Below are 288358 nucleotides of genomic sequence, written 5' to 3' on the forward strand. Positions count from 1 at the left end.
GAAAATGAGGATGAGGAAGGCTCCTGGGTGGCACAGTCAGTTAAGTGTCTGAGTCTTGGTTTGAGCTCAGGTCATGATCTCAGGGTGGTAGATGGAATCCCACATTGGGCCTGGCACTCAGTGAGGACCCTGCTTAAGATTTTCTCCCCCCTCTCTTTGCCCTTCTCTCCTGCTCTCTCTGTCTCTGCCTCTCTCTCTCTCTCAAACAAATAAATTTTGGAAGGAAGGAAGGAAGAAGAAAATGAAGGGAACAAGCCACAGACTGGGAGAAAATATTTGGCACACCTATATGCAAAAACAGAACCTGTTACGGGACGTATATTTTTTTGTAAATCCCTCTAATTCCATAGTAAAAAGATGGTTTGTTAAAAACATGAGCAAACCATCTTAAATAGACATTTCACAAAGGAATTTGTATTAATAGGCAATATGCATGTGAAAAATTCCCAATATATTGTTATTGGGGAAATGCAGATTAAAATGACAGAGAGATAATATTGCACACCTACTAAAATGGTAAAATTTAAAATACCAAGCAATCGGAAATTGCTTGTACTGCTGGTAGGAGTGTAAAATGATGCAATCGCTTTGGAAAAAAATTTGCAGCTTCGTGTAATCTTTTCCCCCTAGTACCCAGCAATCACACTCCTAAGTATTTACTGGAAAGAAATGAAAACATGTGCCCACACCAAGACTCATAAACAAGTATTGATAGAAGCTTTATTCATAATGGCCCCAAGCTAGAAACAACCTGAAGTCCATCAACTGATGAGCAAACCAACCATGGGAAGACTAAAAGGTGAGGGTGTTCAGTTATAGAGAGTAAAGGCAGGCTCTAGTCAACTGAGAGGGCCTCTAGGGAAGCTGTAGGTTTTATACTTCAACCAGCTCACCCAACGCCTAAGATTGGGAAATGATTATCTTGAAAACATTTGTAGGTGTGGATTCTATCAAATGGAGTGAAATCAGTAAAATTTGCTAAAGACCCACCAACATAAGAAAATTGTTTCAGCAGAAACACTGCCAGCTTGGTCTAAAAGGGACAAAGAAAATAGGGGGACTCCCCAAATTCTCCACGAGAAGTGGGCTACTAAAACTGCCCAAGTGTAAACAGCCACCTTCACGCAAAAGGAGGGAGGAAGCAGAAGATAAAACCAAAAGCCCAGAGCACACATCTGGGAGCTGGGAGGAATTATTCCCAGGCCTTGAAATCTGATCAGAAAATTCCCACTTTCTCGGCTGGAGTTCCAAACTGCATTTAACAGGGAGGTAGGTTCTATCTTCCATTTTCCCATTTTTTGGAACCACAATACTATGTGTTATCCTATGGCTGTCGCACCATGACATGTTGGGAGCAAATAATTTACATCTTCAGTTTCGCATCTGCACAGATGAAGAGAAATTGTGTCCTTCTACACTCCACGGATTACATCTAGCTGCCTGATTCCCACCTGGCACTGGTTTCGATTCTGTATATGGGCTGATAAAATTTAGATGAGATTCTGGACTTTGAATGGATGCTGTAGTGGGATGAGACTCTTGGGAACCTTGGGAGGGATGGATGTATTTTGCATTTGGGAGGAACCTAAATGATTAAGAGGGAAGGAGTGGAGTGTGGTAGGCAGAATGCTGACATGGTGCCCAAGATTCCCACCCCATAGCATGCACACTTTGTATAAACCCTTTTCCTTAATTATAGCCTTGATCTGGAGAATAAGATGGTGTGCCCCCATGATCCACTGAAAGTCAGGTGACTTGGAGTTCAGCAAAAGAGATATTGTTGTGGGTGGGTCTCATCTAATCAGGTAGGCCCTTATAGAGAAAGGAAGCAGTAGTAGCCATGCTCCTCTTGGCCTGGAAGAAAGAAAACAAGTAGCCATCTTGTGATCTACCTATGTGACCACACAAAACAGGGAACCGTGGGTGGCCCTCAGGAGCCAAGAATAGTCCCTGGTAATAACCGGCAGGAGAGTGGGATCTCTCATATGATTGTAAGGAAAGGAATTTCTCCAACAACCAGTGAGCTGGGAAGAGAACTCTGCACCTTGGCTGAGTGTCCCAGACCCTGCCAACACCTTCACTTCAGCTCTGAGCGCAACACCCAGTTATGCTATACCCTGATTCCTGAACCACCTCATTTATTATGAGATAATAAATTTGTTTTGCTTTAAGCTACTGAATTTGTAGTAATTTGTTATGCAGCATAGAAAACAAATGTATTTTCTTTAAAAGAGTGATCTTTAGGAGAAAAAAAAAAAAAGTGTGAAGCTGTTTCCTGCCTCTACCGTGCAATCCAGCAAAACATACGGGGAGGTTCAGAAAGAGACAGAGATGAATGAGGCGATTTGCCAGCATCGAGTCATGACCGAGCATGGGCACTCGGCAGAGGGGTGTGTATAGTAGCCGTTTAATAATTTTTTGAAGTTATAATATTTTAAGATAGATGAGTAAATGGACAGATAAGGGAGGCACAGTGCTCGGCCAAGAGTTTTTCCCCTGAATCAACTAAAGTGCTGCTACTCACAGTATTGTTGTGGTTGTTCTCTATTATGGACTTGGCAGACTCTCTACCTCATCCTTTTAGAAATTTCCCTCAGAAGTAATGCATTCCTTGACAATGCTCAGGGAATAGAAAAGGTGAAACAACAATTTAAAAAGTGTCGAAGTGTCTTCACTGTGGCAAACCCACTTTCTGTGATGCAGCTGAGTTCAGAATATTTTTCAAGTCCAAATACCCTCATTGTGATGCCTTGCTTCACCAGCACGGACCATCCCCATGGGTTTCTTGTGCCTTTTTTGAGGGGTGACTCCAGAAACCAGTATTTTTAATTGGTCGTTTGATTAAAGGCACAGAAGTTTTCAAACTTCAGGGTAACAGAGAGGGGTCGTGAAGGGGACGGAGGACAGGGAGAACGGCATGAAGAGTCATCCCAGTTGCGTTCGTAAATCATCTTTAGGAAGAAGGACACAGAGAGGTCCAGAATCTGGAAATGGATTCTTCAAAAATGACCTGGTCCATGTAACACCTGGAAAGTCTTCATGTAGTCCACATTCCCCAGTTTGGAAATTGTAAATTACACTATTCCTGAATAAAAAGTCTAGAAATGTAACTTCTAATAGTATGGGCCAGGGCAAAACAGGTCTTCCCCGGTTCTCTTGACCTGAAAGAGACATTTAAAAAAACAATTACTGGAAATTACTATGAAAGAACTAGATTCAAAACAACCAAGGTCTTTTAGTTTCATTTTAGCTACACATCAGAAAGCCATGTGGGGTGTGTGTGTGTGTGTCTGTGTGTGTGTTTTCTTCAGTGTGCCTTTATACACATCTTCTGGATAAGAAAGAAAACTAGCAACTGAGCTGACAGTACAACTTTAAGTATTTTTACTAGTCAAATTTTGTCTAATATGGTGGCTCTACTGATACATCTGGACACAAAGACCCAGCCTAAGATGGGTGTTCAGTCAATATATCCCATTGCTCCACAGTAAAAACCTGAGCATAGGAACTGATATGACTTTATGACTCAAAATAACATAATTCAAAAAGACAAATGCATCCCAAAGAGATGACCTCTATTTTGATAATATCTTTAAAAGTAACAACATTTTTGTTCATTTCATTGTGTAATTAAAGTCAAGTTTTACTTCTAGTAGGAAGTAATGCATTTTCAGGACCCAGAGTAGAACTATCAATCTAGTCTTTGCTGTGGCATAGACGGAAAGAAATGTTCATAGAGTTTCACTACACCAAAACTCTGTGAGCAGTTCATTAACCTTCAGGTTGTGGCCATTTATTACATCCAAAGACAAAGAAAATCAAAACTTAATCCATCTTGAGGCCGCCAAGGTAATGAAGATAGGTCAATAATATTTTCTTCATTCTGAACATAACATTTCAGCTCTTTGATAGAAGTAGCATGGCTGACTGAGTGAAATGAAGCAAGGAGTGTCCTTTATATTGTTATTAGGACTCTCCCCTGGCTTTGCTTGCATGAGATAACCTGCTTTCTAGCATGCAACTGGCAAGTCTGCTTAATTTAGGAAGACTCATGACCAGGAATTTTCAGAGCAAATTTCAAAAGCTGTCCTGAGGACTGGAAACTAGCCCTAAACTTAGAAGGTGTTTATCAACCAAGCCATCTTGTATTTCATTCAAATCTGTAAGTGGCTATTACATACCAGTTTGGACTTAGCACCAGCAATAAAAATTATACTGATAATGAGAGGTGCCATTGTAACTTTATTTTGCATCAAGAACTGTTCTTAACATACATGATTTCATGAAATTCTCACAATAACACGATGAGACAGATTTTTTTTTGCATTCCTCATTTTATATACAGGAGAAGTGGTAGAAGAATTAGGTTATTACAAGGCATCAAGGTACGTGGGCATGATGAGCTCAAAGGAATCTACTTCATAGAAGTGTCATCTTCACATGAAAAACAATTTGGTTTTAGGGTGTCTGGGTGGCTCAGTTGGTTAAGCATCTGCCTTTAGCTCAGGTCATGGTCCCAGGGTCCTGGAATCAAGGCCCATGCTGGGCTCCCTGCTCAGAGAAATAAACACATCAGAAGAGTCTTCAATTATTTAAAAGGTTATTGCCCAAAGAGTCAATGCATTGTTCTTCATGGCCTTGTTGCTAGAGCTATAATAAATGGGTAGAAGCCACACACACACATACACAATCAAAGTTGTGGCAAGATTGGAAAGATGGAATGGGCTACCTCGTGCAGAAATGACTTTCCTTTCTTTGGCTGCATTTCAGCATAGAATTTCATGACCAGTTGGGGTCTTGGGTGTAGATGGGAAGGGTAGCCCAAAAGGCCTTTCATGTCCCTTCCTGTGCTGAGATTCTCTGTTTCTTAAGGAAAGGGTATGGAAGCTAGGAAAACAGGAGACAGACTTCACCCAGTACTGTTTTATTGTTTCTCCAGGACTATGTCTGTTTGTGATGAAATCTGAAAAATATGCAATATCTCAAAGACATAGGAGTTACCAACTAACATTTAAAAAGCAAGTGGTTGTTATTCTTAGGAAATCTCTTTAACAGCTGAGATGAAAAGCAGGGAAAGAAAGGATTAAGCTAATAACATGTCAATGAATGGGTAGGAGAGCTTCTCTTCTGGACAGGAGAAAGATGGTCCTCCAGTTACCTCTTCAGTCCTCAGTTACCTCTTTCTTTGCTACACATTTAAACGGAGAAACTAGCTCTCCATACTTCCCTTCCTTTATCCACTATATTCCTCATAAAAGTATAAAATTGGTTCATTCTCCACCTCAGAGAAGTCCTGATAGGAGAAACATCATTACTGACAGACAGTAGATGAACTGAAAGGAAACACAACATGCCGCTATTTTAAAAGAACTGGCAGAAATGAGAATCTTGCAGAAGAGAAGGAGCCCAGGGCATTAAAGCTGACAGAGAACAAAATGAGTGTGCTAACAGTGAAGTGTCCTATTCACTTCATAGTCCAACATCCATACCTGAAAAAAATTGGTCAACGTAAGTATCAGCAAATAAACAAGAACCAATGAAGTATTTTCCTCCTTTTCTGCAGTACAAAGTTTAAAATATTGCTTTGCAATTTTGAAATCTTATAAAATGTACATAGATGAGAAAACATACTCAGAATTATTGTCTTTACATTAAAAATATAGGTAATGTTTCTGTAAAGCCATATTGATTCAACATATCAACTTGACTTCTAGTATAAAAGAAAACAACCCAGCTATTACTTTTCCTTCATTCATATATTATCAAAGAAAACTGGGTAAAATATCCCCAAATTAAGACTGAATTATCATCTATTCCTCTCTCTCAGTGATCCCAGCATGAGTCTGTCACACCAACTCCTCCTTGTCACCTGGTATGACACACAGTCCACCGCACCCTCTCCGACTTCGCATTGCCGAACTCTGTCTACTTTTCCTATTTTCCATAATTACCTTTGGAAAAACTGATAATGTACTTCTTTAGATCATTAATTATTCATTGTCCCCTCCTGGTGCAATGAGGGCTCTAACAGAGCAACAGTCCCTGCTGGTTTTCCTCACTAATTTATTCCACATCCAAAACAACCAGATACGCGGCAAGTGTATAATCCTTACTTGTTGATGAATAAACGCCACTCGTCTATTTCTTACCTGTTTTTTTCCCCACAAAGTGGTAAATTCCTTGGAAACAGAAACTGTTTCTAATTTGTGATGATGTCCCAGCACACAGCAAACAGTTAACAATGTTGAGTGAATTGAGAAAGGAAGAAGAGCAACCACGGACCTTCAGAAGACGGCTGGCGCTCGCCGGGAAGACATCTCATTCTCCTGTTAGACATAAACAACCTCATAGAACACCAACCTCAAACAAGATTACTCTGAGGCCATGGTAAAAGGAGATGAAGCAACTTCGCAATTCTAAGCACGGACAGAGCAAGGTCCCTATGCCACCCACAAATACCAGATACTCCTCCTTCTTGCCTAAAATAAGGGACCTTACAGCTTCATTTTCATTTTAGTGTTCCCTTCCTTCATGTAAGATTTATTGAGATGCTCAATCTTAGACATTATCCAATCCAGAGAAAACCTCCATTTCCTGAGACCCTCTTCCAATTCACCCTAATTCTAGAAGTGGTTCTTTTCAATACTTCATATGGGGATACCCCGTTTTTCCTCATGGTGTGTATTCTTGCTCATTGCAATAAGTAGTAAGTTCAACTTGTTTCACTACTGGTGTTTTTGGTGGTCCTTGGCTGGAGAGTATTGACAGAAAAAATGAACTAATTCACATGAACATTTCCTAAATTATCTGCTTTGGGATTCCTTAATATCCTGAATTTTACAATTTCCTAAAGCCATTACAGGGAAAAAGCATTTAACCTGCCCTCTTCTCCAGAAAAAAAAGATGTTGTCCCATGTCCGGACAAACTTCAGGAGACATATTTCAGTAGGATTTTGTCATCTAAAAGTAAATCCACAAATCAGGGATGAGGGATGTAAAAGCCTTATGGAGCATTTTTAAATTATAAAGTCATAACGGGCGCCTGGGTGGCTCAGTGGGTTAAGCCTCTGCCTTTGGCTCGGGTCATGATCCCAGGGTCCTGGGATCGAGCCCCACATCGGGCTCTCTGCTCTGCAGGGAGCCTGCTTCCTCCTCTCTCTCTGCCTGCCTCTCTGCCTACTTGTGATCTCTGTCAGATAAATAAAGAAAAAATCTTTAAAAAAAATTATAAAGTCATACGTTGTATATTTATTCATAACCAAAATGCCATTGCTTATAAAAAAACAACTAAGTCAAAGTACATCTCTGACCTGTAGACAGTTACTTTTCCAAGGTATTGTTACATCAAGGGCTTTAGCAGTTCTCTGAAGTTCAAAGTAATGAGTATTACTATAAAATGGCAATAAAGGGAGGACAGGGAAGGAATAGGGATTTGGAAGGCATTTTTCAAGGACCTGGTACCCAAGATCAGCAATGCCTGGGCACTGGTTAAAATAGCATTGGGGAGAGAGTCTAGCATAAGCCAACTTCATCTTCCATCTGTACAGAAGTGACTGACTGAGCATTTTAAAGGGAGAATGTGGGGTTCGGGCGGGAGTGGGGATGGAGTGGATTGGAGCAAACAGTGAATCTTGAGCTTTCACAGTAGGAACATAAGGAAGACTAGGGTCCTCCTGAGGAACCTGAGCCATAAGAAACTATGCTCTGTTGTGTTTGAGTCTCCTAGTGTGGGTGTTTGGACAAAATCTTTTTGCTGAGGGTCTGCAGTCCTTATTAGTCTAGTCAAGAAGAGAGCTCAGAAGAGCCTGAGTTTGGTCAAAAAGACGGTCTCTGTCAATAGTAAGATTGACCAAGCAGCCCTGGACCTCAGTGTCCCCACGTGACTAACATAAATATGGTATTTATTGCCAACATGGTAACTAGGTTACTGCTGTAGACAGTAGCAGACGTTGAAATTGTCCTCACAACATCCATACTATCTTCCTCTATGTGTAGCCTCCATACGATCTGAGTGTGTCTGACCCCATTCTCAGCTAATGGGGGTTGGGGGTGATGGGGAAGTTGATGGGTCTGAATCAGTCAGGATAGTTCCTTCCCTCTTGGTTCAGTGTCCCAGTCTTAGCCAGTCAGCCTTCACCATTCCCCTAGCCACATGGATTCAAAGGTGTGGGCCAGGTGGGGACACACTCTCTGCTTATGCTGGGTGGCAGTGAGAAGTCACCCACTGTCTTTTCAGGAGCGCTGTACAGCTATGATTGTTAGCCCTCTCCCTGCAGTGAGAGACATCAGCCTGAAGGTGAACTGACATTCAGAGGAGGGCAGAGTGGAAAGAAACATTCAAGACTACAACCCAAGGGGCGCCTGGGGGGCTCAGTGGGTTAAGCCTCTGCCTTCGTTCAGGTCATGATCCCAGGGTCCTGGGATGGAGCCCCGCATCGGGCTCTCTGCTCGGCAGGAAGCCTGCTTCATCCTCTCTCTCTCTGCCTGCCTCTCTGCCTACTTGTGATCTCTCTCTCTGTGTCAAATAAAGAAATTAATTAATTTTAAAAAAACAAGAGCAGTGCAGAAAAAAAAAAAAAGACTACAACCAGAGCTCTGATCAAACAGTGCAGCCTGCTCTGCCTTTAGCCAATAAATCTCCCTTTTTGTTCATCACAGTCTGGGTTTGCTTTCCTATGGTTTGAAACTAAACTGAAGTGTAAATTTTAATATGACCTTTTGAAAACAAACGGTACAAACACAACCAGGGGACAAATTCGTCATTTGTTTTCAACAGAACTTCAACAAGAAATAAGAAACACAGAACCATTTAACAATTTAATGATCTGGTGTTTCATATAGAAGAGGGAAATTTCCAAACCTATTACTCCAAGTGGGAAGATGGTAGGTAAGTGGAAGCCTAGTAGTGACCATAGATACTATCTTTTGTCCTGAGTACACTTGTTCACGGAGCACCTTTTATTTTCCCCAGTAGTAATTGGTTGCTCTGAAGTATACATTAAAATAAAATTAGTTGGTGAATAATAACCCCTTTTAAATTCATGTACCATAATGATGTCAATTTATTTGAATAGTGAGCTTAAAAAGCCATTGTATTGAACTGGGCATAAGCACATTCACAGGCAAGTGCCTTTGATACCCCTGTGTTCTCTACCCTCTCTCCATTATCTCCTAATTAAACAACAAAGGTTCTCTGGAAATGCCCCAGTTAGACATCATTACTAAGCATTTTGCCATCATTTGCTGGATTAATGTGACTAATTATACAACCTGAAGCAATGAATCAAGACCTTGGTGAAACCATTGAAATGAGGTGTACAAATCCCTTTGTAAATTGCTTTAAATCAAAGCAAGTTCATGCGTTACGGATAGACTAGATTACTTTAAATGTCAGTATCTCTCTTTTCTTCCCAGTCACTGCACGCTCTAAAAGGTGACTGGACGATTGATAGCCCTTGGGGATTACTACTCAGGAACAACGCTGGATCCTTGTTCCGCTTCAGAGCCACAACCATTTCGTCTGCGTCAGGAGACTAGGTATTGTATTAGGTCTTCTTCTCCTGGTACGGATCAAGAGAAGGGTGAAAAGAAAAGTCCACAGAACATATGCTACATGCTTGGTAACCATTTATGTCTAAAAGGATGGCAGGAGGGGTGCCTGGCTGGCTCAGTAGGTAGACTGTATGACTCTTGACCTCAGTGTTACAAGTTCAAGTCCCACGTTGGGTGTAGTGAGCATTAAAAATCTTTAAAAAATAAAACAAAAAAGTAAAAGGATTGAAAGGGAGACTTAGTAGTTTAAAAGGTACGTTCTGAGGAGAAATCATCAGGGCTCAATTCCTGGCTCTTCTCCTTCCTAGTTGTGTAATCTTAGAGAAATATGGGATTCTTTCAAGCCTCATTTTCCCATCTGTAAAATGGGTATAATAACTACTCCTATCACATCACAGTGTTGTGAAAACTCAGTGCTTATGAAGTACTCAGCCACGACACTTACTAAAATTCCACACAAGTTAGCTTACAGTTTTATGAAGAGGAATATGATAATCTGGTGTAAAAAAAATTGAACATTAATACAACTGTGTTTATAATTATATTTATTCTTATTACATACTATTAGCATCTCAGAAGAGGGATTTAGGGCATTTCTAAGATTTGAAGCCTGATACAAGGTCTTTCCAGTGTGGGGCTGAAGTAGAAGAGGGTAGAGACCAAGATATAATAGTTCAAGATTGGTGACAACAGTGGTACAAAGATTTCTAGACAAGAGGTTCAAATAGACTCGGGGCATAAATTATCATTTGCTCTTCTCTGAGGAGAGCTGATGGGTCTTTCAGTGAATCCTTGAACTGAGTGTTAAGGTTACTTGCCTCTTACATTTTCCTGAGCGAGAGCTTCCTAGAACAAAATTGTGTTGATGAACAGATTGGAATAAAAGTCACACTAATGTGGACAATAAGCTGTGTGAACTTCTAATTTTAATGTAAAATAAAATAGTGGTTAATTCAAAATTTGCTTCCATGGAAACTTTCTAGGATTAATTTTTGCAAGAAATTTTAATTCCAAATTTTATTTTGTAAAAGTGCTGCTAAATCTCCGTGTGTTCATTTAGGACTTCCCGTGTGTGCATACAAGAAAAGGAACTGGGAAGGAAAGAAGTCAGCCTGAACTTCTCTTTAGAGAATCCACATTTGCAGACTTCAGAAACTACGTAGCATGATGAATAACAAAGAACTATGTCAAAGTTCTGGTCTCTTTATTTGGAATGTTCTCAAGGTTTGATTTGGGGTTACACTGCTGAAATCTTTTGTTTGTTTGTTTGTTTGTTTGTTTGTGTTTCTTGATGTGAAGGAGAAAATCATTAAAAAGAACATGGCAACAACTCTTTCTCCTTACCAGTCATTGGACTCCACTATTCCTTTTTTTCTTTCTTTCTTTTTTTCTTTTTAGATTTTATTTATTCATTTGAAAGAGAGCCAGAGCACACAAGCAGGGGGAGAGGCAGAGAGAGAGAGGGAGAAGCAGACTCCCCGCTGAGCAGGGAGCCCAATGCGGGCTCAGTGCCAGGATCCTGGACATCATCACCTGAGCCGAAGGCAGATGCTTAACCATCTGAGCCACCCAGGTGTCCTCCACCATATTTCCTTACCCTCTTGGCTCTACACCCTCCTTACTCAGTTCATAGTCTATAAATCAATTCATATTCTATAAATCTTAGAAAGTGATGATGACTGACAGGCACTGCCATTGCTAACCCTTCAAATCTCTTGCTCTTTTCTTCCTGAATGCCACTTATCTTGCAAAACACCACCCGTTGATGAACCCAGCTGTTGCAAATGGAGAGCCATGCCCACTTTTACTTAACCATGCAAAATCCTTGGTTATTTTTGGTAACAGTAGTATGGAGAGTTTGAAGTAGGTGAAAGCTGGCTATTTCCCTCACAAATCCACTGCTTGGTTATAATAAAATCGAGGCACAGATTAAATGTTGACACAAGCATAGACTTCTTATGTACAATTATTTATTACCAAGCGGGTGACAGAGGCTCTGTAGGCTCAGTGTTCTAGCCTTTGAGAGGTCTGTCTACCTCTGGCATGAAACTAACTTGACACAGACACAAACGGCACAACCCTTACGTTTGTCGTTAGATGATCAGAAACTCTTTAACCAATGACTAGACATGGGTCCATTTAAGGATATATTTTGCTCCTATGTCTTTAAAATATTTTAGGCAACTCACGTATCTTGAAGACCACTGATTTCACCACTGAAAGCCCATATCCAACAATTATGTTAATTCACAAGTCTCTAATTTTGCAAATAAAATTCGTTTTAACATTCATTGTGCTGATAAAGAAAAAAAAATCCTAGTGTCGATCAGGAACAGAAAGTGCTACATTTCTTGTAGTGAATGCAGGAGTGTGGCCTGTCTGGCACCCTTGAAAGGCAAATCCTAAAATGACAACTGACTTCTCCTCTAGCAGACTCTCAATATTTTTAATCTGGAGGAAATTTTAAATGATTTTCAGATACAAAATATTCAAGAGGCATGATATATGTGGCATATGGTATATGAACATGTACATTTTTCTCTTGTTTAAAATTAAAAGTAACTTGGGACACCTGGGTGACTATCTGTTGAATGTCTGCCTTCGGCTCAGGTCATGATTCCAGGGTTCTGGGATGGAGTCCCGCGTCAGGCTCCCTGTTCAGTGGGGAGCCTGCTTATCTCTCTGCCTCTGGCTGCCACTCTGCCTGCTTGTGCACCCTCGCTCACTCTCTCTGACAAATAAATAAATAAAATCTTAAAAAAAAAAATTAAAAATAACTTCAATCATTGTTGGATAAAAGCTAGAACAGTTAAGCTTAGTTTACCTTTGTTAAAATTTAACTCTGTTTCCTTCTAGAAATTTTAAACTCTCATAAAGCAAATATAATACATTTCTGTTAAATAACTAGTTTAAACCAAAATGGAATTTAATTTTTTAAAATCTGGCTCAATAGAGAAAATTTAAAGAAAGATTATAAATTTACTTTAATTAATGTTATTTGTACTGTGAAAATGTATAGGCAAACAATAGAACAATAAATAATAAATAGCAAAGCTTCTAAAATCATAAGCCAAAGCAAAATGAATAAAAATATAGCTTAAGAAATAATTTTAACATAACCCTTTGACAAGTGTTTCTTACAAAGTGATATAATCAAGCTCAAATATGGGCTTAGCAACTACAAAATTATATGTGTTGATTTCTTCATCTTTTTGAGAAACCTACATATGCATTTAAAAAGTGTTATTTTTGAAACTGAAAATAAAGGATGAAATTTACCTCTTTAGTTCAAAACTGCTTGCGCGGTGTCGCATCAAAATTCAATTCTGCGTCAAACTTGAGACAAACACACACAGATTTCATTTTCAACTGAAATTGGATAATTTTTGCTCCTGCTCCACGTTTGAGAACAATTGAAATCAGCAGCCAAATGTATGTTCTTTCCCCTTAACTGGCGGGACACTCCTTTTACGCAGAAATCCAGCTCTGGTTGAGAAAGACATCAAGAGTGTAAAATTGTATATCTCTACAGCTCCCAGACTTTTTCCTCTTCTCCCAAAACTGTGTTGTTGGGCTGAGCAAAAGATTGAGAGAAAGGCTCCCTCACCTGGTCACGCACTTGCATTTAAAGAGAGGGAAAATATAATTCAAGTTTCTTTTGGTTCTTCTAGTTCTTTTTTTCAATAAGGATAGACATCTGTAGGTAGCCTTAGGCTCAACTAACAATGCAAACATCTCAAGATTTTCTTTGCAACATGATTTTTTCCAAAATGCCATTTCCTCCTAAGTCCAAAAATCTTGACATTTGGCATGAAAATGTTTTTTGCAAAGACTTGTTCAACTGATTGGTGTGAAGAAAAACATCTGCTGATTTGGCGAGGGTCGGTAGGCATCTTCCATCTTGGAAGCGCTCGGCGAAATGTGGTCTTCTGTGTTCTTGAAATTTTCCTTCAAGTGCACTAGTGAAATTTCTTTTTGCAGGAGATCATGTCTCTTCATTGGGGTTTTCATACAATTTTTAAAAAATTTTCAATGGAGCTGACCTTTGTCTAATGAAGCTAACCATATTTGTGGCATCCAAAAGTTTTTCCATTTCCTCTCCAAGAGTTTTTGATCCAAGCACCTCTTTATGAACCAATCACAGTGTTGTGACAATGTCAGGATTTTCTCTCTCTTTTTACAAAAGAGGAAATTTCTCGCAGAGTCAACCATGGAAAACGCCTTACCAGTACAGATGCCAACACGATTCCTCTAAAACCGATGCTTTGCTTCGAGACATGAAAACAAAAATGAAAATACATCTTGGCCTTGGCTTGTTTGAGCAGCTTGTTGTAGCTGACAATATTTCTTGGATTTTGTCATTATTTACAAACCTTACAAATGACACAATTGGTATAAGCTAGATGAAGAAGCTGTTTTTATCAGTTTATTATACAAAACCTTTCCTGCATCAAGTGGCTTCTCACCAATATGTCAACTCATCATACAGCAGAATGTAGGAGAGAGAGAGCAGAACCTTTCCTATTTTTTTGTGCTGTAAATTGTCCTAGCATTTAAATCAGTATAATTTTATGTGCTGGGGATTATTAGGTTCTCACCAAAGGTTTGATCTTTTTACTTTTTTGGGGCAATAAGTTTTGCTACTAAAAAAAGTTGCTTCCTGAGCCATCTTTCTGAAAGAGAATCTTCAACAAATACGCTACACCGTTTCAAAATTCCAATGACGATTTAAAATAGTCAACATCTGTCCTTGTCAGGCTTCTTATAAGGTATCTTTTCCATTTTGCCGGAGTCACTGTAGCTTTCATTAAGTTGTTTGCCATGGAGAATGTGAAATGGGGTAGAACAATGTGGACGAGCTGTACCATCCACTGATGAGCAGTTTCCACTGTACGTACGAACCTGTAGGCTTCTTGTGTGCCCTTCAATGTGATGAAATGACTCAGAAGACAGGTTCTTTGTCACTCCATCGCTTTATCAGAACTGTCTGTAAGTCTAGATCTAGAAATCTCTTGCATCTCACATGTCATTTTCAAAAATCACCACATGGCCTCTCAGACGTGTTCGGAAACATAAATCCCAATGAATTATTATGCAGGATGTATAACGAATAACTGAACAAAAATTGCAAAAAAAAAAATATGAAAAGGTCACAATAAAATTCCCTTCTAACCTACAAGGTGCTGCCTCAAAAGGGTGATAGCAGCAAAATGGCAGGGGTGGTGGTGGAAGGCAGCCAAGTAGAAACAATGAAAATTCCTTCTTTAAAGTGAAAATTCCCTCCAATTTCTATTGCCACTCTGGGTTCAACTTGTCTGCTCCGTGGATCAGCCAGGAGTGTGGGAGGTTTGGGGAAGGCTGTGTAATTCTTGTCTAAGGCTCTCCATACATGCAAGACGGCACCCACCCGTCATTAACAGCCTTCCGCAAATGCATGCACTCCCTCTGTTCACCGCCATCCAGCAGGGCAAAAGAACCTCTACCAAAATTCTGACGAGTCAGCTGGGTCACCAGCAACACTAGCATCATGGGGTTTGTGAAGTTCCAAAAATGGTGTTTACTGTTTTGTTCAAGATCTCTGGCAGAATCACGAGTGTTGTCTCACAAGATCCCTCGTCTATGTGTAGTACAAATGAACACGCACATTTATATCTTACTGTTTATGCTAAAGTGTTTTAGACGTAAATAACAGATGATTGGTGAGTGTCCACTTTCCTATGATTGTCCTTGGGCATCGGAGGGTTTCTGAAACAATTCACGTGACCCAGCTGTGGTAGGGATGTTTCTGATGGTTGGTACCTCCCATTGGTCTGCTAACTGTAGGGGGCATCTCTGGTAAGCTTGCGCTGCCAGCTTCCCCAAGGACAGTTTCATACTTTTCCTTCTGTCTTCAAATCACACATCGACCCTCCCTCTTATGCCTTCTCCCGAAGGCTCTCAGTTTCTAGCCACGTCCCTCATACTTCAAGACCTGCTTCATACCCCCCTCAGCAAAACTTAATATAAACCTATTTGAGTTAGCCTCAACCTTCATGTAGTTCCTTCTGCCATCATGAAAGAGGTGTCCTTCCTTTTAACCGTGACAACCTCTTTGTTTGGTCTGCATCTTGTCTAGTCTTTTCCCCTTCAAGACTTTCATCTGTGTTGTCCCATTTCTCTTACACCAGCCTGTCTTTCAACTGGGTCATTTCCATCAACATGAAAATGTACTGTAGTATCTCTCAACGTAAAAACAAAGTGAAAAATGCCTCCAGATGTTATCCAGCCCTATGACCTCTTTCACAGTAAAACCACTTGAACTAGTGCTTCCCACAAACTCTTTCCACTTCCTCACCTGTCAGCTCTCCTCAGACTAATACACATTTGTGTCACTTCACTCTGCCTGCTTTTGTCCAAGTGACCACTGTCTTCTAGTTACCAGATAGGCTGATTCTACACCTCCTCTTAGCAGCATTTTGTGTAATTCACCCTCCCATCTTTTATTTATTTTTTGCTACAAGAATATTTATTTTTCTAATGGGTTTATTGAGATACAATTTATACGCCACACAAATAGTTCTTTTAAAGCATACAATGCAATGGTTTTTAGGATATTCTCAGAGTTGTACAACCATCACCACAATAATTTTTACAACACTTTTATCATCCCAGAAAGAAACCCTGCACTCTTACTGTGGCCATCACTTTCTAATCTCTCCAACTCCCCTCCCAGCCCAAGGCATCGAATAATCTACCTTCTATCTCTACAGAATTTTCTATTCTGGAAATATCATTTAAATATAATTATACAATTTATTATCTTTTCACATAGCATGTTTTCAAAGTTATCCATGTTATAGACTGGATCAGTACTTCATTCTATTTTTTTTTTAAAGATTTTATTTATTCATTTGACACAGAGAGAGAGAGAGACCACAAGTAAGCAGAGCAGCAAGCAGGGGGAGGGGGTGGAGGGAAGCAGGCTTCCTGCTGAGCAGAGAGCCCAATGCAGGGCTTGATCCCAGGACCCTGAGACCATGACCTGAGCCAAAGGCAGAGGCTTAACCATTGAGCCCCCCAGGTGCACCAGTACTCCATTCTTTTTGATTGTCTAATAGTGTTCCACTGTGTGGATATATCATATTTTCTTTTTTTTTTTTTTCTTTTCTCTTGGGTACATGCCAAGGAGTAGAATTACCAGGGCAAATGGTAACTCTATGTTTAACCTTTTGAGGAACCACAAGACTATTTTCCAAAGTGGCTATGCCAATTTATGTTCCCACCAGCAATCAATAAAGGTTCTAATTTCCCCCCTTTTTACCAACACTGGTTCTTGTCCACCTTTTTGATTATTGCCATCCTAGTGGATGTGAAGTGGTACATCATTGTGGTTTTGACTGGCATTTCCCTGATGACTAATAAGCACTATTCATGTGCTTATAGGTCATTTTTATATCTACTTGAGAGAAATGTCTGTTTGAATCCTTTGCTCAGTTTAAAAATTATTTACTGATATTTTTATTATTGAATTGTGTGTTATTTATATATACTGGATACAAGTTCCTTATTTAATATATGATTTGCAAATATTTTCTCCCGTTTTCTGAGTTGTGATGAAATTCAATTTATTTCTTTTCCTCTGTTGCCTGTGCTTTTGGGGTCATATTTGAGAAATCATTGCCTAATTCAAAGTCACAAAGATTTATCCCTTCGTTTTCTTCTAGGAGTTTAATAGTTTAACTCTCCAATTTACATGCATTTTGAGTTAATTGTTGTGTATGATGTGAGGTAGAGATCCAACTACATTCTTTTGCATGTAGATATCCAGTTGTCCTAGCACCATTTGTGGAAAAGACTATTCTTTCTATATTGAACTGTTCTGGCGACTTTGTTAAAAATCAATTGATTTTTAAGTGTGAAGGTTTGCTTCTAGGTTCCTAGTTCTATTCTTTTGACCTACATACGTGTTCTTATGGCAATACCACACATCTTCTTGTAACACATTATCCTCTTGGCTTCCAGATCACAAAACATCCCTGTTTTTCTCCAAACTTTCTATATTCTATGTAGGTTCATCTGTTTCTGCCAGGCATCCTCTAGTATTTACATTTGTCTAACAAACTTGCTTAACTCTACTTAGATATCGCATAGGTATTTCACACTTTATGTGTCTGAAACTAATCTTTTGCTCCTGTCACACACCAAAAATTTCTGATCCAACTCATCCCATCATAATAAAAGGCATTTTCTGCCCAACTTAAACTGGAAACCTGAAAATCATTCTTGTCTCCCTCTCTTAGCTTCATCTACGTCAGTTAGGATCTAATCAAAAGACACCTCACTAGTTATTTTAACAGAAATAATTTAATATAAAGAATTCTAGTCAGATATTAGAGAATATGAAAAGGCAAAAAAGAAGTTCTGAACTATCACAATGATAGTAAATGCAGGGCACAACTATAGCCCTATGGCTGTGGAGACCCAGGGATAAGGTTGGAAGAATTATTATTATTATTATTATTATTATTAAAGATTTTATTTATTTATTCGACAGAGAGAGAGAGAGAGATCACAAGTAGGCAGAGAGGCAGGCAGAGAGACAGTGGGAAGCAGGCTCCCCGCTGAGCAGAGAGCCCGATGCGGGGCTCGATCCCAGGACCCTGAGATCATGAACTGAGCCGAAGGCAGAGGCTTAACCCACTGAGCCACCCAGGCGCCCCAAGGTTGGAATTATTAAAAGTTTGGGGTGATGAGAAGCTTGGGAGAGGTATTCCATGGAGCAGGGATTCAGATTTCTAAGGAGGGATCACTACTGGCTGTTGCTGGTACCTGGAGGTGAGGGTGGGGATCATAATGTAGGTGAATCTGGCAGATTAGGAGACAGACATAAAACAAACTGAAATTCACTGTTACAGCCAAGGTGTAGAATGCTGACTAGAGCAATGTTGACAGGAACAGGAAGGAGCAGGTCCCTTCTTACCCCTGTAGCTTTCTAGTAACTCTTTAATGCTCCTTTTGGCAGAGCACAAGTTGGGAGCTGACGAAGTCATGTGGATTTGAAGAATCTCTGTCTCAGCATCAAAAAAGTGAATGAGGAAGTGTGGCTTTAAAGCTAAGAAACAGTAATTTAATAACCAGGACACTCCACTCTTCATTTAGTTCCAGACCTCCCGTTGCTCCTACCTATGTGCTCTGAACCTTACCTGAGCCTCTCAACTCAGTCCCGAACTCAAGAGACTTTGGTCATTTTAACTTTCTTTCAGATCCTCAAATCACATAATAAATTCTTTTTTTTACTTTTTTTTATTTGACAGACAGAGATCACAAGCAGGCAAAGAGGCAGGCAGAGACAGAGGGGGAAGCAGGCTCCCCGCCAAGCAGAGAGCCCGATGCGAGCCTCGATCCCAGGATCCTGGGATCATGACCTGAGTTGAAGGCAGAAGCTTAACCCACTGAGCCACCCAGGCACCCTGACATAATAAATTCTTGCGTTAGGATCATCACACATTGCGTGGACCTTTCCCTAGCCCTGTGCCAGTGTTTTGGCTTGCTTTTTGTTTTGTTTTGTTTTTTTGCCCTGGCTCATTCCTTTTCATCTTTAACATCTTAGCTAAATTATCTCTTGCACTGAGTGGGCTTCCTTATCCACACAAAATAGCAACTGACCTTTGTTCCCAGCACTTTGTTCTTTTCCTTTGTTGCACTGTATGTTTGTTTGTGGGGCTATTTGTTTTATGTCTGTCTCCATCAACAGAACGCAAGCTTCATACTTACTTTGTTCATCACTTCGTATATATGACCTAATGCCACTCCCTCCATTTAATAATGCTGAATAAATATGGATGGAAGGGATGCTGTACGGAGCCGCCTCATTCCATCAGGAGAGGTCGAGTTCATCCACAAAAGAATCAATTTCAGACTGAGTAAGTGTTGGGTCAGTAATTGTGAGTTTGGGTGGGGGGAGGGGAGGTGCTTGAGAAGCACAATGAGGAGAATAATTTTCTTGCCTTCATGTTAAACGTAGCACCAAAACCAGAGTTGCATTAAGAAAAATTTAAGAAACAGAGCCAAAATTATCTGGGGGGGGGGGGGGGGACCCAGAAAATGGCTATCTGGAAGACATGGAAATAGGCAAGATATGTTCTCATTATGGACACTCGGAAAGCCAAACACAGCGTCCAGAGCAACCTGATTGCCCCTGAGAACCAGGAAAGGGTTAGTTTCTGGTGTACTAGCACAGAAATAGTTGAGCCAGTAGAAAATGTTCCGATAAAAGCCATGTGTCAGGGCGCCTGGGTGGCTCAGTGGGTTAAGCCGCTGCCTTCGGCTCAGGTCATGATCTCAGGGTCCTGAGATCGAGTCTCGCATCGGGCTCTCTGTTCAGCAGGGAGCCTGCTTCCTTCTCTCTCTCTCTCTCTCTGCCTGCTGCTCTGTCTCCTTGTGATCTCTCTGTCAAATAAATAAATAAAATATTAAAAAAAAAAAAAGCCACGTGTCCGTGAACTGATTACATTAACAAGGAGGTGTAACACATCTACCAACCCTATCTCTAGATGAGGGAAGGGAATGTTTGGGAGCTAAGAGAAAAAGAGAGGCGTAAGGAAATGGGGTTTTTCAAACTGACCTACATTTTGTCCCTTTTCTTTTTGTTGTTGCTTTGTTTTGTTTTGTTTTGTTTACTTGCCTGTTCTCAAGGACCCCAAAACCAAGTATTTTCACTAAAAGGACTAGTTGCCATCGACACCCTTCAGCAGATAATGTGGGGAATTCATTGCTTGTAGTTGGGGCTGACTCTGTGGGTGCACAGCCAGCACAGTTGTACGGGACCGCAGCTCACAAGAGAAACACACTTGATCTCACATTCTTCTGTTGCCATCTTGAAATGCAAATAACTTTTGAGCAAGGGGTACTGCATTTTTATTTTGTACTAGACCCTGCAAATGATAAAACGAGTCTTTCTTTTAGGGTAATTCTATATGATGCTGAATGTAATATGTCCTTCCCAACCCTAGGTCTCACTAGGAATGAAATTTTCATTCACTGTTAATTTCTTCTATTAGTTTGAATCCAGAAAGTGCTATGACCCAGAACTCTTCCCCATTCCTGAGACTTCCACCCCTGCCCTCCACTACCAGAAGCTTCAGTACTACTCCACAATAAGCATGGGTAGGAATTCATGCTGGCTCAAATTCCCCAAAATGAAGGTCACAAACCAACAGATCCTCCAAAGATGGTCTTGCGCAACATAAATGAGGGCAGGGGTAGCCCGTGTTCTGGGGATGATATTAAAGGGTGTGTGAAATAACATAAACCGGCTCCCTCCTTTCTCTGTAGCCTCAGGTCCCTGGTCTCACACAGTTTAAAGCACAATTTGAATTTTTAGTATGTTATAATCAATCCCAGCTTCCCTCTTAAAGGTTTGTGTAAATATATATATATATATATATATATATATATATATATATATATATAAACATGTAAAGCATTTGCTAGTTCTCTAAGTGTTTAACCTACTTTGTGTCTTTTGACTACCACAGTAACCTGTGCAGCAGGCAGGATGGATCTTACAGTCCCTCATGGCAATGTCGTCAAGGGCAGAGAGTGGAAAGAAGGCAGGTAAATCAGGGTCAGATCTTGGCTAGAAGGCTTTCTTGTCTGTCAAGTGGGGTTTTAGAGAGCTTAAACGTGAAGTTGTATAAAAATCCATGGGCAATGCCTGGTAGTCATAGGTACTCCACATACGGGAGCTTCGGTTGTGTGCACGCTTTCTCAGGAAGGCCAGGACAGCACTATCCTGATGAGAACACATCCGCTTTCCTCACTGCTGCCCAGACTTCGCTCCGCCGTTCCCAGACTACATCACACTCTCCTGTGGCCCGTTGGCTTTCCACCTCCTGCTCTCTCAGAAATTGCTGCTGCCCCTTTTCTATCTGGCTCACTCCCACTTATTCCTAAATACTAAATACCCCTTTCTTCACCCTTTCCCCAATGGCCCTCCTGCACCTGCGTGAGGTGCTCATTCCATTGTGTGGGCTCCTGGCTCCCTCTGTTCTCATCTCTACGGCTGCAGAATGTTGTGCCGTAGACATCTGCTCCCAAGTTTACCACCTTTGGTGTCTATACTTACCAGTAGCGCAGGACCCATGTTTTTCCTCTCTGCTTCTGAGTCTCTGAATAGATGCTCAGTAAATATTTCTCCTTAAATGAACAAATATGTAAGTGGATAAAAGAAGGCAGGAAGGAATGACTTAATTTGCTTGGTATGTGTGTGTGTGCCCCCTAGTAACAGAAGCCAGGAGCAAACCAGCCTTTCTAATAACCTGGAGATAAGCCAGCACTCCCTTTTGAAGCTGAAAGCAGCAGGACATCATTTCTCTAAATAAAAGGAGTTCTGGGGTTTTCAGGAATCTGGCCCGTGGCCACAGGTATAGAAACGGCAGACTGCTGGATCTGGGTTGGGGGAAGGAGCATCACTTGATTGCAGAGATCATTTTTCTTGGCACTTGTCAAAGAAGAGGACAGAGACATCTGCATGCCCCAATGACATCACTTGGCCCTGCCTTGCACAATAGAGGAAAAAAACTGTCAGGGCAAGTTTCCAGTTTATCTAGACAGAGCTGAGCCGAGGCCAGGATTTTCCACCCCTCTCCCCACCCTTACTGATCCCAGCACTGAAATGGTTCTTGGAACTCTGAATAAAACTGACCTCAAAGAGCCAAACTCGTAATCGGATTTGCAGCCATGAATTCAAGGCACTGTTACCACCTCCCTCTTGCCCTTCACGCCTCCATCCTCCTCCAACCTAACTCCCGCCCAAGGAAACCACTGTCTTCAATCTGGGCGTGGTCATCCCTTGACACCTTTCTTTGTACTTAAACTATACATGCACATATTCTTAAGACTATATAACACTGCTTTATATTATTTATTTATTTTTTAAGATTTTATTTATTTATTTGACAGAGATCACAAGTAGGCAGAGAGGTAGACAGAGAGAGAGGAGGAGGAAGCAGGCTCCCCGCTGAGCAGAGAGCCCGATGCAGGACTCGATCCCAGGACCCTGAGATCATGACCTGAGCCGAAGGCAGAGGCTGTAACCCACTGAGCCACCCAGGCACCCCTGCTTTATATAATTTAAACTTTACATGTTATACGATATTGTATGTATGTTTTCATCTTTGATTTTCCTTAAACTTACTGTGTCTTCCAGATGTGATATTGTAAGATCTATCCTCATGGACCACTGTAGCTCTTCCTCATTCATGGTATGTAATGGCATGCATTTTGGTAGTATCAGCTCCCTTGGGGGACTGTCAAATGTGGCAGAGATGCCAGTTCAAGATGCCTTGCGTGCGTTACGGGAGACGGGGGTGGAGAAGCAGAGGACAAACTGTGCACAGGGCTCTACCTTTTTTCATCTTGGGGTGTCTGGTTGTGTCATGGGGCTGGGGGTACCTGTGGCATGTTGTGCAACATGCAGACAAGATTGGTCTTATTTCATGAGCTTTGTTCACATCTTGAGTCATTCTATAATCTGATAGTATCTTATTGCCAGAAGAACTCTAGACTGGAAGTTAGGAACCCAGACTCTTGTCCCAGTTCTTGGTAAGAACTTGCATGATCTTGGGCAAGAGGTTCCACCTCCTGAGCCTCCTGGTTTCCACATGGAGTATAAATGACTCCTCTAAGCTGCACTGGTCTGAGGGAAACATGGATGTGGTTATTGGATGAAATGTGGTGAAACTGTTGAACTTCGTACAGAAGGACCCAGTGCTCCTCTCTGCAAAGGAACTTTGCAGATGGGACTAAAGTAGGAGGAAATTGAAATGGGAGATTACCCTGGATTAGCAGGTAGACCCAGTGTGATCACAAGAGTCCTTATACAAGGGAAACAGGAGGCTGAGAGTTGAAGAAGCAGGAGACATGGTGCTAAAAGCACAAATATGTGTGTCGGGTGTGGGGGAGAAGCAGAGAGATTTGAAGATACTCCATTATTTGCTTTGAAGATGAAAGAGGAGACAGAGGTCAAGGAATGAAATGGTGTCTAGAAGCTGGAAAAACAAAGGGCAGACAGAATTTCCCCAGAGCATCCAGAAAGAACACAGCCCTGCCAACACCTTGATTTTAGGACTTCTGACTTCTAGAACCATAACCGAATGCATTTGTGCTGCTCTCACCACTAAATTTGTGGCACTCTGTTATACTACCAATAGGTAATTAATACAGGGGGTGAATGAGTTCGACATGATAAATCCACTCCAGCATTTCTATCTCCCCTTTTGATTCCTTTGTGTGCACTGAGCCAAGACATTTCTGGCACCACCAAGTCCTTCAGTTGGCCCACAGTTTCCCAAGTCAATGTTTCAGTCAACACTCCACGTAAATGTTGAGAACCAATCTCAATGATCTGAGCTTAACCCACAGAAGGCAGAATCTCAGTAAGTGTCCCTTAGATGATAAATTCCGCCTAATCTACAATTATGTTCTTTTCTTCTATGACCTTTAGAACGCCGCTCCCATCTTTCCCTGGCTTCTGTTGATATTAATTAGCAAAGTCTTGCAATTTGTTAAGTGCGTGAGCCTGTTCCTTTCAGGTGGGACTCTGTGCTTAACCACTGAATCTTTGCGGGGATCCTGCCTGAGGTGTTGTCGGGAATGGAGAAACCAGGGACCTGGAGGCAATGAGAGAATGGACGCACCCTTGTTCAGTCATCACTTCAGGTGAGATCTTTACATGAAGTGACAGAAACAGAGGCTCCGCTTCTGCTGGTAATGAAGCTCCGTTCGGGTTTACATCTGACACCTTCCTTCCTATGTTCTCTTTCCTAACATGGTTCTCTTTTCACAGAAAAGACGGTGTGAGGTTGGAAATGCACAGCCTCTGCTGTACGTCAGCAGCTTACAAAGGTAGACTGAGTCCCTGATTCTTAGATGCATCAGCCTGTGGCTACAAAATGTGAGAAATGTTTTTTAAGGGCATTCACAGAAGTTTCTTGGCTTTCTATTTATTAAACATGGAATTTAAGCCTTGCGTTAGCATATTTTTTCATTAAGCTTTCTGGTACAGTAAAAAACAAGGAGCTCGTATTCTGAAGGTATGGTATCTTTATTGCTTTCAATCCAACCAGGTAAGATTACAATCCCCAGATCTCAGCCCCTCCCCTTTTTTGGGAAGACTGATACTACTTACTCTTGGGGTAAAAGTTCAGTTGCAGAGAATAGACCTTACGCTAGCTGGTTTAAATAAGAAAAGACTCTTATCACAGACTATTAAACTCATTCTAGAATCATCAGAGAAACGGCGGAAACAAATTCTAGGCTGTGCTTCTAAGAACAAGTTTTAAATCACAGGGCATACCTGGCAGCCTGGAGAGTTGCCGCTTCTGCTGTGGTCAGACTTGAAGAAGCTCCTGACCGAGGGACTAAAGCTGACTCTGCACCTACTGGTTCCAGAACTACACTGGCTGGGCTAGGACCCATGCAAACACACTAGGAGGTTCATTGCCCATCTCACATTCAAATCCCAAGCAAATGTTTCTGCTCAGCAGACCTAAGCCATAGCCAGTACCACCCCAGCCAAACAAACAAACAAAAAACCAAACCAAAAGGCTCTAGCAGCAAGGGGGTTCTAGGAGACTTAATCCGCAGCTTCACAACATTTCCTCTAGGAAGAAAGCCATGCACCGTGTTGGCTCATTTCCCTGGAGGGTTCCTGATGAAGTGCCGTCAAGGATCTATTAGGAAAACTGCGGTGCCAGTCACCAGAGCCAGACGGCTGTATTGGTGGCTTAGGGACACACCCGTGTAAGGACCTATTTAGAAACTGTTCCTGCTCCCCTTCCCCCAGGGGATTTACTTGGAGACAAATCCCGGAAACCAGCTCCAGGTAACAAAGCCCAGATACAAAGGTGGGTCAGGCCAGGTGGAGACATCCGATCAGTGGGGGGCTACATACTGTCTCCCTGGTTACCGAAGAGTATGGGCCCCGTCCTTTGGGAGCCTTTTGGGTGCCAATCCCAATCAAGGGATTAGGATGGTAATAGGCTGGTTCAGATGTCTACTAGGGTAAATTGTAACTCAATTGGTTACCTAGCATCACTGTGGAGTTTCCTGTGTGTGTTACAATCTCATTGGCCACCTGTGCGTGGCCAGGCCCGACCCGCATGGCCTTTGCCCTTAAAAGCTAGTCTGTGAAACAGAGAAGGGTCACCCTCTCTTGTAAGAGGTGTGTCCACAAACGTTCGGTTAGATTCTTCAATTTTTTTTTAATTTATTTTTTTATTTATTTTCAGCATAACGGTATTCATTATTTTTGCACCACACCCAGTGCTCCATGCAATCCGTGCCCTCTCTAATACCCACCACCTGGTACCCCGACCTCCCACCCCCCACCCCTTCAAACCCCTCAGATTGTTTTTCAGAGTCCATAGATTCTTGATGCTTGGCGCGAAATAAAGCTTTGCTTGACCTTCGCTTTGTATCAGTCTCGCTCCTTTAATCACGGACCCATTATTGGGGCATAACACCCGAAATCTCTTCAGGACAGGGGTCTGGGAGACAGAACCAGCCCTGAGAAGGAGGCAGGAGCAGCTGCCTTGCATTTTAGGAAGGGAATTCGGCCTCAGTGCATCTATGTTCCTCAGTTCAGAAATGCAGACTCTGAATTGTGATCTATTGTTATCTTTTTGTGTTTTAGATTTTCTTTCATAGTTACTTTTATCTCATTTTTCTAAGTCCTCCAGTTCTATTGCAGAATGAGAGGCAAATGTCGCTCCTGTATTCAAGATAGGCAGGGGGAGCCGCTGAGAGCCAGCGAGAGTGCCTACCTTAGGGGAATTCCCTCCGACCAGCTACTCGATTTAAGATTTCTCAGTTTATGTTCAATTTTGGCAAATGGGCGAGCCAAATATGCACTGTTTTTATTTTGAAGTTTGTATCTATACAATTAACTAAGTAAAAGCTAGCATGCCACATGAATGCTAATTAATCACGCCTCATTTAAATAACAACAATTAAGACATTGTTCAAGCTGTCCTGGTTTGCATATGCAAATTGTGTTTTCCTCTGCTACTGGAAACTAACTCATCACAGCTGCGTGAAAAAATGTCTGGTTTATGAAGTTTCCATCAATCTTCACATGATAATGCTTAGTTATGCTGAATTAATTAGCATTTGCAAATTAACAAATTTGACTTTCATCTACATCTACCTTTAAGTCCCAGAATTGTACCATGAATCCCTAAGAGAACTAGTGAAGAAAAACCATTTAATAGTAAACCAAATAATAAAACATTTAAATTGGAGAGCACACGTGTGAAGAAACTGGAGAACAAGCATGCCTCTGACAGACGGAACATACGGAGCCTTTTGATTTATATAAGAGCGATGGTTCCTGAGAGCCCCCAACAGTCCGCGTTGGCACAGATTCTCCAGTGACTAAGACTGTTCTTTTTTCTTTATACCTCTTTCCATTTTCCCATAAGCATTTTTAAGCTTTGTATTGTTTATGTAAGCTGAAATCACCAAATCACCTCAGAATTTTACAATAAAGCACGAGAAGGGTTATTATTTCAGTCATTGCTATTAACAGGGGTGCACGTGTTTTACCATCTCCTATGGTCTATGCAGCCAAACCACTTCTCCCTCTGTGCACTCACACCAAGGAAGACTAGTTTGTCATTTATTTAGATGTATATTGGGGATTTGTATACCTTTTAAAAAAAGATACCTCTAAGCCCCCAAACCCAAATCTTAGAAAGTATCCGCATTTCCCCCCTCCCACCCCAATGACTCAGTCTAGAACTCAATGTGCTCTAGAAGTAAACTTGGGTATTTCTTTTTTTTAATTTTTTTTAAATTTTTAGTTATTTATTTATATATTTAAGATTTTGTTTATTTGTTTGACAGAGATCACAAGTAGGCAGAGAGGCAGGTAGAGAGAGAGGGGGAAGCAGGCTGCCAGCTGAGCAGAGAGCCCGTTGCGGGGCTCGATCCCAGGACTCTGAGATCATGACCTGAGCAGAAGGCAGTGGCTTAACCCACTGAGCCACCCAGGCGCCCCAACTTGGGTGTTTCTAAAAATCCAATATGGATAATTGGATAAAGAAATAGTATCCAAATTTTTTCTCAGCTATGCAGGCCTAGCCATAAACCACCGGGTTCTTCTGGGTCTTAAACACTGGCAATTGACAAAAGACTTTTTCCTAGGCTGAATGTGTAGCCTTGTCTCCAATTAAAGGCTTCCTTCCTCAGTGCTATACTATTGATTAATTCGTAATCTGCTAGCACATCTTCTTGTGTTTGTTACCTAAGACACAGTTCCAGAGAGGAATTCTTCGTGAAACACCTTGTCAGTGATGATTCAAAGTACAATTGTGCATCTTAATGATTTCTTGGTGAACAGATGTTATTCTGAATAATCAATTTTGTTATTCATCTGCTTCTCTCTTCTCTTATATCTTTCTCAGATAATATTTATCAACTGGATAATTTATCTTAATAATCAAGAAATTAGTCACATATGCTTGTGGTGTGTGGTAATTGGGGAAAAAATTTCCCGAGATCAAGAGGGGTTGAAATAAATTGTAACTGACTAGGCAAACTGACTTCAATATTTTATTGATTCTCATAAACTATTAAAAAGCATCAGATGTTACCATTTCTTGCCTCCCTGAACACATACCAGAGGGTGTCTGGGCAGTGTTGGAGGCACTGATACGTTCAGCCGCCAATAGCATCTATCTCCATAGCAAGAACTACTTCTTTGGCCTGGCTTCATTGCCTGGTCCTATAAGGAGAGCAAAATACTTGGTATCTTTCCAGAATACATTTTGACCCCCATGAGAACCCATGAAGGAAACCCACAAGTTTTTAAGTACCATATTAATCAACCATGTTTAGTAACTTTCACATAGACACATGCAAAAATTTGTTTCCACACTGTTTTTGATAATCTATTCTGGAGAGAGTAACTTGGTTAATTCATGTGCCAACTCCATGAACTCATTAAATCTTTCTAGAGCCCTGCATTAAGATTCTGAGGTCCTATATAAATTTAATAGGAAAGAACACTGGTCAAACATCATTGTTGCCCTGTCTCCCATCTTTTGCATGGAACTTTGCCCTGCCAAACCACCTGTACACAGGGGAGGTATGACAGCACCTCAGTTCACCTACATTGTGCATCTTTTATCTTCTGTCCAGGGACATCTGTGTTCCTGTTGTCTGATGTGTTTGCAGGAAATGGACTAGCCTTTCTACCAGAGGGCAAATTGTTAGGGCAACCCTTGGCCTTGGGCTGGGAGCCAGTGACCCAGTACTCCATTTCTGTCTTGGAAAGACCACTCTAAAGAACATTCTATACTGTTCCTCAGACAGCCCTTAGGGTGGAGCATTAGTTGCCCACAGCAGGCACCAGCTCAATAATGCCTTCATGGATTCCCTCTTTCACCCCCTCAACTCCCCATTCCTAGCTTCTGAAAGCTCTTCTCAAAGTAAATTATTGCCATAGAAGTTCTTATTTCTAGTTCTGGTTTTTTTTTTTTTTTTTTTTGGAAAATCCAAGCTAGGAAAAAATGCCACACTAAATTATTGGGGTCAGCCATGAGGGAAGGATTCATGAGGGGTTACAACTCCATAGTTGCCATGCAGAGTCTCTTCCATCCTTTATAATGACCTAAATTCTAATAAAAACAGAGCAGCTGACCCTGCCCAGAGGGTTGGTCAGCTGAAGTTGTATCATTAGGTAAGAACCAACAAAGTGTTTTAACGTCAAGCTCTATCTTTGGCTCATTACCTTTAAAAAACCGAGACAAATTATTCATTCCCATCATCCATCAATAATATCAATAACCTTATCTGGGTGTTTTTTCTGGGTGTGTACTTTTTCTTTTCTTTTTTTTTTTTTTTAATTTTATTTAATCCTTTGACAGAGACAGATCAGAAGTAGGCAGAGAGGAAGGCAGAGAGAGGAGGAAGCAGGCTCCCTGCCGAGCAGAGAGCCCGATGCCGGACTCGATCCCAGGACCCTGAGATCATGACCTGAGCTGAAGGCAGAGGCTTTAACCCACTGAGCCACCCAGGCGCCCCTGGGTGTGTACTTTTTCAAAATATGATCGAAGTGTTGGGGAAGATCAAGCTTGATCTTCCAAGTAGCAACAACACCTACTTGAGGACTAACATGTAAATGATGAAGAGAAGGCCCAAGGAGAAAAGTTAAAATAATACCACGAAATAGCATATTTTAAAAGCTACATAAAAAACATAAAACAAAAGCTAAATAAATGACACGAAGAAAGACTCATTACCTTCAGGGTGACTCTCCAGGGAAGAGGTGGAAGTTGACTAGAGGTACTGAGCAAGATTGCACAGACAAAGGAGGAGATTGAAATTTCCAGGCTGAGCACTGGCTTGGACAAAGTGTAGCATGGGAATAATTAGTCAGTAAGTTTAGGAGAGAACGCTTATGGAAAGAGAAGGAGATACGTTTGGGGAGATAAAGTGGGGCTAGACTCTAGAGAAAGAAGAAGATCAGAGTTAGAATCTACAAGCAGAGGGTCTTACTATTTATTGACTCAAATTCTTATCAACAACACCTGATATTTTGGATCAGAAGCAGTGAGAAAATATCTCAGGTCATATAGGAAAGCACAAAGAAGACCACAGTGTGCTCTTAAACCACACAACTGCTCCCCCCATGACTTGGGGAGAGTGAAAAGTTAGTGTGGGAACTTTAAATAATGCTTGAACACCAGAGAAGCAAAAGCCAAGAACTTATGGTTTAAACCTGCAGCTTCTAGCCTGGATACCAATGTTTTTTCTTTGAAAGACTTTAAGTAATCTCTACACCCAATGTGAGCCTTGAACTTACAACCCTGAGATCAAGTGTCACATGCTTTACCAACCGAATCAGCCAGGCTGATTTTTTCTGAACAAAGTCACTGTTCTTTACAAAAATCATCTCTAGATTCCAAGACTTAGAAAGTGTTCTAAATCCCCATAGTAAGTGACCAATTAAATGAAGCTTAAAGTTTTTTAAGTTTTATTTTCCATTTCATAAAAAAAAAAACATGAAAAATCCATGACCATGCATCAATGAATTTCCTAGTTCGAATTTCAGCATTTGACTAGAACTTGAATGTCTCCATTAAATTTTTACATTTGGTTAGAACTTAAATGTTTCCATTAGGTTTTTACATTTCTGTAGGAAATCCTAACTTACTTGTCCATGAGGGATGGCCAAGTCAACGTCCATGGATTTGGATTCACTGCTTTCCCTCTGATTTGAAAAGCAGATAACAGACTGAAAGAATTTTTTTTGTTTCACATGTTTCTACTCAGATCCCTTAGGATGTCCACTTTCTATCTTCTCAAGCATTCAGAAATTCTCTCTAGCAATCTTGAAATGTGCAGTAATTTTTTTATTGCTCTTTCCATTCTGTTTTGAGTTTAATTCTTCAAGATTCCATTATTTAAGCTTTATGTAAGTGATCATTATGATTTAATTACATCAGAAACTCAGCCGGTGAATTTTCTACAACTAACCAGGGGAAAAAGCTTTTTAATACTTAGATTTCCTTAGGCAAAGATAATACAATGGCTAAAAATTCCAGAAATTATCAAATTCCATCATATTCATAATAAACCTGATGTCTTTGATAGTTCTGTGGTGGCGTTTCTATGGAATGAAAACCCTTGCGCAAGCTGGAAAAATACGTTTAAGAGTGACATTATGAGGTCGCTCTTAACCTATTTTTTAACCTGCAGAAAAATAACAACAAAAAAGAACACCAGAAACATCATAGTCTTAGTTTCAAGAACTACTTTTGTCTGAAAATGGAAAAAAAAATGTACCATGTTTGCCCACGGTTGACATTTCCCCATCAGATAGAAAGGAAGGCAAAGGTACATAGCAAAATGTGATTTTGATCAGTTGCTTGAGGTATCCAACAAGAATATATTGACCTTGTGTCTTCTTCCAAGGATGCTACACAAGCATTTTCTTCACAAAAGACAAAACCAGTCACTGTTCAAAACCAACATGGCTAGGTTGAAAATATCAGCAACATCTGTGAATTTCTCTTCAAACCCATCAGCAGGAACAGGCGGTAATTTAACAACCAAATAAGCAAAGTAAATGACTCTACAGAGAACTCCTTTATAGAGGATGGGCTGTGGGAGTTGATGCAATCAAATTACTCAGGCTGTCCCACTGAGTTTGCAATTTTCTTCTCCAAATATAATGCCAACTCTAGTGGCTGCTGCTGTAACCACCTAGGTCTGAATGTCCTCCACTTCCTGCTACCCATCTGCCTCTCCCCTCAGAGAGGCCAGCTCCATGTCTTCCAAACCATTATAAACTCACAGCTTCTCATCTTTGCCCATGCTATTGCCTCTTCCTAGAATGACTCGTGCATATTTCTTTCCTTGGAGAATGTCTGCTCATTCTTCCAGATCTTGTTCACAACCGTATCTTCCTCCTCAGAAGGCTTTCTAGATACCCTGCCTCCCAGAGGCATGTCACAGGACAGTTAGTCATCATTTACCTCTTGATACGGACTTAATCCTTGTGTCTTCCCTCCTTCCAAAATTTATACATTGAAGTCCCAACAGGACCTGATTGTATTTGGAGATAGGGTCTTTGTGGAAGTGATTAAAGTTAAGTGAGTCCATATGGGTGGGCTCTAATCCAATATGGCTGACATCCTTACAAGAAGAGATTAGGGCACCTGGGTGGCTCGGATAGTTAAGCGTCTGCCTTCTGCTCAGGTCATGGTCCCAGGGTCCTGGGATTGAGTTTCCACATAAGGCTCCCTGCTCCGGGGAGCCTACTTCTCCCTCTGCCTCCGCCGCCCTTAGTCTCTGTCTCTAATAAATAAATAAAATCTTTAAAAAATAAAAAAGAAGAAGAGGTGATTAGAACACAGACCCACGTGGAGGGGGAGGGACTATATAAGGACACAGGAAACATAGTCTGCAAGCCGAAGAAAGAACCAACCCTACCAATACCTTGCTTTCATGCTTCCAGCCCCCAGAACTGTGAGGGGAAAAAAACTCCATTGTTTAAGCCCCCTATCTGTGGTACTTTGTGATGCATCCCTAGCAAGTTAATCCACTTCTCCAGCCCCTCCCACGAGAATGTGAGTCTCCAAGACCGAACTATGCCTCAGTCCCACAATACGTGCTCAGTTCGCGCTTACTGAGTGAAAAAAAAAAAAAAAAAAGCTGACAATGAGACAGAACAGGGGAATGGACATAAGAATGTGGTAAAGGAGTCATTCGTCACGTTGACAGAGATGGTCACCCTTCTCCTAATAGAAACGCCCTCCTTACTTCTTGCTAACTACAAATCCGATTTTTCAAAAGCGAGGATTTCAAGATGGAAAAACCAGCTCCTGAACACGCTTGCTCCTGCTCTGCTAGCTGATGCTTGGACAAAGGCCAAAAGTCAACTCTCAGTACAGATCAGGGACTTCAGCAAGCCGGAGTCCTGGCGGCCTCAATGGTGAGTGGCAGATAGCACTGCTTGTACTGATAAACGTTTCCATCTCACACTCTAGTGGGCTTAGGAAAACCCTGAAGTAAATATCTTTAAACTGGCATTATTCATAAGAGATAAGATATGGGAACAACTTACGTGTTTGTCAATGGTGAGTGGATAAAGAACAGGTGGTATATATACAAAATGGAGTATGATTCAGCTTTAGAAATGAAGGAAACCCTGCCATTTGGGACAACATGGGTGAACCTGGAGGGCACTTACGATAAGGGAAATAAATCAGTCACAGAGAAAGACAAAGACTATAGGATCTCACATATATGGGAATCTAAAAAAATAAACAAAACCCTCAAACTCGGGTTGCCTGGGTGGCTCAGTGGGTTAAGCCTCTAGAGGTCTTCAGATCAGGTCATGATCTCAGGGTCGTGGGATGGAGCCCCACAACGGGCTCTCTGCTCAGCGGGGAGCCTGCTTCTCCCTCTCTCTGACTGCTGCTCTGCCTACTTGTGATCTCTCTCTGTGTCAAAAAAAATCTTAAAACAAAACAAAACAAAAAAAACCTTCAAACTCCTGGAGACAGAGAGTAGAAAACTGGCTGCCAGGGGTCAGGGGCTAGGAGGTAGGGGTAAAGGTAGGTCAACGGGCATAAGCTTCTAGTTGTAAGATAAGTAAGTTCTGGGATGTAATGCCCAGCATAGGGACTACAGTTAATCACACTGTATTGTACACTCTTAATTTGCTCACAGACTACATTTTAAGCCTTCTCAGCCAAAAGAAAAAGAAAAAAAGAACAAAAATGTAATTATGCAAGGTGATGAGTATGTTACTTACGTTGATTGTGGGAGTCACTTCACAATGTATACCGATAGCAACTCATGTTGTACACTCTGTATTACAATTTTATTTGTCAGCTCTACCTCAAGAAAACTCAAAAAAGTAGTTGTCAGTCTCTGCCCCATTACTCTATTATTTTATTGATAATTTTTAGCTCAAATTTATTTATTGCTATATTAATATCTACTAATTTTGCATGTTAACTTTGTGCATATAATCTTTGAAACACTCAACCTTCTAATTTATTTACAGATTCTTTTTAGTTCTCTAAGTACACAATCATCTCATCTCTAATGATGCCTTTTTTTCCTCCTCTCCAAGCTTCACGTGTTTTACTTCTTATCTCACTCTGCTGATTAGAACTTCTAGGATAATGTTAAAATGTGGTGAAAGCAAATACTTTTGCCTTTATCTTGATATCACATGGTGAAGTTTTCACTGTTTGAACATTAAATTGACTCTAAGTTTTTTTTAGGTGTTTTTGTCAAAGAAGTACTCTTCTGTAAGCTGAGAGTTTCAACATGGATGGATGTCAAATTATATCAATTGTTTTTCTGCATTTCTTAAAACAAGGGTGATTTTTCTCTTTCAATCAGGTATTGTGGTGACTGATGCTGATTGTCTAATGTTAAACTCATATTGCAACGAGGCACGATGGATTTTAGGTTTTAAATATTACTGGAATTGTTTTGCTCATAACTTGCCTCTGTATTTATGAGTCAGATTGGACTGTGAATTTCTGTATGTCCTTCTCAAATGTGACAGATGAATTCATAAAGAAAATGTGGTGTATACATACAATGGAATATGATTCAGTCTTGAGATAGTGTGCCAAGTGTGACAACGTGCGCGAACCTGGCAGACATCACGCTAAGTGAAATAAGCTGGCCAGAGAAGGACAAAAGCTGTACCATGATTCCACTTGCACAAGGAACGCAAAATAGGGATCCGATTCATGGAAACATAGAGTAGAATGGTGGGTGCCAGGGACTCAGGGGAAAACAGGGAGCTGCTGTTCGACAGGTTAAAGCCTCAGTAATGCAAGATGAATCTGTTCTAGAAATCTGCTGTACCACATTTTGCCTATAGTTAACAATACTGTATCAGGCACTTCAAAATTAATTACGAGGTTAGCTATCATGTCAAGTTTTCTTACTGCAGTAAAAATTCAAAAAAATAAAAAGGAGCACTCGTTTCATGCAATTGGTTGGAATAATGTCTCCCACCGTTTTTTTTTTTTTTCTATTCAATAATAGGTATAAGATGTAAGTTATCTTAGTAGTTTTATTACTTTAAACACATGTATTAAGGAACAATTTACCTTACATTTTAATTATACGATCAAGGTCTTTGCCTAATGTCTATCAAGTACACCCAGTAGAGGCATAGAGCATTTCCATCTGTCTCTTCTGTCTCTTGTGTCTCCACGGTCTGACTTACCATCCCCAGCCCCTGTCCCCAGGAAACCACTCATCTACTGTCTATCACTGAGATAGGTTCTGCCTGCTCTAGAAGTTCACATAAATGAAGACGTGCAGTAGGTTCTCTTCCTCTGTGTCTGGCTTCTTCCACTCAGCATCAGGTGGAAGGTGTTGTTCCCGGACCCGTTCTATGCGGGAGCAGCACCAAAGCCGTGGTCCAGGCTGGGAGGAGGCATCCTTACCATCCTGTCCCGGGTATGATCCAGTTAAACGTGGCTTCTCCCAGCGGAAGCCCCCACGGGCAGGCATCCTGTCTGCTGACAGCAAGCCTTTGACAGGGCTGCTTCCCCGCGTGCTGTGGTTTGGTGTCGTTGAGAAGTCATGTTGTTGTTGCTGTTGGCCTTGTTGCTTTTAGGCCATTTCTGACAGAAGACGGTTCTGTCATTCCTGTGCCTTTTTAAGACTGGAAGTCAGGGGCTTTGGACCTTGGTCAGAGTTAGCTGCTCCCTCTGCCTCAGAAAGGTCTGCTGCTCAGTGCCTCCCCCTGAGACATCCTAACCTCTGAGGCGGATTCCTCCTTCGGGTCTAATTTCAACGACACACGTTCCCGCACTGCACAGAGCGGCGCTCTGAAGTGAGCTTGTTGCCTTCTTGGTTTCAGTCCCTTCCCCTCCCGGAATGGAAGGGGTACTTGAAATAATCCCTGAGCCAAAAAGGCTTTAATAGATATTTGTGAATGAGGGCACTATAGAAGTTGTCCGCTGGGGCTCCTGGGTGGCTCAGTGGGTTAAGCCTCTGCCTTTGGCTCAGGTCATGATCTCAGGGTCCTGGGATCGAGCCCTGTGTCAGGCTTTTGCTCAGCGGGGAGCCTGCTTCCCTCTCTCTCTCTCTCTGCCTGCCTCCCTGCCTACTTGTGATCTCTCACTGTGTGTCAAATAAATAAAATCTTAAAAAAAAAAAGGTATCAGTTGACTCTCCGGTTTTATAAATCGGCCTCCTATATGTTGCTTTAACATAAATTGGTATCTCCAGGGCTGGTCTTTCTTGATAGATTTGATTCTATCAAAACCATGAACACAGGCAAGGGGACTCTGGGACAACGCAGTGTCCAGTCTAAGGGAGCTACTCCTTTGTCCTTCTGCCTCTCCCTTTCAACCCCGGCCTGTAATTTGACCAAAACTGAGAAGAAGCCTAGATTTAGGATATTTCACTGACAGTTGTTTTTCTTTAAAAAATATATATATATTTTTTAATTTATTCAAGAGACACAGAGAGATAGCCTGAGTACGGGGAGGAACAGAGGAAGAGGGACAAGCAGACTCCATGCTGAGCACAGAGATCATGACCTGAGCTGAAACCAAGGGCCAGCGGTTAATCGACTGAGCCCCCCAGGTGCCCCTGGCAGTTACTTTTCTGGAAACAAAAACCTTTAATTTTAGGAGATAATACTTTTCTGAAACTGTCTTCAAGAACGAGCACCTGTAGGGCACCTGGAGGGCTGAGCTGGTTTGGCATCTGCCTCCAGCTCAGGTCATGATCCCCGGGGCCTGGGATCAAGTCCCACAGGGGGCTCCCTGCTCAGCAGGACCCTGTTTCTCCCTCTGCCCCTGGTCGGACTCATTCTCTCTCACACGTGCTCTCTCTCTCTCTCTCTTTCAAATAAATAAAATCCTTAAAAAAAAAAAAAAAAGATGCCCACCTACAGAAGACAGAATGGCGCTTCCCAAAGACGCCCATCCCCTGATTCCCAGAGAGAACTAAAATCGCAGATCTTACAATAGAGATATCCTGAATTATCTGGGCAAACCTCGCCTGACCTCATGAGCCATTAAAGGCAGAGAGTTGTCTCTGGCTAGAGGCCGGAGATGTGGCAGAAGGGGACGTCAGGGAGCATCCATGCAAGAAGGCGAGGACATTGCTGATCTTCGATGTGGGCCCTCCGGTGAGAACTAGAGGAGAACTTTGGGGGAGTTCCTCTCTGACAACCAGGAAGAAAATGAGGTTTCAGACCTACAGCCGTGAGAGATGGGACTCTGCCCCTCACCAGCCTGACGGGCCCGGAGTCACGTCTTCCAGACCCTCCCAACACCGCGATTTCAGAGAAACCAGCTGAGTCCACCCCGACTTCTGGTCTACAAACTGTGAGATCACAGATTTGTTTTATTTTAAACTGTTCAGTGTATGATCATGTTATAGCAGCCGTAGACAACAAACACAGCACTCTATTTGAAAATAGTCATTCCTTGCCTCAGGACTATCGATTAATTATCAATGAATAAATCTACTTATTTATTGACTTATCACTGATCTTTATGGAGATGATCTGATCCATTTTCTTTTTTTTATTTTTTTAATATTTATTTATTTGAGAGAGAGGGAGAGAGAGCAGACAGGGGGAGGGGCAGAGGGCGAGGAAGGGGGGGAATCTCCAGCAGACTCCCCGCTAAGCACAGAGCCTGCCACGGGGCTTGATCTCACAACCTTTCGGGGGCTGGGGAGGGCTGAATGTGTGGGGAAGTGAATGTAGTGGGTGCACCAGGGAGGTGGCTGAGGTGTGGGGCTGGGCCACCGCGTCAGCAAGAAGTGAGTCCCTGGCAAGCTGGGGCAGGGGAGTGGCCCGCCTGCCTGGGGGCATGGGCAGGACCACTCTGGCCGCTGGCTGAGAGCGGGCTGCCAGCGGAGCAGGACGGAAGCCAGAGCACCACTCAGGAGGACCTCCCCAGTGCCATCTGCATTGACCCTGAGACATATTTACCCCACACATCTGTGCTTGTGTGTAAACACCTTCATGCTGATAACATCTCACTCTGTGGCAGATAAGAGCTCCACAGACTTCGAACAGTCACTCTGACTTTCTTGTTATACCTACATCGCTGTTCCCTCTAAAACTGAACCCACATGGGAAAATCACCTGTATTTCTTCCTCTTGACACACTGAAGAGCTTTACTTCGTCAGTAAGGCAACTCACAATTGGGAGAGCAAGACAAAGTTTAAATCACTGTGTATTTAGTCCCATCCTCACACATTTTTCCCTGGAAGCTTTAGCAGATGGCCTCTTGAACCAATGCCTTTGATTGAGTCCTGTGGTCCCTCCCCCACTAGGAGGTAAGCCAACCACCTAGACAGAGGACTTCCAAACTTCAGATAATAGTGTCTTGTGAAAACAGAATTTACATAAAAATTTACATAAAATGTACTCCACATCTCTAATAGGTTTTGATGCTTACATTTCAGAAAATGCAAAGGATTTTTGCTTTGTTTCTTTGGGGTTTTTTTTTGTTTGTTTGTTTGTTTTGGTGGGTTTTTTTGTTTGTTTGGTTGGTTGGTTGGTTGGTTTTTTTGTTTTGTTTTGTTTTGTTTTTTTGCATTTCTTGATGATTCACTGTAAAACCCGTCATAAACTTACTTGGTATTCCTTAAATACTTATTTAAAAATTAATTAATTTTGCTATAAAGTCAACTGATCACAGCAGAAGACAGAGCCAGTCTGTGAGAGTAACTGCGAAGGTCAAATGCTGACAGAAAAGCTATTTCCAATGGGTCCATTTACTTCAAGATAGGATCTGCTTAGGACACTTAGGGCTGCCTGGGAAATGCAAAGATAATCACCTGGAAAGACATTTTCTCCAGATATCCCAGAATTTGAATTGAAAGAAGAAATGAATGGATGCTTAAAAACACACTCTACGATTGCAAAGGTCCAAGGTCCTGAAGCTCTCATCGCTGTGTGGCCATGGGTCCATTGGAACTGGGACGTAGAGGCATTTGGGCCCTATTTTCAACAACCTTTGAAACTTGCAACAATTAACAGTGTTCTCAAGAAAAGAAAAAAAAATGCTTCAAGCCTGCGCTTTCATGTTTAAAGGAACTCCCCACAAACACTCTTTCTGAGCTACACTTTTTTTCTATCTTCTAGTGGAAATTATAACCACAGGTTACCATGTTTTCTTTCCTGTGTTTGAAAACCACATGTGTTTTAGTGAAAACAGTAGGGTGAACAATGAAATTCAAGACTTTAAAATACCAGATAGCTGTCGTTGGAAATGGAAATGTCTTACTTATGGCTTCCTCTGTTGCAAAAAATTCTAGTTAAGTCGAAAATGTAACTTTTAGGCAATCTCCACACATACAAATCAATTATCTAACTGATATCAGATAACTGTAATTATCTGGAGTAAAAAATAAAAAGTACAAATATTTTCAGAGTCAAGTTATTTTATACTTTTGGATTTTTAAAATCGCAATGATCATTTTATAGTCTATCACAATGGAGGAAACAGAGCCCCAGAGAGATGGGTCTCCCCCATACGGACATGGATGGTCAACTGAAGCCCAGGGGTGCCTGGGTGGCTCAGTCGGTTAAGCATCTGCCTTCGGCTCAGGTCGTGATCCCAGGGTCCTGGGATCAAGTCCCACGTCGGGCCCCTCGCTCAGCAGGGAGCCTGCTTCTTCCTCTGCCTGCTTGTGCTCACCCTCGTGCTCTCTCTTTCTGACAAATAAAAAATTCTTAAAAAAAAAAAAATAGTGAAGCCCCGTCATGAATATAGATTTCTTCTGCTCCGAAGTCCATGCACTTTCCACCGGACCACCTTTTCTGTATCTTAATATAGCAGAGAACATTAAAAGGCGTGTGGGCGGGGAGTGCCTGGGTGACTCCTTGGGTTTAGTGTCTGCCTTTGGCTCAAGTCATTATCTCGGGGTCCTGGGATCAACCCCCACATCAGGCTCCCTGCTCTGCGGGAAGCCTGCGTCTCCCTCTCCCTCTGCTTGTGTTCCCTCTCTCAGTGTATGTCTCTCTGTCAAATGAATAAATAAAATCTTAAAAAAAGAAGAAGAAGAAGAAGGGAGAGGTGCACATGGCATGCTTACTTATACATTTCCACATGTCTTATTTAAACAACTTCTTACCGGAGAGGTAGGTAAATGGAAGTGAAGCAGCGGTGTAAAAGGTTCTGAGCACCTACTAGGCGAGTAAGAACTTTAAATGCCACAGGGAGCCTTTTATGATCAAGATTTAGTTGCTGTTGAAGGTAGAGAAATGGGTGATGGTGCTTCTTTAAGGCTGAGAGTCAGAAACCAAGTTCACATTTACACTTTTCTGAAAGCTGAGCTTGAAAATTCCCTGTCTTTCTCTGAGTTCCTCACCAAAACCAGAGGTACAAGCAGGATCCCATTATGAAGAGACCCCCACCCCTGCACCGGACATCACATTGCTCACAGACTTTTTTGATGGGGAGGGGAAGGGAGAAGGCCACGCAGGGCCCGCAGTCCCTTTCAGCCTGGACAGCAAGGACCTTCCTCCATCCTGTCCCTTGCTCCTACGATGCCCCCTTTTCCTCTGCCCAACTGGCCCCTCCGGGTGGCTGCTCCTTGAAAAATTCCCATTCCAGCCCCTGACCCTGGGTTTGGCGGTTTTAGAAACTCAATTTTGCCTGCGGGATCCATGCCTGATGAGAAAATGCGCACTCTGTCTAAAGAAGGGTCTGTCTCACGAGTCCCCAGCATGGCTCCCATCACCCGGGAGACTAAACACAGATCAGATCGCGTCTTCGTGAGCAAAGAAATATTTGAAGAACAAGAATAAAGGAAAGTGAGTGTTCTCAAGAGGCTTTTATATCAAGCTGAGAGAGGTTTGTCTTTCTGTAGGGTAGCAGCTTCCCTTTGGGAACAAATACTTTCAGCTCCTGAAGTAAAGAAGCACAATGAAGTAGAGTTGAACAATTCAGAAGACAAGCAGACAAATTCTCATCAGCCAACCTTCCTTTTTAATGTTCTTTATCAATCCTGTTTTCTATCATGTAAACCTTATCTCTCATTGATTCAAGTAAGACTTTTCCAGATGATTCCTTGTGGTCTTTGTTTCTATTTCACGGCAGTTACTTCATGATCCTTGAATCTCACGGACATGCTGCCTTCATGTTGCGTGGTCATAATTATCCCATTTACACTTTATGTTCCTGATTGGGTCAGATTAAGAAATTGGCATGAACTGCGTCTCACCCAAAGTTGAAAATATTTTGTCCTTTTTTTTTTTTTTTTTTTAATTTTTGAGGCCTTGACCCACTAATTAGCATGAGGAACAAACTTTCCTTTATTGGCTTTTTGCCTTTAAAAGAGCAAATATTTGGTATAGCCCGCTCTACATGGGGCATGGCGGAAGGATCCAGAGAGGCAGCATAAACCCATCCAGAGGGGTTGTCAATGGGGTGCCACTAGCAGGATGTGCCCTAGGACGTCAGAGAGATAGAGATAGAGGGAGAGACATCACTGTGAAAACAAGAGAGGCGGAGGAGCAGGAGTTTAGGATTAAAGCAAGGGTGTGGGGGTCAAAGGGACTGGAAACACCATCTGAACTAACTCCTTCACTCATTAAGCAAGAAAAAAGGGACTCGAAGTATTACTAATTTGGGGTCACACTGTCATTAAACTTAACTTGTTGGCTTTCTAAAAAACACAGAGAGAGAGGAAAACAGAGAAACAGCAAGAAATAGAGAGACAGAAGCAGGGAGACGAAGACAGAGAAAGGGAGAGAAAGAGACAGAATCTCAATGAGACAGAGACAGAGAGAGGGAGAGATCTGCTCTCACTGGGACTCGCGCGGAATTAATCAGCCCTCCCTTACCTGAAGCAGGAAGGCTGCTTCTGCGCACACAGAAAGAGCTTTAGGAATATGAGAATATTGCATTCCATTTTCAAATAACCTTTTTAAAAAGATTCAATCAATTTAAACTAAGACAAACAAACAGAACACAAACAAACAAACAGAAAACAGTCTACCCACTTCTCCTACCCCCATCTCCCACCTCTGGTAACCACAGATCTGTTCTCTGTATCTATGAGCTTAGTTGTTGTTGTTTGGTTTAGATTCTGTGTTTAAGAGAGGTCCTATGGTAATCTGTCTTTCTGTCTGACTTATTTCCCCGAGCATAATGCCCTTGAGGTCTATGTTGTTGCAAATGGCAAGATTTCATTCTTCTTTTTTTTTTAAATGGCTAAATAATATTCCATTTAAATATATATATGTGGTGACATTTTCTTTATTCGTTTATCCACTGATGGATACTTAGGTTACATCCATAACTTGGCTATTATAAATAAGCCTGGTGGTGGGTATTAAGAAGGGCACATATTGGATGGAGCACTGGGTGTGGTGCATAAACAATGAATTCTGGAACACTGAAAAGTTTATTTAAAAAATAAATAAAATAAATAAAAAATAAATAAAAATAAAATAAAAATAAATAAAAAAAATTTTAAATAAAAATTTAAAAAATAATAAAAATTATTTATTTAAAAAATAAATAAAAATTTAAAAAAATAATGATGCAGTAAACATGGGTGTAGATACCTTCTTGAAATAGTGTTTTTATTTTCTTTGTGTAGACATGTGGAAATTGAATTGCTGAAGGATATGGCCGTTCTTCATATAACTGCTAGAGGAGCCTCCATTCTGTTTTCCATAGTGGCTGCATTAATTTACCTCCCACCAACAGTGCATGAGGGTTCTTCCCCTTTGTCCACATCTTGCCAACACTTGTTGTTTCTAGTCTCTTTCAAATAACCTTTTATTGGGGGTGATACACCCAGGAAAGCGCAGAAGCCACAAATACGCAGCCAGATGGAATTTTTCAAAGTGAACCTATCTCTGTAACCCACTTCTTGTATCAAGTGATCAAAATATCACCAACACAGCATAAACCATCTTAACCCCTCTTCCCAGACACTACATCACCACCTCCCCAAATGTAATAACTATTGCCCTGACTTCTCATGGCCCGAATTCATGTTGCCCATTTTTTAACTTTATGTAGATGAAATCATACGGTATCTTTTAACCCAGACTTCTTTCACTCGGTGTTATGATTACAAGATTTGTTCATGCTGTAGCACTAGTGTGTGAATTTTCATCTCTGCTTCCTGCCCGTTGATTGACATATCACAGTTTAATTATGCACTTTCCAGCTGATGGATGCTTGAACCATTTCCAGCGTGAGGTGATTATGAATAGTGCTGAAACGAATATGTTATAACCATCTCTTCGTGCATATGTGTATATCCTTCTGTGGGTTCTGTGTTCCTGGAATGCCTGGACCACAGGATATGCGTATACTCAGCTTCAGTAGACATTGCCAAGCAGTTTCCCAAAGTAGTGCTAATTTGCATGAGAATTCCACTTTCTGCACAACCTCCCCAGCATGTACATAATGGACTCACTATGTCCAGGGAGTCACAAAATAGATGGCGGAATTTCTGGAATTTTCTTTTTTAGCTAAGAAATAAAAGGAAGAATTTAAGTTTAGAACCATGGAAGAGGTTTCCATTCTGTCCAAATGAAATTGCAAGGAAAAGAGAGTGCAAATTCTCAAAATGTAAGTTAATAGAGAGAGGTTTGGAAAAACAAATACACATACGATAGTTTGTTTTTTAATTCTTTTAAGTTCTTTGACACTCTGGTACATGCAGAAGGCCACGATAACCTCAAGAGCCTATGTGTAAACAGTTCCAGTTGATTTCTTGTTTGGTTTCTTGAGTGAGGTTTTACTAGGTTCCCAGGAAAAGTCGAAGCTGGGTAATAACATCTAGCAACTAGAATTTTCTGCACCTTGCTGTGTTTCACCCAGAAGCCTTTTTAAGTTCTTAAGGTTTTAAGTCTTTTTAAGTGCCCTTGGCAGGTCAAGTCACAAGACATGAAAGTTCTCAAGCAACAGCTTTCTTGTCTTTTGCCTAGAGACAAACTTTCTTAGTGGGATTAAAATTAATCCACATTTCTGCAGCCCTCCCAGATTTATGTAACACCTAAACTTATTTACTTAATCTGGCTGTCAGAATCAGTTGCTTTGGCCTGACCAAAAGCTTTCTCCTCTAGGTAAAAGTGCATGAGCCAATTAGTAAACAGGGAGTTGGTTTTCTTCCACTGTGAAGGGGACACGGCTTAAAGCAAGTCACATTTGAAGAAAAAAAAATAATAAACCACTCTGTAGAATTATAAGGGCAGATTCAAACAGTGGCATTGTTCATTCTTGAAGGTATTTTGTGTAGGGGGGAATAATTTGTGTGATTTAGTAAAAAGTAAAGTAGCCAGTCTTGTTGAGAGCAATGAGAGAATTACAATCATCTGCCTAAAAATCATATTTGCAATTTCTTGACAAATAAAACATCAACAAATCAAGAAAAAAATCAAATAATGAAAAAGATTTCATGGACTGTAAGTGACACACATGATACAGGTAGTTTTAGCTTGTGTCTCAAGACTTGTGTCCTCACTCAACGACAAGAATAAGAGACCAAGAGACAATAGTTATCTTTCTATTTTGAGCTTATGAAGGAATTAAAGTTTCTTTTCTACACACATTTATGTTTTTCAAATGACCTCTGATGAATATCCATTACTTTATGATCAGACAACAAATAAAATCTATTTTTAAAATAAAATAATTCCCCAAATTTCACATAGTTAAAAGACAGTAAGGAAATACAACAAAATGTTCATTGTCTTGGATTGGGGAGTTACGAGCAATCCTTTTTTTTTTTTTTTTTTGTTCTTACCTTTCTTAATTTCTAGATGTGTGTGTTTATATGTGTGTGCATACAAGTAAATGTGTAACTTTTATCCTAGAAAAAATAACCAATGGTATTTTTCAAAATTAGCTTGTAGATTATAACCCCCATTTTTAGCCTTTATAGATGATGGCCAGAGTTCTCCAGACACAGCTTGGTGGATCCACATGAGCCCACCTGCGTTCTGATTTTGGCTCTACCACTCTTGCTGTGTGATATTGGGTAAGTTACTTATCCTCTTTGAACCTCAATGCTCTCATCTGTAAAATATGAATAACAACACCCATATTATGGGATTGTTATAACGATTCAACAAGGTGATTTATGTAAAATACCATGGTATAAATGCTCTACAAATGGTAGTGGCGCATTCAAAGTGCAGCATTCTCTTCTTAAGGTTTTCTGGGGATCAAAGTACTTTAAAGAGCTCGTCTACTCAATTCTCCCTAAGAAGTCTGCAGGATGTGATAAGACTACCTCCCCTTTTACTAATTTTTTTTTAATTTTTTATTTTTTATAAACATGTATTTTTATCCCTTTTACTAATTTTAAAACAAACACTTGGAGGACAGAATTTTTGAAATAATGTATGACATCTGTCATCTATTTAGAAAAATAAGCATATCTTCTAATCTGAGATACTACATGTCTTTGATTTTTTTCAAGAAAAATTATTATTGGAATATAGTGGACATACAATGAATGCCACCTCAGCTTGGGGTGCACAGCATATCGATTCTATACACTTAGCTTTGGTTCTGAGCTTATCTCCATCAAGTTCAAATAGGAGGTGTGAAAAAATTAGTGTTTCATCATTTTAAATGTTGCATAAATGTACAAATAAAGAGAAGCTACTGATATGATTACTTAGAGATCACAGGTTTTTCTTTAATCATCAGAGTACCTTTATTCAACTACTGGACAATCTGAGTGTGTATGTGAGTTCGTGTGTTTCATGTGTAAAACAGAGACAAAACCTCCACTCTCCAAAGATCTGTTAAATCCCAAATGCAGCGCTTTACTTCTTTTATTTGCTGACTCTGTCGAGTAACAAGCAGAAAAAAAGAAAAGAAAAAAATGTCAGCTTTGGATCTACTTACAACTTATGAGTCAGTATAAGTGTAAAAAAAAATAACCAGTCTTGAGGGTTGCCATTTGGGGTTAAAATCAAACATTCCAGGGGTGAGATGGCTGGGCTGAAGCGTTACGGTGCAACATGGCGCCTGGAACTGACTCACACAACAGCTAAATACGGTCAATTTAATCTCATTAGGCCACTGTTCTGACCAGTGAGAAAAAGAAAATTACTTAAATTTCTGTTTCACATAATTTATACTTGAAAGTGAAGAGTCGAGACTCTGGCGTAGGGAGGACAGTTATGCACAAAGAAGAAAGTAATGATTTTCAGTGTTTCCTGTGCTATCAGTGTATGACTTCCTTGACAGTATTTGAATTTTTTATTCTAGTGAATATATTTAAATAGCAATGAGTAGTAGGAGCAAATTATATTACATTCCCCATCACTGACAACCAGAACTTTCTTTTAATTGGCATTTATTTTCAGAATTTTAAAGCTGGAATAAACCTGACTATCTCATTTAGTACAACATAAATTGTGTGTATGTGTGTGTATGTGTTAATATCAAAATACAACCATCAGTGGTGTGTATTTGAGGGTGTGGATGAAGAAGAGAATAGTGAGGGGCAGGTGTGGTATTTGCTTTAAAAAAAAAAAAAACGAGGATTGAGAGAATAAAGTGGTTTAATCTAAAGTAATGTGCCTTCACTGATAGATTTTTAAAATCCTAGGCAACTGCATGATGACAAATTGTAGAATTGTAATAACCAAATTCATAAATATGACAGGGTTCATCTTGATTTCTTCCTCTGGGATTCACAGATTAGTTCTCAGATTTATTGGTCCTCTCTGGGGAGAATTTCTCATCAAATGTTCAGGCTTTTGGACTTTCAGGTTGCTTTGCTTTTCAGTGGTAGAGAATCACTAAAAAGGGGGTTTCTGTAGAGAATTCTATCTAATCAATAACTCTTTAGTTTCAGACAAAATTTTATATGCATTTGGGCTGTCCTTATTATGCTGATATCCTTGGACTCACCAAATCCAGAATTCTACCTGTGGATCCTTAGAAATACTGGACCTTTCCTTTCTCCCTGATTCTACCCTTGGACCTCACAAACACACCAGAAGTTTATTGTGTTAACTTGTATCTCTGCTATAACAACATTGAAAATGTTACTGTTTGCTATATGATTCAGATACTTATGTTGCAATTAGAGTCTCTTTGTTATCAGTGATGACTTGAAAAAAAAAATTCAGTGCTATAGTATTTCAGAAGGCACAACTAAAACAAGACAGTAATATAGTGTTTTTATAACTCCCCTACCTTAAAACAAACAAAAAAAAAAAAAAACAAAAACGGGGTGGGGGGTGGTGAAGAAGAAATGCTATCATGCTCAATTTCATTCTTCTGTAATGTAAGAATAATTGATGTTCAAGAAAAAAATGACCTCTAAATGTTCTACAACATTAAAGATTGAATTCTTGCTTTATTTTCTATGGCTGCCTTATTAAGTGGGCATTTTGATACATTATAATTTATAAATTGGCCATGTATCCATATGTTAATTCCTTTTAGAATACCATCTTAACTAAGACATCTGTAACCATACACATTTCCTTTACTGTTTCAAGAATCAGACTATAGTTTCAGCTCTTGTTTCTGTGTATATAATGATAAAAGTCATACATTTGGGGCTCAACAGACCAGGAGTCAAGGCATACTCCATTACTTACTGGCTCAGTGAGCCTGGCAAGTCACCTGTTTGATCCCTAAGGCTCAGCTCTTACATCTGTAAAATGAAGAGGATATTCCCCATCTTGGGGGAGTCACTGTAACAATCAAATGAAATAAATAGTGTTGCACACCTTGCCCCAGCACATGTTATAAATGCACAAGAAATATTAGTTACTATGAGGCCATTCATCATCCTTTTTGTAAATGAAGATATTATACCTACCTCCCACACCTTGTCTAAGATTTTAAAACTAGCTTAACTTAACTAAGCATACATAACAATGATGGGACTTTCAAAAACATCACATTATGAACCTTGTTCCTCTTTTAACTCAAGACAAAAATCAGTATCCATCATTCCCCCTCCTGATTTGCAAGAATTGGTATCAATCTTCTTACCAATAGAAATCAAGGTTTATTTAGTCCCTAAGGGAGACCGAGTTTGGTTGCAAGAAGAGCTCTCTTCTTGCAATAACAATTTCTAACTTCTAATTATCCTTTTTCCCATTTGAATGCATAAAGTTAGACTGAATAGGGAAAAAAAAAATCTCCCTTTCCCTTGTCCCAGCTGTGAATTTAAAATACCTGTTTTTCATCTGCACGTCTGTCACTTTCACCTATAGCTCCTAGAATAATTTTGACATTTTCTGAATAAATTTACACTGGACTCCACATGTTTCTCTGGTCTTTGGTAATGGCAGATCATTGTCTTCTAGTTCCATGCCGTTCTTCTGGGGATTCAGGCTGACCGCTTTAAAAACAATCTTTGCCAGGCCTTTTGGAAAGTGACAGGGGGAGAGCCAACTCCTCATGAAATTGTCCAAACTGGTGACTTACTGCACAGACAGGAGTGTCCTTGTTAAATAATCCTTTGTTCAAACTGTCTGTCTGTCATGTCCCACTTCTCCCCAAATACCATCTTCCTCCGATTTGAGGCTCTTAACAAGAACATCGTCTCTTTAATTTCTATCCTAAATCCTTTATGGAAGGTGAACCTCACAGATGCAGAACGTGGTCTCTTCTGGAGACAGAAGATAATCGCCAGCTAGGTCCAAAATAAAAGCAAGGTGATGATGTCTCAGGCTCCCTCTTGCAAAATCCCGGTTGAAGGAAGATGGATTGTCATCTCTCCAGAGATAAGATTCTTGAAGTCGTTTATTTCTTAGCTCTGGATCCAAAGCAGGAATCACGTCTGTTCCAGTTAAGGGGGACTGAAACGGCTGTACCACAGTATGAATTCAGCATCATTCCAGGAAACTTTAGGGCAGAAACTGAGGGGGAAAAGAAGTACACAACCGAAAGTTTGAGTGTTTAATGCAATGAGTGGAACCTCCCCACCCACATGTAGTCCCCTCCAGGAAATGCCATTTCCTCTTCCAGGAAACAAAGGTGTGGAGAGCTTCTGAGCAGCAGACGTGGTTATAAAACAATGAGACAAAGTCTGATAGAAAACAGAAATACCTTGTAGCCTGGGGAAGGAGGAGGCTGCCCCCCCCCCTCCCAGGACACCAAGATCAAAAAGATCTACCAGTATCCCTAACACCTAGCATGGAACAACAGATCTGGATTTTTTTTCTTTCAGGTGGGATTCAAGACAAATAAACACCCACAACAGGCAAAAACCTCTTCCTAGACTTCTGATGAATATTGTTTTAAAAGATTCAGTCTTTAGATTAATGGGCTTCCAATTGCTATAGAATAGGAGAGCGGCACGGGTCCCCAGGGACCCGCGGTCCGAAGGAGAGCCAAGCAGAAAACAGAGGGAATGGCTGCAGAAGGGAGACAATACTCAACGGTGTTTGGGGGAATGCTTCACACGGGCCTGAGTTGGAATCCTGGTCCCAGTACTTTACTAACTGTGGGGTTTGAGGCAGGCTCTATTATTATTGTAAGTTTCATTATTCTTATCCCTAATACAGAGATGCTAGTGATGAATAGAACATCTACCCCAGAACTGTCACAAAGACTAAATAAACAGGGCATCAAATGTGTTCATCATATTGCTTGGTATAGAGGGCCTCAGGACATGATCATCATTATTTGGAACTTTTTATCTTTTTTTTTTTTAAGATTTTATTTATTTATTTGTCAGAGAGAGAGAGAGCGAGAGTGAGCACAGGCAGACAGAGTGGCAGGCAGAGTCAGAGGGAGAAACAGGCTCCCTGTGGAGCAAGGAGCCCGATGTGGGACTCGATCCCAGCATGCTGGGGTGATGACCTGAGCTGAAGGCAGCTGCTTAACCAACTGAGCTACCCAGGTGTACCTATTTGGAACTTTTTAAAAGTCACTGACTATAGACTACATTAACAGGACATATCAATTTCCTTTGAACTCCTATAGGTACGGAACCCTTTATGTGAATGGTCAGTGAAAATCCCAGCAGTGGGGAACGAGTGGGTTCACTATGTTTCGGGCACGGCAGCATTGGCAGGTGCCATCTCTTCTTGATGTGATAGGCTCTGTTTAAGGATGGCTGGAGAAGAACCAGGGGAAGGCATTTTGAACTTCTCAGTGGGACTAATTCTGCCAGCTCTGTCACTTTGTACCCAGTCATACCTACCTTTTGCCACCAAATTTCAATAGCAAGTATACAATGAGTGCCTACTATGTGCAGGGCTCTCATGATGCCATCGTGAGTGGCACCTCTGAGGTTCCATCCATTCTCACACCTCCTAGCTAGAATCTTCCAAAAGGTGGCAGCCTCTGTGCTGGGTGATTCTGCCTGAGGGCCAGTTCAATGCTGTTAGATGTTAACAAGTGTAGGAGAGGGGCTAGTTTTCAGGGATTATAGTTTTATCCTTAAAAGGTGTGTGTTAGTCTTGCTGAGTTCCTATCGATGAGGGGTAAGAGACCATATGTGGCTTCCCAGCAGAGGCCTGCCGCAGTGCAGCAGCGTGAATCGCCCAAGTCACCCAAAACTTCTGGGTCTGCATTTTTTCATCTGTAGATTAAAAGTCTAAGACTAGCTGTAGTCAGAGGACCTTTTCAACGGACACTCTATATACATCCAAGATCAGAAGCCTGCTAAGCCAAGGTTTTGCTCTTTGAAACCTTTTAAATCTTTCTCTCTCAAAAAAGAAATCATTTCGCAGACTCCTCTGGTCTTAGCACATGATAGCTGCAAATGCCTGAACCCAGCGCATTTTAATCATGTAGTATCCTAATGGAAAGAGAATGGCCCCGTAATAATACTAGTAACCAGACATGAAGTTTCTGAATGGAAAACTAAGTCTAAGGAGTATAGGAAAAACCACCCCGATTATCCTCATCCTGATTATCATTAGTCTTCCCAACAAGGTGTACAAGTCTTCAAATGACTTCAATGTGAGGACGTTACGCTGCAGTTTCAAGGGCTGTCAGATTTCAAGCAATGCAACTTTGGAAATTATACGATTATATGATTTTGCATACCTCAGTGTGCAAAATCGGGAAAAAAAAAAAAAAATCGTAGGTAGGGCACAACCTAGAAAAGATCCACCCAAACCTCCCGGCGTAGGTCACTTGAAAAGGAAACTTCAGAACAATGTTGACGAGCCCTTTCTAGAGTAAAAACAGACAAAAGCGACGAAGTTCTTTTTACCGAACGACCTTGATCCTTCCCCTTCGGAAGGATCGTTTTCGATTTTCAGTTTGGGGAGGCGCAGAACCCCCGCGCGCCCGGCCCGCGGCTGGTGCGCGGCGCCCCTTCCGGCGACCTTCCGCCTCCCCGGGGCGGGGGCGCGCGGAGGGTCGTCCCCGGGGCCGAGCGGCGGCGGCGCGGGCAGCGCGGGGGAGGAGCGCGGCCGCGGTGGGAGGGGACGCGGCGCGGGGCGCGGGGCGCGGGCTCCGGGGCGGGCGTCCGCGGAGCCCGCTCGGGCGCTCGGGCGGCGGGGTGACGAGCGCCCCCTGGCCGGCGCCGAGCCCCGCCAGAGCCCGCGCGGCCGCCGAGCAGCAGCGCGCAGGGACCCCGGCCGCCCCGCCTGCAGGTAGGTGCCTGGGCGCCGCGTCGCCGGCCGCGGGAGGGCAGGGGGGCGTCTGCGCGGGGCCGGGAGCGCGGCCCGGCAAGGGGGGGAGGCCTGTCCGGCATCCGCGCGGAGGCGTTCCGGGGCGGGGGGCGCGGGCTGACCGCCAAGCTGCAGGGGGACTGGAGCGCAGCGAACTTGGGGCCACTCGCGTCCTGTGGTTTCTTGCGTGCGGGGGGCGCGGGATGCTGCGGCCCCTGGCCGTGTGGACGCCCCGGGGCTGGGGCTGGGGGCGCCTTCTCTTCCCTCTGGGTCCCCCGCACCCCTCACCTGAGCTGACTGGGGTGGGAGGGAGGGAGGAAAGCAAGTGGCAGGTTTTCTGTCCTTGGCAAACCTCTGGAGGCGAGGAGGGTGATGCCGATGGTGACCGGTCCACAGGAGACAGTGCGCTTGTTTTCTCGGGGCTGGAGACAGCAGCGGACGGGGCCGCCGAGACTCACTTCTAAGCAAACTCAAGTTGCTTTTCGAGGGCCTGGAGTAGGCTGAGGCGGCTCCGTGATAGACAGAGGGGAGGAAAGAGTCTGTCGCTCAGCCCTGTAACCTCACGTGAACCCGTTCGTAAATCAGCCTTCAGGGCCACATGTTAAGGAACTCGAGGTAAATATCCTTATTTCATTTGATTTGTAAGAGCCGCAGTTATCAGTGTGAAAGGGACTGTTCACGCCAAAGGCTTGGGCACTCCCTATAGCCATGAATGAAGAGGAGCCCCAAGGCTGGCCCCGCTGGAAACGGATTCTTTCCGCCTTGACCTTTGGGGTTGTCCTGCCCCAAGGGGCGCTAAGAAAACGTTTTGCGCTCATGGCACAAGCTGACGAGGTCGGGGGGGGGGGGTGATGTTGGGGGAGAACAGAGAACTCACTGCTCTCCGTCCGTCCGTCCGTCCGTCCGTCCCTACCGAGGGTGCTGCCCCCCCCACCCCGCTCCCGGGAGGCGAAGGTCCTGCCAGCGCCGGGTGCGCGCCCCAGAACGAGTCTGACCGCCCCTAAACTACTTCTCCCCATGCTCCCTTGCGCCTCCATGGAAGCGGTGACCACCGCCACCCCTTCCCTGGCAGGGACGTTCGGGCACAGGAGCCCTGCTCCTCCGCTCCTGGGTCTGCCCCACCCCAACCTTGCCAGTCACCATCTTCATTTGTTTCCTAACTGGTCTTGGGTAACCGGTAAAATGGAAGGCTTACTGTGGGTGCTTAATCTCTTTAGAAAATGCTGTGTCTAGTGGGAAAGAGGGTGACGTTTACTAATTTGGTTGCAAATTACTTTTGAAGTTTATGCACAGCTGTTTGAAATCCCTCTGAGATCAGGGCCATTGTTTGAGGCAGGTGTCTGCCACAGATAGATCTTGTTAGTGCCTTTCTTCTGCTGACTGAATGTATGTGTATTTAAAGCCTGGGCATAGGACGACCTTCTCAAACCTTCAAAGCCTCAGCTGTGAAACTCCTCCCAGTCAGTGATTAAGACTAAATTGTTTGGTTTGGTTTGGGGTTGTTATTGTTTTTTCTGTCTCTTAAATGGTTATCTCTGATTTCGAGAGTCACCTGTTCAGCATTACCAGACTTTGTTTTCAACCTCCTGTGATTTTTCTTGTAAACTTTTAAAATGTCAAGTTCCAGGGAACACTCTTGTCACCACCCTCCACTCGTCATGTTCACTTCCGCCACCGTCTTGTGCTATGGTGGCTCAGAATGACAAGTAGTGCTTGGGCAAGCTTCTTTGTCGGATCTCCTACCGGGTCCACCTTCGGCGGACAGAAACTCTGTGATGGAGTCTGCTTTGAATGCATGTGGGTCAGTTATTGGACTGTAATTTCTCTTGTTTCTGCCATTTCTCTTTCAAATATGCAGGGATATTGTCCAATTCGTTACACCTTGGTCCCTCTTATCATCTCAAAGATCCCTTTCTCCATTAGCCCTCCGTTTTGCTTGTTCAGAGCAGGTACTGGAGGGCCCCTTGCATAGCGCTTTTGTCTTTGTCATTTTTATTTTATTTTATATTTTAAGATTTTATTTATTAATTTGATGGACAGAGATCACAAGTAGGCGGCGGGGGGTGGGGGTGGGGACCAGGCTCCCTGCTGAGCAGAGAGCCCAATGCAATGCTCTATCCCAGGACCCTGGGATCATGACCTGAGTGGAAGGCAGAGGCTTTAACCCACTGAGCCACCCAGGTGCCCCATCTTTTGTCATTTTTATAAAGGTCCCTCATTCCGTTGTAATGTATTCTCTGAAGAGATGGGTAAGACATGATTCTTCTGTATAATGAACTTGATGTTTTATCTGAAATTCTCTGTGGACTGGGTCCAGGATTTTTTGAGAGTGTGGGCTTATAGTGCAACTCTGTAACTGGCACCCAAGAGTAAAATCCGCAAATCCCCTCCTAATGCAGGATTTAATGATAGGACATTTGACTTCTTTAAAATAGGAAGGAGAATTAATACTTCCTGTTTTTAATGTATTTCATGTTTTAGACTTACTGATTATATTGTTTCCCCCTGAGAATATTGCGGCTAGAGTAATTGCCTGTGACTGTTAATAAGGCTGTATTTCATCTCAGCTGATTTTCTTTGTATAGGGTTCAACCTTTTCTTTTTTGGAAGTACTTTTCCTAAGTCATTTAAAACAAAGAAATTGTTAGATGATGAAAAATCCCAGAGAACACAGATGTATCATGTGATGCTATATTGATATAATTTTGTTGCCCCAAATCAAATCGGTAATTGAAAGTAAAGAAAGTAGTCTCTGGTGACATACATAGCATTTAACTTCTTTCTGTTTCTGTTCATTATATTAAAATTTCTAATGTTTCATTTTCAAGTAGCAGTGGATCTCATTTTGCCTTTTCATACATATCCTGCTTGTTAAGGAAGAAGTCATGAGAAACTCAGAAAAACATTGAGGCAGAAAGGTGAACCAAAAAGGTGTTTTCTTTTTTTTTTTTAATTTAATTTTTTCAGTGTTCCAAGATTTATTGTTTATGCACCACACCCCGGTCTGATGCAATCTGTGCCCTCCTTGATACCCTCCACCAGGCTCACCCAACCCTCCATCCCCCGCCCCTCAAAAACCTTCAGTTTGTTTCTCAGAGTCCACAGTATCTCGTGGTTCATCTCCCCCTCCGATTTCCTCCACTTGACTTTTCCTTTTCTTCTCCTAATGTCCTCCTAATGTTATTCCTTATGCTCAGAAATATGGGTAAAGAAGATATGGTCCATATATACAATGGAATATTATGCCTCCATCAGAAAGGGTGATTACCCGACTTTTGTATCAAAAGGTGTTTTCTTGCATAAGGGAAACATCTTCATTGTTTTAACACATCAAGTATTAATATACAAATTCACATTGCTGTGTCATCTAAAAATATCCTTAGGACAAAATGAGAATCAGAGACTTCAGAAATTAGGACTAGTTTACCCCAGCCTAGAATCATGGACTTCTGTTCTGGGATTAAATTAGCAGATTTGTAATGTACTCACTTTGGTGGGACATATTTCTACAGGTTGATGTTAATTTTTGAGGTAACTAGTCATATTGGTGATTAATGATAAGAAAGCCAACAAAAACAAAAAAGTCCATCTTTTTAATGCATTAGTCCTTATATTTTTATGCCAGTTATGAAACTCAAAATTTTGTATTTGACAAACATTACTATCTCATTTAATCTTTGCAGAGCTTTTTAAAAAAAATTTTAATTTTTTATAAACATATAATATATTTTTATGCCCAGGGGTACAGGTCTGTGAATCGCCAGGTTTACACACTTCACAGCATTCACCATAGCACCTACCCTCCGCAGTGTCCATAACCCCACCCCCTTCTACAAACCCCCCTCCCCCCAGCAACCCTCAGTTTGTTTTGTGAGATTAAGAGTCGCTTATGGTTTGTCTCCCTCCTGATCCCATCTTGTTTCATTTATTCTTCTCCTACCCCCTTACCCCCCCCCCCTCGTTGCATCTCCACTTCCTCATATCAGGGAGATCATATGATAGTTGTCTTTCTCCGATTGATTTATTTCACTAACCATGATACCCTCTAGTTTCATCCACATTGTTGCAAATGGCAAGATTTCATTTCTTTTGATGGCTGCATAGTATTCCATTGTGTATATATACCACATCTTCTTCATCCATTCATCTGTTGATGGACATCTAGGTTCTTTCCATAGTTTGGCTATTGTAGACATTGTTGCTATAAACATTCGGGTGCACGTGCCCCTTCGGATCACTACGTTTGTATCTTTAGGGTAAATACCCAGTAGTTCTTTGCAGAGCTTTTATAAATTAGATGTTGTCATCATTTCATTTTATGGGTGGAGAAACTAAGACTCAGGGACGTCACGTCACTCGCCTGTGTCACAGCGGGCATGTGCTGGTGTCAGGTTTGTCGGATTCTGATACCGAGCGGAACAACCTACCAGTACAAGTGTTTGTTTTTTGTTTTTTTTTTTTAAATTGCGGTAGAATTGTACTCATAACGTAAAATTCACCATCTTAATCATTTTGGAATGTACAGTTCATTGGCGTTAATTGCACTCGTACTGTGGGGCAAACATCACCACTGTGTGTCCGTGCAAAACTGAAACTCTGTTCCCATTCACGTTCCCTGCCCCCTCCTTCCAGCCCCTGGCAACCTTCCTCCAATTTTCTGTCTCTGTGAATTTGGCTACTCGAGGCCACCCACAGAGATGAGTCGTATCTTGCTTATTTCACTTGCCACCATGTCCTTCGGATCCATTGTTGTTGTAGCATATGTCAGAATTTCCTTCCTTTTAAAGGCTGAGTAATATTCCACTGTGTGTATATATCCTGTTTTGTTTATTCATTCATCTGTTCCGGGACACTCGGGTTGCTTCCACATTTTGGTTTACATGTAAAAATGCTTTGAACGTGAGTGTGTAATATCTCTTTAAGTCTCTGCTTTAACTTCTTTTGACTGGGATTAAATGGTAATTCTATGTTTCATTTTCTGAGGAAACATACTGTTTTCCACAGTGGCTGCGCCATTTCATATCCCCACTGACAGTGCATAAAGGTTTCAGGTTCTCCACATCTTCTCCAACACTTGATATTTTCTGATTTTTGTTTGTTTTGGTAGTGGTCATCCTAATGTGAGGTGGTAACTGATGAATTTTTTTACAAAATTGCTTGAGGGGTCTGTGAACTGATGCTACTCCTCAATTTATTGTTTTTTTTCCTTCCTCTCCTGTGCTTGTATACTTTTCTCTAGTCAGAATCATTGGAAGAACTACTATCCACGCATCCCCTGAAGGAATAGGGAACCCATAGGCAGGAGGGCTCCTGAAAGATAAAAGGTCCCTCCAAGTAGGGTTGCCCCTACTCATGATTCAGAAATAAATTGTTGTCAAGAATAAAGTAAGCATGGCATTTGTGCTAGTTACTCTAAATACGTAGAACAGAGCCTTTGCAGATTAAAAATTCAGTTATCTCTGGCATGTGGGGCACCTGGGTGGCTCAGTGGATTAAGCCTCTGCCTTCAGCTCAGGTCATGATTCCAGGGTCCTGGGATCGGGCCCCGCATCGGGCTCTCTGCTCAGCAGGGAGCCTGCTTCCTCCTCTCTCTCTGCCTGCCTCTCTGCCTACTTGTGGTCTCTGTCTGTCAAATAAATAAATAAAATCTTAAAAAAAAAATTATGTCCTGCATGCAAGCAAAACCAGACAAATTCTCAGGACAATGGAGAAAGCCAAAAGGTTGAGGGCTGTACTTTAATTCACCAGGCTTTTGTTATGAGCCTCAGAAGCACACACTGTTCTGTATAATCCATAGGGGAAATGCACACAAGTCAAGAGGAAATGACAATGAAGTGTGATGATTTCATCATGTATCTATATTGCTGTATGTCAGTTTATAATGTTATGGTGTGTAACTATATTACGTATCTGTTTATTTCTTGTCTGTTTCCTTTTCTAGAATGGGGCTAGTGTTTCATCCATTGCTGTATCTCTAGGTGCTGTAGCAGGGCCTGGCACATAGTAGGCCCTCAGTGCAGAGTGAGTGTGGACTTGCTATCCTGGGGATGCACTTGGGAGTACCTTGATTTGGGGTAGCTGAGAAGATATCTCAGGAGAAGGCCGAGATGGCTCAGGTAGATGGCCATAAGCCAGGTGAGGGTGTTCCAGAAGTTGAGAATGGCATTTGTAGAGAATGGTCTGACAGCATGTGAGCGTGACATCTTAGCCAAGGAAAGGAATACAATCTGGTCTGAGCACAGCAGGTGAGAACAAGAGAGCAGGGTAAGCCCAGGGACTCCCCTCAAAATGTGTTTGTGGCACCCATTACCACAGTATAAAGAGCAGACCCTTAACTGTCCCTGGCTCTCTTATCCTCTTGCTCATCTCCAGCCCTTTGAGCCATTCACCCTGAGTGAGGACTAAAAAAAGTGCCTAGTGAGTAGAAGCTCTCAGGACACTGGTGATTCCTGAGCAAACCAAGTGCTATGAGTTTATGGTCAGATAAGATGACTTGTCACAGCCCGGATGATCAAGAAGCCAAGAGTTTTATGACCATAAGCTGAAATGTCTTTCTTGCAGATTTGGGAGAAGTTCGTTTAGTCATGTGTTTTCCATTTTTGGAACAGTAAGTCTTCAACTTTTTCCATTCCGTGGTCCATGTATGGACTGATTTCAGGGATAGCAAAACAGGGCTCTTATGCCATGTTTTTTAAACTGCAAGACATGATCCATTATTGGATAATGAAATTAATTTATTGATTTATGATGAACATATGTTTGAAAATGAAATAGAGTGGCGCAGAAAACACTAGACCCCACTTTGTGTAGCGAGAGTAATTATTTCATGTTTTATGTTACGGGATTTGGGGCATATTCAATCTGTTTCGTACCTAAACATTGGAAAATTATAGACTTATGGCATTCCTGTTAAGTCATAGAATCACATAAACTCTGGGCTGGAGGGAAGAAGGAAAAATAGAAAAGAAAGTGACATGTGTTGAGTGTGAGCTGTGGCAAGTGCCTGGATCCATGGGATCCTTTACTCCCGAAGCCTGTGCATCAAGGCGGGTCATTGGTGATTTACAGAGGGAACACTGAATCTGGTAGAGGTTAAGACACTCCATCGGGGTCACACAACAAATTACTGGCAGCGAGCCCCGATCTCTTGGCTCCTAATTTAATATTCTTTCTATGCCTCTGCAGCATATGTGGGTTGTATTCTCCAAGTTTGTTCATCGTTGGCTGTTTGTGGGAGGTACTTTCTTGGAGCAGGTGTTGTAACCGTATTCCACATTGTTAGGAAGAGTGTAAACTTTGAGCTATATCCCATCAGCTTCTTAAAGGACTAGATCAGTTAGGATGGAATAGTGTTGATTCTACAGACCATGGATCATTCAACCTGAAGTTGACAAAAGTGAAAACAGCTACTCCTTCCCCCGCCCCGCCCCCCCGACAAAGTTTTCCCCCGGAGCTGGAAGATGAGGCACATGAGTGGTGCCATGTGAGAGAGTTTGCTTTCCTTTCTGAAGCTAGGACCCCTGGGGCTATGCCTGAATCCAACTGTCCACTTTCTCCAGTGTGTATACAGAGATTGATGAGTTTGAATGGACAAAATTGTGCAACTATGCAAATTCATGATGCTCTGATTCCATGATTTCCACCTTCAGCCAGGCTCTCGGGCTTTCCCCGGTCAACTCCGCTTGCTTTCTACAGCACTTTAGACCTTCCTCTGGTACCCCATCCCCTTACTCCCAGCATGTTGCCTTGCTTCCTGCTTCGCTGAGAAAAATGGAAGTTCTCCTGATGAGATCAACCTGCCTTTGTGATCCCAAGGCCATAATCTAACTTCACCTGGGTCTCCCCTCCTGTCCTCACCTCCTCCTGGCTAATGTTCCTCCTCCCTTGGTGCTCTGGGACCCATTTCTTCCTCGTTCTTGGGCATCTCATTCTCCTGATTCTCTCCTCTCTCATCTGTGCTTTCCTTTCCTCCCTCATCAGTGGCTCCTTTCTCACTGCATCAAACATGCTTAAACCCCTTTCTTCTTAGAAGGAAGAGACTGCCCTTCCTCTAGGTACTTTCTTCTCTCTTTCCTCCTCACAACCAAACTCCTTATAATTGTCCTCTCTGCCTGCTACTCTGTCCTGGCCACAGCCATCTGGCTTTGCCTCTCCTAACTCGTAGGCAACCGTGGCTCACACTCCCAGTGCTCACCCTTGCTGAAGTCTCTTCCTCGACTTCTCTGCAGCAGACCATGCACTGGGCTCTCCTGCATTCCTGGAGCAATGCTTCCCCTCCGTCCCCTTTCTCGTTGTTTTTCCTCCTCCTCTTCTCCTTGGAAATCCCCTCTCCGCTCTGCTGGTGAGCCTCAGCTCTCTCTCCCCAGGACGGCCTCATCTCTCACTCATCTTGGGAACCGTCTCCTCGCTGACCACTACCCCGAAGTTACCTGTCCAGAGTTCTGCTGATCTTCTTCTGCCACGAGTTGATGTCCACATTCAATATCGAATGCCCCACACTGAACACATCACCTTCCTCTTTCTCTTGCTGCAGATATTTCCCTGTCACTCTTTCTGTACCTGGCATCGGCATCCCTTCTCCTCACACAAGCAGAAATCTGGATGTTTTTCCTTGACTCCTCGCCTCCGTAGCTCACCCCAAATCACATTCTATCAATTCTACCCCCTACATCTCTATTCCATCCACCCTTCCCCACCACCATTTCCCTCGTCTGTTTACAGACCATTTCTCTTCTGTATTACTTCTGGAACTTTCTACCTGGCCTCTGTTACTATAGACAGGCTCTCCCTCTTGCAGCTGGAAGAGCCCTTCTAGGACCCAGGTCTGAACATGTCACTCCTGGCTTTAAACTCCAGTAGCTGCCCAATGTACTTGGAAGGAAACCCAGACTTTGTAACATGAACTGGAGGGTTCTAGTTGATCTACACTCCCCTGTCCTCTCAAGAAGCACACTCATCACATTCTCCCAAGTCCAAGCCTCTTTGTGTTCCTTTGGGGTCCCATGCATGGTCATTGCTTCATGACCTTTTTGCTCAACCTCTAAACCCTCCTTCCTTTGGCAAATTCCTATACATCTTCAGCTCCTGTCTTAGACACCTTCCCCTTCGAATGCGTCTCCTCATCCTGTAAATTTAGGTCTTGTTTCCTTCCACGTGTTCTTAAAAGACATGTGAGATCATTCATATAAAGTGCTTAGCACCATATGTAGCACTTAGAGAGCAAATAATGAATGTTGGTGACCACAGCACTTACACAGTAATGCCATTGTTTATTTTTAGATTTCCTGAACAGATTACAAGCTCAATGAGGGCAGATTCCACATTTCCACTTATTCTCTGTTGAATCCCTAGCATCTGACATATCTGATGTATAATAAGTGCTTAATAAATATTTGTGGGATAAATAAATGAGCCATAAATGTTAGAACCTGTCATGTGTAAGAGACTATATGCTAAGGGTATAGGAGAAAGGAATCCTAATCCAGAGAGTTTTAATATGTGCACAAGACCATCCTTATCATCTTGGCCAGTCCTGTGGGTCTATGGATTTGTCTGGATAAATTCTAAAAAGTAAGAGTTGGAGGTGATGGGAACATCCAAAGATGGTAAAAGACAGTTTGCTGCAAGATTAAAAAAAAACCCAAAAAACAAAAAAACCCAAACCTCCCATCTTCCCTCCTTACAGTGTGATTTTTTTTCTCCCTCCATCAATCTCCGTCCAGTTTCTCACTTTAATGCTACTATAATGGCAACAATAAAAGGGAAAAAAAGACTAAGTCAAGAATGATCAGGAAATAAAAGGCAATATTAAAATATTCTGAAATGTCCTACAAGCAAAAGGGTGAGGCAATAGGGAAACATTAAACGTAGATATACCGATAACTCAAACATTATTTTAATAAAAAGAAAATATTAAAGGATAAAAGAGGTAAAAAAATTTTTAATGAGATAATAAAAGATTTTAAGAAAACTTCAGGAAAAAAATTATAATCATCTTAAAAATTCATTAAAGCAGGTAATAGCAAGAAAGGTAAAAAGTAAAAGCCTAAATCCAAGAATTCAGATGATAAAAGTGTGCCAAAGATAAAATCATTGAAAGCAGTTAAAGAAAAATGTTTTAAAAATACAGAATAGGGGCGCCTGGGTGGCTCAGTCATTAAGTGGCTGCCTTCAGCTCCGGTCGTGATCCTGGGGTTCTGGGATCGAGCCCCGCATCAGACTCTCTGCTCAGCAGGACGCCTGCTTCTCCCTCTCCCACTCCCCGTGCTTGTGTTCCCTCTCTCACTGTCTCTCTCTGTCAAATAAAGAAATAAAATCTTACAAAAAAAGAATAAAAAGTTAGGGGGACTCATTTAATGGTAGAATAACCAAAAAATACTGAAACCAAGGGAAAAAAATACCATAATCTTTCAAAAGAAGATAAAAAATAAATCTCCACACTAATAAAACTTAATGGGCACAAGCAGAGGTTCCTACCAATCAGTAAGCCAAAGCTAAAACAATGTTAAAACTGGAGTTTAGGACTCTGGCTTATAACACAAAAAGCCCGTGTAACCTCTGTGGGATTTCAGAGGCGGATTTCAAAGTATGGTTTGTTACATGAATGGCATTGTGTTTCAGGGAAAATACACTGTGAGTTCCATTGTGACATTTCCCTCCTGTGGAGTACTGGCATAGAGTCAGCTAAGGGTAACCAAATCGTAAGCCCACCTTTGTCTGTGGACTAAGGGAGACGACACCACTCACTGGGTAAGACTTAGATTTCTCTGCATTCCAGTCCCATCATGGCTTCACCATCCAAAGTATCCTGCTTTCCTTGGGGAAATAAGAAAATAAGGTAGCCCCCAAACTCCAAGTGTATTCTTTCTTCTGCTCGTGAAGAAGTCTTCTCAATCGTAGTCTCTTGGGGCAACTACAAAAAGTGTCTTTTTGTGTTATGCCTTTGCTGTGTGGCGTGTAACGCGTTTACCCTCTCTCTTGTACGTTCTTGTGTCTCTGAGGACTTGCAGTTTCCATCCAGCTCATCACCATAGATCAGTAATGATATTTTAATTCTTGAGTAAGCCTACCTAAGGGCATGTGACAGGTCTTCTATTTCTCTTTCTTTAGCTCAGAGCGTAGAGCTCAGGCAGCATCTGGAGCTGAGGAAGGGAATATATTTTCTTTTCCTCCAGCTGTCAGTGGGAAGCATTCTATCAAGATCACATTTCTCAGGGCCCTAACCTCCACAGTTTTTGTCTGTATTTGCAAGGTGAGGTGTAGGGACCTAACTGAGAAGAGGTTCATAGAGCTAAGTACATTGTGGCGATTTGCTGTGCTGACTTCTGGTAGCCAGTCCCTAGCCGGGCATCTGCAGCTGCTTCTCTCTCCTCACTAGTTCTCTGGTGCCTTCTCTGCTCATCGTTGTCCAGGTCCCTTGCTAAACGGGGACAGATGGTCGTCCGTGCACAGGGTATTAAGGATCAGAATTAGAGTCTCCTTTTCAGTGGAAGAGACTGGAGAGGAGCTGTTGGGTCTTGTGGCATCGCCCTTTGCCCCCTGCCTTTGTCCTGCTTTTCCAGACACCCACCAGTCTTTCACGGCCATCCGACAGTGAAGGTGGAGAGGAAGATCATAGACATGGCTGTGGAAACGGAGTTCTGAATCCAGTTTTGTGGTAGGGATCAAAAGATACGTGAATTGAATGATGGGTCTCTAGGATGTCTCTTGGATTCCCCCGATCCTAATATTTTGTAGCTGTTCCTGGGTTCCTTGGATATCCACATATTCCAATCAGATGTCACCAGGCACCTGGGGTGGTACAGTACTGGCTAAGGGTCGGGTTCCCAGGCCCCGGCTAGCCCGTTTGTAAGCATTGGTGACTAGGCCATGTGGTGCGTGAATGTCACCAAGAGAGAACGTGTAACCTGTCACCCATATGCAGAACCTTAGTCACCTGAGCTCCAAAGTTGTCCAGCGACAGTTCTGACTTTGTAACAAGAAAACATCTTTCCTTCAGTCTTAGTGAAGATTAACATGGCAAATTTTCTCAAATGCCGAACAGCTGAGTTTCCTTGAAGTCCTGGTTCTCCAAAAGGAGCAACCTGACTTCCTCAGCAGATTTTGTTTCTGGAAGATAAAACAATGAGGAATAGCAGCCAGGTAGAATCTTCTATCCTCTAAGAATGGGAATTTTTCAAAATTTGTTCTCTGTTAGTTATTCAAAAACAAGAATAAATTGACACGGATTTTTCAAAGATTTTTAATTATTTATTTGACAGAGAGAGAAAGAGAGATCACAAGTAGGCAGAGAGGCAGGCAGAGAGAGAGGGGGAAGCAGGCTCCCTGCCTAGCAGAGAGCCCGATGCAGGGCTCCATCCCAGGACCCTGAGACCATGACCTGAGCCGAAGGCAGAGTCTTAACCCACTGAGCGACCAAGGGGCCCCAACACGGATTTTTTATACACATTAAGGCTATTTAGAAGGGATGATATTCATAGTAAACATAAATAGACTCTTTCAGAAGAGGAACTTAAGGGGCGCCTGGGTGGCTCAGTCAGTTAAGCATCTGCCTTCAGCTCAGGTCAAGATTCCAGGTCCCGGGATCAAGCCCCATGTTGGGCCCCCTGCTGAGTGGGCAATCTGCTTCCTCCCTTTTCTTCTGTGTTCCCTCTGCTTCTGCTCCCCAGCTTGCTCTCTGTGTCAAATGAGTAAAATATTAAAAAAAAAAAAAAAAAAAAGGAACATGAATCACTCTACCCCTTAGGTATAACTGAGCCAATCCTAGATTTTTGTAAAAATCCTTTTAATGTTGATGAAATAATTCAGTGAGAAAGAACTTGCATAATCCCAAATTCTGAAGCAGAGGCAGTGTAAGTATTTGCTAAAGGCACAGCCCAAGATTCTTGAACCTTCTTTCCTCTGTTCCAATAAAGAGAAGGAGGTTACTCCTGAGACCCTTCCGAGTTCCTCAGCACTGAGATTTGTTGATGTTTCAGGACCCTGGAGATCAGAGCAAACGTGCTTTAGGAGAGTAAAAGCCACATGAGCAGTAGGAAGAGGGTTTTTGTCTCCTGTTGAAATAAATGCGATGTATTTGGCACACAAAAAATTTCTGTATTCAGTATAAATTAGCATATGATTTTAGAAATTGATGAACTAAAAGGCATCTATTAGTTTCTCAGGGCAGAGCTGGCAACGAGAAATGTCTACGCAAGACATCATATTTGAATTTTATTATTTCAATTGAAAGGAGGGAAAAAGGACAAGCCCCTTCAGAGAACAGACTACAAGTATTCAGCACAGAGAGGATATGTGTTTATTTCAATATATAACATCGATTTTCTCCTGGAAAAATATCGCCGATATTTTCTTTTGGAGAGATAATCTAGTCCTTTGGGTCTAAATATCTAGACCGAGAGAGAGATCACACTATTTATTCAAGTACTGGACTATCTCAAGACACTGCACCATACAGCTCTTGAAAGCAAATTATGAAGAATCATCAAACATCCTGCAGGTCCAATGCGTGGAACATGTGTTTGTTTGGATATTTGTCTGAAAACTACCAACAGGAATATTTAGACGGCACTCCGGGGAATTGTAATCCACACACCACCTTTTTTTTTTTTTTTTTTTTAAAGATTTTATTTATTTGAGAGAGAAACAGTGAGAGAGAGCATGAGCGAGGAGAAGGTCAGAGAGCGAAGCAGACTCCCCATGGAGCTGGGAGCCTGATGCGGGACTCGATCCCGGGACCCCGGGATCATGACCTGAGCCGAAGGCAGTCGTCCAACCAACTGAGCCACCCAGGCGTCCCCACACACCACCTTTTCTTAGCTTTTTGCAAGGCAGGATCAGAGGACTACATTTTCTAAGACCCGCCTTTTAAAAAGCTTGAGCACTCATCAGTTGAGTGTGACATAGGCTTGAAATGAGACTTGGTAATACATCATCAATAGTGAAGGACAAGTTCACACATATTGATAGTGGACCAGAGCTCTTGCTCTAAAGTTGTCAAAGTCACAGTTTCTTATTTATCTGACATGTATTTATTTGGCTCAGAAGATTGCTTTGGATATCAGTCCCTGTAGGATGAACTTCCCCCAAAACTTAGTGACGTAAAACAATATAATTTCATTTGTTCATGATGCCGTGGATCAGGCATGTGGGCTGGCTCTGTTCCTCAGGGCGTTACCTGGGGTCTCTCATGAGATTGTGGTCAGACAGGAAATGCACTCACTCATGTTGGCTCCGAGCAGGTATGGCTAGAAGACAGGGACCACCCACGCCCTCCTTGCTCTGTGTAGCTACTTTGAGCTTCTTTTCGTGGTGATTAGAGCCTAAGAGTGAGTGTTCTGAGTGCACAAGGGCCAAAGCTGAGATGTCTTAGGGGGCAAACTGAGAATTCACAGAGTATCACTCTTGACCCATTTGCCTGGTCAGCAAGTCAAGGCCAGCCAAGGTCATGGGCAGGGGCAGTAGGCTGCACCCCTCTGGGGTGAGGCCAAGCAGCATTGCAGAAGAGCTGTGGAGGGGGCATTATGATCACAGCCATCTTGGGAGACGTGGTCTAGCCCAAGACATTAGGCTGTCAGGGAAACCATTTCATGAGGGTGACCTCATGCTGGTCTTCCAAGTTGTAGCCTCCATGTGGCTCTTCCCATGCACACCACACTGTACTTATAGGGGAGCTGACAGATACACCATCTGAAGGCAAATTTCCACTTGACAAGTCCATGGTTACTCCATAGCACCCTTAGAATGCAATTCAGACCCTTGGCATGGCTTTCCAGGCCCTTACCACCCTGTCCCTCACCTGCTCCTCTGACCTCCCCACTTGAAGGCTTACATGCCCTGTTCTTCAGCTGTCTTTGGGGTAGCAGTGCTCCATGTGGGACCGTGTGCTGCCATGCCCTGCTTCCCACCAGAATCCTGTCCCCCAACACTCGCATATCCCCCATGTGCCTGGGGTCCTGCCGTAATGGCACTGCCCCTGCCCCAACCCCCTCCCCAACCCCAACCCCACAGGCATCTGTCTCTTAGTCCACCATCCAGCCCTTCCCCTTGAGAATAGGTCCCTCCATGAGTGCTTGGTGCTATTTACTGATGTCACCATCCCAGTGCAGTGGCAGAGCTGCGGGTGCCTTCTGGATAGTCCGGAGAACCCCAAACAAGAGGAAGGTGGGTGTGATGAGGAAGGTGAGCTTGTGATAGAGCCTGAGTGGCGGGTCCAGTGCCACCAAAGTGCAGACAGAGAATGTGCTAGATGAGATACAAGCACAGTCAGTGGAAGAGAAAATTCCATTGGATGTGGGGGAGAGCCAGACGTGTCGTGGTTAAGCACAAAGCAGTGCACAGAGGGCCTTCCGTCAGACCAGCCCTGTGGCCTCTGCAGAGATGTGCAAGGGGTGCCCCTCCAGGGTGCCCTGGCCCTGAAAACGGGACACCCCGATATAAGCAATGTTTGACTCTTAGCAAGTGACCAACCATCCCAAGAGGCCAGAGTAGAAGTTGAGCAGAGAGAAGGGAAGAGCCTGCTTCTGCAAAAGTGTGTGGGACTGTCCCTTGGGCGGATGCCTTCATCCCTGAGCTCAGTTGACTGGGTCTCATGAACATGACACAGACGGTGATGTGCTCGGCTTTGACAAAGAGGACCTGGTGTGACTGGGGAGAGGTGAGGTGACCCCTAAGCCCGACCAAGGGAGACTTACCTTGAAAGAACCCATAGTCTTCTTTTGACTGAACAAATATAAAGGAAGTAATCATCATGTGGAGATATTTTTGCATACACCAGCAGCTGCTCTGCTCAACTTCCGTCCATTAGTTCACCTGGAGTAGGTCCTCTCATTGTCCTCATTTTACAAGTGAGGTCATGGGGAAATTAGGTGGTTCAAGGTCACAGAACTCCTAAGTGGCAGAGCTAGAATGCCATCACAGGCAGCTTGATGCTATGGTCTCTGTTCTTATTCTACTTGGCTGAACCTGAGTTCGGCAGTATACTCTAGCTACGGACTCATTTTTTAAAAAATGCTACCTGACATCGGCGTTAATTCTGAGAAGTGAGTTTTGAGAACTCCTCTTCTCTTTATATCTCAATTACTTTGGGGACACATTTAAAAATGGCAAATTCTATCATATGTGGACACACACATGTACATGTCTACACACAGCTATAACTTGGAAAGAGCTAGGAGAAGAATGTTTGTTTAATTAAAAGTGAGTGAGAAATGCAGCCATATTAACATTCCTTGGTAATCACTTTGAAGTCTGAACTTCAGTCTTATGGGATCATTCTGGAAATTGGAAGAATGATGTATTGTTATACTGTGAGATACACTTAAATTGTTTCTAGCATATACCTGATGTGCCTGTGTAATTTGCTTTTTAGTCAATAAGTTGTCACATCTGAATCACTAATAAGGTTCACATTAAGGTTTTGATCCTTTTAGGTCTAGTATTTATTATTATTATTTGACAAATTCCTGAAGCCCAAGATTCTGAAAAGTTCAGCGATACCTCTAAGAAAACATTACTTTTGTCAGTATTTTCCAGAGATTAATTTTTAAAATCCCAAGAAATCTGTACTTTAACATTTTTTTGTTGGGTTGCAAAATAAAATCAGAAACACAATAGGTGCTTCATATTTGAGCCAATGGACAATTTTCAGATGTTGAGCAATTCATTGAATTTAAATAATAGCCCTCAAAATATATAAATAGGAAACTTATAATAACAACCAAGGCACAGGACATCATGATTCATGATCTCAGAGACAGAAACGAAGTATCTACATTTTGTATGCCTTCTATTTTAACCTTATCCTTCTGTCCTTCATGGACCCCTGATGTGCCAGCTTGCAGCCAGGACTTTTGAAGGACTTATGGATTCAGCCACAGAGGAAGGGAAGAAGCTGTGAACAGAACAGAGGGTGTTTTTTTTTTTTTTTCCCCCCTTGAAGTGTACTTCCCAGCAAATCCAAGGGTGACCACCTTTGGAATGCCACTTCCTCCCTGATCTCAAAATACCTCCTGTGACACTGCCAGAAAGTTCTCACTTCACTTTATTCCAGTACCTGAAATTCTGCCAACAAGAAGTTAAAGGCACATAGGTCCCCTTAGAAATGCCAGTCCTGGCAAGGTTTCCCTCCGATGTTAGAGGGACTTGCTCGTTAACTTAGAGAGGATGGGAATCTTCATGAGAAGGAAGGGAGGGATTTATTCAGTCAACAGATAGGAATTGATCAAGCATATAGTTGATTATTGGTCGGTGACTGATCTAGGTGTTGGGAGCACAGGGGAAAAACAGGGGCCAGGATCCTGGCCTGCGTGAAGCTTACTTTCTTTTAGAAGAGAAAGACAGTATAAATGAGATGATTTAGATGATGACAGTGCTGGGAAAGAATAGTGAGGAAGGTAAAGATCAAAACAGGCAACTTTCTGGAATGTGGCCTGCTCTTCGAGTACCACATGCCTTGTCTTCATGGACAGTGACGGGGAGGAAAATGTGATAGGGACTCACTGCCACAAAATCATGGTTTTAAAAAAACGGTGCAGACAAGTCCCGGGATGACATAGGAAAGGTGTCCTCTGACCTTCCCCAGTCCCAGATAACGCATCATTCTCATCTTCTGCCTTCTTCCTGGGGCCGTGGCTTCTTCTCCATTGCTGTCTTCCTGTGTTGGTACATGCCTGGCATGCAGTAAGTGGTCCATAACTATTTCTCTCTCTCTCTCTCTCTCTGTCTCACTTAGGGTCTGTTAGGAATCGGACTTTAGGATTCCTGTTAGTAATGAGGAGCTAAAGAGATACACCTTTTATTTCTTTTTTTTTTAAATTTTTTTTTTTTTTAAGATTTTATTTATTTATCAGAGAGAGAGGTGGGGAGAGAGTAAGCACAGGCAGACAGAGTGGCAGGCAGAGGCAGAGGGAGAAGCAAAGCAGGCTCCCTGCTGAGCAAGGAGCCCGACATGGGACTCGATCCCAGGACGCTGGGATCATGACCTGAGCCGAAGGCAGCTGCTTAACCAACTGAGCCACCCAGGCGTCCCTATTTCTTTTTTTTTTAAGATTTTATTTATTTATCAGACAGAGATCACAAGTAGGCAGAGAGTCAGGCAGAGAGAGAGGGGGATGCAGGCTCCCTACTGAGCAGAGAGCCCAGTGCGGGGCTCGATCCCAGGACACTGGATCATGACCTGAGCCGAAGGCAGAGGCTTAACCCACTGAGCCAGCCAGGCACCCTGGAGCTATACCTTTTCTTATTAAAAAAAAAAAAAAAACCAAAAACCCAAAAACTTCACTTGCACTGCCTGTTGCTACAATTTCAGCAAGTAAGCACATGAGCAGAAGGAAACTCTAAGTTTGCCTAATTAATTCCTACTTGTAGCCCCAGCCCTAATGTTTTCACTTCCTGTCCTCTTTGTAACTTCCACATATGCCACATCTGAAGGGACAAGCCTTGCTGTGCTTGAGAATGATTTCGGTACTCTAAATGTTTCACTGGGAAGAGAATGGCCGTCCTCAGTTTTTAAATAGGGTCTCTTATTGCCCCTTTTTCTTAAATCCTAAGGGTAAAAACCATCTCTGAGACTCTCCCCTAATTCTTAATAATACTTAGATTAAAAATAGTAAAATATAAGGGGCACCTGGGTGGCTTAGTGGGTTAAAAATAGTAAAATATGGAATTTTAGCATGTACAAATATGAGTTATTCTTCCCAGAATCCTCATGTTCAAGGCTAGGAGAGTGGGGTGTAGAGGTACCAGGCAGGACATTCCAAGGTGTCACAGCTGGTTGGTGGTAGAATCAAGATTACACTGAAGGATTCTTGACTCCCACTGTTTAACTCTGGCTCTGAAACAACCTTCACAAATACCAGCGATCTCCCACATCAACCAGAAAAAATCAACTTCAACCTAAAAATCTTGCCTCTTCTTCTGTATCAAGGTGACCGTATCTTCTCAAGTGAAAGGGACATGATTCAGTAGATGACACTAGTCCAGCAAGCAGGACTAATGTTCCACTAAGAACATTATGTCCGTGGAGTCAGTCCACCTGTTTCCAGAGCAATTTCCCAGACCTTCATACTATGCCCGTGATGTCTACTTGCTGAACCATCAACTTTAACTTCTTAACCCCTATCTTTCATCTCAGTTTTCTGGTTGTGTTTTATCTAAGTCATCTTTACTTTAGTTGAGCTAAAGCTGTGGTTTTGCAAATTAAATCAGTTGTGGGTTTCTGCATATATCTCCTCTATGTGTTTACTAAGCCCTTTTTTTAAAAATTAGCATTCTGTGTCTGTTTTCATCTTTTTAGTTGTGTGAGGGAAGATTTGTTTTGCTTAAGGTTTTCTAAAAGCACATTCAAAACTATTTAGAAGAACACATTTAAAGAAACCAAAATGCTTTTTAAACCTATAGTTTCAGCCATCATTGAACCCTTAAAAGTTTTGATGTTTGATTCTAATGAAGAGATCATGCAGCCTTTGAGCCTAGAACTAATGCTTGAAGCAGAAAAGATGTTCTATGCTTTTCAACATGGAAGAGGTATTGAAAGGCATCTCTTATGGCTGCTGTGGAAGAGGAATAGGCAGAGGGTTGGTATTAATTAGGAAACTACTGTATTTAGAGAAACTATCTGAAGTTCTCAAACTAAAATACTAAAGAGTAGGGATCTAGTACGAAATAAGTAACCAGATAAAATTCATAGGACTCATTGCATGGAGGGGTGGAAATGAGAGTGAAGCAGTCCTCAGAGTTGAGTCCATTATGGGGAGCTCGGGAGACTCAGTAGGCATTGGGGAAATGGTAGAATTCATATTTATCTTGATTGTGCATGAGAAGCTGGTGGGACACCACTTGGAGAGGTCCAGTACACAACTGAAAACATAGGACTGAAAGATGTGCAAGTATGTATCAAGAAAAACATACCTTTTGCAGTTATCATTACGTAGACGACCATTGAAGCCATCATTGAAGTCATCACTGTGGCTTCACAATGGTCCACAAATATTTCTTTCCCTCTCTCTCTCACTTAGGGTCTGTTAAGACCCTAAAAAAAAAAAAAAAGTCCAACTCTGGATGTTATCCATAATATTTAGGCAAACCAAACTGAACCGACAGGTCACAGAGGGTGACCAGCGTGATGGGAGGGACAGCAGGAGGGAAGCAGGGGAGCTGGCCATGTAATGTAGGGTAGTGAGGAGGAAGAGTGAAATGAGCCAGTGATCGGAGGGGGCATCATCACTGCCTTGGAGAGAGCAGGACTGGCAGGGTGGTGGGTGGTGGAAGCCAAGGGGCAGAACGTGGAGAAGCCAGGGGAAGGTGAGAAAATGAAAATGGTCTGCAGATCTTGGTGAAGCAAAGAGTCAGTGCCACGTCTGCAGGAGAAGCAACGTCAGAAGTTGTCAGGGGACAGGAAGCGGGAGCATGTTTGCAGGTGGGAGTGGGACAGAGGCTGAAATCACAAGAATGACAAGGGGTGAAGGGGAAAAATAGTTCCGGGGATGTGGCCAGGGCCATGGTCATACTTGGGACACTCTGGAGAGAAGAGAGGTAGAAATAAAGAGAGGTCGAACCAGAGTGACACAAGCTGAGCAAATCTGTGTCTTGTAGCTTCTCTTTTCTCATCAAAACGGACTAGCCCATCCACTGAGGGTAGAGAAGAGAGAATTATGTTTTTGGAGACACAAGGAGAACAAATGTGGAATGGCCAGCTAGGAAACGGGGAAGGAAGCAGCCCAGGAATGAGATAAAGTTAAGATTGTTGGCAAATTCAGTAATAAATCAAATGCTTTATAAATACTAAATAAGGTGTTATTTGTTGTTTCTTATAGTAAAAATACACATAGCATAAAATTTACATTTTTAACTATTTTTAAACATACAGTGCAATGGTATTAGATTCACCACTGCTGTGATCAGTTTCCAGAATTTTCTCACCATCCCAAACAGAAACTCGGGACCCACTAAGCAATAACTCCCCATGACCAGCTCCCCCGCAGTTCCTGGGAACTTCTGTCTGTATGGATTGCCTGTTCTAGATAGCTCATATTTATGGCTTTTAAAGGCATGATGTACAAACTAAGAAAAAAGGGAACAACCAGGAGGCAATAATGCTTTCTATAATGTTCTGTAATGAAGAGGTCATTCTTAAACCATCCCCTGTCCCTTTTAATCTGCCCTGTGGTATCCACTTACAAAACATAACTATAGCGGTGCCTGGGTGGCTCAGTGGTTAAGTCTCTGCCTTCCCCCCTTCTTAGGGTCCTGGGATCGAGCCCCGCATCGGGCTCTCTGCTCAGCAGGGAGCCTGCTTCCTCCTCTGTCTCTGCCTGCCTCTCTGCCTACTTGTGATCTCTCTCTGTCAAATAAATAAATAAAATCTTTAAAAAAATAACCATAATATTGTAAACTTGGTAAAATGAATACCCTTAAAGAAATTCAAATTTACTTTGAAACCCCTTAAATTCTCCTTTGATGTCTGTTTATACAGTATCTGTACACAACAACGGGTGCCTTTTCCCCTCATCCAAATGGTAGCAAAGAATTGCAGTTTGGTAAATATTTTCCTGTTTAGCAGTCTGTTTCAGAGGATCACTCTCTTCATCTGCATCTCTGTTGTCTGAAATAGAAGCTCCTAAAAATAGCTTGTATATGCATCACTTAGAAAGATGAGAGATTCTACGAGTAAGATACGCAAACAGATAACCGCTCTGCTTTAATGTCAGTTATAGGTTATGTGAACACATCCTTACTGTTCACGAGGAGATGCGGATGAGTCGTTCTAGCACTAGACTCCGCTATTCTTTGTGGAAATCATTTTTGATTCCCAGTGAAAGTAACTTCGGATAGGAGACTTCCTGGAAGAAACGTCTGATACTGCCGTCAACTTCCACTTTCATTTTCTGTGATCAACCCCAGAAAGAGTCGACAAAATTCCCTTCGTGGAGGTGAGTGATAGGTGCCTCTTCCTACAGCAGTGCCCAAGGGGTGAGGCCTCGCCAGGTGCCTTCTCAATTTAGGGTTCTACATAGAAACGTTGATAGCCAGGGGCACCCGGTGACTCAGTTGGTTCAACGTGCGACTCTTGGTCAACTCTCGGGTCTTGACCTCAGGGTCATGAGTTCAAATCTTGCACTGGGCTTCACGCTGGGCATGGAGCCTACTTGAATAAAGAAAAGAGAAGGGAAGGGGAATGTGAGCAGCCATGGAACCTCCCGGAGCCTTGAGGCTGACCGCCGTCCTCTAAACCGTGCTGACCACGCTGTCAGAAAGGGGAATTGCTTTCATATTGCTTCCCTTCTCCCAGCCTTATCTCCCCTCATCCCATTCTAGTGCATCTCTGCTGCCCGGCTTTGAGCCCTATTTCTCTGCTGAAGCTAGTGCTCTGGGGTTTCCTCTCGTCAGAAACCATTCCTTCAGAAGTCTTTGTGGGCTCGGGCACCCACTGGATTTTGCTGCTTACGTGCATCAGTCATGTATCCCGAAGAATCTATAATCTTCTTTTTTTTTTTTTTTAAGATTTTATTTATTTATCTAAGGGACAGAGAGGCAGACAGAGAGAGATGGGGAAGCAAGCTCCCCGCTGAGCTGAGAGCCTGATGCGGGGCTCGATCCCAGGACCCTGGGACCGTGACCTGAGCTGAAGGTGGATGCTTAACCCACTGAGCCACCCAGACACCCCAGAATCTATAATCTTCTTGAAGGCGCTATGTTTTCATCCACAGAATCCTGAAACATTACTGCTTTACAGATGAGGACGTTAAGCCCAGAGAGGTAAAGTCCCTGGATTAAGGTCACACAGCTGAATTCAACAGACAGTTGAATTGGACATTAAAAGGATGGAGAGAGATAAGTCTGTTTCTTCCTCAAAAGTACTTAAAGGGGCTCATGCCAGAGTCTGTGGCTGTTTTTTCTTCTTTTTTTCCGTTTCTGTTGCTAACTGGCACCTTCGTGTTTCAGAGACCTTTCTCCACACCAAAGACAATTCCATACTATTAGTTTTATTTTGGTCTTAAAAATTATAATCACATTTCCTGCCTTCCAGAGATAATCATGATTGAAGTTTAAGGTGTTTGGAAGCTAGTGACGCATTTACAGATTTAAAATTTTCGAGAGCAATTTGCCACTAACTACAATTACACAACCTGTAGTTTGACTACTTCGCACATATTCTATAGAAATTCTCAGACACGTGCCAAAGGAAAGATCCACAAGGATGCTCGTAATGGTATTGTTATTATAGCACACAAACGAACAGTGAACCCAAGCAAAAACAAAATGAAGCAAAACCCATCAAACTTCAACAGAAGAACAAATATAAGATTTTCATAGATGTATTTCATAGAGAAATAGAGAGCAGTGATCCTCAAAGTGCGTTCCTGGGAGAACCCCAGAGATACACAAGACTTTTTCAGGGACGTCTCATCTCAAAACTGATTTTATAGAACTACTAAGGCCTTTTCACCTTTTCATTTTTCTTCTATCTAGTGGAATTTTCCAGAGACTGTATGTTTTGATAGCAACAGACTGGATGCATAAATAGATATGAAAAGCTTGCTGTCTTCTATGAAGTGAGATATTAAAAAGATTTGCAAAAAGAGGATGCCTGGGTGGCCCAGTTGGTTAAGTATCTGCCTTCAGCGTAGGTCATGATCCCAGGGTCCTGGGACCGAGCCCAGAGTCAGGCTCCCTGCTTGGCAGGGAGTCTGCTTCTTCTCCCTCTGCCTCCTGCTCCCCCTGCTTGGGCTTTTGTTCTCTCTCAAATGAGTGAATAAAATCCTAAACAAACAAAACAAAAAGCAAAATCCCCATTAAAAAATAGGCAAAGGACTTGAATGGACATTTCTCTGCAGATATTATACAAATGGCTAAGAAGCATGTAAGAAGCAGCTCAACATCACTAACCTTTAGAAAAATGCATATTAAGATCGCAGTGAGATACTACCTCACATCTATTAGATGGCTACTCTCAAAACCCCCCCAGAAAAGAAGTTTCAGTGAGGTTGCAGTGAAATTGGGACCCTTGTCCAGTACCTTCTATGGAAAACAATATAGTAATTACTCAAAAAATAAAAAATAGAATTGCAGCATGATCCAGCAGTCCCCCTTGTGGGTGTAGAGCCAAAAAAACTGAAAGCAATAGCTCAAGGGATATTTGCACACCTCTGTTGGTAGCAGCATTATTCACGACAGCCCGTGTGTGGAGACAACCCGAATGACCATTGCTGGATGATGTATGTACAATGAAACACTATTCAGGGGCGCCTGGGTAGCTCAGTGGGTTAATAAGCCTCTGCCTTCAGCTCAGGTCATGATCTCAGGGTTCTGGGATCGAGTTCTGCATCGGGCTCTCTGCTCAGCGGGGAGCTTGCTTCCTCCTCTCTCTCTCTCTGTCTGCCTCTCTACCTACTTGTGATCTCTTTCTGTCAAATAAATAAAATCTTTTTTTAAAAAAATACTATTCAGTCTTAAAAAGAAAGAAAATTCTGACGTATTCTAAACATGGAGGAGACTTGAGGACATGATCTAAGGGAAATCAGCCAGTTACAAGACAAATAGTTGCTGGTTGATTCCGCTTACATGAGGGGTCAAAAGTAAGAGTCGCGGAAACAGAACATAGAGTGGTGGTCCCCAGGGACTGTGGGGAGGTAAAATGGGCAATTGTTGTTCCATGGTTTTCCGAGTCTCAGTTGTGCATGCTGGAAAGTTCTAGAGATCCGTTGTCCAATGATATGAATATCCTTAACTCCACTGAACTGTATTAAAAATGGCTAGGATGGTACCTTTTACGTTATGTTTTTTTACCACAATAAATGGATAGTTCTAGCAAGGCTTCATCTGACCCAGGAATTTTTTGGGTTCCTTGCTGTCACTGCAGTTATTGTTAAAAATAGTTAATTAACTAAATCTGAATTATCTAACTCTATTTCTTGCTCGGAATCCCTGCTTCTGGTCTTTTACTTTCGTTCATACTGAGCGCTCTGCCCTTCTAGAATACCCGCTGTTTCCTCTCACCTACCTGAGTCCTACCTGAAGCAATCCCGATGGGTCGCTCTGGAGGATGCCCAGGCTCCGCGTCCTCCTTGATAGAATCAGGAGCCATTCTGAGTCATTTGGATCCCTGCTGCCTTGAGGACTCAGCACACTTATTTCGTATACAACCTATCGCCCATTACTCATCTCATCCATTTTCTGTTTCCTCTTTGATCACCCCAGCTAGAATTTAAGCCCTGGAAGATGGGTACCAGTAACATCACTGTTGCTTATGTTTGCCTGCCACTGATCTTCGCACGTAGCCAGCACACAATAAGACTGGTGAATGCATGAATTATCAGATGAGTGGACAGATGGATCAGGGGGATTTTAAAGCTGGAGCTGAGCTGAATGTAGTAGAATTAAGTATAATATCGTCTCAGAACTCTGGTTCTATTTTCCCTATGCCTTACATATATTCCTTGCACCAAACCCCAGATTTCTTCTCAACAGCCCTATCTTGCTCTATCCAAGGAGGCAGTTCTACCCCAAGCCTGGGGCTTACTATTTTTTTTTTAAGATTTTACTTATTTATTTGAGTAAGAGAGAGAGAGAGCACGAGAGGGGGGAGGGTCAGAGGGAGAAGAAGACTCCCCACGGAGCAGGGAGCCCGAGTGGGACTCGATCCCAGGACTCTAGGATCATGACCTGAGCCAAAGGGAGTCACCCAACCAACTGAGCCACCCAGGCGCCCTAAGGGGCTTACTATTAATTGGCACACAACAGCAGACTGCAGGTAGCAAAAATGCTAAGTACCAGGGCTTGCACAGAATTATAAGAGTAATGCCTGGCATTTGATGTTAGATGTCTCTCATCTCAATTCCTTACTATTCTAGTTACAAGCTGTGACAATATAACCCTTTTTAAAATTGTAGTAAAATATGTGTGGCGTCAAGTTTACCATCTTAACCATTTTAAAGTGTGCAGTTAAGTGGCATTAAGTACGTTCACCTTGTGCAACCCACAGCCACCATCCATCTCCAGAAGTTCTCAACTTCCCAAAATTTCTGTTCCCACTAAACACTAACTCCAAGGCCCCCCTCTCCCCAGTGTCTGGTAACCTCTATTTTACTTTCTGTCTCTATGAATTTGGCTATTCTCTCTACCTCATCTAAGTGAAATCATAATATTTGTCCTCTATGTCTGGCTTATTTCACTTACGAAAATGTCCTCAAGTTTCATCTACATTGTAGCATGCATTAGAATTTTGTTCTTTTTTTGGAACAAAAGAACAAAACTTTTTAAAGTTTTTTTAAAAACCATTTTAAACTTTTTTGGACTTTAGTTGCCTCTTCTCTAAAATGGGATCAGGGGGTTTTGAAGCCCATTATTTAAAGTTTGCTGTGAAGACCTAACAAGACCATGAGCAATGGCGGACAGTGCCCAACACAGTGCTTTGACTTAAGATGCTGATCGAGTTTCCTTCATTCCCTTTCTATTCTATAAATGTCATGAGGACCAGGTGCAAGAAATGTCTTTCTCATTTCCCTAGTTCCTTATGTCACACAACAGTGAGAGCACAGAAATGATCCTGTGCAACCAAATTAGAGAACCCCCTGATTTAGTAAATTAGAGATCCTCTGCCAGGGTCCCAGCATTATAAAAGTGATTGTCTGTTTCACTCTTTTCTGCTCCTCCTCCTCACCCCTACCTATAAATCAATATCAGAGAGAATAATAGCAGACTTCCATCACTCAGGTAGACAAAGTTGATGGGATACACCATGGGATTCGGATCTCTAATAGCTTAAGTAAGAAAGAGTATTTGAACAGGTTATCTCGTAAATTCAGATGGTGAGGATAGGCTGAGAGCATCAAGGCCTAAGTTTTCAGTTATCTTAATTTGTGATCATCTTTTCACTTAAGTCAATTAGAGTTAATCACTGTGGAGTTAATTATAGTGTCACTCCCTTGTTGTTACCAGTGTATTCTGTGGTCTTCCCATTAGAATGACAAATGAATACTTCAGGGTTGACAGTGTAGCTGGGTCACTAACGAGTCAAATCTGATGGAGAACCTTGAGTGATGTTGATTCTGGTAGAAATACAAAGCCTTCCAGGAACTTTCCAGAACGGATGTCAAGTGGCAGGAATTAAACTAAAAACAGACTCTATGACAAGCCGTGTAACTTCTTTCAGATTGATTTTCACCATTGTTAAAGTTACTGTGAAAGAATTTACTTCACATTCTGTTTTGTTTCTTAAAACATGGTTTACCCCAAACCCCTCTTCCTAGAGCTCCCTCAGAGTATTTATTTGATACAGAAATATTTTGCCTGGAGAATTTCTTTTTTCTTCAATATGAATGAATGACTCCAGCCCTAATTCGTAATAGGGGTATGCTCAGGGAGAAGAGTCAAGTTTTTTGAAATCCTATATTCTCTTAAATGAATCTTACCTATCTAGCCTGAGATAGCAGTAAGCGTGTGAGTTTATGTAGAAATCAATGTCAAAGTCTACTTTATTGTGTCTTAAGAAAAATTGGGCTGGTAGAGTTTGTGAATATTAGGCACCTAAAATAATATAGCTTTCCAGTTTGTTGAAAGTAAATGTGTCATCTTTGTTAAAGAGTACGCTTCTGAATGTTTCAGAAATGATACGCTACATGTCTCAGGAAGACCAAGCCCTTAACTGATGGAGAATGAAGGAACCCTATATTTGTGCCACAAGCATACCTGGGAGCTATTATGGGTTTGGCTCCAGACTACCTGCAAATATCACAATAAAGGAAGTCAAATGAAATTTTTGGTTTCTAAGTGGATGTAAAACTTACATTTACGCTATACAGTGGTCTGCTAAGTGTACAATAGCATTATGTCTAAAAAAATCAATGTATATACTTCATTTTAAAATACTTGATTGCTAAGCAATGCTAACCATCATCTGAGCTTCCAGCGAGTTTTAATCTTTTTGATGGTGGGGGATCTTGCCTCTGTGTTGATGGCCGCTGACCGATCCGGGTGGTGGTTGCTGAAAGTGGGAGTGACTGTAGCAATTCGTCAAAATAACACAATTGAGTTTGCCACATTAATTAGCCCTTCTTTTCATGAGTGATTTCTCTGTAGCATGTGATGTCATTTGGTAGCATTTTATCCACTGGAGAACTTCTTTGGACAATTGGGATCAGTCCTCTCAAACCTTGCTGCTGCTTTGTCAAGTTTATGTGATGCTCTAAATCTCTCTTCCTCATTTCCACCGTCTCCACAGCAACATCAGGAGGAGGTTCCGTCTCAAGAATCCACTTTCTTTGCTCATCCATGAGAAGCAACCCTCATGCATTAGGGTTTAACCATGAGATCGCAGCAGGTCAGTTCCTTCCTCAGGCTCCACTTCTAATTCTGGCTCTCTGGCTGTTTCCGCCCCCTCTGCAGTGTGCCGCTGCATCAGCCCCTAAAAAGGGAGTCAGCCTGTCCCTTGAATCTTGGAAGCCACGCATTACCTTCTCTCTAGCTATGAGAGTTGCAGATGGCATCTTCTTCCAACACAAGGCTGGTTCCTCTGCATTGACACTCTTGTTTCTTGTAGCCACTTTCATTAATTATCTAAGACAGATTCTGGATCACTTCCTGCTTCACCTTGCTCTTTTATGTTACAGAGATGACTTCTTTCCTTTATCTTCATGAACTACTTTCTGCTAATTTCCCACTTTTCTTCTGCAGCTTCCTTACCTCTCTGAGCCTTCATAGACTTGACAAGAGTTAGGGTCTTGCTCTGCGTGTGGCTTTGTCTGGCTTGATCTTCCATCCGACTGCTCAGACTTTCTCCGTATCAGCAGTAAGGCTCTCTTGCTTTCTTATCATTCATGTTCAGTAGAAGAACACTTCTAATTTCTTTCTGGAATTTTTCCTTTGCATTCATAACTTGGCTAACTGTCACAAGAGGCCTGGCTCACTACGTTTAATCATGTCTAGTTTTTGATTTAGAGAGAGAGATGTGTGACTCTTCCTTTCACTTAAACACTTAAGTCCCCTTGTAGGGTCATTAACTGGCTCAATTTCAATATTATTATGTCTCAGGGAATAGGGAGAGGGAGAGAGAGGGGCAAACCGCAAGTTGGTGGAGTAGTCAGGACCCACGTTGATTGATTGAATTCACCATCTTACGTGGGTGCGGTTTATAGCACCCCAAAACAATTGCAATAGTAACACCGAAAATGGTTGATCACGCATCGCCATAACAAATACAACAATAATGAAGAAGTCGGAAGTATTGCAAGGGTTACCGAGGTGTGACACAGAGACATGGAATGAGCAAAAGCTGTGGGAAAATGTGCTGATAGACTTGCTTGAAGCAGGATTGCAAGAGAAGCAATATCCAAAATACAATCAAATGAAGTTTAATGAAATGAGGTATACTTCTGCACTAAAACTGGAGACCAAAATAATGTGTAGGTCATACAGAGTTGGCCATTTGTCTAGAAACAAAGGACAAAACATAATATTGTACAAATATTCTATCTTGTCTTTCCTTCCCGGGATCCCATACTTAAGGGTCACCCAGGGGCTCCCAAAGCATAGAGTATCTTAGCACTGAAGCAGCGATGGCTTTGGAGGCAGCCAAGGTGGGGTAGATCCCTGGTCATTGGCAGGGAAGGTAGGGATGCAGAGGGGCTCAGATCTCTAGACCCACCCTGCATATAACGATAAAGTAGAAATGAACATGGTACTCCTATGTTTGCTGTCTTGTCTTTCTCCCCAGATGTATATTGTGAATCTTCTGTATGACAGATGCACAGTAAGAAAACTAAGTCTGCATTAATGAAATGAATTAATTAAATCACAATAAACAGTTCCCTTGTTTTAATTCTAGTTAATCAATTTCGGGGGCAGGTAAAGTAAGTTGTTACAAATAGATCGTTGGAGGCCGCCACCTTTAAACATAGAAACTGGCTGGCCTGGAGAGTGGAGTGGGCCTTCTGTGCTAAATCGTGGCTCTTTCCCTTTTTAGCAGTAAATCCTTATGTGAGATGTTTAACCTCTGTACCTGGTTTCTTCATCTGTGAAGTAGGGTGATGATTTCCACTTTAAAGAGCTGCTTCGGGCATTTTTTTTTTTTTTGGATGAATGTCAAGTACACAGTAGGCACTCAATCAGCGTAGCCAATCATGTTATTTCTAACTTGTTATTTCCATTGTAAATATCTATAACGTACACACTTAAACTTATCCACTTTAGACTCAAAATAGTGTTAGCACTTCCCAAACGTTTACCAAGATATGTTCTCCAGAGATAACTCTCCATCTAACACTTTCTTGTGAAATTTGACACATATTCCACATTAATCACAGATGAGGAGTAGACTGAATTAATGAGGTTTTCTGTTTATCGTAGCGAGTGATAAAATGTGTTTTACTTACCCGAGGGAAGAATGGTCGGTCACCTGCCTTGAAGGTATATGCAAACCACCTGAAAAACACGTAACCCTCTTAACATGGGTCCAGAGATGACTTTTCCTTTTCCCATAATGAGGAGGGTTGACGTGCTGGTTCCCAGTCCTGACAACTGCCTACACAGAGTGTAAGTCTGACCAGATCACTGTCACCTCAGTCAGGAAGGACGCACCTGGACCAGCACTGACCTGGGTTTCCCTGAAGAGTAGCCCCACCGGGCACAGAGCAAAAAACCAGCCTCATCAGAAACTGGGCTCTGCTCGAGTGAGTGTCTGTCATCCTTCATGACAGTCTCAAGCGTCTGGAGGTGTATGTTTGCTTTTCTCACGTAACCACAAAATAGCGGTTGGTTTCTAATAGATAAGGGTGACAGAAGTTGCTGCCAGCTTGAAAATGAAGTCTAAACTCTAGAATTCTGAGAAGGAACTAGTGAGTTTAGTCAGACAGAGCTAGTTCTCACTTCTTCCTCTGCCTTTTTCCCAGCTCCACGCCTCCCCACTCCGTTTTCTCCTTCTCCGAGCTGCGCAGAGACCCGAGCGGGCTCAGCAGAAAATGCCAGGAAGCATGCGCCGTGCGGACAGTGTTTTCAGATGCCTGGGTTCCACCTGTGTGACTTTTTCTTCTTTTCTTTTTAAAAGTAAACACAGCGGGGGGTGTGTGCACCAATTACTGAGCAGACGGAACTGCAGGACCGGCTTCAAAGGACAGCGGCAGGCTCTGGGTGCCTCCCCGCCAGGCAGTTAAAGAGCGATGCTCTCCCCAGAAGAAGAGTTCACTTCCTACCCCTGGACGTTTTGTAGAGCCCTGCACAAGGGACTCTAACTTAGGGAAAGGACGGCTTGGCAGGGGGGATTCCTTCTAGCTCTGAGACCTTCTGAATCCCTCCTGTCTTAGAACTGTTAGAACGAAAATTATAGACACAAAGTTACTCACATGCCCCTGGCTTCTGTTGGGCTGCTGTATCCATGTTTTGTTGCTCCCACTAAAATGTGAGTGTTGCAAGGAGGAAATGCCTATCATCCATGCTCAATGAATATGTATTGTGTGAATGTTATGGCACAGATCATTTCTATGTTATTCCTATAACATCGGAATGCAAGCATGTTTCTCCAGGATGGCAGGCTCCCATCTGCAAGTATGTTAGAATAGTAGAATGGCGAGCACAAGTAGCAACCCCCTCCCCTTAGAGGGCTGCGGCACAAATGGACTGCTGAGATTAATCTCTACTCCCGGGTCTTATAGGCCAAGAAGTTGAGACCCGCAGAGATGAAGTGATTTTCCCAGACTTGCCAGTTCCTCGCTGAGCTTTGTACTGGCCTCTTTTTCTTGGTGGGAACACAAGAGCTGGCCACAGTGAGGACCTCGGTCCCTTTGTATAGCCCAGGTTCCTGCCTCTAGCAGAGAATCAAGGAACGTGGTGACTGTGTTTGCTTTCCTAGACCTTGAACTTCATATTACAGAAATGCCCTTGGGCTCAGCATTTTAATAAGTTCATATGGAAATCAGATGTTACCCAGTGAGTAGGGGGGAAAAAATCATTTGAAATTTGAATATGAATACTTTTTGGAGAAAAGCATAAAGAATAGATATTACTTTGTATGGGAAAGAGAAGGCTTGGGGGTGACTTTAATATGCCACATCAATATAAGCAAGATAATTGAAAAGAGTCCTAACTAGCAATTTTCTGATCTTCACTTAAAAGGGAGAAATAGGCTTTTAACAAAGCAGAAAGTTTTCTGTTTAGTTGTTTAAAAAAAAAGATAAAAAGGTGATAATCAGCAGAATTCACAGATTTAATAAATTTCATACCAAACTCACCTAATTTCCATTTTTTGTAGGTTTATCAGACTGGTGAAATACTAGGCTGGCAAGGGAGCATTTTGATTTCAGTGAGACACGTATGCAGAATGTCTAATAATCCTATTGCTCAATATATGGAAATGGCCTTGTTGGTCTCAGGGTAAGTGGGAGAAGTGATCTGGGAGGTAGATTTCAGCACAGGAGAGAATCTCCAGCCAAATTAAAACTCTGTGTGTGTGTGTGTGTGTGTGTGTGTGTGTGAGATAGGACTGTCATGGCTAACTGCGCATCTAAGGAGTCACAGTATTTTCTGGAAAGAATTTTTATGCAATCTGTGGTTCCAAATGCTGAACTCAGAATGTCCACAAGGTCAGTATATGTAACTTTAGACAAAGTTCTCCAAGTTCTAACATGTCACTGCCTTTCACCAATGAGTCCCAGAATTATGGTAAAACAAAGTTTTAGGATCAACAGAGAGGAAAGCAGAGACTCTAATTATCAAATGCACTAATATTTCTTCTCTCATGCGAAGAACCGTAACCTGATGCTTACTGCATCCCTTTCAATTACTAAAGGTAAATTAAAAGTTCTTCCTTGATGGGTTGTTTGGAAACAGTTCAGTTAAAGGTTGACAGGGAGCCTAGAATCGGACATTGGAGGTTCGCTCTTGTTCCAACTCCAACCTCCCTCTAAGCAGCAGAGAGAGACACACGTCACCTTGGTGACAATGTTACGGCATCACCGCAAAGCAAGGAAATTCTCAGTTTTTGTGCTGCCTGGGTTCTCTGAAAGCAGAAAGAACCAGAGTCTTGAGGACTCTGGGGAGCAGTCTTGGTTTTAAAGAGCCATTCTTCATCCTCAAACCCAGTCATGCCAACTGCAGATTTGAAACCAAGCATTGAACGTTTCCCCATGGAACAGCTTCTGTAAGACGCTTCTCGTCTGTCTGCTAAGAGTCATTCCCGTTAGAATGCCGTCTTCTCCAGTCAGAAGCCGGCCTGGGTTTCTTAGCTTACTGCAGGCCCAGCGGAGACATAGCTGCAGTTGGTGTAGACGGGCTGCGCCAGACTTGCCTACCCATGTCCTGCTGCTCCCAAAGTCAGCCATCCCTGGTCCTGGTCCTGTGACCCCAGAAGTCGGATGCCAGTCGATATGCTCCCTAGACAAGCTCCAGAGTCTAATCAGCCCAGCAAGATAAGAGGGCATTTCAGTCAGGAACTACAGGCAGACTCTGGGGGACGCTGGCAGAAGCCATGGTCCCAGTCTTGCACCTGCCGGAGGTGATGTGCGCAGTTCTTCTGGGGAGAGAAGGTCCAGGGAGAAAATCTCTCTCCTCCCTCTCTGCCTTCCTGTTTGCATGAAGGCCAGATGTTCTGTTTCTGTCACTGTGTTTTAAGCCATCCCATCACCAGGGTAGAAGCAAGGAACTACAGAGGCCCCAGAGGAGGAAGCGTGGGTAGGGTGTCACCATGGATGCGGACCCAGAAAAGGCAGAATTGCTCCTGCTTCCCTGACCAACTTTGCAAAGACAGGAAGTGTGGCTTCATTACTGGGATCAACTCAGATGAAGGTATCCCTTGAGGACCTTAGAGCAGCATTAGATGAATAATACCTTTTAATCATCCTGTCTGTGAAGACCAGCTGCGGAGAATGCGGTGGGAACCCAGAGGTTTCTTAACAAAGATGTCAGCATAACTCTCTCAGTCAGATGTAATTAAAAATAATTACTTACAGAACAGAACTGAGCTTACAGGAAATCAAAGAACTATGTGTCTTTCGGAAAAGACCCCATAAAGGGGAGAGAATGTTTACAGCAGAGGGCCCTCAGGTCAGCCTCTGTGGCACTTGACTTCCAGTCCCCCACTCCACCACGATTAGCTATGCGACCTTCAACATATGTCCTCACCTCCCTGAGCCTATTTTCCTGTCTCTAAAAATGGGTAAGAACAGCAACTTGAATATGTTAGAAGACCACAGTATTCAAATGGGGGAAACGTATGTGAAATCGTTTTGAGTAAATGTCAGATTTTGCTATCCCTGATTCTTATTCATTTCCTGGAGAGGTAAACTGAGGTACATATTAATGAAACAGCATATTGCTTTTGATTCTTTTTAGAACAAGATGAAATGTTGGTTTTAAAAAAAAACAGAGAGAAGAAGAATCCCCCACTTCCCTAGAGCCATTCACAAGTCCCCCAGTGAAGAGCCGAGAGTACTCAGACCTTCTCCACGCCCCTCATCCCACATGCCTCAGGACCCATCTGTCTGTCCCGTAGGCATGACCAGCCTACTGCAGTGGACACCTGACCAGTGCTCACTCCTCTCTGAGCCCTGGGCAAGGGAGACATTGAGAATTAGGGGCAGGGGTATTTTCAAGATACTGTAGGTTTGGTTTTGTTTCAAGGAGGAAAGGGCTGTGTTCCAGAGCTCAGGCTTTTGCTTCTTGCAGCCCAAGAGCATGATGGAGGTTCTAAGTCTACAAAGTGTTTCCTTCTGCTTTCTCTCCCAAAGGTCTTACCCCGGCAAATTTGAATTTCAAATGTTTAAACCTCGGGAAAATATCTGTACCCAGAAGATAGTTCGTGTTTGTTTTACCCTGTTCGTTGCGGGGATGGGAATATGACACTGATGCCAGATGCCCCACGGGACTACCATTGTCACGTCCTCTTTCTTGGGAGCAGGACAGGGAGAATTGGCTGGTCATTCTGAAGGCAGACAAGAGGAAGGAGCAGAGAGGGGAGGAGGACTTTGTAGAGTAGAAGAATAAAATTCTGTTTTGTTATCAGGATGATTACTGTTCAGAAAATGCTTTCTGTTCTATTCTTACTTCTTACTAAAGTCTTGGGAAGTGCAGTATTCGTTAGTCTCTATGTTTGGCTGATGTTCCAGAACTCCGAAATGACAGTGGTGTGAGCTTGACAGCTGACTTCCCTCCCATCTGAGAATCCAGACTCAGGTGGCCAGACACGTTGCCAACATGAATGCCAAGGTGACTCAGTGCCACCACCTCCACATTCTAGCCAGTGGCAGGAGGCAGGTGGGCCCAACCCGGAGGATGAGCGTCAGCAAGACTTACCCATCGTGGGCCACATCCAGCTCCAAGAGAATCGAAGGGAATGGATCAGGGGGCAGCTCTCTATCTCTGTGTCTCCAAAAAGACCACCATTTGCACATGTTCTTCTTCTTGTCCTCATCCTCCTTTTTCTCAGGTCACCTTCCCCAGCATCGCTGTCCCCTGCCCTGTCTCCACCCCCGCTCCCAGCCCCGTCCTCTTTTCCTGCTGTACCTCTCTTCTCCATGCTCAGCATCACCTGCCCGGCTCATCTCCCAACCTCTGCTACCTCCCCAGAGTCCTTCCCCACACCCTTACTCTCACCACCCTTGGCCATGGGACCCCTCAGGTGTCCTGGAGCTAGGGAAGGACCTGATCCCACTGCTCAGTAAACAAAGAACTTCTCACCGGACTTCCCCAAGCTGTCTTCGGTTGTGTTCTCCAACTCCAAATGGGAGGTTGGGAAGCATTGCCTGGTAAATCCATTGGAAATCCACTGTAGGTGGTTTCAGGGTATCATCTAGTACTTTAGAAAACGTGCACGTGCGGCTTCAGCATGGGTAACACTTCTATGGGGGGAAAAGTCTATTCTCTGACCTAAACAAGCTACTTATGAATGGACTTAGAGACCACTACTCTTTCCTAAATGAGGAATCCCTATTATAAGAATTGGAATAGCCTTGAAATCAAGAGCTATGACTTCGTTGTCTTAGTGCTTCCCCATGACATGTCATCCATAGGGTGCCCCCTCATCAGGTGGTATTAAACAAAAGAATGACTTCTTGAATTGCCGAATGTTACCAAGGCTGGGGATCTGAATGCATGCCAGGTGATATCCAGGGCCAGGTCAGCAGAGGCCTTGCCATGGAAAGGGACAAGATATGGAATCAGAGGACACAGGCCCCATCATACATCTTCTGTAATCTTGAAGAAAGTCCTTACTCCCACCAGCATCCGCTCTCCCTTCTCTGCAATGGGAACCATTCATCACACTTTATGTAACTGTTAGGAATGAAAGAGGAATCAGTATATGAAAAAGCAGTTTTCCCATTTGGTTATCCAAGATCATTTTACAAAATCTGAATTGTGAACCCCTCAAAAGTAACTACTTAAAATCACCTAAAATCCAGTCCACCCAGTGATAGCATTTTGGTTCAGATTTTTTTCCCACTAAAGATTTCCAAGAAACAAACTGAGGGTTTTAGAAGGGAGAGGGGCGGTGTGGGAGGGGTGAGCCTGGTGATGGGTATTAAGGAGGGCACAGATCGCATGGGGTACTGAGTGTTACATGCTAACAATGAACCATGAAACCCTACATCAAAAATTAATGATGGAGGGGCACCTGGGTGGCTCAGTGGGTTAAAGCCTCTGCCTTCAGCTCAGGTCATGATCCTAGGGTCCTGGGATCGAGCCCCACATCGGGCTCTCTGCTTGGCAGGGAGCCTGCTTCCCCCTCTCTCTCTCTCTGCCTGCCTCTCTGCCTGCCTGTGATCTCTGTCTGTCAAATAAATAAATACAAAAAAAGAGAATTAATGATGGATGATATGGTGACACAATTTAAAAAATAGATTTATACATGTAAATTTATATCTTTTTAAATGAGTTCCTATTAAACATATATAGTATATATATGCTGTGGTTAGTACATACCATTTCTTAATTAACACATGATATATTATTTGTTTCAGGGGTACATGTTTAGTACATCCCTTTTTTAGCTTAACTCTATCCTGTAAATATCTTTATTGTAGTGAATAACAATCTACTGGTTGTAAAATATTCCATTGTAGTTATTTGCTATAAGATACTCCAAAATATCATATTTTTGGACATTAAGGATGTTTCTGGGTATGTCATTATTAAGCAATGCCTCAGTGGGCATTCTTGTATGTGTACCTTCATATACTTGCCTTATTTTAAAGTCATTTGATACATATTTTCTTCCATAAGTATTGGACATGTCCCTTCTCCAAGCCATTATGACCAGATCTGTTTCCAAATTTATACTTTATAAAGGTAATAAACTTATACACTGTATATTGCAAAATATTCCCAATAATCTGTATGTTGGGGAAAGAACATTAACAGTTACATTTAGTGTAAAAAATCGATCATAAGTAGCTCATCTCAGGTTTGCTACAAAATTACTTCATACTACAGAATGATTTCTTTTCTATTTTCTCAGCATTTTAGATTTTGGAATTATAGAGAAGGGATTATGAAGCTGGCCAATTTACATTTCTTCTATTTCTAGTGAAGTTGACCTTTTTCATATTTTATTCACCCTTCATAATATTTATTTTGTGAGATATCTGCTCTCAAACTTTGTCAGTCTTTTTCAGTAGGTAAATAGTATTTCATTATTAGATTTTTCTCTTTTCATTGATGTTTAATAGCTTTTCACATATTTGTCAAATATTTAGCTGCATACATTACAGTTGTGTCTCCTGCTTTGTTGTTTTATACTTTGTTAAGTATAACAAAGTATACATTTTTAGGTAACATAGTATAGAAATTTATTCCTTTCTGGAGCTGGTCTGTGGTATCATGTTTGAGAATTAGGGTATATCATACCCTAATTCCAAAGGATATAATTGTTAATCTACATATCTAGTTCTTTTAGTAATGGAGAGATTTTATTTCTACATTAATATCCTCAACCTATCAGTTTTAGCTTGATGTTCACTTTAATATAAGTTTTAGGTAACATACATTTTTAGGTAACATCGTATAGGAATATATTCCTTTCTGGATCTGGTCTGTAGTATAGTTGAGAAGTCTCCCCTAATTCCAGAGGATATGATTATTAATTTACATGTCTAGTTCTTCTAGTGGTAGAGAAGTTTTATCTCTACATTGATATCATCAACCTATCAATTTTATTTTGAGGTTTGCTTGAATATAGGTTCTAGCAGATGGACTACAGCCCCATTCATGAAGCAATCCTTCCTTTCCCCACTGACTTCAAATGGCTTCTTCATTGTACACGAAACTTTTGTAAATATTTGGTCTGTTTCAGGACACTCTGTCTTATTCTGACAATCTGCCCAACTCTTATGCTACCAGCACCACATAATTTCTATTATTACATCTTTATTTTTCAAATTTTAATATCTCTTAGGGCCTGGGAAAAAGGGGGGATGTATAGACTGATCACAGGATTTTTAAGACAGTAAAACTCTTCTGGGCGATACTATAGTGACGGATACCTGTCCTGACACGTTTGTCCAAAGGCAATGAATGCGTAACACTGAGAATGAGCCCTGAAGTGAGCTATGGGCTTGGGGCGATGGTGGTGAGCCCAGTGCAGGGTCACAGCCTGTCACTACTGTACATCTGCTGGGGGGTGATGATCGTCGGGGAAGGTTCTGGGGAGCCAGGGCATGTGTGGGAAATCTCTGTATCTTCTGAATTTTGCTATAGACCTAAAACTATTCTTTTTTTTTTTTTAAAGACTTTATTTATTCATTTGATAGAGAGAGATCACAAGTAGGCAGAGAGGCAGGCAGAGAGAGAGGAGGAAGCAGGCTCCCTGCTGAGCAGAGAGCCCGATGCGGGACTCGATCCCAGGATCCCGAGATCATGACCTGAGCCGAAGGCAGCGGCTTAATCCACTGAGCCACCCAGGCGCCCCAAAAACTATTCTTTTTTTTTTTTAATTTTTTAAATTTTTTTAATAAACATATAATGTATTATTATCCCCAGGGGTACAGGTCTGTGAATCGCGAGGTTTACACACTTCATAGCACTCACCATAGCACATACCCTCCCCAATGTCCATAACCCAACTACCCTAAAACTGTTCTAAGAAATGAAATCTAAAAAAAAAAAATAAAATAAAATAAATAAGAAAAAAGAAAGAAAGAAAAACTAGGCATTACCTCTGAAATCAAAGAGCTTATATTCAAGTAGTGGGTGAATATAAAAAGATAAATAGAAAATTAAAGTAGATTGCAATTTAGCAAGTATTGTGATACAAAGGCTGACTAACATAACACAATTTTAAAAGAAAACAATGCTTCTCAACTCTGATGAAGAACCAATTTTGAAAAACAAGAGCAATTTCCAGTACCTATTAGCACTAGCAACCTCCTTATTACCTTCATTTTTGAAGAGCTATTTGTAAACTGTCAAGTACTCTCTGCCTATCACTTGTTCTTTGCCACTAATCTGTAATGGATTCCTTGTTAAAATGAAGATATTCATTCACTCCACCTACCTTCTACTCTGGAGAACAATGAAATTGCAGTCATGAAGTGCTGTGCTGTCCTTTTAGGAGCCTGTTGTCTTACAAGAATAGGCTGAAGTACATTTCAAACAATGGCTCTGATCACAAAATTGTCCTAAGGGCGCACGAAAAATTCACGAGGTAAAGTCAAGCTTGGCATTTGCAGGAGATAGAGCCCATAATCAAATGCTTCTTTTTCTTTTTACCATTTTTTTTTCTTCAAAGCTGCGACATTTTTAATCTCTCACATTTTGTGTGCATATGATGAATACAGAAAACCCCCTTTGGGATGTGCGCAGTGAGCAGTCGCGGGCTGAGGGCCTGGCTTACTGTATCTACAGCTGCTGAAATCCACGAAACCGTCCACATCACAGAAAAATCAGCATGGGCCACGGGTCTCACATGAGGCAGGTTACACAGTCTTTCTCTGCGAGCAGTGCTAATACTCTGTGCTTAGGCTACGTGACTATAGACCCAGCCATTTTTCCAGATCATATTCCTCATTGAACGGCATCCACAACAGTAGAACACAGGCACAGCAGAGGGATAAATGCAGAAGAATTTGGGGCCCTGAGCCGGAGCAACACTTCTTTCCCTAATTAGACTGGCCACTTTGATCTCTTGCCTTAATTTCTCTGAGCCTTAATCCTCTCATCTGTTATGAGAGAGGACAGACCTCTGGATGACTAAGAGCCCTTTCAGCTTTCAAGAAAAAAAGAGCAGATGAACTAATTTGTTCACTGATTTATTCATTCCTAATTGATTTGTCGAAAGACAAATTGTGAGAGTGTTGTTTGTCAGTTACTGCGCTGCTCGTGGTCCCTAGAGGGGAAGGCAGTATGGAAAAGAGAGACCCATTGCCCCAGGCTTGCGCGTACCCTTCTTTCTCTGGGACTAGAATTCATTAACTGTGGGGAAGTGATGAGAAACGGTGATGGATGGGTAAGGGAAACCCTCAGACTTCACCACATTCATGCGTATAGTTAGAACAGGAATGCTCCAACTTAGCACGGTTAATGCTTTTGTGTGGTGGCTGCCCAGTGCATTACAGGATGTTCAGCCACATCTCTGGCCCCAGCCCACCTGATGTGAGTTGCATCCCTCCAAGGTGTTTGTGACAACCAAAGAGGTCTCTAGACATTACCAAGCATCCCTGAAGGCAGATCAACCTGGTGGAGAACCAGCTTGGAGAACCACCCAAGTCCCCAGCACTGTGCTGGAGACTGAGCAAGTCAAAATGAGGAGGACACGGGCCTGGCCTTGTGGAGCTGACGCTAGTGGGCTCTTTCTCCAACCTCAGTGCCCACCTTGGAAGTGGAAGCCTCCGGATTGCTGAGCCCTGCCCACAGAGTTTCTGATTCAAGTGGAACTGGGTGGGGCTGGGGCATTTGCATTTCTAGAGTTCTCCATGGGTGCTGATGCTCAGTCAGAACCTCTGAGCTAGTGGGTTCCCTTCTTGCCGTTGAGGTGTGTGGCCACTGGAGTTGTGGCTGACAATATGTCCGTTCTCTTCTCATACGGTACAACTCATGTTCCCTGAGAATCAGAGTGATCTGTGGTTTTTAAAATGAGAAAATGGACCCCAAATGGGCCACCAAGCCTACAATAAATTTGACATGTCTCAGGAAGAAATACAGGTAGAGGATGTCATAACCTAGAATAGTGACAAATGCTGATCAATGTTATAAGTTAATTTTGACTTCATTCTGAATGAACAGATTAATAGGTCAGACAATGGGCTAGTGTAGGAACCTAAATAGTATCTAATTTCAGTTTCCATGGATTCTGAGCTGTAATTACAAACATGCTTTTACAACCCACTCATTTCTAATTTGGGGACATTTCTCTGTGCAACAAGATGTGGGTGACTCCACGTGCACTCCGATCTACCCAAGATCATCTGACCCTGCTCTGCCTCTTTCTGTTCTTCTCCTGGTCCCCATCCCTGGCCCATCCCACCCCCTTCTCGGCAGCCCTCTTCGTGTGATGGGCAGTAACCCAGAGCAGCAGTGCCTGCCGTGGCTAACACACACAGAGGATTCCCTGGGTGTTATTCTGTACAAAACTCCGAGTTCATCTGTGGACTGAACATCGCTATTTCCGTTTGCTGTGGTGATTCTACCCAATACTGTATTTTCTTTGAAAAGCATCACCCAGGAGGAAGTGGGGTGTGGTATCAGAGCAGCACGGGGAGGGCGGGGTGTTTTGACAATGGTGTACCCAGAAGTGAGAGCCTAAGTTGCCATTTCTTGTCTTTTCAGTCTCTAAGGCAAAGTCCGTATTAGCTGGCCACCTCACTTCACTGACAGGAGAGAAGGATGAGAAAATAGAGTCCAGGTTCTCAAAACCCCCTTCTTGTCCCCTTCTTGCTTACACAGCAAGTAGGTTCAGCAGATGCTTATCAATGACCCAAAATGGACGTGCACGTTACTTCTTTCTTCAGCCTGTAGTTTAGGTGTATAATATAGTCCATTGAGCAAGTTACCATCATTGGCAACTAACTTTCATCAGGGAGAATTTCTGAGAATACTCTGCTGGGAGAGTCCTGAGGGAATTCACCAAACTCGACTGGAAGCATTTCCCTTAAGTTAATTCATTTTATCCCCATGACAACTCGACGAGGTAGAGCTATTATTTTCCCTGTGTTACAGATGTGGAAACATAGACACAGAGAAATGAGGTCATTTGTCTCAGACTGTGCAGTTGTAAAAGCTGCATTTTCTTCCACAGCGGTGTCATTGACACACCCGTGAGCTCATCCGGGTGTCTCCATCCTCCGAATCTCCGGCCACGCGAAGGCCAGAGGAAGGTGGACTCTGTGTCTGGGACTTCAGCGTCACCTTCTCAGTCACGGTGCTCACTGACCAGAGTGCCCTGGACCCTGGCTCTTATTTCACACTGCTGGAGGAGGTTGTGTGCTTTTTCTCACGGATGACCTAACTCCCAGTAGGAAACTCTTAACTCTTGTGCATTAGGAAGATTACAGAGTATCCCCCCTCTCCTGAGAGTTCCTGGGTTGACAAAAAGGTAGAATCACAGAGAAAATTGTCTGTCTCCCCAATGTGATTGAGATACAACTGACAGTTTCAATGTGGATACACGTAAGGTATACAACCCGGGAACTGGAGGTGTCTACGCATTGCGGAAATATCAGTACGGTCAAGCTAATGAACGTATTCACTTCGTAGATACTTTGTTCGTGCCTGTGTATGTGTGTGTGTGTGTGGCGAAGATTCTCTTTTAAGAGTAAATATTGACCCGGGGACAGAGCGTACATTAAATTTGCTTCCTTTACGAGGCAGCATCTTTGGGCTCAGGATGTGATTACTCTAACTGTGGTCAGAAAATGGTGCCAAGGAGACCCAGTGTCTTGCAACTTTATGCGTTAGTTCCAGATCCTGGCCATGTAAATCCTTGCTCGTCCCAACCCACCACCTCCAACCGCATGAACGGCCGGAGCAGGCAGGTGTGGGAGCTCACACTGGCGACATCCCGGGGATGGTCCCCAGCTCAGCAGCGTTGACCTCACTTCCAGGTGACAGCTTCTGTTATTCCAGGAAACCTCAACGCCCATTATAGCCCCCACTTTTTCACAGCTGTGGAGTAGAAAGATCATTAAACCACAGGTACCGACAAAGAGAAACGTCAGATTAGTACCTGAAGTAATTAAGCAGGTAGGCAGCATGGAGGCTGCTGGAAAAGCCCGTGTGGGTTGTTGTGATAGTCCTTTCTAATTAGGGGCTGGTAGATCACTCTGTGGGGAAATCTCCATGCTTTCACTTCCTTCCTGAGCTAACCTTAAAAGGCATTTTCTAACACCAAATAATGAACTAGTATGGGTGGAGATGCTTAGCAACGAGGCCTAGAATCCAGGCTCTGCTCTTGACTCACTCTGTGACCCTCCCCAAGCTACTTACCCCAGCAAGCCTCAGGCTTCTTATCTATAGACTGGAGCTAATTCTACCCACCTCCTGGGCTTGTGGAGGAGACTGAGTGATAGAAACTATGTAGAGCTCTTTACATACATGTGAATTTACACATGCATTGTAGAGGGTCCATAAGTAACCCCTTCAGTGGTTTTGTTGGTGTTTGGAACAAATGGAGAGATAGATCAGAAGTCAGAGAGATGGAAAAAAAATTCAACTGGAGGCTGGTTTGGTGGATATGGCTAAAGTGTTCAAGCAAATGGGCTGGTCTTTGTTCATGTGTCAGAGGCACTGCTGGAGGGTGGCTGGCCTCCCAGGGCTGAGGGGGTGGGCCCTACCCTGCTCATGGCAGAGAAGAGTAGAGAAGCATGCTGGGAGTCAGCAAATGCCCCCCAAAAGAAAGGAGAGTCTGGGCTTGGCAGATGCAGTTTGTTCTTCTAAAACTTACCCATCAGATAAATCATTCCTCTTTCTGTGGGGAACAGGGAGAGATTTCTAAATGAGGCAGTCTGTGAGTGAGGTCCCCCCCTCCCGACATGAGAAGGGTTCGGGGGTGGCAGTTGTGCATCGGTGGGGAGGACAGAGCATTCCAAACAGAGGGACTGGAATGATGGTCAGCAAGCAGAGAAGCTCAGATGCGTTCAGAAGCGCGCTGAGTGGGGAGGGCCAGTGGGAGCCAAAGTGTGGAGGCTCTGAGATAACAGGTTAAGAAGCCATGATTTAATTCAGCAAGGACTGAGACAGTTTTCTTGAGTATTGGTATAATTTGATCAGAGCTATGCTTCATTGGACGATCTGTTTATGTCGCACATTTAAATTAGCGTCAGAATAGTAACAATGTCACCCTGGGTGTTTTGTTTTCTATGTTTCAATATTTTTTTTTTCTTTCTACGTTATTTTTGGTGATATTTGTTATATTCTGCTGGGGCTGACGTTACAGAACACCGCAAACGGGGAGGCTCTCATAGTTTGGGAGGCCGGACGTCTAAGGTCAAGGTACCCTCAGAGTTGGTTTTGGTGAGAGCTCTCTTCCCACAGGTTGACAGCACCTTCCCACCGTGTCCTCACATCATGAAGAGAGAGAATGAAGTAAGACACCAGAGACTTCTGGTATCTCTTCTTCTTGCGAGGACTTATAAGGTGTTATAAGGACCCTATCGGATTAGGGTCCCAGCCTTACGACCTCATTGAACCCTAGTTACCTCCTTAAACACCCTAACTCCAAATATAGTCACATGGGGGCCCAGAGGCTCAATGTGTGAATTTGTGGGGGACACAGCTCAGTCGCTAACAGTTGGTGGGGGATGTCTTGTTAGTGTTTTCAGGTAGAAGCACAGCACAAGTTCTATCAACAAATTCCCTTCCTTATTACTATTTCTAATGGTTGAATGTTGGGCTTACATTCTTTGATCATTATAACACATGCTGTAGGGGTTGTTTTAAAATATTAAATATATAATATTAAAATATTATAATATATAATATTAAAATAATTAAATTAATATTAAAATATGTAATATTAAAATATTATATGCTTTTTTTCATGCTTTTTAAATTCTCTTTTGAGCCCATATTTGCAGACAAGAAGCTAATACTTAATCGGGTTACTTTTATTATACTACTTTGTAGGATACAAAGTATTCTGTGTCTTCGCAGCAGCTAAAACACTTTTTTGATCATTCACTATTTGCCATCTTTCTTCTCTGCCCATTGCAAGGCACTCACCTTAATTTATACGTTATTTTCTCCAATAGTCACTTTTACCCAAGAAACCTATCTGTAAAGACATGTAAAAGCTACAGATGTTACTTAATTTGCCCACATTTGCCTGATGTTTTTAATTTCCCAAACTTTGGCTGAGCTGACCCACTTGGGCGCCATTGAACATTTTTTGTCTCTCATTCCTGGGTTGACTGTTGATTGGTGTTCCCTCTTCTATAAGTCTGAGGTTTTGATATTTCTCTGAGATTCCCCCTCTGTCTCTGAGACATCTCCTGCTAAATTATAGCAATACGAACGCTGTCCACTCTTTTGTTTTGAAATAAAGAAGTACGCTCATTCTTACTTCACTTGCTGCAGAGAAAGAGAAGTCTTGGTATTTTTTAGCTGATGAGAGCGTATAGATCTTCTGTTGCTTTCTATTTCTTTGGAACTTCTCTTCCTCAGGTTTTGTTATGTGGTGGCCATGCTTAACATTACTGTGAAAGCATTTGGCAGATTTGAATGGTGATAGGTGAGTCACCCTGGGGAAGTAGGTGAGTCAGCACCCAGGGAGTCAAGACCAGAATTCTCAGCTCAGCACTTAAGGATGTATGACCTTAAGCACGCTTCTGAGCCATTATACTTGGCCATCTCCCCGTGTCATAGCCACTTGCTAAAGACAAATGAGATCACACTTAAAGGTGAAAACATTGAGGCATAAGAGTAAAGATTCTCTGCAAATTTAAAGTATGTATTATGATGATATTTTGCAGCTGAGATAGCAAAAGCACAGAAGATTGGATGGGCAGACACACAGTCCATCATGATAAGTGCCAGCATCGAGATGACTCTATCAGACGGTAGTAAGTGCTCTTGGAGAGATACATGTGGGGTTTTATGGGAGCTCAGTGGCGAGCACAGAGGGAGACCACATAATTCAGCTCAGATAGGCTCCTAAAAGACTATTTCTACTCTCTTCCTGCCCTTTTTTGGTACAAACTAATAAAGTCAGTAAAGTCCATTGGAAAATATATCAGAGTTGCAGTAATAATAATAACTAACATTTTTTAGTTTACCCCGTGCCGGTCCCGTTCTAAGCATCTCCCTGTATTTGCCCATTCTGTCTGCATAGCCCTTTGAGACAAGTAATGGCACTATTACCACTTTCCAAACGAAAGGACAGGCTTAGGGAGGCTAAATAATTCCTGCATTTGAGCTCATAATGGCATTGGTTCTTTGTAACAATGCCTGGGACGTTTCCCTTGTAGTGACTTCCTCTACTACTGCCTGCTGCCTAGTTGGACCACACTATACCCTTGCAGGTAAAAGAAATGCATAAAGATTAAGAGATTATTTCAAAAGCCTTCCTTTTGAAAATTAAGTTACTTAGCAAAATTGCATTGAGCATCTATTACATGTCAGACAGAGGGATCAGCCCTGGAGATGTGTGGATGGTTGAGGCTCGATCCCTGCTCTCAGAGCTCACAGACCTATTTGGGAAGACAAATATGAACCAGTAGATTGAATAAAATATTTTAGGGAAATCTGGCTGTGTGGGACCAGCACTGGATCTCCTCCACAATTCCACGAAGCCGACTGAAATGTCCAAAGCAACGTGTTACTAGAGAAAACCCTTGATCACCGTTTGGGTCTCGTAAGTGAGGCACCCACTTGCACTCACTCTGGAGGGGTTTTGCTAGACACTTTGCAGATGAAACCAGCACGACTTCTATGGTTTGAGTGATATCCCTCTTTTGAGAGTCCGTGGTACCTTAAGAATTATGCAGGAGAAATCCTGGTGGGGCTGTTCTATGTCTCCCCGATTTGGAGGCTGGAAATAGGAGACAAAGAGAATTTGAGTTATAGGACCTGCCCCACTCAGAAATGGAAAAGAGCAAGCCAGCCGGGGCAAATGAGCATGGCCAGTGCTGTCTCAGCCATGCCCAGGAAGCTGTGGGGGACCTGGAGGGCTGAGTGGGTTCCAGCAGGATGTGCTGGAGGGAGGGTGATGGGGGTAGAGGGAAGAGAGGCTCCAAAGAGAAGGTGGGGACTGAGCAGGAACTTGAAAGGTGAGGAAGTGGGGGTGGGGGGGCGAGAGAGGATGGAGTGAAATAGGAAGGCATTCCGGGGGGAGGGAACAGCGTTCCTAAAAGCCCAGAGCTGGGAAATAGCTTGACACATTGGAGAAACTGTAATAGTTCTGCACAGTCCTAAGTAAGATCCTTTGGGCTGCAGCATGGAGACGTGCCTGGGAGTGAGACTTGCCAAGACTGGGTAGAGGGACAGGTCAGCTGCTGCGAGACGGGAAACCCAGGTAAGGGGAGGGGAGCAGGAAGGAACAAAGCCAATGGGCTCTGGAGCACAAGGGGAGTTGCGACCTCTGCGTGCGGAGTGGAGAGCCGTGGTACCCGCCGCTGAGCTGGTAAAATAGAAGGGGCAGGTTTGAAAGGCTGGACAGAGTTCTGCCTGGACCTGGCAGGTTGAGGGTCCTCAGGAGCTGTCCAGGAGGGAACGGAATGTGTGATTGTGTCGTTCAGAAGAGAGGTCTGTAGAGCGACCGGACTGCTGCACTGTCCAGAACAGCCTGGCCGGTCCGTCCTGTACACACATGTCTGTTGTAAAAGGGGGAGACCACCACGAACGGCGAGCCGAGAGGTCGCTGATGAAATCTGCATCCCACAGAGAGACTAGGGACGGCATCTCTGACGGATGTTATTCCAGTACACGTAGTATTATACACAGCAACTCCCCTTTCTAGCTGAGCACCCGGGGAAATCCCCCTTCTCCCTAACCTCGAGCTCTGAGCACACAAGACCAGCCCACACAAATCTTCCATGTTAATTTCACCTTTATATGCTTATTACAGATCTTTTAGGCTCTCTCTCTATGCATATACACACCTACACATACTGTACATACAGGTGTGCATGTGTTTCACAGGATTGTGGAAACTGCCGCTCACAACAGCATTATATCATAGTGTATGATTCGTGTTGTCCTTGCCAGTGTAGGTAAGACCATTTCAAAAATATTTGCTAATTTCATGGGTAAAAAATATTATTGTGTTGTATTTTATAAGTATTTTAACTTATTTTATTATTATAGTTTACATCAAGAGTTGAGTATTAATGGATCCCCAAAGAAAATGCATTATCAAATTCTAATATTATTTTCTCTCTGCTGTTTGCTCCAAAATGCAAAAATTTTCCAGAGAGCTTAAATAGCAGAGTAAAAGCTATTTATTTTTCTTAAGGCTCTGACATTTTCCCTTTGGTAAATTGAAGCTACTCTTGATTACTTTAGATTTTAATATTTTATTATATGAATTTCTAGTTTCCTAATGTATATTCATTCATCTGTACCTAATGTGCATTTTATCTATATAACCTCTGAATTTATAGTCCTTGCCTTGAAATGTCAATAGCATATCTTAAAATTTTGGTCTTTAAATGATCATATAGCAAAATTGATGGTTTCTCTTGCTGTATGACTCTGTGAATTTAAATCTAGATTTCTGTGATCACTACCACAATCAGGCTATAGTACAGCTTCATCTTCTCTCCAAAGCTTGTTCATGCTGTCTCTTTATAATACCCTGTCCCCTGTTCCCCTGTCCAAACCACTGCTAACCATTGTTTTCTCCAAGGAGTTTTGTTTTCTCAAGAATGTTATATAAACCCAATTCTATAGTATCTTGTTTTTTTTTTAAAGATTTATTTATAGGGGCGCCTGTGTGGCTCAGTGGGTTAAGCCACCGCCTTCGGCTCAGGTCATGATCTCAGGGTCCTGGGATCGAGTCCCGCATCGGGCTCTCTGCTCAGCAGGGAGCCTGCTTCCCTTCCTCTCTCTCTCTGTCTGCCTCTCCGTCTACTTGTGATTTCTCTCTGTCAAATAAATAAATAAAATCTTTAAAAAAAAAAAAAAAAAGATTTATTTATATATGAGAGAGAAAGAGAGGGCAGGAGAGAGTCTCAAGCAGAGTTTCCACTGAGCGCAGAGCCCCGTACGGAGCTCAGCCCCATGACCCTCAGATCACGATCTGAGCCAAAAGCAAGAGTTAGGCGTTTAGCCAACGGAGCCACCCAGGTGTCCCATATCTTGTTTTATTTTGAATTTCTTAAATTGCTCACAAAGCCGAACATTTTCCCATAGACCTAGTTATAATTATGGTTTGTTTTGTTTTGTTGGGTTTTTTGGTTTTGTTTTGTTTTTAGTATTTCATGCAGTTTGTGTCTTTGCCACTTAATTACTTGGGTCATGGGCCGTTTTCGTTTGGTTTGCTTTTACAGATTTACGTGCACTTATTATGTCAGAATGATGCTTAGTTACTGTCCGTTGTATTTACCGTGGATATTTTCCCTGCTAAGTCTTTGCCTTTAGGTTTTATTGTTTTCTTTAAATGTGTAAGACTTACAAATAGTAATACCACTTGATCTAGTAATATTTACTAGTGATCTAGTCTGATGCATTATTCCTAAATTTTTTTAAAAAATTATAAAATGTCCTTAGCGTTATTTCTATCATGGAAGATCTGGAAGCCATCTAAATATGTAACTGTAAGACATTGGTAAACCAGATCATGGAGCTGCCCCTCACTAGAAAGTCATGCAAGAATTAAAAGGATGCTTACAAAGATGACACAGCAACTTGGACAGTTTTTATGGTAAAACGTTAAAAATAAAAAGCCAGATGTAATCCCATAAACACAGTATGAGCTTAGCATGTAGAACGAAATCAAAATAATAATAGTGATTTGCTTTTGCTGGTGGAACTAGAGGAGACTTTTTACCAATTTTGTGTATTTTCTTTATTTTTCATAATGATCACGTTGCTGTTACAGGAGGGGAAAAAGTTCTGAGTAGCTCAGTAGTAAAATGCTTCCTTTTGTCTTAAAAACACACTCCTGAGCGAACAACGTGTTAGGTTCAGCACACAGATGCCAATTCTGTCTTCTCGATGTCAAAATGTCAGATCCCGTCACAGTGACTGGACCTGTTAAAAGAGAATCAGTGGCTTGGCTATTGAACAGGTGCATGCATTGGAGAAGCCGGCAGAATGCTCATCCGTGAGGGGCTAGGGAAGCCAATCTGGACTGCTAGAGGGATAGGAAGTCGGCTAATGTCTAATGAAGACGTGCTGGGGGAGAGAGGCTTCCTCTGCGACTCTGTCACACTGTACCAGAAACCCTGGTCACCCCAGAGGTTTCGCTCTGCTCCCCAGACAGACTTTCCCAGGTGCATGTTGAGCTCTGCTGCTGCTGCTGCTGCTGCTAATTCTGAAGCCAGCCTGGAAATAGCAGAGTGACACAGCTGTCACTAAAGGTCACCATGGTTGTGACTCAGGCTTCATGAGTCCCTGATCCCTCCAGATTCAAATCCAAATTAATTACTCACCTTTACTCATGTTGAGGAAATCTTTAGAGTATCCACACATGGTAACCACTCTCGTAGATGAGGATAGTTCTTGGCAAACTTTCCTGATCAATGCAGAATTACAGATTTATCCAGAAGACCTATATGACCCAGGAAAGAGGGTTGTCAAGGCAGGTTTCTCCAGAGAGCTCTTAATCGTTAGCTCAGCTCCTGTCCAAGAATCCTAAACTCAGAGCATGAGGGAGGCCCCTAAAGACACATCTAGAAGTCATCTAGCAGCTGTTCAACGTTTGACTTATACAGAATGTGTTTCAGAGACTAAGATCACCTGATTAATACAGTGACTCTACCAGCGCCTCCTTTAATTAAACCTGCCAAGCTGTGGGAAATTGAGACTTCCTTAGAATTCACAAAGTTAAGAGCAGTTATCAGGAGCCCCTAAACTGTCTCCGTAGGTTCAAAAAATGCCCAAAGACCACCATCATTTCAGAGAACGAGCAGTCTTTAATGGCTCTGCCAGATCTGGGATGATGGGCCCCAGATTTCCAGTTAGGCCGTTGGTGCTCCCATGCGGGCTCTTACTATTCTGAGGAGCTGCCTTTCTTCATACGAAGGTCAAGAGGACAGCTCCTGCTTTGTTCTTCTTACCTTCTGCTTACTTGAGACTGAGAGAAAATTAGGGAGGAGACAACAGTTCAAGAAGAGAGGAGAAGCCAAGAAGTTACTTTTTCACTGAGCACCAGAATGTTTTCAGATTAATAGGATCTCATGGAAAAGTAGGTTAAAAAAAAAAAAAGAAAGTGGAGACTTGGGGGTGGGGGAGAGTGGTGGTTGGTTGAGGTAAGTGGCCAAATAAGGACAAGGAGGGAACAGCAGATGAAACATCAGACTAGAACCCTAGAACTTGTTAGCCAGCGTTATGATGGTGTTCACCTGTATCTCCAGGTACACGTGATTATTGGTATACTTTGTTTATCTTTAGATGATAAAGCATGACTTTATGGTGGGCAATGACTTGGGGTTTTTTAAGTGGTTTATAAAGTTCAAAGACTCATTCTATATATAGGTAGATGTGTGTGCGTATGTACATACATATATACACCTACACAGGACTCTGAAGAAGGTAGACCTTTCTGAAATGTCTGAAGTAAACAGAGTCCAGTTGCTAAATGCCCAGAGCCAAGTGCGTCATGTACATAAATAGCCCGTATAAGAATTCTGTGGTGTCATATTTAACTGTTGCGACTAAAATAGACTCACCCTTTCTAAACTCATGTTCTTGTTATTGTGGTTTGTTTCTTGGGTACTTACTTGAAGAGTAGAAGAAATAAAATATCAGAAAATGTTTGCCTCTCTCTGCAACTATTAGATGTAACTCCATTACATGAAGAGTGGAATTATAGTTCTAACTGATGGGGTCGAATAAGGCAGATGTCCGGAAAACCTCTTTCCGTAGCAAGTCAGTCTGTGGTTTGGGGTGAGCCCAGGAATGTCCTTTGTCGAAGGGGAAGTAAAAGCATTTGTTCAGATGGATAGCTGAACCATTTGAGCTCCTGGGCTGCTGGTGATAAAGCACTGGGTACATGGAGATGGGACACCAAAATAACTTTTTGTATGGCGTTTGTCTTTTGCCATTTTGCAGGGAGCAATCATGTCACCATTTCTTCGAATTGGTTTGTCCAACTTCGACTGTGGGTCCTGCCAGGCATGTCAAGGAGAGGCTGTTAACCCTTACTGTGCTGTGCTTGTCAAAGAATACGTAGAATCAGGTAAGCTGCTCGAGCGGGTGTTCTAGGTGGGGGAGGAGGAACATCCTGCTGTGAACTATGAGGCAAGACCTTCCAGGAACTTAGAGCCATCTGGTTCAGTCTAATTTTACAGTTCAGGAAACTGATGCCCAGCCAAGCCAAGTACTTCCTCAAGGGCGTAGGAGCTAGTGACAGACTCGGAAGGAGACCCAGGTCTCCTACCTCGTGTTCCATTTCCCTGTGCCATTTTTCTACATAAGCAAAAGGAACAAAGGAAAGGAGAAATGATTCGAGGAGGTAATGGGGCCGATAGACTCTACTGGTAAACTCACGTGGAACAGGGGAACCCCCCATGTTAACCCTGGTTGTTTCCAATGATTACAGATAGGGTAAGTCTTCATAATCTGACAATTAAGCCTAAAGATAGCTTATTTCTTCTTTGGGCTAAGCTTAGATAAATGTTAAAAGAATATGTAATTAGCCATTAGAATCCAGATTTCCGAAAACTTACTTATATCTTTACAAAACCCTGGATGGCTGAAAGAATTGTCATGTTTTATCAAATGTAAATATTTACAGGCAGTTCACGGTAAGGGGGAAAGTGTAACGGATCCCAAGATTCATTTTGTGGGTTTAGATCCTTCAATTAAAGTAATCCTGTTCTGCCTGAAACCTCTCCACGGAAGTTTACATCCTACCTCTTTCCCCGTTTCGCCACTTTTCTCTATTTCCCTACATACCTCTCTTGTTTTAGCAGACACATTGTAGAGACACGTGATTAACGCCAGTGCAGGTTCGTAGTAACTATAGGAGCCATTCCATTTGCCTTACAGAGAAAGTCTTTATGGAGTGGGTGATAAAAGCGCCCTTTCCTTAGAGCTTCTGTTCTAGCGGAGTAAGAGAGGCATTGGGCAAACTGGAATATTTGGAATAATGGTAAGTACCGGGCAGCAAACCCAAGCAGGGCAGAGTGGAGAGCAAAGGCTTGGGGACAGAGAGGTGTGTGTTATTTCGTATAGGGTAGTCCTTAAAATGCCTCTTATGGAGTGGCAGTTACGAATGGAGGAGGAACCCAGTTCAGCAGTTGAGAACCTCCAGTGAGGTGTTTCCAGCTCAGAATCTTGGGTTTCCAGATCCTACCATGCTAGTTTTTTCCTCTCTTGCAAGATTTGTGCTTGATGATCGACTCCACCCCTCTAGCCAGTGCGAGCGCATCAAAGCTGAAGAGAAGGTCTGAATCATCCTGATTTCCCTTCTGCCTGGATTTCTCTCCCGTTTCATTAAAAGTGAGAATGGCACTTGCTCCCAATCTAAAACCTTTCAAATGTCACAGAAACCTTTGAAGTGTAAAATGTCTTGAGTTTTTCAAAGCCACTTTCGACTTAATGGGTCTCCTGGATCCCGTTCTCTATAAGCACAGGGCCTCACTGACATTTGCCTCCCAAGAGCCTTTTTTAAATTTCTTCTTCTTCTTCTGGCCTTGCCTTTGAACTTGGTCTGATCAGCCATGTGCATCAAGGGACCTTGTCAGAAAGGAAGACTCTGTTTTTCCAAAAGGTTAGCCTGCGGAGTTCGGAGGTTTTGGTTTTTGATTCTGTTTTGGTTTTGTTCTGAAAAGGAAGCACTCTGCACATCAAAGTTCAAGTATTACTTCAGTAGATTTTATTTATTTATTTTAGATTTCTTAATTTGATTATAGTTGACACTCAGTGTTCTGTTCTTTTCAGGTGTGATGTACACGTTACACTATGCCCACCACGAGTAGACCTACCATCTGTCACCAGCCAGCGCTGCTACAGTACCGTTGGCTATATTGCCTGTGCTGTAACTTTCATCCCTGTGACTTATTCCCTCCAGAACTGGAAGCCTGGACCCCTCACTCCCCTTCACCCATTTTTCCCATTCCCCACTGCGCTCCTCTAGAAACCATCAGTTTGTTCTCCATATTTATAGGTTCATTCTGCTTTTTGTGTATTTATTAATTTGGTTTTCTTAGATCCTACATATGAGTAAGAAATCATGGGGTATTTTTCTTTTTTTTAATTTGCCTTATTTTACTTATCCTAATACTCTCTAGACATTCTGTTGTTGCAGGTGGCAGGATCTCATCCTTCTAAGGGCCATATATGCTCTCCCATTAGGTATACATGTTATACATTTGTGTTTCGTTGGACACTTAGGTTGTTTCCATATCTGGGCTATTGTAGATAATGTTGCAATAAACATAGAGGCCCATGTTTTTGTTCTCTTTGGGTAAATACCCAGCAGTGGAAGTACCGGGTCATATGGTAGTTCTATTTTTAAGTTTTGAGAAGCCTCCATCCTATTTTCCACAGGGGATGCCCCAATATTTAAAAGTGTATCCATCTTGGAAGTCTTAGATTGCATTTTCCATGATGAGTCAATAGAACAGGGACCAACAGGACAGAATTGTTGTCAGTCTGGGAGCCTGGGAGGCTCTGGAAATGGCAAAACTCACTGAAAGTCGTTAGGATCCCAAGTTCTGATCCTCTTTTTAGGTGATTACAAACCTTGTGAATGAGGTCAGAAGAGCCTCAACACAGATCTCTCTGCCCCTTGCAGGGGCGTGGAGAAAGTTTACAGCTGAGGAGTTATGAGAAAGAGGGGCTTCCCGTCCGTGGAAGTAGAGTGTTACTGTGGTCATTAGAATTGCCATTTGTATTTTTTTTTAAGTCCAGTCTCCAGTTAACTCTTTTCAAGCAAGCCATCAAAACCTTCCGCTTCCTCTTCCACTTTGGACCTTGTCAGAGTTTATCCCTTTCATAGCCAGGTTTATGGAAAATTAGAAGTTTCTGTTTATTCAAGTGCTCATACACATCCCAAAGGACAATTCAGCAAATGATAGGCATGTGTTCTGCTTTGCCATCGTGTATCAGAGAGAAGGGGCCATCAGGAGTCTGAACTGCTTTGTTTCCTTGCTTAAACGGATTTTTCCTTTTGGCTTTCCCAACATCTCCGAATTGCTAAATCTGCCACTGAGTGTGCTTATCAAAAGAAACCAACTCTCAAATACAGCTGCAGTTTGCTGTTCCTGAAATGATTAAAGAATAAACACTACAGAAAATCTAGTGGGGATGGAAGATATGCCCCTCTCCCTTAATCACACTAACAGACTCTTTCCCAATCTCTTGGTGGTTCCGGAGAGGTTTTCGTACCCTTTATCACCCTGACCACAGTTCTTGTCATCAGCCGCCTCCAGATCTCCCTCCTGCCTGCCCTTTTCTCATCTGTAGGTCCACAGCCTGCTTCCCTGATCCCACGGACTGAGACCACTGCCTCTCTGAGTTACGTGTTAGTTTTTGCATAGGGTGCATGGTGCATGTAAAATGTATCGTCCCTTGAGAATGAGAGAAAGAAATAATGGCTCATTATGCTTTAAGGGTTTTTACCTCACATTGCATTTATGTCAAATGAAAAATTTTTAAAGGTCTTTTCAAGGAGCACTTACTGTAAGCTTTAAATTATGCCATAGCATCTGTCAGATGAACACACAGTAGTTTTCTATCAACTCTTTTTAACTAGATGACAGTGACATTAATTAGTTGTGTGTTCACCCTTTGTAGATCATTAGAGGAAAGTCCCAGAAGGCATAAAAGTGTATGACATGTAGAGGATGGGACCTGGGTTATTCTAACCTCCTGAATATAGCAAGCTTGGCCCCTGATTGTCTATTTGCTCGAAGTAAAGCAACTGACTGTTGAATAGGAAAAGAATGTCGGCAGTCCAAGACATTATCATATATTTGCTGCTTAAATGACCAGATTGACTTATAAGTTTCGGTGTATCACCTTGTGTATCAAGGTGATCTCTCCTATACTGATACAGTGTATCACTCATATAGACCTTGGGGCTTTCTCATTCTGTCCTATATCGTCTCTAATTGTTTAACGTGTTACTTTTGACTTCCCAATGGAATTATATATCCTAGAGGACAGAGGGGGCAGATGCCACTGTGAAGTTGAATTATTTCCCAGAGTTGGCCAAAGGAGTAATGAGAACATTTCTTTCTGTTCCTAGAGAATGGGCAAATGTATATCCAGAAAAAGCCAACTATGTACCCGCCCTGGGACAGCACTTTTGACGCCCACATCAACAAGGGAAGAGTAATGCAGATCATTGTGAAGGGCAAGAACATGGACCTGATATCCGAAACTACCGTGGAGCTCTCCTCTCTGGCGGAGCGGTGCCGGAAGAACAATGGGAAGGCAGAGATATGGGTAAATATCCAGGCTGTGAGCTCCTTTTAAAGTGTTCCCACCACTAAGTGGTAAGCATCATGCTTGCTGAAGACAGAGCAGAGTTTCTGTGTCATCCTGAAATTATGACACACTCGTCTTAGGTAAACAGATTCCCTGCCACTTACTCACTGATGAAACTTGATAATGACGATGACTGTTCTTGTGGACTGTGAAACATACAGACATATTCAAATATCTAGACTCCTGTGTAAGGTGAGGAAGGTCTCTTAGGCTATGAAGAGTTGTTATCGATCTATAAGTGTAAAATAAGCTCAGAAATATCGCAAATTCCCCTTAATTTGGGAACCTAGCTGTTGACTATTTGTTGAGGTATCTATCTATGTGATCTCTTGATAAGATGTCTTAGATAAGGTGATAGGTAAGGGAAAAGACCAGCAAAGATCTCTGTGAGGTTTGGTCTTCCCTCTCCACACTTTGCCAATCCTTGTCAATTTTTTTTTAGCCGTAACTGTTCATTTAGTTCACTTTGTACTAAACACATTGTGTGTGTACATCATACACAATCCATGTTGCTGCCCTAAGTTTTTGAAAACTTAGGTTATAACTGTTTGGGTAGTGAATGTTTAGAAATGTTAAAGGAAAGAGTGAAATATGAAAGCGTAAAAATTCTCATGAAGATTTCTGGGGTGCACACAATGAAAAAACAAAGCAACCACAAACACTAGTAAAAACTGTTTTTAAATGATCTGAAACTCAGAAAATGTTTTCAAATGCTCTATCATTTATGCAAAAGGAGAGAATCTTACCTTTTCACTTCTTGTTTCCTATAACTCAAACTTCTAAGAACTCCACTCAGATTTTGAAATTGTTGGTTTCAAAATGGGAATGACAGAAACCTAACAACTAGAATTCTGTGTCAGTTTTCTATTTTTAACCTAAAAAAAAAAAAGTACTTTCTGAGAGAGTATATATTTATCCACATCTTTGCTGGTGATACTAAAGTAATCTTTGAAGATAAACATATACCAAGATTTTTTTTCTTTTAAGTCCCCATGCTCGGATATGTTTAGTAAATGTAGGCCAGCGGTATCTGTGGAGCGCTTCTGTGTCTGGTTGGAGAAATGATCCTGGAAATAGATCTCTGTTTGGGGGTGCTGCTTAGGCAGGTAGAAGAGGCTGAGTAACTGAATATCATCACAGGGGCGGGCCTAATGTGGAAGGGTCCGCACACGAGGGAGGGGAGCATGAGACGCCAGTCAGCTCAGGGCCTGAAGGGGGGCCGACACCTAGCTCAGCTAGGAGAAGAGGTTAATTAGACCAAATGTTACCCACTTCTCACTCACCCCATTTGTCTTCTGCTTTCTGCCTCATTTTTAAGAAAGAGTCACCAAATACTTTAATTTTTTAAAGTAGCATGCTCTTTGGGGTGCCTGGCTGGCTCAGTCCGTGGAGCGTGGAACTCTGGATGCCGGGGTTGGGAGTTCAAGCCCACACTGGGTGTAGAGATCACCTAAAAATAAAATCTTTAGGGCGACTGGGTGGCTCAGTGGGTTAAGCTGCTGCCTTCGGCTCAGGTCATGATCTCAGGGTCCTGGGATCGAGGCCCGCATCGGGCTCTCTGCTCAGCAGGGAGCCTGCTTCCCTCTCTCTCTCTGCCTGCCTCTCCATCTACTTGTGATTTCTCTCTGTCAAATAAATAAACAAAATCTTTAAAAAAAAAATAAATAAATAAAATAAAATAAAATCTTTAAAATGAACAAACAAACAAACAAAATGAACAGAAAAGTAGCATGCGGTTGGATTTCCTTCTCCATTAACAAACGGATAACTAATTTTTAAATTATTTGGCTAGCCTCCCCTGACAAGCAGGTTGGTTTTCTATTTATAGCTCTTAAAGTTGTGTTTGATTTCTTGCTTAGGTGTCTCCTGATTTTATTCCTCTTGAAGTTTTGATTGATTGATTGATTGATTGTATTCTATGGTTATTAAAGCCATAAGTACTTGGTGGCCTTCAGAGTCTTATTTTACTTAAGCAACCTTTTTACATTTTGTAGCTTTTTTCCCCAAGAAGGTTCCCCAGTTTACTTTCATTTATAGTGTCTAAGGGCCAACAGGGTGCTTTGGACCTTGATTTCCCTTTGCTCTATTGAAATCCACTTTCTTAGAAATAATTTCTCTATCTAAAAAAATATCCACAGAGGAAGGGAGGGGAAAGAGAATGGAAAGAAATCAAAGAGGGAGACAAACCTTGAGAGACTCTGGACTCTGGGAAACAAACTGAGGGTTGCAGAACGGAGGGGTGTGGGGATATGGATTTGTCAATTTCCCCCTTGTCACATCACATGATAACCTGAAGCCTCCCTTCAGTGCTACTCTGCTCTGCTCCCTTCTATGTAATGATACTGGGATGTGTATTTTTGTCCATTTTTAGACAAATCTAATCAGAATTTCCCATGGTAGATTATCTAGCACTTTCCCAAGGACAGTTTCCTTACCAAAGAAAAACACAGTTCCCACTTCATACCCTGGTTAACCTAGAGGCATGTGGGTAGGCACCCTCAGAGCAGAATCCATCTTGCCATCTAGAAGACCTACTGTTGCCCCCAGTTACCTGGTCCCAGTGTCCGGGATCCTTTTGTTGTGATGAAGATCTGAACCTGCCCTACTCACAACCGTGCAGATGAGAGCCAGCACAGGGCAAGAATAGCAAACGGAAACTGTTTTAGAATTTTGTTTCTTCCTCATGGAAATTTTGATCTCCAAGTAAAATTAATGAGCTGCTAAGGTGTTTTAATTTAAAAGAAAAAAAAAAAAACGTTGATTGCATGGATGGTACACTATTTTGATGGTAACCGGTATGAGTAAAAAGTTAGGAGGAGGCAGTCTTGGGTTCTACATTGGAAATGTCCTGCCGCCACCACACTCACCAGTTGTGTCATTAAATGTAGAGCTTGTTTCGCATTCTCACTGATATTTCCTTTTTTCCTTTCTTTCAATCAGTTAGAGCTGAAACCTCAAGGTCGAATGCTAATGAATGCAAGATACTTTCTGGAAATGAGTGGTAAGTGACATTTTGTCTTGTTTGGGGGTGAGGAGGGCGTGTCCTTTCTCCTTCTGTACAACCTGTTTGACTTTTGCAATAGCAGAGAAAATCATTAGGAGAAAAGGAAACACAGGAAGTTTTCTCAAAAGTTTTCAGTGGTGTTCAAATATTGTTGAAAATTTGCTCTCTGGGCCAGAGAAATGTAGAAATCGAAAACATTTATAGCATTAGTTTCTCAATAGTGTGAACTCATGTGCCCAGTGCTTTTAGAGTCAGTCTTTATTTTAGTTTGGAAATGTCACGTAAATACAAAAGGCTCTGTTGACACGTCACTCTATGAGTATTAAATAAGAGATCACGCTGTCAGTAAAATACAAAATGAATAGGAAACAGGCAAGTATTTCTCATAATGCTAGTAGCAAAATAATAATGCTTCAAGTTAGCCACCTCAAATCCTTTTAGGAACAGAAGGAAAACGTGCATTGCTAAGGAGCGTCATTTCCACGTCATGCACAGACATGGGTCACAGAGGTGACGCTTAGGAGCAGGGCTTTTGGTGCCTGTGACAGTCTGTCCATTCCTTCTGTTGCATTTGTGCTCTGCCATCAAAGTGCCGTGCAAACAAATCAAATGCTGCTACTCCTGAAATCCTAAACCTCAGGATGGATATATGTACTTATTGATCACAAACTAATTTTATTTTTTCCTAAATTAGTTTAACTACCAAGAGACAAATTTTAGTTTAGAGATTTATGGTGCTTTCTGGGATTTGGCTTAACATATCCAGTGTCTTTGGGCACAGGTTCAAACAAATGCATTGCGGGGGGTGGGAAAAAGATATTATGAGATTATCAGGGAATCTTGAACTCTCACCAGGTGTTTGGTGATATGGAGGCATTGTTATTAGTTTTCTAGGTGGGATGATGGTATTGTGGTTCTGTTTCCTAAAGTGGGTCCTCATCTTTAAAAGACATACTAAGGGGCACCTGGGTGGCCCCGTGGGTTAAAGCTTCTGCTTTCAGCTCAGGTCATGATCCCAGTCCTAGGATCGAGCCCCGAATTGGGCTCTCTGCTCAGCGGGGAGCCTGCTTCCGCCTCTCTCTCTGCCTGCCTCTCTGCCTACCTGTGATCTCTGTCAAATAAATAAATTAATCTTTAAAAAAAAAAAAAGAGAGAGGGAGACATACTAAAATGTTTATAGATAACACAACACCAGGCATTTGCTTCAAAATAACCCATTGGTATGTGGGTGTGTATCACAGATAGCATGTTTTGGAAAATAGTGGCCTTAGACCGATCATTATTGAAACTGGATGATCTATACTGGGAAATTGATTACAGTGTTTGCTCAGCTTTTGTATGGATTTTAAAATTCCCATAATAAAGCTTTTTTTTTTCTTTAAGAAGAAAAGGATCCCTAAAGAGGTAGCAGTACAATATGAAATTTTTTATCTCGTGGAGGCTCTAGGTACATAGAACGCGGCATTGTGCCATTTTTTAAAAGATTTTTTTATTTATTTGAGAGAGAGAGAAAGACTGTTCACAAGCAGGGGGAGTGGCAGAGGAAGAAGGAGGAGGAGGCTCCCCTCTGACCAGAGAGCCCGACGCAGGACTTGATCCCCACACCCTGGTATCCTGACTTGAGCCAAAGGCAAACATTCAACTGACAGCCACCCAGGTGCCCCAGCATTGTACTACTTCGGGGTTGGCCACATGGTAGAGTGGTTGTAGGAGCTGAATAACTGGGTTAAGTGTTTCGGGTAAATGGTTCAAAGAACACTGCTTTGAAAAACAAATTCATGGATATTTATCCTATTGCTTCGAAACTTAATTTTCTCTTAGAATGAAAGATAACATTCAGGTGACCCCAAAACAATGATATTTCACAGATAGTAATTACCCAAACCCAGGACTTTTTTTTTTAAGGATAAAATTTTGTCATGTTTAAAATTTTTGTATCTAGGCCCAGATTGAGACTGTTTCTAAAGTTTTATATATCTAAAAGCTTTAATTTTTAACAAACAATATTTTGGACTAGCCTAACTAGAAAATTCTTTATTGATGACAAGAACTATAAGATATCATTCTATTTTAAGAATATTATATATATATATATATAAAATATTCTTTTTAATAGAATATTAATAGAATATTTTAATAGAATAGAATAAATAAAATATAATATATATAAATAAAATAGAATATATATATATATATATATATATATATATATATATATATATATATATATATAGTTTTTGGAAGGATTCAGAAAACCAAGACATGAGTTCTCATATTCAAGGAACTTAAGCCTAGATTGGAGAAGTGGTACAGACTAAACTATTGGAGAAGAATTTAGTCCTAAACCACACAAATACTAATTAACCAAGAGATCAATAGGGGTTGCCTTCATTTCAGAAAATTCCATAGAGTAGACGTTGAAAGACTGGCATAATTGAATTTGCAGACAAAAGGGATAGCTTTCTAGGAGGAAAACATGAATATTTGAGCAAAAATATAAATGGATGCAGAATTGTGAGAAGACCAGTCTAGGCAGATCAGAGGGCACCTGCTAAAACCAGAATGAAGAACCTAAGACAGATCTCAGAGGGCTTGGAATCCAGGCAAGAGGAGTGTGTAGACCTAGGAAAGTTACCAACAAGGAGTCACAGTCCCCTTCTTGAGCAGGCCATGATATGATGAAAGCAATGTTTGGGGGGGAATTGCTTCTGAATGAATATGGGACCGATCTGGAAAGGGAAATAGACTGGGTATAGAGAGAGCCTATAAAATTTCATTTGTGCAATGGAGAGGTGATGAGAACCTGGTCTTGGGGCATGGTTATAGGAATGAAATAAAAGGAAGAGTCCAAACAAAAATAAGATTTCATGGCAGTGTAGATGAAAGGTTATGCCCATTATGAGTAAATAGTTGAAGTACTTTATAATTCTTTAAAAGTGGAAGTTGAATGAAGGGAAAATTGTTAATGATACTCCTTAAAATAGTTGGACTAGGAAAATGATAATGGGAGTGCTAAGCATGGGAGATATGAGAAGAGAAAGCACTTGGGGGAAGATACAGGATTCAATGGTGGATAACATTTCTGATAATGTCATGTCTCTAGTACCCCTGTTTTATGGAAGCATCGATATTTTTCTACTCTACAGGGTAGCAGATGGCTATTGCTCTCCACACACAAATCACTCCATTCCCTCTGTTTCAAAATCCTCATTCTGTGATTTCTGTGTTAGATTACTTTGTCTTCCTCCTTTGCTCCCCTACCAATCAGTCTTGGCAGCTTTAGTCTTCATTCCCACCTCGTATTTTGACACCTTCCTACACTTTTCTTTATCCATTCAAAAACCTGCAGTGACACCAGACACCAGGTTTTCACTTGGAATTCTCCACTGTTGAGAACTCAGAGTCAGACCTTTCTCTCTCAGAGCTCATCCTCCTCTCCTGTCAATTCTGTCCTTTCTTTCACCCACTAGCGACAGGAATCTTCCCTAACCCTGGTTTCTCTCTTCACACCTTTTGTTAGCCCACGTCTGTCCTTGACTCCCTACCTTCCCTGAAGTCCATAGCTCTTTCCAGCACTCTGCTGTCATGAGTGCCTTCCTCTGCCAAAAATGTTGTGATCTCCAAAAATTGCTTTCTTCCCTCTCCTCCAAGGCTTTGCCTGAAAAAGCCATTCAGCTGAATCCATTACAAACTGTTGCTGGTAGATAATGTTCTCATGTTTCAGACTCATGTCCTTAACCCCTTAGAGGATCTTTCCAAGTAAATTTCCTGTATTACTTTAAATTCAATATATCCAAAGTTAACACTCACCATTTTCACCAGTAACCTATTCCTTTTCTACTCACTATTCCAGTTAATTATTTCTCCAGCCACTCAGAAACCTGGAAGTAACTTTTATAGCCTCTCTTTTCTTGACCTCCCACCTTAATCCAACAGTTTTTGCCCATGTTGTCTCTTCAGCATTTTTCTTTTTTTTTTCCTGCTTTTCATTATTCTTGCCTCTTGCCAAATCCAAACATTATCCTACATGGCTGTCAGAATAAACTATGTAAACCTGTTTCTGAATATGCCAGGCTTCTGTTCCCCCCTTTGCCCCTGCCTACAGCCTTTCAGCGTTTGCAAATTATCTACAGGAAAATGTTCAAACTGACCTGATACCTACAAATCTTCTGTGTGTGACCACTGATGTTTTCTGTTTCATATTCCATGCTTGGAAGTACACGCATCCTCAGGGACCTTGTCTGAATGTACCCTTGTGCATTCCCTTCCATCTAGAGAGGACATCTTTTGCTTCCCCCACCCCCATACCTTCTCCTACTCATTGGTACAAGTTATCTATTCTTCAGAACCCAGATCAGAAGTCATCTTTTAGACCTTTCCTGTCCAACTTTCCTCTTTTTCTCACCTCCACCTCTCTATACCTGCCTTAACTGGTGTAGTTTCCTTATCTCTGGTTACATAGCATCCTGTGAATATTTATGTTCTGACTTTTACTGTAATAATTGTCCTTTGTAGACTCTAAATTTCTTGTAGGAAGGCAATGGCTGAACCATGTCTTATTTGTCTCTTTAACTCCAGCACTAGGTTGCATGCCACATACATAGGAGGGACTTAATAAATGTTCATTGAACTACTCCGACTCACCCTGGTATTTAGAAATTCCTTTTATTCCCATAAAATGGCTATTCCAAAATTACCCTCCTCCTCAGTTTCTAAGGGTATCTCATTCCTCTCTCACTTTTGGAGTTTGGCTGTGCCCCCAGTTTAACCAGGAATGACTCTTGTCTCCTGTCTGTCTCTGTACATTAGAGATAGCTCCTGCTCCCTATACTTGCTTCCTGCTCTGTGGACTCAGAAACAGTCCCTCCCTTTCTGGGTCTCCTGCCTCAAATTCCTAGCAGCTACCTACCATAAGCTCTGTAACATCTTCAGTGTTTTCTTCTCTCTTTGGTTTCCGACTCATTGCCAAGACATACTGAATTAAGCCATCTTGTCCAGTCTGAAAAAAGACATTTTTTTTACCTTAAAAGTCTGGCTTATATTTTGACAGACCCACTAAGTTGCTTTCTTCAAGAGTATGATTCCTCAAAACAAATTTTGCTTTCTTAGCCTCTGGTTCCCTTGATATCTCTATACGAATGCTGCAAAGCCCATTCTTTCTTGGCTTACCCAATGTGATACTATTAAAGTTTTTCTCTTAATTTTTTAACTGTTCCTTCTGTTTCTTTTGTAATCCCTTTTACTACCTCCTAAAAAATATGGGTGTACATATCAACATGTCCATTCCAAACCATCACATACTGTTTGTGTGAATGCCTTGTCTTCCTGACTTGACTGTTAGCCACTCAGAAGTTAGGGATAATATCTCATATTTCTTCAGAACATTAGGCATAGCAGTTTGCTCTGAGCTGCCCAGGGAATACCTGTGGTTGACTGATTACAAACAAGTGATAAGTTAGGCTAAATAAGAGATTAGGAACTATTGCTAGAAAGAAATAATCAAACATATAAAAACCAATAAACTTATTTAAGCCAATAGAGAGCAAATTCCTTCAGAAAAAAACATAGTAAATACCAGAAGAATTCAAGAAATTCTGAGTGTTTATATAGTTGCTCTCCTGTAATGATCAAAATGGTTAGAGGATAAAGAAAAAAAATCAAAGGAAGTCCCAAGGGAATAAAAGATCAAAATGGTTAGAGGATAAAGAAAAATCAAAGGAAGTTCCAAGAGAATAAATGTATTTCTAGCACTTTCTGACATTTTAAAAAATTTACAGTTTTATATAGTTTAATGTTCAGAATATGCATATATATATACATATATGTAAATATATACATATGTATGAATATATTTACAGTAATAAAATTAGGATTCCCAGAATAATTCACTTCTATTGCCTGAATTTAAAAGTACATTTATACTTTACTTCATTTCATGTGGACCAAAATAGAAATGAGTCAAATCTTACTGACAAACTACGTACTACACCAGTCACAAGTTGTAAATAGATCTGCTTATACCAGAACTTGCAGACAACAGCAGTTGCCTCAGTGACCCTGAAATTAACCCCCCCATTCACCAAACCTAACTTATTTCCGGCTCAGTTCTATATAAAAAGAGCTACATTACCTAACCTTAAAGTATTGGGCAAAATATTATATCTCATCTGTGGAACTTTTTAGAGTTATTCGGAATGCTCTTTATCTGAGAGTGGGAGTTGCCATAAAACAGACCTGTGGACTACTGTAGAGAAGATGTTAGTCATAAAATGGGGCATGGGATTTGGATGGGTCGCTGGGGGAGAGCTCTCTATCCACATGCCCCCTGCCCTTTATCTACCCAATGTATTTCTACCCTGGCCCCATTAAAGATATGAAAAATAAAGTACATTGGCAGGAACATTTGTCTCAAGTGTATCATCATACCTCTGCCACTGCTTATCCCGAATGGAAGTAATTTAGTTTAAATATTGCTAAATCATTATATTTGTGAGATATAAGTCTCTTATTCTTGCTAAGCCTCCATTTTTATTACTTGTAAAAATATAAGAAATGTAAATAATCTAAGATACTTTCCAGCTATTTAAAATTATAGTATTAGAAGTTACAATCACTAAATTCCTTATCCTTATTTTAGTAATAATTATTTTATTTATTTATTTTTATTTTTTAAAAAAATTTTTTTTATGTTATGTTAGTCACCATACAGTACATCATTAGTTTTTGATGTACTGTTCCTTGATTCATTGTTTGTATATAACACCCAGTGCTCTATGCAGTACATGCCCCCCTTAATACCCATCACCAAGCTAACCCATTCCCCCACCTCCCCAGCACAAAATCCTCAGTTTGATTCCTGAAGTCCATAGTCTCTCATGGTTTGTCTCCCCATCTAATTTCCTCCCTCCCTTCATTTTTCCCTTCCTTCTCCTAATGTCCTCCATGCTCTTCCTTATGTCCCACAAATAAGTGAAACCGTATGATAATTGTCTTTCTCTGTTTGACTTATTTCACTTAGCATAATCTCCTCCAGTTCCATTCATGTTGACATAAATGTTGGATATTCATCCTTTCTGATCACTGAGTAATATTCCATTGTATATATGGACCACATCTTCTTTATCCATTTGTCTGTTGAAAGATATCTTGGCTCCTTCCACAGTTTGGCTATCATGGGCATTGCTTCTATGAACATTAGGGTGCATATGGCTCTTATTTTCAATACATCTGTATCTTTGGGGTAAATACCCAGTAATGCAATTGCTGGGTCATAGGATAACTCTATTTTTTAACTTTTTGAGGAACCTCCACACTGTTTTCCAGAGTGGCTGTACCAACTTGCATTCCCCACCAACACTGTAAGAGGGTTCCCCTTTCTCCACAACCTCTCCAAAATTTGTTGTTTCTTACCTTGTTAATTTTTGCCATTCTAACTGGTGTAAGGTGGTATCTCAATGTGGTTTTGATATGTATTTCCCTGATGGCTAATGATGATGAATATTTTTTCTTCTGTCTGTTAGCCATTTGTATGTTTTCTTTGGAGAAGTGTCTGTTCATGTCTTCTGCCCATTTTTTGACTTGATTGTCTGTTTTTTGGGTGTTGAGTTTCAGAAGTTCCTTATAGATCTTGGATACCAGCTCTTTATCTGTAGTGTCTTTTGCAAATATCTTCTCCCATTTATATTTATCTCTTATTTACCATTTTCTTCCCTCTTGAATGTTGGAGTTGTCATTACACTTTCAAACCATGATTGCCTTGCTTTTGTGTGTTTTCTTCAAGTCTGTGCTTCAGCCAGGAATCATTAGTATTCTCAGAATTTTACCAGCCTTTTAGAAATATGTTAAATTGGCATGGGGCACTATGGACAGTGACTATCATAGTACCTTCACCAATATTCTGAGCCCAGAATGAAATGAAGAAATGTGAATGTGATGATTTGATTTAGATGACTAGGTAACATCCAGGATTACCTAGACATTTAAAAACAATTACAGTCAACTGTTAATTTCTGGCTTTTTCCACACTGACTGTTGTAGTCTATAAATTTATAGCTGGTGCACCTGATCTCTGTGGACATGATGAACCAGAGCATAAATTTTCCAGAGTTCTTTTGCCCTCACATACAAGTCTGGCCAGCTCCCCTCCATCTACTGGACCCTGCCCATAAACCACCAGACATAAAGCATCCTGGGTAATTGAAGAAAAAAAAAAAGCTGTTTCTAAGTTGCTGTCAGTAACCACATTATTCTCTAGAATTACAGGCAAAAAGTATTTACCACTTCCTGCTTTTTCTGGCTGACTCATCATTGACAGTGAATAGGAGAGCTTGATAAATACTTTGAAAGGTCTAACCTCTGGTTTTAAAAACTTAAAGAGGATAGCTTAGAACAGTCAAAGAGGAGTGAGGGATTGAGCCAGTAATCCAACCTCATTGTTTTGACTGTATAGTAGTACAACCCACAATAATTCTGTATTCTAGAATTAAAGAAAGAAGCTTAGTGCTATACCAACCTTAATAGGAACCTGGGATTTTACTGGTTTCAGTGCTTGCCTAATTACGTGTCTGTCTCCATCTTTTCCCCATATCCCCATCCCCTCCACCCACTTTGTCCCTTGTCCTGTTCCTGCAGACACAAAGGACATGAGTGAATTTGAGACTGAAGGCTTCTTTGCTTTGCATCACCGCCGAGGAGCCATCAAACAGGCCAAAGTCCACCATGTCAAGTGCCATGAGTTCACCGCCACCTTTTTCCCACAACCCACATTTTGCTCTGTCTGCCATGAGTTTGTCTGGTATGGTAACTTGGCATTTCACTCCAAACTTCAGCTTGTGCCTTGTGTCCGGTCCTTTCAACCTGTCATGCCCAGCATGCGCCACCTCAGGGCAGTGTGCCGGCATAAGCACTGCATGGAGGGATGAGGCTTAAAGAGTGTGAATCTATACAGTATTTTCATAATATGACTCCTCTAGAGAAAGGAAGCCAGCTCTAGCAGAAAAAGTTTTCAAGAACTTTAGCTTCTGATTAAATGGGGGCCACTCGGGGAAAGAGGGAAGGACAGAAGAGGGAAACATCTTTACTGCTGGCACAGTTTTACAGTTGAAACTTCTCCCACCTTGATAGCCCAACTGTGCTGTTACTAATGTGTGTGAAATGCAAGACTTTTGCTTTGGAGCTAATGGGTTTAGATGTTTACAGGGCTCTTGGGCATCTTAGCAGCCCTCAGACAGAGATCGGTTCAAGCCTCAGTAAGCACACAGCAAAGGCGATGGGACTGTGGAGACTTGAAATGACTCCTGTCTCTGGTCTCTGCCTCCTTGCCTCTTCGTAGGGTGTTTTTTACTTTGGGCTGCTTCAGAATCCATCAACTCACCACTCCAGTCTAACTAGGGAATCCAAAGGTCAAATAGAATTTTGATGGATTTCCTCCAACTGTTTCCACTGAATGATTAGAATTGTCTTCCTTTCTAATAATGAGCGGTTCTCAGGAATGAGTCTAAGCTCAAGAATTTAGTAGTTGCAAATATTCTCAGATACTCAGTAAGAGGAAACAACATATTGTATAGATATCTTTGCTTATCTCTACTGAGCTTAGAGAGACAATGAATTTTTAAGTGTAGGACATGGAAATTTGCTACTAGGAGCCTGTGATGCATTTTCAGTCATGTATTTTCATCTCTACATGTTTGTTTGGAAAAAACACGAATGAGAGGAGAAACACAGTTTCTCATTTAGTTATCAGACTTTTACCAAAGCAGTTTAAGTTAAAAAACAAAAAACAATACATGTTAACACTTTCATCCAGTGACAGACCAGGGCTGTCGATCAGTGAATGCTCTGTGATACTAGGAAGCTATGGGATCTTGTTTGAACGTTTATGGTGCTGCTGTTGACGCAAACCTCCAAGTAAGCCAGACATGTTCTTTATTGCAGGGGTCTGAACAAACAAGGCTACCAGTGTCGACGTAAGTAAGAAGGATTTCTGTGGTATTATTATCATTCTTTTTATTTTGTTGTTCCTTAACTTCTGAAAATCTTAAGTTGCAATAATTTCTTTTCAGAGTGTAATGCAGCAATTCACAAGAAGTGTATCGATAAAGTTATAGCTAAATGCACGGGATCAGCCATCAATAGCCGAGAAACCATGGTAGGTGTTTGGGTTCCTCTTTCTGTCTGGAATATGGTCATTTTACCCTAACATTAAATTTTACAGCCCACTAATTCTTTTTAGTATTGCCTGAGCTTGAATGCTTAAGCTTATCAAAGAACAGCAATCTCCATAAAACCCTTTCCTCTTCAGGAATGATTATTCCTAAGATCCAAAACCAGGGGATAAGTACGAAAAACACAATAAGACTATTGATGACTCTACCTTTTCCAGGAAATCATGATAGAGTGCGCCCAGGAAACAGTTTTGGTCAATTATATGAGAACAAATCTTGTGGCGTCTATAGCTAGAATGGCCGGTTAAGGATGAGAGGCAAATGATGAGAAAATACAGACGCAGGCATTTACAAGGTTGGTGTGAGGTGCAGCAGAAGTACAATTCTCATGTTGAGAGGCAAGGGTTACTTTCATAATGAACTTTAAGACCTATGGCATAAGGACAGGTTAGATGTTACCCTGTAGGGAAGGGAAGCAGAGCTGGAGAGTCAGGCATACTTTCTTTCTTCATTCAACAGATATTTAGTGTGTATGTAATACATGGAAGATACTATACTACTATGTACAATGCAAAACAGAGCACAAAACAGACCTGGTCTTGCCTTTATAGAACTTACTGTAAAATTAGGGGAACACATAATTAATAAACAGCAATGTACTTTTTCCATTTATATTAAATAACCAGCAAGGTGGGATGATGGAGAAAAATTGAGTGACCTACATCAACCTAAGTTAAGGGAATCTCCCAGGCGAGCATTTAAGCTGGGAGCTAAGGGTAAAGGAACCAGCTATATGAACAGCAGGAGGAAGCAGCCTCCAGACAGAAAAGGCCCCAAGGAGGAAGGAGTCAGCATGTTCTAGGAACTAAAATGAGACCCTGCAGCTGAACAGCAAGGGTAAGAAAGTGAATAGAATACCAAGTTGGGGAACTTGGCAGGGCCTAGATTAGATTTTTATTTCTTAAGTCCCTGGAGAAGTGGTTGGATTTTATTTGACCTATAGTGGGAAGCCCACGTGGTGACTGATATAGGGGAAATTGTGGGTTGAGGTATGAACGTGAAAACCAGAGGTGACTGCAGAAGTCCTCTCAAGGAGAAAGGTTGTTGGCTTGTACCAGTATGGTAACAATGGTGAGGGAACAAAGTGATCAGGTTTTTGGGTGATTTTCTTGTTAGAAATGACTGGATTTGTCAATGGATTGGAAGTGGGAAATAAAAAAGAGGAAAATAAAGATGATGCCTTCGTGTCTGTCTTGAACAGTGGGGAAGTGGCAGAACCATTAACAAAGTAAGACTGAAGGAGAAATTGATATTTCAGTTCTAAATAAGTCCAGCTGAGATGCCTGTGGACATCCAAGTGGGGGTATCAAGTGGACAATATTACATGCATTTGGAATTCAGAGGAACCAGTAGACCAAATATATAAATTCCCCAAAGGAATCTAAAGTTGCTTGTTAGGTAGAAGAGAAGGAGCTTGTGATAAAGTCTAAGAGTTCATATAGGGCTCTTCATATGTTTAGAGTACATGAGGTTAGAGAAACCAGAAAGCAAAGGGCTCAGTTGCATTCAGTGCAGTTAAGAAGTTGAGAAAAATGAGGACCCCATGGAGATCTCCAGAGCCCTTGATTGAAGAAATTTCAGAAAATCGTAGAGGTGTTTGCTTCCCTGAGCAACACTGATGGTCACTGAGAGTTGGGGACATGGAAACAATTTATGTGCTAATATCATCAGGAATATTAACCTGAAGCTCATTGAAGTAGGACAGTCTCTGAAAGGAGTTGAAACAAAGGGATGGGAATATCCCAATTGCCAGAGAGAGAGGAGAGATGGATGAAGCTAGAGAGAAAGCAACAACCAAAGCAGTCAAGGAGGAAGAAGTCCACCCTTGGCAAGAGGGGATGATGTCTAAAGCCCATGTGGAGATGGGTCTCTCACAGACAGATGGTTGGTTCAGCCATTGTAACGGAAAGGGAGGAGGTGATTGCCGATGATGGCGGATTGTAGATTTGGGGGCAGGCAGATGAGAGCGCTTCCCTGAGACAGCTTACCCTCAGTGTCATCTGAAGGTCAGGGGGAGGAAGAAGAGAAGACCGCAAGGGGCTTTGAGGAGAAAGGACCTGTGAGAGAATTATCCTGCGATGGAAAAGCAAGGTGGTTAGAGAAGAACAGCGGGATTGCTGAGGACCATGCAAAGTCGGCCTGAGTTTCCGGGCCCAGCCTGCCCACGTGTGTGATTTTCTCCAGCTGAGGGGCAGGCACAGAGAAGGCTAATTGGTTGGGTTCTATAGAGCAGAGTTTCTTTTAAAAGGGGACCGTCTCCTATTAAAAGTGACTCTGCTAAGGCTCAAAGAGGTTAAAGTAGTTTGCAGTCAGTCACGTTTGCTCTAAGTAGCTGGCCTGGGACAAACTTTCCGATCTCAGTCTCCCAGAGCAGTGTGATAGACTCTCCCCGCCCAGTTTTATTAAGCAGTCATTGGCATACATCACTGTATCCATTGAAGGCATACATGATGATGGTTTGACTTGTGTATACTAGGAAATGATCACCACAGTAGGTTCAGCTAACATCCGTCATCTTACATAGATCCAATAAAAAGAGAAAACAAGATTTCTTCTTGTGATGAGAACTCTTAAGGTCTACTCTCTGAACACCCTCCCTGTATATCGCACAGCAGTGTTAGCTGTGGTCGCCATGCCGTACCTTCTCTCCCTAGGACTTCTCTTTTTTTTTTTTTTTTTTTTTAAAGATTTTATTTATTTGACAGAGAGAGATCACAAGTAGGCAGAGAGGCAGGCAGAGAGAGAGGAGGAAGCAGGCACCCCGCTGAGCAGAGAGCCCGATGTGGGACTCGATCCCAGGGCCCTGAGATCATGACCCGAGCCGAAGGCAGCGGCTTAACCCACTGAGCCACCCAGGCGCCCCCCCCAGGACTTCTCTTAGGAGCAGAAGTTCCTTTTGACCACGTTGCTCCGCTTCCACCTTCCTCCCACCCCCTACCTCCGCGAACCACAAGTCTGATCTCTTTCTATGAGTTTTGTGGGGTTTTGTTTTGTTTTCTTGGATTCCACATATAAGTGAGATCCTGTAATGTTTGTCTTTCTCTGACAAGTGTTTTGTTTCTTTAAATGAAATTAGCACCTCCCAACCTACGTCCTGCTCTCTCTACGTGATGCCTTCAGTTTTCCTGGGAAAATCACAGATTACAAGAACGACTATTAGCATCAATAGCTTTCCCTGGAAACAGAATGAGAGCCGCAAGTGCGATTTAAAATTTTCGGGTATCCTTGTATAAAAATTGAGGAGATAGTTTATATTATTTTTCTCATAAAAAGTCTTCAGAATCCAGGGACGCCTGGGTGGCTCAGTTGGTTAAGCAGCTGCCTTTGGCTCAGGTCATGATCCCAGCGTCCTGGGATCGAGTCCCGCATCGGGCTCCTTGCTCGGCAGGGAGCCTGCTTCTCCCTCTGCCTCTGCCTGCCATTCTGTCTGCCTGTGCTTGCTCTCGCCCTCTCTCTCTCTGATAAATAAATAAAAATATTAAAAAAAAAAAAGTCTTCAGAATCCAGAATGTGCTTTACACAGATAGCATATTGTCTTGTCCTCTAGCACAGACTCACTTGGCCCATGTGGCTAATTGGAAAATACAAATCTATAATCTTTTCTAGACATATTTGGAACTATTTTGAGCTCGGGGTCAAAATTTGAGGAAATTTGAAGTCTTCCAGCCCGGACCTTGACATAAATTGTTCATATTTGTATGGAAATGTTTATACAAAATGAGATCTGAAAATTATTTTTTCTTGGTTGAAAATGGCTAAGATAAGTTCAGAGTAACGTTTGAACAATTCTAAACAGCTGTTCTAATGACCCGATGCTAGCCAACATCCTCGGTGGAAATATTAGATATATCACTGTTAATGAAAAAGCTTAAGGCTTCGTGGCTGTGCACATTCCCCAGGAAATTGTTTAATTAAAAACTTCTGAGGAGATTATAAGTCTTAAGTAAAACTTTCTATATGACACAAGAATATTGGTATTCTCAACAGGAATCAGACCTTATGGTTCTGTTATTGCTGTTGTTCACGTGATATGTTTGGCTAAAGGAGAGAATTTCAACTCTGGAAAACAAAACAAAACAAAAAACCCTGTAATATATCAGCTACCAGCACCCGTCTCTCATCTCCCCTCTTCCCATCACCTTGACTTTGAGAGAAGAAAGGGTCATGACAGAAGGAGTATAGGCTGATTCTGACTTCAGGCTTATAGATGTCCCAGCTCACAGCTGTGGGATCTAAACAAGTGTCTTTTTTTTTTTTTAAGATTTTATTTATTTATTTGACACAGAGAGAGAGATCACAAGTAGGCAGAGAGGCAGGCAGAGAGAGAGAGGAAGCAGGCTCCCTGCTGAGCAGAGAGCCCAATGTGGGGCCAGATCCCAGGACCCTGGGATCATGACCTGAGCTGAAGGCAGAGGCTTAATCCACTGAGCCACCCAGGTGCCCCCCTAAACAAGTGTCTTGCCCTCTCTGTGCCTATGTTCCTCATTTATCAACTGAGGACTCTAATAAAGGCTCCTGCAAGGGGGTATTTGCAATATCACCTGTGTAAAAGATAATACATGTGACATATTTATCCACAGCACCTGGCAGGACCTGTCACCTGCTGCTCACCCCCTCCAGTCCATGCGTAATAGCTATGAAATTCTCCATACTTAGGCTTTTATAGTAGTAAACCTGAAACAGGGTTTCCCCTAGAGGAGGCATTATATAACATCTTCCAAAGGTTAGAGTCCTAGTTCTGAGTTGAAAAAGAAAAGGCAATATGTATACTAAAATAGGAAGGGCAGTGCAATGTTCACCCAGATCCCATTTAGAAAAATAATCCCAGTCCCACCTTCATGAGGATATTAGACTACCCGTGAGAATGCCTCAAACCTCAGCGTATTCCTGGTTACCTGATGTGTGTCTATGCCACACAGTCCCCTTGCCCAGAGGAGCTAATGGCTGCTCACCTTCTTTGGCCATGTCTGTAAGGCTTGACGAGTAAAGCATATGGCTTAAAGCGCACCATTCCAGCGTTTTTAGTGCTCTGTTGGGCTAGAGCAGCTGCTAAGACACCAGAGGCTGAGAACCAGGGACTTGCACGTGGTCAGATGTTCTCTCTTCTTTCAGTTCCACAAGGAGAGGTTCAAAATTGACATGCCGCATAGATTTAAAGTCTACAATTACAAAAGCCCGACCTTCTGCGAGCACTGTGGGACACTGCTGTGGGGCCTGGCCAGGCAGGGACTCAAGTGCGACGGTGAGTCCAGCGGGAAATGAGTGTGGGCCCCGTACGGAACCCCAGCGGGGTGGCTTTGCAGCTTTAATGGAGAGCACGAGGAGAAGAGGGAGCACAGAGGGTTGACTTCTCCGGCGAGCCCAGATGACCCTGGGATCAGAAATCTGAAGTTCCCAGGACAGCAGGCCACTGCCCTTTCCTGTCCATCTCCAACACCATCATCCTGGGATCCCAGAGAAGTGCAAACCTGCTCACACTCCATGTCAAGTCTCCTGGCCTGTCACCCTCGTGCTGGGAAGAGAGAAAGATGGCACTTTCTCTGGGACCTGCCCTGCTGTCTCCTGGTGTTCCTGGACTGCCCCTTCTGACCCTGGCCACTCAAGCTATGCCCCCACCAATCTTCCTCACACGTTAAGATTCTCTCTGTAGCCCACCGAGAAGCCAGCCCGGGACATCTGCTTGGCTGGCGGATGGTCCTGCACATAGGCGTTCCGACTTAGACTGGAGGGTCAATGCCCAAAGCATGCCCAGTAGCGGCCCAGCCCAGCACTGAGCATTATGTCCCCTCCTTTGATCTCTCCTTAAAAGCTGGCATTGCAGCAGGGCCTGACTGAGCTTCTCAGACCTGCCCTGAAGAAAGCAAAAAGCATATTCTTGCTCTAAAAGTTCAAATTTCTAAGGCAATAACCTTTGGAAACTGAGATCTGTTACACCAGGATTCTGCAGTAGGGAGGGAAAGTCCAGTAGGGCACTTGAGCCTTCTGCGCTGGGAGGGAAGGTGGGCCAGGGCTAGCCATTCAGAAAGGAAGGCATCCGGTTGCCGCAGAGGTCTTTCTATTTTGAATTATTAAATATGGAAGCCACTTTGCTTTTTCTTGGCCATCCCATTTTGGTTTACACCGCTGGCTTCATCTTTTACAGTTCTTATCTTTTTTTTTTTTTTTTAAAGATTTTATTTATTTATTTGACAGAGAGAAATCACAAGTAGTCAGAGAGGCAGGCAGAGAGAGAGAGAGGGAAGCAGGCTCCCCGCTGAGCAGAGAGCCCGACGCGGGACTCGATCCCAGGACCCTGAGATCATGACCTGAGCCGAAGGCAGCGGCTTAACCCACTGAGCCACCCAGGCGCCCAACAGTTCTTATCTTTTAAGTGATGAAGGCGAGGGTCACCTCCAACAGCCTTCTCTTCCTCATGCCCACCGTGCTCATGTGTCTGGTGAAGTCTGCAGTGGTGTCTTGGCAGAGGTGGGGAGGGTTAGGTTTTCACATGCGGTGAAAATTCACCTTAATCATCCCTTAGGAACCCCACTGTGCACCTTGCTCTGTACACCAGTTCGAGAGCACACGGGGGCCCTGGTACTCTGTGGACTATCCTTATCTTTAGGCGTTCACAGGCAAGAGTAACTTCAGAATTGAACGAGCAGGCTTGAGCAGTCGGATCCCCTCTGCGGGTTCCCCGGGTCTTCTGATGGTCTCCCTCACAGGGCAAGTTCCTTTGCCCTGGAGCCTGAGCACCCCACCTGCCCAGTGGTGCCAACAGCCTGACTGATGTCTCTGAGCTCAGAACGTCCATGAGGGTTCCTTGCCATTGTTTCACGACGCACACTCCTGCTCTGTTCCACCCCCCCCAACATTCTTTCTCCCCCATCCCTTCTCTTTCTCTCTCCCCGTCTCCTCCTACAGGCCAGGCAGCCCCTCTCCTCCCCCCCCCTCCCCTTTCCTCCCCTCCCTGTCCTCCCCAACACCCTCTGCTCCCGAGGCTGACGCCGGCAGACATCTCTGTGTCCTTGCCCCCCATGCCCTTGACATTACCTCCCCTTCCAATCTACTCTTTGGGCTCTGTTCCTCTGCCTTGGTCCTGTCTCTCTGTCTTGTTCTCTCCTAAGCCACCTTCCTAAACAAGGCCGGCCGTCATCGTTTCTCTATCCTCCGCTCTCTCCACTTTCATTCCCATGAAAATCACCATCCAAAGGGACTGTTTGCACTCAAAGAGATCAAGTTACCACCTAATAGGTCAGTAACAGAGGCATACGACATTATCAGAGTGGGAAGGGGACCTGCCTTTACGGGACTGTGTCTGAGAAAAGCTTAGGTCCAGCTACCATGTTTCAAAAACAAAGTGAAACTCTCCAACCCCCCTACACTCATTCCTCGTCCGCTGCCTCCCCTCGGCGTGCGGTAAAGAGTAAGGAAATGCAGCAAGGGCTGCCCGGTGTGCAGCCTGCCTCAAGTCCGGGAGGAGTCGTGCTAAATTCAGAAGGGCAGAGTGCCCTCGGCAGCAGCACTGTTACTGTATTACAGAGTTTAGATATACATAGAAGATTTCACTTAGGACAGATTTTGGTTATCTCAATGCATATAGACTGGGACAAGTACTAGTCTATACTTACACAGAAAATGCTAGTTTATTTTTATTAAGAGCTATCTGAGAAGAATAAACTAGTTAAAACCAAAGGCTGAAGCCTGCTAAAATTTCACTTAAATATTTTAAAACATATCTCATTGGAATAAATAATGAAGATGAAATAGAAGTATTTGTTGAGTACTTATTTAGTGCCAATCACTGTGCTGTTCTTTGCACACAAATGGGCTAATAAACAGGTGAGGGTAAAAGTGCATTATTTTATAGCCTGTCCTGCCTACTGCCTTATAAAAACCCCTACTGAGAGATCCTGATAGAATGAAATAGGACTTGAGAATACAATTCTATCAGCCAGAGTTTGGAAATCTTAAGTTACTTTTTTTTATTGTAATGGCAATATTTTATAAGCGCAATTTTGGTATTCTAAACCAACAACATGAAGTTGTGGTTGTCTTTATACAGATGGACAGGTGCACACACATCCCAATCCAAGATAGCTCATGGCATCACAGTGAGTGGAGGGTGAACCTTTCTTGTGCTGTTTTCGGGACTAATGAATCAGAATATTCCCCCAGGATCATAGGTCTGTATAAATCATTTGGTTGAACTGGCCCAACTCTGTGACAGGATGGAGATGAGGTCTCCGGGCTACTTTCTGTCCTCCCCCGCTTGCCCCTAAGCTCAGACCACCCCCATCCTTTCCATTTCAGTTCTGCTGGCGGAGGTTGCACCCTGGGCTTCAACCTAGAGGGAGAGAAGCTCCTTGGGGTCCATGTGGGAAAGGGGTTGTTTGAGCTCCAGTCCAGAGTGGGAGTAAATCACCTTTCATCCCAGCATTGCACATTTCCCCCCAGAGGGCCAGCATCACGTTTTTCTCTCAGCAGGGGCACAGTGTAAATGCATACTCCCCTATCAGCAAGCCTCTGGTTCTGACTCAAGTGGGAGTCATTCCCCAGCATCAAATAGAGGAACATCTGGTCTGTGTGGTAGCCTTGGCAAAGGGAGGTAGAAGCATAAAGGCATCATAAAAATACTGCCCTAACTAATTTATTTGTATGCAGTGTCTCCTTCTGCTGGGAGGATGGCTCTAGATATTTACCAGTTGTCCCTCAACATATGTGTACCTACAACAGTCCCATGAAAAGTCCACTCAGTGAGTTCTGTTGCTCTCGCTCAGTTTGTCTTTCTCCTTTTCAGCATGTGGCATGAACGTCCACCACAGATGCCAGACAAAGGTGGCCAACCTTTGTGGCATAAACCAGAAGCTAATGGCTGAAGCACTGGCGATGATTGAGAGCACTCAACAGGTAGGAAAGGGATTTAGGTTGAGTTCCTGCGATTTCAACTCAGCAAGGACCAGTCCAGTCCTTTGGCCCTTGGAGCTGTGGGACAACATGGGGTCTGTCCCTGAGCCCCTGCCTTCCCCCTGACTTTCATCCTCATATGCCTTTTTATTTAATACATTTGAATTGCATAGTTCTTTAGAAGATCTTAAATTCTTTGTGGGATAAGCAGGAGCAGAAACAAATTCATTAAGATTGTTGGGGATTCATTACCAGCTTTATACCTATATCCTTGCTAGAATCATCCCTAAAATGAGCACAGAACATGGAGTCCAGGGAAACTTCTGCCTTGCCATTTACTCATGTGCACTAGCATGTTGAATTTACCTATCCAAGAATAAAACCTCTTTAAGACTTGGTGTTGCCTATGAAAGCTATTTTTTCATCCATTGACCTTCCATTCTTATTTGTGACTGAATGATGTAGATAGCATAGGAAAAACCAGTTAGCCGCCCTGCTCCCAACCCTGGCTATAGACTCCTCCAGGGTATGGAATCCTAAAGGAGTGCTAAAGGAAAGAAGAATGTTGGTTTTCTAATGCATTTAGGAATGCTAAATGGATCTCATTCCCAAGAGCAACAGGCTGAGCTGTCCGGGCTGTAGTGGATGGGTAGGTCAGTGGTCTGACTCTTTGTTTCGACTCCAGGCTCGCTGCTTAAGAGATACTGAACACATCTTCAGAGAAGGTCCCGTTGAAATCGGTCTCCCGTGCTCCATAAAAGGTGAAGCTAGGCTGCCGTGTGTACCAGCACCTGGGAAAAAAGGTAGCTATCCTGACCCTCAGTGGAATCATTGTCAGTGATTAAGCTTGTTCAACCCTAACCTGAGTCCTCTGCATTTAAGTTCTCCATTTACCTGGTCTGATAGATAAGAGGCTCCTACTTCTTGGAAGTGAAACCAAAATGTGCCCCATGAGGAAAGAGGGTGGGAAGTGGGGGCAGGGAAAAAAATGGGATAGGTCTCTTTCCGTAGAATTTTAGGATGGTACTTCCTGTCACTGTAAAAGGTTTTGCGAAAATAAATCTACCATAAATCTCAGTGGAGGGAATGTCCCAGGAGACCATCTTATTCTGCACCTTTGAGACTTTTTTGGGAAATTTAAGAATAGAAATGGGGAAGAATAGTGGGACCTCAACATTTATCACTATGGAAGTTTCCCCAGCCTACTTTCTGAAAGTAATTCATGAGAGGATATGTCTACATGAACCTGGGAACTGAATAATTTCAGCATACTTGAGAAAGTACAGGTTCCCCCCCACCAACTATCCTAAAGTATAATAATTCCGTGAAACCTTTTTTTAAACTGAAGTATAATTAATATACAGCATTGCTTAGTTTCGGGTGTACAACATATTGATTCAACAATTCTGTGTATTACTCAGTGCTAATCTGTCACCATACAGTGTTACAATGTTACTGACTATATTCCCTACGTTGTACTTTTCATCTCTGTGACTTATTTTGTGACTGGAATTCTATACCTCTTAATCCCCGTATTTCACCTGCTTCCCCACCCACCTCTCCTTTGGCAGCTACCAGTTCTCTATATTTAAGTATGTTTTGTTGTTTTGTTTTGTTTCTTAGATTCCACATATAAGTGAAATCATATGATATTTGTCTTTCTCTGACTTATTTCATTCCATAATACCCTCCATATCCATTGTTGTCATAATGGCAAGTGCTCATTCCTTTTATGGCTGAGAAATATTCCATTTTATTTATTTATATTTATATCATATCTTCTTTATGCATTCATCTATTGATGGGCACATAGTTTCCTCCCATACTTGGGCTATTGTAAATCAGGCTGCAATAAACATAGGAATGCATATATCTTTTTGAGTTAGTGTTTTCATTTTCTTTAAATACCCAGTAGCAGAATTTCCAAATCATATGGTGGTTCTATTTTTAATCTTTTGAAGAACCTCCATATTGTTTTCCACAGTGGCTACACCTGTTTGCATTCCCACCACCAATGTATGCGGGTTCCTTTTTCTCTACATCCTTGCCACTGTGGTTTTGATTTGCATGTCCCTGGTTGATGATATGCAGCATCTTTTCATGTGTCTCTTGGTCGTCAGTGTGTCTTCTTTGGAAAAGTGTCTGTTCATGTCCTCTGCCCATTTTTAATAGTTGGGTTTTTTTTTTTTTTTTTTTGGTCGTGAGTTATAGAAGTTCTTTATATATTTGGGATATTAACCCCTTATCAGATATATCTTTTGCAAACATCTTCTTCCATTCACTAGGTAGCCTTTTTATTTTGTTTATGGTTTCCTTTGCTGTGCAGAAGCTTTTTTATTTTGGTGTAGTCCCAATACTTTATTTTTTGCTTTTGTTTCCCTTGCCCAGGAGATAGATCCATAAACATGTGGCTAAGACTGATGTCCAAGAGATTACTGCCTGTGTCTTCTTTTAGGAGTTTTATGGTTTTAGGTCTGACACTTAGGTTTCAATCCATTGTGAGTTTATTTTTGTGCATGGTATAAGAAAGGAGTTTTGTTCTTTTGCGTGTAGCTGTTCAGTTTTCCCAGCACCATTTGTTGAAAGGACTATTTTTTAAAAAAGAAAGAAAAAACTATTTTTCCCCCATGGTATATTCTGGCCTCCTGTGTCATAAATTAATTGACCATATAGGTATGTTTTTATTTCTGGACCCTCTATTCTGTTTCATTGATCTATATGTCTGTTTTTGTGTGAGTACCAAACTGTTTTGATTATTATAGTTTTGTAATGTATCTTGAAATCTGGGATTGTGATACCTCCAGCTTGTTCTTCGTCCTCAAGATTGACTTGGCTCTTCAAGATCTTTTGTGATTCCGTACAAATTTTAATATTATCTGTCCTAGTTCTGTGAAAAATGCTGTTCTTATATTGATAGGGATTACACTGCATCTGTAGATTGCTTTGGGTAGTGTGGACAATTTAACAGTGTTAATTCTTCCAAGCCATGAGCGCAGAATATCTTTCCATTTGTTCTGTCATCTTCAGTTTCTTCCATCAGTGTTTTATAGTTTTTAGAGTACAGGTTTCACCTCCTTGGTTAAATTTATTCCTAAGTATTTTATTCTTTTTGATGCAATTGTAAATGGGATTGTTTTCTTCATTTCTTTTTCTATTACTCTGTTATTAGTGTATAGAAATGCAACAGATTTCTGTATATTAATTTTGCCTTTTCTTGACTTTCTTTTCATTAGGTACAATAGTGTTTTGATGCAGTCTTTACAGTTTTCTAAAGATAATATGTCATTTGCAAATAGTGACAGTTTTACCTCTTCCTTATCAATTTTGATGGTATTTATTCCTTTTTCTTTTCTGATGGTGACAGCTAGGACTTCCAGTACTGTGTGGAATTAAAGTGGCTTGAGTGTACATCCTTATTTGTCCTGATCTCAGAGAAGAAGATTTTAGTTCTTCACCATTGAGTATGATGTTAGCTGTGTGTATGTCATGTGTGGTCTTTATTACATTGAGGTGTTCCCTTTAAACTCACTTTGTTGAGAGTTTTTATCATGAATGAATGTTCTTTTTTATTTTGTCAAATGCTTTTTCTGGCTTTTTCTGCATCTGTTGAGATGACCATAAGGTTTTTATCCTTCCTCTTGTTAATGTGGTATGTCCCATTGATTGATTTGTAAATACTGAGCTTTTCTTGCATCCTTGGAATAAAAGCTATTTGATTGTGGTGACTGTTTTTTCTAATGTGTTGCTGAATTCAGTTTGCTGATATTTTTTGAAGATTTTTGCATCTAAGTTAATCGGAGCTATTGGCCCATGGTTTTCTTTTTTTGGTATCATATTCGCCTGGTTTTGGTATCAGGGTAATCTTGGCTCATTGAATGAATTTGGAAGTTTTCTTCCTTGTATATTTTTTAATAGTTTGAGAAGAATAGGTATTAACTCCTCTTTAAATGCTTGGTGGAATTTCCCCTGGAAAGCCATCTGGTCCCGGAGTTTTGTTGGGAATTTTTGACTACTGATTCAATTTGATTACTAGTAATCAGTCTGTTTGGATTTTGTATATCCTCAAGATTCAGTCTTGGAATACGTTTCTAGGAATTTGTCCATTTCTTCTAGGTTGTCCAATTTGATGGCACTCCATTTTTCATAATTTTCTTAAATAATCGTTTGTATATCTGTGGTGAAAGTTGTTATTCTTCTTCATTTGATTTTGAGTCTTCTTTTTCCTTGATGATTGTGAATAAAGGTTTATCAATTTTGTTTACCTTTCAAAGAACCCTCTCTTAGTTTCATTGATTTTTTTTATTATTTTTTAAGTCTCTACTTAATTTATTTCTTCTCTAATCTTTATATTTCCTTCCTTCTACTATCTTTGGGCTTTGTTTTTGTTTTTCTAGCTCCGTTAGGTGTAAGGTTATGTTATTTATTTGGGATTTTTCTTATTTCTTGAGATAGGCCTGTATTGCTATACAGTTCCCTCTTAGAACTGCTTTTGCTATGGCCCCAAAATTTTAGATCATTGTCTTTTTGTTTTTATTTGTCTCCATGAATTTCTGAGTTCTTCTTTGAGTTGCTGACCCATTTGTTGTTTAAAAGTATGTCCTTCAGCTCTATGTGTTCATGTTTTTTCCAGATTATTTTCTTTTAATTGATTTCCAGTTTCATACCACTGTGTTCAAATGGAGGCTTAATCTGACTTAAGTATCCTTAAATTTATTGACTTTTTTGTGTGTGTGTGTGAACTAACATGTGATGTATTCTGAAGCCATTGTGGTTGGAATGGAGGCTTGATCTGACTTCAGTATCCTTAAATTTATTGACTTTTTTTGTGTGAGTGAACTAATGTGATATATTCTGGAGAATGTCCCATGTGTATTTGAGAAGAATGGGTATTCTACTGTTTTGGGTGGAAGTGTTCTGTATATATCTTGTTACATCCATCTGCTCTAATATATTGTTCAAAGCCACTGTTCCCTTATTGACCTTTTATCCATTGATAGAAGTGGTATATTAAATTTCCCTAGTATTATTGTATTACTATCAATTTCTCCCTTTACATGTTAATATTTGCTTTATTCAATTTGGTACTGCAATGTTGGGTGCATAAATATTCATAATTTTATGTCCTCTTGTTGGATTGATTCCTTTATCATTATGTAGTGCCCTTTTTTGTCTTGATGCAGCCTTTGTCTTAGAGTCTGTTTTGTCTGATGTAAGTATTGCTACCCCAGCCTTTTTTTTTTTTCTTCTGTTTGAATGGCATATGTTTTCCCAGACTTCATTTTCAGTCTGTATGTGTCTCTAGGTCTGAAGTGAGTCTCTTGTAGGCAGCATATAGATGGATCTTTTTTTTTTTTAAAAACCATTTAGGCATGCTATGACCTTTTTTTTGGAACATTTAGTACATTTACCTTTAAGGTAATTATTGACAGGTGTACTTATAGCCATTTTGTTAATTGTTTTCTAGCTATTTTTATACTTTTTCTTTATTTTTTTTCTTTCCTCCATTACTCTTTCATTGTGATTTAATGCCTTTCTTTAGTATTACACTTGGATTCTTTTCTCTTTACTTTTTGTATATCTATTATAGGCTTTTGATTTGCTTTTACCATTGAGTTCATATATAACATCTTATGTGTACAGCAGTCTATATTATGTTGATGGTCACTTAAGTTCAAACACATTCTAAAAGCACTGAATGCTTACTCCTCCCCTTTATGTATAGGATGTATAGGATGTCATATCTTATACCTTTTTATTTTGTGAATACCTTGACTCATTTTTGTAGATATAATTGATTTTACTACTTTTGTGTTCTAACCACCATACTGGCTTTATAAATAATAAATCTACTACCTTTACTATATATTTGCTTTTACTAGTGAAATTTTTTCCTTTCATAATTTTACTCTAATCATGGCCTTTTCTTTTCACTGAAGAACTCCCCCTTAACATTTCTTATAAAGCTGGTTTAGTAGTAATGAACTCCTTTAACTTTAGTTTGTCTGGGAAACTCTCTATCTCTCCTTCTATTCTGAATGATAGCCTTACTGGATAGACTATTCTTGGTTGCAGGCTTTCTTCTTTCAACACTTTGAATATATCATGCCACGCTCTCTGGCCTGCAAAATTTCTGCTGAAAAATCAGTTGATAGCCTTATAGGGTTTCCCTTGTTTGTAACTGTTCTCTTTTCTCTTGCTGTTTTTAAGATCTCTCTCTTTATCATGACTTTTTGCCATTTTAATCATTATGGGTCTTATTGTGGACCTCCTTGGGTTCATCTTGTTTGGGGCTCTCTTTGCTTCCTGGGCTAAAAAGCTTATTTTCTCCCCAGAATAGGAAAGTTTTCAGCTATTATTTCTTCAAATATATTTTCTGTCCCCCTTTTTCTTTCTCCTCCTCCTGGAATCCCTACAATGCAGTGTTATAATTCTTAATGGTATTGCCAAGTTCCCTAAATTATTTTTTATTTTTTATTTTTGCTATTCAGCTTGCTTGCTTTCCATTACTCTCTCTTTCAGATTGCTCATCCCTTTCAGATAGCATTCTCTGACCTACTCTTGATTCCCTCTAGTGTATTTTTATTTCAGTTATTATATTCTAAAGCACTGACTGGTTCTTATTTTATATTTTCTGTCTCCTTGATGAAGATCTCACTGAGACATCCACTGTTTTCTCAAGTCTGGTTGTATCTTTATGGCTACTACTTTGAATTCTTTATCAAGAAAACTGCTTGGGGCGCCTGGGTGGCTCAGTGGATTAAAGCCTCTGCCTTCTGCTGAGATCATGATCCCGGGGTCCTGGGATCAAGCCCCGCATCAGGCTCTCTGCTCTGCTTCCCTCCCTCTCTCTGCCTGCCTCTATAAATAAATAAAATCTTTAAAGAAAAAAAAAAAGAAAGAAAGAAAACTGCTTATCTCCTTTTCATTTTAGCTCTTTCACTGTGATTTTGTCCTTTTCTCTCATTTGAGATGTCTCTCTGTCTCATTTTGTCTGTGTTTTTTTCTGCATATTAGGCATTCAACTACATCTCCTGGTCTTGAAAGTAATGGCCTTGATGAGAAGAGGTCCTATGGTGTCATGAAGTGCAGTTCCCCGGGTCATAAGAATTAGGAGCTCCAGAGGTGTCCCTGGCTGGACTGTGTGTACCCTACTGGGGAGGCTGAGCCATAACTGCCTTCAGCTGAGCAGGCTGCACTGACCTACTTTGCCTGCTACGGGTGCACGGGGCAGGCTTTCTTCCCCAAACGACTGAGAGGCCTGTCTAATGCCACTGTGGGGTTGTTGGTGGGTGGAGCCAACAATCAGCCTATCTAGGGTTAACCTTTCTGCCACAGCTGCAGGTTCACTGAGGGGCATCGATTCCTCCCCGCACAACTAGGTGAGACTGAATGTTGGAATGAGGGGCGCACTAGTGTGTGAAGTTATCTCCTCTCTGCAGATGGGGATGTTACTTAGGATGGGGAGTTACTTAGGAGTTGTACTGGTCCCTACTGGGTTTTCCTGTGGGGTTGGTGGGGCAAGAGCTGCTTTAGGGGGATGCCTGCTGAAGTGGGCAGGTTGAATGGGGCAGGTCCACAGGTGATGGCTGGGGCAGGGCATGTGGTATTGTCAAGGTAGATGGATTTCACAATCATCTGGCTATCTAGGTTTGGGAAGGAAAAGAGATTTCTCTTGGTGCCTGCCAATAGTTTTGTTACCAGAAAAATCCCCTGAAGATCTCTGACTCTCCTGCACACATTCTAAGATTAATCCATAGATCTTGATATATCCCCCAGGCATTTTTTTAACTGCTGCTTCTGTGTTGTCTTGAGCCAAGTTATTATGATGGTTCTTTAAGTTCTGTATGATAGGGACTCAGTTTCTTGTCACCCTCCTGCTCTCCCCAGAGTTAAGGCTGCTGATTTTTAAAGCTGCTAGTTTCAAGGCCTATGAGTTTTCCAAGCCAAATGTTATTGACATCTGTCTTCTCAGTACAGGCCTCCATGCCAGGGGTGCCTTCTGTGGCATCTGATCCTCTGTCTTCTCTGTGCTTGTGGTGTCCTTCCCATTTGTGGTTAGTCTCACATGGGTTTGGTTCCCAACTGTATCTGTACTCCTTCCATCTTTCTAAACGTGGCCTCCTGACTCTAATCAACTATGGAGGGTCTGTCCCGCCAGTCTTCAGGTCGTTTTCAGTGTTAGTTGCATAGCTGTAGCTGTTACCTTGTTGTGCTCATGGGACGAGGTAAGCTCAAGATCCTCTTCTCTGCCATCTTCCCCATGATACCCCCATGAAATTTTTTGTAAGCCAGAATGGCATAAAGCAAAGGAACAATTACTATTACTTTATATAGAACAATTTTTGAGTATTCTCAGACCCAAAAAAATCACCTTAGGCTTTTCTAATAGCTTAGAACACATATTGCTAACTGAGGCACAGCATATGTGACATCAAGCACAGATGCTCACACAGTTCAAAACTCTGGATGCTGGGGATGCTGGGCTGCTGAGTGTGGTTCCTGGGGAAGGGACAGGATGGGACCACTCTCGATGTTCAGGTGTGCTGACTCTTGCCAGCTTGCTGCAAGACCAATGCAGGGTATTATTTGTACTTTTCTTTTTTCTGGAAAAGAGAAAATCCTCTCCAGATTTTTTTTTTCAGCTAGCAAAAACAGGTAATAATGTAGATCTCTCATGAAAGCAAAGTGGCAAACATGAACTTTCAAAAACCTGGGGGATGCCTGTATCTATTTCCCTTGGGTTTAGGGAGAAGATGAAAGGTAAATCTGGAGATTGAAAATAAAAGAAATGTCATTATTCCATCCAGAAAAAAGAAAATTCTTGTGATGTGATAGAGAGGCTGTTGCAAAATGGCCATCATGTATCACAATATAAAAATGTATCATTCAAACAATACCAAAAACTAATGATGTACTGTGTGGTGACAATATAACATAATATATATATATTATATATTATAAATATATATAAATATATATATAAATGTATCAAGTCAACATGTTGTACACCTTAAATTAACATAATATGGTGTGTCAAATATATTTCAATAAAAAGGAAGAAATGTTGTAAAGCGTTGGAAGAAAGTTTCCAACAAAGTTTTCTGTACTTCCTCTGGCATTAGGTGAGGAATAAATTGGCTGACTTGAATACAGTGAGGGATGATGCATCAGATCTCCATCAGTCTGCTTTCCATTTCCTCAACCCTCACTTGCAACATCACATGTTGCCACTGTGCCTGTGAGCCATGCAAGTAGCTGAGAACCCTTTTTTCCTCAAATTTGGTTAAAATCTCTATTTGCCCATGATTTGACATGATTTAAAGTGCTCCTTTGTTTTGCATATTTGATCTTTTGCTAATTAGAATATGTTTCTTAACATGAAATTTCTCCCAGTTGATTGAGTAGATAAGAGATAAGAGTCCATGCCCCAAATGTCAGGCTCACAGGAACTGCCCCCCCCCCCCATTTGTGGATGGAGCCTGCGAGTGGGAAGTGGAAGAGAGAGTGTTCTCAAAATAACTAGAATGATCCTCCATTGTTTCTTGTTTACTTTTAACTGCTGGCTTGCTATTTTCAGAGCCTCAGGGAATCTCTTGGGAATCTCCGTTGGATGAGATGGAGAAAATGTGCCATCGTCCAGAACCTGAACCGAACATAGAAAGACCATCTGTACATATGAAACTAAAAATCGAGGATTTTATCTTGCACAAAATGTTGGGGAAAGGAAGTTTTGGCAAGGTATGATACTATAGAATTCTACAGACCAACCTAGAGAAATTGAAAAGCAAAGCTCCTAAACTCGTGGGACCAGAAATGGTCATGGGGGTGGAGAGGACATTCCTGTGCATTTTTTTGCCAGGGTAGAGAGGGGTCTGAGTAAAAAGGAAACCCAGAATTCTAGGAAGTACTGGCGTCTGCTTCCTGGGGATCATTGTTGCCAAGCCATTTTGTTTCAAAGATGTACATCCCACACAATTATGAGTTTGATATATTTGGACATCAAGGAAATGAAAAGCTGCCTCAGCCAGTTTCTATTTCTTACAGGGGTTTGTTTGTTTGTTTGTTTCTTTTTGGCTCTTCTCTCAAACTTGGAGTGTTGTTTTACTTTGAATGCAATTTTTTTTTTCTCTATCAAATGTCTTGTCTTGTATTAGTTTGCTAGGACAAATGTAACAAAGTATCACAGACTAAGGGATTCAAACAACAGAAATTTATTTTCTTATCATTCTGGAGGTTGGAAGTCTAAGACCTACGTGTTGATAGAGTTGTTTCTTTGGCTTGTATATGGCCATCTTCTCCCTGTGTCTTCACATCATTCCTCTGGGTATCTGTGTCCTCATCTCTTCTTTCCTTCTTTCTTTCTTTCTTTATTTATTTATTTATTTATTTATTTGACAGCGAGAGATCACAAGTAGACAGAGAGGCAGGCAGAGAGAGAGAGAAAAGCAGGCTCCCTGCTGAGCAGAGAGCCCGATGTGGGACTCGATCCCAGGACCCTGAGATCATGACCTGAGCCGAAGGCAGCGGCTTAACCCACTGAGCCACCCAGGCGCCCCCTCATCTCCTCTTCTTATAAGGACACTAATCATACTGAATGAAAGCCCACCCTAATGAACTTATTTTAACTTGATTATCTCTGTGAAGACCCTGCCTCCAAATACAGTCACATTGTGAGGAACGGGGGTTTAGGACTTCAGCATGTAAATATTTCAGAGGGGACACAATTCAGTTCATAACAAAGCCGTAGCTTGAGAGTCATGAGAAAAGTTTCATGGGGAAAGTCCCCCCTCTAAATCCTTCCTGCCACACACTCGAGTTATGGGCTGTCTCTGTCAGTCACAAAGGACAAAAGGAAAAGGAGGAAGAGGACACAATTTACGCTCAACTATCAGTGATGGAAAAAAACCTTTAAGCTAGTGAATGTAAAGAGAGATGATGTGAAACATGAGCCTTGAGATTATTCTAGATATTAAGGCAATCTATTATATTAATGACACTCTCAGTTTTATTCTTGGATGAAACTCCTAGGAAAATTTTAGCCAGAGACTACTTCTATGAATTTGTACATCCAAAGCCAGCATTATACGCCACACCTGCTCACCAGACTTTGGCTGGGAAACTCACCCAGTTTATTTAATAATAAACTAGAACGCAACTAAGCATCACCACAGCTGAATCACATTATCCTCCAACTGGGTTTGGATTTCAACCCCACTGCATTGCTTTTGGCAAAATCTGTTCTGCCCTGCAAACTAGCTGATCTCCATTAATTCTTTTAGTTCATTTCCACAATAATATGAAACACAGCAGGCTCATTTGGTGTTAATCTGTGTAATAGGCAATTTTATAGCTAGTCTTCATTATAATTTAGCATCAATTAATGTGCAATTATAACCTGTTACCAAAAATTGAAAGCCCATTATAGAGATGGAAATTGCCTTTTCAGCTTCTTAGTTTATGACTGGTTTGGGGATGTTTTATTGAAAGAAACAATTACCAGTAGAGCACTTTTAATTGTTAACGAAATGTTTATGATTCTTTGTTCCCATGTGGGTTTCTATATTTGAACAAGGTTAATAAGAAAGACATTAAGGTTAAACCTACAAGCCTTCATAAAATATCCCAAGGGACAACTGAGAGACTCAGGTATCCCCCGTTCTATGTCCAAAGCAATATGCCCTTTGCCATCAGGACCCTGAATCCCTACAGACTGAGAAGACTGAAGCGTGGGACCCAAAGAAAGGAGGGCAAAGCACCAAAGCAAAATGGGACAGTCATATTTCCCTTTCTTACAACCCTGAGAATACTCTAAAACTTGCTTTCCTTCTTTCTTTTGGCTCTAGATAGGAAGTATGGCTTCTCAGCAAAATGGTAGCCTCTGTATATTCTTATTCTCAATTTACTTTGAGGTCCAGAAAAAAAAAATTGCATTATTTTCTAGGAATGTGCACATTATCCATTTGCCTACAAATGGATAAGTTCTATGTCCTCTATCAAGCCAGCTACCCCAAAGCTATGTATCTGCACCATATTATTTTAAATATAGACACATACATTTTTAGTACTGGTTTGGTGTCATTGACTTTGACATTCCCTAAAAGTCAAGAAACAAATGACAAGTATTCTTAATAACTGTCATGTCAAGAGCATTTTATAGTTTCCAAATCACTTTCCCATGTGGCCGTCATTTGATTTTCACCATGGTCCTGCAAGTTGGAGAATGTTAGGACAATTATCTCTTTTACACATTTAGGAAACCAAAGCCCAGAGAGGTTCATTGATTTGCCCACGTTCCCACAGCTAGTAAATGTCCATGAGTAGAGACCCAAGCTGTAGTTTTCTGTTTCCAAATGCCATGTCCTCACAACTGTCAGTCATCTGTTGCTGCATCAGTTGCAAAAACAGAAGTTGTAGAAACTCTCCATTATATGCCATCTGGTGTCCTTTCATATAAGATTCATGAAATCAAGTAAAAAAAAGTAAATTTGGAATTGTGTTTTTTCCACTGAGTAGTTCCATGAATTTGACCAAGAGAAGTTACTCTTTAAACCCAGTGATCTTTTTTTTATTATTATTATTATTACTATCTGTCTTGTGGAAAGTCCCAAGCTAAGAATTAGGTAAGAAGCAGAGTATGTGACACACAGTAGGACCTACAAATGGCATCGGTGCCTATGCCGTCAGATGAAATGGTGTGCACTCTTTAAGCCTATAAGGAAAATTCTATTCCCCTGTATTCTTTTTTTCACCTTGAAAAAACTGGGTAAATCTTAGAGCTCAGTTTTAGGCTCATTTGCACGATGTTTCAAACGTAATCAAATCCTCCTCTTTGCTCCTTGCTCCCTTCAGCACGCACTCAGTTTCTGGGAATTCATATTATGACTTTACTCAGGTCCCCGGGCAGACAGATCACACTTTTTTTTTTTGTTAATTTTTTTTTTTTAAAGATTTTATTTATTTATTTGACAGAGAGAAATCACAAGTAGATGGAGAGGCAGGCAGAGAGAGAGAGAGGGAAGCAGGCTCCCCGCTGAGCAGAGAGCCCGATGCGGGACTTGATCCCAGGACCCTGAGATCATGACCTGAGCCGAAGGCAGCGGCTTAACCCACTGAGCCACCCAGGCGCCCTTTAATTTTTTTTTTTAAAGAATTTATTTATTTATCGGTGGGGGGGAGAGAGCGAGCACAGGCAGACAGAATGGCAGGCAGAGGCAGAGGGAGAAGCAGGCTCCCTGCGGAGCAAGGAGCCCGATGCGGGACTCGATCCCAGGACGCTGGGATCATGACCTGAGCCAAAGGCAGCTGCTTAACCCACTGAGCCACCCAGGCGTCCCAGATCATACTTTTTTAAACAGAATTTTTCTGGGACTGACAATAACTCATCCAATTGTACATGAGTTTTGTGGAACCCTTTGAAAGGTATAAAGCAAGTGTGAAACTACTACTAGGTAATATTCTAAAATCAGTGAAATGCTCTATTTTGTTTTTTGGGTTTTTTTGTTTTTGTTTTTGTTTTTTTTTTTGAAATGCTCTATTTTGTATCTGTAAAGGGGAATAGAGGCGGATTGGGGAAGAAATTCTGTTCTCAGCCAACACAGATCTCTCTCAGGACTTTGTCCTTTTTTAAGGAGTATGAGATCAAATTCTAAAATAAAGTTACTTCCTACCTTTCCTTCTAGGTCTTCCTAGCAGAGTTCAAGAAAACCAATCAGTTTTTTGCAATAAAAGCCTTAAAGAAAGACGTGGTGTTGATGGACGATGATGTTGAGTGTACAATGGTGGAGAAGAGAGTCCTCTCCCTGGCCTGGGAGCATCCGTTCTTAACGCACATGTTCTGTACATTCCAGACCAAGGTAAGGCTTGGACAACCCTTCATCCACCTCCCACCCAGCAAACGTGGAGATCTAAGCAGGCTGCCCCTATGGCTTCCTCACTGGGAGACACGGGGAAGTGTCTCCATATTTTCCTTTATCTTTCAGTTCACCTTCCATTCGTCCAAATGAGTTTCTTCTCCAAACACCGCTGATACATTATTTCTAATTTTTAACATAGTTGGTTGGGAAAGGGCTTTCCTTCTGGGTTTGTCTGTTTGATTGTGTTTTAGAATTTTATTTTATTTATATAACAAGGATTCTAAGCAGCCCGTGACTTGCTTAATGAAGCAGAGCTTTGTGAGGGCCAAAGACGGGATACTTGTTTGTTCATCTACTGTATATGTATTTGAAGAGACAGAAGTTGGACAGTAGATCAAAATGCGTGCGCACTATTCTATTCCCTCATGCGGCCAGCAGAGACGCAGGCTTACAGTGGGCCTGCGCCGTGAGGTAGAAGGGTGAATTCTGTCAAAAGGTTCTCTTACTCTGGGGTAATTCTCTTCCTGATCTACCTATTCCTTAAAAAAAAAAAAAAATGTTCTAATTGCCTGTTTTTCGAGATGTCCTGACTTAGTCAGATCTTGCATGTCAAACAGAATAACCGACTAAATACCACAGGTGAGTGTAAAAAGCAACAATTGAAATGAATGATGATTTGCTGTGGGAAAATTTTGGAAGTTGCTTTTCTGAGGGAATGACAGCTACCTGTGCACACTAGTGAAAGATATTAGATAACATAAATGAACTATTCACTTTTCTGGGGTATTGTTGTTTATAGGAAAAGTTATTCATTGGCTTTCTACCTCCAAAGAACCCAGCTGTGGGAATGCCAGGTTACTCAGGAGGTTCTGAAGAACAGTTATTTGCCTGTTACTTATTATTATTTTTGTTGAAGTATAGTTGACATACAATAGTCTATTAGTCCCAAGTGTACATCAGAGTGGTGCAGTATTTTTATACAATACAAAATGGTCCTCCTGAAACGTGTAGTTATCATCCACCACCATGAAGAGTTACTACAATATTAACTGTATTTTCTATGCTAAATATTATATCCTGTGACTGACTTATCTTATAACAGAAACTTTATATCTCTTAATACCCATCACCTATTTCAATCACCCCTCGAACCCCTCCTCACTCAGGGGAACTCACAGTTTATTTCCTGTATCCGTATGTCAGTTTCTGGTTTGTTTGTTTTATTAGATTCTACATATAAGTGAGATCACGCAGTGTCTTTCTGCATCTGACTTCTTATTTCACTTCGCATAATACCCTCTAGTTTCATCCGTGTTGTCGCAGATGGTTTCATACAAATTCAGAATTTTTGTCCTAGTTCTGTGAAAAATACCATTGGAATTTTGATTGGGATTGTATTGATTCTGTAGATACCTTTAGGTAGTACCGACATTTTAATAATATTAATTCTTCCAATCCATGAACATGATATATCTTCAATTTCTGTTGTCTTTCACGAGTGTCTTACAGTCTCCGGAGTACAGGGATTTCACCTTCTGGATAAAATTTATTTGTAGGTACTTTATTCTTTTTGATGCATTGTAAGTGGGATTGCTTTCTTAATTTCTCTTTCTGATAGTTCCTTTTTAGTGTATGGTAACCAATGCAACCACTTTCTGTATGTTAATTTTGTATCTTGTAAGGATGCCTTTTACTTTTTTTTTTTCCTTTCCTTATTGCTCTGGCCAAGGGTTCCAATACTATGACGACTAAAAGAGGTAAAAATGGGCATCCTTGTCTTCTTCCTGATTTTAGAGGAAAAGCTTAGAGCTTTTTACTATTGAGTATGATAGTAACTGTGGGTTGGTCAGATATGGTCTCTATTATGTTGAGGTACATTACTTTGATACCCAGTCTGTTGATCATTTTTATCCTAAATGGATGTTGAGTTTTGTCAAATACTTTTTCTGTATCTATTAAGATATCATGATTCTTATCCTTTGTTCTGTTAATGTGGTGTATCACATTGATTTATGGATCCTGAACTATTGTTATCTCCCTGTAATAAATCCCAGTTAAGAGTGGTGAATGATCTTTTTAATGTTTTATTGAATTCACTTTGCTAAAATCTTGTTGAGGATTTTCATCTATATTCATCAGGGATATTGGTCTGTCATTTTCTTTCTTGTGTGTGGTGACTTTGGTTTGGTTTCAGGGTAATGCTGACCTTGTAAAATGAAGTATTCCTTCCTTTTCATTTCTTCTTTGAATGATTTGAGAAGGATAGGTACTAGCTCTTCTTTAATGTTTGGTAGAATTCACCATTGAAGCCCTCTGATCCTATACGAGTTATTTTGGAAGAGTTTTTAAATTACTGGTTCATCATTAAAATTGGTCTATTTAGATTTTCTGTATCTTCATGAATCGGCCTCAGAATGCTGTATGTTTCTAGGAATTTATCCAACTCCTCTAGGTTTTTCAATTTGTTGGTGTGTAATTCCTCATAGTACGTTCCTATGATCCTTTGTGGTTTTGTGGTCAGTTCGTAACTTCTCTCATTTCTGACTTTATTTTGGCTCCTCTCTTTTTTTCCTAATGAATCTGGCCAGAGATTTATCAATTTTATCTTTTCAAAGACCATTTTTGATTTTTTTAAATCTTTTTTTTAAAGGATTGATGGATTAGCTGGTTGATTGAGAGACAGAGCATGAGAGAGGAGAGTAGGAGAGGGAGAAGGAAAAGCAGGCCCCCTGGGAGCCTGATACAAGGCTTGGTCCCAGGATCCTGGGATCCTGACCTGAGCGAAGGCAGATGCTTAACCAACTGAGCCACCCAGGTGCCCCAGTATCTTTAATCTTTCCTCTAGTTTTGGGTTTTTTTAAGCCAGTCTTCCACTTATTTCCATTATGATCTTTGTCATCTACTTCCTTCTACTAACTTTCAATTTTGCTTTTTTCTAGTTCCTTTATTTGTGAAGTTAAATTGTTTATATCAGAATTTTCCTTGTTTCCTAAGGTCGACCTGTATTGCTATAAACTTTTAGAACTTCTTCGGGGAAAGTCACATAAATTTTGGAAAGTTAAGTCTCCGTTTTCATTTGTTTCTAGGTATTTTTAAATCTCCTCTTTTATCTCTTTGTGGCTCCATTGTTTGTTTAGTAGCATGTTGTTTGGTCTCCACGTTTAGTGTGTCTCCCACTTTTCTTCTGTAATTGTTTTCTAGTTCCATACTGCTGTGGTGGAAAAGATGCTTGATATAATTTCATTGCTCTTGAATTTGTTGAGACTTCTTTTGTGGCCTATCATATGATTTATCCTGTAGAATTTTCCAAGTGCGCTTGAAGGGAATGTGTATTCTGTTGTTTGGGATTAAATTTTCTGAACTATCAATTAAGTCAATCTGGTCTAATGTGTCATTTAATGTCAGTGTTTTCTTACTGCTTTCTGTCTGAATGATGTCTCCATTGAAATACGTGGTGTATTAAAGTCCCCTACTCTTACCGTATTGTCTCAATTGTATTGCTATCAATTTCTCCCTTCTGTTTGTTAATATTTGCTTATTACATGTAGGTGCTTCTATGTTGGATGCATGAATATTTATGAATGTTATATCTTCTTCTTGGACTGATCCCTTGGTTATTATTTAATGCTTTCTGTGTGTATGTGTGTGCTTTCTAACAGTCTTTGTTTAATGTCTGTTTTAGTATTGCTCCCTCGCTTCACTTTCAGTCTGCATGTCTTTAGATCAGAAGGGAGTTTCTTGTAGGCAGCACATCAGTGGGTCTTATTTTTCTATCCATTCAGCTATCCTATGCCTATTGATTAGAGCATTTAGTCCATTTACATTTAAATTAATTATTGTTAGGTATGTACTTCTATCTTGTTGACTGGTTTTCTGGTTGCTTTTGCAGTTCTTTTTTCTCTCTTCTTTTGGTATCTTCCCTTGTGGTTTGATGGTTTTCTTTAGCGTTATATATGGGTTCCTCTGTCTTTACTTTGTGCATATCTATTGTAGGTTTTTGGTTTCTCAGTACCATGATATGTGTGTGTATATACACTATCAGCATATATGTATATTTTTTATATTTATATTTATATATTTGTGTGGGTCCATGTACTTAAAGTTGATAGTTGCTTAAATTTATACACATTCTGAAAATACAACTCCATCTTGTGTTTTTGATGTCATATTTTATATCTTTATTTTGTGTATCCCTTAACTACTTATTGTAGTTATAATTGATTTTACTATTTTGCCTGATCAACTTTCACACTAGCTTTTTAAATGGCTGATTCACTGCCTTTACTATAAAATTACCTTTGCCAGGGAGATTTATTCTTAAATATATTTTCTTTTTTTAATTTTTAAAAATTTTCAATTGAAGTGTATTTGACATACAGTATTAGATTTAAGTGTACAACATAGTGATTTGGCAACTATACACATTATGAAATGTTTACAATGATAAGTGTAGTTAGCATCTGTCACTACACAAAGTATTATAATATTACCTGTATTCCCTACACTGAACTTTTCATCCCTGTGACTTCTTTTATAACTGAAAATTTGTACTTCTTAATCTCTTTCACTTATTTTGCCCATCTGAACAGCTCCTCACCTGAGTCAAGTACCAATTTGTTCTCTGTGTTTATGAGTCCTTTTCTGTTGCTTTTAGTTTATACATTTGTTTTCTTTTTAGTATTCCACATATAAGGGAAATCATATAATATTTGTCTTTCTCTGTCTTCTTTCACTTAACCTAACACCTTCTAGGTCCATCTGTGTTGTTGTAAATGGCAAGATCTAATTCTTTATTTGGCTGATATTTAATTTTACACACACACACACACACACACAGCCTGCTTCTTTGGTATTTCTCTATTGACAGACACGTAGGTGGCTTCCACATCTTTGCTGTTATAAATAATACTGCATTGAATATGGGGCCCTTACATCACTTTGAATTAGTGTTTTCTTTTTCTTTAGGTAAATACCCAGAAGTAGAATTCCTAGATCATAATGGCACTTCTAATTTTAATTTTCATATCCTTTATTTTTAATGACTATACCAATTTATGTTCCCACCAACAGTGCATGAGGGTTCCCTTTTCTCTACACCCTTGGCAATGCTTGTTCTTTCTTTAAATTTGAGCATTGCTGACACACAAGGTTACATTAGTTTCAGTTGTTATTTCACGTCTTTTTAACACTAGCAATTCTAACAGGTGTGCGGTGGTATCTCATTGTGGTTTTGATTTGCATTTCCCTGAGAGTTAGCAGTGCTGGACATATTCTCATGTGTCTGTTGGCCATCTGTATGTCTTCCTTGGAAAAATGTTTGTTCAAGTGCTCTGCCCATTTTTTAACCAGATTGTTCTGTTGCTGTTGTTGTTGTTTTGGTGTTGAGTTCTTTCTGTATTTTGGATAATAAGCTCTTAGTGGATAATCATTTGAAATAACTTCTTCCATTCAGTAGGTTGCCTTTTTGTCTTATTGATGGTTTCTTTCGCTGTGCCAAAATTTTAAAATATGATGTGGTCCAAATATTTACTTTTGCTTATGTTTTCTTTGCCTAAGGAAACAGATCCAGAAAAATATAGCTAAGGCTGCTCTCTAAGATTTTACTGCTTATGTTTCTTCTGTAGGACTTCTTTGGCTTTGGGTTTTATAGTAAGATTTTAATCTACTTAAAATTTTTATGTGTGGATGGTATAAAAAAGTGGTCTAGTTTATTTTTTTCTTCTTTCTTTTTCTGGCACATAATCATCCAGTTTTATTGAAGACAGTGTATTTTACCCTTTGCACATTCATGCCACCTTTGTCACAGATAATTGACAATATAAGCATGAGTTTATTTCTAGTCTCTCTATTCTGTTCCACTGATATATGTGTCCAGTTTTGCACTGTACCATAATGTTTTGATTACTTTAGCTTTGTAGTATAGTTTGAAATCTAGGGTTGTGTTACTCCTAGCTTTATTCCTCTTTCTCAAGATTGCATTGGCTATTTGAGGTCTGTTGTGGTGCCATATAAATTTAGAATTATTTGTTGTAGTTCTGTGAAAGCTATTTATATTGTCATAGGGATTACATAAGGATTACATAGTAGATTGATTTGGGTAGTACAGACATCCAGTCAATATTAATTCTTCCAATCCATGAACATGGAATATCTGTCCCTTCATTTATGTCATCTTCAGTTTCTTTCATCAGTGTATTATAAGTTTTCAGAATACAGATTTTTCTCCTCTTTGGTTAAATTTATTCCTAAATATTTTAAGCTTTTTGATGCAATTATAAATGATATTGGTTTCTTAATTTTTTATGTTAATTTATTGTTAGTGTATAAAAATACAACTGATTTTTGTATATTAATTTTGTATTTGGTAACTCCACCGAATTCATTTATCCTATAGTTTTTTAATAGAGTAATCACAGTTTTATATATATATAGTATCATATATCTTCAAATACAGTTTTATTTCTTCCTTACAAATTTGGACAGCTTTTATTTTTTTTAATCTGTTTGCTATTGCTAGGATTTCCACTGTGTTGAATAAAAATGGAAAAAATGGATATCCTTGTCCTGTGCCTGGTCTTGCTTTAATCCTGATCACCACTGAATGGTGATGTTAGCTGTATATCTGTCACACATGGTTTTTATTATGTTGAGGTATATTCCCTTTAAGTCCATTTTGTGGTGTTTTTATCATAAACAGATGTTAAATTTTGTCAAATTCTTTTTCTGCATCTATTGAGATGATCATATGACTTTTATCCTTGATTTTGTTATCATGATGTATCACATTGATTGATTTGCTAGTGTCAAACTGTCTTGAGCCTCTGGAATAGATTCCACTTGATCTTGCTGAATACCCCTTTTACATATTGTTAAATTTGGTCTGTTAATATTTTTTATTTATTTATTTATTTATTTATTTTTTATTTCCAGCATAACAGTATTCATTATTTTTGCACCACACCCCGTGCTCCATGCAATCCGTGCCCTCTATAATACCCACCACCTGGTACCCCAACCTCCCACCCCCCGTCCCTTCAAAACCCTCAGATTGTTTTTCAGAGTCCATAGTCTCTCATGGTTCACCTCCCCTTCCAATTTCCCCCAACTCCCTTCTCCACTCTAAGTCCCCATGTCCTCCATGCTATTTGTTATGCTCCACAAATAAGTGAAACCATATGATAATTGACTCTCTCTGCTTGACTTATTTCACTCAGCATAATCTCTTCCAGTCCCGTCCATGTTGCTACAAAAGTTGGGTATTCATCCTTTCTGATGGAGGCATAATACTCTATCCCCAGGGGTACAGGTCTGTGAATCACCAGGTTTACACACTTCACAGCACTCACCAAAGCACATACCCTCCCCAATGTCCATAATCCCACCCCCTTCTCCCAAACCCCCTCCCCCCAGCAACCCTCAGTTTGTTTTGTGAGATTAAAAGTCACTTATGGTTTGTCTCCCTCCCAATCCCATCTTGTTTCATTTATTTTTCTCCTACCCACTTAAGCCCCCATGTTGCATCACCACTTCCTCATATCAAGGAGATCATATGATAGTTGTCTTTCTCTGCTTGACTTATTTCACTAAGCATGATACGCTCTAGTTCCATCCATGTTGTCGCAAATGGCAAGATTTCATTTCTTTTGATGGCTGCATAGTATTCCATTGTGTATATATACCACATCTTCTTGATCCATTCATCTGTTGATGGAAATCTAGGTTCTTTCCATAGTTTGGCTATTGTGGACATCGCTGCTATAAACATTCGGGTGCACGTGCCCCTTTGGATCACTACGTTTGTATCCTTAGGGTAAATACCCAATAGTGCAATTGCTGGGTCATAGGGCAGTTCTATTTTCAACATTTTGAGGAACCTCCATGCTGTTTTCCAGAGTGGCTGCACCAGCTTGCATTCCCACCAACAATGTAGGAGGGTTCCCCTTTCTCCGCATCCTCGCCAGCATCTGTCATTTCCTGACTTGTTGATTTTAGCCATTCTGACTGGTGTGAGGTGATATCTCATTGTGGTTTTGATTTGTATTTCCCTGATGCCGAGTGATATGGAGCACTTTTTCATGTGTCTGTTGGCCATCTGGATGTCTTCTTTGCAGAAATGTCTGTTCATGTCCTCTGCCCATTTCTTGATTGGATTATTTGTTCTTTGGGTGTTGAGTTTGCTAAGTTCTTTATAGATTCTGGACACTAGTCCTTTATCTGATATGTCATTTGCAAATATCTTCTCCCATTCTGTCAGTTGTCTTTTGATTTTGTTAACTGTTTCCTTTGCTGTGCAAAAGCTTTTGATCTTGATGAAATCCCAATAGTTCATTTTTGCCCTTGCTTCCCTTGCCTTTTGCGTTGTTCCTAGGAAGATGTTGCTGCGGTTGAGGTCAAAGAGGTTGCTGCCTGTGTTCTCCTCAAGGATTTTGATGGATTCCTTTCGCACATTGAGGTCCTTCATCCATTTTGAGTCTATTTTTGTGTGTGGTGTAAGGAAATGGTCCAATTTCATTTTTCTGCATGTGGCTGTCCAATTTTCCCAGCACCATTTATTGAAGAGGCTGTCTTTTTGCCATTGGACATTCTTTCCTGCTTTGTCGAAGATGAGTTGACCATAGAGTTGAGGGTCTATTTCTGGGCTCTCTATTCTGTTCCATTGATCTATGTGTCTGTTTTTGTGCCAGTACCATGCTGTCTTGATGACGACAGCTTTGTAATAGAGCTTGAAGTCCGGAATTGTGATGCCACCAACGTTGGCTTGCTTTTTCAATATCCCTTTGGCTATTCGAGGTCTTTTCTGGTTCCATATAAATTTTAGCATTATTTGTTCCATTTCTTTGAAAAAGATGGATGGTACTTTGATAGGAATTGCATTAAATGTGTAGATTGCTTTAGGTAGCATAGACATTTTCACAATATTTATTCTTCCAATCCAGGAGCATGGAACATTTTTCCATTTCTTTGTGTCTTCCTCAATTTCTTTCATGAGTACTTTATAGTTTTCTGAGTATAGATTCTGTGTCTCTTTGGTTAGGTTTATTCCTAGGTATCTTATGGTTTTGGGTGCAATTGTAAATGGGATTGACTCCTTAATTTCTCTTTCTTCTGTCTTGCTGTTGGTGTAGAGAAATGCAACTGATTTCTGTGCATTGATTTTATATCCTGACACTTTACTGAATTCCTGTATAAGTTCTAGCAGTTTTGGAGTGGAGTCTTTTGGGTTTTCCACATATAGTATCATATCATCTGCGAAGAGTGATAATTTGACTTCTTCTTTGCCGATTTGGATGCCTTTAATTTCCTTTTGTTGTCTGATTGCTGAGGCTAGGACCTCTAGTACTATGTTGAATAGCAGTGGTGATAATGGACATCCCTGCCGTGTTCCTGACCTTAGCGGAAAAGCTTTCAGTTTTTCTCCATTGAGAATGATATTTGCGGTGGGTTTTTCATAGATGGCTTTGATGATATTGAGGTATGTGCCCTCTATCCCTACACTTTGAAGAGTTTTGATCAGGAAGGGATGCTGTACTTTGTCAAATGCTTTTTCAGCATCTATTGAGAGTATCATATGGTTCTTGTTCTTTCTTTTATTGATGTGTTGTATCACATTGACTGATTTGCGGATGTTGAACCAACCTTGCAGCCCTGGAATAAATCCCACTTGGTCGTGGTGAATAATCTTTTTAATGTACTGTTGAATCCTATTGGCTAGTATTTTGTTGAGTATTTTCGCATCTGTGTTCATCAAGGATATCGGTCTATAGCTCTCTTTTTTGGTGGGATCCTTGTCTGGTTTTAGGATCAAGGTGATGCTGGCCTCATAAAATGAGTTTGGAAGTTTTCCTTCCATTTCTATTTTTTGGAACAGTTTCAGGAGAATAGGAATTAGTTCTTCTTTAAATGTTTGGTAGAATTCCCCCGGGAAGCCGTCTGGCCCTGGGCTTTTGTTTGTTGGGAGATTTTTAATGACTGTTTCAATCTCCTTAGTGGTTATGGGTCTGTTCAGGCTTTCTATTTCTTCCTGGTTCAGTTGTGGTAGTTTATATGTTTCTAGGAATGCATCCATTTCTTCCAGATTGTCAAATTTATTGGCGTAGAGTTGCTCATAGTATGTTCTTATAATAGTCTGTATTTCTTTGGTGTTAGTTGTGATCTCTCCTCTTTCATTCATGATTTTATTTATTTGGGTCCTTTCTCTTTTCTTTTTGATAAGTCGGGCCAGGGGTTTATCAATTTTATTAATTCTTTCAAAGAACCAGCTCCTAGTTTCGTTGATTTGTTCTATTGTTTTTTTGGTTTCTATTTCATTGATTTCTGCTCTGATCTTTATGATTTCTCTTCTCCTGCTGGGCTTAGGGTTTCTTTCTTGTTCTTTCTCCAGCTCCTTTAGGTGTAGGGTTAGGTTGTGTACCTGGGACCTTTCTTGTTTCTTGAGAAAGGCTTGTACCGCTATATATTTTCCTCTCAGGACTGCCTTTGTTGTGTCCCACAGATTTTGAACCGTTGTATTTTCATTATCATTTGTTTCCATGATTTTTTTCAATTCTTCTTTAATTTCCCGGTTGACCCATTCATTCTTTAGAAGGATGCTGTTTAGTCTCCATGTATTTGGGTTCTTTCCAAACTTCCTTTTGTGGTTGAGTTCTAGCTTTAGAGCATTGTGGTCTGAAAATATGCAGGGAATGATCCCTATCTTTTGATACCGGTTGAGTCCTGATTTAGGACCGAGGATGTGATCTATTCTGGAGAATGTTCCATGTGCACTAGAGAAGAATGTGTATTCTGTTGCTTTGGGATGAAATATTCTGAATATATCTGTGATGTCCATCTGGTCCAGTGTGTCGTTTAAGGCCTTTATTTCCTTGCTGATCTTTTGCTTGGATGATCTGTCCATTTCAGTGAGGGGAGTGTTAAAGTCCCCTACTATTATTGTATTATTGTTGATGTGTTTCTTTGATTTTGTTATTAATTGGTTTATATAGTTGGCTGCTCCCACGTTGGGGGCATAGATATTTAAAATTGTTAAATCTTCTTGTTGGACAGACCCTTTGAGTATGATATAGTGTCCTTCCTCATCTCTTACTATAGTCTTTGGCTTAAAATCTAATTGATCTGATATAAGGATTGCCACTCCTGCTTTCTTCTGATGTCCATTAGCATGGTAAATTCTTTTCCACCCCCTCACTTTAAATCTGGAGGTGTCTTCGGGCTTAAAATGAGTTTCTTGGAGGCAACATATAGATGGGTTTTGTTTTTTTATCCATTCTGATACCCTGTGTCTTTTGACAGGGGCATTTAGCCCATTAACATTCAGGGTAACTATTGAGAGATATGAATTTAGTGCCATTGTATTGCCTGTAAGTTGACTGTTACTGTATATGGTCTCTGTTCCTTTCTGATCTACCACTTGTAGGCTCTCTCTTTGCTTAGAGGACCCCTTTCAATATTTCCTGTAGAGCTGGTTTGGTATTTGCAAATTCTTTCAGTTTTTGTTTGTCCTGGAAGCTTTTAATCTCTCCTTCTATTTTCAATGATAGCCTAGCTGGATATAGTATTCTTGGCTGCATGTTTTTCTCGTTTAGTGCTCTGAAAATATCATGCCAGCTCTTTCTGGCCTGCCAGGTCTCTGTGGATAAGTCAGCTGCCAATCTAATATTTTTACCATTGTATGTTACAGACTTCTTTTCCCGGGCTGCTTTCAGGATTTTCTCTTTGTCACTGAGACTTGTAAATTTTACTATTAGGTGACGGGGTGTGGGCCTATTCCTATTGATTTTGAGGGGCGTTCTCTGAACCTCCTGAATTTTGATGCTCGTTCCCTATGCCATATTGGGGAAATTCTCCCCAATAATTTTCTCCAGTATACCTTCTGCTCCCCTCTCTCTTTCTTCTTCTTCTGGAATCCCAATTATTCTAATGTTGTTTCGTCTTATGGTGTCACTTATCTCTCGAATTCTCCCCTCGTGGTCCAGTAGCTGTTTGTCCCTCTTTTGCTCAGCTTCTTTATTCTCTGTCATTTGGTCTTCTATATCACTAATTCTTTCTTCTGCCTCATTTATCCTAGCAGTGAGAGCCTCCATTTTTGATTGCACCTCATTAATAGCTTTTTTTATTTCAACTTGGTTAGATTTTAGTTCTTTTATTTGTCCAGAAATGGCTTTTATATCTCTCGAGAGGGTTTCTCTAATATCTTCCATGCCTTTTTCGAGCCCGGCTAGAACCTTGAGAATTGTCATTCTGAACTCTAGATCTGACATATTACCAATGTCTGTATTGATTAGGTCCCTAGCCTTCGGTACTGCCTCTTGTTCTTTTTTTTGTGTTGAATTTTTCCGTCTTTTCATTTTGTCCAGATAAGAGTATATGAAGGGGCAATTAAAATACTAAAAGGGTGGCAACAACCCCAGGAAAAAATGCTTTAACCAAATTAGAAGAGATCCAAAATCGTGAGGGGGGAGAAAGGGGATAAAAAGAGGTTCAAAAAGGAAGAAAGAAAAAAAAAGAAAAAAGAAAGAAAAAAAAAAAAGAAAAAAGAAAAGAAAAGAATTAAAAAAAAAAAAGGAAAACACCTAAGAAAAATGTAAAAAAGAAAAAATATATATATTAGATAAACTAGTAAAAAATCGTTATAAAAGAAAAAGGTAACAGTTAAAAAAAAAAAAAAAAATTTTGCCCGAAGGCGAGGAAAAAAGAAAAAAAAAATGAAAAAGAAAAAAATTAAATTAACTGCAAGACTAAAAAAAAAATCACAGGGAAAAAGCCATGAGTTCCGTGCTTGGCTTTCTCCTCCTCTGGAATTCTGCTGCTCTCCTTGGTATTGAAACAGCACTCCTTGGTAGGTGAACTTGGTCTCGGCTGGATTTCTTGTTGATCTTCTGGGGGAGGGGCCTGTTGTAGTGATTCTCAAGTGTCTTTGCCCCAGGCGGAATTGCACCGCCCTTATCAGGGGCCGGGGTGAGTAATCCGCTCGGGTTTGCTTTCAGGAGCTTTTGTTCCCTGAGCGCTTTCCGTAGAGTTCCGGAGGACGGGAATACAAATGGCGGCCTCCTGGTCTCCGGCCCGGAGGAGCCGAGAGCCCAGGGCCGCACTCCTCAGTGCGCCCTCAGAGAACAGCGCCCAGTTACTCCCGTCTGCCTGACCTCCGGCCGCGCTCTGAGCTCTCCGAGCCTGCGACCGGTTCAAGGTTACACTGAGCTGTGAGCTTACTGTCGGCTCTGTCTCTGTAGCCGGCTTTCCCGTTCCAATACCCGCAAGCTCCGCGACACTCAGACACCCCCGATCCTTCTGTGACCCTGCGGGACCCGAGGCCAGGCTGACCCCGTGTGGGCTTCGCCCCGGTTTAGCCTCTGGAGCGATGTCCCTCAGCGGAACAGACTTTTAAAAGTCCTGATTTTGTGCACCGTTGCTCCGCCGCTTGCCGGGAGCCGGCCCCTCCCCCCGGGGTCTATCTTCCCGTCGCTTTGGATTCACTTCTCCGCCGGTCCTACCTTTCAGAAAGTGGTTGTTTTTCTGTTTCCAGAATTGCTGTTCTTCTTCTCTTCGATCTGCCGATGGATTTTCAGGTGTTTGCAATCTTTAGATAAGCTATCTAGCTGATCTCCGGCTAGCTGAAGCAGTCTCAGCCTGCTACTTCTCCGCCATCTTGACTCCTCCCCCTGGTCTGTTAATATTTTATTGAAGATTTATGCATCTGTGTTCATCAGAGATATTGGCCTATATTTGTCTACAATTTCCTTTTGCAGTTTCTTTGTCTGGTTTTTGTGTAAGAGTAATGCTGGCTTTGAAGAATAAATTTGGAATCATTCCTCCCTCTTCTGTTTTTTGGAATATTTTTAGAAAGATAGGTATTAATTCTTTAAATATTTGGCAGAACTCACCAGTGAAGCCATCTGTCTGGTCCTGGACTTTTGTTTGTTGCAAGTTTTCTTTTTTTTTTTTTTAATTACTGATTCAGTTACATTACCAGTAATTTGTTCAGATGTTGTATATCTTCATGATTCAGCTTTATAGAATTGTGTATTTCTAAGAATTTTATCCATTTCTTTTAGGTCATTCAATTTGTTGGCATATATTTTGTGTAGTAACTCCTAATACTATCAATTTCTGTGGTGTTAGTTGTATTTCTCTTTCATTTCTGATTTTATTTGAGTTCTTTCTCTTTTTTTCTTGGTGATTGGCTAAAGGTTTATCAATTTTTTTTTTCAAAAAAAATCACTTAGTTTCATTAATCTTTTCCATCATGTTTTTAGTCTCTATTTCATTATTTCATTTATTGCCTATCTGATCTTTATTATTACCACCCTTCTACTAACTTAGGCTTTGTTGGTTTCTTATTTTCTTACTTCTTTATGTGTAAAATTGTTTATTTGATTGTTTTTGCTGTTTCTTGAGGTATGTCTTTATCACTATAAACGTCCCTCTTACAGCAGCTTTCTCTGTGTTCCAGAGATTTTGAACCATTGTGTTTCCATTTTCATTTGTCTCCATGTATTTTTTATTTTTTTTATTTTTTTTTATTTTTTTTTAAGATTTTATTTATTTATTTGAAACGGAGAGAGAGAGAGAGAGAGATCACAAGTAGGCAGAGAGGCAGGCAGAGAGAGGGAGAAGCAGGCTCCCTTCTGAGCAGAGAGCCCGATGCGGACCTCGATCTCAGGACCCTGAGATCATGACCTGAGCTGAAGGCAGAGGCTTAACCCACTGAGCCACCCAGGCGCCCTCCATGTATTTTTTAATTCCCTCTCTGATTTACTCATCTACGCATGGGTTGTTTAGTACCATGATGTCTAGTTTCCATGTGTTCATGTTTTTTACAGTTTTTTGCTTTTAATTGATTTTTAGTTTCATACTATTGTTGTGGTCAGAAGAGATGTTTGATATCGTTTCAGTATTCAAAATTTATTGAGACTTGTTTAATGGCCTTACATGTCATTTATCCTAGACAATGTTCCCATGTACACTTGAAAAGACTGTGCATTCTGCCCTTTTGGGTGGACTATTCTATTTATATCTGTTAGGTCAGTCTCATCAAGTGTGTTGTTCAAACCCATTGTTTTCTTATTGATATTGTCTGGATGATTTATCAACTTATGTAAGTGGGTATTAAAGTCCCTTATTATTATTGAGTTTCTTTCAATTTGTCCCTTTATGTCTGTTAATATTTGTGTATTTAAGTACTCCTGTGTTGGGTGTATAAATACTTAAAGTTGTTATATCCTCTTGCGGATTGAAAGCTTTTATCATTATGTAATGTCCTTCTTTGTCTCTAGTTAGTATTCGATTTAAAATCTATTTTATCTGATATAAATAACGCTACTCCAGCTTTCTCTTCATTTACGTTTGCACAGAATATTTTTTTTCCATAACTTCACTTTCAGTCTGTATATGTCTTTCGTTAGGTGGAATTAATGTTCTTATAGGCAGCTAACAGATGAGTCATGGGGTTTTTTGGTTTTGTTTTGTATTGTTTTAATTCATTCAGTCACCATGTCTTTTGATTGCTGCATTTAGTCCATTTAAAGTGTTTGTTGATATGTATACTTACCACCATTTTCCTTATTGTTTTCTCTCTTTTTGTGTGGTTCTCTTTCTTCTCTTACTCTAAGCTTTTCATTTGTTGACTTTTCTTTAGTACTATACTGGGATTCCTTTCTGTTTACTTTTTGTGTATCTATTATAGGTTTATCATTTGGGTATATCATGAGGCTTCTATATAACATTCTGCGTTATAACATAGTATAGCAGTCTATATCAAGTTGATCGCTTAACTTCAAACATATTTAAAAGCACTACATTTTTGCTTCCCGCACCATATTTTATGTATATGATGTCACGCTTTACATTTTTCATTTTGTGAATTTCTTATCTAATTTCATAGATATAATTAATTTTAATTTTTAACATTCGTACTACATTTGCTTTTACCATTAAAATTTTCCTTTCATAAATTTCTTGCTTCTAGTTTTAGCCTTTAACTTTCTGCTTAATCCACAGCCTTAAAATTTCCTGTAAGACTGGTTTAGTGGTGGTGAACTCCTTTAAATTTTGTTTGTCTGAAAAACTCTCTCTTCTTCAATTCTGAATTTGCAAAGTAGAGTATGCCTTTTTTTGATAATAAAAAAATCATTTATTTGTTAAATGAGGAAGGAATTTGTTAAATAAAAAGGAAATAGATAAAACCAGATAAAATATTTAAGTAGAGTATTCTTGATGGTAGGTTTTTTACCTTGAGAACTTTCAATACATCGTGCCACTTTCTTCTGGTCTGCAAAGTTTCTATTAAAAATCAGCTGACAGCCTTATGGGGTTTCTCTTGTATGTTACTGTTTGTTTTTCTCTAGCTTCTTTTAAGATCCTTTATCTTTAATCTTTGAAATTTTTAATTATCAGGTGTCTTGGTGTGATGCTTCTTAAGTTAATCTTTGGGGGGCTTTCTGTGTTTCCTGGACATCTTTTTAGCTATAGCACTTTTTAGCTATTATTTCTTCAAATACTTTTTCTGCCTCTTTCTCTCATCTCCCTCCGGAACCCTTATAATAGGATTGTTAGTACACTTTATGTTTTCCCATATGTCCCCACCTAAACTCATTTTTTAAAGTTTTTTTTTTTTCTCTTTGTTCTTCAGCTGGGGTGTTTTCCACTACCCTGTATTCCAGATTGTAGATTTGTTCCTCTATATTATCTAATTAGTGTTGATTCCATCCAATATATTTTTCATTCCAGTTATTCTTAAACTCTGATTGTTTCTTTTTTTGTATTTTCTAATTCTGCTGAAGTTCTGAGTTCACCCCCTCTTCTCTAGTCCAATGAGCATCTTTGTGATGTTTTTTGACCTCTATCTGAAACATTTATCTCTGTTTCATTCAGTTCTTTTTCTGAGCTTTTGCTTTGTTCTTTCACTTGCAACATATTCTTCTGTCTTCTCATTTTGTCTGACTCTGTAGGTTTGTTTCTATGTATTAGGAAAGTCAAGCATGTCTTCTGATCTTAAAAGTGGTAGTCTTATGATATAGGTATCCTGTGAAGCCTGGTAGCAGAATTCTTCATTGTTTTCTAGAATCAGGTAAAACAGGGTGTCCCCTCTGTTCAGTCCCTCTGGAGGGACTGAATGCACCCTCCTTTTGTGACTGGTCCAGAACTGCTGCTGGCATCCTGGTTGATGGGGTTGATAATCATCCCAGGTATCAGCAATGACAGACTATGACTAATGCAGGAACACTGGTAGGTAGAGCTGACTCCTGGCATGGCAAGCTGAGAAGCCCAGCTAGAGCTACTGCAGGTGTGCTTACGGATGTGGCTAGCCCTATCATACCTGGTCTACTACAACTGCTAAGGGTGTACTGGTGGGCAGGGCTCCCCAAATGCTAGAGCAGTCACCAGTCTCTTCCAGGGCTGCCTGCTAGTGTGGTAGATATAGTCACTTTGGGGGCTATGTCAGTGCTGATCAAGCCTGCCCACCAAGTGTGGTTGGGTGGAGAAGCTTCTTTGGAGGGTTGTCTGCCAGGGTGAACAGAACTAGCGAGGTAGATGATAAGTGTCAGAACTGGCTCCTACAACTGTCTGGTTAGCTAGGCTGAGGAAGGCCAAGAAAAATGGTGCCTGCCAGGACTTCTCCTTCTGGAGAAAGCTCCCACAGACCCCTCACCCTCCAGCACGTGTCCTAAAATTAGTCAATAAATCTCCTTCACCTATAAGGAGGTTTTTAAATTCTGCCTCTGTACTATATCTCAAACCAAGTGCTGTAGTACACTGGCCCTTTGAGGATGGGTTCTCAGTTTCCTAGAGCCCTACATCTCTCCCAGAGTTAAGCCCCCCTGATTTTCAAAGCTCCTGGAGTTAAGCCCTGCAGATTTTCAAAGCCAGACATTAGGCAGGTTTGTCTTCTAGGTACAGGTACCCAGGGCTGGTGTGGGCCCAATGTGGGGCTTAATCCCATCATTCCTCAGAGAGAACCTCAGCACTCGTGATATCCCTCCCACTTGTGGTTTGCCACACTGAGAGTTTAGTTCCTGACCTCATCTCTGCCTCTTCTACCCTTCTCAGTGTGGCTTCCTCTTTGTGTCTTTCGCTGTGGACGATCTGTACTGTTAGACTTCAGGTCTTTCTGAGTGAGTTGCATCACTTGAGTTGTTGGGCTCTGCATGTTCATGTTGGGTGGAGGGTGGAGGTGAGCTCAGCATTTCTAGTTCTCACCTCTTCTCTTCCACTAACAACAATCCTTTAGCATTTCTTGAAAGGCCAGAATACTGATAAATTCCTTTCGTTTTTCTAGTCTGAGAACTTCTCTCTCTTTTAGTCCGAATGATAATCTTGTTGTGTAGAGTATTCTTAGTTGAAAGTTTTTTCCTTTTTAGCCCTTTAAATATATCCTGACACTCACCCCTAGCCTGCAAAGTTTCTGCTGAAAAAAATCAGCATCACCTTGTATGCTGAATGTGTCTGGCAACATTGGCAGGCCAGCTAAAGCTGAAGAAGGTACAATCTTGGCGGTCCCAGGGTATGCTATATTTGGGTCATTTGAGTGATGGCTGGATCTAGATCTGGTATGGACAAGATTGTCCCAAGGCATGCTTCCCTTGGGCTGCCTTGGCAGGACAGCTGGAGCTGAAGTAGTGGGCTGGGTGCACTGGAATGAGCTTTACCATAGCCATCTTGATTAAACATGTGGATTGGGAGCAGGCTGAGGAGTGGTCTTGAGATATACCACACCCAGGCTACCTTGCACAACAGCAGTGTTGTAGCAGGTGCAAGCTGGGGGATCCCAGTGAGAACTGCAGTCACCCTGGAGTGATGGCAAGGGCTTCAGGAAGCAAAGGCTGAGGACCCTGGGGCATACTGTGCTGGAGTACCTTGGTGAGATGGCTTGATCTGGGGCAGGTGTTGGCAGGGGTTTCTGGGGACACATGATCTTGGGACCATCTTGGGGGACTGTTGGAGCCGGTGTGGGCAACGGGCTTAGGGCTGATTGGGGTAAGCCTAATAGGTTGGCTGGAGCATGTGGACCCTTCTTCTTTCTGTGCTATCAAGGTAGAGAGTGAACATGAACAATGGCACTTGCTGGCATCTCCAGCCCTAGATAAAGTTCCAGCAGCTTCCCTCCCCTTGGCAGACACTCTAGGGTTTGTAAATGGATTTCTTTCACTTACAATCTAGTTGCCTTTAAATCAGATACTTTTGCTGTGCCACAGACACGTGAGTATGCACCAGCCTCTTGGTGATATCTAAGAGATATCACCAAGATATAGATATATAGGATATCCAGATATCCTATATACTGTAGGTCACTGTATCTGGAGTAGAGTTCCCATCATTACCGCATCTCTATCCCTCCTGCCCTTCTCTGTGTGGTCTCTCTTTAGTTTGTTTATCAAACCTGTTCAACTAGCCCTCAGTTCTTTTTCTGGAGGGATTGCTTTATATGTAGATTCATTATGTCAAGGGAAGGTGAGTTCAGGACTTCCTGTGACACCATCTTGAACGGACCCTATCCATTTATCATCTATCAGGGCCACTAGTTTAAGTCTTGAAAGGTTTTTAAAGCTTGGTAGGAGGGGACTGTGACATGTGAAGTGTACGAATAGGACAAGGCCATTTAGGAAGTCATGGAGAATGAAAATAGCTGTGGGCTTGGCTCCTCAAGCAGTTTAGTCCCAACTCAACCATTTATCATCTGGGCTCTGAGGCTCCCTTTCTCCCCTGCATGGGGTAGAGGAAGAATGACTGTGTAAAAGGGTTGTGGAGGTATAAACCAGGTACCACATGTGAAATCGCAGTGCTTGGGATCTAAATGTGCAAAACAATACTGGTTGAATCTAAACCTGAATCTGAGGGAGGCTCAAAAAAATTTTTTTTAATTTTTCTCTGTGATACATCAAGATAACCTTGTACATCATTCAGGTTATGACATAAATTATTGTTATCAGTCTAGTAGAAATCAGGATTATGAGAAGTTGTCTTAGCAGGAGGGAATGGCTTTTTATTCTTTACTTTTACTAACATTTTTCCATTTTAAAAATATTTATATTTTCCATGTCTCACATGAGAGTCCAGAGGGCTTAAAATTGCATGGTCCCTCCTGGTATCAAATGCAGTCTGAATGCCACCCACCTTCACACTACTGGATTTTAAGTCCATATATTCTGTCCATATTTTCCACTGCTTACATTCCCAAAAAATGTAAAAATAAGAAAATCCACAGTCAAGTTTTATCTATAAGAAGAATTGTCATAAGTCTTTTTACTGTACTAACAAGTCAATTAAAAATTATTAGAATTAAACTAATTATTCATGGAACCTTGAAAAACATTCATTTCACAGCCTACTTTCAAAGATTACTGTGTAATTCAAATTTTTTATTGTGGATCTACTATTTGTAAGTTCTCTAGGTTTCCCCAAAATAGGCAAGACTCTAAAACTGTATGAGGATTAAATCACAAAGCTATTTCCCTTTCCTACCTAATTCTAGTGAGTAAATAGAAAACAAAGTCCTACCTAATTTGGAAAAATATTCCACTTTCTTTATCTTAATATATCATTAACAATTCTATGCACTATTAATTTTCTTGATAAAATAATTATTTTAAAGTTGTATACATTAGAAACTATCTCCAAATATTAAGATTGTCTAAATGTGAAATAGCGTGTCAGAATCTGCCATGGCGTGAGGAAGCAGGTGAGTGGTACAGTCAGTTAAGCATCTGATTCTTGTTTTCAGCTTAGTTCTTGATCTCAGGGTCATGAGATCTAGCCCTGTGTTGGGCTCCAAGCTCAGCAGAGAGTCAACTTGAGACTCTCTTCCCATCTGCCCTCCTCCCACTCCCAATAAATAAACCTTCAAAAAGAAAAGAAAAAAGAAATTTCCACTGGCTGCTGGTAACAGGGACCTGGCTTCAGTGAACTGTAAGTGTTTCTGTCTTCATCTAAAAGGAGTGAGGCATGTGCAGTTCAGAGCATCTGTGACGGTTCCATCGTGTCATCAGAGATCCAGGCACTATCTACTTCCTGTTCTATCATCCACAGCACTTGCTTCCATCCACAAGGGTACTCCTTAGTCCCATATGGTTGCTGGAACCCAGCCCTCACAACCATGGTCCAGTTAAGAGGCTGGAGGAAGAGGGAGAGGATAGAACAACCCCATGCTCGCTCCTTCTTTATTAATTCACTTTTCCATAAGACCATAAAAAAACTATTTACATTTTTCTGACTCTTCTATAGCTGCAAGGAAAGCTATAAACTTGGTCTTTCAGTTAGGCATACTGCTACCAAGAATATTTTTTTCCCTAAGGTAGGCAACAAACCCTCTCTGCCCCCAACAAATATTTTTTTTAAATAGAAAATATTTTAAAAATAGAAAAAAAATTTTTAAATAGAAAAATAGGGTAAAAACTACCTTTACTGAAGGTCGGTCTGTTCTAGGTAGCTTCCTAAGGACTTGAAATATATTATCTCATTGAATTCCACTAAGGTGAAGTGGATATTGTTATAAACCTCATTTTACTTATCATAAAACCGAGGTTAAAAAAGATGAAGTTTGCCTAAGACCATTCAGCTGGAACTGGGAACAGTGTGCAATCTTACTTTTGTCTCTGTGTCCAGATATCGGCGTCCTGTGTATTCATACATTGTAAATGTCTTGGCAACATGTCATCTCTGTAATAACTAAACATATACTTACAGGGAAGAAAAAACACTGAGAAAAATAATATTCCTGTCTATAGTAGCACAAAAAAAAAAAAAAGATCAGTAATTCAATTATCCAAAATTTCTCTGATCTATCTCTAATAACACTATAGACGAATAAGGGGGGTTAGTTACAAAAGTAGTTTGGTAAGGAAAGAAGCATCTAACAATGTGAGAATGGTTTTATTTTCCTTTTAAGTTGAAAACAGTTGACACACAATGTTACATTAGTTTCCAATGTACAGCATACCGATTCAACAAGTCTATGCATTCTGCTGGGTTTTATCTGTCACGCCGTATAACATTAACAAAACCATGGACTATATTCCCCAATGCTGACCTTTCATCCTTGTGACTTTTTCTTTCTATAACTGAAAGCCTGTACCTCCCACTCCTCTTCACCCATTTTGCCCATCCTTACCCTCTCTTCTGGTAGCCAACAGTTCATTCCTTGGATTTATGATTCTGGTTCTGCTTTTGTTTGTTTTCTTAGATTCCACACAAAGTGAAATCATATGGTATTTTTCTGACTTATTTCACTTAGCATTACGTTTTTTGGATCCATCTGTGTTGTCACGAATGTCAAAATCTCACTCTTTTTTACATCTGAATAATATTCCATTCTGTGTATGTACATGCCACTTCTTTTTTCAAGTTTCTGGGTTTTTTTTTATTAATTTCTTTTCAGCATAACAGAATTCATTGTTTATGCACTGCACCCAGTGCCCCACGCCATACGTGCCCTCCATGATACCCACCACCTGGTTCCCCCAACTCCCCGCCCCTTCAAGTTTCTATTTTGATTCCAGTTAGTTAATATCACAATATTGTAACAGTTACAGATGTACAATACAGTGATTCAACAACTCCATACATCAGTCATGGCTCATCATGACAAGTGTATTTCTTAATCCCTCATCCATTTAACCAACCCCCTGCCACCACCTCTCCTCTGACAACCATCAGATTGTTCTCTATAGTTAAAAGAGTCTGTTTCTTGGTTTGTCTCTGTCTCTCTTGTTTTTTCCCTTTGCTCATTTGTTTTGTTTCTTAAATTCCATATATGAGTGAACTCCTATGATGTTTGTCTTTTTCTAACTGACCGACTTCACTTAGCATCATACCCCCAGCTCTATCCATGTCAAATAGCAAATCTTGCAAATAGCAAGATCTCTTTCTTAATCTATTCATCAGTCAGTGGACACTGGGTCTACTTCCATGTCTTGACTTTTGTGGATAATGCTGTGATAAACATAGGGGTGCATGTGTCTCTTTGGATGAGCGTTTTTGTAGTCTTTGGGTAAATACCCAGCAGTGGGATTGCTGGGTCATAAGGTCGTTCTATTTAAAACTTTTTGAGGAACCTACATACTTGTTTTCCACGGTGACCAACTCCAATTTACATTTCCACCAAGAGTGCGTGAGGGTTCTTTTTACTCCACATCATTGCCAGAACCTGATATTCCCCATCTTTTTGACAACAGCCATTCTGATAAGCATAAGGTGATATCTCGCTATGGTTTTGATTTTCATTTTCCTGATGATTAGTGATGTTGAGCATTTATTTGTATGTAAGTTGGCCACCTTTATGTCTTTTTGGAAAAATGTCTATTCAGGTTCTCTGCCCATTTTTTAATCAGATATCGGGTTTGGGTGTTGAGTTGTATAAGTTCTTTATATATCTTGGATGTTAACCCCTTATATATCATATCATTTGCCCTATAAACCCACATTGTTGAGAGTTTTTATCAAGAATAGACGTTGAACTTTGTCAAATAGTTTTTTTTTTCCTGTATCCATTGAGATGATCATATGATTTCTATCCTCTTTAGAGGACATCATGTGCAAAAGGGTTGCCTTTTCATTTTGTTGATGGTTTCCTTCATGGTGAAAAAGCTTTTTTTATTTTAGAGTAAGCCCAGTTGTTTAATTTTGCATTTGTTTCCCCTGCCTGTGGAGATCCATCCATAAACATGTTTCTAAGACCAATGTCAAAGAGAATATCACCTATCTTTTAGAGATTGTGATTACAGAACTCACACTGAAGTCTGTAGTCCATTGTGAGTTTACTTTTGTGTGTGGTGTAAGAAAGTGGTCTAGTTTCATTCTTTTGCATGTAGCTGTCCAGTTTTCCAAGAACCATTTATTGAAGAAACTAACTTTTCCCCGTGGTACATTCTTGCCTCCTTTGTCATAGTTTGCTGGGCGGTTTTTTTTGTTTTTGTTTTTTGTTTTTTTAATTACTAATTCAATTTCCTTGCTGGTAATTGGTCTATTCAAGTTCCCTATCTCTTCCTAATTCAATTTTTTTAAAGATTTAATGAATTTATTTGACAGAGAAAGAGAGAGGGAGAGCACAAGCTGGGGGATTGGCAAGCACAGGCAGAGAGAGACAAGCAGGGGGGCGCCTGGGTGGCTCAGTGGGTTAAGCCTCTGCCTCTGGCTCAGCTCATGATCTCAGGGTCCTGGGATCAAGACCCGCATTTCTTCTGGGTAGTCCAATTTTTGGCATATAATTTTTCGTAATATTCACTTACTGTCTTTTATACTTCTGTGGTGTTGGTTGTTATTTCTTCACTTTCATTTCTTTATCTAAATACTCTCTCCTTTTTTTTTTTTTTTAATGAGTCTGGCTAAATGTTGATCTATTTTGTTGAACTTTTCAAAGAACCAGCTCCTGATATCATTGATCTGTTATCTGCTCTGTTGACTTTTAAATTTCTATTTTGTTTTGTTTTTTCTGGTCTAACCTTTATTATTCCCTTCCTTCTACTAGTTTCGGGTTTCATTTGTTCTTATAGTTCCTTTTAAATTTATTTGACATTTTTCTTGCTTTGTTAAATAAGCCGGTATTACTGTAAACTTGCCTTAGAACAGCTTTTCCTATGTATCAAAAAATTTAGACCGCTGTGTTTTCATTTTCATTTGTCTCCATGTAGTTTTTTATTTTGTCTTTGATTTCTTAGTTGACCCGTTCATTGTTTAGTGATATGTACTAGTTTGCCTTTCAGGTTTTTTCTTGGGGTTGATTTCTACTTTCGTAGTGGGGTGGTCAGAAAAGATGCATGGCGTGACTGCTCTCTTTTTTAATTTGTTGAGACTTGCCTTTGTGGCCTAATATTTGACCTATTCTGGAGGATGTTCCATGTGCAACTGAAGAGAATGTGTATTCTGCTGTTTTAGGAAGGAATGTTCTGAATATACGTTAGATCTATGTGGTCCAATGTGTCGTTCAAAGTGACTGTTTCCTTGTTGATTTTCTGTTTGGATGATGCAGCCACTGGTGTAAGTGGGGCTGAAGTCCCCTGCTAATACTATATTACTATCAATTACTTCCTTTGTTTTTATTATAGCCGCTTTATGTATTTGGGTGCTCCTGTGTTGGGTGCATAAACATTTACAATTATTTTATCTTCTTGTTGGATTGTTCTGTTTGGTTATGTAGTATCTTTCTTTGTCCCATGTTACAGCATTTGTCTTAAAGTCTGTTTTCTCCAATATAAGTATTGCTATTTCCGTTTGCATGATAAATTGTTTCTCCATCCCTTCCCTTTCAGCCTGCGTGTCTTTAGGTCCGAAATGAGTCTCTTCTAGGCAACATACAGATGGGTCTTGTTTTTTAATCCACCTTATGTCTTTTTTTTTTTTTAAGATTTTATTTATTTATTTGACAGACAGAGATCACAAGTAGGCAGAGAGGCAGGCAGAGAGAGAGAGAGGAGGAAGTAGGCTCCCCACTGAGCAGAGAGCCCGATGCGGGCCTCAATCCCAGGACCCTGAGATCATGACCTGAGCCGAAGGCAGCGGCTTAACCCACTGAGCCACCCAGGCACCCTACCTTATGTCTTTTGATTGGAGCATTTTATCCATTTACATCAAAGTAATTATTGATATGGGTGTATTTATTGCCATTTTATTACTTGTTTTGTGGTTGTTTTTGCAGTTCCTCTCTTGTGTCTCTTGATAGCTTCTTTCATGATTAGTTGGCTTTCTTTAGTGAAATATTCAGGTTCCTTTTTATTTTTTTGCATGTCTGTTACTGTTTTTTGAGTTGCGGTTACTGTCTACTTTATATATAACATCTTCAGCATATAGCAATCTATATTAAGCTGATGGTCTCTTACCTTTGAGCTTATCCTTTTCTCCTCTCCCCTCCACATTTCAGATATTTGTTATCCTATTATACATCCTTTTATTCTGTGCTTCTCTTAACTGATTTTTATAGATCACTCTCTGGTTTACTCGGATGTGAGTGATATTTAGTTGTTAACATGGGACTTAGGGTCCTCCTACTCTGCCATCTTCCCAAGTTCCTCCCTCGTCCTGTACTTTTGTTTGTTGGGAGATTTTCAATTACAGATTCAATCTCATACTAGTAATTGTCCTGTTCAGATTTTTTATTTCCTTTTGATTCAGTTTTGGAAGATTACATGTTTATAAATTTATCCATTTCTCCTAGGTAGTCTACTTTCTTGGCATATAATTTTTCATTAGTCTTTTAAAGATTTTATTTATTTATTTGAGACAGAGAGAGACTACAAGCAGGCAGAGAGGCAGGCAGAGAGAGAGGAAGAAGCAGGCTCCCCGCTGAGCAGAGAGCCCGACACAGGGCTGGATCCCAGGACCCTGAGATCATGACCGCGCTGAAGGCAGAGGCTTAACCCACTAAGTCACCCAAGCGTCCCTCATAGCAGTCCTATAATCTTTTTTTTTTTAATTTATTATTTATTTTCAGCATAACAGTATTCGTTATTTTTGCACCACACCCAGTGCCCCATGCAATCCGTGCCCTTTATGATACCCACCACCTGGTACTCCGACCTGCCACCCCCCCACCCCTCAAAACCCTCAGATTGTTTTTTTTTTTAAGTCCTATAATCTCTTATTTCTGTGCTTTTTTTTTTCATTTCTGATTTAATTTATTTGAGTTCTCATTTTTCTTGTAGAATCTAGCTAAAGCTTTATCGATTTTGTTTATCTTTTCAAAGAGCCAGGTTGGTTTCACTGACTTTTTTTCTATTTCTTTGAGTCTCTATTTCTCATCTGATCTTCATTATTTCCTTCTTCTTACTAACTTTGGGCTTTGTTATTCTTTCTCTAGTTCCTGGTGTAAGGTTAGATTGAGATTTTTATTTCTTGAGGTAGTTTTGAATTCTATAAATTTGCGTCTTAGAACTGCTTTTGCTGCGTTCCAAAGAGTTTGGCTTATTGTATTGTCATTTGTGTACATGTACTTTTTGATTTCCTCTTTGATTTCTTCATTGACTCGTTGTAGCATGTTGTTTAGTCTTTGCATATTTGTGTTTTTTCCATCTTTTAATTGATTTCTAGTTTCATTCTGCTGTTGTCAGAAAAGATGTTTGATATGATTTTACTATTCTTTAATTTGCTGAAACTAGTGTTGTGTCCTAACATGTGATCTATCTTGGAGACTGTTCCTGTGCATTTGAAAAGAACATGTATTCAGTTTCCAGATAGAGTGTCCTGTATATATCTCTGAAGTCATCTGGCCTGATGTATCATTCAAAGACATTGTTTCCATATTCATTTTCTGCCTGGGTGGCCTATCCACTGATGTAAGTGGGTTGTTAAATTCCCCTACTATTATTTTCATTATTGTCAATTTCTCCCTTTATGCCTATTAATATGTGCTTTGTGTATTCAGGTGTGCCAGTGTTGTGTGCATGTATATTTACAATTGTTATATCCTCATGTTGAGTTGATCCCTTTATCATTATCTAATACCCTTCTTTGTCTGTTATTATGGCCTTTGCTTTAAAATAAATCTTGTCTGATGTAAGTATTGCTTCCCTGCCTTTGAGTTTGCTTCATGTGCATAGAGTATCTTTTTCTATCCTGTCACTTTCATCTGTGTGTGTCTTTATGTCTAAAGGGAGTCTGATGTAGGCAGCGTATATATGGGTTTGGGGTTTTTTTTATCCAATTTGCTATGCAGAGTTTTTTGGTTAGAGCATTTAGACCATTTAAAGTAATTATTCATAGGTATGTATTTCCCATTTTGTTAATTGTTTTCTGTTTTTTTTCTCCTTATCACTCCCTCAATTCTCAATGATAACCTTGCCTGGTAGAATATTCTTGGAAGTATGTTTTTATTTTTAGCAGTTTGAATGTATTATGCCACTCCATTCTGGTCTGCAGTGTTTCCATTTTTGGTTTTTTAATTTTTATTGTGTTATGTTAGTCACCATAAAATACATCATTTGTTTTTGACACAGTGTTTCTGCTGAAAAGTCAGCTGGTAGCTTTATGGCATTTCCCGTGTATGCAACTATTTGCTTCTCTCTTGCCATTTTTATAATTATCTCTTTACGTTTAACATTTGGCCTTTTAATGATTATGTGTTATGGGGTGGACCTCTTTGGCTTCCTCTTGATTGGAAATCTCTGTGCTTCCTGAGCCTGGAAGTCTGTTTCCTGTCCATTTATTTCTCTCTCTCTCTCTATCTTCTCCTTCTAGCACCCTCATAATATGAATATTCATCTGAAGTTCAAGAGATTCCTTAACCTAGCCTTTTTGTTTTGTTTTTGCTGGCCAACCGGGGTATTTTCCGTTCCCCTGCCTTCCAGATTGTTGGTCCATTCTTTGGCATCTGCTAAACTGTTCTTCATTCCTTCCGGTGCATTTTTCATTTCAGCTATTGTATTCTTTAGTCTGCTTGGTTCTTTTGTATATTTTCTAACGCTTTGTAGAAGATCTGTGTTGATCTACCCTTCTCTCTAGTTCAGTGAGGATCTTTATGATTATGTAAACCCTTGATCATACATATTATTTTCATTCCAGTATCTTGTTTCATTTGGAGCTTATTCCTTGGTCTTATCATTTTTGACTTTGTGTTTCCATGAATTATGCAGAAGTTTCCTAAACTTAAAGGAATGGTCATATGTATGGTTCTCCCCTGTGTAGACTGTGCACCTAGTGACTTTGGATGGCCGGAGCTGTAACTGGTGTGGGATGGGGTCCTGGGGAACTCTGAACTGGGATGGTGCTGGTGGGATGGTGAGAGATAAAGTGGGCATACACTGGAGTGTTTACTGGCCCCCCTGTACAGACAGCACCTTACCAGGACAGCTGCAGTTGAAATCGGGTCATCTGAGTGCTCGGGGCTGGGGTGGTAGCCTAGCTAGGATACTCAGACACTCCCTTCGCCTATCTGTGCTATGAAGGTGGAAGGAACTCTCTCTATCTGGAGAGAGTTCTAGGGCTAGATCTTTTATATTCTAGTTGTTCTTCAAAGACTCTCTGTGCCCTAGGGCATCCAGAGCTGGTATGGGCTAGGGACCCGGGGCTTACTGAGACAGTAGGCTTTTCAGGGCACCCAAACCCTGCTCTCATCTGTGCTATGACGAGGGGGGCAGTGCATAAGCTATCTATCTTGCTTGCCTCCTTCTCCAACCCAGAGAGAGTTCCAGCAGTTCTCCCACTGTTGATCAAGGTTCTAGGGCTTTTTCCTTTATATTCTAGTTGCCCTTTTTAGATCTCAGCTTTTTTTCTGTGCCCCAAGGCTCTCAGGACTCTCTCTCCCCACTGTAGTTTCCAGCCTCAAGGGCAAGGGTTCCTTTCATTACTGTGTTTCTATCTCTTTTGTTGTTCTCTATATTGTCTAGGTTTTGTTGTATAGAAGCTGTTTAGTCATCCCTCAGTCCTCCTTCAGGAGTAATTGCTGTACAAATAGGTGTAGATTTGGTGTGTCCCTGGAGAAAATGAGTTCAGGTTTTCCTAGGTGACTGTCTTGAACTGGAAGCTCAGTTTTAAGGAAATAATTTTTCTTTAGAAATTAAAACTATAGGCTCCATTTTTGTCTCCTTTGAACTTGGGAAGTGTTAGACTGTATATTGTAGATCTCTGGGCCCCTCAGGTTGAATGTGAGTGAAAGCACTGTGGTTTTACAAGTCTCTGTAAAGAAACTCTCCAACGTGATGTCAGGAGTGAAGATACTAGTGTTACTTCATAGATTTTCACCACCGCCCTTGACTTCCACACTCCCAGTCTGACCCAATTGAGCCTTTTATGTCAGTATTACTTTGCACATTAGCTTTTATGAAAAAGAAAATGGAGTTTCACTTTCCATTTAGAGAATAAACAAAGCTTAACTTCCGGACTTTAACTTCCCTGTGCTTGTGATTTCAGGGTATGAGTTTATGCCTGATGCTTTGTGTGACTCTCAACAAGGGGGTCATGTTTTACAAAATAGCATGTATGGAGAAGTTTGAATCCTTTGTGGATAGAGTACCGTACCCACTAGAAGATATTCTTACTACTTGAAATAGAAGGCAAACCCCTTCAACGTGCTAGGTTTTTGAAGCATGTCATTCTGGTATTGCCATGGTTTAAAGGCCAATTACAAGATTGCCAGACGGTTTTTAATTACAACTATTTTGTTCAGGAACTGCCTCATCTGAAGCTTTAACACTTTAATCCATAAACCCTGCACTTGAGTTAAGGGTGCTGGTAATTAGCACAATTTTAGCAAGAAGAAAAAAAAGCCACATAAACCACATCCTCAAAAACACTTATCCATGAAGTAAGAATTAACTTTGTGTTGTCCCATTTATAGTGACTGATATGTCTCTCTTCTTTAAAGTACTTTTGCAGTTTTCTGGTACTAAGACTACTTGAAAATTGTTATTTCAGAAACTTCACTTCACTTTGATGTCCTTGAGATGACCTTTTTGCTCAACTCAACTGTGATTTGGCAGATGATAGAGTTAGGCTAGATCGGGGTTGCACGCACCAAGTTTTAGATTCTGCCTTCCCCAAAACACTGGAGATAATCAGCAATTAGTGAATAAATATTCAGGAAGTCTTTGACAATGAGCATTGCCTGGTGAGTCTGAAATGTCATGTCCTTTCTGCACACCTGCTTTTTAAGCTCACAGAGATTTTCTCACCTTTGTGTTTGACTTTTTAATGTTTCTTTAGGGCTTAGGTGCACACACTGTCAGTCCATTGCTCTGTCAGCTGTTGTCTCAAAGCCCCAGAAGTATCATCACCGGCTTCCCTCAAGACAGGAGCATTTTAAGAGCAGGAAAATGCTCCTCCTCTGTGACTCTACATACCCTCTTTGGAAAGCTTGCTCAAAGCTCCATAATGGCTTTCAGAGTCACTAAATTCTACTTAATCACGACTATCTTTCACTTTCTCAGGTTGCTCAGCTTACAAGACCCAGAAAGGTGGTTTTTTTTTCCCCCCTGTATCACGTGGCCTTTTCTGTGACAGTTTTCATATGTACTTTGTTTTGCCACTGAATACATTCCTCATATCTTTTCTTAAAAGATTTCATTTATTTGCTCTTTTCTTTTTTATATTTTCCCCACAGACTGCTAATGTTCAGAGTGGGGGTAGTAAAAGAAAAGGAAATGTCCTATAGTCAATTATATTCCCTGACTAGAATGTCTGCTGGGATCTTCAGGTGCAGAGAAGAGGTCTCCCTGGCATACTTTCTCCCACTTTTCTGTGACCTTGACCCAGGCCCCATGACCTTGTGCCCACTACAGCTCTCTGGACTGTCTGCCTTCATCTCCAAAGCATCCCTGGTCTCTGCACATCAAGCTTTGATGTGCAGCTTGTGTTGCTTCACTGTCCTTTTCTCAGCTAACAATCTTAAAGGAAATACATGATAAATAGTATACGGCTACTTATAACAAATTCAAACGTTTTGTTCTCAGCAGTAGTTTCTTAAAACAGAGTACTTGGAGATGCAGTCCATTATTAATCTGTTTTTAAGAATTCAGCTGAGGATAGGTAAAGATCAAATGGACTTTATTCAGGGATTCATGGGTTGGACAGCATCCCCTCTAGCAAACAGAAAGGCGTTCCAAAGAGCTGTGTGAAATGGAAGGCTTTTTACAAGCGGAAAGTGGGCAAGACATAGAGGGTATTGCTTTAACGATGGTCACTTTGGAAGAAGGTCAGGAGCCTGTCCCGAGGCTTACCACACTAGTGCTGATCAGGTAATTCCAGGTTTACTGCTTAAAGGTCACATTCCTGGGAGAGGCTGAAACTGCAGTTAGGTTAGACATTAAGTCTTGGTTTGCTAATGTGACACATTAGTCACACAAGTGACTCTTACTTGGAGGATTTGGTCTTTTTTTAAACAACACCCCCATTTGGATCTCACTTTAACAGGGAAGTGGACCCAGGGGCCTCTGATATACAGATCAGAGTTTTTGAGGCAAAATCCTATGGGCTGAAGCATTACTTCCCTTAGCAAGGGCCTGGGAGACATGGATGATGGGTTTTTTCAGAGCAGCATGAAGGCCGTGCAGCATAAAGGACAGAAAATGAAGGAAGGATTTTGCTTCAAGTATGAAGTCTTAGCCAGGCATGTTGGGTGGGGGTGGGGGGGGAGTAGTCTACATCGACGCAAGCTCATTGGTTTGGCTTACATAGCACCAGATGTCAGGCAGAGGGAGAAGGACAGGGTAAAGTCCCTTCCGCGGAGATTCAAGACCAGTCTTTGTTCTTAGAGTTTGGAAATTCCTAAGAAGGGTGGGAGAAATGGAGAGCTGTAGCCAGATACCTAAGGAAGCTACAATAATTTAGATCTAGTCCCGTTTGCAGGTACATAACACAACCTCAAATACAATGAACAAGACTAGAATCTAATATTTGCAAAGGTGCAGACATAATTTCTCTAAGTACCCCCATTTTTAAATCAAACATAATCACAGTGAAACAAATTTATTTGCATTAAATTTGGCCTGATTATGTAAGTGCAGCAAGCATGGCGACTGACCCTATAAGCTCTTTCTTAAAGACTTTCTGCTGGAGCTTTTCACATGGAGTGTGGGATTGAATGCTCAGAAGCCTAAGGCCAGGAAGCTACCAAGGATTCACCATCAGATTTCACCTGCAGGGCCTTTCCAGCCAGAGTCATGATATAACCAATGTTTCTAGTTGTATCCTATTATATAAATAACTATACTGCCAATGAAATGGATATTGGAGAGTTTCTCAACACTGGAAGGATCAGGTAGGAAGAAAAAAATGTTACATCTTTATTTACAAAGAGATACTTTACCAAATTGTAAGTCACGAACAGCTTAACAGGGAAAGTTTCCTCAAATCCAATGAACAAGCAATTGTTCAAAGAAGAACTCATAAAAACTATAATAATCCTCCTCCTCATTCATTCAGTCCCGTTATTAATCCTTCTCTGCTTGAATCCAGCTGTTTTCATTAATTCTGGAAATCTTTACCCAATTCAGTCTTATGATCTTATAAAGCCCTTTCCATGAAGTGCCACAAAGATGAAGAATTTTTTGCAGGAACACTTCTGCAGAAGCACCACAGTAAAACTAATTTTGTGAATGACAAAAGACTTAATGTCCTCGGTTAAAGATCTGAGGAGAGTTCATTATAACAGAATTGACACGAATATGTGGTTATTTTATGCTATATGAAATTATGACTCATCACGTTATACCAGAACAGACCTGATTTTTAAGAATTTCATATAATTTTTAGAACACTTATAACACATACTTGTACAGATATAACAAAGCTAACCTATCAAAAAGCCTAATCCTTTAACTATCTCACTTTCTATAAAGAGAGTGAACAAAACTTTTGCGATCTATGGACCCCCTTCAAAAGTCCCCTTCAAAAGTTAGTTCAAGGTCAGAACTCATAACAGTTTTTTTTTTTAAGATTTTATTTATGGGGCGCCTGGGTGGCTCAGTGGGTTAAGCCGCTGCCTTCGGCTCAGGTCACGATCTCAGGGCCCTGGGATCGAGTCCCACGTCGGGCTCTCTGCTCAGCGGGGAGCCTGCTTCCTCCTCTCTCTCTCTCTCTCTGCCTGCCTCTCTGCCTACTTGTGATCTCTCTCTGTCAAATAGAGAGAGGCAGAGAGAGAGAGAGAAGGAAGCAGGCTCCCCGCTGAGCAGAGAGCCCGACGCGGGACTCGATCCCAGGGCCCTGAGATCGTGACCTGAGCCGAAGGCAGCGGCTTAACCCACTGAGCCACCCAGGCGCCCCCTCATAACAGTTTTTAAATTTAAATTCCAGTAAAGGCACTCATAAGTTTGTTAGTTGAAAGAATACTGAGGGGTACCTGGATGGTTCAGTCAGTTAAGCATCTGCCTTCGGCCCAAGTCATGATCTTGGGATCCTGGGATGGAGCCCTAGGCTCCCTGCTCTTGGGCAGTCTGCTTCTGCCTCCCCTTCTGTCCCTGAGCTCATTATCTCTCTCTCTCTCTCACTCGCTCAAGTAAATAAGATCTTTAAAAATCTTAAAATTAAAAAAAAATACTTATATAAAAAGTTCACAATGGCTAATCTTAAGTTTCTAGTGAAAACTAAGAGTCAAGAATTCTAATGTAATTAAGACTACTAGAAATAAGGGATATAACTCTATATACAAGAAAAGTAAGATCTGTGTTTTTGAAAAAATGAGGAATGGAAACACATTTTTTTTTGAGGGAAAATAAAATAATTTTGTCCTGAGACTGGTTATTAAAATAAGAAACACTTAGGGACAAAATCTGAATTTTTTACAGAGTAAAGCTGCAGAAGGTTTGCAGTGATAGAAGTCTTAGAAGGGAATTGTGTGTGGTCAGTTCTGGCTAAGCTGGAATAAATTTAAGTAAATGAGGTGTTTGTTTTTGTTTTTTAAAGATTTTATTTATTTGATAGAGATCACAAGTAGGCAAAGAGGCAGGCAGAGAGAGGAGGAAGCCGGCTCCCTGCAGAGGAGGGAGCCCGATACGGGGCTCGAACCCAGGACCCCAAAGGACCACTGAGCCACCCAGGTGCCCCAAGTAAATGAGTTTTAACACAAAAAAATACACTGATACGAAGTTAAAATTCTTGCTTTCACTGTTAAAAATTTTTCTTAAATTTTTGATCTGCTCTTAATAAATTGATATTATTAACCAGAAAAAAAAAAGTTTGTCAAAAATATCAAGTTTTTAAAACATTTGGTCAAAAAGGATCATAGGTAACAAAAGAAATGGGGATGCCTGGGTGGCTCAGTCAGTTAAGCACCTGCCTTTGACTCAGGTCATGATCTGAGGACCCAGGGACTGAGTCTCCCATGGGCCCCTTGCTCTCCCCAGGGAGTCTGCTTCTCCCCTGCCTATGCACTCTCTCTCTCTCTCACAATCACTGTGGTAAGATTGATAGCTCAGTATTGTTTTAAAGTCATCAGAGAGGGGCGCCTGCGTGGCTCAGTTGGTTAGTCGTCTGCCTTTGGCTCAGGTCAGGATCCCAGGACCCTGGGGTCGAGCCCTGCATCAGGTTCCCTGCGCAGCAGGGTGTCTGCTTCTCCCTCTCTCTCTGCCTCTCTCCCCCCATTTGTGCTCTCTTGCTCTCTCCCTCTCAAAGTAATCAAAGTCCTGATAAAACAAAATGAAACACAGGAAATTATTTTAAGACACAAAATATGTTTTCTAGGCATATTGCTTAAAACGGTAAAGAAAAAATATTTTACAATCCGGAAAACTTTGTCCTTTATAACAAAAACCAAATTGTGATTTGGTACCAGCTTACTTCTGTTACTAAAATTCATTTCAATCGTAGCCAGTCCTGACCACACCTGTAACTCCTTTCCACAAATCTTAGAGGCTTTAATTATATGTATTAGAATGTTTAACCCTGAACACCTTAATTTTTTAGTAAAAATAATTATGAATTGTCTCTTACAGTAGTCTTTAGTGGACTGGCAGATTTATACTCTCTATCATTTCTAGAAATGCATGCTTTCTCAAGTAAATATCTCAGCATGGCACAAAATGTATTGACTAATAAATCAAAATATCTGTAAAATCAAATATCTGTAAAAGGAAGACAAAATTGGATAAACCTATGTTCAATAATTAATGTTTTAGTATTTTATTTGGAAATGGTCTAGATATTTAATGACTATTCATCATTTAATTTAACTTACTTAACTTCAAGGTTTCAGGTCACCAAAAAGATTAGGAAAACTATTTTTTAAATTCATCTAAAAACATTTATTTTGCTTACATTATTTAATTCACTTGTACTCAACAATTAACTTAGTTTTTTTGTTTTTGTTTTGCTGACGAGTTTTATAATAGAAAGAATATGAACTTGCTTGACTCGTAAACCCAGGCAGAAAAAAAGTTGTATGTTTGCACAATATTCAATGTTGATAATGCTGAAGACATGTCTGTTTTAATTAAACCCACAAACTTAGTTTTAGTAGTGAATATTTTCCCAGATTGTGTGAACTGAAAAACATTTAGGTTCATTTCTATTACATTTCTGAGAATTTTTTTTTAAGATTTTTTAATTTTATTTATTTGATAGAGATCACAAGTAGGCAGAGAGACAGGCAGAAAGAGAGGGGGAAGCAGGCTCCCTGCAGAGCAGAGAGTCCGATGTGGGGCTCGATCCCAGGACCCTGGGATCATGACCCGAGCCGAAAGCAGAGGCTTTAACCCACTGAGCCACCCAGGTGCCCCCATTTCTGAGAATTTTAGGACTCATATAAGTGCTTACTTTTCTTGAAGCCAATTAAATAAATAGAGCTCTTTTACAAATTATAGCACTCCCATCCTGAGAAGAAAAATACCACCCATCCCAACACACATTAACATATAAATAGAGACACTTTATAGGTTCCATCTTAAAATTACTGCCACGAATCAGGTATAGTCCAAAGCGCACTAGTTAGAAAGAAGCTGGATCTAGGTTGTTTTTCCTAGCAGACATAACAAGGGGAGGTTACCTGCTCATATGGCTAAAGCTTTTTACTAATATTTGTGCAGGATACATCTGTTTCATTTGAGCTGATGTGGAAGAATTTGCATAGAATTTTGAGAACATTTTTTTTTTTCTGGTGTCCCAGATGCTTGACCCTAGGGCCACTGTTTTGATGGTGTGGACCCCTAGGGGAGTGTGATGTGGGGAGCGTCCCAGTGTTAGGATAGATGCATGTCCTTGGAGCTGTCGTAGCAGGAGGCACAGTGTCTCGGTGGACTTTTGTTTACAGTCCCGTTTCAAAGTCCTTTGAAAGTGCTCAGTGATGGTCCCAAGTTCATTCAACCTGGTGGCCTCCCCTCCTATTCTCTACCTTTTATTTAATCTGCTAATCTCAGGAGATCATCCATTTACAAACAGGGCAGCGAGAACAGTTTGGGTGGCCTCATTTATCGTATGGAACCTAGAATGCCTTGGGAAGAGAGCTTCCTTAAAAGTCTTAAAAGTCTGTCATACATTCATCCAACAAATGATGTTCATGTCTGAATAACAGACCCATCAATGTGGGCTTGGAAGTCCCCAAGAATGGATTTTTTTTTTTTTGTAAGATTTTTATTTGTCAGAACGAGCACGTGCACAAGCAGGGAGAGAAGCAGGCTCCCCACTGTGCATGGAGCCCGATGTGGGGCTCGAACCCAGGGTCCTGGGATCATGACCGAGCTGAAGGCAGACTCTTAGCCAACAGAGCCACCCAGGCATCCCCAAGAACGATTTTTAAAAAAATCAGTCAGTACTCTGCCAGCTTTCTCTGGTCCATTGGGGGACCATGTTGAAAGGTCATAATCTTTGCTATCACCCACAAGGTTACACAACCCTGCTTCTTGCATCTGAGTTTTCCACCAGCAGATGCACAAGCTGATCAAGATCTGGAAGCCTGGGGTAATGACTCAAAATTGTTCAGAAAACTTGTGTGTATCCTCCCTGGGTTTAAGAAGTCCTTAATCTGTGGCCCTTAGTTCAGTCTTGGACCAAGGAACAAAAGGCACCTGAGGAAAGTCTCCCATAACCTTAAGTAGCTTAATTTTAAAAAGTAACTGGCTCACATGGTTAAGGGACTTTGGCTCAGGTCATGATCCTGGAGTCCCAGGATCCTGTCCCACGTCAGGTTCCCAGCTCCTCGGGGAATCTGCTTCTCCCTCTGACCTTCTCCCCTCTCACACACTCTCTCACTCCGTCTCAAATAAAATAAAATCTTTAAAAAAAAAAAAAAAACTGTTTAACGGTCTCTGCAGAATGGAAAAAGTTCCAACGGAGGACCAGTAGAACACTCAGGCAAAGGAGAATGGAGGGGAGCAGGGAGAGTCCCATCAGTTCTATCTTGTGTCTTTAATTTTTCATTAGCCATTCGCAATAATTTTTTTTTAAAAAAGCAATTTTGGAAACTTGAAGCCTTTTTAAATGCATTAAAAATGCATATAAATTAAAATAGCTATTCCAACCTGTTTATGTATTCCACTCTCGCTTTCAAGTACACTTCTTAAATGAATGATCTTGTCTGTTGTAATGTTCCCCATAATAGTCATTAGAATCCTAGCTTGTCTGTAGTAAGATTTTGCCATTTTTGTAGATATTTATACTTCCAGGGCCAAAGTTTTGAGACATAAAATAAGCAGGTGTGCTTTCAGGCAGCATGCTTAATTTATTAGAATTTAAGGATCCTTGGGCGCCTGGGTGGCTCAGTGGGTTAAGCCGCTGCCTTCGGCTCAGGTCATGATCTCAGGGTCCTGGGATCGAGTCCCGCATCGGGCTCTCTGCTCAGCAGGGAGCCTGCTTCCCTTCCTCTCTCTCTGCCTGCCTCTCCGTCTACTTGTGATTTCTCTCTGTCAAATAAATAAATAAAATCTTTAAAAAAAAAAAAAAAAGAATTTAAGGATCCTTTTTTTTCTTTTTTTTTAAGTAAGACTCTTGGCCCCAAGCTAATACCCAAGGGGGATGAGCAGCTGCTGGGTTGGGGTTTGTGTGGTGTTTTCATCACACAATGGTGTGCCCCATTGCATAGACATTTTAACCTAACGTTGGAGTTTTTGAGTTAGGTGGCAAGCATTCCATCGGGGAACAGACAGAGACACCCATTAGCAACAGCATTTATCTACATAAAGCGAGACGAAAAGCAGATGTGCCTTAACATATCCGTAGGAATCAAGAGATTTTACTACATCCTGGCCCAAAGAGGGCCCTATGCCGAAACAAACAGACATGGGCACTCTATCAGGAGTAAGCAAGAGATGTGACTGCATCCTGGCCAAGAGAAAGCCTCCTGTGCTGTGGTACCAGGTCCCCCCTGGAACCTTGAACTGGGTGGGGGCTGACTCAGCAGATCTCAGCAAAGGCAGACTGTGGATTGGCAGCTCCACAGAAGTGGGGAACTGCCAACTACCGTGAACAGTTCCCCTGTGGATTTTGGGACAGAATCAAGGGCTGGGTGTTTCCATCAATTAAATGAGCATTGTGACCTGAAGTACCAGCGGCTGCCTCTGTAAAACCGACCGAGAGCCAGTTAGATCAGGAGCTTAACGTAAGAGAACAGAACTGAGAGGAACTTACCCAGGGCTCTCAGAAATGGGGGAGGGGGTGGTGCGGGTACTCAGAATTCAGGGTTATCACACTGTGGTTTTCCTATTGTGTCCAATGCTGTCAGGAGTTTGCTTTGGATCCCATCACTACCACCAAATCTCTTAAACATTCAACTGAATAAATTTAAAGATCACATTGGTTTTATCCAATGATTTACAAGTTAGGTAACACCCCAGCTAGCAAATAGAAAGGAGCTCCAAAGACAAAGAACGTGTATTGTTTCAGGCAAAGTCACTTTCTTTTGGAGGAAGGGGGGGGGTCCCATCATGCAGATTACCTACCAAGTGGTGGCCGCATAATTCCAGGTTGGCTGGTTAAAAGTTACATTCCCAAGAGAGGCTGAAACTGCCGTTCAGTTAGATATTAAGTCTTGGTTTGTTGATGTAGGTTTAGTACAAGTGAATGTTTTGCATCTTTTGTCTCTTTAGCAAAACCAAAGACCACATTGCATTTAAGGGGATTATGAGTACACGCTGGGAAAGGGTAAATGTGAGACTCTGCAAACAGGCAGGAGTTGGAACTATGGGAACCTATGTGAGTTGTAATAAACCTACAGAAGAGGTTCAAGTAGCAAACCAGAGCATCCCCCCTCCAAGCCGGAAGTAGTAGGAGAAAGAAGAGGAAATGTACATGACAAAGACCCCTCCGGGAGGGCAGTGTGGGGGTGAGGGGGAATCAGAGGAGAAAGATAAATGGACAGGGAAGGATTTCAAGAAAGAGAGGACTGTACCCAGAGTGGTGAGGGGGTTGACTGGGCTATTCAGGAGGAACAGAAGGAAGCATCTAGTGGGAGGAGGAGGGACTAGGTCGGTCTTGAGTGACAGGTGGGTAGACTCAGTGGTTATACAGAAGTCTTTCAGACAGCGCGTGATCACATGGCTCAAGGGTTAATGGAGGACTCTAGTGACAGAGGAAGAAGCCAAACAAGAGGCAGGAATTCATGGAGGAAGATTTTGGAAAATGAAGAGGTTGGAGATAAAGCATATAGCAAACTCGTGGTAAGGAGAGGGGCACTTCTAGGACATGAACGGAAAGCTGGAGGCAGGAGAGAAAATTGGATTGTGTGCGTCATGGTTGCAACCATTCCAGGAAAGAAGGAACCTTTCTCAGGCTGACAATGACAGGGACAGAAATGGGAATGAGCACAAGAAGACATAGAAAAGGCTTGACATGTGAGCAGTAGGGGCACCAGTAAAATTGCGTACAAGACAGAGCACGAACTGTGAGATACCGTCAAAGAGCCAGAGTCTGAAGAGAAACGGGGAGGGGAGTTTGCAAGGATGGAAACTGGCAGGGTTTTAGGGAAATAAACTGAAATAAAACTGATAGTGTACCTCCTCTACCTACTTTATAAGGATTTGCATTTAGCTAGAATGTGAATGAGCTCTTAAATCCTAAGTGTTTAATAGGTTAACAGATAATAAAAGATAATAAAAAATAAGCAATAATTCTCCATGAAACTCTAGTTTAATTTTTTTTTCTAGAAGAGCAGTTACAAATATTTTGATTAAGTAGATACTATCAACCAAAGTAAATAAAAATGTGTCTGGAAGTCATATTTTCAAGGAAGATTTTACATAAAACCTGCAAGCTCTACCTTCTTTTTGTATAAATTTCTACCTTTATAGGACATATAAACTCTATTAGAATTTAGAATTTTATTAGTCTCCATATTCTTCAGCCCATTATTTTATTGATATTTGTACAAATTCCATGTGAGGATGAATCTTAAGCATGTTTTTCTTCTAGTCTTATATATTAGCATCACTTTGAATGTACTGGCTAGCCTAGAGCTACTTTTTTTTTTTAATTAATAGACTGTTTTTAGAGCAGACTTAGGTTTACAGAAAAACTGAGTGGAAAGTAGACCGTCTCATCCCTCCCTGGCAGTGCCCAGAGTTTCTGTGTTTAAATCTTGCTTCAGTGTGGTACATTTGTTGCAACTGAAGAGTCAATACTAATACATTATTATTATTAACTAAAGTCCATAGTTTATAACAGGGTTACTTTTTGTATTGAACATCATCTAGGTTTTGATCAATGTAGGACATATACCCACTATTACTGGATCATGCAGCATCATTTCACTGCTCTAAAAATCTTCCCTTCACTCCTGGCATAGTCTCCATAGTTTTGCCTTTTCCAAAATGTCATATAGTTGGAATCATTCAGTGTTACAGCCTTTTCACACAGGCTTCTGCCACTTAGTTATACGCATGTAAAGTGCCTCCATGTTTTTTTACGGCGTACCGGCTCAGTCACCGCTGAATTATATTCCGTTGTCTGGACGGACTACCGCTTGTTTATATATTCACCTACTGGGGAACATCTTGGTTGCTTAGAGCTTCTAATTTGATCTGCTGTGCTCATTTGTTTTTCTTAGAATGATAGACTCCATAGATAAAGCATTATTAAAGCAGCTTTCAATTAAAAAGGCATTGGGGAAGGGGTCTAAGATGGCATCTTATGAGGATCCTGAATTCACGTCCTCCCGTGCACAGCTACATAGGAATCCTTTCCCCCGAAGAATAGATGAAAACTAGATGAGGTGTCACCATGAGAAAGGATACAAGGGCCATGTTGAGACCTAAAGGAGAGGCAGAGACAGTCTCACAAAACCCCACCCTTAGGGCAGCAACACATAATAGGGATCTCACTAGAGAACTACTTTCCCCAAAGGACCAAGAGATGGGTGTGGATCCCAGGGACCAAGGTGCCTGATGTGAGACACTCAACAAGAGCCAGCACTCAACAAAGTGGTTATGGGAGGAACATAACATAATATGACACACTCACAGCTCATATTCAACAGTGAAAAGCTAAACCTTTTTACTCTGAGGAAAAAGACAACAAGGTCCACTCTTACCACCTTTATTCAAGCTATTATGGGAAGTCCTAGCCACAACAAACAAAAGATGTAAAAAGCATTCAAATTGGAGAAGTAAAACCATTTTCAGATAACATGATACTCTATATAAATAAAAAGCCCTAAAGACTCCACCAGAAAACTATCAGAATTTAGTAAAGTTATAGATACAAAATTAATATACATAAATCTGTTGCATTTCTGTGTATCAATACTGAAGTAACAGAAAGAGAAATGAAGACAATGATGCAATTGTAAATGGAATCATTAAGAATAAAATATCTAGGAATAAATTTAACCAAGAAGGTGAAAGACCTGTTCTATGAAAAATCTAAGACCTTGATGAAAGAAACTGAAGAAGAATTAAATAGAAAGGTATTCAGTACTTATGGATTAGAAGAATTAATACTTTTGAAACATACATACTACCCAAAGCAATCTACAGATTCACTGCGATCCCTACCGAAATACCAATGGCATTTTTCATAGAACTAGATCAAAAAAATTTTTTTATTTGTATAAAATCACAGAAGTCAAATGACCAAAACATTCTGGCGAAAGAACAACAAACTGGATGGTATCATGCTCCTTAAATTCAAAGTATACTACAAAGTCTTGTAATGAAACAGAATAATATTGACCCCAAAACACATACATAGACCCAATAGAACAGAATAAAAATAGAGAGTACAGCAACAAACTCATGCTTTTACAGTCCGTCTTTGACAAAGGGGGCTAGAACATACAATGGGAAAAAGAATTTCTTCATTAAATGATGTTGGGAAAACTGGTCAGTCACATGCAGAAGAATGAACTGGACTTTGTTATACCAGACACAAAAATAAAGTCAAAATGGATTAAGAACTTAAATTTAAGTTCAGAAACTACAAAACTCCTAGAAGAAAACATAGGCAGTAAGCTCTTGGACATTAGTCTAAGTGACATTCTTTTGTGTCCTCAGACAAGGCAATAAGCACAAAAATAAATGAGACACCATCAAACTAAAGAGCTTTTGTACAGAAAGGAAACCATAAACAAAGAAAAGGCAACTGACTGAAGGGGTTCTACTGATAGAAGATATTTACAAATGATAACAAGTAAAGGCTTAGTATCCAAAATATAAGAACAGATATGATTCAATATAAAAATAAAAAATAACCAATTGAAAAATGGGTAGAGGACCTGAATAGACATTTCTTCAATTAAGACATACAAATGGCCAACAGACCTATGAAAAGGTGTTTAAACACTACTCATCAGGAAAATGCAGATCAAAGCCACAATGAGATATCACCTGACACCTGCCTGAATGGCTGTTATAAAAAGTCAAAAATAACAGCAGTTGGCGAAGATGTGGAGAAAGGGAACCACTGTGCACTGTTGGTGGGAATGTCAATGGTGCAGCCATTATGCCAAACAGTATGGTAGTTCCTCGCAAATCTAAAAATAGAACTGCCCCGTGGTCCAGTAATTTCACTTCTGGCTGTTGATCCAAAGAAAATGAAAACACTAATTTGAAAAGATCTATGCACTCCTATGTTAATGCAACATTATTTATAATAGCCAAGACATGGAAATAACCTAAGTGGCCATCAATGGCTACATGGATAAAGAAGATATGTGTGTGTGTGTGTGTGTGTGTGTGTGTGTGTGTGTGTAATGGACTACCACTCAGCTGAAAAAAAGAATAAAATGTTAACATTTACAACACGTATGGACCTTGAGTGTATTATGCTAAGTAAAATAAGTCAGAGAAAGACAAACATCACATGATTTTACTTTTATGTGCAATCTAAAAAACAAAACAAAACCAAACCCAAACTATGGATACAGAGAATGGGTTGGTGGTTACCAGAACTCTGGGAGGGGGTTGGGGGAGAAATAGGTGAAGGGGATTAAGAGCTACAAACTTCTAGCTATAAAATAAAGTAATGGAGATGTAATCTACAGCAAGAAGACTATGGTTTGTAATAGTGTATAAACTTTGTAAAGTGACAGATGGTAATTGTACTTATTGTGGTAACCATTTCCCAATGTATACAAATGCCGAATCACTGTATTATACACCTGAAACTAGTATGATATTGTATGTTAATTATATCTCGATATATTTTTAGAAGTTTTTTAAGGATAAGAGTTGAAATTTTGGGGTCAGCAGCAGTGAAGGAAATGGACATCCAAGAGTCAGCCTAGCTGATCACATGTCAGTGTTCTTTTCTAGATAGTATCAATCCAAAATTAGAAAAATTGAGATTTCAAGGTGCCTAAACACCAAATCCGACTCACAACTCATTTTATTACATAATTATCCTTTTCATGACTTAAGCCTTAGACACAAGCAACAGAGGCGGAGCTCTCTAGCTTGCTCTCTCTCTAGCACTCTCTGTATGTATGTATGTATGTATAGAAATATAGGATATATTTAATGCAATAGTTGATAAACTGATTTTTAACACTTAAATAAAATATTTTTTAAAAATTTATTTATTTGACAGAGATCACAAGTAGGCAGAGAGGCAGGCAGAGAGAGAGGAGGAAGCAAGCTCTTTGCTGAGCAGAGAGCCCGATGTAGGGCTCCATCCCAGGATCCTGAGATCATGACCTGAGCCGAAGGCAGAGGCTTAACCTACTGAGCCACTGAGGCGCCCCTAACACTTAAATTTTTATACAGATGGTATTGGCATCCACTTGTACCCCTGCTCTGGACCTTGCAAATGTTGGGGCCATCCTTGCTCTGAGTATAATACAGATTAATGTTTTTATTCCCTAGGTGATAAATAATGACAATATACATAACATGTGATGAGTTCTTATACTATTCCAAGCACAGAGCTTTAGGTATTTTATTTCCTTTTAGTCTGGACAAGCTCTTCTTTGTTCTCCAGGATACACCTCCCAGCTCCTTCCATGGGCTCTATCAGGGTATATCCCAAAGAGTTTAATTCCATTCTTCAATCTCCATCCTGTTACACTATGATCTTGCATATTACAGCATTTACTAAGGACTTAACATGTGATACTCTGAAAGAAGTACTGGTATACTTTGTAATAAATACTCCAGTTGTATTTCTTCAGACATTGCAAGTCCTCTCTTGTATACAGTTTATGACATTAACTTACTAGCCTTGGAAGGAAAAAAAGCTAGGAAAAAGGACTACGATGGTTCTTTTCCTCCTGGAAATGAAGTCTATATTCCTGACCTCATTTGCAGGGTATTTGCAAAGTTGTCCATTTATTTTCAAAGTTATTACTGGTTTGATAATATTATTAATGTCTTTAATGCTGTAAGTCTACATTCATCTAAGAACATTTGGCAACTGTTCTCATTTACCTAGTATTTGGCTATATTGAATAGTGGTCATCTCTAAATAATTTCCCGTGTTCTTCATTTTCATTCTCTTAATAAAAAGAATTGTGGTCATTCTTTCATTCTTAAGGCCGTATAGAAGACACATTATATTAGCATAACTTTTGGAATCCCTCCTTCACTAATTCTAGAATTTTCATGCACAAAATGTCAATGTTTAAAGCATAAGATAAAATTTTAAAAGGATGTGTTTTGAAAGCCCTAGGATTCTTAACTTTGCTAAATGACATCTGGGTCTGCGAACAGCCCCATGGGAATTGCACAACTGGTTTTATGAAATCTGTCACCTTAATCTTGTATGCAATCAACTTTCTTTCATATGGTGACTACAGATTTCTATTTAAACAATGCTTCCTTTTTTAGGTCTTTTCAGTTTTGAGTCTTTTGAAAGAATGAGTCTATTGATATTATTCTGATTAGAAAGGACTTTAAAAGTATCTAATCAGAAGACAGGACTGCCCTGTGGGTGGCCATACTTTTGTCAGAATGTTTAAGCCTTCCAGTTTCAATTTAGGTGACCTCCAAAAAAAAAAAAAAAAAGCATCTTGCTTGACATCAAACACTTAATCTAAAGTCCATGCCAGCCCTACAAATAGCAATACTCATTTTATCAGTGAACCAGACTTATTCCATACCTCTCTGAAATTGATACACAGGCTAGAGTACGAGGCTCTAGCCATTCCTTGTACTTTTGGAGATTCATTCTTCAGTAGCTTAAATCTGAACAGGATTAGCAAGCTCCCTGGACAAATGTTGAGAATATATACCATATAAGTATAAGATGATAGAAAAAAAAAAATCCCCCACTTAGAATTTCTAAGTCTCATTAATATTTTCCCTAATTTAAAATTTTACAAAATTAGAAAATTCAGAAAAATATAAAATGTTTCCTAATTATAAAAATTACAAAATTTTCCCTAATTATAAAATGATAATGTATAAAAAATACATTAAAAATTGGAAAATACATAAAAGTACTATAAAAAGGAGAGAGTCGTTCCAAGTTAGATCACTCAGAGGCACTCAGAAATAGGATTTTTGATATTTTTATCTTCTTTTTACATCCTTTTTAGTAACCAGTGACCAAATAGTTTAAATCCAGTATTAATAATTTAGTGACAAATCTTCAGCATACTAGGTCATTTCATATCAAAACCATATATTGCTTAAAACTATCCTTTTATTTTAGAACTCGGTCTTTAAGAGGTCGTTTTGTGCTTGTGAATTTATGTCTCAACATGCCTATGCACATGTATCATACATATATACTAGCTACCATTGTGAGTGTACTAACAGCGGACTTTCATAGCACTCCCTGTGTGCAGGTCCGTGTAGTAGCCCCCTTACCCGTTTTGGCTCATTTACTCTTCATAGCAACCCCCATGAAGTAGATACTGGTCTTTTTTTCTTTTTTTTTTTAAGGTTTTGGGGTTTTTTTTTAAATTTATTTATTTGACAGAAATCACAAGTAGGCAGAGAGGCAGGCAGAGAGAGAGGGGAAGGCAGACTCCCTGCTGAGCAGAGAGCCCGATGCGGGGCTCGATCCCAGGACCCTGAGATCATGACCTGAGCTGAAGGCAGAGGCTTTAACCCACTGAGCCACCCAGGTGCCCCAGTAGATACTGTTCTTATCCCCATTTTACAGATAAAGAAATTGAGGTGATCTTTAAGGGATAGGCAACACATCAAAAGTCAAACACCCGTTAAGCAGGGAGCCAGGATTTAAACTCAGGCAGTTCAAGTGGTGAGGTCCATAGGCCTAACTGCTCTAGGGCTTCTCATTAGAGACCTAATCCTATCAGGGGAAACAATTTTAAAATTCATGAAAAGGAGTTCTGTTTGTACTTTGTCATGAAAGGAAATAATTTGTTAGTTAATGCAAAAAGACCCTGTGGGACAATTAAGCCAGTAAATACCAACTGAGCCTGAGTTCCCATTGCAAGATACAGACCTCTAGAAATTCAGGCACATTATTTCTGAAATGTACTAATAGGTCTATTAAAGGCAGTGAATTTTACTAATTAGAGTTTCCAGCCCTAATGAAGGAGTTTGCTGGTCTGTAGAAAGGGATTTCTCTCCCCCTCCCACACACACACTCCCTAGTTAGATATAACATGCACACATATGATTATCTATTGGGTTTGAGGATGTGTCCTTAATGAAAAAGGAAATAAGCCTGTTGTAGGATTTTCGAATATATAGCACAGAATTGAAGAAAGCAATAGATATAATACTCCAGATTCCCTTCCAAGCTACATGCATAACTAGGAAGTTGAGTGATGGGGTGACCAAACTGATAAGATGTGTGTAAGTATACAGGTGAGCCCACCACCCAGTGTGCCCCACACCTGTGCCAACCGGAAGCAAGCTCCACCCCCACTTGGGGTGCTCCTTCTGAGGACACAGCTCAGGTAGCTCTGCCCCCAGCTCTGTATTCTTCCAGACAGGAAACCCCTCCCATTTCTGCATGACCACAGAGCTGGGGATGTCAGAAAGGCAACTTTCCCAGGTTGTAATTCTCAACTAAACCCTTCTTCTGGGGGGACAATAAGTGGAAGTAAAATCTTCTGAGGTCGTTCACACTCTGAAGGGGACCGTATGTCCACTTATAATATGAGTTAAGACTCAGCACATCGAGGGCATAAGTAAAAATGATGGGAGGCACAAAGGTAGAGGTTCAAGGGCAATGTCTTAAATTCAGACCAGAATGGTCTAAATATAAAGGTATTTAGATAGTAGAGGCTCCCTACAGCAATCTCATTTTGTAAGAACATAGGAGAACCAACTTTAGTGTTCCATCAGCCAAGTAATGAAAAATATTTGTAGGAACTGGAAAGCCCTATACTTGGTACACAAAGACACAGAATTCTTTGCAAAATGCTAGGTTATTTTGAATTTTTGAAAGTACTTGATATATATTATTTAAGTGATCTTATAAGAATATAATGAATACCATTTTTTAAATCACCAAAAAAAAAAAAAAGAGCTACAGAACTTCCAATACCCATCTAAGAGTAAAAACATCAATAACTGTTCAGTTGTCAGAAATCACAGTAAAACAAAACATAACTGTCACTCTCGTTTTTATAGTCTGGCATACAGAACAGCATGTATGCCATAGGTATATTTATAGACTGAGCATTGGTAAAGGTTATTGAATGGTATGTCAAATACTTTCTTGTTAGCTAGAGGTTCTTCAGGACTATTTAAGGCAGCTCTTCTTCCAGTGGCTACAATGTCATTGCACTGTCAAGCCCCAGCTAAACTTACTTTACTGAGAGGATGGGAATATGCTCAGTGTTTTTATTGTTTCACTAATAAAATCAGTGGATGAAGGAAGGACACTTGGAGAACTCACTCTAAAGACCAGGAAGGCTTACTGAATACTCTTTTTACAAATCAGTCCGTTTGAGTTCATACCAACAGAGCTTACAAGACCCTCAGCTTGTTTCCTCCTGCAGGGAACGCAAGGCAAATTTTCTTTTATAAATTTCTCATTTCCAAAGAGTACTTGACAGAATGTTGTGTTTTTGCCACCTACATACACACACAAAAAAATTCACTGATTAAACTGGGGACAATAACCCTATAGGTTGTCAGACTCGACTCCATTGTTTTTATTCTTTTCCAAAGTCACAGACATTCTTCTTTAAGCAAGTCTGCTTGAGTTCTAAGACACTAAAATACATGATTCAGAAACAGAATAGAACAATCAACAAGTTATTCTCTTGCCACTCAATGTCTGCTCATAACAGTGTTAAGGCACATCCTATTCTAACCCATGGGACACAGAGGTATCTGCCCCCAACCAGTAGCCATGTTCTAGGAGCATAACCAGGAGACTACTTAAATGGGAAGAAGTCATCCGACCACTATTGTAGAGCCTTCTTTGGGGTGTCATGGTGGGCCATAACGCTTACCTCCTTTGAGGAGAGTTTCAAGAGAAGGCTCGCCTCTATTCTTTAATTTTATTTCGTATATGCATTGTTTCTAGACAAGGACTTCTCATAAGAATTTTGCAAGCTTCCCATCCTCTCAAATGCATTTTGCCATCAGGGAGGAACTCCATGGATCTTATATACTCAGTAGTTTAAGTCATCTTTATCCCCAAAGGGAAAAAAAATTAAATGTATGGTGAAAATCAGGGGGTGCTGAGGCCACTAAAGCGGAGTTTAGTTGATAACCATCATTTCTCAGAGGTTGAAAGACTGAGGCCTGGGATGGCATCACTTCCGGGTCACAGACGGTCAGTGATGGCACAGACACAAGAATTTCGACTCCATGGTTGCTGTGCTAAGAGCTCCTGACAGAGTCTGAGACCAGGGCAGATTGGAGCACCCCACCCCCCAACACCTTCACAATGTCAAGTCTCCCTCCGCAAAAGAATCACGTGCTTCAGTTAACATGTATTACTCAGAATTAAGAGAGTTCCACACTGTTGTGTGTGGTTCACAAGCCCACATCCTTCAGTAGTCTGCTTTGCATTTTTCTCTCAGCTTGTGACCAGAACAGATAGGACACCATGGGAGGAGATCTAGACTCCTGCTTTCCTCTTTGTTTCGAGAGCCCCAGGACCATGCAGGTCCTTTTTCTGAGAAGTATCTGCTACTGTTTGGTTTTGGACATTGTGTTAATTCTTCCTGTAAGACATAATGAAAATTAAGAAAGGTGGAATTGCTTATATAGATGTCCACCATTTCTTGAAGAGACCGTCTTTGCTCCGTTGTATTGCTTTTGCTTCTTTTTCAAAGGTCAGTTGACTATATTTGTGAGGTCTATTTCTGGATTCTGTTCTGTTCCATTCGTATACTTGTCTATTCTTTTGCCAATACCACACTGTCCTGATTACTGTGGCTTTATGGTAAGTCTTGAAGAAGAGTAGTGTCAGTCCTTCAACGTTGTTCTTCTCCTTCATAAAATTTTTTTGTCCATTTGGGGTCTTTTGACTGTCTGTGTAAACTTTAGAATCAGTTTTTAGATATTCACAGAATACCTCACTGGGATTTTGACTGGTATTTCACTAAATCTATAGGTCAAGTTTGAAAGAACAGACATCTTGATAATCTTGTGTTCCTATTTATGAACATGGAATCTCTCTCCATTTAGTTAGTTCTTCTGATCTGCTGGGATTTTTTTAACTGGCTTTTCAAATTGTTTCCTATAACAACAGCTACCAACTATCAAGTGCATGGTGAGTGCTAACCCTGAAGCAGCTCTCCACATATATCGACTCATGTAATACTCATGATAACCCTGTGAAGTGGGATTATTCCTCCATTTTGCAAATAAGTAAAGAAGATGAGGTTTAAGAGAGGTTAACTTCTCCAAGGTCACAAATAAAGAAACTATGAACTCAGCTCTCAGTAAGGACAAAGCTTCTGGTCTTGACCATTACCCTGAGTCTTGTCCTTCTGGGTTTAGTTCTGTCTGAGCCAATGTGGAGTCTTTTCAGTGGGCAGATTTCTCTTTTTGAGAGTGATCCTACAGGGTTCCAGGTTAGTGGCAGGTCACCTTCAGCTCTGAGCACTCTTTTTTCAGCCATTTATGGAAGTCTGAGTCTGTTTTATTTGTATTTACTTTTTATGACTGGAACTTGGGACTCAATTTTTAAGATTTATCTAGCCTTCAAAATGTGATCCTTGAAAGCCAAACCCTAGGACTGTGTGTTTTGTATGTATTATATGTATTGATTCTCATTTCATCACAGAGTCATCTCATTGGGCCCAGAGTGGACCCAACAGTTCCCTGGATGAGTAGCTCCAAGACTTCCAAACAGTTTCTAGAACACTCTAGAAAAGAGTAGCACCTTCTAGCAGGATGACTGGTTTCTCCCATCCTGCCCACCTAAAAGCTGGACCTCCAGGCATGGACTGCCCTAAACCCCTATAAGCAGCCCAACTGGTAGTTGCCCAAACTAAGCACTTCAACTGAAGCAAAATACCATCATAAATAACCAAAGAGGATTGACTGGCTTTTTTTCAGTGTCCCTGGCTTAACCTAAAGATGAGAATTAGAAGAGATTGGTTTAAAAAGATTTATTGTGGAAATAAAAAAAATAAATAAATAAATTTAAATTTAAAAAAAGATTTATTGTAGAGACAAAATCTTTTAATAGGATAAGTATGGCATCCAAGATGCTCTAAATCTCCATTACCATTTAATTAATAACCACTATGGTAGTGTGGTCTTCTTGGAATGCCCAAGGGAGTAAACAATGACCATGCCTTGGGATATCTTAGACTCTTTCACCACAGATTCAGCCCCCAATCCTTCACAGCTAGGTGCAGAGCTGATGTAAGCCCAAGAACTGATGGGACTACTCTGCCATGGTTGTATAGAAGTTAAGGTTGGCCTCTTGCCTGTAGTCTTAGCTGACAATATATAAATTCCAAATTTTCAACTTTTATAGGAATTTGTAAGCTCCCCTAATTCTTGAGGATCCTTTTGTCTGAGCACTGTTATAAATGACCTTACTTTAAGCTTTTTTATCTTTCATTCTCCTGAGCAATTCTACCACTGTGTGTGTAGAGGCCTTCATAGTTTTATGTTAAAGAGTAGTTAGAAGTCCATACAGTACTTAAAAGAATAAGAGGTAAAGAAAAGATGTGCTGCTGATAAAGCAGATGTGTGAAGATTGGACAAATGATTAATCTCAAGTTTCGTGTGAAATAACAATGTTAAGTTAGGACTTCTATCCGCAGAGAATTTCAGCCTATCCATAATGGAAAGGGATCCACTTGAAGATATATGGAACCAGTAAACTAGATCAGGGGTTCACTTTAGAAAAAGCTGGACAACATCTAGACTATTGAGATAATAGCCCCAGTAGAAATGTCAGGCTGTACGTCACTGTCAGACCAGAATACCATCACCTCATATGCCCCAGGGCCTTGGTTAGTCTCACATCAAAACTCAAAGGTTAATTCTGTTAAAAAATCACCCAAGTGAGACTTTCAGGAGCAAATTCATGCACAGACATGTTAAATGTCTTCACACTTCAAGGATGACTAATTCTGTGGTTCATGAGGACACTCAGAATCGAGATGCTCAAAATGCCATAAAAGTACTTATTGGAGAAGTATGGTCTCACACAGTAGGGGGAACTCAGGCTCATTGAAATTGTAGTCACGTCTGATACTCTAACCACAACCTGAAGACCCCTCAGCCTTGCTTTGGATGGCCACCATTCAAAGGGACCAGCCCTAGTACCATGCATGGTGTCTTCTGTTAGGAACAGCGAGCTGGCTCATTAGCTGTGACTCACAAGAGAAATCAGGACTGGAAAGAAGTAAGACGATACTTAATCATAAGGTTCCTGAAGGCAGGACTGTGTTTCATCTCTCATGGCTGAGGCAGGAACACACGTCCCCCACTCTTGCCACAGTGCCATACCTGTACAATATGTTCAGAACAACCAGCTGAGTGTTGAATGCATACTTCCAAGCCCTGAACCTGGAATTGGAGCCCCAAACTGTATTCCTCTTACCATCCTACACGCCATCAATTTCAGTACTTCTGCAGTCTAAGTGCCCAACACCATCCCACTGCTGGGTGGCAAAGTCCAGTGGGACCCTCCTTCAGGCTGTGACCCACCTGCTGAGTCATAGTAGCAAGTATCCCAGCAAATGTTACACATACACGTGCGCCTCCCATATGCCCCAAGCTTCTTGGTGTTCAGAAATGCTATACGTCAGCTAAGTTACTGGGACCGTCTTTTTATATGTGATCAAGACAGAATTAGTTTCCCTGAAATAATCTAAATCCATTTAAAAAGTAGTCCTTGTTTTCTTATTTTTTTAAAAAAAAAGCTGAAATTTGGAATGGTTTTGTTTTTCTCTAGGAAAACCTCTTCTTTGTGATGGAGTATCTCAATGGAGGGGACTTAATGTACCACATCCAAAGCTGCCACAAGTTTGATCTTTCCAGAGCAACGTAAGAGCCTTCTGAAGGGTTTGGGTTTTTTCCACTATTCTTGTCAGGTACCAAGTACTTACTTTACCCACAGAATATTCCTCCCATGTGGCATTTTTCCTGTTGCCTCACTCAGCACGCCACTGTCCCGGGTCAGGGCAACTGCCTGGGGACATATCAGACAAGGTAACGTTCCCAGTTTGTGAAGCTTAAACTGGAGTCCGTTTTGTTTCATTTCTTTGTGTTTTGAAATCAACAACTTGGTTTCTTAAGAAGCTACCCCAAGACGTCACGCTTCTAGATAATCTAAACACAGAAGCAAATATTTGCCCTTGAAAAGTAGTCAGATGAAACACAGATCTTTAAAAGGGGCTTAAGTGGGTAGGAGAAGAATCAATGAAGCAAGATGGGATTGGGAGGGAGACAAACCATAAGTGACTCTTAATCTCACAAAACAAACTGAGGGTTGCTGGGGGGAGGGGGTTTGGGAGAAGGGGGTGGGATTATGGACATTGGGGAGGGTATGTGCTTTGGTGAGTGCTGTGAAGTGTGTAAACCTGGTGATTCACAGACCTGTACCCCTGGGGATAAAAATATATGTTTATAAAAAATAAAAAATTAAAAAAAAAAAAGGTGGTCCTGGGGATGAAGCTTTAACTAAAGCTTTTAACTAAGGCTTTAACTAATGGGGAGCTCTATGTGAAGGCATAAATCATCTGGCTCCAGGGACATGAGTATTATGAAACCAGAAGAGGCATTTATTCCTTGAGAATAGATCTTCACCTTTTCTGGCATCAAGCGAAAACAGGCAGACTGCATTTACCAGGTGGTAACGCAGCTGAGTCCCACAGAAACCCCCGGTACTCCTCCTCCTGTGGGCCCTGTTTCCTCAATAATAAAACCACTGTGACAGTCAGAAAAAGAGAAAACTGTGCCATGAGGCTCACTTAAAAATATGGGTACAACTAGCTTTCTTTGCCTGGTGCTCTGTAATCTTTCACTCACCCCTAATGCGCACTTTGAGTGGTTTAGGCTGAGCTGGGCTGAAAAATGGACTGGTCCCACCAGCTCCTACAGAAACCCGTGGGTGAAATGACTTTTTGTCAAAGCCATTGCCTAGCATACCACTAAGCTCATCACCTCCAGGAACCATCAGCAAAGTGCCCGGAGATAATTTTATGGGATTTCTGTGAAACAGAAAAATCATCAAGCAGTTTTCATGCTAAAGGATTCTCAACGTGCCTTTCTCATACCTCTGGAAGGCATGAAAGCCATCAGAGACATGCTGTCTGCCGTGCTCTGAATGCCTTCCAGGTGCCGGTCATCACTGGAGATGGGGAACAGCATCTCACTCCCATCTTCCAATATCCTTCCTTTACCTCTCGGGCTACATTTCTTGCCCATAAACAACTCAGATCTATGTGGAATGACCCTGCATGTAGGTCTAAGGGCACTAAGCAGAGTTTAAAATAAAAGGGAAAATTATTTTCTTGTACTACTTACACTATTCTGTTTAGTGTCCATGGGTGTTTTATTAGAAAAAAATAAAAACAGTTGGAAAATCATAGCTTCAAGTATAAGAATAAGCACTAGGTGCAGATAAGACTAAATTCTGGCGTTATTTCATCCTCTCAGGGCTGGGGGTGCACATACAGAATGGATGACGTCTCCCTTTTTTTAGGACTGAACAAAATTATAGACAGAAGTTGTGTGTACACACTGAGAATATCTAAAAAGGGGATTTTCTTTCGTTCCATTAATGCATCCATATTCCACTTTGATTTTCCTTCCCCCAGGTTCTATGCTGCTGAAATCATTCTCGGTCTGCAGTTCCTTCATTCCAAAGGAATTGTGTACAGGTAAAGTTTACTCTTTGGAAACACATGCTGAGAGATCTGGCTTTCCCGGTCCAGTCAATTGAATCGCGGTAGTGAGGGGAAAGGGCCAGGGTGGTTTTGTGGCAGGAAGTTCTATGCCCATGGTGAGGACAATCAACCCAGGAACCCCCGTCTCCAAAGCAGTAAGGTTCTGACCTCATTTTGTTCTTTGTTCTGATAGTTACAGTTATCGCCCCTCGCGTGTCCACTTTTCTCGTCCCCTTCCATTACCCTGATTTCTCTTCGGCATCTTACTACGGCTTTCTCTCTGCCTCCTTCAGATCTCTTGGTTTTGCATGGGTCGGCTAGAAATGCTTATGGAATGTTCTCCTCTTGGGTAGGAAAGGGGGGAATGCTTCCTTGAACATTCAAATGCACCTGTGGGAACGTATCTGCCTACACCTGAAAGAAGTGGATAGAAGCCACACATGTAGCCTCCTTCATGAATGCGTGTCTGTCCAAAATGTCTCTATCATACACCATCTTTTCACATCCTTCTTCGAGGAAAGCGGTTGTGCTTTAATCTCCTTAACCTCTTTTCTCCAAATACAGTTTAACACTTATTTAACATAGAAACCCTCAAAAGCTTAGTTTTCTGGTTTCTGACACACTGCAGGCTAAGGGGGAAAAAAAGACTTAAAAAAAAAAAGAAAAAGCTAGACAGGAGGCTGGCTGAGCTGCTGGAGGCTGGCCCAGCAAGCACAGTGAGAGGGGCGTGTTGAATCTGACATAAAAGGAAGATGTGAGGCAACTAAAAGGCCCTGGGACAGTGGGATTGTGTGCTCTCCTGTAGCAAGTGTTCATAACACTGACCTGGAGTCACCAGTAAGGTTCAGTGGAAAGAGGAGGTCCAAGACGATAGCTTGGGAAAAGCCTAAACTCACCTCCTCCCATAGACACACAAATCTACTCCAACATACGGAGGAATAATTCCACCTGAAGAACTTAGGGCCAACTAGACAGCTTCTCCTCAGCAAAGCATAGAGGCACAGTAATGAGGGGAGCCCAACACTACCAACTTCAGAGGGAGGGACGGCGCTGAGGAGGGCCATGCAGACTTGCCCACCTGGAGGAATAGTAGTTTAAAGCACAACTAGGCTCCAAGTGAAGGAGACCCATTTACTAATCCTACTAATGTCCACCGAACAGTGGGGGGAACTGCTGAAACTCTCCCTGAAATCAGAGGTGCTGGCAAGAACCACTGTTTAAGCTCCCCTTGTACTTGGATAGTGCAGAGAGGAGCAGAGTCCAGGCCCTCTGGCCAAGCTGCTGCTTCTGGGAGCCCCGGGGTGCCAGCCTATACCAGCTCCATCCGTCCCTCTAAGGCAACTCCACCCCTGCCTGCTGCACCTCCAGCCATCTCATTAGGGCTGCTCCAGTAGATACATATTAAGACACTTCTGGCCAGCACCCACTATGGCTCCAGCCATCTAGCCCTGGCAACACAAATGCAAAGCATTCTAGGACACCCCTAACCCATGCCCACCCCAACTCCAGCCATCCACCAGGGCAAACTGATATAAGTTGCCCTAGGATGTACCAGCCTATGTTCACTTCAGCTCCAGCCACCCTGTCAGGGAAGACATAGTGCAGAATGCTCCAACCATCCCTCCAAGAAGCCCATTGCACAGAGCACCCCAGGCATTCACAGTCTATACAGAGGACATTCCTACACAAAGTCATTCCTTCAAGACTAGGGAAAGTAACTTTATCCCCTAATTCATAGAAATAAACAGAAAAAGTCAGAGTGAGAAGAGTATGTTCCAAGCTAAAGAACAAGACAAAACTTCAGAAAAAGAACTACATAAAATAGAGATAGCAATCTAACTGACAAAGAGTTCAAAGTAATGGTCATAAAGATGCCCAACAGACTTGAGAGAAAAGTGGATGAACTCAGTGAAAATTCTACAGACAGAAAATACAAAAAAGAGCCAATCAAAGAATGAAGTAGCAGAAATGAAAGTTACACTAGAGTAAATCACTACTAGATTAAAGGATATAGAATAACAGATCAGCATGTGGAAAATGGGGTATAGAAAGCATGGAAGCTGAACAGCAAAAGGAAAAGAGAACTTTAAAAATTAGCATGGGTGTCTCTGGGTAGCTCAGTCAGTTAAGCATCCAACTCTTGGTTTCAAATCAGGTCATTATCTTATGGGTCATGAGATCAAGCCCCTTGTTGGGCTCTGTGCTCAGCAGGTAGTCTTCTTGAAGATTCTCTCACTCTGCTCCTCCCCCCACTCACTCTTTCTAAAATTAGTATACTTGATGTTGTCACAGAGGTCCCTTACCCTATGCTAACACTTGTATTAGAAAAGAAGAGGAAAAAAGGGTGGAAAATATATTTGAAGACATAATAGCTGAAAATTTCCCTAACCTAAGAAAAGAAAGAGACATCCAGATCCAGGTTCAGGGAGCAGAGTCCAAAACAAGATGAACTCAAGAGGTCCACACCGAGACACAAAATAATTAAAATATAAGAAATTAAAGATAAGGAGAGTCTTAAAAGAGGCAAGAGAAAAGCAACTAGTTATGTTGAAGTGAAACTCCATAAGGCAGATACTCTGAACATGATATATTCAAAGTGCCGAAAGGAAGAAAACTGTAACCAAGAATACTCTACCCAGCAAGGTTATCATTCAGAACTGAAGAAGACAAAGAATTTTCCTGGCAAAGGTTAAAAGATTTCATCACCACCAAACCAGCCTTATAAGAAATTTAAAAGGACTACTTCAAGCAGAAAAGAAGGGCCTTGAAGAAAATGATGAAAGGAAAAAAAAAAAATCACTGGTAAAAGTAAATAGAAAATCACTTATAAACCTAGTATGAAGGTTAAAATGTAAAATCAATTATATGTACAAAAATTCTTGGATTCCCTACATAAAAGTATACGTAAAATAAAATATCATAGAGTGCCTGGGTGGCTCAGTTGGCTAAGCAGCTGCCTCCCGCACAGGTCGTGATCCTGGAGTCCCAGGATTGAGTCCCACCACCAGGGACTCTAACCCTCCCCCCCACCTCATGTTCTCATGCTCTCCAAAATAAGTAAATAAAATCTTTTTTAAAAAATAGAACATTGGGTGCCTGGGTGGCTCAGTGGGTTAAGCCGCTGCCTTCGGTTCAGGTCATGATCTCAGGGTCCTGGGATCGAGTTCCCGCATCGGGCTCTCTGCTCAGCAGGGAGCCTGCTTCCTTCCCTCTCTCTCTCTCTCTCTGCCTGCCTCTCTCTCCATCTACTTGTGATCTTTCTCTGTCAAATAAATAAATAAAATCTTTAAAAAAAATAGAACATTAAAAATATATAACATAGAGAAGAAGGACTAAGAATGTAGTCTGAACTTAAGTGACCATCAAGCTAGTATAGACTGCTGCGTACTCAGGATGCATTTATACATCTATAATAGATAACAAAAAATAAAGAGAAAGGAACCCAAGCATAACACTAAAGGAACTCACCAGTCATAAGGGAAGAGAGCAAGAGGAGAACAGAGAACTACAAAACAACCAGAAAACAATTAACAAAGCAGTGATAAGTCCAAACTTCTCAATAATCACTTTATATGTAAACAGACTAATGCTCTCATCCAAGGACATAGATGACTGGGTAGATTAAAGAACAAGACCCAATTATATGCTGCCTACAAGAGACTTTAGATCTAAAGACCCAGAGAAAGTAAAGGTGTGGAAAAACATAATCCATGCAAATGGAAGAAAAAAACTGTAGTGATATTGTATCAGACGGAATCAGGTTTAAACTGAAGGTTGTAACAAGCATTACATAATTATAAAGGAACTGATCCAACAGAAGGACAAAAAATTATGAATATATATCAACACAGGAGCGTCTAACATAGGAAGCAAATATTGATAGACATAAAGGGAGAAATTAACTACAATGCAATAATAAGGGATTTTAACACCCTGCCTACATCAATAGACAGAACATCCAGGCAGAAAATCCATATGGAAACAGTGGTTTTAAATACATTAGACCTCATGAACTGAACAGATATACACAGAACATTCTATCTGAAAACAGTAGAATAAACATTCTTTTCAAGTGCATGTAGGACATTTTCCAGGATAGATCATGGGTTAGCCCACAAAACAAGGCTCAATAAATTCAAGAATAGTGAAATCTTATTAAACATCTTTTCCAACCACAGCAATATGAAACTAGAACTCAGAAGGAAAAAAAAAAAAAACCTGGAAAAAACAGACACATGGAGGGTAAATATTCTACTCAATAGCCAGTGGGTAGATGAAGAAGTCAAGAAGGAAGTCAAATATACTTGGAGACAAATGAACCTGGAAACACAGCGGTTCAAAATCTTGGGGACACAGAGCTGTCAGTGAAATTTATAAGGATACAGGCCCACCTCAAGAAAGAAGTCTCTCAAATAAACAATCTAAATTTAAACCAAAGAGAACAAGAAGAAACAAAGCCCAAGTTTATGGGAAATAATAAAGTTCAGAGCAAAAATAAATGAAATAGAGACAAAAAAAAATAAAACCTAAAAAAGATCAGTGAATCTAAGAGATAGATCTTTAAAAAGATAAAACTGGCAGAACTTTTGTCATAGTAATCACAGAGAGAGAGAGAGAGAGAGAGAGAGAGGACCCCAAATAAATAATATCAGAAATGAGAGAGAAGTTACAACTGATGGCACAGAAATATATAGGGTTATAAGGGACTATAAAAAATTATATGCCAGCAAATTGGGACACCCTAGAAGAAATGGATAAATTCCTACAAATATACAATCTTTCCAAGACTGAATCAAGAGAAAATCTGAACTGATTACTAGTAACAAAATTGAATAAGTGAAAAAAAATCAAATTCAACAATACATTAAAAGAGTCATTCACCGTGACCGAATAGGATTTATTCTGGGGATGCAAGGATGGTTAAATACCAGCTACTCAAGGTGAATACACCACACTGACAAAACAAAAAATAAAAATCATATGATCATCTCAACAGATGTAGGAAAAGCATTGATAAAATTCAACATCCTTTCATTATAAAAACTCTCAAGATGGGTTTAGAGGGATCACCACACATCAACATAATGGAGGCCACACATGACAACCCCACAGGTAACCTTATATGCAGTGGTGAAAAACGGAGCCTTTCTTCTAAGATCATGAACAAGACAAGAAAGTCCATTCATGCCACTTTTATTCAATAGTATTGGAAGCAGGAAGAAAAAACAGAAAGCCATATTGGTTAAAAAAAAATTAAAACTCATTATTTGTTGAGGACATGACACTATATATAGAAAATCCTGAAGATTCCAGAAAAACAAAAACTATTAGAATAAATGAATTCAGTGAACTTGCAAATACAAAATTAATATATAGAACCTGCTGCTGCATTTTTATATACGAATAATGAAGTATCATAAAGAGAAATCAAGGAAACAACCCCATTTATATCAAAAAAATACATAGGAATAAATTTAACCAAGGACATGAAAGCTATGTACACTGAAAACTAACACACTGATGAAAGAAACTGAAGACAAAACAAATAAAAGGAAAGATATTTGCTGCTCATGGTTTGGAAGGACACTGTTAAGATGTCCAGACTGCACAAAGCATTCTGCAGATTCATTGCAATCCATATCAAAATTCCAGTGACATTTTTCACAGAACTAGAATAAAAAACTTAAACTTTTTATGGAACCACAAAAGACTCCAAATGGCCAAAACATTCTTGAGAAAGAAAATTAAACCTGGATGTATCAAGTTTCATGATTTCAAACTCTACTACAAAGCTATAGTAATCAAAACAGTATGGTAGCATAGTATTAGCACCAAAGCAGCACACAGGTCTGTGGAATAGGGTAAAAAGCTCAGAAATAAGCCCATGCATAAATGGTCAACTAATCTACGACAAAGAAAGCAAGAACACAGGATAGTTTTTTCAGTAACTGGTGTGGGGAAAACTGGTCAGCTGCATGCAAAAGAATGAAACTGGACGACTTTCTTACACCATATATAAAAATTAACTTAAATGGATTAAACATTTGAATTTAAGACTAGGAACTGTAAGACTCCTAGAAGAAAACATAGGAAGTAAAGCTCTTTGACACCAATCTTAATGATGTTTTCTAGATCTGACTCCAAAGGCAAGGGAAACAAAAGCAAAAAGAAACTATTGGGACTATATCAAATTAAGCAGCTTTTTCACAGCAAGGAAGCTATCGACAAAACAAAGAAAACCTACTGAATGGAAGAAGATATTACAAATAATATATGCATTAAGGGGTTAATATCCAAAATATATAAAGAACTCCTGCAGCACCAAAAAATAAATCTGATTAAGGTGGGTAGAGTACATGAATATACATCTTTACAAAGAACACATAACCAAGAGATACAAAAGTGCTCAACACCCCTAATCATCAGGGACATGAAAATCAAAACCACACTGAGACATCACCTGACACCTGTCAGAATGGCTAAAATCAAAAAGACAAGAAGTAACAAGTGCTGGTGAGGATATGAAGAAAAGGGAAGCCTCACACACTGTTGGTGCATGTAGCCACCATGGAAAACAGTATGAGGGTTTCTAAAATAATTAAAAATATAAATACCATATCACCCAGTATTACCACTTCTAGTATGTACCCAAAGAAAACAAAAAACACTGATTTGAAAAGTTATATGCAGCCATATGTTTATTGCAGCATTATTTACAGTAGCCAAGCTACTGAGGCAACATGAGCACCCATTGATAGAGGAATAAATGAAAAAGATGTGGTAAACATGTATGATGGAGTATTACTCAGTCATATAAAAGAATAAAATCTTGCCTTTCACAATGTGAATGGATCCAGAAGGTATTATGCTAAGTGAAAGGATTCAGACATAAAAAGACAAATACCATATGAATTCACTTATATGTGGAATCTAAAAACCAAAACAAAACAGAAACAGACTCACAAAGAGAAACAGGTTCTTAAATACAGAGAACAAACTGCTGGTTGCCAGAGGGTAGGGCAGTGGGGGGACAGGTGAAATAAGTAGATACTGAGAGGTACCAACTTCCAGTTATAAAGTAAATAAATCACTGGGATGAAAATTACAGCACGGGGGGCCTGGTCAACAATCTCGCGGAGTTGTTGTACAGTGACAGATCCTGACTACACTCTGGTGAGCGTAGCATAAGGTATGTAAGTGTTGAATCACTGTATTGTACACCTGAAAGATACCGTATGTCAACGATACTTCAACAGAAGAAAGGTTAAATAATGTGCCACACTGAGTGTTGAAGGCAGCAAACTGTGTATATCACAACACAGAAGCATTCCATTAGAGATGGTCAGTACTGAGATGCTCACGGGGAAGGCTGAAAGTTCACTTTAAGACACCTCTCCATCCCCAGAGGGCACCGTCCCAGGAGAGCTGTCCTACGTAGAATCACAGAACACCATCTTAGAGGAGGTTTGCTAGTCATTCTCCTTAAGCAGTCTCTTCAGCAACCTTTGGATATATGGTGGGTTTTTTGGTCTGTCTACAAAATATTATATTTAAAAGCTGTTTTATATTATTTCTTTTTATCTCCAGGAAATTGAAAATTGAAAACCCTGATCAGAATCTATGGGTTGTTGGTTTATTGTTGTTGTTTTTTTTAACTCTTTACACCTATGATGCCGGCAATACATATAAAAATATACCGGCACCGGAGCACTCAGTAGCTTGTGTAGGATAGATGAATTGGAGCGAGGAAAAAATAAGATTGGAAAGAGAGAGGTCTTAGAGCTCAAAGGAACCTCGTAAGAGAAAAGCCCACACGCCCCAGTACAGTGTGCTTCTCCACAATACAGTGCTTTTCTCTAGCATTTTATCATATAAATTGACACTCAGAACAAAAAGACCCATAGTCCTTCATTGTCTTTAATATCATAAACTGTATCCAGTTGAGGGCCCTTCCTAGGTCCATGTATGAGAAGTGGTGTTTTCTACAGCTTTTTATGCACCAGTAAGAGACTATTGGGTTAATTTAGTAGCGTATTCACTGAAGTTGTAGAGAATGCTTGAAAGACACCGTCAAGGAGGGGTCATCTATCAAGAACACGAGGAGGAGACGGGCTTGCATTAAAAACCATTCAACTCCCCATGTGTAACTTTCCTGACTTAAACTGTCCATTCAGCAACTGAATTAACCCGGGGAGTCTATTAATTTCTTCCTCCTTCCGGCCACTTGGGTTTATGATTTCTGGGTTTATTCACAAAAGAGGTATATTAGTTTTGAAGTGTTGCTATAGCATTACCACACCCTTGATGGCTCAAACAGAAGTTTATTCCCTCACACTTCTGGAGTCCAGAAGTCCCAAACCAAGCTGATGGCACAGCCACCCTACTCCCCAAGTCTCTTGAGGGGAATGCTTCCTTGTCCCTGCTGGGGTCTGGTGGCTCGGGCGCTCCTTGGCTTTAGACCGCGTCCTTCCTGTCTGCCTGTCTCCCCACAGCCTTGTCTTCTTGCACCTCTTCTGTCTTCCTTGTAATCTCTTAGGAGGATACTTGGCCACCCAGATAACCTAAGATGATCTCATTCCAAGATCCTTCATTACATCTGCAAAGACCCTTTTCCCAAAGAAGGTCTCATTCACAAGGTTCTAGGGATGAGGATATGAACTTATTTTGGGGGGCCACCTTTCAACCCACTATAGCTGGTGATATTGACAGACCAACCCCAGAATGGCCAGCCCTCCGTTAAGCATTGCAGTGTGCACAAAACCTACTGAACTCCCCATCCCTGGATACCTAATGATGTCACTTCCTGGGTTATTTTATTTTATATGTTTTGGAGAAAAAGCATAAGTACATGATAAGACACCTAAAAAAAAATCTGAGTGGATAAGATGCTAATTAAAAGTGTCAACAAGAAGAAAAGTTGTGTCCTCAGAATTAGGGGAGGGTTGGCCAAAAAAAAAAAAATTCTATCAGAAAGGGGATTTTTTTTTTAAGAGGAGGAGAGACTTTGCACATGGAAGTGATTCCAGAAAAGGCACAGAAACAGAAGTTAAGGGGGTCAAGCAAGGAACAGTAAACAAATGGGTCCAGTTTTATTGGAAAGGCTGAGGCTGAGCGGTCCCAAGAATTGGGTCTGAGAAAAGTAGAGAAGCAGATGCCAACATCATCTTTTATCTCTGTTGGTGTTGTAAAAGTAGGGGCATCTTAAAGGATGCCTCAGCCATGGTTTGGGTTAAATGTAAAAATGAGAAGCTGGAAAATATGCAGACAAAGAAAGAGAAGAATCTAGAATCTCCCGTCTTAGAACTATTAGAACTGAAAAGCAGTTTAATTGAGATCTTATCCACGAGAACACTGGCCTAACCCCTATATTTGAAGCCACTTACAAATGCTTTCACTGGATTACCTCATTCAGTGCCCACAGAGGTCCTGTGGGATAAGCAAGGCAGGCATCGTACCCATTTTCCAGATAAATCACTGTGGGCTTAGAAGGGATGTGGCTTGGCTGAGCTGGTGTTCTGTAAGGAATATGTGATGAGTAAATAGCTGATGTGCCTACGAATGCTTTGGCCTTTGGGTTCTGTGGCATTTCCAGTTAGCCCTCCTCTGCCCTCATTCCTTATCCTCATGGAGGTCTGTCTCTGGACCGACAGACTTCTGGACCTTTCGCATTCTAACTTAATCTCTCAAAACATCAATTACCCTTTCTCTGTCAACCCCTAACACTTGGTTCACCTTAGAGGGTGGAATGAAAATCAAACCTTATGCTCGTTTTCCTAGCCTGAGGCCCAGACAGCATTTATGTTTAGGATTGATGAAAATGCACCTTGTAATCACAGGAGACTCAGGATCTCAGCAAGTTCAGTTCAATGAGAAAGACTAGGTAAGCTTGATTTAGAGGACGTAGAAGAGAAGGCTGGGTTTGCAACTTAGCCCACTGACCGTTTGGGCTGGCATAAACTCTATAAACCGTAAGAGTCTTGCTTTCAATCAGAAAAATGTGAATAAAAATAAGAATTCCAAGTCAAAGGGTGGTTGGGAGAATCAAATGATAAAACACCTGAGAGCAAGAAAATCCAATACAAATATTAGACACAATGTTCATTGTCCTCAGGACCTACGTATAGCACTGCAGCTGGATATTTGGCGCTCTAGTGATGACCCCCAAACCATCCTTCGGCCAATTTCTAGGAACATGTGTACATGGCTCTAAGTGATGCAAATATGTTCCATACAGCAGAAACCCAAAATGATACCAATATTGCATAGAGCACATAAACTAATGATGTACTCTATGTTGGCTAATTGAAGTAAAAAAAATAAGCTAATACATGGAAAAAATATTGCGTAGAGTGCAAATTAGAAAACGAATCTGCAGTTTTAGCATGAGGAGTAGGACCTATACTTGGATTTATTGGAATTCATAAATCACAATGAAAGTGAACTTAATTAAAATTAAGGAATAGGAAGGCAGAAGACCCGAGGACAGACATATTGGACAGACATGCTAGTCCTGATTGAAAGTGTGACAGCATTGGAGTTAGGAAGAGAGAGAGAAACAGAACCAATGGGGTGTGAACATGAGATACATACTGACATGTGTCCTGGAGATGCCCCAGCCACCCAGCCAGATGGGAACAGTCTGTGATGCCCTGGTTTATGGAGATTATGGACCAAGCTAGCCCAGATGGACACTCTAGGGACATCTGCTAATAGTGTCACTCCACCAAAACACAGCTGCATTCCATGCTCACTCTCTCTGGCTAATTTACTCCAGCAGAAGGTGGAGAAAGCAATGGAAGGGGACAGTATTTGGGACTTCGTCGCAACTCACAATTGCTGGTGGCAAGCCAATTCCTGGTGGGTGACGGGTCATTCAGCAAACATTTATTGAATGCTCTGTACACGGTACCCTCCTGCCAGAGCTGTCACAGTAGAGCAAACAGCAAACAATACACATTTCCACTCTCACAAAGCTCACAGTTTAATGAGAAGCAAAAAAAAAAAAAAAAACAACAACAACAAAAAAACAGTGATCAGAACTTTAGGCTAATATGAATATCGAAGACCACTCAAACTTTTGCTTAAGTGAAATCTCCACTTCCTTGAGAAACTGGAATGGAGAATGCAGACCTGTCAGAAACCAAAGTAGCTTCTCTCTCATCACTGTCTCTCTTTGGGTTTATACAGGCTCTGTCTCTGCTCTTGACCCAGCCACTTCATTTTTTCCTCTAACTGGTCTTCTGTTCCTATAAGGCCCTGCTAGAGGACATCCATCAGCAACCCTAAGTACCAGACTTCTAACCGAGACACGTCAGTGCTACCTTTTCACAGCCCCAACATCCCCAAAGAGAAAACCTGAATGATCCAGTGGAGTCCCATCATCTGAGGTGGAGGGGACAGGGCTACTTGTGAGGCCCTTTGGGACCAAAATCTTTGAGAAGAAAATGCTGAGCAAATTGTCTAAGAGGAGGTACAGAAAAGAGTAAACCGAGAGCTGTTCCTTTGTTCTCTCAAGCCACCTCTGCTAATAAGGAAGACCAGGGTAGCCACCACCAGCCCCACACCCTCAACTTAGATTTCAGGAAGTTCAGCAATCCAAGGAAAGAAGACGTAAAGGGAAAGAAAGCGGGATGTTCTAGAGCAAGCTAGAATTCATAAGCTGCTATCAACTAAAAAAAAAAAAAAGTTTAAAGCAAGTGATGTCAAGTGTAACACTTGAATGATCTTTAAAACATCAATTTCATGGGTCCAGAGTGAGAAGAAACTGGCATAATGATGGTTTATGTAGGGGGGAAAAAAAGACACCAGGAGGTTTTAGTTTACAGTAAGCTCACTGTTAACCACTACTGTGATTGAGTGTCAGGACCCAGCAGGGCAACAGGGAGGGAGTGGGGAGCTCGAGCGGGGAGGGGCAAGGGTGTCCGGACAGAAGGTAGCAATGCTGCCGTCACTGGCACAATGTGATTATACAGCTGGAGGATACTGGTTCCAGTCTCAGCACAAAGTTTTAAGAAGGAAATTGATAAACTCAAGCTATTTGGAGGGCAGGGGCCAGAATGCTGAAGCTTCTGAACACCAGGCTACATGAGGAACAAAATTCTTGACCTCAGTGAAAAGACAAGACAAAAACTTGAGGTCACTTTCCAAATATTCATGGATAGCAATAATGTACTAGCATAATCACAGGGAAGCATGATTTGGTTTATTTTAATATTATCAGTCACATTTACTTAAAAATGGAATGGGTGCTCTACAAGTTTACTGGTTCTCTAAGGAAAGAGGAATTTATTGACGTGGTTTCTGGCATCAGATGGATTCTGGTTCTAGAATTATTCTTAGTTAGGAGCAGCCTTCCTCACTCAGTCTTGGTGCAATACAATTTATCCAGAAACAGAAATACTTGGAAAATAGCACAACATGAGTGTGTGTTTCAAGCCTTTCTTCCCTTGCCATGGAAAAAAAGTGCTGGGATAAAGAGCCTCAGGTCCAGGTCTTGCCTATTTTATTATATATACTCCTATTTTATTTTATATACTCCTTGGTCAACCAGAAAAAGGGATCAGAAACCAGCCATTCCCTTGAAAAGTCAATGCTATCTACACCACTGTCTTTTGCACAAGTAGACAGCTGTACGAGTTGTGTAGCATTAAATACCACCCTATGTCAAACACAGCCCCAACTACAGACCCCTGAGGGCATTTCATCGCTGGCTGTTTCCTTACATCTCAGTATTGTTTCTTGAAGGCACCTTAAAACCAAAGGACGCTACCCTGAAGAGATCACATTTTACTCATCCCACCACCCATGCAGCCATCCATACAGAGCTCTGGAGATGCACCAAATGCTTCCCAGGGCATGGGGGATAAAAAGTTTGTTAGAGTCAGACCTGAGAAAGCTGACCTGGGCCAAGAAGGGCCAGGGGGAGTCCCAAACACAAGATGCTAGTCAAGGAGGAAACACCAAGAAAAAGCCAGTGAGCCCAGGGGCAGAGCTGTAGATTGAAGAACGGGGCTGGAAGAGGAGGACCAGCAAAGCATGCACTCCTGATGGTCTCAGGCTGTGATGGGACAATGACTGCTGCTCCTGAGGAAATTCCATTTTAACAAAAAATGTATTGAAGTGAGATTTTGCTTTGCTTTTGTGTTTCAGAGACTTGAAGCTCGATAACATCCTGTTAGACAGAGATGGACATATCAAAATAGCAGACTTTGGAATGTGCAAAGAGAACATGTTAGGAGATGCCAAGACAAACACTTTCTGTGGAACCCCTGACTACATCGCCCCGGAGGTAAGGATGTGCTGCCTGAAGGGTGTGCATGGACGCTGGCCCAACTCCACATGTCCCAAGCACCACTGCTCATTTCTCCTGTGGGGGCTAGAAATCAAAAGACTTTGATAGTTTGTCTCGGGATTGGTCTTTGTTTTTCTGAGTATTTCATACATGCAGTTGCACACAGAGGCTGTGTTATTATATAATTATTTAGTAATTATTATTATTTATTCTGTTATTATTTAATGGGAGGTGGTGCTCATGCTGATTAGGTAGTCTCTGAGTCTTGAATGGCTCTGCATACGCTCCTCAGTCATGGCTCCTCCCACTGCAGCCTTAAACCGTATTTCACTCCACTGAGACCAACCAGAGGAAACAATGGTGAAGAACCAGGTGGTCACCAAACAGACTCATAAGCGTCCACCTGAATAAGTCCAGTGGTTTCATCTTGGGACCAGAAACACCTAAACTGTGGTTTCCAAGCTGCCGCTGTGTGACCAGAGAGAGATTGTTGCGGTCTGCAGACCCACAGCCCCTTTTCTGAGGAGGATACTTATGGCCCAGCTTATTTTTAGTGTAAAATGGAGGAACCTATGAAAGTTTTAAAAAGGGGGGAAGCTCATATTCTAAACCCTTAGAAGAATGGCAGTTTCTCAGAAGGCCACTGACAGTCCTACTCTACCCATGTCTCCGTTCCCTTGTTATGGAGTCCTCCCCCACGGCTGACTCCAAGGAGGTTGGACACCCCTTTGCACTTGACCCTTATCATAGCACAACACTCACTTTCATTGTTGTTGTTCTTTTTTTTAAATATCAATCTCCCTGTACTACCAGATGATTGTTCTATTGATGATTGATGATGATCTATTGATGATCTATTGATGATCTATTGATGATTGATGTTATTTTGCAATCATTATAGATTAACTAGAAGTTGCACAAATAGTACAGACATGCCACCTATGTATACCTTTCCCCCAGTTTCCTCCAGTGGTCACATCTTCTATAACTCTGCTACAAGACCAAGACCTGGGGATGAATATGGGTATAACATGTATCCAGTTCTATACCATTTACATCACATGGTTTTTATCCCTTGTGTACATGAGTGTACATTACTCACATTTACATCCACAGACCGATCACAGGGCTTGGCACATTAAATTGCTAATAAAATAGCTTTGAGAAGAATGAATGAATGATGTATATATACCACATCTTCTTGATCCATTCATCTGTTGATGGACATCTAGGTTCTTTCCATAGTTTGGCTATTGTGATATGTAAAATGTTTGATAGCGATGGACTTCTGATTTCCTGGGTCAAAAATTAGCAAGTCTGGCATTGTTCATGTAATTGTGGCACCCTAACTCTAAGAAATTTGTGGTTTTGTCCTGTGCTTGTTTTGTATTTAATTTTAATTTAACCCTGTTTAAATGCAAAATTGGCCTCTGAGCAACAAGAAATTATAGCTTTTAACTTTCCTTTCTGCAAATGCCTTATGCCAGATCCTTTACCTCATTCCATTTCCAGAATTTAGCATCAGTGACTGACTTCTCTTTTTGCAAATTCAGTCTCTCTGATCTTCCAGCATCCTTGTCTTCACACTATTCCATTCTTTTTTAAGATTTTATTTTTTCATCAGGGCAGGGAGTACAAGCAGGGGGAGCAGCAGGCAGAGGAAGAAGCAGGGTCCCCACTGAGCAGGGAGCTCAATGCTGGACTCCATCCCAGGACCCTGGGATCATAACCTGAGCTGAAGGCAGACATTTACCCTACTGAGCCCCCCAGGTGTCCCACACTCTTCCATTCTTGACGCCCTTATTTTCTTATTATATGTTCTCCATGAGTATTTAGGACTACAGTTTAAATCAATATGACCAGCCCAAACTTCTTGCTCCAGCTGCCACAGACAAAAAAGACTGGGATAATTCCCTGCATATTTTCAGACCACAGTCTCTGAAGCTAGAACTCAATCACAAGAAGAAAGTTGGAAAGAACTCAAATACATGGAGGCTAAAGAGCATCCTTCTAAAGAATGAATGGGTCAACCAGGAAATTAAAGAAGAATTGAAAAAACTTCATGGAAACAAATGAAAATGAAAACATAACTGTTCAAAATCTTTGGGACACAGCAAAGGTGGTCCTGAAAGGAAAGTACATACAAGCCTTTCTCAAGAAACAAGAAAGGTCTCAAGTACACAACCTAACCCTATACCTAAAGGAACTGGAGAAAGAACAGCAAAGAAAGCCTAAACCTAGCAGAAGAAGAGAAATAATAAAGATCAGAGTAGAAATCAATGGAATAGAAACCAAAAGAACAGTAGAACAAATCAATGAAACTAGGAGCTGGTTCTTTGAAAGAATTAATAAGATTGATAAACCGCTGGCCAGACTTAACAAAAAGAAAAGAGAAAGGACCTAAATGAATAAAATCATGAATGATAGAGGAGAGATCACAACCAACAACAAAGAAATACAGTTATAAGAACATATTATGAGAAACTCTACTCCAGCAAATTTGACAATCTGAAAGAAATGGATGTATTCCTAGGGACATATAAACTACCAAAACTGAACCAGGAAGAAATAGAAAACCTGAACAGACCCATAACCAGTAAGGAGTTTGAAGCAGTCATCAAAAATCTATCAAACAAGATCCCAGGGCCAGACAGCTTCCCAGGGGAATTCTACCAAACATTTAAATAAGAATTAGTACCTAGTCTCCTGAAACTGGGCAACAAGTTCCAAAAAATAGAAAATGGAAGGAAAACTTCCAAACTCATTTTATGAGGCCAGCATTATCTTGATCCCCAAACCAGACCTCATCAAAAAAGAAAATTACAGAACAATATCCTTGATGAACACAGATGCAAAAATTCTCACCAAAATACAGACCAACAGGACCCAACAGTAAATTAAAAGGATTATTCACCACAACCAAGTGGGATTTATTCCTGGGCTGGTAGGCTGGTTCAACATCTGCAAAATCAATCAATGTGATACAATACATTAATAAAAGCAAAAGCAAGAACCATATGATACTCTCAATAGATGCTGAAAAAGCATTTGACAAAGTACAGCATCCTTTCTTGGTCAAAACTCTTCAAAGTATAGGGATAGAGGGTACATTCCTCAATATCATCAAAGCCAGCTATGAAAAACCCATAGTGAATATTATTCTCAGTGGGGAAAAACAGAGCTTTTCTGTTAAGGTCAAGGACACAGCAGGGATGTCCATTATCACCACTGCTATTCAACATAGTACTAGAAGTCCTAGCCTCAGCAATCAGACAACAAAAAGAAGTTAAAGGCATCTAAACTGGCAAAGAAGAAGTCAAACACTCACTCTTTGCAGATGATATGATACTGTATGTGAAAAACCCAAAAGACTCCACTCCAGAACTGCTAGAACTCCTACAGGAATTCAGTAATTGTCAGGATATAAAATCAATGCACAGAAATCAGTTGCATTTCTATACACCAACAAAACAGAAAAAAAGAGATATGAAGGAATCAATCCCATTTACAATTGCACCCAAAACCATAAGATACCTAGGAATAAACCTAACCAAAGAGGCAAAGAATCTATACTCAAAAAACTATAAAGTACTCATGAAAGAAATTGAGGAAGAAGAAATGGAGAAGTATTCCATGCTCATGGATTAGAACAAATATTCTGAAAATGTCTATGCTACCTAAAGCAATCTACACATTTACTGCAATCCCTATCAAAATACCATCAATTTTTTCAAAGAAATGGAACAAATAATCCTAAAATTTATATGGAACCAGAAAAGACCCCGAAGAGCCAGAGGAATATTGAAAAAGAAAACCAAAGCTGGTGGCATCACAATTCCAGACTTCAAGCTCTATTACAAAGCTGTCATCATCAAGATAGTGTGATGCTGACACAAAAACAGACACACAAATCAATAGAACAGAATAGAGAGCCCAGAAATAGACCATCAACTCTATGGTCAACTAGTCTTTGACAAAGCAGGAAAGAATGTCCAGTGGAAAAAAGACAGTCTCTTCAACAAATGGTGTTAAGGAAATTGGACAGCCATGTGCAGAAAAATGAAACTGGACCATTTCTTTACACCATGCACAAAAATGGACTCAAAATGGATGAAAGAACTGAATGTGAAATAGGAATCCATCAAAATCCTTGAGGAGAACACAGGCAGCAACCTCTTCGACCTCAGCTGCAGCAATTTCTTCCTAGAAACATCACCAAAGGCAAGGGAAGCAAAGGCAAAAATGAACTATTGGGACTTCATCAAGATCAAAGGCTTTTGCACAGCAAAGGAAACCATCAACAAAACCAAACGACAACTGACAGAATGGGAGAAGATATTTGCAAACGACATATCAGATAAAGGGCTAGTATCCAAAATCTATAAAGAGCTTATCAAACTCTTTAGCCAAAGAATAAATAATCCAATCAAGAAATGGGCAGAGAACATGAACAGACATTTCTCCAAAGAAGGCCAACAGACACATGAAAAAATGCTCCACATCACTTGGCATCAGGGAACTACAAATCAAAACCACAATGAGATGCCACCTCACACCAGTCAGAATGGCTAAAATTAACCAGTCAGGAAATGACAGATGCTGGCGAGGATGCGGAGAAAGGGGAACCCTCCTACACTGTTGGTGGGAATGCAAGATGGAACAGCCACTCCGGAAAAAAGCATGGAAGTTCCTCAAAAAGTTGAAAATAGAGCCATCTTATGACCTAGAAATTGCTCTACTGGGTATTTACCCTAAAGAAACAAACGTAGTGATCCAAAGGGGCACGTGCACCCGAATGTTTATAGCAGCAATGTCCACAATAGCCAAACTATGGAAAGAACCTAGACGTCCATCAACAGATGAATGGATCAAGAAGATGTGGTATATATACACAATGGAATACTATGCAGCCATCAAAAGAAATGAAATCTTGCCATTTGCAATGACATGGATGGAACCAGAGGATGTTATGTTAAGCAAAATAAGTTAATCAAAGAAAGACAACTATCATATGATTTCTCTGATATGAGGAATTTGAGAGGGAGGGTAGGGGGTTCTGGAGGGAAGGGAGGGAAAAAAATGAAACAAGATGGCACAGGGCAGGTGGGGGGGTGGAGAGAGAAACCTTAGGAGACTCTTAATCTCACACAATAAACTGAGGATTGCCGGGGGGTGGGGGTGGGGATAGGGTGGCTGGGTGATGGACATTGGGGAGGGTATGTGCTGTGGTGAGTGCTGTGAAATGTGGAAGCCTGATGATTCACAGACCTGTACCCCTGGGGAAGTAATACATTATATATTAATTTAAAAAAAAAACCCACACGGGAGCACAGAGCAGGCGGGACAAGGCCATGAGGCCCACCTGGCAGACAGGAGAACCCAAATTACAGCAATAAATGCATTTGGGAACAATACCAGGAGTGATGCAGCAGGACAAAAAAGAAAAAAAAAAACACACTTCCCTCCCCAAAGCTGGGGAGTATCCCCAGTCCATGTCTCCTGAGATTCTAAACTCACGGTTCCCTGCATCTTTCAGTGACAGGACTGAGGGTCGAACATAGAATTGGAGGTCCAAGCTCATTTTGACAAAGACTAGGGAAAGAAACACAGGAACACCCTCTCTTAGTATATACTAACCACTTAGTAAATCCATGTGGGATTCCGGTGCCCAGAAGCAGCTCCCCGGGGAGAGCAGGAGTCACGTGAAGACCAACAGATGCTCAGGGGGGCGGGGGGAATTTGGGGGGGTCCCTTCATGAACTCGGACAGCACATCAACGCCGTGAGCCTATACAGATGTGACACCCTAGCTCTGCCAGGCAGATGGAATTGCAGACGGCTCTCACTGCTGGAGGGGAAGGAGACTCTGACGTCAAGGGGCAAGGTCTTTACTGTCGGAATCACTTGAGTAAAGTTGGGGGGGGGAAGGGGACAAAAGATGACGCGACCATAAGAAGGCAGCAGCGGTTAAGACAGAAACAGGGAAAGGGGCTGCTCCAGTCAGGGTTTCTCCACCACTTTCTTTTAAAAATATCGACAATGTGAGCCTGGCCCTGATAGCCTGAGGCTTAATGCAGGAGACATTAAATATGAAAGGAACATTATGTAGTAACCCCCAGTCTCCCAGCAAGGACCAGCATCCAGAATATCGCTCAACTCACTCACTAGGACATCTTAAATAAGACAGGCAACCTCCTCAAGTCTAGTCACTGTCCTTTGTGACATAGGGACCACAGGACCTACCTCAGGAGTTCTTACAAAAGAAAGAGAGAGAGAGAGAGAGAAAGAAAAGAGAGAAAGAAAACACCAAACGTATGGCGAACACCTAACGCAGGGCCGCACACTTCTGTCAGGCAATGTGACCCTGCGTTGTACTTCTTCCTCCTGACCTAAGACAAATTCTTTATCAACATCACCTAGCTTTAGAAGGCTTCGTTTCCACCACAGCCGTCTGCGATCCTCCAAATTTCTTTTCATCTGTCCATGCAGATGAAGTTGTTGATGCAGAAGGTCGCTTAGAACCGTTTCTGGTTGCTTTGGGCTCCCCCTGGTGACAAGCTCTGGGAATTGCATGTGAAGCCCCTTTCCCCGGCCCCTCCCAATTTAAGGCAAATACACCAGAACCCAGATTGTGTGCCCGAGCTCACACAGGCACCCCTGTTTTCTTTATCACTCTCCCTGGATCCACTTTTAAACTTTGCCTTAAAGAATATTCTATCTTCTCTAAACTTGAAAGTTAACTTTTAAAATATTAAGTATTAAATTTAACTATTTGAAAATTGAGCTCAGGCTAGTGGTTAGGATTTTTATGCTGGAAGTCCGTGCCAGATCGCCAACATCTGTCTGCAGCTTGGTCTTTATTTTCACAGATGGGCAGCTGTGGATCCAGATACGTCTTTATCCTAGAATCTATAGTCCTTTCCATAGGACACAGCACTCGTCTTTCCCACTTTTCCCTGGGTTCTCACAACAACCCAGTAATAAGCCAGCCAGATGTGATCACCACCTTTCACAAGTGCGGTACAGAGCGGGTAACGGGAGTCTGCCCCAGCGAGACCAGAAGGGACTGAGCCAGAGCTGGAGCCCACAACAACTTGCATGGCCATCTCAGCTTCCTTGTGGTTTATCAACTCTGGTGTTGGAAGCACTTCTACCACCATAACCTGGAGCCTCGCTCCAGATGAAGCTCCTTCCCCAAGGACGGGCGTGGGGTGGGGTAGCAGTCAGAGCTGGCAGCTGTGCACTCGTTCTGCTGCATCAAAAGCTTCACCAACATGGAGACATGAAACGTCTAAAAACCAGCATCATTTTTCTTTCCTAAAGCCACCAGTGCTGTAATTCTACTGTTCATTCCCAGGGCCCACTTAAGAAGAAATTCCATTTCAAATGAGGAACTCTAACCGTAAAATGACCTTCGTGGGTTTATGTGTCTGTGCTCACACGGGTGGTGGGGGCGGGGGGGGGAGCACGGAGCTGGCTTTAAACTACAGGTGGAGAGGATGGCCCATCCCAAGAGAGTCTCGCTTTTTAATTTCGTCCTTCAATACTATTATCGCTTCTCCATTTTGTGTAATGAAGCAGCTTGTCCCCAACCCATCCTGGGAGTGGCAGCCATGAAAGACAAGGATTTTCTCCTTTTCTTCATTTAACAAATTGTTGTGTTCCTACTATGTCCTGGATTTAATTGTGGGCAAAATATACATACTGTAAAATACACCATCTTTCCGTTCTTAAGAGTAAATTCATGAGTGTTAAGCATATTTCTGTTACTACACAACCAATCCCCAGAATTTTTTTTAATCTGGCACAACTGAAACTCTGTACCCATTAAACAGCTCCCCATTTCCCCGAACCCCAGCAACCATCATTTTACTTTCTGTCCCTATAAATCAGCCCCTTCTAGGGCCCTCGGAGAAGTGGAATCATACTGTATTTGTCTTCTGGAGTCTGGCTTATTTCATTGAAGCACAATGTTCTCAAGGTTCGTCCAGGTTGTATCATGTGTCAGGATTTCATTCTGTTTTAAGGCTGAGTGGTGTTCTGCTGTATGTATAGATCACAACGTTTATCCATCCATCTGCTGACGGACACGAGGCTCTGTTTAGAGAAGGCCGCAGCTCGGTTTGTTAGGATCGAAGCACTGAGCCGTGTCACAGGTACACGAGCTACGTCCCAACATTAAATAAGGAAGTGGTTGAATACGGATTACAAAATCTTTTCCACCAGGAGAGTGGATTTGTGGATGGGTAGCAATCTTTTTAAAACGTAGGTGAGATCCCAGGCTTTAAACTCACTCACTTCTCTAAAGGACAGACCGGACCAGTTCTACTCAAAGCACTGCTGTCGAGCTGCACACCAGTCTCAGGGAGCAGATTTCTGCATCTGAAGTCTATTATCCTGGTCTCTCTTGGCATACTCCCTGAATTGTTTTGTTTTGTTTTTTTGAGAGAGAGAAAGAGCTCAAGTGGGGTGGGGGGGGCGGGGTCCAGAGGGAGAGAGAAGATCCCAAGCAGGATCCTTGCCCAGCCCGACTCGGGGCTCAATCTCACAACCCTGAGATCATGAGTGGGTCACTTAACCAACCGAGCCACCCAGGTGCCCCGCTAAATCGGACTCTTTAATGGTGACCATAGATGGGACTCCTTAGTTGTACAACTATGGCTGGACAGGCTTTACGGGATGGATTAGGTCAGATGACCTCTTTGGAGGTGTGAGTAGGTACTCAGAGTTTATGCAAAGTCTCAGGAGGGAAGTCAGTAAAACAGGTGAGTTTGGGTTACCTATTCACAGGAGAGCATAGACACACACCAGCTTCCTTAGGTCCGAGTCCACCACACAAGTCCTCACATCGCGGGTGGGAAAATGAAAGCTAATGGCACAGGTCAGTTGTACGTAAGACCAGAAGAAAAGTAGACATTAAAACCAAAAAAGGCTTGCTCAGTTTGTTTACTGTCCAGTCATTTCTATTCAAATCGTCTGCTTCTCAAAAGATACCGTTTTCGGCGTGATCTGTGTTAAACCACATACTGTCATCACCGTCAGCAATTTACTGAGTGGTGTCGAAAAGTTCAAGTTTATTAACTACATCTACCTCATGATTATTAACTACATCTCTGCCTCTTGATCACACAGATCTTGTTGGGTCAGAAGTACAACCATTCTGTTGACTGGTGGTCCTTCGGCGTTCTCCTCTATGAGATGCTCATTGGTCAGTCACCTTTCCACGGGCAAGATGAAGAAGAGCTTTTCCACTCCATCCGAATGGACAATCCCTTCTACCCTCGATGGCTTGAGAAGGAGGCAAAGGACCTTCTAGTGAAGGTAAGAAGTGGAGTCAAAGAGACTCCACAGGATTAGTCCTGGACATTCTGCCTGGTGCTCCCATTCATTTCTAGGTTGCGATGGATATATGGTAACCAGTAGTGGTCTCAAACTGGGCTTACATGGGATGCGCACCATCTGGGTCAACGAGGCACCAACAGGATGGACATTAAACACCAAAATGAGAAGATAAACATTCATGTGCACAATTTACCCAAGCAATGTCCAAAAGCCAGTCCCAGGACTATTGAATGCCCTCACTTTGAGATGTGACTGGCACCTTGACAAGGGCAACTTGTGGTTAGAAACTCAACCTTTGGTTTCCCATCATGCCCATTAAACAGGCTCAGTCCAGTGAATCTTACCCTTCCCACCTGGACAGGATATAGGACTTTTCTGCTCACTCAGGCCAACAACAAATCTCTCATTACTCCTAAGCCATAAAATCTCAGTTCAGAAATTATAACTCTTCAACCCAAGACAGAAGTCATCACATCAACCTGCTCTCTGATGCAAAGACTTCTAATCCCTCTCCCCGCCATCAGGTTCAGGGCTGGCAGCCACTCACCTGTGGAGAAGGGAATGTGGTTATATTGTGGTCAGCTGTGCCCTCCAACGGTGTTTTCTCCCTAACTCCTGAGTTTCTATTTCAGACCATACCAGGTTAAACGCAGGAAGAGGACAGAGGGAGGAGGAGGAGAAACAATTGTCATTTTATGGCTTGGTGCCTTCATGCTCTGAACCTGGTGGGTTGTGAAGGCCAGCACTTTTGTGAGGCATTCTAGTGGGTCTTTGGGAAGTACCGGTGAATGGGAACATTTTTGGCTGAAGCCCTTGGTACATAGGCAGTTCAGTCCATTCCCTGGTTCAGCTCCTGTACCAAACTCCAATTCCATGATGTTCCATCTCACTAAGCCCCTCCCCACCCCCTGCCTCCTGGATGAGCCTCTTAGATAATATTCAAAATTATGCAGACCAGCTCTCCTGCCACATTCCCTTCCTGCGTCCACTGGAAATATTGACGCATTTTCCCCCTATAACTCAGAGTTCAGACGGTCACTGTCTCTGCAGCAATCTCCAAGTCAGACCCCTGACCACGACGGCCCAGAACGAGTGCAGAACGGGTAATGCCACAGAGGGGACCGGGGCGCAGAGAATTGCTTGCTGTGAACCGGGAGCTCCTAGGGCAAACCAATGAAGAGACAAGCCGCAGCTGAGAGCCATCATTGAAGATTGGATTTGAGGCAGAGTCCCAGTTTACCGTTGTAGAGAATGCAAAACAGTGTTTGAGTACATAAAGCAAAAACAAACCCCAGCATTCCACCATAGGGGGGGCTATCACATAGAGCCGCCACCTGCTCTCATGGAGCTTCCCAGCAACTCTCCGGACAAGGAGACGTACCGGTGCGATCAAGACGCTGACAGAGCTGAAAGAAGTCGACCAGACACGCAGGTGTTTTGAATTCCGGCATCACCCATTTCAGCCGGCTTTTTAAAAAAACATCCTTTAGGAAAATAATTTTCAGCCTTGCTGTATTTCTATTGAAATGGGAGAACAGGGTAAGACCTTCCAACATTAGAACTTACCAGTGGATTTTAAACCTAAACTAAAAAACAGGACCAGGCCCACCTTTTCTCACGAGTCTGCTTCTCTCTCATGAACTCCTCGGACTGACAGGTGAAGGGCAGCCGCTGCTTCTGCTCACAAACAACGGACAACTCCTCCAGCGTCTTTGAAATGTTGAGGCAACTCTATAGAGCTCTCCCTCAGGAACCAAGATGTTGATTCTAAAGTGGGGTCGAAGCCCTCCCAGGACACCCAGCCCAAGGCTGATGGCGTTTAAAACCCGAGCCGAGCCGGTTCCCTGCAGCTTCTGTTATCCAAACAAGCCATCAACCCAGAAAACTCTCGAACGGCCAGTTCAGCACACTTTTAATGATGGGACAACAATGTATAAGATGAAAGCGGATTTCTAAATTCACCAATTAAAAAGAGGATAAAGTGAGCAGGACTGGAATGCTTTACGTAAAGGCAAGTTCAAGTGTTACCCGAGTTGCCGCTTTACACGCGGCTTTGGGCGAGGATGGTTGACTCCAGCCCCCGCAAACAGGCTCACAGACAGAGGGACTCACACAACACATTTACCTACTCACGGTTCTGGAGGCTGAAGTCCAAGAGCAGGGCCCCTCGGGGCTGGCGTCTGGAGGAGGCGGTCTTCCCAAACGAGGCACCTGCCCGCCTCGGCCTCTTGCTATTTCCTCTTAACTCATCTGTTGGACCCCATTCCTGCCCAGGTGACCCCACTTAGCCTTAACTGCTCCCTCCCTCCAGGGGCGCTCACCTTGGGGGTTGGGCTTCAACGTGTGGATTCTGCTGGAACCTTGAGAAAGCCTGCGCCAACACAGCCCACCAGAAGGAGGAAATAAGGGAACAGTCTGGGGACTGCCCGGAGCCGGTCCACCTTCAACTGCTGATGTCCCCTAAAACTCAACAGCTCTGCTTCCCAAAGCCAGCTGCGCCTCGGGACCAGGTGGCGTTAGTCAGGAGGAAATGCTGGGAGGGATGGTTTCCAAAGACAGAAGTACAGTAGGAAGAAAGGATCACTCCCAGTTGGAGGAAGGAGGAGACGGGTGACGTGTATGGAATATTACTCAGCAGGAAAAGAAACGAACTATCACTGGTGCACAAAATAGCTTGGTTGGATCGCAAGGGCGTTCGGCTGAGAGACCAGGAAAAGCCAGTCTCAGAGGTCACGTCCTGTGTGAGTCCACTGGTGTAGCATTCTCGAAAGGACACTGTGGAGACAGAAGTCAGATTAGTGGCAGTGGGGGGTAGGGAGTGTGACTGGAAAGGGGTATCCCGAGGGACAGCTTTGTGCTGACAGGACAGTTCTGGGTCTTGTGTGCCGTGGCGGTTACCCAGATCTACATGTGGGGTAACATGGCAGGAGCTAGACACACACATCTTATCAATGCCAGTCTCCTCGTTCTGATATCATACCGTAGTTATGAACGATATAAGCATTGGGGGAAGCTGGGGAAAGGGTACCCAGGACTCTATATTAGGTTTGTTGGTTTTTTTTTCTTTTAAGATTTTATTTATTTGTCAGAGAGCGAGGGGGAGCAGAAGCAGAGGGAGAGGGAGAAGCAGATTCCCCACTGAGCAAGGAGCCCAACGCAGGACTCGATCCCAGGACCCTGGGACGATGACCTGAGCCAAAGGCAGATACTTCATCAACTGAGCCACCCAGCTGTCCCCACCTGCACTAGCTTTTCACATCCTGTGAACCAGTATGTATGGACTGAATGCACCCACCCCAAATGCTGTATTGCTGCCCCCAACCCCAAAGTGATGATTGTAGGAGGTGAGGAGCCTTTAGGACATAATTAGTCATAGATGACGCAATGAAGGTGTGGCCACCATGATGGACTAGTGGAAGAGGAAGAGAGAGATTCCTCCCCCTCCAGTACACTCACCAAGGAGAGGTCACGTGAGGACACAGCAAGAAGGTGGCCACCTACAAGCCACGAAGAGGGACCTCACCAGACACTGCCCAGGCTGGCACCTGGGTCTTGGACTTCCAGCCTCCAGAACTGTGATAAGGGAATGTTGATCGTTTAAGCCACCACGCAGTCCAGGGCCCTTGGTTATAGCGGCCCAAGCAGACCAAGACACTATAATTATTTCAAAATGAAGAGGTTATAAACAAAATAAAATCTAAGGCAAAAATGTCAGCAAATACCCAAGCCAAAATCTCGTGCAGTTTCAATAGCAGGAAAAAGATTTGCGGTGAGGGCAGAGGAGAAACCAGGTTGAACAGAGCAGGAATCAGGACAGCGGAGGGTAAAGACTGCGGGAGAGAGAGAGGGACCAGTTGGTGAAAGTGGTTTACATCCGTGTGGAGGACGTGCGGCTAATTCTTTCCGTGTGAGGCAGTGAGGATTCCCTGTCCTTGCTCGTGAGGAAGAAGAGTCCTCTCCTGTGTCCTAGCAGTTGGGCGGATAAAAGTTAGTCTCCCCCACGCGATCTGCTGACAGTAAGACCAGCCTCGAGTTTCAGCTCTGCTCCTTATTTGCTCGGTAACTTTGATCCAGCTTCCCCCACATCCTCGAGCTCCCTTTTCTACAACGATCAAAGGTAGTGTCATTTCTGAGAAACTTCCTCTAGGGAAGTGTAGATAGATCTAGTGTCGCACACCCCAGAAGTGATCGGTCCTCTGAGAAAGCGGCGCCCGCTCCAGCAGCAGCATCCGTGTCGGACTCCGGCCCCTCTAGCCGTGGTCGGGCAGGGATGCACGCGGCACTGATCACATCATTCGGCGGAAGAGGCTGCGTTCCATCCTGCACTGGAACCGCGACTGGGCTGTTCCGCCGACTCTTGCCAAAGACACACAGACGCGTCCCCTTTCTCCCTCCTGTATTCCTCCAGGATGTCCTGCCCATTTATTTGGAAACTGCTGGGAGATGAGTGATCTCAAGCAGAAACAGCTCTTGCTCGTGTAGAAAGATCAGAGGACGGAATGAGGAGGGAGGAGACTCCAAGGACAGGCGCTGAGCGCTGGTGGCCGCCCTCTGCAGCCCGGCACTGTGCTCTAGCCCAGACAGCCGGATGAGTTTAAACAAACTGCGGCTGCATCCTGGCCATTCGTGCACGAGGGGTGCTGTTTCCTATAAATGTAAACCACCCTCTGACAGCTTTTGTGAACAAAGACAAGTCTTTAATCACGGACACTGAGGTCCTGGGTGCAGCTTCCGTGGCACAGAGCCGATGGCCTCCCATGAGGTCACCCGTCATCTTCATGACCTAGAAGGAGGAGGGGTGATTTGTGGCAGGACAGAGAAGGAAGTAACGAAGTCGTGCAATACTAGAAGGAAACTGGCGTCTCCAAGCTGGAGATCACATTATATTCTCATTACACATTTTATCTTTAAAAAGATAAAAAATAAAAATATATATATATTTTAAATTTCACAGGTACATAGACCAGGCTCAGAAAGCTTTGTCATGATGCCCTAGGTACAAATGCCCTTTGGTACTAGGAAAATCTAATGGGAAACAGCGTAGCACACATGCAGCCTAGGGCAGCTACTTCTAATTTAATTCACTAAAACCTTTAATTATAACAACATGAGCTAGTTTTGGGCCCATTCTTGAGGCACTCACACCTTCCCTCTCATCTTGTTTCATCAAAATGTCCTTAAGAAGTAGAGATCAATAGGGTATTTTATGATTGTTTCGCGGGAAGAGATATAGGGAAAGTCACTTATTCCCTCTACTTCTAAAAAATCAATCTGGTTTTCCATCTGTTGATTTACATTGGTGTCTGAGTCTACAGAAAAAAAAGTTTCGCTGTGAAGTTGGTGCCTTTTCTGTATGCCGTTCTATATGCTAAAAACAAGAAGTTAACAGAAAGTGAGGACTGAAGACATATGGTCTGGAAGTTGTAAAGGGGGACCACTTGCTCACTTATTCAGCAAACAATCACGGAGCATCTTTGCGCACGGCACTGTGTGCCCCTGGAAGAAGGCGTCTGCCCTCAGCTACACTCTAGTAAAAAAAACCAAAATACTCTTAAAAGATATTTATATATAGTGATTCTTTATCTAATGAAGGGAAGATGTTCAAATGTTCTGTGGAACCCACAGGAGAGATTATTCAACACCAAAAACGAGGAGGGGCTGCTTGTAATTTAGGCTCTACCCCTGACGATGGCAGGATCTGTGATCTTGAGCAGGTTACAGAGCTACTCTGAACCTTAGTTTCCCCAACTGACCATGGGACAGTGATATCTGCTTTTGGAATCTCTTTTTAAAATCAGGATGATAAGACTATACTTTCAGGGATCATTTCTATAGTTTGTAAAATCAGGATGATACAGCTGAGGCATCTAGCACCATGCCTGACTCTCCAAGAACGCTGGTTGGAATGAGTCCCAGAATCAACCATACGACCATGAGCTTGACTTGAAGGGCAGGGAGAGCTCACGAGGAGTTAAGGGAATCAAAGAAAACCTCACAAAGAAGAGGGGGCATTTAAAGACCAGTGGGCTGCCACTTCGAGATGGCGAGAAGGGGTGGGAGCAGAAGGTATAGAGAGGTATTTCCTCTCCGGATGGAAAGGTCCCTAGCGAAGGACAGAGGTAGGAAAGACAGGTGGCACATTCGGTGAGTAGACATGTCTGGACAGAGGAGAGGGTTACGGTGGGAATGGAAGAATGTGTGTCAGCAGAGACCACAGAGAGCCTGGGATGGCCACCTAAGCGCAGAGGACATAGGACTCCCCGTGGCATAGGATGACCTGGCTTCACCCTGAATTTTATAGGAGAGGAGACTGAGACGACCTGCCCGAGGCCACGTGGGTAAGAAGTCTCTTGAGTGACAGCCTCATGTTAGTGGTTTTCTAAGAGAGCTTTAAAGCCGTAAGTTCCATTAAGAGGCCTTCTCTGCCCGCGTAGGGTAAGACGGGGGAGGACATTAGGACGACTAACCACGTGGATGTACGAAGAGGTTATATTAGCATCACACTTGGAGTAAAAAAAAAATTATCATAATTACGAAAAAGAAGAAAAAAAATCTCCACTTTGCTACAGCATGTTGGTTTTGTTCTTTTAGTTTGGGGATTTTTGCGGGGGGAGTAGAACCTTTGAAGATTTTCAAGTAGGAAGACAAGACAAGACAAGTAGTGTTGGAAAACACATAGACTGGCTATTCTTAAAAAGGGTAAAAACAAGAGATCCCTCTAAATTAGTTGTTAATGGAGATCAGGCCCTGCCCGAGCCTCATGGAAAAAATCACGGCATTTCACTGTGGTTTCTGTTTGAGACCCACGGTGTCCTTATGAGACCGTGTAGTTAGCTGCTATTTTATAAACAGACGTCTAGCCGGGGAAGGAAAAAGGGGCACCCACGGCAGGCACTCGGGACCTGTGGCTTCCCCAGGTCCCGTGTTTAGACTCCCCTATTCCATACTGCCCTTGTCCTACTGTGTTTGAATTTGAAGAGTTTCCAAGTTTCTTTCCTGTCCTGGCCAATGTTCACTTTGACCTTGTGGGAGAAAGTAACAGGAGAGGGAACAGCACACAAATATACATATATATGTATATTTGTGTGTATATGTGTGTGTGTGTGTGTGTGTGTGTGTATGGAACAAGTCAGAAAATATTAAAGATGATTTGACTTAAATATTATTTTACCAGCAGGCTTGCAGATGCCTTATCCAAAGCGGACTCTCGGCAACTGGTTTATATTATCCCTAAAGTGAGCTTTTCCTCATGGCAGGACTGTTTTCCTTAGAAGGCAGCTTCATCAGAAATCAAAGTCGATTAATACGCAGTCAACCAAGCAATAAATGATCCACATACTCTCTGTGGCTCGGTTTTACAGACCAGGCATCAGTGCACACGCGTGTGTGTGTGCGTGTGTGTGTGTGTCCTCCTCCCATCCCCCCCCACAGAGCAGTCCCGCAGGAAGGACACCTCACTCACTTCACATGTGAGGACACTGTGAGTCAGAGAGCCCCCTAACCTGCCAGAGGGCCTATTCATGTAGGATGTATACAAAGCTGATTGCAAACCAGGTTTATTTCCCTTGAAAGACAGCATTTCTAGGGCAAGGAAGCAAAAGCCCAGATTCTAGAATGTTCAGAAGGCTCATTTGAGGGAGAATGTTGTCACCAGTGTGACTGGAGGCAACGGTTGGTACCGGTAACTGGTAAGTACAAAACTAAGGTTAGAAAAGTCAAATTCCGTGGCTCTTGGCTTGTGCTCTAAGAAATGTGATGTCCTCCGAGGCTGACCAGCTAGTCCCTTGAGAAGTAACGGCCCCCTTTCTGCTGCTGCTCAGCTCTTCGTGAGGGAACCAGAAAAGAGGCTGGGAGTGAGGGGAGACATCCGCCAGCACCCTTTGTTTCGGGAGATCAACTGGGAAGAGCTTGAAAGAAAGGAGATTGACCCACCATTCCGGCCCAAAGTGGTAAGGACCCACCAGGACCCTTTGCTCCCCGCCTTTCCTGCTATGCTTCTCCCCCAACCCCGGGCTGCCTGCCTGCCCCTCACCCCTGCCTGGGTTCAGTTCTTAGAGGAAAGGGCTTCCTTAACTATAGTTCAAGTTATTTGGCTGGTGGGGGAGCAGGATGCAAGGGGACGTTACTCTCGTTGGGAATATCTAACCTCCGGGCTGAAGTCATGTACCTGCAGGAAAATGCACTGCTGGGCGTACATGCACCAGACTTAACACGCGTGTGCGAGGGACTCTCCGAGAAGATATGGAGCCTTTGCGTGGGTACATCCATGCTCCATGGTCCGTCTACATGAGTCGGACTTGGATGTCAGGGATGTGGGAACCATCATTTCCGTGCTATTTATTCACGTCTGCCTGACATTTATAACTCATTCACGTAACTCTGTTCTCTGATAGTGATTGTTATGTGTCCTTCTGTTTAAGGAAGAAGTCAGTTGGGGGCTTGGGAAAAGACAGGTCTCTAAATTCCCATGTGTATGCTCCCTAGCAAAAGTCACTAAGCTCCATAAGGAAAGGCAGAACGACCTGGCCACATGCAGAACCGGCCACCATAAAGTGAAGACAAAAAAGCATGGTTAAGATGAAGGAGCTCTGCAGACGGATGTTGAGAATGGTGCAAGCATGGCTCAAATGGTTTATTTTACCACCATTTTTACAAGAATTGATTTTTTTTTTTTTTAAAGAGTAAAGCAAAGTGCTGGGTTTGCCAGCTATCCCCACTCCTGGTGATTACTGGGAAAGAAGCAGTAAAGACCTGGGTAGATAAAAACCATCTCTGCTAATTTTTTTTGCATGGAGAGGGCATACGCGTGTGGATTCCAAAGCAGAGTGCTTCACTCTAGAAAAGAGCTACTCCTGTTAGGAGAGTAGGTGGCCAGAAGCAGCAAGTGTGTTCCCAGGGTTAGCAGAGTCCATCTCAGCGTCTGTCCCCAGCTCTGGGGATGCTCTAAGTGTTCTACAGGCTGGCCTCTAGCACTCTTATTATTTGTGAAAGTGCCGTGCCTAATCAATGAGCTAATAATTTGTGATAAAAGGGTGAATACCCAACTTTTGCATCAACGTGGACGGGACTGGAGGAGATGATGCTGAGTGAAATAAGTCAAGCAGAGAGAGTCAGTTACCATATGGTCCCACTTACTTGCGAAGCATAAGGAATAACATGGAGGACATTGGGAGATGGAGAGGAGAAGGGAATTGGGGGAAATCGGAGGGGAGACAAACCATGAGAGACTGTGCACTCCAAGAAACAAACTAAGGGTTTAAAGGAGAGGGCGGTGGGGGATGGGTGAGCCTGGTGGTGGGTATTAAGGAGGGCGCGGATTGCATGGAGCACGGGGTGAATCTTGGAACACTACATCAAAAACCAATGATGTACTGTATGCTGACTAACATAACACAATTAAAAAAATGAATTTTTACCTTGTTTTAGCTCATCAGAATAATGTGACTCCTGTCTCAAATGCCATGGTACATCACAATCAACTTGATATTGTCTACCTAAAAATCAGAATTTTTTAAAAATATTTTATTTATTTACTTGACAGAGAGAGATCACAAGTAGGCAGAGAGGCAGGCAGAGAGAGAGGGAGGAGGAAGCAGACTCCCTGCTGCGCAGAGAGCCCGCGGGGCTCGATCCCAGGACCCTGAGATCATGACCTGAGCCGAAGGCAGCGGCTTAACCCACTGAGCCACCCAGGCGCCCCTAAAAATCAGAATTTTGATCTATACTTTCCCTGTAGGACAATTCTTGATTCTGCCAGTGGGAAGGAACTTCCCTCAAATGCTGTATAAAGAACTATTTGTAGGCTCAGCCACAGGCCATTGGCCTCACCAGGCTAAGAGCCCCCTTGAGGGGCTGACTCTTAGTTATGCTCATATATACAAAGGGGACTTTTTGATAACATTCAAAATATTGAACCATCCACCACAGAAAGCAGTATTTATAAATAGATGCTTGCTTTTACATTTTCTTTCTTTTTTTCTTTTTCCCTCATGGACACCACTGGACTGGGTGGCTTGAGGGAATCTCTCTACCTGTGGTCCCAATCTGCCTGTGGAAGACAGTCCAAGGTGGTTAATAATAAAATTAACACAGGTAGAGGAACTAACAGTAGTGGAGGACATTCATATAAGAGCAGGAATACCTAATCCGAGAAACTCCCGCCCTCGGTCCCCACCCTCCGTCCCTTCCCCCCTCCCCCTCCCCAAACTGTCCCTGAAGACTGAACGGGAACAGGTCAAATTTGGGCTCCCTGCTGCTTCTAAGCGCCCCAACCCCGTTTCGTGTAAACTATTAACCCGAAGCAGGACATCCTATCTGAATGTATATAGTGAAGTTCCTTTACAGGAATTTAGTTGTGCTATTGCTAAGTGAATGCCTCAGGGTCTTGGAAATAGTCCACAAATCCACACATGCAACCATCCGTAAGTATTACTTGTTTACCTGCGGTGCCCGCCTTGTCATACAGCGACCTTAGCCTAGATAACAAAAATGAGGATCATTAATTCAGTGGCTGATTTTCTTCCCTTTTCCCCTCCACCCCTCCCTTGAACTCTCCTCAAGAAATCACCGTATGACTGCAGCAACTTCGACAAAGAATTCTTAAATGAGAAACCCCGGCTGTCGTTTGCGGACAGAGCCCTGATCAACAGTATGGACCAGAACATGTTCAGAAACTTTTCCTTCATTAACCCAGGGATGGAGAGGTTGATATCCTGAAGGACCTCCCCTGACACACGAGGGAATATGCCTTGCATCTGCAAACCTGTTCCAGTGACGCTCCTTGGATGCTTTTTCACCTTGGGAAAGAAAAGAAACACTCAATAATACAGGCTGAGACCTTTTAGCTTCTCAGTGACTTCGCATCCGCAGCAGAAGCCAACTCCACTCCACTACTAACCACGCCCTTTGGTGCCTCTCCTGTGGTCACTCTTGAAGCTAGGTCATTACTAACCATAGCTACTGACTGGCATGATGGTTCTCCTCTGCACTGTGGAAAGACCTGAAAAGTTCATACTGCCCTAAATCACAGCTCTTCCCCTGGCCACCAACAGCTGATCAATGACCTGAAGGACACAGGGAGCACCGACTTCTCAAGACCGAAACAGGATGTCACCAGCTGCAGGAGTGGACGCCATCCAGATGCAGACAAGGAACCACTGACCCATTTGGTTCTGTTCGCATCTGTGGAAGTGTAAATGGTGGTGGGGGCAGGCCTGGATCGGTGTTTATGGGAATTCTTCACAATAAACGTAGCTTGTAACTTGAGATTTACAAATCCATTCATTCTGATTAGCCCTGAAGTTCTCGGGAAGGAGGAAATGGAAAGTAAGAAGAGCTCATGTCACTGAGATGGAGGGTTTAATAAAACACCTGCTGTGGCCATCTTGTCAACACAGACATTAGAGTCGAACCAAGATAGAGTCATTCACTCCTCCCCGTAGAATTACTTCATCCGCCCATTCTCAGCTGACTTCAGTATCAGTGGAAGTCACTCATTACCATCCGCTTCACACTGTAACAAGAAAGGAAGTGCACAATTCTTCCAACAGAAGAGAAACCCAATCTCTTATTATACCCTTAAAGTTGATTTGATGACTCATTTGTCTCCCGTTAGGCATTATTCAAGATAAAAGACCTATGCATGCTACTGGTAGCAGTCGATCTTGTTTAACTAGAATTCTAGCTATACATTTTTAAGTATCTGTGCTGTTTGTATATTTTGATAAAATATTGTGACTTAATGATAAAGAGGTGGATATGTAAACCTGGAATAAAAGAAAGAAAGAAAGATGCCTCCTAATAGTTTAATTCCCTACTTGTGCCCCCAAGAACTTGGGTTTTGTCGTGCTTATATCAAAATGTAGCTAGCATTGAGTTGATGTTATACATTTTGGGAATCATGAAAAATCCCCAAATGGGCGAGAAACTTGGGTGACTTCTAAGTTACTGTTATGTTCCTCTTTCTCTTCACCCCAAGATGAACTGGGAGTGGTCCATGAGTGCTGCCTCGACTCCAATCCATATCTCCAGTTCTAATCTTGTTCCCAGGCTTCAGTTTCCACTGACTTGCTCTATTTTCTTACAGCTTCAACCTCTCTTGTGTTTCCTAACTCTGTTACTGGCACCATCATGGGTCCACTTGTCCAGGCTCAGAACCTCACAGTCATTGTTAACTGTCCCTCCCCCCCCCCTTTTTTTTTTTTAACCAAATCTTATAATTCTGCCTCTGCAGTCTCTCCAAAAGACATACTTGTCTCTACTTTCTCTCCTGCTAATCACGTCTGGATTAGTCCCCTATCCTAAGTCTTTCTCCCCATTTTAATTAATGTACACATCATACATTATAAACTACAGGGTAGAAATAACTTTTCCTCTGCTCTCTTGTGTTAAGAACCCAGGGCCTGCTGATTAAATTGACAAGAGAAGCACACTTATATGCTATACTCAGATATGTAGGAGTGCCCAATAATGGATAATTCAAAGAGTAGTTAGAATTTGGGATTTAAATAACCTGGCTTAACAGGATAAAGTATGGTGGGGGAGAGAAAAGTCTCCTATGGGAAGGACAAATAGGTTTCTTTAAGGAACGTAAACAGGGTTTCAAGAGAATATTACAAACTTTCAGAAGTTTGTCATGATGCTTGTCTACAGAGGGATGAGTGGTCTTCCAACTTCCTCAGGGCTGTAACATCCCCCCGGAGGGAGGACTTATGGTAAGTAGGTTTACTCTTGGTCTCACTCCTACAAAGAGACCCACTGTGAAGGAGAAATTTTTGGCAGTTCTCAGAAATTTCTGCCTTGGTCAGATAAGGAAAGCTCCAAGAAGACCTCTTCCTGCATCTGCTGAATCCCAAGTGTCTTTAACTTAAAATAATATTTATTATTTATGAAACATAAAAATATTATCTCCAAAAATCAGTTTTTTAACCCCATTCATGTTCAAAACTCTGTGTAATCTTCACTGGTTAGGGAAAACCCATACAGGGCCACCCATTTTGTCCTCAGCCTCTCTACCTGACTTCCCATTTCCACCTGTCATGCACCTGTGCTCCAGGCAATCTGAATTTCTTAGCACTGCCTATAAACTCCCACCAATTCCCACGTCTGGGGCTCCCTGGTACTAGCTTTTCAGCCTAGAATGCCATTTCCACACAGTCAACATCTTTCTGTTTCTCAAGACCCAGTTCAGTTGACGTGTCTGCCACCAAGTTTCCCAGTCCTGGGGTATCCCATGAGCTGTTGTAGAAAGATGGCAGCTCAGTTATGATTACAGCATTGCAGAAGTCACTGACTTTCCTGGATGGGATTTTCTCACCTATAAAATGGAGCACATTATCGATAGTGTATTGGGTCGTTGTGAGAATAAAAGATGATCTGGCACAGTGGGGGACCTTAGTGCATGCTTCCTAAATGAGAGTTACTGTGGTGCTTTCAAGTTGGTCATGAGCCTGCCAGAAGGTATCTGTATCTATATGTACCAACCTACCCACCTACCTCCCTATCTAAAGAGATAGACAAATATCTACAGATGTACCTTAGAGAGATTGTGGGTTTGCTTCCAGACCACCACAGTAAAACAGGTGTCATGATAAGGTGAGTCAAGTGAAGTTTTTGGTTTGCCAGTGTATATATGAGAGTTATAATTACACTATACTGTACTCCATTAAGTGTGCAGTAGGGTTGGGTCTTCAAATAAATTAATGTATGTACCTCAATTTAAAATATTTAACTGCTCAAAAATGCTAACCATTGTCTGAGCATTCAGTGAGTCATAACGTTTGCTGGTGGAGGGTCTTGCCTTGATGTTGATGGCTGCTGACTAATCAGGGTGCTTGTTGCTGAAGTTTGAGGTGGGGGTGGCAAATTCTTAAGTAAAACAACAATGAAATTTCCACAGCAACTGACTCTTCCTTTTACTAATGTTTTCTCTGTAGCATCTGGTACATTTGACAGCATTTTACCCATATAGAACTTATTTCAAAATTGGAGTCAATGCTCTAAAATCTTCAAAACAAAGAGGCAACCCACAGAATGGGAGAAGATACTTGCAAATGACAGTACAGACAAAAGGTTGATATCCAGGATCTATAAAGAACTCCTCAAACTCAACACACACAAAACAGATCATCATATCAAAAAATGGGCAGAAGATATGAACATACACTTCTCCAATGAAGACATACAAATGGCTATCAGACACATGAAAAAATGTTCATCGTCACTAGCCATCAAGGAGATTCAAATTAAAACCACATTGAGATACCACTTTACACCAGTTAGAATGGCCAAAATTAGCAAGACAGGAAACAACATGTGTTGGAGAGGATGTGGAGAAAGGGGAACCCTCTTACACTGTTGGTGGGAATGCAAGTTGGTGCAGCCACTTTGGAGAACAGTGTGGAGATTCCTCAAGAAATTAAAAATAGAGCTTCCCTATGACCCTGCAATTGCACTACTGGGTATTTACCCCAAAGATACAGATGTAGTGAAAAGAAGGGCCATCTGTACCCCAATGTTTATAGCAGCAATGGCCACGGTCGCCAAACTGTGGAAAGAACCAAGATGCCCTTCAACAGACGAATGGATAAGGAAGATGTGGAACCAAGATGCCCTTCAATGGACGAATGGATAAGGAAAATGTGGTCCCTATACACTATGGAGTATTATGCCTCCATCACAAAGGATGAATACCCAACTTCTGTAGCAACACGGACGGGACTAGAAGAGATTCTGCTGAGTGAAATAAGTCAAGCAGAGAGAGTCAATTATCATATGGTTTCACTTATTTGTGGAGCATAACAAATAGCATGGAGGACATGGGGAGATGGAGAGAGAAGGGAGTTGAGGGAAATTAGAAGGGGAGGTGAACCATGAGAGACTATGGACTCTGAAAAACAATCTGAGGGTTTTGAAGGGGCAGGGGTGGGAGGATGGGGGAACCGGTTGGTGGGTATTAGGGAGGGCACGGATTGCATGGAGCACTGGATGTGGTACAAAAACAATGAATACTGTTATACTGAAAAGAAATAAAAATTTTTTAAAAATTGGAGTCAATGCTCTAAAATCTTGCTGCTGCCTTATTAACTAAGTTTATGTCACATTCTAAATCCTTTGTCATCATTTCAGCAATCTTCATAGTATCTTCACCAGGAGGAGATTCCATCTCAAGGAACCACTTTCTTTGTTTGTCCTTAAGAAGCAATTACTCATTTGTTCAAGTTTTATCATGAAATTGTAGTCGTTCAGTCCCATCTTCAGGATCCACTTCTAATTCTGGGTCTCTGGCTATTTCCACCTCATCTGTGGTGACTTCCTCCACTGACGTCTTGAGTCCCTCAAAGTCATCCAGGAGTTAGAATCAACTTTCTTCAAATTCCTGTGAGTGTTGCTATTTAGACCTCTTCCTATGAATCACGAATGTTCTTCATGGCATCTGGAATGGTGAATCCTTTCCAGTGGGTTTTCAATGTACTTTGCCCAGATCCATCAGAGGAATCACTATCTATGGCAACCATAGCCTTATGGGATGTATTCCTTAAATAAGACTTGGAAGTCAAAATGACACTTTGATCCATGGGCTGCAGAATGGATAGTGTGATAGCGGGCATGAAAACAATATTAATTTTATTGCCTGTCTCCATCAGTGCTCTTGGGTCACCAGGTACATTATCAGTAAGCAGTCATATTTTGAAAGGCATGTTTTTTCCTAACCATCAGGTCTCAACAATGGACTTAAAATATTCAGTAAACCATGTTAGAAGCAGATGTGCTGTCATCCAGGCTTCATTGTTCCATTTATAGGGCACAGGCAGTGTAGATTTAACATCTTTCTTAAGGTTCCTGGAATTTTCAGAATGGTCAGTGAGCGCTGGCTTCAGCTTAAAGTCACCAGCTACATTCACCCCGAATAAGACAGTCAGCTTGTCCTTTGAAGCTTTGAAGCCAGGCATTGACTTCTCTAGCTGTGAAAGTCTTAGATGGCATTTTCTTTCAATAGAAGACTGTTTCATCTACATTGATAATCTGTTGTTTAGTACAGCTACCTTCATTATCTTAGCTAGATCTTCCGGATAAATGGTGGCCTCCTTTTGCACTTTTATGTTATGGAGACAACTTCTTTCCTTGAAAGTCATGCATCAATTTCTGCTGGATTCAAGCATTTCTTCTGCAGCTTCTCCATGTCTCTCAGCCTTCATGGAATTGAAGAGAGTCAGGGTCTTGCTCTGGATGAGGCTTCGGCTTAAGGGAATGTTGTGGCTGGTTTGATCTTCTATCCAAGACCCCTAAAATTTTCTCCATATCACCAATAAGTCTGTTTTGCTTTCTTATCATTCATGCATCACTGAAGTAGCACTTTTAGTTTCCTTCAAGAATTTCCCTTTGCATTTCCAACTTGGCTAACTGTTTGGTGCAACAGGACTAGCTTTCAGCCTCTGTTGGCTTTCAACATGCCTTGCACGCTAAGTTTACTCATACCTAGCTTTTGATTTAAATGAGAGGCATGTGAATTTATTTCATTTGAAAACTTAGAGGCCATTGTAGTGTGATTAACTGGACTAAACTCAACATTATTGTGTCTCATGGTATAGGAAGACCAGAGGGGAGAGAGAAAGAGAGCTGGGGGGATGGCCAGCCACTGAAGCAATCAAAACCCACACAACATTCATGATGTATTATACACATTATATATATATATATATATTAAGTTTTCCATCTTATATAAGGTGCAGTTCATAGCTATAGTTATACCACAGGTCACCATGACAAATAAAATGAGAATGAAAATTTTGCAATATTGCAAGAATTACCAAAAGGTGACAGAGACAGAAAGTGAGCAAAGGCTGTTAGAAAATAGCACTGTGGATGCAAGCCTACCACAAATCTTCAATCTGTAAAAAACAAACAAACAAATAAATAAATAAATAAAAGAAAATAAAGAAAAAATGCATATCAGTGATACCAAACAATCAAACAACATATGCTTCAAACAAGATACGCTCATTTGAAGATGGATAGACAGGCAGACAGATATATCTTTAGATAGATGTTCAGATAGATTTGAGATATATCGCATGTGTCTTATAAATCATGCCAATCGAATTGGCAACAAGAGAAATAGTTATTGACTGTCTCCACCAAGCGGTGCAGAACAGACTCTGTGACATTACCTGAGAGGCTGTTGCCAGCCACTTTGCCTTGGTACTGTGAAGTGACTGGAAAAAAGAGAACCTAGCAACTTGAGTTAAAATGGAATTCTTTTTTAATTGGTTAATTAAATTAATTGGTTAATTAAATTTAATTGGTTATTCTTTTTCTCCTGGTTATTGGGTGGTCTCCAAGCTCAGAACGGCTTATAGGTGGAGCCTCCTAAGTTAGTCTCCCAACCCGCCCCTTGTGGAGAGATTGCTGACATCTTGGACCACATCTGGTCCACGATAATTTTATCGTGGACCAGATGTGGTCCAAGTTGTCAGTCCAGCCCTAGCCAGGGTGAGGACAAACACAAATTAACAAGAAGGGGCTTAATTCTCCCTGTTGAAATGAAGGGGAGAGACATCTCCCCCTCCTCTTCCTTTTCTTTCCACAATGTCTCTGTTTTTTTCAAATATATGTAAAACTTTACCATGGCGAAGTAATCTTTGCAGGTCTCACAATTCAAGAATGTTTACTCGCTGACTTGGGAGCCATCCTTTTGAAATGCAAACTCAAGGGAGATAGCTCCCCTGCATCCCAGTTCCTTTAGGAGGGTAAGAACCTAACTTTTTTGGGCACCTGGCTTCCATTTGCAAAACTACCTCCTGTCCTAAATGTATGAGGAGTCCAGTCTGTTCTCCGCTGGATAAAACCAGCACAGACCGTCTCCCCAGCTCCCATGAACTATGTGTGGGAAAAGATGCTGTAACTTCCTCTTGTTTATCTCAAGAACACGTGTTTCTGAGAGATGGCATCTGCTTCAGTGCGTAAGGGCATCTCTGTCTCTACCATCTCTTAGCAGATCACCTGTGGTGCATGTTACAGTCTGGTTTAATGTCTACTCAGTAACAAAACTGTGTTCTTTCTCTCCCAATCCCATGAAGAGGTTTTCTGGATTGAGAAAAGATTTGGGGTTTTTAAATTACACTACCCCAACACTAGCTTCTCCGAGCTGTCCATCTACGGAGGGGATATGGGAAGAGACAAGAAGTGTTTTTGTAACTATCTGCCTTAGTCCAGTTACCCTGAAGACAGCCTGGCATGAAAAAAATTCTAATACTCTATTTAAAGGCACACTCTTGTGCTTCCTCTTAAACTATTCTTAAATGATTAGAAAACCATTTGGTCGGTCTGTTATTTCTCAGACATTTTCTTTTGCTCCCCAATCAGAAAATCATTCAACAAATATTTATTGTGCACCTACGATATGCCTAGAAGTACCTGACTTGTCTCCAAGACCCTCCCGAAAAACTCTGTGAATTTTCCATCTGCTTCCTATTCCGTCCAAGATGTGAACTACTCAAGAATATTTAGCCCGAAATTTGGTAACTGCAGTTGTCAGACACATGATCTTTTTTATCTATGTATTTTTCTCCCACAGACTAAAAACTTTTTTTTCTTAAATGGTGATGCTATTCCTGAAGCAATTCCCTGAGGCGGTCTGCAGGGCAAGTCCGGCTGCTTCCTTGCAGAGAGCACCCTGTGCCCTGAGTTGGGAGGAAGGCGGAGGAACTTCTCCTATCTTCAAGGCAAGGTGATGGGTTAGTTTGTAGTCAGACTCAGCCGTTCTTTTCCTGGTAACAACCTCTGCGCTATTGCAAAGACTGCCATGTGAGGCCTGACCTTCAGGGGACAGCAGGCACACCGACAGACCAGCAGGACCATGTGGAGTAACAGAAGATCAAAGACAGAAAAGCACATTACAGCCAGATTTCCAGCGCTGCAAATATTTGCATAAGGAGTTTGAATGCCATTCCGTGAGCAAAGGTGGAGCCCACTGAAATTATGCCAACAAAGCACAGTGGAATCCTCAAGGCGTAAGCACCAGAAACACAAGTGAAATAAATCTTAATTTAAAAAAAAAAAAAAAAAGCACTTTCTGCCAACCTGGAAGCGAATTTTCTGAAGTGAAGAGCCACTCAGAGTTTCCTACACATGAGATCATATCATCTGAGGAGGAGTTCTTAACCCTCATACCCCCACGAAAACAATGAGTGAACAATCATTCAGGGAGGCAGGTAGCTGGGGGTGGGGGGAGCTCCTGAATAAATTGAGAAGCAGCAAGAACCCTGCGGGGGGACAAAAAACCAAGGATGGTCACGTAGAAAAGTAGCGTTGACCCACTTCAATAGTGCGGGGGGTAGTAGGGGCACCAGCCTCTGAGCAGTCCAAACCCATGAGGAACGACTGACTCACCCAAAACTCAACTATTAATAGCCTCCTGCTGACCAGAAGCCTTATGGATGACATGAGCCGTTGATTAACTCTAGTTTTGTATGTTGCATGTATTCTATCCTGTATTCTTACGATAAAGTAAACTAGAAAAAAAAAAGTGTTAACAAAATCGTAAAGAAGAGAAAATGCATTTACAGTACTGTATTTATAATAATAATAATAATAAAAATCCACACAGCTATGGGCCCATGCAGTTCAAACACAAGTTGTTCAAGCGTCAGCTGTCGTGGCGTTTTACCTGCGAGTCTGTTCCTCATCCGGGCACCGCTCAGCAGCCATGAATCTTGTGGGCACAGCTTCTGCCTGAGGAGAAGGAGAACAGGAGACTCCAAAAGCCTGGATGCCAATGACCCCGACCAGCCCCTTCACTACTGCAGACACCCCTGCTAAGGGACTAACACCCTAACTATATAAGGAACTCACACCCCTCAATAAAAAAAAAAAAAAATTAATGGTCAAAGGACATACATAGAGATTTCTCAAAAGCAGACATACAGATGGCCAAAATGTAGGTGAAAAGGTCCTCGACATCACTCATCATTAGGGAAACGCAGCTCAAAATTACAAGAAGATACCACCTCGTGCCTGTCTCTGAATGGGTAGTTGCTATCAAGAAGTCGAGAAGTAAGTGTTAGCAACGATGTGGAGGAAAGGGAACCCTCGTGCACTGTTGGTGGGAATGCAAACTGGTGCAGCCCCTGAGAAAACCAGTATGGGGGCTCCTCCAAAAACTATAAATAGAACTACCCTGTGATCCACTAATTCCACTGCTGCATATATGTGCAAAGAAAATGAAATCCATACCTCAGGGAGATCTGCACTCCTATGTTCACTGTAGCATTATTCACACTGACCTAACTACAGAAGCAACGTCAATGCCCATTCGTGGATGAATGGGTGAAGAAAGCAAGGTGCATATGCATAACGAAAGTTACTCAGCCTTAAAAGAAAATGTTCTGCTATTTGCAACCATGAGGCTGAATCGGGAGGACATCATACTAATGAAATAACCCAGAGAGTACTGTATGACCTCGCTTACGTATGCAACTTACAATGATTACACTCAGAGAAGCAGACAGTAGAATGATGGCCACAAGGGGCTGGGACAAGGAGGAAATGGTGAGATTCTGGTCAAGGGATACAAAGCTGAAGTTATGCAAAATGAGTACGTTCTGAAGTTCTAACCTAGAACAAGGTGACTCTAGTTCACAGCGGTCTTGTGTACTTGAAATTTGCTAAGAGAGTAGTTTTTTTTTTAATATTTTACTTATTTATTTGACAGACAGAGATCACAAGTAGGCAGGGAGGCAGGCAGAGAGAGAGGAGGAAGCAGGCTCCCTGCTGAGCAGAGAACCCAATGCGGGGCTCGATCCCAGGACCCTGGGATCATGACCTGAGCCGAAGGCAGAGGCTTAACTCTCTGAGCCACCCAGGAACCCCAAGAGAGTAGATCTTAAGTGTTACCACACATACACACAGGTAAGGATGTGAGGAAATGCATATGTTAATGGGCTTGTGGTGAAAACTTCACAATGTATACATATATCAAAACATCAAGTTGTACACCTTAAGTATATACAAGTTTTGTCAATTATACCTCAGTATCACTGGGGAAAATTTCTTTTTAATTTTAAAAAAGAAACTCACACATAAATACGATGAGGTAAATCATCTCTCTCTATTAAACTATCCTTATATATGTTTCATCAGCTGCTTATTTTGTCTGAGTGAGTTTCTAGCTAATGAACAAAGACGCACATGCATCTCCTCAGCCTTTTGCACCAGGAGGTCCTGAGGCATCGATGCCAGAAAAGCTGATTCAGATTTTCCAGAAGGAAGACGCTAAGAGGAGAAAAGCATTGACCTTGGCACTCCCATACCTGGGCCTCCCCATCCCTGTGACCAGGTGGAGGCCCTGAGGTTCTAAAGATCATTCACAAAGAGCTTTCTGTTGTTCCTTGGTGGGGAAAGCCACCATGGCTGGACACCTGCATGCAGAGAATGTGGAAACCTATCCCTGACCCCTCACTTACGCTACCAGGGGAAGAAGAAGATCAAGTACCCATTCTTCCCATCAGAACAAAGACGAGTTGCGGCTGAATCCAAGTAATTCTGCCCAGGCTGACAAATCAGTCCAATGGGGCTCTCCAACAAGTTCTTAATATTTTAAGTACCTGTTACACTGATTTTTAGAATGAATTTGAGACCAGTTTTATTTTTGGCCAATGCAGTATTCTTGGCCTTTTCAGAAGTGATGTTCCTTCTGATGCAGAAGAAGATTAAGACCTCTAATTTCATGCTCACAGACTCCTGGTCTCTGGATCACAAACCCACTATTTCTTTAAAAGTCAGCTCTATTTTTTCCTAGACATCCTCGCCTTATATTACTGTAAATCTTACACACATTCCTTCCAGATGTGTGTGGGAACTCTGAGAATAAATCTATGCCCATTCTGGTTTCTTTGTTCATTTTGTGTCACAGCTTCTGTGACAAAAGCATATTTAAAGCATTCATATATACTCAGGTAGACTATTTATAGCAGTGTGTGATGGTCTGACTTCTTAAAATGGGATGGAAGAGTTCTGTTAATTTAATACAGATTCTGATTTCCAGAGAACTTCTAGCCTTGAATGCGGAGCTTTACCTCTTCTGTGGATCTTGCATCATCTTCCTAGAAAGCGGGCGTGGAGGGAGACGGTCATGGCCTCCGGAAATTATAAAGGACTCCATTACATTTCAGAACTGGAGGATTCTTAGCTATGCAAACCCCTCAGTTTGCATTTAAGGAAACAAAGCTTCTGGAAGACAAGTGCCCCTTCCCTGCCCCTACACGGCCTCCCAGGCCTGGCCAGTTCTGAGCTCCTTCTTCTGGGTCTTCTTCTGAGCCAATCCATTGCTCCTCAACCACGCAGAGCAAGATGGATTCCAAACTTTCCACACCAGAGCTTTGGCTTAGAAAAGGGGAGTTGGGTGAAGAAACCATACTTATTAAGCATCTGATGTATTAGGAAGAGAGACGATACACACAGAACCCCATGAGTCAGGTATTATAATTATAAACCCATTTCACTGCCCTATTTTACAGCTAATCACCAAGGCAAAATGTGGACCCAGGTCTCTCTAATTTCAAAGCTCCAACCTTTATCCTGACAGCATGTTTTTCCTAATTCTCTCCCTTTTTGAACTGAACTGTACATACTCTTTCCATGTGGGGCCATTCCCTCCATGTTACACCACCAACCATCCCTCACCAAACCTACATCCCACCTTGCTGACATGGAAGAACCATTGTCACTGCCCTCAGGGGACAATCTAGCAAGTTCTCTCTCCCCAGTACCTTCTTTCATTTTTCATCACTGCCCAGTTGCAAAGGCAGGGGAGGACAGGCGAGTGTGTGTAGCCGCCATGTTAGTCCCCCTCCTCCCTCAGAGATGCTCTACCCATCATCTTGACAAGTCAGTCTATTTACAGAGGATGCGGCAATGAGAAATAGCAGGCCACTATGCCTTTCCCTCCCTTCCAGACCAGTAGACAGGAGCACACACAATTCTGTCAAAGGCGGAGCAAGTTACAAAATGAGGTGCCCCTGATGCTGGTGGTATAAAATATATATACAACTATACTGATCATGAGAATCCTCTTCCTTATAATTATTTTCTTGAGTCATGTTGCCAAATTCCATAAAGGAGATGTTCAAATTCTGTTCACCCCTCTGCTACAGACTTTGTCCCCCCCAGAATCCGTATGTTGAAACCTAACTCCTAATGTGATGATGTTAGGGTAGTGTTAGGAGGTTACTTTTGGCCGGTAATTAGACGAGGAGGGTGGAGCCCTCGTGAATGGGATCAGTGTCCTTGTAAACGAGACCCAAAGAGTTCTTTTGCTCTCTGTACCCTGTGAGGACACAGCAAGAAGATGGCCATCTGCAACCCAAAAGAGAGAGCCTTTACCGGAACTCGACCCTGCTAGCACCCTGAATCAGACATCCGCTTTCCAGAACTGTGAAAAAAACACATCTCTGTTATGTATGAGCTCCCCAGTCTGTGGTACTTTGCTATAGTGTTTCATATAGACCAAGACACTCTCCAAAGCTGAATGTCTCTGGCACTTTAGAGAGCCTGGCAAGTTATTTGCTCCTTAGGCTTCAGGGAGAGACCTTAAGTGACCAAAGAATGAAGTGAGAACCCTCTGATCACACAGGCAACGGGTACTAAGGCTGGAAATGGTGCTAGGCAAGGTTGGCCCAAGTGTACATCTTTACCCATGGAGTGTGGCCCTAGGACAGTCTGAAAACCCTCCTTACAGTTGAAGACACACCTACCAAAAATAAGATCCCCCAGACTGATGCCTGTTTAGAATTGGTAAGAACTTGGAAAGAGCCAGGGCACCTTCTTCTGTGACCAGAAACATAGATCAGCCCAGATCACTGAAACAGGGGAAAAGGCACAAAAGAGGAGGCAGGGAGAAGGAAAACTACCTTTCGGAGGTTGTAAATTTATTAATCTTCAGAAGTACTAGATCTGCGAGCTTTTGTGAAGTATTCTCACCCATAGCCGTGTGGAGAAGGCAGAGAGAGACAGCTACTCTTTACAGAAACTGAAGCCATAGCAGAACCGGAAGGACTAACTATCCTTTGTCTTCATATTCTTCTAGTTTGGGATGTGTGGAGAAAGCACTTGTCAGCTCTAGATAACAAGAGAGCCCTAGGACAGAAGGGGGTGGGGGCAGGAAATGGAAATGCAGTCTTAGCAAACTGGTATGTCCAAACACCTGACCTCAAGGTTAGACTTCCACCGGAAGGTCGTCATGAGGCTCCAGGGACCATAATGATATCCACACATTATGACAGTTCCTGCCGTAATACCCATAGGCTTCCCTTCCAACAGTGACACAGGGAATAAGAACAAATTAGTATTTGTTGTTCAGTGAGGTATGACATCCTATATCTCATCACCCTAAATAATGGCTTGGCACCATTTCACTTACTCATTCATTCATTCATTCATTTAGAAAACCTGGAACACATTCTCTGTCGGAGTTTAATTCCACAGCATCCAATGAATACAGAACGTAGGTCAAATATGGTGCCAGATACAAGATAATCACTGAAGAGGATGCCCAACTTGTACTTTTGTGGTGTGTGCAGTAGTCAAACACACAATTTTCTTGATGAAAATTTTCTTTTTTTTTAAGATTTTATTTATTTATTTGATAGGCAGAGATCTCAAATAGACAGAGAGAGAGAGGAGGAAGCAGGCGCCCCACTGAGCAGAGAGCCCAATGCGGGGCTCGATCCCAGGACCCTGAGATCATGACCTGAGCCGAAGGCAGAGGCTTTAACCCACTGAGTCACCCAGGCGCCCGATGAAAATTTTCTCGATGAAAATTGTGTGTTTCATAAAGTATGAAACACGGTATATGCCAGGACTGCATGAGGTGGGGGCAGTAAATTACGTAGTGAGTCAAAGAGAGCCTTCCTGGTGAAGAGGCATTTAAAGTGATGTGAATGATGAGGTAGTTGGGGAACTAAGCAACGTCCGGAAAATCTGGAGTGAAGAGGAAGGGGGTGATAGGCAGGTCTGCCAGCACGTCACAGCTCAGGAGGCTAGACTTGATCCTACAGAAACCAGGAGGTGAGCAGTAGGGAAGCAACATGATCAGATTTCAAGTTGGGGAAGACTGAGCTAGAAGAGGTCCTGAGAAGAAGATGGTTAGGGGGGTGGAGGTGGAAAGGAGGCACTTTCCAGATGCCTGGTACTGTGTCATACCCAAATTCTCAAGTAAAATTATTTTGTTTTGCTATTATCTGTGGCTTAAAATTATATAAATGAAGTTTACGATCCAGGGTCCTGGGATCGAGCCCTGCATCGGGCTCTCTGCTCAGCAGGAAGCCTGCTTCCCCCTCTCTCTGCCTGCCTCTCTGCCTACTTGTGGTCTCTGTCTGTCTTAATAAATAAAAAATCTTTTAAAAAAAAGTCAAATTATTACTAAAAACTTATTCAAAAAAGCATTTACCTACTCTAATAAAGAAAGACCTCTAAGATTTGATAGGGAGTCCTTTCTAGGAGATAGTGGTAGGTGAAAAAATAAAAGTGCAAGAATATACAACTGACCCTTGAATGGCACCATTGGTTGGGGTACCTACCACCCTCCCCTGCAGTCGAAGATCTGCATATAACTTTTGACTCCCCCAAAACATTACAATAGCCTACTGTTGCCTGGAAACCTACCAATGCCATTAACCAGTTGACTAACACATATTTACATATTATATGTATTTATACTATATTCTTACATTAAAGTAAGCTAGAGAAAAGAAAATATCATTAAGAGAAAATGATAAGGAAAGAGTGCCTGGGTGGCACAGGTGGTTAAGCATCTGCCTTCTGCTCAGGTCATGATCCCAGGGTCCTGGGACAGAGTCTGTGTCAGACTCCCTGCTAAGCAGGGAGCCTGCTTCCCTCTCTCTCTCTCTCTCTCTCTCTCTGCCTGCCTCTCTATCTACTTGTGATCTCTGTCAAATAAATAAATAAAATCTTTAAAAAAAAATCTACATATAAGTGAACCCATGCAGTTCAAACCAATGTTGTTCAAGGGTCAACTGTACATAGTTTGCCATGTATACATACATTTTTTTAAGGGAAAAGCTATACACATTCACTTATCATTGCATGAAGAAGCACGGGAAGGATAAGCCAAAAAACACCAAAGGTAGTTATCTGCAAGGGAAAAAGTGACATTAGAGACTTGGGAAAGAGTGGCATTCTCTGAGAACACCTCTTGTATAGTTTTGACTTTAGAAAGTATACTGAAGATAATTTAAAAATGTAAAAATAAAAATCAAAACAAAATAACTATATATGTTTATATTTATACAGTTATAAATCCTGTATTAATACATGTTTTTAAGCAATTAGCAAATATTTAAAAAAATAAAACCCATGAGAGTTTAAAAAAAGAGTGTGCTGATATTCTACCTATTCAAAATGAAAAATTAAATCAGAGTAGGGAAGAGTAGAGATGAAGATTTATAACTGAAAGCAAACATAAATAATCCAATTGTATTTCAAACGTCTTCAAAGGAGAAGGAAGGAAAGGTAGTAAGGAGTGGGGGAAAGAGAAGAGAAAGAAAACTAATCCAAGGAACTCACGAACACAGTATTTAAACAAACATCCTGAGTCCAGGAAGAATGGATTGAAAAATTGCAAATGAGTCCGGAACTCTTTTTCAGTATTTTGTTTTAACTAAAGTAGTACCAGCAAAGCAACTATGACAGTGCTTTCTATGTAACACAAGGTTGAACAAATGGCTGGATGTGTTGATCCTGGAAGCCAAGGTTCTCACTGTGGAAGAAGGGACATGCAGAGACGGAAAGGGGAAAGATGAGGAAGAAACTGGTTGGTAAACCGGAATTGAAGGAATCAGTATGGGTTCATGATTTCGAACATATAAACATGTTTGGGTGTAAGCTCGTTTCTATGCTGATTTATACGTGTGCAAATGTGTGTATACATGTGCATATACATGAGTATGTATGTCTCTTATATGCAAATAACGTCAGGTCTTTCTGCTGAGAAGGCCAAGGATCAAGGACATCCAGTGGAATGAGTACCCGGGTCTTAGTCTCCAATACCATTGCTCATTAAAGGAACCAGAGAGCTCCTTAGAGAAACGGCTGATTAAAGGGCTGGTGTGATGTGAGCCAGGTCGTCTTGTCATACCACAAAGTCATGACGTGCTCCAAAGAAGTGATAAGAGTCTGTCACAGGGCACCAGATGGAAGAGGCTCCCACTGATCACATCAGGGACAGTTTGGGCATCCAAATAATTTATAGAGCAATGAATTACAAATAACTGAAAATGAAGAATGTATTAGTTCATGGAACCAATAATAGATGGATAAATAAGGGAAGAAATAAAAGGCTGAGGGCTGACCGGTAAATACAGAGACAGAATTGTAAAGCAGGCATTTGGAGCAGCCACAATGTTAAGTTGATGGGGGGACGTTAAATTTAGAGGGAAATTGTGACGAGGAACAGGATACCGGCACTGCCATGAAGTGACTTTCCACAAATGGCTTCTTAGTTGCAAGGAAAGGGAAAAAAAAAACAAAAACAAACTCCAGTTATTAAGTGGTATCCAAACTGGACAGTACCTTGACCAGGTAACCAAAGGTGGCATCACCAACGAGGGATAGGAGAATATCATAGCCCTCCAGACCATCCCTCCTAAGAAGGACACATCAACTATGTGATATACTCTGGCCATGAACGCCTCACCTCAATATAATCCTTAGGAGAAAACATAAGATGAGTACAAGATGTAAAACCTTTTACTTAAAAAAAAAAGTTGAGAAAGAGAGGAAAATAATGTTCAAAATTATCAAGACCATAAAAGACAAAGACTGGAAATGTTCAGATTAAAAGAGGCTACAGAATCAGGACAACTAAATTGAAAGCATGTCCCTAGAACTCGATCCCGTATGCAGAGAAAATATACCATTATTGTGTCAATTGGCAAAGTTGAAATATGGAAGGTCTATTAGCTAACATCTTGTACCAGTGTAAATTTATGAAGCTTATCACTGAACAATAATTTTGTAAGAAATTATCTTCATTCTTAGGAAATAGACACTGAGATGTTTAGGGATAAAGAGTCATAATGTAGGTCACTTACTTCCAAATGGTTTGTAAAAAATACTGAAAGAACATATGATAAAGCAAATGGAGCAAAACATTAAAAACAAGTGAATCCAGTAATGGGTGTTTGGGCATTTCTTGTACTATTTTTGTTTTTGCAATTTTTGCAAATTTGAAATTATTTCCCCTCCCCCCAAAAAAAAACCACCATATAATCATGACTGATCATTAGTAATAGTTACAGTGAGTCCTTTTTACTTTGCCTCAAATGCTGCCTTGACATGTGTGGTGGAAAAAACACTAGACTTAATGTCAGAAAACATGGTTTTGAGTGACTTTGGAAAGGCCATTTAAAGTCCTCAAAACATGGTTTGCACATTTGTAATATGCAGAAAACAAGATACACTTCAGAAGCAAGGACTTTAAAATTAAAGATATTACAAAAAGATACTGCATAAACTCTACGGTGCCATACAATCTCAGGGAAGATCACCACAACCCATCTACCCTGAAGTTCAAGGTAGAAACCCTGGTGTCCTTCTGCATGCTGTCTTCTCTCCCCCATACATATCAGACCTCAGGTCTTATCTTGTCTGCCTATCCTCTCTGTCCCCTTCTCTCTACGTCCACTGACTAGTTCCAGTTCTCATTTCCTCCTGCTTCGACCAGGCAAGAGTGCCCTAAGGGTCTCCCAGTTACAGTGGTCATCCCTCTAACGCATCCTCAGAGCGCCCAAGATCATTCTAACCGGTTAATATGATTGTGTCATTCCTACTTCTTCTTAGGTACATTTAGGGAAAAGTTTTCAATTAGCAATAATCGCGCCTCGGATAAACCTCATTGGCTACGATACTGCCACTGCGCTACATTTAAAGCAATGGTTTTGACCTTCTGTGAATGAAATTTGTCATACAGTTTCAAAGGGAGTGTGGACTCCCTGAAGTCTCCCTGTTGAGCCTAATTTAATAACTCTGGGTGTTATAGTTCCTCCTTTTCTTTCACAACTGGATCCTACCTCCTTCTCCATCCTCATGTTCCACACACCACCACCACCCCCCGCAGTCACTTCCTAATTTCAGCCATTGAAACCTCCTCTGCTCACTTCTCGGCTTTAAACACGCAGTTGAACATGCCTAGAAGAGTGTTGCCACTTCTTGGATTGGCCAATTCCTAACCATCCTTAATCCAATTCTCAATCCAAAATTGCCTTGTCTAAGAAACTTATCCTGACTCAATTTGGCCAAATTAGAGGCCTTCCATTAAAGGTTTCCATAGCACCTTTCTCACACCTCTCCCCTGGCCCTTCTTATACTGGACTGTCTCTGCCACCAGACTGAACTCCTTGAGGACAGGTACAGTGAGTGTACCTTCAGCCCCTGGAATCATGTTCAGCATATCACAGGGGATCAGTAAATATGTAGTGAATGCACACATTAAATATTAAAGTCAAACTACCATTATAAAGACCTCAATCCCCTTCCTTTTCTCCAAGAAGGCCAACTCTCAACAATCAATGATAATGTAAAGACAGGAAAAACAATATAACTAGAATGCTGGTATGATCCAAAAATTCCCTCCTAGCCATTTGGTTTAATCTCTTTGCCCACCAGGCATTTCTCTAGAACATGGGACAAACATCAATACTGAGACCCTTGATCTTCTTCACATGTTCTAACAAAGATGATCCCTAAAAAAAATGCAAGATGTAAATTCAGAAGGATAATAATTTTCTGCCTTAAGACCCTCTGATTATATTAAAAACACAAACATAGATCTAACCAAGTCTGAATCTTCATTCTGAAATTCCAAATAAAATACTGGAAATGTCAATAGACTGTAAATCCAAAGACATGTTCATTCATGGGAGGAATTGGCGTTTGTGAAGGAAATGCAGCCATCCTGTTCATTACTCATCCCTAGTAGAGATGATCTTAATGAAAATAGAGAAGTAGCCAAAGAGTAGGAAATATAAGGAGACTTGAAAGAAGAAGAGACAATAATTATTTACTTAAATCTATTAAAAATTAAAGGTAGAAAGTACACTAGGTTTAAATGTTTTCTTTTAATGTAAGGGAGAGCACTAGAAGATTAGTAATAGGCTGTTTTACTTACAAACAATTAGAAGGGAAAAACAGAACAAATAAAGTTTAAGAAAATAATTACAGGGCACCTGGGTGGCTCAGTGGGTTAAGCCGCTGCCTTCGGCTCAGGTCATGATCTCAGGGTCCTGGGACCGAGGCCCGCATCGGGCTCTCTGCTCAGCAGGGAGCCTGCTTCCCTCTCTCTCTCTCTGCCTGCCTCTCCATCTACTTGTGATTTCTCTCTGTCAAATAAATAAATAAAATCTTTAAAAAAAAAAAAAAAAGAAAAGAATTACAAAGAGGAATAGTAAGAGGGAAAATTAGTTCAAGCATGACACTAATCATAATATATGCCAATGAGCTACATCTTTTCTTAGAAAGATAAAGACTCTCACATTGATACAGAAACAAATTCTGTCAAATGCTTATTAAGAGAGGTAGAGCCATAATAGAGAACAAGAAATTTTTTTTATTATTTTATTTTTTTTTTTTTACTTTATTGTATTATTTATTTATTTTTTTATTTCCAGCATAACAGTATTCATTATTTTTGCACCACACCCCGTGCTCCATGCAATCCGTGCCCTCTATAATACCCACCACCTGGTACCCCAACCTCCCACCCCCCGTCCCTTCAAAACCCTCAGATTGTTTTTCAGAGTCCATAGTCTCTCATGGTTCATCTAGAACAAGAAATTTTTAAGGGAAAAAAAAAAAGATAAGAAAAGACATACTAGTCAAATGTAAAAGAAAAGAAAGGTAAAGTAAGTCAGGGAAAAAGGAACAGTGGAAACAAAAGGAGGGAGGGAAGAAAAGAAAAACTCAGGAATATTAATGCTAAGCCCATACAAAACAGAACTAAAAAAAATACAGCCCAAATAGAAGAAAAGCATGCAAATACATGTAAAAATAAGGATTTAAAAAGCGAATTAAGAACAAAACTGATAGAAACAAAGAAAGATAAATCCATTGTCACAATGGGAAGTATTAAAATACTCATGTCTTAGTAAACAAGAATAATTGGGGCGCCTGAGTGGCTCAGTAGGTTAAGCCGCTGCCTTCGGCTCAGGTCATGATTGCAGGGTCCTGGGATCGAGTCCCGCATCGGGCTCTCTGCTCAGCGGGGAGCCTGCTTCCTCCTCTCTCTCTCTGCTTGCCTCTCTGCCTGCTTGTGATCTCTCTCTGTCAAATAAATAAATAAAATCTTTAAAAAAAAAAAAAAGAATAAGTAATGACAGAGAATATTTCAACAACAGAATTAAGAAGCTTGACCTAATATATAAAAAGAGAACTTTGAAGTCAATAAACATTGAATATATACTTTTTCCAAGGAAAAATATACCCTACTTCACAGAGTTACTATGAAAATTAAATGAGTTAAAATATGGAAAATACTTAGTGTGGGGCACATAGTAAATACTCCATAGGTATATGCTATTGTTATTCTTAAAATCTGCCAATGAAAATGTCAACAAATTCTACAAAGCAGAAGTGATAGGGCTGTAGCCCCTGACCACAATCAGAAAGTAGTGATAGGAAGACAGCAACAATATTCTATCTACATGAGGAGTTCAAACAAACTTACAAAGACCTCTAGATTAAAGAGAAAATAAAAGCAAAATTTAAAAATTATTTAGAAATGAATGACAATAAGGGGCGCCTGGGGTGGCTCAGTGGGTTAAAGCCTCTGCCTTCAGCTCAGGTCATGATCTCAGGGTCCTAGGATCCAGTCCCACGTCAGGCTCTCTGCTCAGCGGGGAGCCTGCTTCCTCCTCTCTCTCTGCCTGCCTCTCTGCCTACTTGTGATTTCTGTCTGTCAAATAAATAAATAAAATCTTTTAAAAAAAAAAGATTTATTTATTTTAAAGAGAGGGAGCATGAGTAGGAGGGGCAGAGGGAGAGGGAGTGAGGGAATCTCAAGGAGACCCCGCTGAGCACAGAGCCTGGGGTGGGGCTCAATCTCAGGACCCTGAGATCATGACCTGAGCCAAAAAGAGTCAGATGCCCAACTGACTGCACCACCCAGGTGCCCCTAAACAACACACTTCTAAATAACACATGGATCACAGAAGAAATCTCAAGACAAATTTTAAATATTTTGAACTAAAGGAAAAGAAAAACAGAACTTATGAAAATGTGAAATGCAGCAAAAGCAGTGTTTACAGAATACTCAAAGCAATGAATGCATAAATGGGAGAAGAAGAAAGATCCAAAATCAATCATCTAAGCTTACACCTTAGATAACTGCAGAAAGAGAGCAAATTAAATCCAAAGTAAATTGAAGAAAAGAAATAATAAAAATTAAAGCAGTCATCGATGAAATTAAAAATAGGACACCAATAAAGAAAATCAAGGAAGCCAAAAGCTAATTCTACGAAAAGGTCAAATAAAATTAAATTATCCTCTAACCAGGCCAAGAAAGAAAAAAAAAAAGGCCCAAATTACAAATATCAGAACTAAAAGCAGGGATGTCACTAGAGATCCCACAGACAATTAATGGCGATAAAGGAAATCTACGAACAAATCTATGTCCATAAATTTCAGAGAAAAATGGACCAATTCCTTGAAAGACACAATCTCCCCAAGATTCACAACAGAAGTAGAAAATCTGAGTAAGTCTGTAGCTACTAAAGAAGTTGAATCTGTAATTAATCTACATAATTCCAGCGGTCCCTGGGTGGTTCAGTTAGTTGAGCCTCTGACTTGATTTGGGCTCAGGTCATGATCTCCGTGTCCTGAGTTCCAACCCTGCATAGGGTTCTGCACTCAGTGGGGCGTCTCCTGGTGATTCTCTCACTCCCCCTTCCTCTTCCCTTCCCTCTGTTCATGCTCTCTCTCTCAAAAAAATAAAAAATAAAAACAAAACAAAAAACACTTTTAAGATAATAATTAATAACCTTCCAAAATGGGGAACACCAAGCCCAGATGAGTTCACAGGAGAATTCCAGAACATATCTGAGGGAGGATTATACCAACTGTCTACTATCTCTTTCAGAAAACAGAAGCAGAGGGAATACTTGCTGATTCAATCTGTGAACCCAGGATTACCCTCATGCCAAACCAGACAAAAACGTCCCAAGAAAACTCCAGACCAAAATCCTTCTCATGGACATAGATGCAAAAACCCTCAACAAAAACAAATCCGATCCAATTATATACCATGTGAAAAAAATTATATACCAGGACCACGTGGGATTTATTCCAGGTATGCAAAGCAAATTCAACATTCAATTAATAGAATCCATCATAACAACAGGCTAAAAAGGAAACATCACTGACCTATATATAAATACATGCAGAAAAAGCATTTGAAAAAAAATCAACATCCATTTATGATAAAAATTCTCAGTAAACTAAGAATAGAGGAGAGAATTCCTCAACTTGATAGAAGTTAGCTACCAAAAACCTACAGCTAACATACTTATTAGTAAGAAACTAGAAGCTTTCCAGGGCACCAGCGTGGCTCAGTCAGTTAAACATCTGCCTTTGGTTCAGGTCATGATCCCTAGATCCTGGGATCAGGCCTTATATCGGGCTCTCTGCTCAGCCAGGAGTCTGCTTCTCCCTCTACTTGTGCTCGCTCTCTCTCTCTCTCTCTGTCAAGTAAATAAATAAAATCTTTAAAAAAAAAAAAAAAGGAAACTAGAAGCTTTCCTACTAAGATCAGGAAAAAAGCAAGCACAACTCCTCTCACCATTTTCAAGACCATATTGTAAATCCTAGCGAATTCAACAAAACAAAAAAGGAAGATTGAGAAGGAAGAAATACCATGGTCTTTGTTTGCAGATGGCATGATTATCTTTGTGGAAAATGCAAAAAAATAAAAAACAAACAAAAACTCCTGAAAGCAATAAGCAATTATAGCAAGGTTGCAGGATACAAGGTTCATATACAGAAGTCAATTGTTTTCCTAAAACCAAAAATGAACAAATGGGATTTAAAATTAAAAACACAACACCATTTACACTAGCACCACCCCCCAATTAAATGTTTAGGTATAAATCTAACAAAATATGTACGAGATGTATATGAGGGAAACTACTAAGCTCTAATAAAAGAAACTGAATAACTAAATAAGTGGAGGGATATTCCATGTTCATCAACAGAGAGACTCCATATTGTCACAATGTCAGTTCTTACTAACGTGATCTACAGATACCAATCAAAATCCCAGCAAGTTATTCTGTGCCATCAACAAACTGATTCTAGCACTTAGATGCAGAATAAAACACCAGACTAGCCAAATAATGCTGAAGGAGGAAAATAAAGTTATAGGACTGACACTACCCAACTTCAAGACTTGCTATAAGGTGACAATAATCAAGACAGTTTGGTATTGAAGAATAGACTAACAAGTCAATGAGAGAGAACAGAGAGTCTAGAAATAAACCATATAAATATAAGTTACCTGATCTCTGATAACACAGGAAAGGCAATGAACAAAGAAGATAGTCTTTTCAACACATAGTGTGGAATAGCTGGACAGCCTTTGCAAAAAAAAAAAAAAAAAACCAGCCTAGACTCAAACCCTACACCCTTCAAAATAATTACCTTGAAAAGGGTCACAGACCTAAATGTAAAATGCAAATGTATAAAACTCTTAGCAGATAATGTAGGAAAAAATCTAGATGATGTTGGGTAATGGTGATGACTTTTTAGATACACCAAAGGCATAATGCATGAAAGAATTGATAAGCTTGACTTCATTAAATTAAAATGTCAGCTTTGTAAACTACAGTATCACAATAATGAAAAGGTAAGCCATAGACTGTGAGAAAATATTTGCAAAAGACAGATCTGGATAAAGGACTTTTACCCAAATACACAAAGCACTCTTAAAATTTAACAACAACAACAAAAACAAACAAACAAACAAAAACAGTTAAAAACTGGCCCAAAGACCTTAACAGAGACTCATCAAAGAATATATAGGATGCCAAATAAGCATATGCAAAGATTCTCTACTTCATATCATCAGGGAAGTACAAATTAAAACAACAATGAAATGTCCGTACATGCCTATTAGATCGGCCAAAATCTGGAACACTGACAGTACCAAACACTGACAAGGATGTGGAGTGACAGGAGCTTTCACTTGTTGCTGGTGGGATCACCAAATATAACCATTTTGGAAGACAGTCTGGTGTTTCCTACAAAACTAAATATACTCTTACCAAATAATCCAGCAGTTGGGCCCCCTGATATTTAGCCAAAGGAGCACAGAATTTATGTCCACAAAACCCCGCACAGGGATGTACATTTCTAATAGTTCTACTCATTATGGCCAACACCTGGGAGCCACCAAGATGTCCTTCAGTAGGTGAATGGATAAATAATGTGGAACATCCAGAGAAAGAATATTATCCAGTACTACAAATAAATGAGCTCTCAAGCCATGAAGATGCAGAAAAAAACCTTAACTGCGTATTACTAAGTGAAAGAAGTTCCTCTGAAAAGTATAGTTGACTCCAACTCTATGACATTCTTAGAAAGGCAAAACTATGGAGACAATATAAAGATCAGTGCTTGCCCGGCATTTGGGGTGGGGGTGGGGGACGGGATAAATCACCTGAAAAGGTGATTACAATGAAAGAACAATCAGGTAAAGTTAGCATCTCAAGCTTTGAATTAAACACAAGTATAAAGCTAAAACCATTTTGGAGCTGCTCTGTTTGTTTGCCTTCTTTTCTCCCCATTTTTGGCACCATGATAACCTTACGAGGAGTCATCTACAAATGCATGTGAAGCTGAACTGTTCCAGACATAAAAAGCCTGTTGAGGAAAATAAACCATTGTAGCAGGCCAAAGGGCTAGGGAATTCATGTTACCTTAAGGCGATAATAAAAGTGAATGGACAGTCTGACAGGTGTGCTGTGAAATTATCATGACTATCTTGAGGCTATGATGGCATTTTAGAGCATTCTAACACATTCTGTGGACCTGAACCCTGAGAACCTCATTTAATGTGATGAAAATAGGTGTCTGTCTTGAAAAACACTGATTCAGTGTTTGGGTCTTTTGTTCCGAAAATACTATTAATTCCACAGCTCTCCAGTTACATAGAAAATCAATACTTCTTTCCCTTCTGCTCCAGATGAAAATGCTCACAGATGTTTACCAAATGCTCCTGCTCGAAGGAGGAAGAGAAGGGACAAGGGAACAAGGCGTGAGGCCATGGGTGGAGGTTCGGAAATGTCCGGGCCATTTCTTCTGAAACATCTGTGCTTCTCACTCACTGTGAAACCTTGAACAAGTCATTTAATCTCCTGAGGCCTCAAAATAAGGGGTCAGCAAAGATGATATCTATGATCCCTTCTAGCTTGAACATTTTCTGGTTCTAATCTGAATCAAAATCCTGAGGTCTGCAAAGGTCAATGAGCAATACTTTCCACACGTACAGAAACTCACTGGTTTTGCACTTTGTAGACTGGAGGGAAGCCTCAGGCCCCTCTTTTCCTCAGCACACCTCTCCCTGGGTCTGGGTCCCCACACACCCCCTCCCCAGTTATCCAGTGTTCTCATGCTGCCCAGAGACCCCCAACCCAGAACCCCAGCAAGAGATTTTGTTTTTTGAGAATTTATTTATTTATTTGACAGAGAGAGATCACAAGTAGGCAAAGAGGCAGGCAGAGAGAGAGAGGAGAAGAAGCAGGCTCCCTGCCAAGCAGAGAGCCCGATGCGGGACTCGATCCCAGGACCCTGAGATCCCAGGACCCAAAGGCAGTGGCTTAACCCACTGAGCCACCCAGGTGCCTAGCAGGAGTCATTTCTAAGAGTTGTCTTTTAGAATTTAGATTTTGAATCTGAATCATATTCAGATTTTGAAAAATCAAATTCAGATTTTTACCCACTCCACAGTATCCAAAACAATGTTTAACAATGTTTACCTCATAATTGGCTTTTGATAAGTGTTGCCAGTATGAATTGGCTGGATGACTGATAATATTAATATTTGCTTTGTATTTTAGAGTATACAGAGTGTTTACACATCTCATTCTACTCTGAAATTGCTTATTAACATATTTATTTAATAGGTAAGGAAACTGAGACTCAGGGACATAGGAAGTTGTCAAGTGGGAACTTGAACCCTGATCTCTTCACGTCGGATCCTGATTTATTCCTGCATCAGTCCATCAATGTGATATCCCCATAATTTTCTGGACAGAGTTTTAAATTGACTTGTCTGACTCAGGTCCATACCTGGCCTCACCTGTCCCATTTCTAGGGAAATCAGCACAGGGAGACTGCTTCATGGACACTTGGCCCTCACCACCTTCCTCAGTGCTCTCCACACTGTACTTCTGCCTGGACTCAGTCTTCCCAATAAAAAATGGGAACTCTTCCTTGGAGTCCAAAGTTACTGAAAAAAGGAAGATCAGTGTTCCTTTTGCAGAAGATAAAGACTGAGAGTTTGGCCGTTCTCATGGAATCTTTACTGCACATGCAAACAAATGAAGAAGCATGAGTACTTCCTGTGTAGAAGACACAGGCCATAAAGAGCGCCTCCCAGGTTCTTCCCAGAGCCCATTAGCAAGCCCACCAGGAGCAGCCACTTGCTGGGGCATTTCCCACCAATGCCTAACTGGAGAAAGTCCCACACCACCAGCCAGAAGAAACATACTTTGCACATGTCCAAAAACATGCAGGTGGACTTCTCAGTATTCGGAACATCTGTCTCAGACAGAGTCACCAAGGACCCCCATGAGAAGAACCATCAGCTCTAATCACCTACCAGGTCCAGAAAAGGTGGGAATCCACTCACAACTGTCCAAATCAAGAAAGACTTCTCCTTCCGCCCCCTCTTTCTTTGTATACCCTCCCCTCACCTGGAAGAAGGCAGGAGGGCAGAAACCATAGTCATCGAGCCAGAAAAGAACAAGACTGTTGCATGGGGAGATGAGAAGTCCTAATGAAGCTGCAGGCCTCTTTCTTACCACCACAAGTGGCCGGCATGCAGCCCACTTCAAAGAGAGGAGGAGAGAAGACCTACATTAAATAAATTGTGGATTTTGCCGTGGCATCGCACCTTTAAATCGTTGAAGTGAGACTTGAGCTCAGGAAGACCAAAAGGGGGTAGACAACATTTTCATTCACCTAAAAAACTACCAGAAATGTCAGTGGACCTTTACGATTTCAAAGGTTGAAGAATTAATCTCACAGAACAGGTTTGGGTGGGCAGTAGGCAAAAATGATAAAGATTTTTTTTATTTTATTTTGTTATGTTTTACCCTAAGAGTTCTGTTCATACACAAACATGTATTATAGCCAAGACTTTGTTGTTCTTGGCACCACAGCATTCATGAGTGATTCTGAATGCACAGGTCACCTGCCCTTTTGTCTCCAATCCCACAACTCTGGCAGGTGCTCAGTACATTGAATGAATGAATGAATGAATGAAAGAATAAATGAATGAGTGAATAAATGAACAAACAAATGGGTGAGCAAATGAATGAGTGAATGAATGAACAAATAAACAGGTAAGTGAATGAATGAGTGAGTGAATGAATGAGTGAGTGAGCGAATGAATGAATGAGTGAGTGAATGAATGAACAAACGGGTAAGCAAATGAATGAATGAGTGAATAAATGAATGAACAAACGGGTGAGCGAATGAATGAGTGAATGAATGAACAAATAAACAGGTAAGTGAATGAATGAGTGAGTGAATGAATGGGTGAGCAAATGAATGAATGAGTGAGTGAATGAATGAACAAATAAACAGGTAATTGAATGAATGAATGAGTGAGTGAATGAATGAATGAGTGAGTGAATGAATGAATGAGCGAATGGGTGAGCGAATGAATGAATGAGTGAGTGAATGAATAAATGAGTGAATGAATGAATGAACAAACGGGTGAGCAAATGAATGAATGAGTGAATGGGACTGTGGGTGAGCAGCCAACTATGATCATCTATCTGTGTGAGGGGTTAGTTGATCAGAAGGCTTGGCAGTAAGTGCTTTGTAAGAATTTTTGTAAGAAAATTTGGTATCAGATTCTCTCTCTGGGGATGAAGAGCAGAAGCCAGGAGGTAGCTATCACGACAGGTGACAGGGAATTTAATGGGGACTATGGGGAACCACTAGAATAGTGACCAAGAACTAACCAATTCTGGGGACACTTAGAGTTGCTCTGACATCCTGGAGTTCCTAAGGGGTCCACAAAGTCACTGGGGAGTTTTGTAGGTAACCCTCCAGTCAATCCTGTGTTGGTTCTCTGACTCACTGAGCTGTCTCTAACTCACTCAGAGAACCATCTGGACAAATGTGGGAGCACCCTCCAATCCAAAAGCAAGCTAGAAAACCAAAGAGATGCATGCATTCCCTCAACGATACCCATCCCATGTCTGTGCAACAAGATGGAGTCCTGCCTGCCTTGTTTCTCTATGTACCCTCAGAAGCCCTGAACCCAAAGAGTCCTGAGTGTATCTCTGATTAACTACTACAAAATACACCATAGAGAAAATAGCATCAGACTGGTTGACTCATTGTTCCCTACATACCTGATGTGTATTCCTGTCCCAGAACTTTGACTCATTTTCTCCCACCAGCCTGAAAGTTCCTTCCATATCTTATAAACAACCCAAAGCCAAGCCACTCCCCAAGGTCAAGTTGAAGCTCCAAGCTCCCATATGAGGACATGGTCAGCTGACCATGGTCAGGGATTCCTCATCCCTCATTTTGTCTCTTAAAATGACAGCATGCAAAAGCAGGCCAGAGGCCAAAGATACTGGGGGACGGAGGAGGCGGTTTTTGTATAGCTCATAACTCACAGTCAAGGAAAAACCTTGGGGCCTTTGGCTCAGGTCATGATCCCGGGGTCCTGGGATTGAGCCCCACATCAGGCTACCTGCCCAGCGGGAATTCTGCTTCCCTCTCCCACTCCCCCTGCTCGCTTTCCAGCTCTCACTCTCTCTCTCTCTCTCTCTGTCAAGTGAATAAAATATTTTTTTTTTAAAAAAAGGAAGCACCTTGAAAGATGGGAGTAACTCACACTGAGGGGGCTCCCTCTGGGAGGTGGAGTGATCGCCTACGAGGGAGACAGGAAAGAATCTATTTTCTGTCTCTTGGCCCTCTACCTTCTGTATCACTTTGATTGCTGATTAATAGAAAGCACTCACTTCATTAATAAAATGGTATTGTTATTGGGCCAGTTCCTAGATGGAAAGTGGGAAGTAAGAGATTTCCTTATGGACACATCTTGCCAAGTACCAGGCGCTGTGCTAGAGACTATGTGTATAGTCTTTCATTTCTTCCTCAAAACAACCCTGTAAGGATAGCATGATTGCCCCCACTTCATAAAGAAGGACACTGAGATTTGGAAAGTTTAGGTATCTTGCCCAGTCTTTAAAAAAAAAAAAACTTGATGACAGAGGCCGTGCTTTCCATCACTATAAGACGCGGCTCGCTGGTATCATGGCTGAGAGGATCTGGAGTCAGGCTGCCTGATTCAGACCCCCGCCTCACTAGATAGGAGGTGTAACCTTGGACACATCACTTAAACACTACGTGCCTCAGTCCCTTCCTTTCTAGAAAGAGAACGATAACAATGCCAGCCTCATCGAAGCATTATAAGAAGTGAATGAGATAATATGTACAAAGCACTTAGAAGACCTCCTACTGTGTAAGTGCCTACTAACCTACCAGCATTAGTATTGTACTAACATATCTCAACAAGTACTTCAGAGATCTCTTTTACAGGAAAAATAAATACATGATAATAATAAATAAAATTATTTATTAATAATAATAATAAATACATGATCACCAAAGGATGCTTTAATATGAGCAAGCAAAAAATAGATAAATACACACACACACACACACACACACACACACACACACACACTAGCTTATGGCACTTACGCAGCTATAGAACCAAAGTAAAGTTATGGTTTGGAAAAGTTGAAGACAAAATTATGCAAGTAACAACACGGAAATTAACAGTATTCATTTGATGTGCTGATGCTGTTGGAAGCTGAAGTGAAACCACCACTCCTGGCACAAATGCGTCCCAACTACACAGTATAAACTGTTTTGACTTTGGTGCAGTTCGATGACCATGCACAGCGTGATGACTCAGTCCCCCCGCTGCTTTTCTCTACCGAAATATCAAAGAAGAATCAGCTGCATATCTGGATGCGTTTAACCTTCATTTGTCACAAATGCTGAAGTGTACCTCAGCTTTCTCCTTATAGCACATGACAAAGTAATTCCATTGTTGCCAACAGTTCTGAACCAAATGCGCCACGAGCTCTGGAGTTCAACACTGTCTGATCAAACTTTATGCAGTGATAGAAACGTCTATGTCTTTGCTGTACAAAATGGCAGCCAATAGCAACACATGCTTATTGCTTGAAATGTGGCTTAGACCAAGAAGCTGAATTTAATTTTTTTTGTTTTAATAACTTAATTTTAAATAGTCACATGTGTCTAATAGCTATCATACCAGAGCACAGCTCTGAAATCTCATGATGGACTTGGTGAAAAGGAACTTGGTATGACCCATAATTTACATAAATTTAAAAATCTATGTGTGTTTGTATATGTGTGTGTGTGTATACCAAAAGAGCATACATGTGTGTAGGTACACACAAATTTCAAATGTGTAGTGAGATCCTTCAGAGAGCTGATAATGTCCCAGTTTGAGGAAAACTCAACCATAGAATACTGTGTTCTCATTGGGAAGATTATTCAGTTCTAACCCTGAACGCCAAGGTTTCTGCTCCCCCAGAACAGACCTGGTATTGGGTTAAAAGTAGAGAATCTAGGAACAACAGTAGCATATGCTGAAGTTATCAGGCCATGTCAGGAATGGGGGTGTTGCGTTCTAAGAGGGACCTCAAAGAACTGAAGTTTATTGAGGGGGGGTTATCAGAAAGACAAAGGGAAACCAAATTATGTCACCTCAGAAGAGTCACAAGAACTGAAGGTGGACGGCTTGAAGAAGAGAAGGTAGAAGAAAAAGAGAAGCTATGGTTCCAGGACACATACTTGAAGGCCGCGGTTATACGAAAGAGAGACTACACTTGTTTCAGTTAGAAGTCAGAGAAATTAGAATACTGGCTTGGGACCACCTATAACTAACAGCCTAAATTCCCAGGCTGGTTATGAAACACTGCAACACAGTAGCTTTGCTGTAGAAGACCAGGTTAGACTACAGCAGGCAACAGTGGTGGCAAGGAGTCTCACCCTGAGGGGACACAAGCCAAACGCAGAGAAGAGAATATGGCGGGTTTACGTGCACTTAAAAGAGCCTTCATTTCTATCAGAGATTTGAGGGTCAATTAGCGATACATAGAAAACCAAACTCATTAATAAATGAGGTAGTTATTAGTTCTAGATGAAATAAAAATGCATAATCACAATCCATTAAACAGATCCACTGTGAATAATAGTCACATGCCAACAATTATGTAAATTCACAATTCATCAAGCTGAGAGCTGTGACCTAATTGGGAGCGAGTGGAAGAGGGGAGGGCAAGCACAAAAGGGAACAGGTGAAATGAGTGTTCGTTTTCATTATCAGGACGACAAAAGATAATCTCAACGTTTATAAGTCATAGAAGAGCAATGGACAGATCTACTTGAGACATACTAAGGAAAAATCTATGTGCATTCACTACTTTGAACCCACAAATCTACCGAGATAGAGGGAGAGAGATGATGATGGATGACAGATAGAGGACAGACAGAGGGACAGATGATAGATCCATGATAGACAGACAGCTGATAGAGAGTATTTGTTAGATGGGTAAGAGATGCAAGAAAGCTAAGCTAAGTGCTTGGTCAGAAGAATTTACTGGGGTTTCAAGCATTAGATCTAGTTCTAATGGAATCAGTCAAGTCCGCCTCTAACCTCTACGATTCTGTAAGCAGCCTTGAGTTTGGATTGAAAGGGGCATGGCTGGCTCTTGAACGGAGTGCCGAGAGTGTGGAGCCGGCTGGGAAGAGTCTTGAAAGAGCAGCCAGGCTTTCCTCCCCGCTTCCTGCGGCGGCCCTCCGGGGCTGGGCAGAGACGACAAGAAGGAACAAGGCTTAGCTCTGCGTCCTGTCTCTTTGGGGAAGTCAGAGGAGGCCCCGACTGACCTCTCACAGGAAGGAGTGGGTGGGGATTTACACCAGACCATATTCCAGCATTCTTAGTGGGTCTTGGTTCATCAGTGTCCTCTGGGAAGAGTCAGATACCAAGAACTACTACCAATCTAAAATTCGTTCTTACGCAAAGACGGGTTCTGCCTCACATCTTTTAGAGATCATCTTTCCCTATTCTTTTTAACAAATGCAAGAGTTCTCCGAATCCAGATGCAGTACTTTAAAATGCAAACAGCAGCATGTCATTAATTCTAAAACAGAGATGTTATTTAGAAAAAGTCAGCTTAAATCTAAAGGGAAAGAGGATATTTCTGCAATGCTTGTAGCAATGACCACATGGTATTTGTTTTTGTTTCCAGTGCTTCAGGCTTCAAGAGCTCTGGGTGTCCAATTAAAGATATAAATCTGAAAAACAAGTGGAAAATCTAAGTCCAACAAAGCCTACTCATCTTTCAGTCAGTATTTCAAAACACCAACAGATGACATCCACACAAGAGGAACGAGAAAAGACCCATTTTGAACTGTCCTCATGGTCACACAGATTTCTCTGTCTTCAGCCCCCTCCCCCTCTGACCATCCTTCCCCAGACACCCAGTCACTGCCGCCACGGAAATTGTGCTTTTAAGGTTTTCCTCTGAGATGTTATTTGTTGTATGGTGAGCTGGGGACCTCTAGTGTCCTAAAACTGTATTCCCTCCAAGTATAAATTGCGGTATTGATACTGATGAAGAAGAATTTATCAAGGGGAAAGTGGATCCTACTAGCCAAGCTTGGTCCTAACATAGCTGAAACCCAGAGCGAAATAGAAATAAAAACTTCTGTATTTTGTGTTCATTTCATGTCTGCTGAACCACAACAAGGATCCAAATTGTTTTATCATGGTGAATATTTGACTCCCCAAGGTGTGTTTCACAAATAGTTTACAAACTGGCCCAATCCTTTTTCAAAGGAAAAAAAAATTACAAGCAATTGCCCTACTCTGGAAAACAGTATGGAGGTTTTTATAGAATTACCCTATGATCCAGCATTTGCACTACTAGGTATTCCCCCAAAGGATACAAAAATACTGATTCAAAAGGACACATGCACACTGGTGTTTTAGCATTATCGACAACAGCCAAATTACGGAAAGAGCCCGAGTGTCCATCAAATGATGACTGGATAAAGAAGAGGTAGTGTATATATATATATACAATGGAACGTTACTCAGGCACCAAAAAGAATGAAATTTGCCAGTTGCAATAATGTGGGTAGAACTAGGGAGTATTGTGCTAAGTGAAATAATTCAAAGAAAGACTCATTATGTGGAATTTAAGAAGCAAAACAGATGAACATGGGGGCAGGAAGGAAAAAAAAAAGGAGAGAGAGGCAAAGCATAAGAGACTACTAACTACAGAGAACAAACTAGGATTCCTAAAGGAGCGGTGGGTGTGGGGTGGCTATACAGAGAATAGTGATTTAGGAGGACACTTGCTGTGACGAACACTGGGTCTGACATGTAAATGACGGTTCACTAAGTTCTACTCCTGAAACTAATGTTACACTCCATGTTAACTGACTAGAATTTAAATAAAACTTGAAACAAGGAAAAAAGAAACAATTGCCAACAAGAGAGCTCCATCTGTACTTGACCCCACCAACCCCAGAACAATACCTAGAAATTCACGCTCTCTGGATTCTTAGCATAAATGGGATTTTATAGATGGTGGTAACCAAAGTTCAACCACTGGTTTTCAGTATGATTTGTTACCTCTCCCCAACCACGAGCTTGATTTCATGGCTTCACTCTCCTGATCTGAACTAGAGAGTTCTAAACCTGGAACAAAATTTCCCAATTTTGCATATGTGTATAAATATGCATTTTCTTGGGTTTAAGTTCATTTTCCCTTTACTGTTGGTTTTAAGAAATGTGATAGTGATATGCCTGATGTAGTTTTCTCCATGTTTTTTGTTTCATGCTATTGGATCTACTGTTTCAATGTTTTCACACTTGGAAAAAGAGGTCATTAGTTCTTTAAATATTTTTAGTTACAGTTTTAAATATTTTACAGCTCCTTTGGGAACTGTAACTGCATATATATTTGACCATTGGAGGTTTATCCCACGGTGTTGTTTTTGGGGGGAAGAGGGTCATTTCTCTCTCTGGGTTTTATCTTGGATGTTTCCTACTTCTCCATCTTCAGTTTTACAAATCTTTTCTTCTGCAGCATCTAATCAGTGCATATGGTAGTCTTCACCTTTAGAAGGTTGTTTTTTTAAATACCTTTCGTGTCTAAACTAACATACTAAATATTTCTTTTTGAAATTATAAATATAGTTAGAATAATGTATGTCATGCCCTTGCCTATTAACTTTATTTTCTGTGGCATTTCTGGGTCTGTTTTGATTGCTTTTTTTCCTCCTTATTATGGAATTTATTTTCCAATTTCTATGTATGCCCGGTAGTCTTTTTTTTTTTCAAGTTTTTATTTAAATTCCAGTTAATGAATATGCAGTGTTATATTAGTTTGGGTGTCCAATATAGTGATTCAACATTTCTATATATCATCTGGTGCTCATCACAAGTGTACTCCTCAATCCCCATCACCCACTTAACCCATCCCCCACTCTCCTCCCTCTGGTAACCATCAGTTTGTTCTCATAATTAAGAGTCTGTTTCCTGATTTTTCTCTCTCTCTCTCCCTTTTTCCTTTTGCTAATTTTCTTATTTTTAAATTCCACAGGTGAGTGAAATCATACGGTATTTTTCTTTCTCTGGCTTATTTTGCTTCACATCTAGCTCCATCCACAACATTGTAAATGGCAAGATTTCATTCTTTATGATGGCTGAGTAACAGTCCATTGCCTACGTATAACACATCTTTATCCATTCATCAGTCAACGGACTCTTGGGCTGTTTCCATAGTTTAGAGATTGTAGATAATGGTGCTATAAGCATTGGGGTGGATGTATCCCTTTGAATTAGTATTTCTGTATTCTTTGAGTCATACCTAGTATTGTGATTGCTGGATCAGAAGGTAGATCTATTTTTAACCTTCTGAGGAACCTCCCTACTGTTTTCCACCGTGGTTGCACCAGTTTGTACTCTCATCAGCAGTGCAAGAGTGCTCCCCTTGCTGTTGGTATTTTTATAGGGATTGCATTAAACGTGTAGATTGTTTTGGGTAATATAGATATTTTAACAATATTTTTTTCTTCCGGTCCATGAGCATGGCATGCCTTTCCATTTCTTTGTGTCCTTTTCTGCCTGGTAGTCTTTTTAATGGATGTCAGACGTGGCAAATTTTCTTCTTGGTTCCTGGATATGCTTGTCCCCCTAAAAATATTTTCGAGCTTTGTTCTGTGATGTGATAAAGTTACTTGGAAGCTCTTTGCTCCTTTCAGATCTTGCTTTCAGTTGTCATAAAAAGGCCCAGAAAAACATTTTGTTTTTCCGCATTACTAAGGTAAGATCTTTGTATTTCAACCACCACCCTGTGGGGGTAAGAGAACTTGCACTCTGGCTGTTAGAAACAGGCACAATCTTGGGCTCTTTGTGAGCTCTGGGCACTCTTCTCTCTAGTCCTTGCTGGTAGTTTTGCCCCAGTCATGGGCAGTTTCCTCCTGCACGTGCTAAACACTGCAGAGGGACTCTCTATAGAGCTTAGGATTCTCGTTGCCACACCTCTCTAATGCACTGACCTGTGAACTCTAGCTGCCTTCGATTCTCTGGACTCCTGCTTCCATCAGCTCAATGCAAGGAAATAGCCAGGGAACTCCCTGGTTCCCACTCCGTGCTCCATGACCTTGAGTCGGCGGGTACAAGGCTAAGGCTCACCTCATTTGCTTCCCACCTCTTGGAGATCACTGTCCTTTCTTACCTGACTTCTGTTGCTATTTCATTTATTTTGCTGTTTTTTAGTAATTTCAGGTAGGAGGGTAAATCCAGTTCCTGTTACTCTATTTTGACCAGAAATGGAATGCTCAAACATATTTCCTAACCGTGTGTGTGTGTGTGTGTGTGTGTGTGTGTGTGTGTGTGTATGCGTGCATGTCGTACAGTGTGTGAGAAAGAAAGCATGAAAGAGCATATTTGATCTTCTCAGTCCAAATCTACCCTAGAATTTAAAATATTTAGTCTGATTACAGAGGGCCTAATGGATGCCATGGAGGTCATTTTCTTATTGGTGACACTGACAGCAACTTTTAATATTTATAGTTCATTTGTTTTTAAGTAAGCCTAACTATTTTAGAGTTGTGGAAACACAGAGAAAACTATAATCTCTGTACATAAAACCAGGGCACATGAGCAATTGTACTCATGAATGACTGTGGAAGATAGCAACAAACCTAGGAATTCTGACAGTATCAGTTGTGTCTAACAGACCAATAAATCCAGGACTGTTTCTTTGAAAATAAATTAATAAAATTGATACCTATAGCCAGACTTATCAAAAAGAAAAGATAGGGGTGTCTGGGTGGCTAAGTCAGTTAAGTGTCTGTCTTTGGTTCAGGTCATGGTCTCAAGGTCCTGGGATCGAGTCACACATCAGGCTCCCTGCTCAGCGGGGAGTCTGCTACTCCCTCTTACTCTACTACTCCCCCTGCTGGTGCACTCTCTATCTCTAATAAATAAGTAAATAATCTCTAAAAACAAAAAAAGAAAGAAAGAAAAGAGAAAGGACCCAAGTTAATAAAATGACAATGAGAGAGGAGATATCACAACCAACCACATAGAAATAAAAGCAATTACGGGAATATTATGAAAAACTATACGCCAACAAACTAGATAACCTGGAAGAAATGGATGAATTCCTAGAAACCTACAAACAACTAAAACTGAAACAAGAAGAAACAGAAAACTTGAACAGGCCAATAACCAGGAAAGAAATTGAATCAGTAATCAAAAAACTCCCAGTAAACAAAAGTCCAGGGTCAGGTGGCTTCACAGGGGAATTCTACCAAACATTTAAAGAAGAGTTAATACCTACTCTTCTCAAACTACTCCAAAAAATAGAAAAGAAAGGAAAACTCCCAAATTCATTCTATGAGATCGGAATTACCCTGATACCAAAACTGGACAAAGACACCACTCAAAAAGAGAACTATAGACCAATATCCCTGAACACAGACGCAAAAATTCTCTATAAAATACTAGCCAGCTGAATCTAACAATACATTAAAAGAATAATTCACCACAATCAAGTGGGATTTATTCCTGGGTAGCAGGGTGGTTCAAGATTCAAAAATCAATCAACATGATACATCACATTAATAAAAAAGGATATGAAACCATATGACCATTTTAACAGATGCAGAAAAAGCATTTGGCAAAGTACAACATCCATTCATGATAAAAACTGTCAACAAAGTAGGTTTAAAGGGAACATACCTCAACATAATGAAAGCCATATATGAAAAAACTCACAGCTAGTATCATCCTCAGGGGAGAAAAACCGAGTGCTTTCCCTTTACAGTCAAGAACAAGACAGCGATGTCTGCTCTTACCACTATTACTTCACAAGGTCCTGGAAGTCCTCGCCACAACATCAGACAACCAAAGAAATAAAAGTCATCTAAACTGCGAAGGAAGACTTTCACTATTTGCAGATGATATGATACCATATAAAGAAAACCTGGAAGACTACCAAAAACCTGTTAGAACTGACACATGAATTCAAGAAAGTCACAGGATCTCTACATACCAATAATGAAGCAGCAAAAGAGAAATTAACAAATCAATCACATTTACATCTGCAGCAAAAACAGTAAGATACATCGGGATAAATCTAACCAAAGAGGTGAAAGACCTGTACTCTGAAAACTATAAAACACTGATGAAAGAAACTGAAAAGAACACAAAGAAATAGAAAAACATTCCATGCTCATGGACTAGAAGAAAAAAAAATTGTTAAAATGTCCATACTGCCCCCAAAAATCTACACATTTAACGCAATCCCTATCAAAATACCAACAGCATTTTTCATAGAGCTACAACAAATAATTCTACAATTTGTATGGAACCACAAAAGACCCCAAAGAGCCAAAGCAACTTTGAAAAAGAAAAGCAAAGTTAAAGTCATCACAATTCTGGACTTCAAGTTCCATTACGAAGCTGTAATGATCGAAACAATATGATACTACCACCAAAAAATACACACATAGATCAATGGAATGGAATATAAAACCCAGAAACAAACCCACACCTATATTGTAATTAATCTTTGACTAAGCAGGAAAGAACATCCCATTTGGGGAAAAGTCTCTTCAACAAAGAGTGTTGGGAAAACTGAACAGCCACACGCACGAGAATGAAAATGGACCACTTTCTTAAAATATACACAAAAATAAACTCAAAATGGATTAAAGACCTGAGACCTTAAACCATAAAAAATCCTAGAAGAGAACACAGACAGTAACCTCTTCAACATTGGCGAAGTACCAATGGAATGAGAGGCGATATCGCCAAAGGACATATCTGATAAGGGATTAGTATCCAAAATAAAGAACTGATAAAACTCAACATCCAAAAAAAAATCCCATTTAAAAATGGGCAGAAGACATGAATAGGTATTTTTCCAAAGAAGACACACAAATGTCCAACAGACACATGAAAATATGTTCAATATCACTGGTCATCAGGGAAATGCAAATCAAAGCTCCATGCTTTAAATTCCTTAATTAATTTAATCTTCCTAACTACATAAAGTATTTACTAAGATCATGCTCACCTAACTAGTAGAGAACTTGAAGTACAGAAAGGCTAAGAAACTAGGCCCAGGTTACTTTACAGTTAGAGGACTGAGTTGGGCTTTGAACACTAGAGTCTTCTCTCATTATAAGCTGGAGGCTAAAATGAATATTACTTATTGCCTAAAAAATTCTTTAGGTTTTCTGTAAAACCCAAAGATCAAAGTGCCTTATTCCTCTAATAAGTCTGCAGTGTTTCTCAAGAGGAATAACTAGCATTAGGGAAAGAACCATTATTTCCTGTTAGGAGCTGTGAGCTCATTGTAAGACACTTTGGCCCCTGGTCCCCAAGAACTAAATGCCAATCACGCCCACTACCACCACCTTGGGGGCCATTTTAAAAACCAAAACTGCTCACTATGCATTTCCAAAACCACTGCTACTTATACCCCGGGATTGTGAAGCTATTGGGGGTCAACCTTGGCAGCTGTTGACCTAGAAATAAAGCTTCACCTTTTCCCCTAGATTTTCTCTCCCAAGAATGCAGTGGTCATGGAAAGAAAAGGTATTTTCTCATCGGCCTTACTCAGCCAGGATAATGAAGAGTTCCACACAGAAAGCCAGCCAGCTGGGATCTCCAGCACTTGGGATTCCAACTTGGGAGCTTTGTTCATTTACTTAAGGATTTATGTCATTTTAAAGTATATATCCAGGTGCATGGGTGGCTCAGTTGCAAAAGCAACTGCCTTTGGCTCAAGTCATGATCCCGGAGCCCCGGGATCGAGTCCTACATCGGGCTCACTGCTCCGCAGGGAGTCTGCTTCTCCCTCTCAGCCTCTCCCCTCTCATGCTATTTCTCTCACTCTCTTCTCTCTCTCAAGTAAATAAGAAAAATATTTTTAAAAACAAAATATAATAAATAAATAAAAATAAAAGTACATATCCTGCCAAAGTGTCAACACTTTAAACAATTTTGTAAGTGTCCCTTAATAAGATAAATGGCAAATCATCTCAAAATCAACCAGTCAGTAAATGAAGACATTTATTGACAAGTGAGTACTAAAAAAAGTGTTAAAGGGCTGGCTTGTGTTCTGTCCCAACATTTTCCTCAACAGTTAATGAGCATACTGCCAGACTTCTTCTGGCGGAGGGCAGTCTGAAGTTAAAAACACCTCTTCCATTTTCGTGCTTGTATTGGCATTAAGCAACCTTTGAACACATTTCACCAAAGACCCATTCAGCTAACCTTTCTACCTTACAAGACTTGTAATTTTGCCATTGGGAGTAAATGCATGAACAAAGAAACTTTCCCTTGGTTTGCTACATTAATCCTAGCTATTTTTTCCCTTTCCATGAAAAATAGGTTTTCCCTAGAATGACATTCCTGCTATAATATCTCCTTCAAGCTACAAAGTGAAAGATACCCTAAAGTAGGTTTACTCCTTTAACCTAAGTGGAGGAGATTATCTCTCTGTTATCAAACTGTGATGTCTGGAAGTTCTCACAGGAATAACTGAAATGGAATTCCAATTGTTAATTCTAGAAAGCATATTAAAATGAAACAGAAAGAAACACTCCAGCTGGGGGCTGAGGGAGGAATATCAGTATTAAGTCTTGAATAATGAGGTTACAAGGAATATCAAACATCTGAATTTAGTTTTTCCTCCATAAATCCTCTGAGGCAGCTCAGATCGGATGGTGAAAAATGTCCTTGGTCACATAAAACCTTGACACTAAACTTTCTTTTAGCCCTCTCTATTACTGTGAAAATGAAAATCACAATGAAATACCACCGCACATCTGCCAGATGAACAAAACTTAAGCTGGAAAAGGAAGTAAAGCTTCAAGAACTTTCACCCACTGCCGGTAGAGACATAAATTAGGACAATTGCTTTGGAAAACAGTTTGGCATGGACTAGTGAAGTTAAACCTAAATATATCCTAAACTCAGCCATTTCATTTACGGAGGGATTACTGTTACAGTTATTAACCAGAAGACAGTAAGAGAATATGTATAGCAACATTGTTTATAATAGCAAAAACCTGGAGTCATTCCAAGTGCCCAGCAACATATGAATGGATCGCTAGTAACACCTAAAGAATTAGTTGATCTAGTTGTTAAACACCCACAGCTTCTAGTATCTCCAAAAAAAAAAAAAAAAAGAAAGGCAACTTGATTTTATCTCATGAAAGAACAGAACACTTTCATTCTTGTCAAAAAAAAAAAAAAGATGGGGCGCCGGGTGGCTCAGCGGGTTAAGCCTCTGCCTTCAGCTCAGGTCACGATCTCAGGGTCCTGGGATCAAGCCCCACATCAGGCTCTCTGCTCAGCGGGAGCCTGCTTCCCTCTCTCTCTCTCTCTCTCTGACTGCTTCTGTGCCTACTTGTGATCTCTGTCTGTCAAATAAATAAATAAAATATTAAAAAAAAAGAAAAAAAAAGAAACCAAACCTGAGTCTCTAGCCAAAACTCCATATCCACCCAAGTATTAATTCATAGGAAATACAGAAGGAACACAGAATAATATGTCAAAGTATACCTACAGAATGGAATCAACAAGATCCAATCTGAGCAATTCCGTAAGACAAAGGCTTTCCAATAAATAAATTTCAAGGCAAAAGGGGGAAGATGTAAAACTATAGATTTAAGAAGACTTAAAAGACATCAATTCATCAGTGTGTGAACCTTACCTGAATCCTGATCCAAAAAAAACCTGCAAAACAAATAAACAAATAAACATGACACAAAGCCTTTGGAAAGTTGAACCCTGAAGAAATGGTGGTATTAAAACTATTGCTAATCTTCTTGGTATAATAATGGTATTGTGGTTATATTTTTTTTTAAAAAAAACACTTCTTTAGAGAACTTTAGAAATACATGTGCAATATTTTATGTATTTAGAGATACAGTAAAATGATTTGTTATACGTAATTCGCTTTAAGAATGGCAAGAATGAATTCAATGGGAACAGGGATGAGAGCAGGCTCAGTGAGGGGCCTGCTTGTCCCTCTACCTCTGTCACTCCCCCTGCTTGCGCTCATGTGTGTACTCTCTCCCCATGGCAAATAAGTAAATAAAATCTTTAAAAATAAAATAAAAATAAAAACAACATAAAGCAAAGGAAAGAAATTAAAGCAAAAATCAAATAGTGGTCACCTGTGATAGAGGTAGGGAGGGACACAGAAAGCTCCTGAAATATGGTATATTCTATTTATTGGACTTTTTGGTTAATATCGGGATATTTATTGTTTTCTAAATGGTACCTTTGTCTTTTCCTATACCCTGTCATGTATATTCTATTATTTTAAATGAACTTTTTAAAATCAAAATATGTCACCACCAACACAACTTCAACCTTAGGACACTTGTAATACCCTGTGTCAACTGGAAATTAGATGTACAGCTTGCCAAATTTAAGTAAAGCCTCCCAAAGATGAGCATGCCTGTATATATATTTTTCTAAAGTTTTACAACTCATTTCTTACATAGAACCTTCAGAAAACAGTCTTACTGATAATTGAGAGTTAATTATTCAGGAACCAAGAGGTTTTATAATTATTTTGAACAGAAATTTCTAAAAGCTGTACTGTGCAGTTCCCTGAACTATATACAGTTCGATTCATCCTACCGACTTAGGGCAGGCATTAAAGACATTTCCAAGGGAATCATAAGTTGTGTCTACACTGAGAATCACTGGCTGAAAGGTTACTACCTCTAACATTATATTCTCAGATTCATTTAAAACCCAAAAGAAGTAGAGAAAAGAAATCCCCTGTGTGTTTCGATTACTAATGCACTCAATAAAAGCATAGTGAGTACTTTGGCAGAGACTCCCCTCTGTTCTCCAACATCCCTTTCCTTCTTATTCCTCAGCTGGATTTCACAGTCAACCCTGCAGTTAGTCGAAAGCATGAGCCTAAGATCTAGCCATTAAAATGTGGGAGGAAATAATGTGAACTACTTCCAGGCTTGGCCTACAGAAATCTGCCATTATGCTCCGTACTCTCTCTTTACTGTCTGCCACCAGCACATTTCATCTAGGAATGCTGTAGAAGCCACGTGTTGAATAAGGCAGTGCCTTTATCAGCCTGGTTCCTTGGAGACTGCGTGTAACAGAATCCTCCATCTACCCACCGGTTCTTCACAAACATCCACCTTGAAGTTAACGTGAGCCAAAAAAAAAGGAAGTTCTACTGCATTGGCCCTAATAGTCCAGAGTTCTCTTACAACAGCCAGCACTGATCTAACCACTACACAGTCCTGCTGGGGTCCTGTGCTCAGGACAGACCTTAACACAGACACTGGTCTCTGTCCTCATGGAGGTTATAGTCTGATCAAGTAAACAGATGAAGGAATGACTAGTGATGACTTGAAGTGCTTCATAAAGAAGGAAGGAGGAAAAGAAGAAAGAGGGCTTTGTAAGAAACAATAACAAACAGAAAAACGCCAGATTTTCAGATGGAGATCAGGGAATGTTGCTCCAATGAAATGCCATTTAAACAAGAGACTTGCTTTTTATTTTTTAAATTGTATTTTCTTTTATTAATGTGCTCTATCACATTGATTGATTTGTGAATGTCAAACCACACTTGCTTCCCAGGAATAAATCCCATCTTGCCGAGGTAAATAATCCTTTTAGTGAATTGTTGGATCCTATTGGCTAGTATCTTGTTGAGTATTTTGACATCAACATTCCTCAGGGATATTGGTCTGTAATTCTTCTTTTTGATGGGGTATTTGCATAGTTTGGGAGTCCAAGTAATTCTGGCCTCATAAAACGAGTTGGAAGTGTTCCTCCACTTCTTTTTTCTGAAAAAGCTTCCAAATAATAGGTATAATTTCTTCTTTAAATGTTTGTAGAATTCCCCTAGAAGCCATCTGGCCCTGGACTCTTTTTTTGGGGGGGGGGGGGAGAGTTTTGATTACCACTTCAATTTCCTTACTGGTTATGAGTACTGTTCTGATTGTCTATTTCTTCTTCTTTCAGTCTTGGTAATTCATAAATTTCCAGGAATACATCCATTTCCTCAAGATTGCTTAATTTTTTGGCATATAGTTGCTGATAATTTTTCTTTTTTTCTTTTTATTTATTTTTTTAATTTCTTTTCAGTGTTCCAGAATTCATTGTTCATGCACCATACCCAGTGCTCCATGCAATATGTGCCCTCCACAATACCCATCACCTGGCTCACCCAACCTCCCACATCCCCCTTCAAAACCCTCAGATTGTTTTTCAGAGTCCACAGTCTCTTGTGGTTCATCTCCCCTTCCAATTTCCCCCAACTCCCTTCTCCTCTCCATCTCCCCATGTCCTCCGTGTTATTCCTTATGCTCCACAAATAAGTGAAACCATATGATAATTGACTCTCTGCTCGACTTATTTCACTTAGCATAATCTCTTCCAGTCCCGTCCACGTGGCTACAAAAGTTGGGTATTCATCCTTTCCGATGGAGGCATAATACTCCATAGTGTATATGGACCACATCTTCCTTATCCATTCGTCCGTTGAAGGACATCTTGGTTCTTTCCACAGTTTGGCAACTGTGCCCATTGCTGCTATGAACATTGGGGTACAGATGGCTCTTTTTTTAACTACATCTGTATCTTTGTGGTAAATACCCAGTAGTGCTATTGCAGGGTCACAGGGAAGCTCTATTTATAATTCCTTAAGGACTCTCCACACTGTTTTCCAAAGTGGCTGCACCAACTTGCATTCCCACCAACAGTGTAAGAGGGTTTCCCTTTCTCCACATCCTCTCCAACGCATGTTGTTTCCTGTTTTGTTAATTTTTGCCATTCTAACTGGTGTAAGGTGGTATCTCAATGTGGTTTTGATTTGAATCTCCCTGATGGCTAGTGATGATGAACATTTTTTCATGTGTCTGTTAGCCGTTTGTATGTCTTCACTGGAGAAGCGTCTGTTCATGTCTTCTGCCCATTTTTTGACATGATTATCTGTTTTGTGTGTGTTGAGTTTGAGGAGTTCTTTATAGATCTTTGAAATCAGCCCTTTGTCTGTAATGTCATTTGCTAATATAAAAAGCATTTATGCTACAATAGTATGTTAAAAAATAGACTACATGCTACTGTTAGAAGTTTGCCTCCTTCAGCATGAAGAAAACTGAAGGGAAAGATAGAAAATGAACACTATTGATTTATGCCATGTGGCCTTTTGTTGCTCTCATATTGCTTAGTTCAGTTAAAAACATGGTTTCTCTGGTATCACAAACAAGAGGTAAGATATGAAATAGAAGTTTGCATTTCAAAAAAAAAAAAAAAAACCCATAAGGAAGTTCTCTAAGAAATGAAACATTAGGGTGCCTGGGTGGCTCAGTGGGTTGAGCTGCTGCCTTCGGCTCAGGTCATGATCTCAGGATCCTGGGATCGAGTCCCGCATTGGGCTCTCTGTCAGCAAGGAACCTGCTTCCTCTTCTCTCTTGCCTGCCTCTCTGCCTACTTGTGATCTCTCTGTCAAATAAATAAATAAAATATTAAAAAAAAAAAAAAAAGAAATGAAACATTAAGGCACTCACTTCCAAAATCATGGAAGACAAAATGAATCTATATAAAAAGACAAATAACACAAGCAAAGTCATGACTATAAAAAAGTATTAAATAAGCCACAGAACAAATGAGGCAATATTTTGATTTTCATTAGAATGCCAGTGATATTTTTATAGGTGGACAATAATATTACTTAAATATTACTTAGTTTCTAAACTGACACTTGCATATTCTGTTTGTATATGAAATTCCTTTCTCATTTCTCTATCCTGAAGTCATTTTAGAAAGACTTTAAGAAAACCAACTGATTAATCTTTAGATTTCCATCCCCCCAGCATGTATTATCACATTTTGCTATCTCTAAACTCTGATGAGATTATTGAAGTATTTATAATAAAGCTTTAGAAAGTCTAAAGAGACTTGATGAATAAGTAGGCATTCATCAGATTTAAAAGAAAGAAAGAAAGAAAGAAAGAAAGAAAGAAAGAAAGAAAGAAAGAAAGGAAGATAGCTTTTCCAGCAGAAGAAATTGTGATTTTGAAGGTACTGCTGTAGAAAGAGGTACATCTTTGGTACATCCAAGAGTCTAGAGGAAGGGGGCACCTGGGTGGCTCAGTGGGTTAAGCCGCTGCCTTCGGCTCAGGTCATGATCTCAGGGTCCTGGGATCGAGTCCCGCATCGGGCTCTCCACTCAGCGGAGAGCCTGCTTCCCTCTCTCTCTCTCTGCCTACTTGTGATCTTTCTCTGTCAAATAAATAAATAAAATCTTTAAAAAAAAAAAAGAGTCTAGAGGAAGCGTGGTGTGGCTGGCACCTGAGTTAGAGACATGGATAGGGCATATCGGGTAGATGCTTGTAAGAAGTATTCAGCTAATAATGGGTTTCTCACAGCAATAGCCAATTACTGAATTTTTTATGGGAGTACCATGATTAGATATAATATACAGAAGATCACTCCATGGGATTATATGAACAGTTTGGAGTGGAGAGGGCTAAAACCCAGAGTATTGGAAAGGACACTGCCACAAGTGTCCACGCAAGAGGGGAGGTAACTATACAGGTAGAGGGAAATAAATATTTTGGATTATATTTTAGATCCAGAATCTATGGTGATGGTTACAGATTACATGTGAAGGCAGCAAACAGAGGTCTCAAGGACAATTCCCAAATTTCTAGCATGAGCCACAGTTTGGGTGGTCTTTCCTTAAATAAGGAGAAAAACAAGATGACCAAGTGGTGATGTTAAGAGATAGTTAGCATGGGCACCTGGGTGGCTCAGTGGGTTAAGCCCCCGCCTTCAGCTTAGGTCATAATCTCAGGGTCTTGGGGTCGAGTCCCACATCAGGCTCTCTGCTCAGTGTGGAGCCTGCTTCCCCCTCTCCCTCTGCTGCCTCTCTGCCTACTTGTGATCTCTCTCTCTCTCTCTCTGTGTCAAATAAATAAATAAAATCTTTTTTTTTTTTAAGATATAGTGTATGATCCTGGAGATAAAAGATTTGGGTGGAAATCTAAAAATTGGGAGCCTTGGCATATGGAAACTATTTAACATCATCTGGAAGGATTATACTACTCACAGAGAAAGTGTTGGAGAGAAGAGAACCCAAGACTAAGCGCAAGGACCCAAAAACTAAAACATGATAATTAGACTTGGCACATTCCAGATCACTGCAGACGGTCAAGAGCACCTTTTACAGAGTGCCGGAGCTAGACGCCAAACTGGACAAGGTAGACGTTGAACAGGGACACAGACAGAAGCTTCAAGCTGCTTGGGATTTTCTTTGCTTTATAAAAGTGAAATGATTATATATGTTTTAATGCATGTATTTCTCACTCAATAGTTCTTCATGGAAACCCTCCATGTCATCTGGTAAATTTCTATATCATTCATTTTAATGGCTGCATCATACGCTATAGTAAATGTGCAATTTGGTCAACCATTTCCCCATTAATAGACATTCAGCTTGCTTCCAGGTAGTGGATGCTTCTAACAATGTGATAATAAATAGCCTTGTATATTTGCTTTCAATTCCATGAGACTGATATTCAGGGGAGGAAGTGCCAGGTTGAATGTCTATTGCCACTTGGCTTTCCAAAAAGCCACTCTTCAATTCTAACAGTGATGACGGAGACTGTGTTCCCTCATATTCCCACAAACATAATTATTTTTAATTTTCCCAGTCTGATGGGTATATAGTGATATTTTACTATTGCTGGTATAGCCTACATTTCCCTAATGACATGGAAACTGCAACGTCTTCTAATATTTCCTGCCCATTTAGATTTGATCTTCTGTAACATTTTCTATTCATAACATCGATCCAATTCTCCATTATCCATTTTTTTCTACAGAGAACTTAATTTTCTCTCCTTTTTATTTTTTTCTTTTTAACTTTTTATTATATCCTTTATTTTTTAAAAAGTTCTAGTTCCCAGTTGGGAGTTAGAAAAACTAAAATATACTGATACTCATTTATAGGTCTGTTTGGCGTGATGGGAATACGGGGAAAGTATGAAAGGATACATGTTAAACTGGTAACACAGGGAATTAGGGGTCCTGATATGAGGAGGAAAAGGACAGCCAAAGAAATAAAGTTCTACCATGAGAAAAAATTACATATGACTACTTTGATATATCCATATATATATTGTTTGTGTGTGTGTAAAAGAGAGAGGAATCAAAAGTAATCATGAGAGAGGGTCACATCCTGAGCTCACCAATTCCCATGCACACACCAAGGCCACAACTATATATATGCACTTCAGCTCTCTCTGAAAACAACCTAAAGCCTGGCAGAACAGATCTGCCACAGTGGCAGCCATAAACAGAATACCACATTGAAAATAGTAAGAGGGGCAGAGCTGTGGTCAGGAACCCCACCACCTGTGTGGTTCCCCACAAACAGGAGGGACATCACAAGCATGGGGGAGCAGGGGACCAAGACCAACACAGACACCCCTGACCCTGCCGACCTGCCCTGAGAGGGTGAGACCACCTAATGTCTGGCTTTGATATTCAGGAGGGCGGAACTCCAGGAGATCTCGAGAGCTGTAGGTAAACAGTCTCCACTCTTAAAGAGTCAGCGTGCTGCCTCACTCCACAGGAGACCTGGCACAGAAGTAGCAGTTTGAAAAGTGCTTGGGTTAGAAGGGAAGAACATTTAATGACTAATTTTAGGACACGTGTCGAGGAGCAAAGACCTGTAGGAGCCTTCTTGGAAATCGGAAGTGCTGGTGGCACAATTCTTCTTGACCTCCTTCAGCCTAGATAGCCAGAGGCTTGAGGTAGCCGATTCTGACCCCTCCATCTGACTCTCTACCTCGCCAGCATAGCCTGCTCTGTGCATTCCCCAGCAGAGCCACACCACCCAATCTGTGACCCCAGCAGGCATCCCCTCCAAGATGACTCCCATGTCATCATACCTAGTAGGTGCGCTCAGTCAGGACCAGTGCCCCTCTCCCAAAGAAACTACCATACCACAATACTCGGGCAATTCCAGCCAGGACCATGCCGCTCCCCAAGAGACTCCTGACTTGCAAACTTCACACACCAATGTACCCAGAGTAGTCAAAACCACATCTCTTAGCCCGCTGCACTGGGAACAGGGCCTGCCTACCATTACACCTGCAGCAGTGTGGCCAATCACTGCAGATAGGAAGGCTGAGGGCCAGCCCTGCCCACCAGGATGCCTACCGTGGCTACAGCAGGGCTTCTCAGGCAGCCATGTAGGGAACCAGGCTTGCCCACCAGTATACTTGCAATAGTCTCAATCCAGCCATAACAGGAGGGCACATGCAGCCGACATAGGGAACACCTCTGGAGTGCCTGGTTCTGGTGACCAGGGAGGTTTGTGCTACAGGACACCACAGAATCCCTTCTACACAAGGCCTCTACTTTCAAGACCTGGAGATATAGCTGATCTAACTAATACACAGAAATAAATAGAGTCAGACAAAAAGAGGAGACAGAGGAACATGTTCCAAATAAAACAAGACAAAAATACGAAAAATAGCTGAAGAAAATGGAGACAAGTAATCTACCTAATAAAGTTTGGAATAATGGTCATAAAGATACTCACCAGACTAAATTTTAAAAAAACTTAAAAATAGAGCTACCCTATGACCCTGCAATTGCACTACTTGGAATCTATCCCAAGGATAGAGATGTAGTGAAAAAAGGGCCACACGCACCCCAAGGTTCATAGCAGCAATGTCCACAAGAGCCAAACTGTAGAAGGCATCAAGATGTCCTTCAACAGATGAATGGATAAAGAAGCTGTCATTCATATACACAATAAAATAGTACTCAGCCAACAGAAAGGATGAATATCTACCATTTATATTAACATGGACAGAACTAAGTGAAATTAGTAAGTCAGAGAAACACAATTATCCTATGGTCTCACTTATATGTGGAACATAAGGAATAGTGCAATGGAGAATAAGGGTGCAGGCGGGGGGGGCAGTTCTGAATGGGAAGAAATTAGAGAGGGAGATAAACCATATGAGACTCTTGATCCAGGAAACAAACTGAGGGTTGCAGTAAGGGAGGCGGGTGGGAGGATAGGGTAACTGGGTGATGGGCACTAAGGAGGGCACCTGTGTGATGAGCACTGGGTCTCATACTGAACTGATGAATCACTGAACATTATCTAACACCAATCATGTACTATATCTTGCCTAATTGAATTTAAATAAAAAATTAATTAACTTAAAAAGTAAAAAAAAATTAAAAAATTAAAAATACCTGAAGAAAAATTAAAATGGAAACAGGACAAATGAAACTCTTTGGAGTGAAGCAAAAGCAGTACTTACCTGAGGGAAAGGGGAAGTTTATAGTAATACAAGTCTGTTACAAAAAAAAAAAAAAAAACAAGAAAAATCTCAAGCATTCTAATCTTACACCTAAAGGAACTAGAAAAGGAACCCAAAAAATCCCAAAGTAAGTAGAAAGAAACAATAAACAGCAGAGTATGAATAAATAAAATAGACACTAAAAAAAAGAAAGAAAGAAAAGTTCAATAAAGTTAAGAGCTAGTTCCTTGAAAAGATAAAATGTATATAGCCGGATTCATCAAGTTAAATAGAAGACTCAAATAAATAAGATCAGAAATGAAAGAGAAGTTGTAATCGAAAACACAGAAATACAGAAGATTAAAAAAAACTACTATAAAAAATTATATGCCAACAAACTGGACTGCCTAGAAGAAATAAATAAATTCTTAGAATCATATAATCTTCTAAAACTGAATCAGAGAGAAATAGAAAATCTGAAAAGATCAATTACTAAGAAATAAAACTGAATCAGTAACCAAAAGTTCTTAACAAACAAAATTCCAGGACCAGACAGCTTCAGGGAAAATTCTACCAAACATTTTTTAAAAAGTTAATACCTATCTTTCTCAAACTATTCCCAAAAAATAGAAAGGTGAGAATATTTCCAAATTCATTCTATGAGTCCAAAATTACCCTGATTCCAGAATCAGAAGACACTACAAAAAAAGAAAGTTATAGGCCATTATCCCTGCTGAACACAGATGCAAAAATCCTCAACAAAATATTAGCAAACTATATTCAACAACACATTAACAGTGTCATTTACCACAATCAGGTGGGATTTATTCCAGGATGCAAAAATAGTCCAATATATGCAAATCAACCAGTGTGATGTACCACATTAACAAATGAAGAATAAAAATCATATGATCATCTCAGTGGATTACAAAAAAAGTATTTGACAGGATTCCACATCCATTTATAATAAAAAGTCTCAAAAAAACAGGTACAGAAGGGACATATTCATATAATATAGGTCATAAATTCCAAAACCACACCTACCACTATACTCAATGCTGAAAAACTAAAAGCTTTTCCTCTAGGGTGAAAACTATAAGACACTGATGAAAGATACAAGTGGAAAGATACACCATGCTCATGGGTTGGAGATACTAACAGTGTTAAAATGTCCATACTACAGAAATTAATCTATTATATTCAATGCAATCTCTATCAAAATACCAATTTTATTTTTCACAGAACTAGAACAAAAAAAATTCTCAAATTTGTACAAAACCAAAGACCCCGGATAACCAAATCTCTTTTGAGAAAGAGGAAAAAAGCCGGAGGTAAAACAACCCAAGATTTCAAGATATATGACAAAGCTACAGTAATCAGAACAGTATGGTTCTGGCACAAAAATAGACATAGAGATCAACAGAACAGGATAGGAAGTTCATGTGGTCAATGAATCTATGACAAAGGAGGCAAGAATATATAATAGGGAAAAAACAGACTCTTCAACAAATGGTGTTGGGAAAATTGGACAGCTTCATGCAAAAGAATGAAGCTGGACCACTATCTTACATCACAGCAACCACAAAAAGAAACTCAAAATGCAATAAAGACCTAAATGTGAGACTGAAAACATAAAACTCATAGAAGAAAACATAGGCAGTAAACTCATAGACATTGGCCCTAGCAATATTTTTATGGATCTGTATTCTGAGGCAGGAAAAACAAAAGCAAAATTAAACTATTAGAACCACATAAAATTAAAATCTTTTTCATAGTGAAGGAAGCCATCAACAAAACAAAAGACAACCTACTGAATGGAGAAAGATATTTGCAAATAATATATCTGACAAGGATTAGTATTCAAAATATATAAAGAACTTATTATAACCCAACACCAAAATAAATAAATAAATAAATAATTCAAAGAGAAAGTAAAGTAAATTTATACTGGAGAAACCTAGTAGATCATCTACCTGCTTAATCGAATGATGAAAGTTAATATTACCAGTAATGGGAAAAAATGCATCATGCACTAAAAGTTATGTTCTACTCTAGTTTTGATAGAAACATCAAACTTCGATAGAGCTATCAAACATTCTCCTTTATTTTTTAAAAGATTTTGTTTACTTCTTGAAAGAGCAAGCAAGCACAAGCAGGGGCAGCGGCAAAGGAATGAGAGAGAGAAAATCTCAAGCAGACTTCACGCTGAGCATGGAACCCTATACAGGGCTCAACCTCACAACCCTGAGATCACAACCTGAGCCAAAATCAAGAGTTAGATGCTTAAACAACTGAGTCACTCAGGCGCTCCTCCTTTATTATATTTATCTTTACTTGTTGATGTATTTATTTTTATCACTAGGTACTTCCCAGATTATTTCATTTTATGAATTATAAGTCTTTACTGTAATTACTTGTATTGATATTTACATTTCCCCATATTTGTTCAATGGGTGCTTCTTTAGGCTGGTTTCTGTTTTCTTTTGATATGTCCACATAATTCTCTGAGCCTTTCTTTACTTTCCGGTAAATAAGGTATTTCAAGTTCATCATACACTCTCCCTATTCTAGACCAAGAATCAACCACTTCCCAAAGAGCCCTGTTTTTGTAAGTGAAAAATGGCACCCAGAAACCAAGAACTATGTACACTGTTCTGTGGTGTCATTGTTTTTAGAATCTCTCAGAGGATAGACCTAGGAAATAGGTACTATAAATAAATGTGTGCACAAATATATATTTCAAGATCTACCTATTTATATATTTATGTCTACATCCATAATTAAAAACCATGAATTTATAATACTTCCAATTTTAGCCCAACACTATAGCATTCATTCTGCCCTCCCTTCATATTTGTAACTACTTTATCCAACAGTGAAAAACATTATTTCTGTTATCTACAACATACTTATTTATACCTATGACCCCAGAATATATAGAAAGTGGTTTTATCTTCTCTCTGTGTTAAGAAGGCTACTAACTGTAATCCAATATTTAGAGTTCTCTGTAATTTTAGCCTGAGAGCATAAACTTCATGCAATTGACTTTTAACTCTATTTTCCATCTGTTTGGCACAAGTATATTCAGAATATAGTTGATTGTTTATATTGACTTTGTATCATGCTACTTAATTTATATCTAGTTTCAATAGTTTTTTGTAGATTTCTCAGGACTTTCTGCTTAAACAACATGTTACATGCTAATGAAAACAATTTTACTTCTTTCTCTACAACATGCTCTTGTTTCCTGTCACTCAACCGCACACTGGCTGTGGTCTCCAGGATGATATCAAATAAAACCAGTGATCCCCAGCATCCCTTTCTTGTTCCCAGTTTTAGTGGACAAAGATTAATATTTCACCATTAAGTATGATGTAATAGAAATTTTGTAAATGCCCTTTATCAGAAGGATGAATTTTCCTTCTATTCTCAATTTTTGAGATTGTTTTTCATCAACTGGATTTTAATTTTGTCTAATGCTTTTATTGCATCTGATAACATGACTATGTAATTTCTTCTCCTTTATTCTTAATGAGGTGAATAACACTGGTCGATTTTCAAATGTTAAACCAACTTCATACTCCTTCAGTAAACCCCACTTGGTGGTGACAGATTCTCTATATAACACTGAAGATATTTGTACAAATTCTTACACAAGGGATTCAAGACTTTTCACATACTTCTCTACTCGTCCCCATATATCAGCTTCCTGTGAATGTAGTAACAAATTACCGCAAACCGGATGGGTTAAAACAGCAGGTAGTTCATTTCTAACGTTTCGAAGACCAGGTCTGAAGTCAGTATCACTGAGTCAAAGTCAAGGTGTCAGCAGGTCCATGCTCCTTCTGAAGACTCTAGGGAAGGATATGCTCCTTGCCTCTTCCACCTTCTGTGACATCACCACAATCACCACCTCCATGGGTTCGCTGCTGTCCCCCCTTCTGTGTGTGTACAATTTGGGACCACCCAGATAATCCAGGATAAACCCTCCATCCCAAGCTCCTTAAATTCATCACACCTGCAAAGGCTCTTTTTACGCCATATCAGGTCACATTCACAGCTCCAGGGATGAGGTTCTGATGTTTCTTGGGGCCCATTACCAGCCTACCACTTTTACGTTAATTTGTTTCCCTTAGCGTCTTAAAAAGGTCCTTCTATTGTCTTCTAGTTTCCATTATTTCCTTTAAAAAGTCCGCTGTTATTTTTATTGTTTTTCCCAAACATCAGGTGTTTGCGGTTGGGTTTTTGTGTATGTTTGGCTCTTTGGTTTTGTTTAGCTACACTTACGATGTTCTCCTTATCTTTGGCTCTCAACAATTTTACCTGTACCTTCACATAGTTTCCTTTCTATATTATCCTGCTTGGAGTTTGTTGAGTTTCTTCAATCTGTAATTTGATCATTTTTACCATTTGGAGAAAGTTATTCAGTATTTCTTCAATTACTGCTTGGCCTCATTTGCATGTGGTTTCCTCATTATAATACTATTACCATGAAAGTCTTGTTACATGGGCAAAGACAATTTTGGAAGATGCCTTTGATCAGATTCCTCGTGTTCTTATTTAGTTTCATTCTTGTGCTTGGAAGTAGGTAAGCCATTTACACTTCTGCCTATTTTCCATCATTGCTTTGTATCTCTCCTGGATTTCTGGTGATAGCACTTTAGTGTCTTTCCTATTCCCAGGCAATTCCCCACAGATCCATATTTCCAAAGCAACCCCTATGTCAAGTATGCATGTTACAAACATTATCTACTACCTTATAGCTTACCTTTTAAATTTGATCCCTTTTGTTCCGAAAAATCTTTGATTTTAGACAAATTTACCAGTCTTTCCCGATTCTTACGGCTGGTGATATAATAATTTGTTACTTTATTTTAAGGATTCAAAATGTTTATCCAATTGGAATTTACTTTGTGTTGCAAGTAGTGATATAATTTTATTTATTTTTCTAATTCAGAGAACCAGCTGAACCAGAATGCACTGAATAAATGACCCTTCCCCTACTGCTTTATAACAGCATCCTATCATTCACCAAGTTTCCACATACATGGGTCTGTCCTAGTTCTCTACTTTGTTCCCATCTCCCTCTCTGATCTGAACCAACACCACACTTTTGTAAATGTGTCTCAATGTCTAGTTTCACAAATATCATCTCTTTCCTATTCTGTTCTTTTAAAAAAAAGAATTTTATATATTCATGGCTTGAATATGTATAAGCATTTGGGGATACATTTGTCAAATGTCATTTTTTAAAAAATATTCTGCAGTTTTTACTGTAATGGTATTTATGAATTCAATTATCATTGTGTTTCATTTGTCAAGTTCTTTTTTTTTGTCCACCAATAACATTTTATATTTTTTTCCACAAAGATATCCTATATCTTTTGTTAAATTTATTACTG

At 41.1% G+C, this 288358-nt stretch overlaps 1 protein-coding gene, 1 long non-coding RNA gene and 1 pseudogene across 12 annotated transcripts; 1 reads left to right on the forward strand and 2 right to left on the reverse strand.

Moving 5' to 3' along the window:
- Positions 1–45705: 45705 nt before the first annotated feature.
- Positions 45706–49051, reverse strand: LOC116594424. The gene is made up of 2 exons (XR_004287215.1): positions 48241–49051; positions 45706–45882 (listed from the first exon to the last, which is right to left on the reverse strand). It is a non-coding gene; the product is annotated as an uncharacterized LOC116594424 (long non-coding RNA).
- A 2414-nt stretch (positions 49052–51465) lies between these two features.
- On the forward strand, positions 51466–233543 carry PRKCQ (protein kinase C theta). Of its 11 annotated transcripts, none has more exons than XM_032349801.1 (19): positions 51466–51620; positions 52035–52253; positions 103761–103887; positions 107905–108104; positions 111087–111147; positions 119782–119944; positions 121084–121115; positions 121212–121297; positions 126486–126615; positions 130153–130262; positions 130945–131062; positions 139837–139997; positions 143939–144112; positions 197183–197274; positions 199050–199112; positions 212268–212406; positions 221541–221729; positions 229571–229699; positions 232311–233543. In XM_032349801.1, exons 3-19 carry the CDS (start codon positions 103770–103772, stop codon positions 232464–232466), a joined length of 2121 nt encoding a protein of 706 aa, XP_032205692.1. In that variant the 5' UTR covers positions 51466–51620; positions 52035–52253; positions 103761–103769; the 3' UTR covers positions 232467–233543. The 11 variants fall into 11 exon arrangements, with proteins under 11 accessions (XP_032205692.1, XP_032205693.1, XP_032205690.1 ...); XM_032349802.1 differs by lacking the exon at positions 52035–52253 and adding an exon at positions 73352–73567; XM_032349799.1 differs by lacking the exon at positions 52035–52253.
- Positions 233544–250604: 17061 nt separating this feature from the next.
- LOC116594536 lies at positions 250605–250689 on the reverse strand (annotated as a pseudogene).
- Positions 250690–288358: the final 37669 nt, after the last annotated feature.

The sequence above is a fragment of the Mustela erminea genome, chromosome 6 (genome assembly GCF_009829155.1).
Source record: "Mustela erminea isolate mMusErm1 chromosome 6, mMusErm1.Pri, whole genome shotgun sequence".
Taxonomy (NCBI): Eukaryota; Metazoa; Chordata; class Mammalia; order Carnivora; family Mustelidae; genus Mustela; species Mustela erminea.

What these genes read in the sequence shown, in the direction of transcription:
- PRKCQ (XM_032349801.1), top strand. Translation starts at nt 103,770, where the DNA reads ATGTCACCATTTCTTCGAATTGGTTTGTCCAACTTCGACTGTGGGTCC. An exon ending in CTGACTACATCGCCCCGGAG is followed by an intron (nt 212,407 to 221,540) that starts GTAAGGATGTGC and finishes TTGATCACACAG; the next exon opens with ATCTTGTTGGGTCAGAAGTA. An exon ending in CACCATTCCGGCCCAAAGTG is followed by an intron (nt 229,700 to 232,310) that starts GTAAGGACCCAC and finishes ACTCTCCTCAAG; the next exon opens with AAATCACCGTATGACTGCAG.